Here is a 264,426-nt window from a genome sequence, read left to right as displayed (position 1 = left end):
ATTGAGTGAGAGAGAGAGAGAGAGTGAGTGAGGAAGAGAGTGAGTAAGGAAGGAAGTGAGGGAGTGAGAGAGGGAGTGAGAAAGAGAGTGAGTGAGGGAGGGATTGAGTGAGAGAGAGAGTGAGTAAGAGAGTGAGTGAGGGAGGGATTGAGTGAGTGAGAGAGTGAGTAAGAGAGTGAGTGAGTGAGTGAGTAAGGAAGGAAGTGAGGGAGTGAGAGAGGGAGTGAGAAAGAGTGAGTGAGGGATTGAGTGAGAGAGTGAGTAAGAGAGTGAGTGAGTGAGGGAGTGAGTGAGTAAGGAAGGAAGTGAGGGAGTGAGAGAGTGAGTGAGTAAGAGAGTGAGTGAGTGAGTGAGTGAGTGAGGGAGTAAGGAAGTGAGGGAGTGGTTGAGTGAGGGATTGAGGGAATGAGTAAGGGAGTGAGCGAGGGAGTGAGAGAGGGAGTAAGTGAGTAAGAGAGTGAGAGAGTGAGTGAGGGAGTAAGGAAGTGAGGGAGTGGTTGAGTGAGGGATTGAGGGAATGAGTAAGGGAGTGAGCGAGGGAGTGAGAGAGGGAGTAAGTGAGTAAGAGAGTGAGGGAGGGAGTGAGTAAGAGAGTGAGGGAGGGAGTGAGTGACCATCCGGACTGTTATCAGGTACAACAACAATGTAATTTTCCCAGGTGGTTCATGTTTATTTTAACAAGACAACTCCTCATACTATTTGCGCTACAACAGCGTGCCTTCATTGACACAAAATGTGTGTGCTTGACTGGCCTGCCTGTAGTCCAGATCTGTCTACTATTAAAATGCATTGTGATTCATAAAGTATAATCAGACAAGGTTGGCCACAATTCTTTGAGCAGCTAAAGAACTGTATCAAGCAAGAATGGGCAAAAATTCCATTTGAAAACTGCAACAATAAGTATAATCAGTTCTAAGCCTTTAAAAAGTGTCATGTGTAAATGTGATGGAAAACAGTAGTAAACGTGCCTCTGTCCCAACTCTGAGTGTGTCCCCCACTCAATTGAGTGTGTTGCAGGCATTAAATTGTAAATTAGTATACACAATATTGCCAAAAGTATTCACTTGTCTGCCTTCACACGCATATGAACTTGAGTGACATTCCATTCTTAATCCATAGGGTTTAATATGATGTCGACCCACCCCTTGCAGCTATAACAGCTTCAACTTTTCTGGGAAGGCTTTCCACAAGAACCATTCTTCCCGAAGCACATTTGTGAGGTCAGACACTGTAGGATGAGAAGACCTGGCTCGCAGTCTCCGCTCTAATTCATCACAAGGGTGTTCTATCGGGTTGAGGTCAGGACTCTTTGTAGGCCAGTCAAGTTCTTCCACACCAAACTTGCTCATCCATGTCTTTATGGACCTTGCTTTGTGCACCGGTGCGCAGTCATGTTGGAACAGGAAGGGGCCATCCCCAAACTGTTCCGACAAAGTTGAGTGCATGAAATTGTCCAAAATCTCTTGGTATGCTGAAGCACAACCCCACACCGTAATCCCCCCTCCTCCAAACTTTACACTTGGCACAATGCAGTCAGACAAGTACTGTTCTCCTGGCAACCGCCAAACCCAGACTCGTCCATCGGATTGCCAGACGGTGAAGCTTTACACCACTGCATCACCGACGCTTTGCATTGCGCTTGGTGATGTAAGGCTTGGATGCAGCTGCTCCGCCATGGAAATCCATTCCACGAAGCTCTCTACGCACTGTTCCTGAGCTAATCTGAAGGCCACATGAAGTTTTGGAGGAAGTGATTGGAACACCTGAATTCAATGATTTGGATGGGTGAAAATACTTTTGGCAGTAGTGTATATTTACGAAAAATACAATGTTGATCAGTAAAAACACTGAAAATCCTTTCTATGTACTTTTGCCAGTAAAATAGTCTCATGAGAAATAACAAATCACATTCTTGTTTTTACTGCATTTTACAAAAGGTCCAAAATCTCTGAAAATGGGTTTTGTACAATCACTTTAAAGTAAATAATGTTGTGAATTAAAATAACTAGTATTAATATGAAATTATAATAGGCATAAAGCCACCAATTTATAGCTGGTAATATTGATTTGTGAGAGGTATTAAATTGTCGATTTGGATAGTACTTGTACTTCATATTAGAAGGTTTTTTAAATAAACTAAAATGGGCTTTTCTTTACTCCAGTCATTTTTAAAAAGTAGTTGGAATTGACAGTTAGGTTACCTTGGATGGGCACTGGATTTAGACAATGCTTTTTTGTATTAATTCTTCTTTTTTTCTTTGGTCTTCCCCGGTTTCATAAGATCTGCACAGCATTACCAGATGAGACACAGTAAACATTACACAAACTGTCATTTTAATGTATTTACTTACTATTGCTTTTTCCCCACTGCAAGATCTACAGTTAGTCTGGGACTGTAATGTAATTCAAGCAGCAGACGTACAGCAGCGCTCCTTTCCTAATAATGTTTGCATCATTTAACCTGCCCACATTCGTTAGCTGCTTTTATTTCTTCATAAATGGCCTGCTCATTTCCTCCCAGTGTTAGTCATAGTTGCCATGCAATAAACACAGCGCACAGAACAACCCCACCGAAATCCACATGCCCTGAGAAGGTGTGGCACACTTACTCAAATATACTGTATGTGGCAATTGTTATTTGAAATGACTGTTCCACGTATCGACTCAAGTGCAACTATTTGTTATAATTGCAACTATTTCATATAATCACAGCTCTCAAATATTAATGCTATATAAATCAATATTGTATGACACAATATGTATGACACAATAGCAACAAATCAAATTACTTTGGTATTTTAATCATTATTTTCAGTCAAGGTCATTGAACCCTGAATTTTGTTGTGTAATACTGTAATATTTACTGGAGCTGTAACTTACCCACTATCATTAGAAGGTGTAGATGCCAAGATGTATAACCTGTTTTTGCCATAGTACAGTATATATTAGTTGTAGTCATAGAGCATACAGTAGTTTATTTTTCAGTAACCTCTCACTCACTCACTGTCTTAACCGTGGGGGGGGGTCTGGAGCCTATCTCAGCTGTTCAATGGGCGCAAGGCACACAGTAACACCCTGGACGGGGCGCCAGTCCATCGCAGGGCAGACACAGACACATATTCACCTACAGGGCAATTCAGTGTCTCCAATTAACTTGACTGCAAGTTTTTGGACTGTGGGAGGAAACAGGAGCTCCCGGGGGATCGCCCTTTTGTTATTTAATTACCATGTTTAATTTAATAGTTGTGTCATGTCTGCTATTTGCATATCTTCTAAAAGGCAAACAAAAAGACATTTTCAGAATAATAAATGCCTTTATGTGTCTCTTTAGAGTATAAAATGCTTCATTATGTTAATCAAGCTTATCTTGAGAACAGCATGACGTCAACAGCGATGACAGCAAATTTCCTGCTCTAAACAAACTGATTTAATCTAAATGCTTGATGATCAGCTTATGAGCTAAATCATGGAATTTGGAAACAGGAAAAATGTGAGATGACTCATGTTAGGAAACAATGGATTAGTGTTTTTATAAAGTTGCTTTCATTTGTTCTGGTTAATCTTCCAAAGACCACCTGAAAATCCAGTCATACAGTACATGATGTTGTGTCTGATGCATGTCTGTGTAAATGACGCATGATCAGTAATGCTTAAAGCTTTGCATGCCCAGCTCTCACTTATCAAGCAGGACCCACATTCCAAATAACAGGACATAGGAAAGAAATGAGTAATTATTTAAAAGGAAAGAAAGCAGAATGAAGTTTAGCAAGTTTAGCTTTTGTGTAGCAAGATTAAATGTTAGTAACCAACCATATAACATGCAAGCAGAATTTTGGCAGGTTTATTGAATCATTACAGTAGTGTAGTGGGAACTTAACAAGATGGACATGCTCACCCTTTTCGTTTATTGTGCTGCAATACGATAACAGGGACAAAAAAAACACAAACTGCAAACAACAACAAGATGTATTAGCACATCATTATAATGAGCTCATACTTAGTTTTTTTTTTTTCTTTAAGATGCCTTTATGTTTTGTTTCAAATATTTGAAAAAACATTTTATGATACATAAATGCAATACAATACACCTTAGCTTGACCAAAACGTGTCTTAAACTGCCCTGCCCCTTTTAAAATATCTTGTAGGTAATGAAATATACTTTCCTTTGTATTGAAAGTTTAAATCACAGTTTAAATCACTGTATTAAAATGGATTTTTAAATTTGTACATGTGGAAAATCTGTACAGCGCTTTTGACACTTTTGCACTGTAATGCTTGTGGCTTACTGTAATGGCTGTAATGTTTTGGTTTTTTTTATATGAACACAATCAGGTCATGCCACTACTGTTCTACTACAGTAGAACTCAGGGAGATGTTTAATAGTGAAAGTAAGAGCATTTCCACACGCACAATGTGAAGGGAACTCAAGGGATTGGGACTAAACAGCTGTGTAGCCTTAAGAAAACCACTTGTCAGTGAGGCTAACCGGCAAAAACTGCTTCAATTTGCTAGGGAGCATAAAGATTGGACTCTGGAGCAATGGAAGAAGGTCATGTGGTCTGATGAGTCCAGATTTACCCTGTTCCAGAGTGATGGGCGCATCAGGGTAAGAAGAGAGGCGGCTGAAGTGATGCACCCATCATGCCTAATGCCTACCGTACAAGCCTGTGGGGGCAGTGCTATGATCTGGGGTTGCTGCAGTTGGTCAGGTCTAGGTTCAGCAACGTTATGTGCACAAAGAATGAGGTCAGCTGACTACCTGAAAATACTGAACGACCAGGTTATTCCATCAATGGATTTTTTTTTCCCTGATGGCACGGGCATATTCCAAGATGACAATGCCAGGATTCATCGGGCTCAAATTGTGAAAGAGTGGTTCAGGGAGCATGAGACATCATTTTCACACATGGATTGGCCACCACAGAGTCCAGACCTGAATCCCATTGAGAATCTTTGGGATGTGCTGGAGAAGACTTTGCACAGTGGTCCAAATCTCCCATCATCAATACAAGATGTTGGGGAAAAATTAATGCAACTCTGGACAGAAATAAATGTTGTGACATTGCAGAAGCTTGTGGAAACGATGCCACAGCGAATGCGTGCCGTAATCAAAGCTAAAGGCGGTCCAACCAAATATTAGAGTGTGTGACCTTCTTTTTGGCCAGGCAGTGTATAAAACAACAGATATTGGTAAAACACTTTCACAGTTTATCAGACAAAATCTAATAGGGTACATTTTCCGGATGGTAAATGACTGAAACATGAATTAAACATGGATCAGTTAGAACACATCAAGTATTTATTGAGATTATGAAACTCCTTGTGTAATGTGCTAATCAATTCCTAAATAGGAAAGTTTATACAGGAACAGCGCATATTTTTTTTACTAGTCTGAAACATTTACAACATATTTAGTGGGTAAATCTTTGATACTTGAAGACACTTATGATATGTATGGGACACACTTGGACATTATTAAAAGAATAAAGTGAAACTCACCTATGATTAGAATCACAATCCCAATCACAATCCCAAACCCAATATTATCTGTAGAGTCTGAAAAAAAGTAATGATTATGGTAGGATTAAAGTAATGATTACAGTAGTCACTAAGCAGACTAAATAGCATTTTAGGTTATTATAAACAATTCTTAGAAACACTAAACTAAGCAGCAATATCATTTAATCAAATATGTTAATTATAGGATTAATACTACATCTGCCTGCATACCCACCAAATGGAATCTAATAAGTCTAATAATGGTCGGCTGTAACTTTAGAGAAACAGTGACTTACTATAAGAAGAACTGCACATTATTACTGAAGAAAGAAAATGACATCAGAAAATATAATATAAAATATCAGATTGCTGCATGCTGTTGCCATGGCAACTGAACTACATTACTGCATAATACCTAAAAAAAAAAAAAAAAAAAAAAAAGGATGTGGCATTTTCCTGTATATCATATGAAAGTGGGGGTCCACTGAGTCTGTACAATGCAGGACAGAGTGAAAACAACTGCATTATTTACCTTGAAAGTATTGTGTAGTAAAGTTGGTGCTACTGGTTACTGTATTCTCTGGCCCAATGGTTGTTGCACTGGTATCTGAAAGCAATACATTATCCATTATGGAAATGCATTAGAATTCCCTTGGAGTAGCCCTGAACTGAATGGCTGATGGTAATCTCTTTATGGATCAAATTGGCCATTAGATTTAGGATTTTATATTTAAAATGAAGCTGCTCCTTGGGTTGGACGTGGAAGGGGTGGGTGTTTCGTGATATTTGATCTTAAGATTTGACATGAGACTTCAAAGCTTCATGCCTGAACACTTTATTATTTATTATTCATTAGTGTTTACTAGCTGCCAGTCAGTTAGCTAGCTGGCCTGCTTATTTTTATTTTATTTTATTTTGTTTATGCATTTTCTCCCCTTTTAGAACATCCAATTGCTCGATTGCGTCATGCTTCCTCTCCACCAGTGCTGATCCCACTCTGATTGAGGAGAATGTCCCCTCCGACACGTGGGCAGCAGCCGTATGCATCTTGTCACCTACACTTTGACGAGTGCAATGCGGATCAGCTCTGTGTATGGAGAGACACACCCTGACAGCACTCTTTTCCCATCTCAGTGCAGGCACCATCAATCAGCCAGCAGAGGTCATAATTGCATTAGTTATGAGAGAGTCCCTATCTGGCTTTTTAATATCCCACCCCTATCTGAGCAACAGGCCAATCGTTGTTCATGTGGTTGCTCAGCCCAGTCGGCAGGCAGAGCTGAGACTCGTGTGTTTTTACCGCCATGCCACCTGAGCGGCCTTGGCCTATTTATTTAAATAGTGATAAAGAAACGACCTTATTCCTAACAGCACTATGAATTTCTATAGCAGGACAATAAACAACCTTACTGCACATAAGCTAAAAACAGAAGCCAATAATATCTGCTACAAATATATTATTTTTCAAAAAAAGTTTAATCCTAAATAAAATGCATTTCTTTCTGGATAAGAACAGGAAATGAATTCTTACCTATGCACTGTGGGAGTGGTGAACTAAAGTTGCCAGTTTCCTGACAAATAATGGTGTCATTGCCAACAAGAGTGTAACTGGGATCACAGATGTAGTTAATGATAGCTCCAAAAGTATGAATCATATTATGAGGCTTATCTGTCTTAGCGTGAGGAATCTCAGGAGGATGTCCACATGTGATCGCTACGAAGAAAAATAAAAAACAATAAAATCAGTACCACATTTAAAGGATACTCCAACTAATGTCATCAGGTACACACCCCTAATTAAATCCAATAGTTTATTCATTCTTTATGTAAAACACATCGTCCTTCACTGAGTACAAACCTAAATAGAACGTTTTTGCTCCTTTAAATTGCAAACTATATATTTGCTGATTAAACTATAATAAACATAAAATACTATCTGATCATGCCACATTTAATTTTTCCTTATATGTTAAACACAGACTGTGTACTTAAATTTAGTGTGGTGTAAGTGGTGTTTCTTCTCCATATAGGATGTGTTATTAAAAACAGCAAAACATTAAAATTGACCAGGGGTGTCCAAACTTTAGCACAAGACAATCATTTTGACAGAGTTTAGGTAACTTACCTACACAAAAAGACCTTCCACTCCAGCCATGCACCAGGCATTGTCTATAGCTAGAGCCGTGAAGAAAATATCTGCACAAATAGGACATTCATAGCTCTAAGATCCAGGCAATTACAATGTTTCATTAACAATCATGTGACCCAAAATATTATGTATAAATATAAGAAAACACTCACCCTGGTTTACAAAATGGTTTGATTGATGAACCAAACAATGTTCCATTAGGAATGTGATATTCCAGATTAGGTGAGGATTCAGGATAACCACAGTCTTTTTCTAGAAGAAATGTGTAAGATATAAAATAAGAGTAAAATCACACCATTCTTAAACCTACTACCAAAAACATTGGGAAAGTAAGTTAAATACTTATAATTAAATACTTATTTATAATTTAAATTACAACAGCACAAAGAAGAGATGGGGCAGTTTTAGCTTAGCGGTTAAGGTACTGGACTAGTAATCAAGAGGTCACTGGTTGAGTCCAACCACTGCCAGGTTGCCACTGTTGGGCCCTTGAGCAAGGCCCTTAAGCTTAGTTGCTTAGACAGTATTCTGTCACAGTACTGTAAGTGACTTTGAATAAAAGCATCTGCTAAGTGATTAAAATGTAAATGTAAAAAAAAACATTTTGTACATTTTTGTGAACAGGTGCTTATTGCTATATAGATGCCAGCAAATAGAATCCAAAAAGGTTGGGACAGAGTACAATCAGAATAGCAAACAACTGGCACAGTGGGATATTCCACTTGCACACCAGCACCAAATTTCTGAACTCCTCGGTTCAAAACTCGGTGTTGCCACCGGTCGGCTGGGCACCATCTAGCGGGCATAATTGGCAGTGTCTGCAGCAGATACTAATTGGCCACCGTATCTGCAGGGTGGGGGCCGGACTATGTGTGGGTGGGTGGGTCTTCATATGCTGTGTAAGGACCCTGATTGGCAAAAGGGACGGCTGAGAAGAGGAGGGCTGTGCACGTGTCGGAAGAGGCGTGTACAGCGACGTGCTCTTCTCGCAATCTGGTATCTCTCAGCAGTGGAAAACAAAATTAAGTGCGCTAAATCAGGAGGAAAATGGGGAGAAAATGCATTAGAAAAAGAAAAAAAAAAGATCAGCAAAGGATACTCCAACTAATGTCATCAGGTACACACCCCTAATTAAATCCAATAGTTTATTAATTCGTAATGTAAAACACATCATCCTTCACTGAGTACAAACCTAAATAGAACGTTTTTGCTCCTTTAAATTGCCAACTATATATTTGCTGATTAAACTATAATAAACATAAAATACTATCTGATCATGCCACGTTTTATTTTTCCTTATATGTTAAACACAGACTGTGTACTTAAATTTAGTGTGGTGTAAGTGGTGTTTCTTCTCCATATAGGATGTGTTATTAAAAACAGCAAAACATTAAAATTGACCAGGGGTGTCCAAACTTTAGCACAAGACAATCCTTTTGACAGAGTTTAGGTAACTTACCTACACAAAAAGACCTTCCACTCCAGCCATGCACCAGGCATTGTCTATAGCTAGAGCCCTGAAGAAAATATCTGCACAAATAGGAAATTCATAGCTCTAAGGTCCAGGCAATGACAATGTTTCATTAACAATCATGTGACCCAAAATATTATGTATAAATATAAGAAAACACTCACCCTGGTTTACAAAATGGTTTGATTGATGAACCAAACAATGTTCCATTAGGAATGTGATATTCCAGATTAGGTGAGGATTCAGGATAACCACAGTCTTTTTCTAGAAGAAATGTGTAAGATATAAAATAAGAGTAAAATCACACCATTCTTAAACCTACTACCAAAAACATTGGGAAAGTAAGTTAAATACTTATAATTAAATACTTATTTATAATTTAAATTACAACAGCACAAAGAAGAGATGGGGCAGTTTTAGCTTAGCGGTTAAGGTACTGGACTAGTAATCAAGAGGTCACTGGTTGAGTCCAACCACTGCCAGGTTGCCACTGTTGGGCCCTTGAGCAAGGCCCTTAAGCTTAGTTGCTTAGACAGTATTCTGTCACAGTACTGTAAGTGACTGAATAAAAGCATCTGCTAAGTGATTAAAATGTAAATGTAAAAAAAACATTTTGTACATTTTTGTGAACAGGTGCTTATTGCTATATAGATGCAAATAGAATCCAGCAAATAGAATCCAAAAAGGTTGGGACAGAGTACAATCAGAATAGCAAACAACTGGCACAGTGGGATATTCCACTTGCACACCAGCACCAAATTTCTGAACTCCTCGGTTCGAAACTCGGTGTTGCCACCGGTCGGCTGGGCACCATCTAGCGGGCATAATTGGCAGTGTCTGCAGCAGATACTAATTGGCCACCGTATCTGCAGGGTGGGGGCCGGACTATGTGTGGGTGGGTGGGTCTTCATATGCTGTGTAAGGACCCTGATTGGCGGAAGGGACGGCTGAGAAGAGGAGGGCTGTGCACGTGTCGGAAGAGGCGTGTACAGCGACGTGCTCTTCTCGCAATCTGGTATCTCTCAGCAGTGGAAGACAAAATTGAGTGCGCTAAATCAGGAGGAAAATGGGGAGAAAATGCATTAGAAAACGATTATCAAACCAGAATGGGTCAAGTTTTACTATTTTGCAAAAAAAAAAAAAAAAATTAAAGCAAGCCTTAAGAGTTACAGACTTCATTAACATAAGTGATTAAATATAGACTGATGTGTAAAATGTTAATTATATTGATACAAAAATCAAACCCACAGCACATTAAAGAGTTGAAAAAGCCAAGGGGTCTGGATAGTTTCTGAATCCCCTGTAAATAGTATGTCATATAAGTTTTAGTACTCCGACTACATATGTTTCTAAAGTCCAACAGCTAGCAATTCATATTTCAATAAAAAATGTAAGTGTAGCTTCACTAATTCCAGCCCCAGTAAGACCTAGTAAAAAAGCTGATGTAGTCCTAAACTTCTCTCTAAACTTCTGAGAAGAACAGACTCAAATTTTAACATACTGTGCAATAAATTAAACCTTTTGCATTTGAATTTGTTGGTATTTCTTACTGAAATTAATAGGATGCTAAGCCCAATGGCACAACGCAGATGTAGGGCACCGCCAATCATTTAGGATATTAGATATATAATGCGTCTGTGCCAGTGTAAGATATAGACTCCATCTCATCTGCTTTTGATAGTACTGTATTATGACAGCCTATAGACAGCCTGACACCAACAACGGATGACAAAAATGTATGTATTTTAGCCTTCACTAATAGTGGTATATGTACCTGGGCTACATTACTGTCACATCTGCAACTTCAGGCTTTTTCTCTTACTTAAAGCATTACGCTTTATTGACATGAACACAGTGGTGTGTTTGACACCTGCTAATAGTTAAATGGTAAATCTGGTCTGCATTCCAGACTTTGAACAGTTTTGCCGAATGCCCTTCCTGACGCATCCGCCCTATTTTTTTTCTTCGGAATTGTGACTAGTACTGAGAACGCACTGACAAGTTCATCTCCCAGCAGCTAGACAACTAAGCTGTTTCAGCCATCACCCCCTGGACATGGTCTGACCGACTGACAGCACTACTCAGATTCAAACCCTAGATCCCCGGTTCCCCCGATGCTTTGTTAGCCCCCTTTTATGCTGTTCTTTAATGGTCAGGACCACCACAGAGCAGGTATAATTTGGGTGGTGGGTAAGTCTCAGCACTGCAGTGACAATGACATGGTGGTGGTGTGTTAGTGTGTGTTCTGCTGGTATGAGTTGACAAGACACAGCAATGCCGATGGAGTTTTAAAACACCTCACTGTCACTGCTGGACTGAGAATAGTCCACCTACTAAAAACATCCAGCCAACAGCACCCTGTGGGCCACGTCCTATGACCACTGATGAAGGTCTAGCCAAAGTGGACCAACTGGGTAGGAGTCTCTAAGGAGTGGACAGTAAGTGGACACTGTATTTAAAAACTCCAGCAGCGCTGCTGTGTCTAATCCACTCATATCAGCACAACACACACTAACACACCACCACCATGTCAGTGTCACTGCAGTGCTAAGAATGATTCAACACCCAAATAATACCTCTGCAGTATTAAAAATGCTTTGTGGGGGTCCTGACCATTGAAGAACAGAGTGAAAGCAGGCTATAAAAGGTATGTAAAGAAACAGATGGACTACAGTGAGTAATTGTAGAACTTCAAAGAACCTGTAGCCATTATAACAGTTAGACACAGTAAAATAGAGAGTATTATTTACTTTTACAGATCAGGTCCGGTTTGCTCCATTGGCCGTCTTTACAGGTGATTATTTCAGAACTGGGAACTTGGTCAAAGCCATTTGCACACTCCAAAGAAATAGTAGATCCATCAGGAAATTCATTCTTCATAATAGCCTCATCAGTTAACAACATGTTGTCTTCCAGGATTGGTTTCTGACATTCGCCTATGCAAAAAAAAAATATACGTTAAAAGGACCAGCACACTATCAGTAAGTCAGGGACATTAATTCGTTCATTCATTCGTTCATTCATTCATTCATTGTCTGCTTTACCATTGCTTTATCCTATTCAGGTTCGCGGTGGGTCTGATTCACTAAGTGAAAGGCAGGAAACACCCTGGACAGATCGCCAGCTCACGCGCAGTTACACACACATTCACTCATATCTAAGGGAACTTTATTATATCTGAGTAACCCCACATGTCTTTGAACCACAATCAATAACCACTTCTTGTTTTTTAATATACAATTGTTTACTAACCTGACTGTGGTTACTAACAGACTCTGGACATCATGCCAGCACATTACAGGGCATCACACACTTACCAATGCACACACTTATTTACACTAAAGGTAATTTAAATGATCCGATTCAAGTTACATTCATGTTTTAAGAAGTTAGAGGGATTTAGAGTTCCCAGAGAAACCCCATACAAAGACATGAATGACATGTCAGACTTATTACAGAGACTAAATGAAAACCTGGAGCTGTACAGTAACTACGCTACCTGCTGTGCCACTCATATTAAAAGCATTTACCATGAAAATGATTGTTGTAAGTATTCAATTACTGTCTATAGCTCTTTTGTAACTACACACAATTGTGGGTGTATAGTCAGAGAGAGGTATCAATCTTTTATAATATTATACACCGATCAGCCATAACATTAAAAGCACCTCCTTGTTTCTACACACATTGTCCATTGTATCAGCTCCACTTACCATATAGGAGCACTTTGTAGTTTTACAATTACTGACTGTAATCCATCAAGTATTATTTGGGTGGTGGGTCATAAAACACCTCACTGTCACTGCTGGACTGAAAATAGTCCACCAACCAAAAATATCCAGCCAACAGCGCCCTCAGGGCAGCGTCCTGTGACCACTGATTAAGGTCTAGAAGATGACCAACTCAAACAGCAGCAATAGATGAGCGATCGTCTCTGACTTTACATCTACAAGGTGAACCAATTAGGTAGGAGTGTCTAATAGAGTGGACAGTGAGTGGACACAGTATTTAAAAACTCCAGCAGCGCTGCTGTGTCTGATCCGCTCATACCAGCACAACACACACTAACACACCACCACCATGTCAGTGTCACTTCAATGCTGAGAATGGTCCATCACCTAAATGATACCTGTTCTGTGGTGGCCCTGACCAATGAAGAACAGGATGAAACAGATGGACTTCCGTCAGTAATTGTAGAACTACAAAGTGCTTCTATATGTTAAGTGGAGCTGATAAAATGGACAGTGAGTGTAGAAACAAGGAGGTGATTTTAATGTTATGGCTGATCGGTGTATATTAATTGTCCACTGGCCGTTCATCAGTGGTCAGTTTAACCAACTGCATGGTGTTGACTTGATAGGTAGGTTTATTTAAATTTAGCAGGGGCACTGGTTTAACTTTCAGTTACTCAATTGATACGCCATGATAGAGCCAGTGCATTGCTAAGATTGGTTCATGACCCAAATATTTTCTGGCCCTTCTTCATTAATGGACAGTGCAGATGGTGCTGACAGTTTGTGTATAGCAACAGATGGACTGTTTAACTGTATAATGACAATGACCACCAATGTGGTAAAGAGAGTTTTGGCCTAGTGGTTAAGGTACTGGACTAGTAATCCAAAGATTGCTGGTTCAAGACCCACCACTGCCAGGTTGCCACTGTTGGGTCCTTGAGCAAGGCCCTTAAACCTCAATTGCTTAGACAATATACTGTAACAGTACTGTAAGTCGTGTCAGCTAAATGCTGAAAATGTAGATGGTAAGTGTTATGGCCAGTCAGTGTACTAGTTTGTTTGTTTATTAGAATTTTAACGTCATGTTTTACACTTTGGTTACATTACACAAGGTTCATCAGTTCACAAGGTTATATCAAACACTGTCATGGACAATTTTGTATCTCCAATTCACCTCACTTGCATGTCTTTAGACTGTGGGAGGAAACCGGAGCACCCAGAGGAAACCCACCTGAGAACATGCAAACTCCATACAGAAAGGACCCAGACCGCCCCACCTGGGGATCGAACCCAGGACCTTCTTGCTGTGAGGCGACAGTGCTACCCAGTGCCGCCCCAGTGTACTAGTAACAATTTGTATCATTTAGGGTTGCCATGTTTCAGTAATTTGCAGCAAAGGTGTTGGTATATAACAAAAGTCAATTATGTTTCATTTTTAACTAATTACTTGTGCTTTCGCAAAATCCACATTATATTTCTTTGGCTTTTCCTCTCAGTTAATATGAATTAGACAGAAAACTAAATAAAAATTCACGGTAAAGCTAACATATTTAAATCTAAATGTGTTTAAATCAATCATACCTGCTTCTGCTCCGGAGAAACAGGTCAACAGCAACAGCAGCGTCCAAATCATCTTCTGCCACTTCATTTTGAATTAAAAAACAAAAACCCTCTCAGACACACGACGTCTAAAATGTTAGGTTGGACTTTGGTACGGGTTTCTCCACAGGTAACGTTAATAAAGCAGCAGGTTACAAAAATAAATCATATTCCAGTTCATTCGACGCAGAGCCTCTGAACTTTCCGCGATATTTTAATTCCCGTTGAGCTTCTTGTTGGAACTCCAGTGCACTGTATTAAATTTTGCCGGTTTGTTGAGCTGTTTCTGTCACACACACACGTTCCGTCCCCACCCGCTTACACACACATACACATACATATACACATACACATACACACCCCTCTCTCTCACACACACATATTCTCCTTCTCATACTCCGTATCAGTCATCAGCAGGGTTTGGAGCCTGGACAAGAAGGTACAAGCTGAGTTCAAATAGGCACCTTCCTTATGTTTAGTGCACTACGTAGTGCCCAAAGTCTGTACTATATAGTGTTTGTAGTGCGTTAGGAAACACGGAGCGATTTGGAAGTCGGTTGCCGGTTGTAATCCTTGGGTAATGGTTAAACCTTGCACCTGCGCAGATGTCTGGAAGTCTGGTTTATGAGATACAGACGTCACACAACAAACTATATATATATACTGTATATATTGTAGAATATATATATATATATATATATATATATATATATATATATATATACTGATCAGCCATAACATTAAAACCACCTGTTTCTACACACATTTTCTATTGTAACTTAGTATATAAAAGCACTTTGTCATTCTACAATTACTGATTGTAGTTCATCAGGTCAGGACTCTCCCAGAGAGTAGATATTATTTGGGTGGTGGGTCATTCTCAGCACTGCAGTGACACTGACATGGTGGTGGTGTGTTAGTGTGTGTTGTGCTGGTATGAGTGGATAAGACACAGCAATGCTGATGGAGTTTTTAAACACCTCACTGTCACTGCTGGACTGAGAATAGTCCACCAACCAAAAATATCCAGCCAACAGCGCCCTGTAGGCAGCGTTCTGTGACCACTGATGAAGGTCTACATCTACAAGGTGGACCAACTAGGTAGGTGTGTCTAATAGAGTGGACAGTGAGTGGACAAGGTATTGAAAAACTCCAGCAGCGCTGCTGTGTCTGATCCACTCATACCAGCACAACACACACCCACAATGTCAGTGTCACTGCAGTGCTGAGACTGATCCACCACCTAAATAATACCTACTCTGTAATGGTCCTCTGGTGATCCTGACCATTGAAAACAGTGTGAAAGCAGGCTAAAAAATGCACAGTGAGTATAGATACAAGGAGATGGTTTTAATGTTATGGCTAACCATGGAAATCAATCCATAACAGAGCATCACACACTTTTCAGTTTACTTTCTCACGCCAAGGTGCAACTTAAAGTAGTCAATCCACATACTTTCATGTTTTAGGAAGCTTTGAGAGGACCAGAACTGAAAACAAACACAAAAAGTGATTAGAAGTGAGGCATGAACCAAGGTCCCTTGGACACTTTATTTGTGTTATTTTGTAAATAAAACATATACACATGTACTTACATATGTTCAACCTTTAAAGCATGAAATAAATTTAAGCATTACATTGATTGGGGATAAAGCTTTGTGTATTAGATACAAAAAGTAGCTTTTATTATGTCTATTGATTATTATTTCTTACTTTTAAATAAAGTATTGCTAACTAATTTCTGCTGCTTTGTTTGACAGTAAAAAAAAAGTTTGCTTTAATTTATTCCAACAGTCTGATACCAAAAAGCTGATTTATTTATATCACAGTATTAAATTATATGTAATGAGCCCTACAGCTCAGCAAACAAGAATATCAGGAACATTTAGGTAACTTAGGTAACAATAGGCCGGGGAAAATATTTTATTTAGATGTTACCATTGTTTACTTAACAGCTGTGCTGAGATTCCACATGTGTCATGGCGTAGAATCTTTCCAAAATATAGTTGCTATAGTCAGTGTTTAGTCAGACTAAACATACAAATAATTAAAGGGCGAGTGTGGTGTTCTCCAGATGGGTTTCATCACTGTGTATGTATGAATCAGGAATCCTGCTCAGGGTGTTTCCCCATATGTCAGTTCTCATTTACACAGATCATGTTTTTTAGATGCACTTTAAAATATTACAGATAATAAAGGTTGCCTATCTGTTTCTATAAACATTTTAGGCACTACAGTAAGATACTAGCAAGACTCCACCAGGCACTGACTGGAACTAAGCCTGTGCATGGGTGTGGATTTACAAAATGTAACAACAAGGTAGGAGTGTCTGATAAGGTGGCTAATAATAATAAGTGTTAATAAACTTACACTAGAGAAAAAGACAAATTGGAAAAAAAGGAACAACTGGTCTGACTGACAATCAGAATAAGTATGCTTGAATTAAGCTTAATAAATGTGCACTTCACCTCCACAATTGTCAATCCTGTTAATGATTTAATTCCCATAAATCTAAATGTAAATGTATGAGTTACTGTAAAAATGATTACTGCTTTTATTAATACCCTAGCCAGTTGTACAGTTTATTTGACAGAAGCTTTTAACATTCATGCCCCAATAATAAATCCTCTTTTAATGTCCTTTTTCTTCTTGCTGTTAGAAATTCAGCCGAATTCAGGAGCCAGGAGACCGCCAGTATTCAGGAGTAGAGTCGTTTATTAACACATACAGATAGATGTATGGGCACAGCTTGGAAGACCGACAAAAAATCTAACTACATATATCTTGGGAAGACTTTATATACACTAGAAATGAGGGGAGGATTAGAAAGAAAGAGGAGGAGGTCAGGGGGGCAAGAATGACCATGCAGAGGGGGACTGCAAAAGGTGACCAAAAGGTTGGGCTAGGGTAATAAAAGGGTGCTGGTTTTATTATGGGTAATACAGGAGATAACAAAAGGGCTTTAGGCTTAATAACACAATTAGGTGTGGGTAGACAGGATTGGGTGTGTGTAGGAGACAGGGAGTGGGGTGATACAGGATGGGGGATCAAACAGGAGGGTTCATTTCAATATACAAAATGTAAGAAAAGGGGGATAATTTCTCTTATTGCCCTCTTCATTCAAAAATTAGGGTCATGTGTAAATTGCTTACATTTATCACAGTATAGATATACTGTATTATGTTGTACATGTAGCTCTTATTGCTAATGTATTGGCCACATTAAATGTCTTCAGTTCCTTAAAGTAAATTTGTATAATAGCAGAAACATAAGAAAAAATTTTATATTGAATATTTAAATTATTAAAACATGGCAGCTTTGTATTACCCATGTGGACAAGTAATTGCCCCCAAACAGAATCAGCAGCAACAACTGCAACCAAAGGCTTTAGCCATTCATGTTATGACATGTATTGATGTATTGGTTTTGCTTTAATGTAGGTAAATATAAGTAAGACCAAGTAAGACCATGGTGGCTAAGTGGGTAGCACTGTCGCTTCACAGCAAGAAGGTCCGGGTCCTTTCTGTGTGGAGTTTTCATGTTCTCCCCGTGTCTGTGTGGGTTTACTCCCGGTGCTCCGGTTTCCTCCCACAGTCCAAAGACATGCAGATGAGGTAAATTGGAGTTACTAAATTGTCCATGACTGTGTTTGATATAACCTTGAACTGATGAATCTTGTGTAATGAGTAACTACCGTTCCGGTCATGAATGTAACCAAAGTGTGAAACATGACGTTAAAATCCTAATAAACAAACAATATAAGTAAGACTGATGACCAGACTCAGAGTTGCTCATGGTATTTCCTGGTAGAGCAAAATATATGGTTCCATCAGTTATGACGGGCGGCACGGTGGCTAAGTGGGTAGCACTGTTGCCTCACAGTAAGAAGGTCCTGGGTTCGATCCCCGGGTCCTTTCTGTGTGGAGTTCCGGTTTCCTCCCACAGTCCAAAGATATGCAAGTGTGGTAAATTGGAGACACTAAATTGTCCATGACTGTGTTTGATATAACCTTGTGAAGTGATGAGTCTTGTGTGATGGAATGTAACCAAAGTGTAAAACATGACGTTAGAAATCCTAATAAACAAACAAACAAACAAACATCAGTTATGGCTCGTTGTTTAGGCCCTGTAGTGGCAATGCATATACTGTACAATCACACTACCACCACCTAACACCATGATTCTAATTGTTGAATGCTATTAGCTGTACGGTAGTATTGGCACCCATGTCTTCCGAAAAGTATGACTTTTGACAGAACAATCCATAAAACACTCTCCCAAATATGTTTTATTTGGCCAATATGAGAAAACAAAAAGATGACAGATAAATTTTTACACATAACTGTACACATAAAAATGACTAGACAAGTTCATGTTGGGAAACAAAAATTGCCTATTTGAGAAGAGACATTTAATACCTAGTTCATGCTGGGCAAGTTTTGTGTTGTCAGTTTTCATACTAATGTTTTGGCAAACACCTCCAGGAGGAGGTTGGATAAGAATTTGGGTCCAAACAAATTATTCAAATAAAATGTGGATTTGAATATATTTCAACAAGTGTAGCCTCAATAAGTCTGAAACAAAGCCCAGGGAAAGGGTGGATCTGGTACTGAATCTTCTGCATACAGTGTATCACAAAAGTGAGTACACCCCTCACATTTCTGCAAATATTTCATTATATCTTTTCATGGGACAACACTATAGAAATAAAACTTGGATATGACTTAGAGTAGTCAGTGTACAGCTTGTATAACAGTGTAGATTTACTGTCTTCTGAAAATAACTCAACACACAGCCATTAATTTCTAAATGGCTGGCAACATAAGTGAGTACACCCCACAGTGAACATGTCCAAATTGTGCCCAAATGTGTCAATATTTTGTGTGACCACCATTATTATCCAGCACTGCCTTAACCCTCCTGGGCATGGAATTCACCAGAGCTGCACAGGTTGCTACTGGAATCCTCTTCCACTCCTCCATGATGACATCACAGAGCTGGTGGATGTTAGACACCTTGAACTCCTCCACCTTCCACTTGAGGATGCGCCACAGGTGCCCAATTGGGTTTAGTCCATCACCTTTACCTTCAGCTTCCTCAGCAAGGCAGTTGTCATCTTGGAGGTTGTGTTTGGGGTCGTTATCCTTTTGGAAAACTGCCATGAGGCCCAGTTTTCGAAGGGAGGGGATCATGCTCTGTTTCAGAATGTCACAGTACATGTTGGAATTCATGTTTCCCTCAATGAACTGCAGCTCCCCAGTGCCAGCAACACTCATGCAGCCCAAGACCATGATGCTACCACCACCATGCTTGACTGTAGGCAAGATACAGTTGTCTTGGTACTTCTCACCAGGGCGCCGCCACACATGCTGGACACTATCTGAGCCAAACAAGTTTATCTTGGTCTCGTCAGACCACAGGGCATTCCAGTAATCCATGTTCTTGGACTGCTTGTCTTCAGCAAACTGTTTGCGGGCTTTCTTGTGCGTCAGCTTCCTTCTGGGATGACGACCATGCAGACTGAGTTGATGCAGTGTGCGGTGTATGGTCTGAGCACTGACAGGCTGACCTCCCACGTCTTCAACCTCTGCAGCAATGCTGGCAGCACTCATGTGTCTATTTTTTAAAGCCAACCTCTGGATATGACGCCGAACACGTGGACTCAACTTCTTCGGTCGACCCTGGCGAAGCCTGTTCCGAGTGGAACCTGTCCTGGAAAACCGCTGTATGACCTTGGCCACCATGCTGTAGCTCAGTTTCAGGGTGTTAGCAATCTTCTTATAGCCCAGGCCATCTTTGTGGAGAGCAACAATTCTATTTCTCACATCCTCAGAGAGTTCTTTGCCATGAGGTGCCATGTTGAATATCCAGTGGCCAGTATGAGAGAATTGTACCCAAAACACCAAATTTAACAGCCCTGCTCCCCTTTTACACCTGGGACCTTGACACATGACACCAGGGAGGGACAACAACACATTTGGGCACAATTTGGACACAATTTGGACATGTTCACTGTGGGGTGTACTCACTTATGTTGCCAGCTATTTAGACATTAATGGCTGTGTGTTGAGTTATTTTCAGAAGACAGTAAATCTACACTGCTATACAAGCTGTACACTGACTACTCTAAGTTATATCCAAGTTTCATGTCTATAGTGTTGTCCCATGAAAAGATATAATTAAATATTTGCAGAAATGTGAGGGGTGTACTCACTTTTGTGATACACTGTAACTACAGTTTTGATGACACTTAAAAACAGGCAGGAAGCATATTAATGTAACAGCTCAACAGCTTCTTCTGATAATGATGTCTGCTTCCTCTGTTAATGAACTCTGATACTGACTACTCTTCATTGTCTCTGTCAGATGGAAAATGACTTTTTATTTAGTCTACATGAAATACTCACAAAATATACTGAAAATAGAGACGGGGCAACATTTTAAAACTCATCCAGTAGCCTGACCTGGTATGTTTGAAAACAATTCAAGGTTTAGTATCATGCCCTCATGAATGGAAATATGTTCTAGACATTCTTTTGTTTACTGTAGCTTTCAAGCAGAGATGGGGACTCGAGTCTGTGACTCGAGTTCGAGTCGCACATAAGTCGCACACACAGCGACTTCAGACTCGACTCTGACTCGTTTCAAATGACTTGGACCCGACTCGTGACTCACAAACAATGACTTTTGTACAACAAAAGTAAGCAACATTAGTTACGTGTGACAATTATAATTATATGTATGTATGTATGTATATATGATGCGACATTATTCTGATCGTATCATTTTCTGCTCTCTTATAACACTCCGGCCGTCTTAACCCGCAACACACGCAATGGGTCAATGTTACAGCCAGCTTCCGGCGTAGTGATTAAGCATCGCTTCCTACTTAAAATGGTGGAATACCCTACGTAGTGCACTTCACAGTAACAGATAATGTGAATGGAACGCTGCTACAGAATTGGCGCTAATGATTATAAGAACCGCTTTCTTTTTTTTATTACTATTTTTTTTTCTCCCCCTTTTCTCCCACTTTAGCGCATCCAATTTCTACCTGTCAATCATCCTCTCACTAATGCTGGTGCCTGCTTCAGATTGGGGAGGACGAGGCTGCTCCACAACCCCTCGGACAGCAATTGAACATCTTATCACCTATACTTGACGAGTTCAGTGCAGTACAGCACTGTGTACGGAGAGCCACACCGGTTTTTAATTATAAGCACATTTACAAAATAACAGATTATATTTTTAATGGAAAAACACACGGTTATAAATTTAATAGCATCTGGAAAAAGGTAAGGTAAGCAGTATTATGGATTTTACTTGTGACTTGTAAACATCTCTGCTTTTAAGCTTTTCAAGCATGTGTGTGGCCTTGACATTTTCTAAAAAAAATCTTCACAGTATAGTTTAAGCAATGAAAAACAAGATTGTGAAGCAGTGAACACCTTTCATCTATTTAATAATGTTGACTAGTTCAAATAAGCCCTGAAGGTTTTAATGTATTATCTGTAATATAAGAGTTGACTATTTAAAATGTGTACTTTCACATTAGGATAAATAAGCTCAAATGAAATAATCATGAAATTGCTTTGGGACTTACTGTTAGTACTTAATAATGATCTGACTCATTAAGTAGAGTTTATATCTGTAACTAATATAATAAAATCATGTGTATGTCAGTTCTTATTTAATAACATATTCACACAATTGAAGTGTGAAACTAAGTTTTAGTATAACCAGCAGTATAATTTAAAATCAATTCAACATTTAACTGATATTTTTTAATTTGCATATGAGCATAGTAGCAGGTGCTTTTTAAATCCATAAATATCAGTATCATTTTCATTGAGTATGAGTAATATGGCCCAAAAATATCCTGACCATAAATAGAAGCTCTTTAAAAGGGTGGTGGCTCTATACACATGTGGCTCTTTAATTTTAATGTGACTCATTGAGTGGTTCAATCATTTATTTGTTTTTCTAATTTGGTTGTTCCCGTATTTAGGGGTTGGCAGAGCAGCCCTGATTGGCACACCAGACAGTTTTGACACCGGATACCCTTCCTTACATAACCCTCTTATTTTCATCTAGGCTTGGTAGCTGCCCTGAAGCGCACTGGCACATGCACCTCCCAATGGCTAGGCTGTTTTGCCCATATCTTTTCAGACATTAACCAATAATGTCCGTGCAGATACCCAACTGGCAACCCAATTGCTACACCATCTGAGCATCCCAATCAATTGTATATACGTATAATATTATACGATGGTAGTTCGTGACACTAGACCTACAGCCAGCTAGCTGGAAATAACAAATTATTTAATATCTATTTAAGCTTTGTAATATTTTGATAAAACTCTTTTTGAATTAGTGTTGGTGATAAATAAAAATGCTACACTTAACCTGTTATGTATAATCTTTTAATAACAGAAACCCAACTCAGATTCAATCATCTTTTAGTAGCTCATACACCGATCAGCCATAACATTAAAACCACCTCCTTGTTACTACTCTCACTGTCCATTTTATCAGCTCCACTTACCATATAGAAGCACTTTGTAGTTCTACAATTACTGACTGTAGTCCATCTGTTTCTCTACATACTTTGTTAGCCCCCTTTCATGCTGTTCTTCAATGGTCAGGACTCTCCCATGACCACTACAGAGTAGGTATTATTTGGGTGGTGGATCATTCTCAGCGCTGCAGTTACACTGACATGGTGGTGGTGTGTTAGTGTGTGTTGTGCTGGTATGAGTGGATCAGACACAGCAGCACTGATGGAGTTTTTAAACACCTCACTGTCACTGCTGGACAGAGAATAGTCCACCAACCAAAAACATCCAGCCAAGCTCCCCGTGGGCAGCATCCTGTGACCACTGATAAAGGTCTAGAAGACCAACTCAAACAGCAGCAATAGATGAGCGATCGTCTCTGACTTTACATCTACAAGGTGGACCAACTAGGTAGGAGTGTCTAATAGAGTGGACAGTGAGTGGACACGGTATTTAAAAACTCCAGCAGTGCTGCTGTGTCTGATCCACTCATACCAGCACAACACACACTAACACACCACCACCATGTCAGTGTCACTGCAGTGCTGAGAACGATCCACCACATAAATAATACCTGCTCTGTGGTGGTCCTTTGGGGTCCTGACCATTGAAGAACATTGTGAAAGCAGGCTAAAAAGGTATGTAGAGAACAGATGGACTACATTAATTGTAGAATTACAAAGTGCTTGCATATGGTACAGTGGGGCCAAAAAGTATTTAGTTCTCCTACATAGAAAGATGAGAGAGGTCTATAATTTTCATAGGCACACTTCAACTATGAGAGACAAAATGAGAAAAAAAAAATACAGGAAATCACATTGTAGGATTTTTAAAGAATTTATTTGTAAATTATGGTGGAAAATAAGTATTTGGTCAATAACAAACAAGCAAGATTTCTGGCTCTCACAGACCTGTAACTTCTTCTTTAAGAAGCTCTTCTGTCCTCCACTCGTTACCTGTATTAATGGCACCTGTTTGACCTTGTTATCTGTATAAAAGACACCTGTCCACAGCCTCAAACAGTCAACCATGGCCAAGACCAAAGAGCTGTCGAAGGACACCAGGAAGAAAACTGTAGACCTGCACCAGGCTGGGAAGAGTGAATCTACAATAGGCAAGCAGGTTGGTGTGAATAAATCAACTGTGGGAGCAATTGTAAGAAAATGGAAGACATACAAGACCATTGATAATCTCCCTCGATCCCGTGGGGTCAAAATGGTTATGAGAACGGTGAGAAAAAATCCCAGAACTACACAGAGGGACCTGATGAATGACCTGCAGAGAGCTGGGACCAAAGTAACAAAGGCTACCATCAGTAACACACTACAGAGGGACTCAAATCCTGCAGTGCCAGGCGTGTCCCCCTGCTTAAGCCAGTACATGTCCAGGCCCGTCTGAAGTTTGCCAGAGAGCATATGGATGATCCAGAAGAGGATTGGGAGAATATCATGTGGTCAGATGAAACCAAAATGGAACTTTTTGGTAAAAACCTCAACTCGTCGTGTTTGGAGGAAGAAGAATGCTGAGTTGCACACCATACCTACTGTGAAGCATGGGGGTGGAAACATCATGCTTTGGGGCTGTTTTTCTGCAAAGGGGACAGGACGACTGATCCGTGTTAAGGGAAGAATGAACGGGGCCATGTATCGTGAGATTTTAAGCCAAAACCTCCTTCCATCAGTGAGAGCATTGACGATGGAACGTGGCTGGGTCTTCCAGCATGACAATGATCCCAAACACACTGCTGGGGCAATGAAGGAGTGGCTCCATAAAAAGCATTTCAAGGTCCTGGAGTGGCCTAGCCAGTCTCCAGACCTCAACCCAATAGAAAATTTGTGGAGTCCGTGTTTTGCCCAGCGACAGCCCCAAAACATCACTGCTCTAGAGGAGATCTGCATGGAGGAATGGGCCAAAATACCAGCTACAGTGTGTGCAAACCTGGTGAAGACTTACAGGAAACATTTGACCTCTGTCATTGCCAACAAAGGTTATGTTACAAAGTATTGAGTTGAACTTTTGTTATTGACCAAATACTTATTTTCCACCATAATTTACAAATAAATTCTTTAAAAATCCTACAATGTGATTTCCTGGATTTTTTTTTCTCATTTTGTCAGACCTCTCATCAAAGTACAGACCTCTCTCATCTTTCTAAGTAGGAGAACTTGCACAATCAGTGGCTGACTGAATACTTTTTGGCCCCACTGTAAGTGGGGCTGATAAAATGTACAGTGAGTGTAGAAACAAGTAGGTGGTTATAATGTTATGGCTGATCAGTGTATGTTTAAAGAGATGTTTATTCAAAGTGGCATACAGTATACAGTCTAAGCAACTGAGGGTTAAGGCCCTTGCTCAAGGGCCCACAGTGGCAACCAGGCAATGGTGGGGTTTGAACCAGCAACCTTATGCTTACTAGTCCAGTAGCTTAACCACTAGGTTACAACTGCCCTTTAAAATTGCCCTATTTATGTTATTTAAATGTGGTCAGCTTTAGACATCTTGACTTAAACAAGGTTTTGTATCTCTAAATACACATAGCACTGTGTATGGATCCATCCAACAGACATTATGTCATGGAAATGTGGTGGGGGTTAAGACAGAATTCCAATCATTCCAAGGGCCAAAGCGGTCAACACTGGTGGACCACCCAGAATTAAAACTGTTGAGCCTGAGAGGTGGGGGGTTTAACCTGCCAGGCCAAAAACTTTCAAGTGCATGGCAACCCCAGGAAATACAATCGCTACAACGTCTAGTCCAGTGGAAAATGGAAATAAATGGAAATATATTCCATATATTATGAGGTGGAATTTGAGACAGAACATTCCGCGTGTTATTTGAGCTGCTAATCCCTGGGAGTAACCTCATTTTGTATTATGTGGTTTTAGTCGCTATGGCAACTCGAGTGTATAAACGCACGCTGTGAAAAGGGAGTCCCCCAGAATTTGAATTCTTCCTAAAACAGAACTATTGCTATAACACACTGGTATGTAAACCTCCTAAAATCCCTCTTACATTTGACAGATTTCTTAATCCACCTTTACAATTTCTCTACCTTCAATCTTACAAAGCTTGGTTTTTGTCCATGGTCCAAGTACCTTCCAGTTAACTACACAAACTACACATCTGTGACAACTCAGTTCTTGGAAAAATAAGGAAAAACAGGGAATTCTAATCATAACCCAATGCATGAGCGCACTCCAACCCAACCAACTGACACTGCACGGGTGGGGCCTGCTTAGAAAACAGGGATGTCATGATGTCTCTGGGGCTAATCTCTCTTCCAGGGCGGACCTGTTATGAGGCTCTAAAAGACAGCAACCTTGGGTGGGTTCCCAGAAAAAGTGTTCTGGTATCACACACCAGCGGAAAACCTGACCAGACCAAGTCTGGCGTTACACATTTCCAGAGAAAAGCAGGATTACCAGACAGTGGAACTGGCAATTCTGTAAAGAAGAAATCATGATACAGTACAGTAGACCCTAGACCCTCCAAAGGGCTGTTCTTAAGTCAAAATATTTGTTAGTTAAATCTATTTTTCCCATAAGAAATAATGTAAATAGAATTAATCCATGTCAGACCTCCCAAACTCCCCCTTACCTAACCTTTCTAATGTCTTCAAAGGTCAAGGTCATATTTGTTGTAAATACAACTTTATTTACCCTTAAACCTTAAATTATAGAATAGACATTATTGTAATAAACAATAATAAACAGCAACACACAGTAATAGTACTGTACTGTACATAAAAAAACACGTTACATTTCAGTACAGTACGTGTGCTGTACCATACACCATAATACATTTCCTTCTTTTTATATAAAATGTATCTACCAGAAACAACAATAACTCTCATATTTCTCAATTATTTCCTTCTTTATTTCAATAGTGTTGTATTTTGTAGGTGTAATTGCAAGAAAGAAAGACAAGTTCCTTCTTCTCTCTCGCTTACTGTCCCCGCTGTCTGATACACAGTGACAGCTACTGGCAGGAGTAATTATACAACAACAAATAGTCATTTTCTCACCACTGCACTTCCTTTGCACATTCTTTGGGGACATTTTAATATAGAATTTTACAAAATATACAGAAAACACCGAAAAAACACTGTCAGCTGTCTGAATGTTGGCTCACTGTATATATATAGAGAGAGACGGTTGGAGTCAACTTGTTCGTGACGTCACGTGTTTCATGAATTTCGGTTCGTAATCCGAAATTTGTTCGTACGTTAAGTTGAAAAAGATCGTTCGTAACCCGAAATGTTCGTATGGTAAACCGTTCGTAACTCAAGGGTCTACTGTATATAAAAGGACGCAGATGACTCTCAGATAAAAAGAACCTTATTTATTGCAGATTGCAGAACTGACTGAATGAATTCATTATTAATGGTAAAAGTAATAACTCTAACCATGTGTTAACACTAGCAGCAATGTGACATGACCTGGAAGTGCCTGGAGGTCGTTCCTGTTTAATGAAAATTGGTGCTTTACAGCAACAGGAGGAAGAATGACCTATGAAGAAGTGAAAGTGCATGGGCTGGGTGAAATTATTAAGTAACTGAGAGTCCATGCAAATGTGAAGTGAAATGATGTGAGGACCATGAATGAGAGGTTGGATGTGTGTTTATTTTTCCAGTGTGAAGCCTTATTCCACAGAAGGGCATCTAAAAATCTAACTATCTAAAAAAACCACTGTATTTCAGGACATCCATCACAGGACATCACACATTCACTCACTAATTTATAGTAGCAAGTTTACCTATTGGTATGATTTGTAGGATGGAAAAATAGAGCTTGTAGAAAACCCCCACAAACATGGGAAGACATACCAAGCAACACACAATTAGAGGTAGGGGTCAAATATGGGTTGCTCGAGTGGTGTGGTACCAACCTTAACTTAAAAAAGTTTCTCCGCTCAGTGAGCGGTGCATCGGTAAAATACGCTAGCACAACAGAGCAGGGATTTCGAATACATTGTATCGAATCTCAGCTCTGCCATCCGAAAGACAAACAACACACAACACAGGGGTCAAATTGGGATTGCTCGAGTGGTGTGAATCTCAGCAGACGCCCAATTCGGCTGGCTTGTTGTTCATACAGGGTGTGTAAGCTGGTGCTGGGACTTCATAACTGATGCAATTACTATTTTTGCTGGCTGATGGATGGAGACTGCACAGAGTCGAGAAATACAGTGATCAGGGTGTGTCTCTCCGTACACAAAGCTGATCCGCATATGAACTCGCCTCAGGGTGGTGAAAAGATGCAGTCGGCTACTGCGCACGTGTCGGAGGGGACGTGTGTCAGTTCGCACTCCTCAATCTGGGCGGGGGTCAGCACCAGTAGAGAGGAAGCATGATGCAATTAGGTAAAAATTGGACACGCTTAAAATTTATTAATAGAATTAATTTCTAAAAATTTAGATTAAATTAATGAATATAATTATATTTTATTCCACAGTATGACATTAACCTGCTATACTGTAGTACCTATGAGCAACTGATTATCTTTTCAGTCAGTAAATAATGTCATATACAAAGAATGTCACGTGTTTGTAATTTTAGATCTTCCTGTTGTGATAATCTCTTCTTCGGACACTCTAAACTTAGTGTTGATGCTTTTCTGCGTTCCAAGAGCCTGAAGAAATAAAGGACTTTTTGTCTCCTTATTTTAAAACACTATTTTAACAGTAACATACAGTATTCTTTTCTTTTTTTTCCCAGAGAACAGCTAGTTTTAACAGACTGGGCATATCAAAGCATGTCTGCTAAATAAACATTGGCCTTATCTTGAAAAAGGAGTGCCTCACCCATGAGGTTTCATTCTGCAGAAAAAAAGATAGTGGGTCTTAGTTCACTACTATGTGGGCAGGCATGCAAGATTCCAGAAACGTGAATATTCAACCCAGATATCGATCAGTGTTTAGTCTTGAGCTAAATCCAGTGTTGATGTATTTAATTCTAAGTTAAACCGTTGCTAATCACACATTTGTATTACTTCTATGGAGTGGGACCTCATCTATTAGTCACATGGTAGTAAATACATTACATACAGTAATGTGAAAAATTAGGACACCCCATTAAATATCTAGTTCTTTAATAAGAAATGTGGACGGCTGTATTTTTTTTTAAACAGTATCTATACCTAAAGGACAGTGGGCAGTGATAGCTCAGCGGTTAAGTTACTAAACTAGTAATCATGAGGTTTCCGGTTCAAGTCCCACCATTGCCAAGTTGCCACTGTTGGGCCCCTGAGCAAGGCCTTTAACCCTCAATTGCTTGCATTGTAATCAGTAATAATTGTAAGTCGCTTTGGATAAAAGCGTCTGCTAAATGCTGCAAATGTAAAGGTGTCGTAATTGCATAACCTTTGTAAAAACACTTTATTTAACAGAATAATTTTTTTTTTAAATGCCAGTTCCTACTAAAGTAGGTAAAAAATAAAATATCAGAGGATACCCTTCCTAACACAACCCTCATATTTTTTATCTTCGGGGCTGCACTGAGACCCCTCCAAGTGAGCTGTCATAGCCATTTCCCCAAACATAGCCAATCATGTCCATGCAGACGCCCAGTCAGTCGATAGTATCACTGAGATTAGAACCCTGGGCCCTCAACTGGTTGTCAGTTGTGGTGGGCTTAAATAGTTTACCCTTGCATCACTTAGTGCCACACATTAAAAATCAAATGTGGCATGTGTAAATAGTATTACATTTACATTTCCGGCATTTAGCAGACGCCTTTATCCAAAGCAACTTACAGTCCAGTGACAGTAGGTGGGGCTTGAAACAGTGACCTTCTGATTACCTTCTGAGCTACTTCTGATTACTGAGCTACCTTCCGATTACTAGTCCAATACCTTAACCGCTAGGCTACAACATTAAAAGTTGTCTTTGTTATTACTAATGTATATTTTGTTGTATGTTTGTTGTAGTTAGGCTTATAGTAGTAGCTACATACATTCTTTTTATTTTAAACTTTAACTTAATTCCTAATACATTCTTACATTATTAAAGTAAAATTACATTTTGGTGACTTCTAGTGGTATATTTAATATAACTATCAATATAACATATACACCGATCAGCCATAACATTAAAACCACCTCCTTGTTTCTACACTCATTGTCCATTTCGTCAGCTCCACTTACCATATAGAAGCACTTTGTAGTCCTACAATTACTGACTGTAGTCCATCTGTTTTTCTGCATGCTTTGTTATCCCCCTTTCCTGCTGTTCTTCAACGGTCAGAACCCCCACAAGACCGCTACAGAGCAGGTATTATTTGGGTGGTGGGTCATTCTCAGCACTGCAGTGACACTGACATGGTGCTGGTATGAGTGGATCAGACACAGCAGCGCTGCTGGAGTTTTTTAAACACCTCACTGTCACTGCTGGACTGAGAATAGTCCACCAACCAAAAATATCCAGTCAACAGCGCCCCGTGGGCAGCATCCTGTGACCACTGATGAAGGTCTAGAAGATGACCAACTCAAACAGCAGCAATAGATGAGTGATCGTCTCTGATTTTACATCTACAAGGTGGATCAACCAGGTAGGAGTGTCTAATAGAGTGGACACGGTATTTAAAAACTCAAGGAGGTGGTTTTAATGTTATGGCTGATTGGTGTATAACTATAATATAAAGATCAATCCTCTCTCTGAAAAGTATTAAATTACATTCAGAAACCTGTATGTCTTGTTGCATGTGTTTATGTTTGAATGATTTTTCTACTGAAAAGCCCTATTGTCTATTTAACAAAAGCTTCTGTTTAATCAAGAGCTGTTATGTAATACTAAGTAAACACAATCCTAGTACTTACCATCAATCATAATCAGATTATTTGGTTGAGGATGTTAGGTGCAGTGAATTACTTATAATTGAAATTCTTATCAGCATAAAAACAAATCTCACATTCATTTTGTTTTTTTCCACAAAGCACTCTTCTCACTCTTAGGATTATTATGCAAGTCATAAATGCAATAAGGAATGAAAAAATAAATGAGTTTAAACAGAATTTACACCATCTTCATGTTTTTTTTTCCTTTGACAAAGCAATTAGCTAAAAAAGGAATTTCCATCTTGTCATGCACTTAAACTATATGACCAAAAGTATGTGGACAACCTGATTATGAGCAAATATGGCTGGTACCTCTTTAAGTTATTACAGTATAAAGGAAGTAGTAGCTTAGGGTGCTTGGGTTGCGCAGTCATTGCAATTGACTGGCCGGGTGTTTACACAGCAATGATTGGCTATTGTCTCTTGGGGTGGTGGCTGTGTGATGGCCTTGTGACCAGTGTTTCCTGGGGAACTGGACCTGCCATGACCCTATCCAGGATAAAATGTATTATTTATTAGGATTTTAACGTCATGTTTAACACAATTGAGGGTTAGGGGCCTTGCTCAAGGGCCCAACAGTGACAACCTAGCAGTGGTGGGGCTTGAACCAGTAACCTTTTGATTACTAGTCCAGTACCTTAACCACTAGGACACAATTGCCCCAGGACAGGTAATTTACATTAAACGATGTGCTACCCACTGACCCACTGTGCTGTTTGATAAAAAACAAAATGAAGACAAATGAAGTGGTAGGTCAGCAGGTAAGATATTAAACTAGTAATCTGCAGGTCGCAGGTTTAAGCCCCACCACTGCCTAATATCCTGTCACAACAATTTTCCATCTTGTCGTGCATTTATACTATATGGCCAAAAGTATGTGGACACCTGATCATGCAGCACATATGGCTGTTCCCTCTTTAAGTTATTATAATATAATATGCTTGGGTTGCGCAGTCATTGCAATTGACTGGCCAGGTGTTTACACAGCAATGATTGGCTATGTCTCTTTGGGTGGTGGTCGAAGCCTGATGATGGCCTCGTGTCCAGTGTTCCCAGGGGGAACCGGACCTGTCATGAACCTAACCAGGATAAAATGTATTATTTATTAGGATTAACATCATGTTTGACACACTTTGGTTACATTTCTGACATGACATTTACATTTTCGGCATTTAGCAGACGCTTTTATCCAAAGCGACTTACAAATGTGGCAGTATACACTCTAAGCAATTGAGGGTTAAGGGCCTTGCTCAAGGGCCCAACAGTGGCAACCTAGCAGTGGTGGGGCTTGAACCAGTAACCTTTTGATTACTAGTCCAGTACCTTAACCACTAGGACACAATTGCCCCAGGACAGGTAATTTACATTAAACAACTTGAACTGATGAATCTTGTGTAACCAGCAAACACAGTCATGGCCAAATCATATCTCCAATTAACCTGACTGCATGTCTTTGGACTGTGGGGGGAAACCGGAGCTCCCGGGGGAAACCCACGCAGACACAGGGAGAACATGCAAACTCCATCCATCCATCTGGGAATCGAAACAATGACCTACTTGCTGTGAGGTGACAGTGCTACCCACTGACTCACTGTGCTGTTTGATAAAAACCAAAATAAATACAAATGAAGTGGTAGCTCAGCAGGTAAGGTATTAAACTAGTAATCTGAAGGTTGCAGGTTTAAACCCCACCACTGCCTGGTATCCTGTCACAAAAATTGTAAGTCGCCTTGGATAACAGCACCTGCTGAATGCCATAAATGTAAAGTAGTATAACTAAAAAATAAAAATGATAAAAATGCACGTATGCATTATACAAAGAGCTAAACAGAGGGCGAGTGTTTGTGTTAAAACACCTCTCAGCAGTTGCACCGCTGACCTTGGAGAGAGCAATCTGGCATTAATCATTCTTAAAGTATTCAAAACATCTTACTAGTGATATCACCAACATTCAGCACAAGCTTTATTGAACTTGTGGGTAATGTGGAACAGTTTAATACTTGAATCTGTTTTGAGCACATCTCATGCTTTAGGATCAGCCCACCAAGTAATTTCATGTGACCCGCAAGAGCTTAAAAGACGTATGATTGTTGTGATGGTTTGAGTAGTTACAGAGACGTACATATAATTTAATGGGACACCTGCGCCTTTAAGCGGCAACTGGTGACCGTAGTCATGGCAACTAACTTTGACTTTGCTAAGAAGCCTGGTCACTTTTACGTTTAGCAGCAAAAGAACACGGGGTAACATCAGTAGCGTAAACAATAATAAATAGATGTTAATTCTCTTGCAATCCAATACAAAATCATTGTCTGTTAGTAGTAGACATTTATATTCTCAGTTGTTTGTAAATGTTTAGCGAGTATGTTACAGCGTTTCAGTTACGAATTTACCGTAATTCCATAATTAAATACAGTTATTACTGTTACTATAGCAATTAGTATTTTCACACAAAATGCTAACTCGTTAGCACTATTTTACGTTTGGTTGAATTTTAAATTGTACTAGATGTAACACTTAACTACAGTGATGTAGCATGTACTGTATTAATTTTTTTATTGTATTTTGTAGTCTTACTCCATTCTGATGCACACACTGTACAGTTGGGAAGCAAATAAAAGCAACATAACTGTATTTTGGAGGGAGCTGTCTGTCTGTCTGTCTAGCTGAGAAGGGGAAAAAACTTGGCTAGGGCAAAACAATTGTCTTAAAATACACTGTAAAATCATACATAAACTGCATCTCTCACAATGCATGCCGATTTTGTGACCTGCAAAGTGATTGCATCCCGCCACTAGATGTTGAGAAATATTTACAAATAATCCCAAAATGTACAAGAAGAGAAATTGAAGCAGAAGGAAATGTAGGTAATTTAATGAAAGATGGAAAAGTGAAAACAAGTTTGTGCTTCAAGAAGAAAAACCAGTACGTCTCTTGTGTTATGAGGCCGTGTCTGTGGTAAAGGAGTACAATATAAATGTAGATATAGGGTGTGTTCGAAAATCTAGGGAGCTGCCTTGCTGTCTTACTGCCTACATAGTCATGTTATAAGTCATTGACTTATAAGTCAGGTAATTCTAACGCGCTTGAAATTTTAAGATGCCTAACTAGACAGCTTATTACGGCATCTAGGATTTCGATCAGCCTCATTCTCGGGAGCGCACGAAGGATGACGTAAAACAGATTATAAATATAACCCATAGATTATAAATATACAGTATAAATTTGGCATTTTGACACCAAACACAGAATTTAGCCTCCAAGAAAAACAACAAATTGTCCAAGACTTAAAATGCAGACTGTAATCACAGCAGGATACGTTACAATCGGCCCTTTGAGGGCCACCATAATGCAGATGTGGCCCTCGGTGAAAATGAGTTTGACACCCCTGCTTTAAAGGATTCATCTTCACATAGACTGACATGTTTTACCAGCTTTATTCTGTAAGAAAACTACATCATTTTAAACTGAATGAACAATTCATATAGAATGAATGAAATATTTTACAGTGCATGACCCAAACAGGGTAATGGTAGCATATTATTAATCTTGAAATCATCTTTTTCTTAAATATATAAATACAAAAATAATGAAGTAAATTTACAGTTCTCTAGTCGTTCCTCTGAGTGCACACAACAACACGACAGTTTATAAAGGTGCTGTACAATATTTAAATCTTACATCTTGGAACACATATACAGAGCATTAGGATTTTACCATCTGTTGAATGATGGAGGACAGTTGTAATGAAAATATCTTTTTCTCTAGTGTCCAGTTTGTACATATCTCACACAGCTCACTGGACTCCAGTATGCTGTTCACATAAAGTGGTGCCAAACTATATCCTCTTTATTTTTAAATTATACAAGAAAAAAGCAGTGTGCTTTCTGGGTGAGCCATTATTTGTTCCAGATCCAAGCAAAAGAAATAATCGCAGCCTGAAAGCTTAATGACTACAATAGATCAAAGCTAACACGCAATTATGAGCTATTTTACAGCATTTCAGGCCCTGAGGTGAAATACAACAGAAATACAGCACAATACAATGAATGGCCACCAATCCTTTGGTATTGATGGAGTATATCACGTTACCTGATCCACCTGACATCACAAATCAGCCCTTATTAATGCTACACATATTTTCTCAGGAATTATGAAATAATAAAATTGTACATTGATTGACAGGTGCAATATTCCTATTATGACAAGAACATTTCCTCACCGTTGACGGGCATCTTGATATATCAAATACTTTAATATTTACACATCTCTACGACATTCGGAGCAGTTCAAACAACTATTATGATTTTTAATATTCTTTTATTAGTTTTAAACTGATTACGTTTCTGTTTTTCTTTCATTTAGACATCCAGGAAGCATGAAAGATAATAAAAGATTATTATAAAGATGATGAGACATTTACAGACACTGCATGTATCATTGGTTTTGTGAGACGTCACAGGATGCTCGCTAGATGCTGCCAAGTAAAGCTACCACAAAGCTATGTACTTTTACCATGGGCCTCATTTATAAAAACGTGGTTAAAAAATTCTACAAATTAGTAAGATGTTTATAAACCAAAAACACATTTCTAAACCAACCTATCTGTGACTTATTTATCCGCTAATAATGATGTCACAAGCATATAAAAGATAACAGTGACTTCATTTCAAGAAGGCCCTTAAAAACTCTATCTTTATATCATAAAGCACATGCAATATTCATGGCCACCTTAAATTATTAATCATTTTTAAGTAAAATGGTCTTGAAAGAGACCAATTACTATTATTTTACATTTATTATTTTAAGCAACCTTGTCCCACTGTCATGTAATATTTTATAGTACCTTTATAAGTGTTATGTGGAGTGAGCTTATGTGGTGAAATGGTAAGAGCTACACTGCTGTTAACAACAGTGTTCCGAGGATTCAAATCACAAATACAGAAGGTGCATGGCACTTCATGAACTTAGCCTACTCAGGAGACACGTATCAGTGAAACCGTAGTGCCCATCCTAAGCCTGGATCAATAGAAGGGTTGCATCAGTAAAGGTACCAGGTGTAAAAACTGTGCAAAAAGAAATATGAGGACGAATCATCCGCATTGACGACCCCTATTAAGAGCAGCCGACAGGAATCATTTTCATAGTATTTGCTATTTTGTTTATGCATTTCCCCTTTTCTCCCAATTTAGCGTAGTCAATTCGCCTTCCGCTGCTGGAGACTCCGGTCGTGTCTGAGGACGATATATTCGCCTGCCTCACACTCCCTCTGATGCGTGCGCAGTTCACCGACCCCTTCTTATTCGCCCACGTTTGGTAAATTCATGAGGCATGAGGCCAGTATTTGTGCGCAGAGAGCCAAGCACTGATCTCCGTGCTCCTCCACTTTCTGTACAGGCACCTCGGGATAGTATCCAATGTTCCTTACAGAGCGTCGAAGACCACACCCACATTAGTCCGGTCTTTTACCCACCCGGCAGATTTTCAATGGCATCGCCATTTATGCCCGCTAGAGGGTGCCCAGTCGACCGGTAGAAGAGCTGAGGTTCAAACTCGGAAGTTCGGAATCTCAGCGCTGGTGTGCTAGCGGATTATCCCGCTGCTCCACCTGGGCGCCTTTCATAGTATTTTTACATGGATTATGATATTTTAAATATTTAAAAAGATAGAAATAAATAGATACATTCATGACTTTGTTACCTGCTCACTCTCCCTTTTAGTTATGCTGTAATAATTAGAGTCTAAAAGTCCCTGTAAAACTGATATTTTACTCAACTCGCATTGTAAATTTTACACTACATTTTCGGTTGTTTTACCCCGAGGGCGTTCTGATGGAAACCTGTTTACCCGCCCGAGGTTAAGGAATGAAGTCGAGACTGCCATGCCAACAATGCTGCTCCTGTCAGATGTGACGGGATGTAAAGTTGCTTTGAGACAATGTCCATTGTAAAAAGCGCTATATAAATAAATTTGACTTGACTTGATATATAGCAATCTTTCTAGAGAATGTTGTATTCCCTTTGAATAACCTGTGGTATATTAAGTTTGAGTAGTTTTCATTTAAGGTTCTTTACTAGAGCCTACACAGCAAAAATACAGCCTAAAAAAAACACAGTCTGAACCACTACGTTAAATCATATGTTGAGTGCATAGTTATTTGTAGTGAAAAGAATTTAATTTTGGATTTAGCAGGTAAAATACATAAATAAATATTTCTATACACACTATACATGCATTATTGTCTGTAAGAAACGTTTGCTACGAAAATAAGCTTTTAAAAATGCTTATAGTGAAGTGTTTTGCTCATGGTTGCTCGGTCATTGACATCTTAGATTAAAGTCTGACATTATTTATGTAATAGATCTTATGACTCTGGACTTTTGACTTGTGAATGTGGCGAGACTTCAGGTTTCCATTTAATGTTGTGGTTATGCTACATTTAACCAAAGCTAGTGACTCAGGATTTTCTCTTTAGAGTTCCTTTCAGAGTAGAAAAAAAAACAAGTAAAAATACCCGTTTAAAAATATACTATTTAGCACAAACTCATTGTTTTACGCTCTCAGCTGAGCTTCCACAAGGCTTTTCTATTTCCATGTCAGTTTATATATCATTCAGTAACTGACTCGAGTAAAAATGAGTGCTCATAAATGTTTTATAAATGCCAATTTGTTCGTCAGGATGAAATCAGTGAACTTTAGGATCAAATCTGCCTGCGTGAGTGTTTTATAAATGAGGCCCAACGTTCAGTGATTTCGAATGGCTACTTGCATCTTACTCATATACTCGGACATTTAAGCAAGGCCCGCAGATTTTATAAAGATAAAGAAAAAAGCAAATAAAACATTAAAGCACAAGTTTCTGGTCTTTTGCAAAATTTCAATTTGAAGAACTAGGATTTGGGCATGTTTAAATTAAAGAACAGTCTTTAAAAGTCCTTGGTAAAGCTACTTGCTGCAGAGAAGTCAGCGTTCAGTCTCTACACACCGTTGAAAGACGTCTTTTACTGTTTTTTGCAAACTCATGCAAGAGAGCAGCTGGAGGGATGAAGGTCGGGTTTGCATGCAGAACCGGAGGCAGGAACAGTGTTCAGGAACAACATAATAAATAACCCATCAGAACTCAAAACTCATGTTCATTATTTTGGTGATTGGTAGGAAAGGATGTTCCCCCTCATTGCATGTAAACAAAATGCATCGTAATGGACAGTCCAGTTATTTATAACCACAGTATCAGAGCAGACATTTCAACAGGAATAAATAGTCTTTTCTGTCTCTTTCCACAAAAAAAAACAAATGTAGCTCTTAGTCTGAAGCAGCTTTGGCAGCCAGTGACTGCTTTTTCTCGTCTGATAAAAAGTGGAAGTAAAGAAAGGTGCATTACACACCTTACTGTGCCCTGTGCGAAAGCAGTCTTTGTGAGTCCACTTTGAATCACTCGAGAATCGAAACGTTTTATCCATTCACGTCTTTTCATTGAGGACCACCTACATAGGAATCCTGGAATGTCAGTTCCTGTTGCTGTGACGTCCTTATGAATCGTGAGCATATTAAACCCATTGTTCAGTATACTAGCGTGTGTGTGTGTGTGTGTTTGCCTCAAGAGAAAAAAATCAAGCATTGAAGGTTTGTAAACATGGCAACCACAGAGGGATAAGAAGAACTGCTTCAAGAAGTACTGGGTTATGCCATCTTCAATGATTTGGGCACCTTTCCAGCTCAAAATAATTTCAAGCCAATGACTTGGGCAGTAAGGCTCACCATGACTGATGTACAAGGGCTGATTAGATGATCTAGGCCCTCCAGACCACCCAAGGAGGATGGGGTGACCTCTCAAGGTTTCTTCCTGTATTTTTAAGTTTTTCCTTTCCACTGTCACCCTCGGCTTGCTCAACAGGGGTTTTTGGTCTGTTGGTCCTGAAGTCTGTAAAGTTGCTTTGAGACAATGTCTGTTGTAAAAAGCGCTACACAAATAAAATTGACTTGACTTGATCTTGAAAAATATCTGGGAGTGTTTATGCACCAAACATGAACAACCGGCGGCAAACCCATCGAAACACACAGTCCTTGGATTTTTTTTCCAGCAGAAAATGCATCTGATTCTAGGCTGTATTTAGAGTTGACTCTGATTTAATTCCAAAATTGTTCATATTAGCACTTCACTATTGAATCTTTAACCTATTTGGGCAGTTACGTGTGATTTGCGTTCACAAGTGTAGGGCCCAACAGCAGGGCCCAACAGCAGCAACCTGGCAGTGGTGGGGCTTGAACCAGCATCCTTCTGATTACCAGTCCAGTACCTTAACCACTAGGCTACGGCTTGCCCCCCAATTAGTGACAGCTGCAGGAACTGCCAATTATGCCCGCTAGATGGCGCCCAGCCGACCAGTGACAATGCCGAGTTTTGAACCACGGAGTTCAGAATCTCGGCGCTGGTGTGCTTGCGGAATATCCCGCTGCACCACATTGGGCACCTTAAAATTATTTTAATCATAAATAATAAATGTATTACGCATAGTATGGGGCTTTCTGTAAACCTCATGCATGTAGCATTAATCAACATAATTAGGTGTTTTGCAGCTCGTCATAGTATTTATTCTATGTGCCTATCACTATGCCTATTACTGCCACGTTCACTATAATAAACATTTTTGTGTAATAAATTCAGCCTAAATATATTTATATAAATGTCTTGACAAAATAAATAATATTTATAAATCATGCACGTTTCTGCTTTATGCTTTTTGGTTCTGTTAGCATACAGTATAATAGACTATATTGTAATTATCGAGATGCAACGTTGCCCTCAGTAAACAACTACATCAGATCCTAATTTAAAGGTCAAGTTCTGAAAGCAATATCTGGAGAGCACTACACAGAAAAATCTGGCAACCTCAGAGATAATCTCTTTTATGCCAAGTCATGTAGGAATTTCCAAGTTATCAGGTCGCTGTACAGTTCACACTACACATCTGGATCTCTTGTAATCAGGAGTCTTTCAAGTCGGTGTGGCTTTCACACTACACGACTGATCGGCGATAGAGGGTTTCACACTACACGATCTATCACCAACTGGAATCGCAGGCGAGCTTCTCTGGTCTCCCAAACTACGTCCTGCCATGAAAACAAACGCGAGAAGTGACGAAAGGTTTAATGATACCCCGTCCAAAAATGCACGTCAACAAGTAGCGAGCGATTAAAGTTTGTGCACTGATGTGCAGCGTAAAATCAAGGAGAAAAAATAAATGAATCTGAGTGGATTTGGCTACGTGAACAGCATGGATTGTTCTATAGTGAGTTGGAGGTTAATAAATATTTTTTGCAATGCAACGTTGGTGTTTTGTAGAAAACGATAAAATCAGAAATACTGTATAAAACTTGTGTGTGCCGATGTATTCTGATATTAACTATATTATGCCCGTCCCACCTTTTTACAACTCCTCCCCTGCGTTTCCCCTCACACCGGATATTGCGTTCTCATTGGCTGTTCGACATAGCACTCATTGCCTGTCAGGGAACTCGGATCCAGATATTTGACAAGCTTGTTGTTGAGTAGTTCACACATAGCGAGTTAGAGCCGAGTTTCGATCGTGAGTGAACACCGAGTTGCTCCCGTGCCGGCAAATCTAGCACAGACCAGTCGGTGAGCCAAAATCAGGGCAAAAATCGTGTAGTGTGAACCAGGCATTACTTGCCAACTCTGAATACAGCTCTTTGTGATCGTAATCGGAAGGACAGATCACTAAAGTATCCTAGTATTAGCAATTAAATCCACATTTAGGAATGGTTACTCTTGAAAATCCCGCATCACCTCTTCGTGAGTGAGAATGCGTCCGAAGCTTGGGATCCTCCAGGGTCCAGGGTTGATCTGAAGCATTTTGCTGGCCATAAACTTCCTATATGGATCATCAGTAAGGGTCAGGTCTTCCTGGCTTTTTTTCAGGTCTGTTATATCTGAATTTAGTTTTGACTCGCTCTGTAATTCTTTACTCCTCCTCTGATGAATTTGTGTTGCTTCTTGAGGTTCATGATATCCATTGATCTTGTCTCTGGATCTGCTGGTGTCTCTGTTTTGCTGCCGCCCTTGCGGCTTTTTCTTTCTTCTCGATTTGCTTGTTACCTCCACCTCCCCTTCACCATTTTTATTCTCCAGTTCTTTTGCTTGTTTTGTTGTCTTCCTGTCCCTTCCCTCTCTCTTGTTTTGTCGCATCCCACTTGAATGATCCCTTCCTGCCCATTCACTGCCATCCTTTTTTGAAATATTTACTTTTATTTGATTAGCTGGCACTTCCTGCCCCTCGTGATTCATTTTTCCCGGACTCTTTGTGCGGCTTCGTTGTTGTTTGCTAGATTTTCTGTGCCTGGCAGAACCTTGAGTACTTTGTTGTTGATTCTCTTTGGATCTCCGAGACTTGCTAGATTGATTTTGGGGTTTAGAGAAATCATTTAGTTTTCTTTCAGGGCTTCTAGAGTCAATGTTTTTCTCTCTTGACCGACTTCTCTCGATATTTCTGGCCTCCGGTGTTGACGGAGAGGTCGAGTGTAGATGTTTAGTCCTCCTTTCTTTGCTCCTGCCTTTGCGGCGAGGTGATAGACTCTCCCTGGTTTGTGGAAGGCTTGGAGAGAGGGCAGAGGGGTCTTTTCCATCTCTGTCTTCCTTTTTCTCCACTGAAGATACAGGGGGTAAACTAAATGAAAAGGCTGAGTCATCAAACAGTTGTGGGTCTGATAGTAATGTGTCACTGGGAGGGCTTTGAAGTGAAGAGACTTGAGGATCAACTGCTGCACAGCCTGAAGAGAAGAAACATCAAAAATCATCTTGAAACATTTGTGGTAAACATGTAAAAGATTAAAAACACATAATTATTTACTCCTTTCTAGGCAAAGACACCATATCTCAACAATCTGCCTCAGGCTGACGTAATTGGACAGTAGTAGCTCAGCAGTTAAAGTGCTGGACTAGTAATCATATGGCTGCCGGTTCAAAACCCACCAACGCCAAGTTGTCACTGTTGGGTCCCTGAGCAAAGCCCCTAACCCTCAATTGCTTAAATTGTATTCAGTGATAAGTGTAAGTTAATTTGGATAGTAGTGTCAAATAAATCGACAAGAACAAACCATGTCAGAACTGAACCAGTACACATCATATATACACCGATCAGCCATAACATTAAAACCACCTCCTTGTTTCTACACTCACTGTCCATTTTATCAGCTCCACTTACCATATAAAAGCACTTTGAAGTTCTACAATTACTGACTTTAGTCCATCTGTTTCTCTGCATGCTTTGTTAGCCCCCTTTCATGCTGTTCTTCAATGGCCAGGACCCCCACAGGACCACTACAGAGCAGGTATTATTAAGGTGGTGGATCATTCTCAGCACTGCAGTGACAATGACATGGTGGTTGTGTGTTAGTGTGTGTTGTGCTGGTATGAGTGGATAAGACACAGCAGCGCTGCTGTAGTTTTTAAACACCTCACTGTCCCTGCTGGACTGAGTATAGTCTCTGACTTTACATCTACAAGGTGGACCAACTAGGTAGGAGTGTCTAATAGAGTGAACTGTGAGTGGACACGGTATTTAAAAACTCCAGCAGCGCTGCTGTGTCTGATCCATTCATACCAGCACAAAACACACTAACACACCACCACCATGTCATTGTCACTGCAGTGCTGAGAATGATCCACCACCTAAATAATACCTGCTCTGTGGTGGTCCTGTGGGGGTCCTGACCATTGAAGAACAGGGTGAAAGCAGGCTAAAAAAGTATGTAGAGAAATAGATGGACTACAGGCAGTAATTGTAGAACTACAAAGTGCTTCTATATGGTAAGTGGAGCTGATAAACTGGACAGTGAGTGTAGAAACAAGAAAATGGTTTTAATGTTATGGCTGATCGGTGTATATACACATCACTGAACCAGTATACATTATATAAAACTAATGAAATGCAACAAATACATTGAGGGTGGCATAGTGGTGAAGCACATTGCTAGGACTATATAGAGCAAGCGTTTATGGCCCACCATTCATGGTGGAGCAGCTTGGACTTTTATGCACTGTGGAAATTGTTCCTACAGATTATTGCTTATTTCAGATCAGCAAAACTGACTTTCGGCCACTGTTGCAGATTTTGCAGCCCAGTTTGCACAGCATTTTTTCCCTCTTCCAGCTGCTCTTGTATTTAGGTCAGTCAGGTCCACATACCTGATCTGGCACAGTTTTTATATGACCGTATAATGCTAAAAAGGGTTATATGTTTTTCTTATTCAGAGAAAAATAAAAACACTTGGAGAAATGATTCAAGTAGAAAAAAATCTCATTTCATTCTGATACTGCAAAAACAGATAGGAAGCAAAGAAGAGGATAAGCACAGAATTACCAAAGTGAGAGAGGATGGCCCAGAGAAAAAGATACTGTTAGTGATGATGCTCCCCAGGATAATAGCACACAGCAGTGGAACTTAAAGTGCCTAAAGTCAGGAAGAAAATAGAAAGGAATATAAATGAATAAAAGTAGGACAAAAAGGAAGAAAATATGTATTAGTCTTATACTATTGTTGAGTTGCATCGAAATGTGTCTTTATTAAAATAATGATTCATTTTTCATTTTTATCAACCGCTTTATCCTGGTCGGGGTTGTGGCATTATGCAAAGTGCAATTAGTAGGCAGTACCAAGCACAATCTGCATAATGAAGTGCAGCTCTGGAAAATGTAACGCTACAATAAACATATCTCAATATTATATTATAATATCATATTATTATATGATCTAAATATATCGAGGGGGAGCAAAAGAGATCACTGCATTTTCTCCCTATTTTTCCTCCCGATTTAGCGCATCCAATTTGTCTTCCGCTGCTGACATCCAGATTTGCATCCAAGGAGAGCACGCCGCTGCACACACCTTCTTTACACGTGTACAGCCCTCCTCTTCTCGTCCGTGCTTCCTGTACGGGCGTCTCTTCTGCCAATCAGGGTCCTTACACAGTGTATGAAGACCCACCCACATATAGTCCGGTGCCCAATTTGTATCTGCTGCAGGCACTGCCAATTATGCCCGCCAGATGGCGCCCAGCCGACCGGTGGCAACACCGAGCCTCGAACCCGGGAGTTCAGAAACTCGGTGCTGAATATCTCACTGTGCCACCTGGGCGCCAAAGAGATCGCTTTTTATTATGATGTCAATAATGCATTAATCAAACAAACCCCGCCAAAAAAAAAAAAAAAACGACCCCCTGTAGGTGGTGTGTTTGGGTTGTTTGTGGTCCATTTCATGGGAGTCTGAGTTTTTTTTTTTCCCAGATCAACCACACAGCCGCATAAAATCATAACCGCTGCTTACCTGAGCTTCTCTTTTTCAAATTAAGACCAAATCTATATCTATGTGTTGTTCCATTAGGGATATAATCCACTTTTTGTGAATGTTTTCCTTCATGTTTCCAGAATATATAAATCCATATCCAACGGATAATTTATTCTCTCTGCTTTCACGGTTAAAACCTGAAACTGGTAATTCGTTAACTAAGCTGTCACTTATACCTCTACACTAATAAAGAGTTTTTCATTGCAAGCTCACCTAAATGAGGTGTTTCTGGTGTGGCCAGGCGTTAAGATAGAGAAACAGAAAAAAGGACTCACTGTTGTCGGCCACTGGGCTCTGCCCAGGTCTCAGCAGCAGCAGTACTTTGTTCCCTCCAGACTGAATGAGCTCAATAGCTCTGGTGTGACTGATTCCTTGTGTGGGCTCACCGTTGATCTCCACTATCTGATCTCCAACCTGCATGCAAAACATTACACAGCAGAAATCATTTTCAGAGCACTGCATGAAATGAACAAGCTGTGAGCTATGATGGATACAATAATGAAAATCTCTATATAAAAGGCATTAAAAGCACTGACAGTGTTTCTTTCAGCATTTCTTAGTCTCAGAAGGCGCTCAAGTGGCACAGCGGTCTATCACTCTATCCCACCACTGCTGAGATCCAGCATTGAAACTAAACACGTTCAGGAGCTCCACTGACCTGAATCCTGCCATCCTGAAGTGCAGGTCCATCCTCGGCCAATCGCAGAATGTACAGACCCATGTTATACTCCGTCCCTCCTCTGAGACTGAAGCCGAAACCACGAGGACCACGCTCCAGCTCCACAAGAATACAGCCCTATATAAGCCACACACATTATAGAATGCCTTTTATTTGTGATATATACATATACAGATGTACAGTACAATGAAATTCTTTATTCGTGTATCCCAGCTTGTTTGGAAACCGGGGTCAGAGCGCAGGGTCAGATTTTGTACGATGCCCCTCGAGCAGAGAGGGTTAAGGGCATTGCTCAAGGGTCCAACAGTGGCTGAATGGCAGAGCTAGTATTTGAACTCTTAACCCTGCAGTTGATATTTCAAAGCTCTACCCACAAATACATTCCCACACATATTTACAGGTCTCTCAGTTAAAAATGTGCAAACCACTGTATTGTAATTCTCACTCCTGCAGTGTGTAAATGGCATTCTGTGAGTGTGAAGTGTATTTTTGGAAGAAAGTAAAGAACAGTTGCCTTGCCTGTTTGGAACCCGTAACACACAGCATTCCTTTTTCACTCAAAGGGAGAGTTTTATAATCCGTCCAGGCCAGCTCGTCCCTGAGCTCCTCTCTGTCAAGATTATACCTGTGAGTCAAGAAGAGTCACTCTATCAAGCTGCCTTACAATACACTGAACAGGCAAAAAGGAATATAAAGGTATTGAATCAGCTCTGGCTTTACTTTTAACATTTCAAAGATGACGCTTCATAAGAACAAGGTCAAACAACAGACATTGGAGACAATAAAGCTACAGACAAAGGATGCAAAGGATGAAAAGGACTCTCTACTGATCCACAAAGGAATGTCAAATGGCAGCTGGGGTTGCATTCAAAGTTGAGCTAAAGTGCACAGTGAGTACAATTCGAAACAGGCTCATAGAGGAAGGACTAAAAAATGCCTGTCATCAAAGAGAAGCAAAGCCGGGGGTTTCCAAAAGACCATAAGGATTGGACCGTAGAGGACTGGAGTAAGGTCATCCTTTCTGATGAAAACTATTCTCTCTTCCCTATTTTTTATTTATGCATTTTCTCCCAATTTAGCGTAGTCAATTTGTTTTCCACTGCTGGGGATCCCTGATTTGCAGTCAAGGTGGTTATATTGCTGCTCAGGCCTTCTCTGACCCATGCGCAGCCCTTAGCGGAACCCTTTTTCACCTATGCACTCTGCACAGGCGCCTTTCTATCTGCCAATCAAAATCCTTACACAGCGTTTAAAGACCCCACCCACATAGTCTGGTCATCCCGCCCGAGCAGAACCGTGTCTGCTGCAGGCACTGCCAATTATGCCCGCTAGATGGCGCCCAGCCGACCAGTGGCAACGCAGAGAACGGCGCTGGTGTGCTAGCAGAATATCCCGCTATGCCACCTGGGCGCCGATGCGTACCATTTTCTGCTTGGTCAAACACCTGATCACCGAATGAATAAACAGAGACCTGAACAGGCCTTTAAGCCACTGTTAAATTTAGTAAATAATCAATGACGATCTGGAGGAGCTTTAGCAAGGCTGAACACTTGCTTCTGACAACATTCCCTAACTCTAAATATTGATTTTCTTCCTCCAGCAAGACAATGCTCTATGCCATACAGCCCGATCATTCAAGGTATAGATGAAAGATCATTAGATCAAGACACTGTCATGCACAGCCCAATCTCCAGACATGGAGAATCCATTGAAAAACTCTGGAATGTGTGGTTTGATGATCTGTGACCATCAAGAGGACAATGGATCAGGTCAGGTCAGGACAGGCCATCAAACTAAGCCAAATTCTGCTAGATAAAAAAAAAATAAAATAACAGAAACTAGTTTTCTTTGCATTATTCATGTTATTTTGACCAGCTGGAATAAAAAAAAAAAGAAACCAACAAAAAAAGAATTGTATTCTAAGAAAAGTATTCTATTTTATTTAACTTAAACATTTACAGCAGTGTATTGCATTTTTCCAGAGCTGTACATATACAGTATTTGATTAGTATGCCTATACACTACATTTACATCTACTGTACTTCCAAATTAGTTCTATAAAACAGAACTCTAAAATGCAAATTCTCCAAAATGCTGATTACAAGAATAATTTACTGAGGGATCTTGAGGGATCTTCACAAAGTTTCCTCACTTTTATATATTTTGGTTGGAAACGGTGAGGGTGGGAGGAGTAGTAATTGGTCGTCTGAGAGACAGAGAGAGAGCTTATAGTCCGGATTTAACGCCATCTGATTTCCACCTTTTTGGACCGCTCAAAGAAGTTTTTAAGGGGAAGAAGATTTTCATGTGATGATGATGTGAAAGTAGCGGTGCATCAGTGACTATGAGCTCAACCAAAAACATTTTTGCTGATGCCGTTAAAATAGTATGACGCTGGAAAAAATGCATCGCAAAGGAAGGTGACTGTAGAAAAGTGATGTCATTTGTTTTTAAAATTCTTAATAAACAGAGTTTAAAAGTGCGGAAACTTTTTGAAGAACATTTTGCTTTAAATGGGAATAGTGTGTAGTACCTTTCATCCTGTGTGCTGGATTTCAGAGTCCTGTGCTGAAGTGCTGGACTCTGTTTGGCTGAACTGGCTCCTGATGGTGGGCCTTTGTATTCTAAACAACCAATCAAAACAGATGCATATCAATAAAGCTGAGACATCAAGACTTTCTTTTGTTACACTGAAATCATTACATTGTACTTTATGTATTTATGTATGTATGTGTTTATTTTTTAAACAATTTTAAAATGCATCAATGTATAGTAAACTATTAACATGAGGGAAACATTTAATACATACTGTGATACGTACATTCAATAACTATTGAGGCACACAGTCTAGCTAATTACAGGTTTATGTTTTGTCACCACAGTACACAGAAAATTTTATATTCAGAAAGCTTGTTAAACGTCCTATACATTTTTAATCACCACACTGACTAGTATTGTGCCTTAATTTTTTATTACACCCAAACATGCTTTGTATTCATCCAGCGTTTCCATCAATGAACAAACCAATTTCACTTCTACTACTGTAGCATTCTACATTATTTAATGTTTTGCCAAGTGTGTGCGCGTGTGTGTGTGCATCTGTGCGCACATGGCATTGCAGTGAGGGCCAAAATGTGAAAGCTCTTCCAAAATGTGTCTGTCTTTATTTATTTATTTTTTTTATTAGGATTTTAATGTCATGTTTTACACACTTTGGTTACATTCATGACAGGACAGGTCATTACTCGTTATACAAGATTCATCAGTTCACAAGTTTATTGTCAAACACACTCATGGACAATTTTGCATCTCCAATTCACCTCACTTGCATGTCTTTGGACTGTGGGAGGAAACCGGAGTTCCTGGAGGAAACCCACACAGACACGGGGAGAACATGCTCCACACAGGAAGGACCCGGACCGCTCCACCTGGAAATCGAACCAAGGACCTTCTTGCTGTGAGGCGACATTGCTACCATGGGCTGGTCTTAAATGACATAATGATCATGGGCATAATGTTCTTTGTTTTTTGTGTTCTGTCTAAAATATTGCTACAGCAATTAAAAAAATATAATAACTGATGCTTTTGACATGTTTGATCAGCCTTAGAACATCCACTTGAAATAAAGCAATGCAACAGAAGAAAACCAAATCTAGCTGCCTAAATGCTGAGCTCTTACTTACCATCCTCAGGAACCACAGACAGCGTGACAGTACTGCCGGCATCTTTGATAAGCTGAACGATGTCGTTATGAGAGAGCTCGATTATGGACTGGCCATTAACAGCAGATATTCGGTCGCCCACATTCAACAGGCCACATCTATCTGTCGGACTGCCCTCGATGATACGACCAATCTTATGAGGGATTACTGAAAGCCATAACACACGTACACAGGGCATTAGTGAGCACTTTTTTGGGGATTGAGAAATTCATGTGAGCTGTAGGAGGTGAGATAGCTACCATAGCTCATAATGAAAGAATGCTTATCACTCAGTGCATGTACTGTAGTGTGGGTTGTATTAAGACATGTGAACGTAGTGATATCACATTGATATCTAGACTTGAGAAGACATTTCTGGCCTGCTGATGCAGTTAGTACATAGCAATAGTTCATTTGTTTGTATCTGGATTTAAAAATATAACAGACAAAAAGACTGAATTCACTAGGACAATTGCCTAAATTGAATAATATTTAAGTGGACTTTTTAGCGTATCTAATTACCCAATTACATTATGCTTCCTCTCTACTGATGCTGATCCCTGCACTGATAGAGGAGAGCCGAAACTGACCACATGCCCCTTCCGATACGTGTGCAGTAGCCGACTGCATCTTATCAACTGCATGAGGCAAGTTCATATGCGGATCAGCTTTGTGTATGGAGAGCCACACCTTCAACCCTATTAACCCTCGACTCTGTGCAGGCCCCATCAATCAGCCAAAAGAGGTCATAATTGCATCAGTTATGAGGAATTCCCATCCGGCTCCCACCCTGTATGAACAACAGCCAATCATTGTTCATATAGGTGCCCAGCCTGCCGAATAGCAGAGCTGACGAGTTCAAAATGTCAGCTCTGGTGTGCTAGCGTGTTTTACCACTGCGCCAATTATTCAATCTTCAAATAAAAACTAGTCTTAGACAACAGTATCAAAGTAAAAAAAAATCTGTAGATTCATAAACAACGAGCTAAGAATAACACTTGCACTTTGCCTCAAACACACAGGGACCCCTCACCCACATCTGCCTGCAGCTGATTAATACAGAATGCCTACACTCTCTGAATTCCTTTACTACTATTGCTGGTGCCTTAAACAGATACTCTCTGTAACAGCAATAAAAAGGTTATACCCCCATTCAACCCCCCTCCCTCAGACATGACCAACTGTGTGTTAATCTCCTGACCAGGAAGGTGAAACAGCTGGGGCTTACGTTTCATTAAAAACAGACATAAAAAATCTAAATCTATTTTAACATCTAAAACTAATTTTTGCTTATAATCAGCTATACATAAAGGATTATACATACTGGCCAAAAGTATGTGGACACCCCTTCTAATTATTAAGTTCAGACGTCATGCACACCCACTGCTAACAGGTGCATAGAATCAATTATTTGTTTAATATATAAAGTATTTGCTTATTTTTATCAACCGCATCATCCTGGTCAGGATTGTAGCAGATCTACTTTTAGCGGTAAATATCCCCCATCCCAATAACAAAGGCAAACATGTTTGTGTAGACACCCGGTTGGCCGACAGCATGAGAGTTGAGTCTGGAGCTCGGTGGTGCTGGCTAGTATAACAGACCGATACGCCATCAAAGAACTAAAATAGTTATATAAATTATATTCGTTCATCTTTATAGCAAAGGTTTAGGATTGACCTTTTTCTGTTTTAATAGAACATCTGCACACAAAGTAATGCCCATAAAGACATGGTTTGACAAGTTCAGTGTGGAGGAACTATAGCTGCCTGAAGAGCCCTGACCTCACCCCACAGAACACTTTGGAATAAAATGGAACATCAATTACAAGCCTGTGTCCTTATTCCTCTTTCTGACCTCTTTCTCAAGAGTCTCATGTGTGTTTGCTTGAATGGGCACATATTTGTACAAACACAATCTAGAAGAAATAGAGAGTGAACACTTACAGTATGTTAACAACACAGAGTTTCAGCTGTATATTAATGAACAAGGTTTTGGAATGTAATAATCAACAGGCTTATGATTAGGTGTCCATATACTTTTTGCCATATAGTGTAACTGATTGATCAGGTATATTGTAGTTCATTTACATTTACATATTTTTGGCATTTCGCAGATGCCTTTATCTAAAGCGACTTACAGTACAGTGACAGTATACAGTCTGAGCAATTGAGGCTTAAAGGCCTTGCTCAAGGGCCCAACAGCAGCAACCTGGCAGTGGTGGGGCTTGATCCAGCGACCTTCTGATTACTAGTCCAGTACCTTAACCACTAGGCTACAACGGGCTACGTTCTGCATTCTTACTAAAGATTCAGCATAGTTCCCCTATAAAATACAATATAGTTTATTGGTTTGGTACAAGCCGCAGTACCAAAAAAAAGTTGAGATGTGAAATTGCTGGTCAATTGAGCACTAAAATATTTTTAGTTATAGTTATAGTTAAATAATGGTTTATGACAAAGAACAAATCACAGATTATAAAATGTCCTAACTTTTCCAGAAATAGGGTGATTCTGTTGTGTATTTTTGAATTTACCGGCACATTCTTGTTTTAAAAGAGTCGACGGGCTATTAAAAAAGTAAGCCCAGAAAGTACTACACATAAACTTGACAACCTTAAAGATGTAAACTGTAATCTGAAAAGGCTGCTCATGAAAGAACATAAAGCTCTGTACAGCAAATCTGTATACAAATATCTTTTCCCATATTTCCCATAATTATGGTTTTAAAGACCGTATCAGATACAGTCGTGGGTTTTATATTGTTTACTTGCCTCCAGGTGGGGGTTTGCTTTTCGAAGTGAGGATGACAAAGCCGAAGCCTTCATTATCTCTTCGGTGAAGTGTAATATCAAACATTTCATGGTCCAGAGCACTTTTGACTTGAATGCGTGGGCTTCTGGGAGAACCATTCATAAGCTCCGGAGCCACGTTCTGTGCCCCATTATCATCAGCTGCATCTGTACAGGACAGACACTTAATGAGCATTTAGTCAAAAAATAAATATAACATACACATAAACTCAATCTCAAGCAAGTCTTGTTCACTGTGGTAATACTTGTTTGCAGTTGTTGGTGTTCAGGTTGAAATAATGATTTAAAATTGACACCAGGTGAAAACCTCAGTGTTGCCAACAAGCTAAATTCATTCTTGTCAGCCAGACCAAATGGATCCTGACAATATTTGGAATTCCCAGATTAGCCTATCCACTAAGTATTCAAAAACTTGGTGGTACCATAGCTGATGTCTTACTGATTCTACATTTTTAAATCACTGCAAGTACAAAAGCCTAGTGTAAAAGATAAGGAACTACAAAAAAACATATACATTCATACAATAATAGATGGTTCACTGGTTAAAACATGAATGAGAAAGTAAAAAGACTCAAACTCTCATAACAATTAATTCCTGAATGACAGTTGCAAATATTCAACCCCCCAAAGAATATAAATATTTATAAGATTTTGTTTTTAAATGAATTCTTTAGCAATCAGGGTCACAAAGAAAATGGGACACAGTTCTATAAAGTGTCTATATTGTTTGACCATATGGATCAGCAGTTTGTCTGCCACAAGAAAAGTAAGACTATGACTATCCCTGTGGTCAAAAATAACTTGACTGTGCGACTGGCATCATGGATTTACAGAAACACCAAGCCAATTGGAAGAGGAATGTTTCGCCTTCTGAGGTAAAACCTTGGTGACTTTCCAGTAAGGCAATAATCCAAAGCACCGGTCCAAGTCAATTAATGCTTGGTTAAGGAATCCATCCTGGAATATCCTGGAGTGGCCTTCTCAGTCTCCAGATTTAAATCTTATATAAAATCTTTGGTGGGATTTAAAAAAGAGATGTCAGACGTTCATAAGCAAGTTATTAGAGGTTATCATGACAAAAAGAAGTTCCACCAAGTACTGAGGGTGGGGGTTAAATAATTTGTCAAGAAAACTAGATGTTTTTTTCAGTTAAAGATAACTTGGTCAACTAATGTCACAATTACTTATATATGAATAAATATTGTTCCTCTAAGACTTTTTTTTATTGTATATCTTAATTAAATCTATACACATCACTATAATTTCAATTGCAATTCTACATAGTACACTGCCAAGGTTGTGGAAGACATTTTGCTGTATCTGATGCAGTGCACTTTTGTGGACAGTAATGAGCAATTTGGAATTTGGCCTTCTTTAAAAGTTGGTATTGTAACAATAGCAAAAATCAAATTTTTCCATACATAACACTACTGATACAGTTCATCAGCTCCTAAGTGATGCTCCTATGGTATTTCAATGTCAGTTTAAAATGTTATAGTAGAATGACAAGACATGAGAAAGAACAGTCCCTTAGTTAATCAAGCATTATAATTTATTATAGGGATCAAAGCACATGCTGGAATGTTCAAAACCAGGTAAATATGAGTTTCAGAGGACATGGAAACATAGAATGGAAACTTGAGAAAACCTTGTCTGGCCAATACAAACCTACAAGAAGAGTAACATTACACATTTGGGACAGCAAAAGCCCACTGGGAAAACAGAGGTTTAAAATACACAGACTAATGAGGTGTAACTAGGCACAGAACTGGGAAACGGTGAGAATACAGAGACTGTAATAAAAACAGAACCAAAACAGAAATGTGAACGAACAAGAAAATTCTTGGCTTAGTGTCTTTTGATTTAGTCTCGGTCAAGTTTTGATTGAGCATTTGTAACATTGTAACAGACAAAAATTTCCATATATTTTTTCCATATATTTTTTCATATATATTTTTCCATATATATTTTTTCCATATATTTTTCCATACACTGTATACTCCTTATAACATGCATTTTCTCATCTGATAATTGAAACCCTTGTTGATAGAATCCAACAGCTGCCCTTACACTTCTGTTATAACTGAGTATTGAGAATAGTATTGTCTTCTGCTCTTGTTTATTTAAAACAAATCAACACTCCTGGCCATGTTTGATACATAAAACTAATGTCAAAAATGTCCTTAAACTTGCAAAGCAATTTAAATAAACTTAGATCAGTAAAATTGTAAAGAATTCACCTGTTTTTATGACTGAATGATTTGGACTCAAATAATCATTTGCCACATAATGCCTAGTTCACACTACATGATTTTTGCCCTGATTTTCTCTCTCCGACTGGTCGCCGCTAGATGTGGCAGCTCGAAATCAACTCGGCGTTCGCTCGGGGATCGAAACTCAGCTTTCGACCGCTACGTGTGAACTGTTTAACAACTCGATCTGAGCGACTTGAGTGCTATGATGAACTACAGCCAATGAGAATGCAAGATACAGGGTGGGGGAAACCCGGGGGAGGAGTGTTAAAACGTGGGACAGGGGCATAATATAGTTTATATCAGAATACATCAGCACACACACAAGCTTTACAGTATTTGTAACCTATCGTCCATGCCAAACCATAATACCCACGCTGCATTGCAAAAAATATTTATTAATATATTTATTAATCCCTGCAGGTCGCGTAGCCAAATCCACTAGGATTCATTTATTTTTCCTACTTGCTTTTACGCTGCACATCAGCACACAAACAGCTTTGATCCCATCGCTTATTGTTGACCTGCAGTGAAGGGTTTCATTTAATACGTTTATTAAGAGTTTTTTATTTTGTAATTATCATCTGCAATGCCTTTTAACTTTGACTCTTTTATATGAGCACAAAAAGTCACCAGTTGTAGTCAATCATTATCACTAACAATAAATTACAACACAAGTTAACTGACAATGGAATTTTCACACCACCAAATATTTACCCAAGTTGCTAAATGTAACTTTTGGATGCTTGTTGTCAATAAACCTACAATTTATATATAAACAAGCTCAAATTCTTATTTTAGTAGTATTATTGTAGAATTTGTAGAATTCACTGAAACCCGAAAAATCTTGTGACATACAGTACATGTCCCTTACACGTGTGTATAAACTGTTGACTGTTTATTGGGCTAATTTTATTTTACAGTTGTTTACAGTGGTATAAACCAAAATACATATAAAGTAAAAAATCTCACCCCTGAAGATGACCTTTCGGCGTACAGACAGCAGCACCTGTCCATTGCGAGCGGCATTGGTCATCAGATCCAGCACTTGTTTGTGAGATTTTCCATTCACGATGATCCCGTCAATAGCCATCAGCTCATCGCCTGCCCACAAACGGCCATGTTTCTCTGCTGCTCCTTGTGGTATAATGGCTCCTATGTAAACCTGAAGGAAAACGGGGGCTAGTAAATATACGTAATTAAGAATATCAAGTAGAACAGATTAAATTATTAGAGAAAGGTAAAGAAGTCAATGAGTGGGACTCACTGGCTGTTCTGGTCCTTCTCCACCAAGTACACGAAAGCCAAACCCTGTGTCTTGATCCCTCTTTATAAAAACATCCAGATCTTTATACTGAGATACGGCTATAAGAGAAACAAATGAACAGATACAGATCTGGTGATTAATCGACAATGATGTGAAAAAAGTCAATTAGCACCATCACCAAGCTATGATTGATAAAAGCTTTGATCTGGACAGTGAAGCCTGAACATTAAAACCTCCTCCTTGTTTCCACACTTATTGTAGCTCTACAATTATTGACTGTAGTCCATCTATATCTCTACATACTTTATTAGCGTGTTTTCACACTGTTCTTCAATGGTCAGGTATTATTCAGATGGTGGATCATTCTCAGCACTGCAGTGACAATGACATGGTGGTGGTGTGTTAGTGTGTGTTGTGCTGGTATGAGTGGATCAGACACAGCAGCGCTGCTGGAGGTTTTAAATACCGTGTCCACTCACTGTCCACTCTATTAGACACTCCTACCTAGTTGGTCCACCTTGTAGATGTAAAGTCAGAGACGATCGTTCATCTATTGCTGCTGTTTGAGTTGGTCATCTTCTAGACCTTCATCAGTGGTCACAGGACGCTGCCCATGGGGCGCTGTTGGCTGGATATACTTTTTGTTGGTGGATTATTCTCAGTCCAGCAGTGACAGTGAGGTGTTTAAAAAAACTCCAGCAGCTCTGCTCATACCAGCAGAACACACACTAGCACACTAGCACACCACCACCATGTCAGTGTCACTGCAGGGCTGAGAATGATCCACCTACTCTGTAGTGGTCCTGGGAGAGTCCTGACCATTGAAGAACAGCATGAAAGGGGGCTAACAAAGCATGCAGAGAAACAGATGGACTACAGTCAGTAATAGTAAACCACAAAGTGCTTCTACATGGCAAGTGGAGCTGATAAAATGGACAGTGAGTGTAGAAACAAGGAGGTGGTTTTAATGTTTAATGTGAAAATAAATGTAAACTATTATATCCAGTATAAGAAAACTGTCTAGTAAACTGAGGTTGTGTGAAGATGTTTTTTTTTTTTTCTTAATCTATAACTCCTTCCCAAAAACTGTGTACCCGCTTCTCTACCCAGACTCACGAGTGTTGTCTAGAGCGGCTTTAGACTTGGCAGGGCGACGCATGGAGTCTTGTCTGGGAGAGCTACAGGGCAACGTGCTTGAGTAATAGGCGAGTGCCTGAGGAGCTCCAACATCATGGCAACGGTCCAAGGTCTCCAAGCTGGCACTTATTTCCTGTCTCTGTAGGAAACAACAAAGCAGAGAGCATACAATTAGGGCAGGTTATAAAAAGTGCTTTGTGATTTTAAAGCAGAGGCTCTTAAACATTTCTGCCTAAAGATTTAATTTAAGGGTTTAAAGGGTTTTTAGTCCTGAACTGAAGTGGATTAATGTAAAAAAAAACACTTATTCAAAAAATGTTAGCTAAGTATTTCTCTTATATAAGAAATTGTTAAAGTTAGCAAACTAGCTCATTAGTATTTGCATAATACATGTGATATACAGTAATAGTAATACATCCAAGGCAAACTATTACATTTACCAGTCATATTAAACATACCTATCACACATTTAACTATACTCATATAGAAATGACTGCAGATACTGCATTACATTTGGCCAATCAGGTGAGGTCTTCAGGTTTTTTTTTTGTCTTTTTTAACTTTAAAAGGTTAAAACATTTTAATATACTCACAGGTCTCAGACTCTTTATTGGAGACGTCTGACCTAAGGTTAAAAGACAAAACAAGACAGAAATAAGAAATACAAATGTAAAAACACAAAGATTATATACTTTGATTATGACAATTGAAATGTATTTAAATTCAATGTATTTAAAGTAAGAAAAAGGCAAACAAAACTTAAACAAACCCCTATAAAACACTGAACACAAATGGTGAGTGTGAGTAGGGGTTAATTTCTATTAGGGCTCAACCAACACATAATTGTCATACTGGGATCTAAAAAGAAAAAAAAAAGAAAAAAAAAAGAAAAGAAAACATAGTAATGTTTGAGGTGTGTGTGATGGCCCTGCAGACAAAATTTAGATGTGGTAAAACTCAGGTCAGGTCTACTTTTACATTGTCATAGAATAAACTTGCAAATTAAAAAAAGTCAGGTCTACTTCTACATTGTCATAGAATAAACTTGCAAATTGCAAAACTTGATATATTAACAGTAACATTAGGTCCCCATTCGAATTTTGCTATCATGCCTGTAACCGTTACTAAAAAAAGACATTAATACTATGTATTTTTGCCATTTTTAGCATACATAAAAAGCATCAGCTAGAATTTAGTAAACAGTAAAAGATGCAATCAGAATTTAACAGTAGTGGAAATAATACAATGGGGGGGGGCACCTAAACATTTAACAGACTAACACAAACACAAAAGAAAACAGAAAATGAACCTGGACTTGGCAACAACCTGCTACATCCTTATATATATATATATACAGTGTATCACAAAAGTGAGTACACCCCTCACATTTCTGCAGATATTTAAGTATATCTTTTCATGGGACAACACTGACAAAATGACACTTTGACACAATGAAAAGTAGTCTGTGTGCAGCTTATATAACAGTGTAAATTTATTCTTGCCTCAAAATAACTCAATATACAGCCATTAATGTCTAAACCACTGGCAACAAAAGTGAGTACACCCCTTAGTGAAAGTTCCTGAAGTGTCAATATTTTGTGTGGCCACCATTATTTCCCAGAACTGCCTTAACTCTCCTGGGCATGGAGTTTACCAGAGCTTCACAGGTTGCCACTGGAATGCTTTTCCACTCCTCCATGACGACATCACGGAGCTGGCGGATATTCGAGACTTTGCGCTCCTCCACCTTCCGCTTGAGGATGCCCCAAAGATGTTCTATTGGGTTTAGGTCTGGAGACATGCTTGGCCAGTCCATCACCTTTACCCTCAGCCTCTTCAATAAAGCAGTGGTCGTCTTAGAGGTGTGTTTGGGGTCATTATCATGCTGGAACACTGCCCTGCGACCCAGTTTCCGGAGGGAGGGGATCATGCTCTGCTTCAGTATTTCACAGTACATATTGGAGTTCATGTGTCCCTCAATGAAATGTAACTCCCCAACACCTGCTGCACTCATGCAGCCCCAGACCATGGCATTCCCACCACCATGCTTGACTGTAGGCATGACACACTTATCTTTGTACTCCTCACCTGATTGCCGCCACACATGCTTGAGACCATCTGAACCAAATAAATTAATCTTGGTCTCATCAGACCATAGGACATGGTTCCAGTAATCCATGTCCTTTGTTGACATGTCTTCAGCAAACTGTTTGCGGGCTTTTTTGTGTAGAGACTTCAGAAGAGGCTTCCTTCTGGGGTGACAGCCATGCAGACCAATTTGATGTAGTGTGCGGCGTATGGTCTGAGCACTGACAGGCTGACCCCCCACCTTTTCAATCTCTGCAGCAACGCTGACAGCACTCCTGCGCCTATCTTTCAAAGACAGCAGTTGGATGTGACGCTGAGCACGTGCACTCAGCTTCTTTGGACGACCAACGCGAGGTCTGTTCTGAGTGGACCCTGCTCTTTTAAAACGCTGGATGATCTTGGCCACTGTGCTGCAGCTCAGTTTCAGGGTGTTGGCAATCTTCTTGTAGCCTTGGCCATCTTCATGTAGTGCAACAATTCGTCTTTTAAGATCCTCAGAGAGTTCTTTGCCATGAGGTGCCATGTTGGAACTTTCAGTGACCAGTATGAGAGAGTGTGAGAGCTGTACTACTAAATTGAACACACCTGCTCCCTATGCACACCTGAGACCTAGTAACACTAACAAATCACATGACATTTTGGAGGGAAAATGACAAGCAGTGCTCAATTTGGACATTTAGGGGTGTAGTCTCTTAGGGGTGTACTCACTTTTGTTGCCGGTGGTTTAGACATTAATGGCTGTATATTGAGTTATTTTGAGGGAAGAATAAATTTACACTGTTATATAAGCTGCACACAGACTACTTTTCATTGTGTCAAAGTGTCATTTTGTCAGTGTTGTCCCATGAAAAGATATACTTAAATATCTGCAGAAATGTGAGGGGTGTACTCACTTTTGTGATACACTGTATATATATATATATATATATATATATATATATACAGTATATACACACACAATGCAAATAGTATCATGCAAATAGTAAAGCCACAGTGTACATAAACACTACAATGTAAAAGCTGATTAATAGTCCAACCCCTGTAAAAAAATTTTTTATTAAAACAGGGGTGTCTTAAATAACACAAGAGTTGTTTTAATGCTTTATCAAATTTAGATTGAACAGAAGTAAATTCAGTGTAGAGTAGTAGTAGATTTGCTATGACGATTGATGCAACATCAAATCCAATCAAACAACTACAATTAACGAATGGCTTACGAGGACAATTAACCATATTCCTAATGCTGTTTCAGAGAAAAATAAATAACATTTATACGTATAATAGACTGGATGACTTCACTTAGCTTGTAGTTACTAAAATATTTAGACTGGAAGACTGGAAGACTTAGCTTGAAGTTACCAAAACTAACATATTAATAAAAATAAAAAGTTAGAAAGTTAATGGAACAGACCAAAATGGTTGTGAAATGTAGATAAATGTAGTACAAATAGGTTAAAAGGCATGAAAACACTCCTGTTGTAAATAATAGACTCCAGGGTTGAAGAAGAAGATTTTTAAATAATCTAAGCAAAACAGCCATGCGAGAGCCACTATCAATATCGGATAAGAATGAGATGAAAGAGAAAGATCATAACAAGGACATTTTCCAAAAAAGACGGGCCAATAACTACAATGCAAATGAAAGACAAATGAAAGGCCAGCCTTAAAAGATCTAAGAACAGAGTTGAAACGCATTTATTCCAAGGCTTATTAAAGATAGATAGATGATACACTGATCAGCCATTACATTAAAACCACCTCCTTGTTTCTCCACTCACTATATAGTAGCACTTTGTATTTCTACAATTACTGACTGTAGTCCATCTGTTTCTCTACATACTGTTTTAGCCTGCTTTCACCCTGTTCTTTAATGGTCAGGACCCCCACAGGACCACCACAGAGCAGGTATTGTTCAGGTGGTGGATCATTCTCAGCACTGCAGTGACAATGACATGGTGGTGGTGTGTTTTTAAATACCGTGTCCACTCACTGTCCACTCTATTAGACACTCCTACCTACTTGGTCCACCTTGTAGATGTAAAGTCGGAGACGATCACTCATACATTGCTGCTGGTTGAGTTGGTCATCTTCTAGATTTTCATCAGTGGTAACAGGACGCTGCCAACAGGACGCTGTTGGCTGGATATTTTTGGTTGGTGTACTATTCTCAGTCCAGCAGTGACAGTGAGGTGTTTAAAAACTCCATCAGAACTGCTGTGTCTTATCCACTCATGCCAGCACAGCACAACACAAACTGACACACCACCACCATGTCAGTGTCACTGCAGTGCTGAGAATGATCCACCACCTAAATAATACCTACTCTGTAGTGGTCCTGGGAGAGTCCTGACCATTGAAGAACAGCATGAAAGGGGGCTAACAAAGCATGCAGAGAAACAGATGGACTACAGTCAGTGGAACTACAAAGTGCTTCTATAGCAAGTGTAGAAACAAGGAGGTGGTTTAAATGTTATGGCTGATCAGTGTATGTTTATGAAAAAGGAGAGAAAATAAGGATGGTAGTGATGAAGAATTTCACTAACATCTAGCAACCCTACACCTACAGGGTACCCAGGATGACCTCCTCTGACTGCCATTCGAGTAAAGATGGAGCACACATGAATGACCTAACTCGCTATTTTGCTCACTTGTTTTTTTATTTCTTTATTAATAAACACTGTAATTTGTTCACTCGGATAAATAAGTACTAGTTAAGGGGCTGGTTTGGCATCTATGGTGAGGTTTTCAGAACACTGGTTTCTTTGGTATGGTTAGAAACAAAACTGTGACCTTATGCTTAAGATCAAAATTGGCCTGGAAGGACAAGTGCAGAAATCACTGCAATTCTAGGAATTCATTCATTCATTTTCACAGCTTTATCCTACTCAGGGTCATGGTGAGACTGGCTTTCCCAGAAACACAGGGCGCAATTTAATAAAGCACTCCTGACAGCACGCCAATCCATCGTGGAGCCTTGACCACCTACCGCTGAGGATTAGAACCCAGGATCTCAGCAGGAGTGCCAGATTCCAAACAACAACGACAGAAACCCATGAACTGCAGCTGTAGTTCATGTATTTTTGCCCTTTCCATCCCCTCTTCTTACTTTTTCTATTTATTTCACTCATTGTTTTAACCGTTAGCAATCTTCAATTCTCTCTTGTTTTTAACCTTTAGCAATTTCATCTGTGCTGTTCAGCCCATGGTTAGTGGTGCAGTGCTGCATCCTGTAGTGTCTCATCTGGGCTGTGTGTCGTCCATGACGCTGTCCCTGTCTGATTTTAGCAAAGGTCAGCAGCATTCCCCTCTATCCTGTCACTATGCAAAGTAGCAACCACTCAGACATCTCCATGGTGATGTTACACATTACAGCACTTAGTACTTCATCCATGTGGAGTTTTAGGGAATGGAAACTGTGGAAAAAAGTCTAGTACAACTATCTGCCGTGTGACCTGGTTTAACCTGTACGGCTAAAAATCAACTCTGACATAACTTAGACAGTCATCCAAAATTGTACACACATCTGTCACATATTTAAATACTATAAGAATTGTAAGGGCTTGTTACTTACTGTTACTTTAGTTTGTAGCACTTGTTTTGGATTATTTTTACTATTTTGGTAGAGGTCAGACATTTATACACAATACAAGGGATTCTAGAAACTTTAATCAATCACAGTGCGTGTGTGTGTGTGTGTGTGTGTGTGTGTGCATCTTACATTGACTTTTATTTGATTGCAGACAGGATGAACCTGAGATATTTCATGTTTTATCTGCTCAACTTCATTTCATTTATTATTATCATTTATTTCATTGCATTTTAGGTCTGCAACCCATTCCAGTTGGGACGGTAAAGAATTTACCACTTTGTAATGTTGTTATTCCTTTTCACCACACTTAAAACACGTTTTGACACCGAGGATACCAAGTGATTTAGTGTTTCAGCTTTTATTTTGTCTAAAATTTGTCAAAATTCTCTATTGGGGACAGGTCAGGACTGCAAGCAGGCCAGTCCGGTACCCGTACCCTCTTGTTCCGCAGCCATGCCTTTGTAATGTGTGCAGCATGTGGTTTTGCATTGTCTTGTTAAAAAATGCATGGACGTCCCTGGAAAAGACGACGTCTTGAAGGCAGCACATGTTGCTCTAAGATCTCAATGTACTTTTCTGCATTAATGCTGCCATCACAGAAGTGTAAATGACCTTTACCAAGGGCAGTGACACAGCCCCATACCATGACAGACACTGGCTTTTGGACTTGTTGCTGATAACAGTCTGGATGGTCCTTTCCGTCTTTGGTCCAGAGCACACAGCTTCCATTTTTTTCCAAAAAAGACCTGAAATGCTAATTCAACTGACCACAATACATGTTTCCACTGTGTGATGGTCCATCCTAGATGTGTCTGTCCCCGAGAAGTCAACGCCACTTCTGGACATGGTTAACATAAGGCTTCGTTTTTGCACAGTAAAGTTTTAAGTGGCATTTGTGCATGTAACTCTGTATTGTAGTGCTTAACAAAGGTTTTGCCAAAGTAATCCCTCACCCATGTGGTTATATCAGCTATTGTTGAGTGGTGGTTCTTGATGCAGTGCCGACTGAGGGATTGAAGATTACAGGCATTCAGCTTAAGCTTGCACTGTTGGCCTTTACGCACTGAAATTCCTCCCGATTCCTTGAATCATTTAATGATATTATGCACTGTAGAGGGAGAAATATGCAAATCCCCCCAATCTTTCTTTGAGGTACATTGTTTTTAAACATTCCAATCAGTTTCTCACACATTTGTGGACAAACTGGAGATCCTCTGATCATCTTTGCTCATCAAAGACTCAGCCTTTCCTGGATGCTGCTTTTGTACCAAACCATGATTACAATCACCTGTTCACATCACCTGTTTGGAATCACATCATTATTTAGTTTCATTACTAGCCCTAAATTGCCCCTGTCCCAACTTTTTTTTGGAATGTGTTGCAGGCCTGAAATGCAGGAATGGAGGTATATTAATAAATGAAATGAAGTTGAGCAGATAAAACATGAAATATTTTGGGTTCAAACTGTCTGCAATCAAATAACAGTCAAAGTAAATGTAAGGAACACTGCATTTTTATTTTATTTGCATGTTCTATACTGTCCCAACTTTTTCTGATCTGTGGTTGTATAATATACATGTGAATGCACCCTCAAGTTTCAATTATGATTGGGTACCATATTTTCATATCCTGTACCCTTTCCTTACCTCCTCTAAGCACCAGCAGGTTGACCTCACTCCCCACAGGCAACTCCTTCAGTATGTCCACCACCTGTGCGTGGCTCAGCGTCTGCACGTTCTGCCTGTTGATCTCTTTGATGACATCACCCTTGTTTAAGCCACAGCACCACTGTGCATCCAGGATCATCTTCACCTTCTGGCCCAGGGGGCAGTCAGCGATGGCAAAACCGAACCCTCCGGGTCCTTTCACCAGGGGCACAGTGACTAGCTCTGGCTGTAGCATACCACCCTCAGGCTTCTCATTGGCACCAGTGGGTACACTGGGCAGGGCTGCCACCACTGGCCGTCCATTTGCATCGGTGGTTAGATAGTGAAGCTCCTGGGAGGAACCATGCAAAGCGTCACCCTTCACCAGCAGTGGCTGCCCATTGATCAGAGGTACAGCTGTAACCACCTCGCCTGCTGTGGGGGGCGGAGGAGGAGGAGGGGGAAGGTCCTCGGTGTCTTCCTGCACATCTGGAGGCAACGAGTATCCACGGCACAGCACCATGTCTACATACTGGTTAATGGGGATGCACTGGAACATCTGCACCACATCAGAGTGGGTTTTACCCAGCACCAGGGTGCCATTAATTTCCACAATGACGTCACCTGAGACCAAAAGGAAATGTGCTTACAAAGAGTGCCTCTTTTTATAAAACAATCTGCTGTAACACAAATCTCTTATATAGGCAAAAATACATCGATCAGGCATAACATTATGACCACCTTCCTAATATTGTGTTGGTCCCCCTTTTGCTGCCAAAACACCCCTGACCTGTCAAGGCATGGATTTCACTAGGCCCCTGAAGGTCTGCTGTAGTATCTGGCACCAAGATGTTAGCAGCAGATCCTTTAACTCCTGTAAGTTGTGAGCTGGGGCCTCCATGGATCAGACTTGTTTGTCCAGCACATCCTACAGATGCTCGATTGGATTGAGATCTGGGGAATTTGGAGGTCAAGTCAACACCTCAAACTCGTTGTTGTGCCCCTCAAACCATTCCTGAACCATTTTTGCTTTGTGGCAGGGCGCATTATCCCCATTATTATGAAAGAGGCCACAGCCATCAGGGAATACCATTTTCATGAAAAGGTGTACATGGTCTGCAACAATGCTTAGGTAGGTGGTACGTGTCAAAGTAAAATCCACATGGATGGCAAGACCCAAGGTTTCCCAGCTGGCTTGCCTTCTTCCCATAGTGCATCCTGGTGCCATGTGTTCCCCATGTCAGCAACGCACACGCACCCATCCATCCACATGAAGTAAAGGAAAGCGTGATTCATCAGACCAGGTCACCTTCTTCCATTGCTCTGTGGTGCAGTTCCGATGCTCACATGCCCATTGTTGTCGCTTTCGGCGGTGGACAGGGGTCAGCATGGGCACCCTGACTGGTCTGCAGCTATGTAGCCCCATATGCAACAAACTGCAATGCACTGTGTATTCTTCCACCTTTCTATCAGAACCAGAATTAACTTCTCCAGCAATTTGAGCTACAGTAGCTCGTATGTCGGATCGGACCACACAGGACAGCTTTCGCTCCCCACATCAATGAGCCTTGGCTACCCATGACCCTGTCGCCGGTTTACCACTGTTCCTTCCTTGGACCACTTTTGACAGATACTGACCACTCCACAAGAGCTGCAGTTTTGGAGATGCTCTAACCCAGTCGTCTAGCCATTACAATTTGTCAAACTTGCTCAAATCCTTATGCTTGCCCATTTTTCCTGATTTTAACACATCAACTTTGAGGATAAAATGTTCACTTGCTGCCTAATATATCCCACCCACTAACAGGTGTCGTGATGAAGAGATAATCATTGTTACTCACTTTACCTGTCAGTGGTCATAATTTTATGCCTAGTCGGTGTATGTGGACACCACTTGTAATTATTGAGTTTAGGTGTTTAAGCCACACTCTTTTCTAACAGGTGTATACAATCGATTATATATAAAATTAAAATATGCTTTAACATTATTTCTAGTATATAAGGACAGTTGTCAATTGTCAAGTTGTCATACTGATCCTCTAATAATGAAACTTAGATGAAACATCAGGGGACACAGACATCCTTATTAACCTTGCTTCCACTCACCAGAGGCCATCTTGTTGTCTTGCGCAGCTGGTCCGTCTGATAGGACGTTCTTCACCTGCAGGAACTCATCAGGCCGATCTCCACCAATAATAGTAAAGCCAAAGCCCTGAGAACTCTTTTTCAGAGCTGTGTGGTATAACTCGCCCTTCAGCTGAGTGGGGTCACTAGTGAAACCTGGTGTACCTCCTTCAGCACCTAGAAAGAGGCAAAGTAGAGAAGTCTAAACGTGCAGCTCTATAAAGACATGAAGAAAAGCCTCAACCCCACTGAACAGCGTTGGAATGAACTGGAACATCAATTGAGACTTTCTTGACCAACATCAGTGCCCAGACATACAAATACAAATACTCCTGACTGAATAGGCACCAATTCCCACAGCTTTAGATTAAAGGCTGTTATAGCTGTTTTAGCTGTAAAGGTCACACAGAGGTCACTCTATTTCAATACAGTATGTTTTTGAAATGGTCCAACAAGCTCATGGTCAGGTGTTCAAATAGTTTTGGCTATAATGTGAACATCTGGCTATGTCATGTGTACATTTGGCTACGTCCAGTGACCTGGACAGAGCCCTGACCTCAGCCTCACCGAACAGCTTTGGAATGAACTGGAACATCAATTGAGACTTTCTTGACCAACATCAGTGCCCAGACATACAAATACTCCTGACTGAATAGGCACAAATTCCCACAGCTATACTTTAAAGGTTGTTGTTATAGCTCAAAAGGTCACACAGAGGTCACTCTATTTCAATACAGTTTGTTTTTAAAATTTGATGTCCAACAACAGGGTCGGCGCTGGGGGGGGGCTGGGGTGGGCATTGTCCCCCCAGATTTTCTCACTGCCCCCTCAAGCGCAACGCAAGCAAAGGGGTTCATGTACCTTTGGTCATTCGTTTTTTCACATCAAATCCAAAAATTTTAAAAAGTTTCAGTTCACTTCCGTTTCACATAACAAACAAACAGAAATTAAAAAACGGGTCGTACTTTAATTTTCCAAAATCAACATTTTCTATCAGTTCAACCGGAAATAAACGCACAAGCGCCTGCTGACATGCGTCCACTGTTGTTGACTTTTGTGTTTGTATATTTGACGCGCATATATTTGCTCTGCAAAAAATACACAATATGGGGAAGCGATTTCCGTACTGGATGCTGTACACCACCGTGGTCATGTTAGTTTTATACTGGATGATCGTCTGACGTCCGAGACGTCATTTATTTATTTTTGTTGTATTACAGTATTTCTTTGTTCTCGGCCAATAAACATCCAAAAATGAATAAAACTAACTCTGCAGTAAACAAGGAGCAAACAACAATCAAGTATATTTCAAAGTTATTTGGTTAATTTTTTGTTAAAGCTGTTTCTTTTATTTTTATTTATGCATTTTCTCCTCATTGTCCAACCGATTTAGCGCACTCAATTTTGTCTTCTGCTGCTACCAGAGCTGCTGCTGTACGTCATTGTACACGCCTCTTTCGACACATGTACAGCCCTCTTCTTCTTGCCCCTGCATTCTGCACAGGCGTCTCTTCCGCCAATCAGGGTCCTTACACCCACCCACCTACACATAGTCCGGTCCCCACCCTGCAGATATGGTGGCCAATTAGTATCTGCTGCAGGCACTGCCAATTATGCCCGCTAGATGGCGCCCAGCTGACCAGAGGCAACACCGAGTTTCAAACCGAGGAGTTCAGAAACTCAGTGGTAGTGTGCAAGTGGAATATCCGGCTGCGCCACCCGGGTGCCCGTTAAAGCTGTTTCTTAATGTAAGGTTCGTTAGCCATAACAAACTAAGGGAGCATCTAAAAAGCACATGAAAAAGAACGCTAATTAAAATGCCTTAGATGTTGTAATAGTTACACAGTGACATGTACGATTAGTTATGCCTGTATTACAGAATTGAGTCCTACACAGTAAAAAAAAAAAAAAATGTAATGTAAATGTTAATATTGTGACGACGGTGAGACGTTAGAAAACAATATTCCTTTTTTTTTTTTTTTTTTTAAGATTCTTTTGCTTAGGAAAAATAGTTCTTGTGTGTGTGAAGGGCATGGAAAAAGTACGGCTGACACAAAAGTCAGAAGCAACAAAACGGGAAGCAATTATACTTGAATTTATACATACAATAAATTACGTATTAATTGTATGTATAATTAATACATTATACCCCCCCCCCCCCCCACCCCCCCTGCAAAGCAGTCTAGAACCGGGGCTGTCCAACAAGCTCCTGATCAGGTGTTCAAATAGTTTTGCCTATAATGTGAACATCTGGCTATGTCGTGTGTACAGCCAGGAAATGTGCACGCCAGTAAAATGAGTGTGGTTTTATTTTTTTGTTTGTTTTAGAGCCTGAAGTCACAGCATAAAGAGGCAGAGGATAAATGAGACTGAGTGAGATTTTTTAGAAATTCCTAAGAGCTTTTTATGCTTGACTGACCCATAATTAAACAAAACACAGCTCTTCATCCAGGCTGCAACTATAAACAGATCCATTCTAATGCTTTGCTTTATGACGCTGCAAATGAGCACATTCATCGGAGACCGCACTGTCTCAGACAGACGTCGTAAATCCCTAAATCGTCATGTCTGTTTGCATCTCCTGTGCTGACTGTTTAAATTACTTTTTATGAGTTGAACACTTCAGTGGTAAAGCTTTTAGCAAACATACCCGCAAAACCCACCCACAACCCACTTTTAATTGAACTGTTAGTGGGTGTATGGGTACAAAGCCTGACTAAATGTGGCCTGCTTGTTTGTTCCCTGTTACCGTCTACCGCAGCCCTAAGTGTTTTATCCGACCTCAGCGCATGAGCACCGCTTCAGCACCAATATATTGTGCTTTTCTAATTAAAAAACAAATAATTAAGTAAAAATTGTAAAGAAAAATGTATATAAATTTTTTGCATGCAACATGGCGATATTTATTTGTGCTGACTTGCTTTTCAGTAGTGCCAATTATTAAGAAATGCTCAAATGCATGTTCAAATTGTTGCTGCTAATAAAATAAATTTTAATAAAAGAATGCTGTATTTAACTAAAACAGAAGTATATTCGCTGCAGGCCTTACATTTTTGGACCCCAGTGTATATGAAATCAGTAATTGTGTTTACTTACATATTTGTGTGATGAATATGCAAAAATAAAAGAAACTAAGAAGGGTGCAAGTACTTTTCTTTACTAAAACTAAAAAAAAAAACTGTAAACATAAAGTCCGGAGCAGTGTAATAAACAGCTGATTTAATGTACCCAGATCAGTGTGCAGACATTAAGGAAGGTCAGACAGAGCTGTTCTCATCCTGTCCTGATAAATAAAACGTTTGTTTCCCACCCTAAGTTCGACCCTGACCTGCGACTTCCAGGATTTTCTGTTTCCACAGGATGGATGAAAAGTCATGAGTTTTACAGTCACCACAGTGGGAAAATATCAAATGATGATGGACTTCAGTCAAACGAGTGTGTTTTACTGGATGTTTTCCAATGAAAAATGTAAAAATAACAGGAAAGAGGATTACAGTGTGAGGAAACACACGTTATAGGGTGGGATTTAAAAATGACAACATTTGCTGAACTTTCATTTTCTTTTTACTTTATCTGTTCTTTAATCACTGATATGTACTGCATTTACATTTACTGCTCTACATTGTTTTTTTTCTTTTTTCCCGCCACCCATGACCCTGTCGCTGGTTTACCACTGTTCCTTCCTTGGACCACTTTTGATAGATACTGACCACTGCAGACTGGGAACACCCCACAAGAGCTGCAGTTTTGGAGATGCTCTGACCCAGTCATCTAGCCATCACAATTTGGTCCTTGAAAACTTGCTCAAATGCTTACACTTGCCCATTTTTCCTGCTTCTAACACATCAGCTTTGAGAAACAAACGTCACTTGCTGCCTAATATATCCCACCCACTAACAGGTGCCGTGATTAAGAGATAATCAGTGTTATTCACTTCACCTGTCAGTGGTCAGAATGTTATGCCTGGTCTGTGTATGTGACACTGTTAAAGAAAAACAGAATAAATGTATATAAATGTGTATATAATTCCTAAAAAAGTGTTCATTAGTATGAATTAATTTTAATTAATTCATTAATTCATTCGACAAAGCCACGACGGACATCAATATAACATCAGCCTTCACCCTTCTGAAAATGCTTTCCACAGTATTTTGGAATGTGTCTGTACGGATCGCATGTGAGAGGTCAGGCACTGCTATTGGACTAGAGGTCCTGGCTCACAATGAACATTCCAATGCATTTCAAATGTCCTGAGGAGAAGATTCTGTGCAGGCAACTGAAATTCCTTTTTACTCATCTAAATAAACCATGTAACTATTTCTTTAGGGACCAGACAAATACCTTTCACAAACTGTCTGCACAAAATTGCAACAAGGAATAAATGTTATTTCATTTGGGATTTGGGACAGTTGTGATTAACTCACTTATCTGCTGGCTAAGGTGTAGTATTTTTTTCATTTGTTAGCATTATGCAGATGTTTTTCACATTCACAACAACAGTTCATTCTTATTTCTGAAAGCTCACATATCATGGTTTTGCTCTTTTAAAACTGATATTTTACTCACATTTTTAACTACATTTTTAACTACAGTTTCTGTTGTTTTACCCCGAGGTCCTTCTGATGGAAACCTGTTTACCTGCCTGAGGTTAAGGAATGAAGTTGAGACTGCCGTGCCAACAATGCTGCTCCTGCCATATGTGACGGGAGCCTGACGTGTCTGCACCAAGAATGTCAAGAACTCACTACAGACTTTATTACAGACTGGACTGAATAATAACTCTATTATTTATTTATTTATTTATTGCTAGTTATAACTTTTAGTTCATTTTAATTCTGTGTTTGTAGGATTTGTTTAAATCTTATTCATTTAAATTATCCTCCAGACCACCCAAGAAGGATGGGCCCTGCTGAGTCTGGTTCCTCTCAAGGTTTCTTCCTGTAATTTTAAGGGAGTTTTTCCTTGCCACAGTCGCCCTCAGCTTGCTCAACAGGGGTTTTTGTATCTGTTGGTCCTGGATTTTGTAAAGTTCCTTTGAGACAATGTCTATTGTAAAAAGCGCTATATAAATACATTTGACTTGACTTTTAGGTTGCAACATGAACTGGTTGCTGGTCTATGATGTTTCTAATGCCAAGTGATTAACTCCCAGTTTATAATTTGCATTACTGTGTTTAGGCAGCAATGTTTATGCAGGTTAGCTATACAAGGGTAGTTATGCTAAAACAATTTATGCCAGGCGGCACAGTGGCTTAGTGGGTAGCACTGTCGCCTCACAGCAAGAAGGTCCTGGGTTTGATCCCCAGACGGGGCGGAAGTCCTTTCTGTGCGGAGTTTGTATGTTCTCCCCGTGTCTGCGTGGGTTTCTTCCGGGAGCTCCGGTTTCCTCCCACAGTCCAAAAACATACTGTCAGATTAATTGGAGATACTGAATTGCCCTATAGGTGAATGGGTGTGTGTATGTGTGTATGTGTGTCTGTGTGTCTGTGGACTGGCGCCCCGTCCAGGGTGTTACTGTGTGCCTTGCACCCATTAAAAAGCTGGGATAGGCTCCAGCACACCATCCCCCCCACGACCCTAATTGGATAAGGGGATAAGAAAATGAATGAATTTATGCTACGACTATAGCTGTGACTATAAAATTCAACAGCAGCTGTAAACCCTGCTGATAAAACAATAACACACCAAGTCACCAAGTTTTATATGTTGTTTTTAATAACTTTATGCGCTTTTTTCCAACACAATCACTACAATGTTTGTCTGAAACTACAAATAGAGCAGTATTTGGCAGTAGAAAGAAGATGATGGTTTATGTTTTATAATGATTATTTATCATTTTTTTAAACTAATGTGTTTGGGGTGAGAAAGGTTGGTTACCTGAAGCAGGTGCTGCCCCCTTTTGGCTCTGTGCAGCAGCTGCAGCCTCCTGTGCAAGTTTCCTTTTTGCTTCCAAAACTGGGTTCTCAAACTGGGTTCTTTGGTTTATGTGACTGCAGCACAAACAAACAAAAATAAGAAACAACAAGAGATCATTAGATTGTTGGTTAAGGAAATTATGTAACTTCGTTAGCTTTAATTAACAAAAAAAGTGCAATGAGTAGAAAAGCTAAATAAATAGTAAATTAAATAAATTAAATTAAATAGTAAATTCTCAGGTTTGCATGAAGAAGAAGAAGATATACTTTATTTGTCATATGTACATATACAGGTGTACAGTACAATGAAATTCTTTCTTCGCGTATCCCAGCTTGTTTGGAAGTTGGGGTCAGAGCGCAGGGTCAGCCATCGTACGGCGCCCCTGGAGCAGACTGGGTTAAGGGCCTTGCTCAAGGACCCAACAGTGGCTGCATAGCAGAGCCTGGATTTGAACCGCCAATCTTCTGGTTGATAGCCCAAAGTCTTACCCACTAGGCTACCACTGTCCCCCATGTAGTTGCCTTCTCTAATCAGAGGAATTTACTAATTTACTAGGATTTTAACGTCATGTTTTACACACTCTGGTTACATTCATGACAGATCATTAGTTTCATTAGTTCATTAGTTAATGTCAAACACAGTCATGGACAATTTAGTATCTCCAATTTACCTCACTTGCATGTTTTTGGATTGTGGTAGGAAACCAGAGCTCCCAGAAGAAACCCACGTAGACACGGGAAGAACTCCACACAGAAAAGAATCCGGACCACCCCACCTGGGGATCGAACTCAGGACCTTCTTGCTGTGAGGTGACAGTGCTACCCCCCGATACCAATAAGAGTATCTACAGACAGTGTTTAGTGTAAGAGTCTGGCATGGTTGCATTTGTGAGCAGTACAGACAGGGTGGAGTTATGGGCCTTAGGTATGTGTCTATACCATGAAAGGATAAAATCAGGCTAGTATGGACCTGTATTTTTATTTTGAATACCCTTGTTTTAATGGCAATAATTTCAACAATACCATGATGGTCTCAATGTATATCCATTGTATTAGTGATGGTAATGATTATTAAACATTATTATTAAACACATCTTGTACACAACCACAACAGTCATCTAGTCTAAGTTCTACAATTACTGACTGTAGTCCATCTGTTTCTCTGCGTGCTTTGTTAGCTCCCTTTCATGCTGTTCTTCAATGGTCAGGACTCTCCCAGGACCACTACAGAGCAGGTATTATTTGGGTGGTGGATCATTCTCAGCACTGCTTTGACACTGACCCTGGACAGAAAAGTCCACCAACCAACTCAAACAGCAGCAATAGATGAGCGATCGTCTCTGACTTTACATCTACAAGGTGGACCAACTACGTAGGAGTGTCTAATAGAGTGGACAGTGAGTGGACACGGTATTTAACAACTCCAGCAGACCTGCTTTGTCTGATCCAGACTTTACTTTAATATATTTTTAGTAACTCAATTAGTAGCCACAATTGTAAAACAATTAGCACCCAGGATGTCTAGTGAGCCTAATCTTGCTTTAATCACAGCTACTATGCACCTGAGAGTCTGGAGATTTTTCTCACTCATGTTGGGCATAATTGGATCAAAAATATAAAGCTATGAAGCAGTAATTGTAAATGTCCTTTTGTAAAGGCACTCAGCGGCAATTTGATGTCTTTGTTCTCGCTGGGTCTACATCTGTATTAAACTATCACAGTACTTTTTGCACTGATTTAGTGTTAGTACTTGTTTGTTTGTTTCTGCATTTAATGCCCTGTTCATGCCAGTATGGTAGCTCACAGTGGCGTAACTAGGAGCTCATGGGCCCCAGAGCAAAAAAGAATTTTGAGCCCCCTCAGCAAATTTAATATATACTGTATATATAATATATATATATATATATATATATATATATATATATATATATATACACTCCTGATCAAAATCTTAAGACCAGTTAAAAAATTGCAAGAATTTGCATTTTGCACTACTGGATCTTAAGAAGGTTCTAAGTAGAGCTTCACAATGCTAAAAGAAGAAATGGGCGCAAGAGACAAAAACTTTTGAGCAGGCAATTTATTGAAAACAACAATTTAACTGAAATAGGCTGTTCATCAGCTGATCAAAAGTTTAAGACCATAGCTCAAAAAAACCCGAAAACCCCCTCAAAACAGAAATCAAAGTGTCAAAAAAAGGACTCAGTAATGAGTAGCTCCACCATTCTTGTTGATCACTTCAAACAATCGTTTAGGCATGCTTGATGCAAGTGTTTTCAAGAGGCTAGTGGGAACGTTGCTCCAAGTGTTGAAGATGGCTTCACAAAGGGCATCCACTGTCTGGAACTGATGTCCATTTTTGTAAACTTCCCTTGCCATCCATCCCCAAATGTTCTCATTCAGATTTAGATCAGGGAAACACGCAGAATGGTCCAAAAGAGTGACGTTATTCTCTTGGAAGAAGTCCTTTGTCAGGCGGGCATTGTGAACTACAGCATCGTCCTGTTGAAAAACCCAGTCGTTACCACACAGACGAGGGCCCTCAGTCATGAGGGATGCCCGCTGCAACATCTCCACATAGCCAGCTGCTGTTTGATGCCCCTGCACAACCTGAAGCTCCATTGTTCCATTGAAGGAAAAAGCACCCCAAATCATGATGGCGCCCCCCCACTGTGCCGCGTAGAAAACATCTCAGGTGGGATCTCCTTGTCATGCCAGTAACGTTGGAAGCCATCAGGACCGTCAAGGTAAAAATTTTTCTCATCAGAGAATAAAACTTTCTTCCACCTTTCAATGTCCCATGTTTGGTGCTCCCTTGCAAAGTCCAAACGGGCAATTTTGTGGCGTTGAAGAAGACGTGGCCTTTGAAGACGTTTTTTGTTTCTGAAGCCCTTCCCTCGCAGATGCCGTCTGATGGTTATTGAGCTGCAGTCAGCACCAGTAATGGCCTTAATTTGGGTCGAGGATTGTCCCGTGTCTTGACGGACAGCCAATCGGATCCTGCAGCTCAGCGCTGGTGAAATGTTTTTGGGTCTACCACTTGACTTTTTTGTTCCATAACCCTCAGGGTCTTTTAATAAATGCAAAATGACTGTCTTACTGCATCCAATCTCAGCAGCGATGGCACGTTGTGAGAGGCCTTGCTTATGAAGCTCAACAATCCTACCACGTTCAAAGTCAGTGAGCTTTTTTTGCTTTTGCCATCAGGAGGTCTTGACAGTGTAAATACTTGACAGAAAATGACATGGAATCCAAATTTCTGCGCACATTTTGGCTTTTAAAGGCTGTGGTCTTAAACTTTTGATCAGCTGAAAAAAGCATGTTTGAGTGTAAATGCAGTTTTCAATAAATTGGCTGCTTAAAAGTTTGTCTCTTGCACCCATTTCTTCTTTTAGCATTGTGAAGCTCTACTTGGAACCTTCTTAAGATCCAATAGTGCAAAATGCAAATTCTTGCAATTTTTTAACTGGTCTTAAGATTATGATCAGGAGTGTATATATATATATATACAGTGTATCACAAAAGTGAGTACACCCCTCACATTTCTGCAAATATTTCATTATATCTTTTCATGGGACAACACTATAGACATGAAACTTGGATATAACTTAGAGTAGTCAGTGTACAGCTTGTATAGCAGTGTAGATTTACTGTCTTCTGAAAATAACTCAACACACAGCCATTAATGTCTAAATAGCTGGCAACATAAGTGAGTACACCCCACAGTGAACATGTCCAAATTGTGCCCAAATGTGTCGTTGTCCCTCCCTGGTGTCATGTGTCAAGGTCCCAGGTGTAAATGGGGAGCAGGGCTGTTAAATTTGGTGTTTTGGGTACAATTCTCTCATACTGGCCACTGGATATTCAACATGGCACCTCATGGCAAAGAACTCTCTGAGGATGTGAGAAATAGAATTGTTGCTCTCCACAAAGATGGCCTGGGCTATAAGAAGATTGCTAACACCCTGAAACTGAGCTACAGCATGGTGGCCAAGGTCATACAGCGGTTTTCCAGGACAGGTTCCACTCGGAACAGGCTTCGCCAGGGTCGACCAAAGAAGTTGAGTCCACGTGTTCGGCGTCATATCCAGAGGTTGGCTTTAAAAAATAGACACATGAGTGCTGCCAGCATTGCTGCAGAGGTTGAAGACAAGGGAGGTCAGCCTGTCAGTGCTCAGACCATACGCCGCACACTGCATCAACTCGGTCTGCATGGTCGTCATCCCAGAAGGAAGCTGACGCACAAGAAAGCCCGCAAACAGTTTGCTGAAGACAAGCAGTCCAAGAACATAGATTACTGGAATGCCCTGTGGTCTGACGAGACCAAGATAAACTTGTTTGGCTCAGATGGTGTCCAGCATGTGTGGCGGCGCCCTGGTGAGAAGTACCAAGACAACTGTATCTTGCCTACAGTCAAGCATGGTGGTGGTAGCATCATGGTCTTGGGCTGCATGAGTGTTGCTGGCACTGGGGAGCTGCAGTTCATTGAGGGAAACATGAATTCCAACATGTACTGTGACATTCTGAAACAGAGCATGATCCCCTCCCTTCGAAAACTGGGCCTCATGGCAGTTTTCCAACAGGATAACGACCCCAAACACAACCTCCAAGATGACAACTGCCTTGCTGAGGAAGCTGAAGGTAAAGGTGATGGACTAAACCCAATTGAGCACCTGTGGCGCATCCTCAAGTGGAAGGTGGAGGAGATCAAGGTGTCTAACATCCACCAGCTCCGTGATGTCATCATGGAGGAGTGGAAGTGGATTCTAGTAGCAACCTGTGCAGCTCTGGTGAATTCCATGCCCAGGAGGGTTAAGGCAGTGCTGGATAATAATGGTGGTCACACAAAATATTGACACTTTGGGCACAATTTGGACATGTTCACTGTGGGGTGTACTCACTTATGTTGCCAGCTATTTAGACATTAATGGCTGTGTGTTGAGTTATTTTCAGAAGACAGTAAATCTACACTGCTATACAAGTTGTACACTGACTACTCTAAGTTATATTCAAGTTTTATTTCTATAGTGTTGTCCCATGAAAAGATATAATAAAATATTTGCAGAAATGTGAGGGGTGTACTCACTTTTGTGATACACTGTATATATATATATACAGTGTATCACAAAAGTGAGTACACCCCTCACATTTCTGCAGATATTTAAGTATATCTTTTAATGGGACAACACTGACAAAATGACACTTTGACACAATGAAAAGTAGTCTGTGTGCAGCTTATATAACAGTGTAAATTTATTCTTCCCTCAAAATAACTCAATATACAGCCATTAATGTCTAAACCACCGGCAACAAAAGTGAGTACACCCCTTAGTGAAAGTTCCTGAAGTGTCAATATTTTGTGTGGCCACCATTATTTCCCAGAACTGCCTTAACTCTCCTGGGCATGGAGTTTACCAGCGCTTCACAGGTTGCCACTGGATTGCTTTTCCACTCCTCCATGACGACATCACGGAGCTGGCGGATATTCGAGACTTTGCACTCCTCCACCTTCCGCTTGAGGATGCCCCAAAGATGTTCTATTGGGTTTAGGTCTGGAGACATGCTTGGCCAGTCCATCACCTTTACCCTCAGCCTCTTCAATAAAGCAGTGGTCGTCTTAGAGGTGTGTTTGGGGTCATTATCATGCTGGAACACTGCCCTGCGACCCAGTTTCCGGAGGGAGGGGATCATGCTCTGCTTCAGTATTTCACAGTACATATTGGAGTTCATGTGTCCCTCAATGAAATGTAACTCCCCAACACCTGCTGCACTCATGCAGCCCCAGACCATGGCATTCCCACCACCATGCTTGACTGTAGGCATGACACACTTATCTTTGTACTCCTCACCTGATTGCCGCCACACATGCTTGAGACCATCTGAACCAAACAAATTAATCTTGGTCTCATCAGACCATAGGACATGGTTCCAGTAATCCATGTCCTTTGTTGACATGTCTTCAGCAAACTGTTTGCGGGCTTTCTTGTGTAGAGACTTCAGAAGAGGCTTCCTTCTGGGGTGACAGCCATGCAGACCAATTTGATGTAGTGTGCGGCGTATGGTCTGAGCACTGACAGGCTGACCCCCCACCTTTTCAATCTCTGCAGCAATGCTGACAGCACTCCTGCGCCTATCTTTCAAAGACAGCAGTTGGATGTGACGCTGAGCACGTGCACTCAGCTTCTTTGGACGACCAACGCGAGGTCTGTTCTGAGTGGACCCTGCTCTTTTAAAACGCTGGATGATCTTGGCCACTGTGCTGCAGCTCAGTTTCAGGGTGTTGGCAACTTCTTGTAGCCTTGGCCATCTTCATGTAGTGCAACAATTCGTCTTTTAAGATCCTCAGAGAGTTCTTTGCCATGAGGTGCCATGTTGGAACTTTCAGTGACCAGTATGAGAGCGTGTGAGAGCTGTACTACTAAATTGAACACACCTGCTCCCTATGCACACCTGAGACCTAGTAACACTAACGAGTCACATGACATTTTGGAGGGAAAATGACAAGCAGTGCTCAATTTGGACATTTAGGGGTGTAGTCTCTTAGGGGTGTACTCACTTTTGTTGCCGGTGGTTTAGACATTAATGGCTGTATATTGAGTTATTTTGAGGGAAGAATAAATTTACACTGTTATATAAGCTGCACACAGACTACTTTTCATTGTGTCAAAGTGTCATTTTGTCAGTGTTGTCCCATGAAAAGATATACTTAAATATCTGCAGAAATGTGAGGGGTGTACTCACTTTTGTGATACACTGTATATATATATATATATATATATATATGCGGTGGGGGGGGGTTTACTTCATGTCGTGGAGGGCCCCCACCCGCCATGGGCCCCAGTGCACCTGCCCCCCCTGCCCCCCGGTAGTTACGCCCCTGGTAGCTCATCAAATTACTGGTTTACTGGTCGATGCATGTGTGTAGATTGTTTTTATATATATACTGTATATACCTGTATATATTTTCTTTATGCATTTTCTCCCTGTTTTCTCCCCTTCGCATCCAATTGCCCCATTGCATCATGCTTCCTCTCCACCAATGCCGATCCCTGCTCTGATTGAGGAGAACGAAGCTAACCCACGCCCCCCTCCAACTCGAGGGCAGCATGCCGTATGCATCTTATCACCTACACTTTGACGAGTGCAGTGCAGCTTAGCTGCGTGTACGGAGGGACACACCCTAAGAGCACTCTTTTCTCATCTCTGTGCAGGCGCCATCAATCAGCCAGCAGAGGTCGTAATTGCATTAGTCATGAGCGAGAGATCCGGCTTAGTCCCACCCATATGAACAACAGGCCAATCATTGTTCATGTGGCCACTCAGCCGGTAAGGCAGAGCTGAGATTCAATACAATGTATTCGAGATCCCAGCTCTGGTTCTAGCGTGTATTTTTACCGCTGCTCCACCTGAGTGGCATGTGTGTAGATTGTTAAGAGTGTGTTTTCAATCTTGTTTGAAATCTGAGAACCTTCAAGGCATGTCGGTCACAGTCTTTGGCATTTTCAGCAGAGGTCGGGAATTCAATTAGTGTGTATTTAATGGTCAGAGTAGAGTGGCATGTCTTGAACGTGGGAGGGGGGCTCAGTAAATGTAAGTGGGTGATTTTGGTGTGCAACATCTGCATATGATGGTTTGATCTGGTCAGTTTGTGGTTTAATAAGGGTATGATAGGCTGCACAGTGTGTTAGTTAGTGAAATAAACAGAAGTAATTCTGTTCTGAATTAATAAACAGAAGTAAAGTGATTAAGAAATAAAAGACTTACTCTACGTAGTATGTGCCATACTGTGCATCCTCAATCTCCTCCCAGCCATATGGTAGCTCTGAAGTACAGATGAATAAACACTCTGATGAATGCACAAACTTTCACACAGACAAAGCTTTAAACACAGCCAAGCATCAATAAATATTCATCTCTGCACCCTTGTGCTGCAAGTCATTATGATTATGCAAGTTTAAATGAGTTCTGATCTTTAAAATTGGAAGTGTATGAGTTTGTGTGTGTGTTTGCTGTACGCTTGTTATGCCTTGATAAAAATCGGAAGTGTGTATGAGTCTGTGTTTGTCTATTTGTGTGTGTGTGTGTTTGCTGTAAACTTGTTATGCCTTGATGAACTAATGAGGGGAGAAAGGAGCTGCAAGAGGGAACATTAAAACTCTTTCACACATACCCACACCTATACACATTCACACATTCTCTCTCATACACACACTCCCTGTCTGTCATACTCTTACAAACTAATCTTTACAGATTAATAAAAACCCGTACACCTGAGTGTGTGTCTGTATGAGATATGGTACACAGTCACTCTCTGTCCCCCATTAGGTGCGTCCAATTTTTACCCAATTGCGTTACGCTTCCTCTCTACTATAGGACCCCCACCTCGATTGAGAAGAGCGAACTGACACATGCCCCCTCCGACGCATGCAGTAGCCGACTACACGAGTTGAGTTCATATGCGGATCAGCTTTGTGTACAGAGAGCCACACCCTGAAAGCATTATCCCTCGACTCCGTGCAGACGCCATCACTCAGCCAGCAGAGGTCGTAATTGCGTCAGTTATGAGGTCCCAATCCGGCTTTTCCCTCCCTGTATGAACAACAAGCCAATCGCTGTTCATATGGCCGAGATGAGTTTCGAACCAACGAGTTTGAAATGTCATCTCTGGTGTGCTAACGTGTTTTACCGCTGTGCCACCTGTTTTATTATGTAGATGAGTGTATATATTTTGTCATGCAATGTTTTTGTAAAGCACTTTGTGATTCTTATCTGTGAAAAGTGCTATATAAATAAATTTTACTTACTTACTTACCTGGGCGGCACCAGGTGTGTATAAATGAGAGTTCTGGTCTTTAAGATCGGTTAAAATCAGAAGCGTGTGTATGTTTTAGTCTGTGTATTAATGTGTGTGTGTTTGCTGTAAACTTGTTATGCTTTGATGAACTAACAAGGAGAAAATTTATTTATTAGGATTTCAACGTTATGTTTTACACACTTTGGTTACATTCATGACAGGTAATTACTGGTTACACAAGCTTTATCAGTTCAAGTTTAATATCAAACACAGTCATGGACAATTAAGTATCTCCAACGTACCTCACTTGCATGTCTGTGGGACTGTGGGAGGTAACCGGAACTCCCAAAGGAAATGCAGACACGGGGAGAACATGCAAACTCCACACAGAAAGGACCTGGACTGCTCCACCTGGGAATCAAACCCTGGACCTTCTTGCTGTGAGGCGACAGTGCTACCCACTGAGCCACCGTGCCGCCCACAAGGATAAAAAGGAGCTGCAAAGGGGAGCACTAAAACTCTTTCTCTCACACATGCACACACCTATACACATTCACACACTCCCTGTCTGTCATATTCTTTAACAGAACCCGTACCCCAGTGAGCATTTCAAACGGATTTGCCCATAAAATAAAAGCTCATAAACACACTTGTGGAACAAGCACACACCTGTTTACACATAGCGCTAACACTGAGCTTGCATCAGCATCAATACGATGCCCCACAGTCACATTTTCAGTAAGAACTGCTGATGTTCAGTGACAAGGATAAAGCAAACGCTGCCAACACAAAGTGGAAGGTGGTATAGAACTAAATAGAACATTTTTTAGTTTATTTTTTTTAAACATTTTTGAGAGATGCACGGTGGCTCTGTGGGTATCACTGTCACCTCACAGCAGGAAGGTCCTGGGTTTGATCCCAAGCTGTAGCAGTCTAGGTTCTTTCTGTGTGGAGTTGGCATGTTTGCCCTGTGTCTGTGTGGGTTTTCTACCACAGTCCAAGGACTTGCAAGTGAGGTGAATTGGGGATACAAAATTGTCCATGACTGTGTTTGATATTAACCTTGATGAATCTTGTGTAACCAATAACTACTTATCCTGTCATGAATGTAACCGTAGAACATTAAAATCCTCACTCACGCACTGTCTTAATCTCTTATCCAATTTTGGGGGGGTATCCCAGCTTTTAAATGGGCGCAAGGCACACAGTAGCACCCTGGATGTGGCACCAGTCCATCGCAGGGCAGACACACATACACACACACACACACATCCATTCTCCTATAGGGCAATTCAGTGTCTCCAATTAACCTGACTGTATGTTTATGGACTGAGGAAACCAGTGCTCCCAAAGAAAACCCACGCAGGCACGGGGAGAACATGCAAATTCCGCACAGAATGGACCCGGACAGCCCCGTCTGGGGATCGAACCCAGGACCTTCTTGCTGTGAGGCGACAGTGCTACCCACCGAGCCACAGTGCCACCACGTTAAAATTCTAATAAATAAATAAGTTACATTTTTTTTATTTAATCTGACTGTCCCACATCGTCCTGAAGATCTAGAACTTGCCTTAGGATTTAGCCTCCAGATATTAAAGCGTCAACCTTGAAGTCCCTTTTTCTCTGAATAAGGTGGCACTGTGTTCCAGTACACAGTGGGAGGGATTCTGAGACCGAGCCTTGAACCTCAACGATACAGTGGTGCAGCCAGTACTGATGGATTGGCTATGCTAAACTGCCCCTGGGTGTAAGTAATAGAATGGATGAGAATTTAATACCCTGTGATGAATTGGATTTTTGGTCAGGGTGTATTTCTGCCTTGTGCCTAGAGTTTTTGATTGGTGCAGTGGTGTGCATAAAAAAACAGAATCCTGATTTGTGATTCCTCCTTTTTGAATACATAATTTTTTGGATATGCTGAATCTGTCTGTGCACTCGGGTAACCCCTTGGTGGCCCCCTCAAAGGACCATGCTAATCGCTTTATGCCTGTCTGCCTGCTTGTCTGTCTGTCTGTTTATCTATCAATCAGTCCATCTGTCTGTGTGTCTGTCTGTCTGTCGATCAGTCCATCTGTCTGTATATGTCTGTGTATATATCTGTCTGTGTATCTGTCTGTCTATCTATCAGCCCATCAGTCTATATATGTGTCTGTCTGTCTGTCTATCTATCTATCTATCTATCTATCTATCTATCTATCTATCTATCTATCTATCTATCTATCTATCTCTCTGCCTGTCTGTCTGTCTGTCTGTCTGTCTGTATCTACTTGTCTGTCTGTCCGTCTGTCTGTCTATCTATCATCCCATGTGTCTATCTATCTATCTATCTATCTATCTATCTATCTATCTATCTATCTATCTATCTATCTATCTATCTATCTATCTATCTATCTGCTTGTCTTTCTGTCCGTCTATTTATCAGCCCATCTGTCTATATATGTGTCTGTCTATCTGTCTGTCAATCAGTCCATCTGTCTGTATATGTCTGTGTATATATCAGTCTGTGTATCTGTCTGTCTGTCTATCTATCAGCCCATTTGTGTCTGTCTGTCTCTTTGTCTGTCTGTCTGTCTCTCTCTGTCTGTCTATCAGCTCATTTGTCTGTCTGTCTATCTATCTGTCTGTCTGTCTATCTATCAGCCCATCAGTCTATATATGTGTCTGTCTGTCTGTCAATCTATCTATCCATCTATATATACTTGTCTATCTACAGTATCAGCCCATCTATCTATCTATCTATCTATCTATCTATCTATCTATCTATCTATCTATCTATCTATACTTGTCTGTCTGTCTGTCTGTCTGTCTGTCTGTCTGTCTATCTATCAGCCCATCAGTCTATATATGTATCTGTCTGTCTGTCTATCTGTCTGTATTTTCCCACCTAAGGGGAGTTGCTGTTTCAGCAGCAAAAAAGGAAATCCCTGGGATTCTTTCCTGGGACACGCTCAGATATGTCTGTTGAGCACACTGCCAGGCCGGTGGCAACCCTGAGACTGTTGTTGAGTTGTGGTGGACTAGTGAGTGACTGCTGTGTATACAATCTTTACTACTCAGTCTACTTCAAAGATGTATGAGGGATCTTCAAAAAGTTTCCACACTTTTATATTTGGGTTGGAGGAGTAGTAATTGGTCATGTCTGAGAGACTGAGAGAGAGCTTATAGTCCGGATTTAATGCCATATGATTTCCACCTTTTTGGACGCTCAAAGAAGCTTTAATGGGAAGAAGATTTTCATGTGATGATGTAAAAGCAGCGGTGCATCAGTGGCTACACGCTCAACGTTTTTGCTGATGGCATTAAAAACTTGGTACAACGCTGGAAAAATGCATCAGGAGGTGACTGTAGAAAACGGATGTGATTTTGTTATTTTAAAAAAGTGTGGAAACTTTTTGGAGAATCCTCGTATTTTTAATGAACAAGATGTTTTTAAAAAAAGAAAGAGAGAATTACCTCCATCCTCACACTGTTCTGGTGATTTGGCTTTCTTGACAAGGCGAGGGTCCAGCCATGTGGTAGACTTGGTGTTGTGGCTGTTAAACACAGAGGAAAAGTAAAAATCAGTCAGTGCTGGGAGGAGAATAATCCTGCAACCAAATAAATACAAAATAAACCTGGTCATGTGATCAGGAGGTATTCACTGAAAGGATAGACAAGGATAGAGTAGGATTAAAACAGACTGTGGAAAAGACATGCAAACAGCTCTGGTCTTTTACTATATGCCTACAATGAGTGGTAACAGGACATGTGTTCCTAATAAAGAGGCCAACAAGTGCTGCTGTACCCGGTACAGTAACTGTGAGTTAGTATAACTGCAGTGATGTTCCACCACCCAAAAACTTCAAGGTTCTGTAAATAGCCAAAGAATATACACGATCAAGCATAACATTGTGACCACCTCCTTGTTTCTACAGTACACTCACTGTCCATTTTATCAGCTCCACTTACCATATAGAAGCACTTTGTAGTTCTACAATTACTGACTGTAGTCCATCTGTTTCTCTACATACTTTTTAGCCTACTTTCACCCTGTTCTTCAATGGTCAGTACCACTACAGATCAGGTATTATTTAGGTGGTGGATGATTCTCAGCACTGCAGTGACACTGACATGGTGGTGGTGTGTTAGAGTGTGTTGTGCTGGTATGAGTGGATCAGACACAGCAGCGCTGATGGAGTTTTTAAATACCGTGTCCACTCACTGTCCACTCTATTAGACACTCCTACCTAGTTGGTTCACCTTGTAGATGTAAAGTCAGAGATGATCACTCATCTGTTGCTGCTGTTTGAGTTGGTCATCTTCTAGACCTTTATCAGTGGTCACAGGATGCTGCCCACAGGGCGCTGTTGGCTGGATATTTTTGGTTGATGGACTACTCTCAGTCCAGCAGTGACAGTGAGGTGTTTACAAACTCCATCAGCGCTGCTGTGTCTGATCCACTCATACCAGCACAACACACACTAACACACCACCACCATGTCAGTGTCACTGCAGTGCTGAGAATGATCCACCACCCAAATAATACCTGCTCTGTAGTGGCCCTGGGAGAGTCCTGACCATTGAAGAACAGCATGAAAGGGGGCTAACAAAGCATGCAGAGAAACAGATGGACTACAGTCAGTAATTGTAGAACTACAAAGTGCTTCTATATGGTAAGTGGAGCTGATAAAATGGACAGTGACTAATAAAGTGCACAGCACATTTACATTTCAATGCTTTCTATAACTGCTATGGCATTAATGAAAAATCCTGTTTCAATAGGTAACCATTAAATAGATTCTGTAACACACACACAGTTGTATTATATGAAGTGTGCTCTCTAAACCATCTCTTTCCCTTCTCTGCAGTCAAATCTGCTGTCCCGGAAATTCTATTATCGCCATCATTCTACAGTCACTCATGCAAAATACTGGTGTATAGTCATGCAAATTGCTACTTGTGCTTGTATTGTGATCAAACAATATAGTCAGAGAAGAAAATTGCATGTAATTCTATCACAATCATCAAAAACGGCAAAATCGGATCTAATGTTTTCATACACTCATAAAGCACGAGTACATTATGAGAGCTGCTGGCACACAGACGGTACTTTCTCAAGTCGAGCAAGTTTGACATTCGCTATTTATGCCTGTCTGTCTATCTGTCTGTCTGTTTATCTATCAATCAGTCCATCTGTCTGTATATCTGTCTGTGTATCTATCTGCCTGTCTGTCTGCTTGTCTGTCTATCAATTAGTCCATCTTTCTTTATATGTCTGTGTATATATTTGTCTTTCTGCCTGTCTATCAGTCCATCTGTCTATATACTGTATGTGTCTGTCTGTCTAGCTATAAGCCCATCAGTCTGTATGTGTCTGCCTATCTGTCTGCCTGTCTGTCTGCCTGTCTGTCTGCCCGTCTATCTATCTATCTATCTATCTATCTATCTATCTATCTATCTATCTATCTATCTATCTATCTATCTATCTATCTATCTATCTATCTATCTATCTGTCTATCTATCTGTCCATCTATCTATCAGCCCATTAGTCTGTCAGTCTGTCAGTCTGTCTTTATGTCTATCTATCTATCTATCTATCTATCTATCTATCTATCTATCTATCTATCTATCTATCTACAGTGCCTTGCAAAAGTATTCAGCCCCCTTGAACTTTTCAACCTTTTGCCACATTTCAGGCTTCAAACATAACGATATGAAATTGTAATTTTTTGTGAAGAATCAACAACAAGTGGGACACAATCGTGAAGTGGAACGACATTTATTGGATATTTTAAACTTTTTTTAGAAATAAAAAACTGAAAAGTGGGGCGTGCAATATTATTCAGCCCCCTTGCGTTAATACTTTGTAGCGCCACCTTGTCGCTTGGGGTATGTCTCTATTAGTTTTGCACATCGAGATACTGAAATTTTTGCCCATTCTTCCTTGCAAAACAGCTCGAGCTCAGTGAGGTTGGATGGAGAGCGTTTGTGAACAGCAGTTTTCAGCTCTTTCCACAGATTCTCGATGGGATTCAGGTCTGGACTTTGACTTGGCCATTTTAACACCTGGATAAGTTTATTTGTGAACCATTCCATTGTAGATTTTGCTTTATGTTTTGGATCATTGTCTTGTTGGAAGATAAATCACCGTCCCAGTCTCAGGTCTTTTGCAGACTGCAACAGGTTTTCTTCCAGAATGGTCCTGTATTTGGCTCCATCCATCTTCCCATCAATTTTAACCATCTTCCCTGTCCCTGCTGAAGAAAAGCAGGCCCAAACCATGATGCTGCCACCACCATGTTTGACAGTGGGGATGGTGTGTTCAGGGTGATGAGCTGTGTTGCTTTTATGCCAAACATAACGTTTTGCGTTGTGGCCAAAAAGTTCGATTTTGGTTTCATCTGACCAGAGCACCTTCTTCCACATGTTTGGTGTGTCTCCCAGGTGACTTTTTATAGATATCTTTGAGAAATGGCTTTCTTCTTGCCACTCTTCCATAAAGGCCAGATTTGTGCAGTGTATGACTGATTGTTGTCCTATGGACAGATTCTCCCAACTCAGCTGTAGATCTCTGCAGTTCATTCAGAGTGATCATGGGCCTCTTGGCTGCATCTCTGATCAGTCTTCTCCTTGTTTGAGCTGAAAGTTTAGAGGGACGGCCGGGTCTTGGTAGATTTGCAGTGGTCTGATACTTCATTTCAATATGATCGCTTGCACAGTGCTCCTTGAGATGTTTAAAGCTTGGGAAATCTTTTTGTATCCTAATTCGGCTTTAAACTTCTCCACAACAGTATCTCGGACCTGCCTGGTGTGTTCCTTGGTCTTCATGATGCTCTCTGCGCTTTAAACAGAACTCTGAGACTATCACAGAGCAGGTGCATTTATACGGAGACTTGATTACACACAGGTGGATTCTATTTATCACCATCAGTCATTTAGGTCAACATTGGATCATTCAGAGATCTTCACTGAACTTCTGGAGTGAGTTTGCTGCACTGAAAGTAAAGGGGCTGAATAATATTGCACGCCCCACTTTTCAGGTTTTTATTTCTAAAAAAAGTTTAAAATATCCAATAAATTTCGTTCCACTTCACAATTGTGTCGCACTTGTTGTTGATTCTTCACAAAAAATTACAATTTCATATCTTTATGTTTAAAGCCTGAAATGTGGCAAAAGGTTGAAAAGTTCAAGGGGGCTGAATACTTTTGCAAGGCACTGTATCTATCTATCTATCTATCTATCTGCCCATCAGTCTATATATGTCTATCTGTCTGTTTGTCTATCTAGATACCTGTCTGTGTGCTAGTCTGTGTGCCTATCTGTCTATCAGTCCACCTGTCTATATGTGTCTGTCTGTCTATCTATCTATCTACTTGTCTGTCTGTCTGTCTGTCAATTTATCTATCAGCCCATCAGTCTATATATGTCTATCTGTCTGTCTATCTGTCTGTCTGTCTGTCTGCCCATCAGTCTATTTTTGTGTCTGTCTGTTTGTCTATCTAGCTACCTGTCTGTGTACCTATCTGTCTATCAGTCCATCTGTCTATATATCTGTCTATATATGTGTCTATCTATCTATCTATCTATCTATCTATCTATCTAGTTAGTATCTATTTAGTCCATCTGTCCATATAAGTATCTGTCTGTCTGTCTATTTATTAGTCCATCTGTCTATATATGTGCCTGTTTGTCTGTCTGTTTATTTATAAGTCAATTAGTCTTCATGTGTCTGTCTGACTGTCTGTCTATGGATCTGTCTGTCTGTCTGTCTATGGATCTGTCTGTCTGTTTGTATGCCTGTTTATATGTCTGTCTATCTATTTATCTAACTTTCAAGAGTTCAAGAGAGTTCAGCTTAACAGAACTTGCATGTGCGTCAGTGTTAGTAATAGTGAATTTAAAGTGAATTCTTTATTTCTGTTATTTGGTACACCCTCTTTGTTGACAGACACACACAATCAAGGACACAGTCATGTTTTTTTTATAGACCTTCCAACAACTCAGTTTGTGAAATGTCTCTCCTGATTGAGCTGCTCAGCTCAGCTATAAAAACTGTTATTAATAAACAGCAGGCCACACAAGCTCACAAAAAGAAGCATTAAATGCTGAAGCCATTACAGCATAAACAGAATCTGTCCTTGAGTGAAACACCTGCTAACAATTTCTAATCTGACATCGGAACAAACATAAGCACAGGAAGTGTTCATCAGGAGCTTAATTGTATAGATTTTCATGGCTAAGCAGCAACATTTATATAATTTTTGATATGAATAAAATGCCTCTTTACAGCTTTAGGTCAGTTGCAGGGTTGCCAGGTACTGTAAAGTACTGTTTTAAAAAGAAGATTATAGTTTAAGTGAGAGGTTTTGAAGTATCTCAGTTTTTAGACAGAGTAGATGACACTTAACAGACAGACACGTTTTACATCACTATGGGCACAGAAAAAGCCAGAGAAGAATAAAACTCCGGTGTTGTCTTGGTCCATGGGATGAGCGATAAACTTTAGTTCAGCTTTTTTTGCTCCTAATTTTGCAAAACCTCTAAAGACAAGAAAATATAAAACCTTCTAGACTATGGGCACTGTCACCTCACAGCAAGAAGGTCCTGGGTTCAATTCCCAGGTGGAGCAGTTTGGGTTCTTTCTCATGTACGTCTCATGTGAATGAAAAATAAATAGCTTTAGTTTTAGAAGTAAAAAAACTCTCGTAATGCTGACAGGTACCCCCCCCCCCCCCCCGAGTACCTGTCAGCATTACGAGAGTTTTTTTACTTCTAAAACTAAAGCTATTTATTTTTCATTCACATGAGACGTATTTGATTAGTCTTGCTGACCACGCACAAATGCACGTTTAATGTTGTCCAGTTCAGTCTAAAAAAAAGCTTAAAAATAGAGCTAACAGTGAAGATAAGTGACACGTGTGTGTCTTTAAGAGTAGGAGATGCTCTGTTCACAGTGTTGCTATAAGTGAGTCAGGAGTCAATTCATTTAAAACGAATCGTAAATTTCTTTTCTCAGTTATCTCTCCGTTTATACTGTTATTAATGAATGGGGCGCAGATTCGCGGTCGGCACACAAAGGGGGGCGCATGTCCAAAAAGGTTGAAAACCACTGGCTTAGAAAGTGAGTGAGTGAGTGAGTGAGTGGGTCACCCAAGAGGTCACCCTTGTTCCTTTTATTTATTATTATTATTATTATTATTATTACAGGCACAAAGTTTGAATTGAGTTGGATATGGATGGCCTAACAGCCTAGCCATTGGGAAGTGCACTCTCACTGCCAGTCCCAGGCCTGGATAAAAAAGGGTTCTCTCAGGTGCCAAATCAGGTATGCTGACCAGAAGGGTGCGCTGTGGTGACCCCTAAGTGTACAAGAGCAGCCAAAAGTAAAAAATGTACAGAAAAAAACAGCTGTACAAATAAGACAAGAAATTCTGGAGCTCCATGCAAGATCTCACCTGGTGGGGTAAGAATGATTCTGAGAAAGGTGAGGTCAGTCCAGAATTACACGGGAGGAGCTTGTCAATGATCTCAAGGGAGCTGGGAGCACAGTCACCAAGAAAACCATTAGTAACACACTTCGCCGTAATGGATTGAGATCCTGCAGTGCCCGCAAAGTCCCTTTGCTCAAGAAGGCTCATGTACAGGCCCGTCTGAAGTTTGCCAATGAACACCTGAATGATTCAGAGAAAGCTTGGGAGAATGTGATATGGCCAGATGAGACCAAAATTGAGCTCTTTGGCATCAACTCCACTCGCCGTGTTTGGAGGCAAAGAAATGCCCGGTGGGGATGGTGTTCTTAGGGTCATATCCAGCATTTCTCTGCTCCCAGCTCCCTTGAGATAATTGACAAGCTCCTCCCATGTAATTCTGGACTGACTTCACCTTTCTCAGAATCATTCTTACCCCACCAGGTGAGATCTTGCATGGAGCTCCAGAGTGAGGGTGATTGACTGTGATCTTGTATTTCTTCCATTTTCGAATTATCGCACCAACAGTGGTCTCTTTCTCACCAAGCTTCTTGCTGATGGTCTTGTAGCCCATTCCAGCCTTGTGCAGGTCTACAATCTTGTCCCTGACGTCCTTTGATAGCTCTTTGGTCTTGCCCATGGTGGTCGAGAGATTTGAATGGAAGAAACTGATTCTGTGACAGGAGTCTTTTATACAGGGACAGGACTAATTTGTGTGCCTCATGGGCACATAACCGGTCTGTGGGGGTCAGAATTCTTGCTGGTTGGTAGGGGATCAAATACTTATTTCCCTTAATTAAATACAAATGAATTTATAACTTTTATTTAATGTTTTTTTTCTGGATTTTTTGTTGATATTCTGTCTCTCTCTGTTAAAATAAACCTTCCATAAAAATTATAGACTGTTAAAGTCTTTGTAAGGGGGTAAACTTACAAAATCAGCAGGGGATCAAATACTTATTTCCCCCACTGTATATACTATAATAATAGTAATAATAATAATAAGAAGAAGAAGAATTTTATAATAATATAAAAAAAATAATTATAATAATATAACAATAATATAATAATTATACTATAATAATAATAATAATAATTTAATAATAATATAAATAATAATAATAATAATAATTATATTAATATAATAATAATAATAATAATAATAATATAATAATAATTATACTATAATTATAATAATAATTTTTTTTTTGTTAAACATTGATTTATAAACAAATCAAATGTCTAACCGATTTGTCACCATAAAAAAATCTGTTTACTTTTCAACGGGCTGTTATTTAATCAATGAAATTGCATTGCTTGCTTATAAAATAATTGAATTGTGATGTCAATCATGCAAAGTGCTCAGAGACAAATTACTGTCTGTGCTTAGCTTGTGATCCAACAACCAAATGACAGCAGATTTATGTATCACGCCGTTTCACTGTTATTATTTACGAACAGCAAATACTCTGCTAATAATTTCAACTTCTAAAAATACTCTTAAATACTCATTTTCACTCTCAGATGTTATAAAACAATTCTCTGACACTGACGCGGCGCACATGCTGAGGTGAGATTCCACTGACTCGCTAATGCCGCCAACCCGTTTTAATGTGCCTGATAATTTGAGAATTTGTGGGAAATGCTGAAATATTTATGACCGTGTGCATATTTTCACAGCTTGACTCTCAATACTTTAAAGAACATCTAGGCCAGGGAGTGAACTATATTTACTCCTGCTCGCTACTGTTCTTATCAAACACGGGACTTGTGAAAATGCTCTAGCATAATTAACAAACACTCGTTACTGCACCTAAAAGTGTAAAAAGTGGCTCATGCTGACCTACAGTAAATTAATATGAAAGTTGGTTGGTTCATCTTTGCTGTTTCACAAGTACGTTTTCACTGGATTTTGGAACATGAATGCAAGTGTTTAGTTTTATGCCGTATTAAAAGTATAAATAACTTTGGCACTTAGGAATTGCAAACAGTCAGCATTCCAATTTATCTTCAAGATTCTGGATAGGGTTTAGATCAGGTGCAAGTATGCATTGAAAGATTCTTCTTATTATAAATTAATTTTTGGTTTTCTAAACCCATTTATAAAAGATTTTCTTAAAGATGTTTAAACAGGAAAGGACCTTTCCCTAAACCGGTGCTGCAAAGTTGGAAGCATATCAACTGCTATAATAGATTTATTGCACCTGTTAGCAATTGTTGTGGCTGAAATAAAAATTAGAAGGGGTGTCCTAATACTTCTGTCCATATAGTGTTTGTGGGGGGGTTCAGTAAAATGTCATTAAAATGACATTTAAATTAAAGTGTATATTTGATCAATTAGCTTTATTTTTTGTGAAATAATAAAAAACCTATAAATTAAATAATAAAAAAAAAACTATAATAAAAACATGTAAGTGAAATAATAAAAAACATATAAATTAAATAATAAAAAGCCTATATGTCAAATAATAAAAAAATATATAATCAAATTAGCAAAAGAACCTAAAAGTGAAATAATAAAAAACATATAAGTGAAATAATAAAAAAGAATAGAAGTGAAATAATAAAAAAGAATAAAAGTAAAATAATACAAAACCTATAAGTGAAATAATAAAAAAGAATTGAAGTGAAATAATAAAAAACATATAAGTGAAATAATAATAAAAAAAACATGAGTGAAATAATAATAAAAAAACTTAAAATTAAACTTAAAACTTAAAAATTAAAATGGATATTTTTTTTAATAAATAATAAATAAAAAAATTAATAATAAAAAAACAAGTGAAATAATTAGAAGAAAATATAAGTGAAATAATAAAAAAACATATAAGTGAAATCATAATAAAAAAAACCTATAAGTGAATAATTAAAAAAACATATAAGTGAAATAATAATAATAATAAAAACATAAGTGAAATAATAAAAAACCTATACATGAAATAATACAAAAAAACATAAGTGAAATAATAATAAAAATATATATAAGTGAAGTAATAAAAACCTGTAAGTTAAAAAATAAATCAAACATACAAGTGAAATAAAAAAATATATACAAGTGAAATAATAAAAAAACTATCAAAAGTGAAGTAATAACAAAAAAGTTTTTCCAGTTAAATTTTATGTTTTAAGTTGACTTAAAATTGTGATATGGATTAGATTATAACTGAAATAACTGTAAAACTTACTCAATGAAGTACACCATGCCTGTCTCTGTGTAGGCCATCTCCCAGTTGTAAGGTAGGGGTTCGAGGCTTTCGTCTCTGGGGAGAGAGTTCCAGGTTCGAACAAGTTCTCCACCACTGCCACCACCTCCACGAACACTGCTGCTGCTGTTCGACTGAGTGTAGCTGGGCACCGGCCTCCTCCACTCTTCACTTCCCTCTGAAACCCGGAGAGGCAGGTGACAGACAAAAAGATGTGAGCGATGATAACACACATCACTACAGATAAGAGGGAAGTGATTTGGTTACTGGGGTTAAAATATACAGACAGCATCTCTTCTGCTCATGTAAAAAAATGCAAAGATACTCAGTGGGGGAAAAGCAAGAAATGAACCAAATAAAATGTAGATTTTTTATTTATGCATTTTCTCCCTTTTTGGTCTTCCGATTTAGTGTAGTCAATTTGTCTTCCGCTGCTGGGGATCCCCGAATTGCATTCTCTAACCCGTGCGTAGCCCTAGCAGATTTTTGCCCATGCACTTTGCACAGGCGCCTCTATCCAGTAACCAGGGTCCTTACACAGCGTTTGAAGACCCCACCCACATAGTCCGGTCATCCCGCCCTAGCAGACATGGTGCCCAATTGGTGTCTGCTGCATTTACATTTTGTTAATGAAATGTTGGACCATCATTTACATTTTCAGCATTTAGCAGACGCTTTTATCCAAAGCGACTTACACAATGAGCAATTGAGGGTTAAGGGCCTTGCTCAGGGACCCAACAGTGGCAACTTTGTGGTGGCGGGGCTTGAACCGGCAACCTTCTGTTTACTAGTCCAGTACCATAACCACTGAGCTATCACTGGCCCTACAGTGCTGCAGGCACTGCCAATTGTGCCCGCTAGATGGCACCCAGCCAACCAGTGGCAATGCCGAGTTTCGAACCGAGGAGTTAATATTGTAATAGAATTAAATCTGAAGGTGGCACAGTGACACAGTGGGCAGCTCTGTCTCCTCACAGCCAGGTTTAATTTCCTAGCCAGATAATCTGGCTTGGGTAAAAAATCCGCACTCAGTCACTTTCCTAACCGCTTATCCAATTAGGGTCGCAGGGGGTGCTGGAGCCTATCCTAGCTTTTCAATCACAGGGCAGACACACACACACACACCCATTCACCTACAGGGCAATTCAGTGTCTCCAATTAACCTGACTGCATGTTTTTGGACTGTGGGAGGAAACCAGAGCTCCTGGAGGAAACCCACGCAGACATGGGGAGAACATGCAAACTCCAGGACCCGGACCGCCTCGCCTGGGGATCGAACCCAGAACCTTCTTGCTGTGAGGCAACAGTGCTACCCACCGAGCCATCGTGCTGCCCTAAAAATATCAGCAAGTATTTTTATTTGTAAAGAAAAAAACCCCCAAATATTTAAACATCTCTGTTTAATTTTAGTTAAGGAAAAAATGCGTTACCCAGCAACCAGTGCCTTATTTCATTATTTAGCAAAATTCCTTCCTCTCAACCAGAATGCACTATATATATGTAAAAAAAATTGATTTGAGCACCATATGTGTTGTGTAATTTCTTAAATGAGGCATTTCTAATTCTGCCACAGATAAAGAGAGAAATGCCTGCTTTACCTAACAGATGAGCTGTACTAAATCATTTTCTTTTTTTCTTTTTATTTTAAATGTAAACATGGCGGTAAACTTTTATGCTAAATAAAAATACTACATAAAATATACTACATAAACACCTACTTCTGCTTTTTCTTTGTTCAATCAAAGGTGTGTTTTGGAGTAGGGTTTTTTTTTCTTTTATGGAAATCTTTAAGCCCACCTTAAATGTTTTCCCTGAGTCTGTGTGGGTTTCCTCCGAGTGCTCCCACAGTCTAAAGACATGCAATCAGGTTAATTTAAGCTACCAAAATTGCACTAGGTGTGAATGTGTGTGATGGATTGGCAACCTGTCTGGGGTGTTTCCTACCTTTGACATGGTGAATTGTACTCACAGCAACCCTAAATACAGTGGTGTATAGTAACGAAGTAATAATACTTCCTTACAGTAATTAAGTAGTTTTTTGAAGTATTTGTACTTTACTGGAATATAAACATTTTCGGCAACTTTCACTCCACTACATTTTCTAAAGAAATTGTGTACTTTTACTCCGTTACATTCACTGTATGTAAATTCGTTACTCGTTACTACAAAATGAAAGTTAAATGATGTGAGATGTGTGACGGACTGCACGCTGGTTTGGTGAATCTGCACCTGTAAGTTAGACGGTGGAGCTCAGGTGGCGCAGCGGTAAAAAGAAACGCGCTGCAACCAGGGCTGGATTCTGAGAAGCGTGGTATCGAATCCAGCCTTGCTTTACCGGTTCGAAGCTGATGAGCTATATGCTATATGAGCAACGATTGGCCGGTTGCTCATGTGGGGGGTGGGACAAAGAACCGGATGTGGGTCTCTCTCTGTCAGAATGCGATTGCGTTCTCTGCCGGCTAATTGGAGGCGCTTACACAGAGATGGGAGAGGGTGCCCTTAGGGTGTGTCTCTCCGCATGCAACGCTAGGTGGCGCCAAACTCGTCAATGTGTGGGTGGCAAAGATGCATCTGGCTGCTGCTTGTGTTTCGGAGGGGATACGGGTTAGCTTCAATCACCTCCGTCAGGGCAGGGTTCGGCATAGACAGAGAGGAAGCACGATGCTAATTGAACAATTGGATGTGCTAAAAAAAAGGGGAGAAAAAGGGGTAAAAATTGTTAAAAAAAAAAGAAAAAAGAAAAAAAAGAAAAAAGTTAGACGGTGGTTAAACACATTAATGCGCATGTGCACACGTTCTCTTAACGCTATCGGAGTTTTCTAAAAGTGCGTCGTTCACCCAAAGACTCGCAAATATGGACATTTCAGAAGCTCCCCGTCCAACACACTGATGTAAGTTAACAATGATTAACAAAGTAAAGCTGCAGCATCAGTGTTTTTTTCATATTATTAGCATTAACATTGTTCAGATATCTACCTACCATTTTTACAGATTACATTCGAACCACAAATAAAACGTTTCACTAAATTTGTTTGGAATTCATTGACTGCAAAACTCATGAAGACACGTCCATTATTTTTAAAAACTCACCTGCGGACAAATATTTCCTCAGATAACTTCTGTATTAGACCGGCAGAGGAGAGATTCATGGTGCTGAGGAACATGCAGCACGTCTTTAACCCTTTAATGCTCTCAACAAGAACTCAACTTATCCAACTTATTATTAATGATTTTTCAGCTGTTGGCTTCAAGTTAGAAATGGTGTTTTCTTAAAGTAAGAACACCAATATTTTTTTAGTTTAACACCTGCCATTCAGTGAGTAGATACAGCCCAAAAAAGATTATTTAAATACAGCTTATTTTACTCAAATATTTTGATTTAAATTAATGGTTGAACAGATCATTAAAGGGATAAAAGTGCCACACGTTTTGTTAAACTCTGAGTTTTGCTTTAAATTAATTATGCCAAAATTATTTTTTTGTTATTGAAATATACTACCCAAATAAAAAAATGGGACGGTATACAAAATGCAAATAAAATAGATGCAGTGTTTCTTACATTTACATCGACTCACATTCTAAAAACGTTGGAACAGGAACATTTAGGGCTAGTAATAAGTTTAAAAAAAAAACTAAATAATGTCATGATTTCAAACAGGTGATGTCAACAGTTGATTATGATCATGAATTGGCACAAATCATGTTCAGATGAAAGGAAGAAAACAGGTTAATTGTTAAGGTGGTTTACAGGCTTAAAAGAACAATCTTTATATTTAAAATGACCGCTTCCATTTATACTAACAGCATTTACTTTTGATACTTAAGTACATTAAACATCAGATACTTTTAGACTTTTACTTAAGTAATATTCTAAAAGGTGACTTTTACTTCTATCAAAGTAAATTTCTGGTAAGATACTTGTACTTTTACTCAAGTATGGCCTTCCGGTACTTTATACATCACTGCCTAAATAGAAGTAAGCGGTGGTAAAACAGAAGATGGATAAATAAATGAATGGTAGAGAATAGGTTTAGATTACTGTGCCATGGAGCTGCATGGCTATGTGAACTAGTGTTCGTCTGTTTCCAGTCTAGATTAAATCTCACACTTGTCATTTTAGGCTCAAATGTGTATCTAAATGTATTTCCTTTGAAAAGAAAGAACACTACATTGTAGTATAGTTTATGCCAGTGGTTCTCAACCAGGGGAGTCCTGTTGCATTTAAAAGAGAAGAGTAAGAAAAAGTCACACTTGATGGGACAGGAACATCAATAGACTATTGGCATATTGGCAGATTTCTTGTGATGTCACGTAGATCTATTTTAAACTGCCTTTAGCATATGTTGGGTCTTGAGAATGGACACATATTTGATTTACGGACAGTGACTACAAAAGCTTTTAATTTAGTTGTTGAAGCAGATCGCGCTACAGTAGACCAGGGTGATAAAGCTTCCACCATCAGTTCACCAAAGGTAAACCCACTACATTAGGGGTGCCCAATATGTCGATCGCACAATGCACGCTGGTAGATCGCGCCTCATTCAAATAGGTCAACATGAGTGACATGAAATGTGGCCACTGTCTCTTTAATTTGTGGTTTGTTACCATATAGCACTGCGAATCTAGAGGGTTTTTATTCATCAGCAGCCAGTTTGCGCCATTTTTGTATTTTTCTGTTTGTAACCTACACTGTTTGTGAAGATGAGTGCGCTACCAAGCACAAAGAAACCAAAACTGGTTCTGTTCAGGCAAGACCACTGCAAAGATGCTGTTTCATTCATACGTTGAGGAAGCTGACAGAGAAATCTTAACCCTACAAACCCTACATATGAAGTCAAGGGCCTCTGCTGGACAATTTTGGAACTTGCTGGATGAGGTAAAATATCCAAACATAAGAAAATGTGCCACATATTTAACAGCATGTTTGGATCAACCTACTTGTGTGAATCAGCCTTTTCCCACATGAAGATAATGAAGTCTAAATATCGGTCCACACTTACTGATGAACACTTGGAAATTTGCTTGAGAATTGGCATCAGCAGCTATTGTCCAGACTACATAATCCTGGCTGACACCATTCAGAGCAAATTATCAAAATAAAGTTGGTGTGATTTTCAGTCACTTTCCCGGTAATGCTGAACCCACCCACCATCTGCAGCTATAACAGCTTCAACTCTTCTGGGAAAGCTTTCCAAAAGGTCTAGGAGTGTGTTTATGGGAATTTTTGACCATTCTTCCAGAGGCGCATTTGTGAGGTCAGACACTGATGTTGGACGAGAAGGCCTGGCTCACAGTCTTCGCTCTAATTCATCCCAAAGGTGTTCTATCAGGTTGAGGTCAGGACTCTGTGCAGGCCAGTCAAGTTCTTCCACACCAAACTCGCTCACCCATGTTTTTATGGACCTTGCTTTGTGCACTGGTGCGCAGTCATGTTGGAACAGGAAGGGGCCATCCCCAAACTGTTCCCACAAAGTTGGGAGCATGAAATTGTCCAAAATCTCTTGGTATGCTGAAGCATTAAGAGTTCCTTTCACTGGAACTAGGGGGCCGAGCCCAACTCCTGAAAAACAACCCCACACCATAATCCCCACTCCACCAAAATTTACACTTGGCACAAAGCAGTCAGACAAGTACCGTTCTCCTGGCAACCGCCAAACCCAGACTCGTCCATCGGATTGCCAGACGGAGAAGCGTGATTTGTCACTCCAGGGAACACGTCTCCACTGCTCTAGAGTCCAGTGGCAGCATGCTTTACACCACTGCATCCAACGTTTTGCATTGCGCTTGGTGATGTAAGGCTTGAATGCAGCTGCTCGGCCATGGAAACCCATTCCATGAAGCTCTCTATGCACTGTTCTTGAGCTAATCTGAAGGCCACATGAAGTTTGGAGGTCTGTAGCGATTGACTCTGCAGAAAGTTGGCGACCTCTGAGCACTATGCGCCTCAGCATCCGCTGACCCTGCTCTGTCATTTTATGTGGCCTCTACCACTTCGTGGCTGAGTTGCTGTTGTTCCCAATCGCTTCCACTTTGTTATAATACTGACAGTTGACTCTGGAATATTTAGTAGCAAGGAAATTTCACGGAACCATGCTGGAATTCACTGAGCTCCTGAGAGCGACCCATTCTTTCACAAATGTTTGTAGAAGCAGTCTGCATGCCTAGGTGCTTAGTTTTATACACCTGTGGCCATGGAAGTGATTGGAACACCTGAATTCAATGATTTGGATGGGTGAGTGAATACTTTTGGCAATATAGTGTATTTACCCTCATTATATATTTACAGAATTTCACATAAAGTACAAAAAACCTTTTTTCATCCTTGAAAGTGAAAGAATAATATCATAACAAGTGTTGAGGGGGTCCCAGAAATTTTTTTGAACAAAGGAGGGTCTAAAGGTTGAGAAGCACTGGTTTAGTCACCAAAAGAACGAACCAAAACAATCCAGAATTCTGTGTTTTCTACATCTTAGAAATGCTGAGCGTGATAAGTGACCCCATTCATTTTTTTTCTGAGCAAGTAATGCGATTTGATCCTGTGAATATTCACAAGCTATTTCCTCTCCAGCGGTTTCAGACACAGCTGTGACAGGAGCATTAACCAGTCCCAACAGTAATACATGACTATGCAAATGCACGGCCACTCAGCTTCAGATTTAGACATTAATCAACAGCAGCACTCAAGAAAAAGGCGGCACACCAGAGGCAAGTCACGATTACTGCTTGATACTATGGCAACAATGACCGCTTTCCAGAAATCCCAGTTTTTTTCTCTCCCTTACTTCAATAGATTTCCATTAAGATGACTTCCATTAAGGTATCCATTAAGACAAACTGCATGCAGTGGATCAAAGCAGATCAGGATGGATGTGGACACATTGCCCCTGGTTAGAGCTGGCCAGCTTTTTCAGCCAGCTCTCTTCAGCTTTCCTTATAGATTACTTTCTCTCTTAACATCGCTCTTGCTCTTTCCCGGCTTCTGTCTTAGATTTTTTATATACACCAATCAGCCATAACATTAAAACCACCTCCTTGTTCCTGGACTCACTGTCCATTTAATCAGCTCCACTTACCATATAGACGCACTTTGTAGTTCTACAATTACTGACTGAAGTCCATCTTTGTTTCTACATACTTTTTTAGCCTTCTTTCACTCTGTTCTTTAGTGGTCAGGACCACCACAGGACCACCACAGAGCAGGTATTATTTAGGTGGTGGATCATTCTCAGCACTGCAGTGACACTAACATGGTGGTGGTGTGTTAGTGTGTGTTGTGCTGGTATGAGTGGATCAGACACAGCAGCATTGCTGAAGTTTCTAAATACCGTGTCCACTCACTGTCCACTCTATTAGACACTCCTACCTAGTGGTCCACCTTGTAGATGTAAAGTCAGAGACGATCGCTCATCTATTGCTGCTGTTTGAGTTGGTCATCTTCTAGACCTTCATCAGTGGTCACAGGACGCTGCCCAAGGGGCGCTGTTGGCTGGATATTTTTGGTTGGTGGACTATTCTCAGTCCAGAAGTGACAGTGACGCAACACAGCACAACACACACTAACACACCACCACCATGTCAGTGTCACTGCAGTGCTGAGAATAATCCACCACCCAAATAATACCTACTCTCTAGTGGGGGTCCTGACTACAGTCAGTAATTGCAGAACTACAAAGTGCTTCTATATGGTAAGTGAAGCTGATAAAATGGACAGTGAGTGTAGAAACAAGGCAGTGGTTTTAATGTTATGGCTGATCGGTGTATATTTACAGTCCTATAATAACCTGGTTGGGATTATTCAGCACATGTACGACTGGAGCCTGTATGGAATAGTGCACTTGGTAAATTGACTGGCTGTCACTCAGGCTTCACTTTTTGATGGTATTTTCAGATTACCTGGAATACAGCATGAGAATTTTCTGTGACTAATCAGCACTGCTTACCGGATGACTGTTGGTTTGAGTGATGGGTACATTTTCCTTTTAAACAATCGATCAAGTAGAGTCTGTGAGCCTTATAATCTTTATTAATAGCAAATCATTTGTCAACATAGTTTATGCAAATTATTATTTGCATAGTTATGCTAATTATTATTATTGTTACTATTATTATTATTATTATTATTAATTATAAATTATAAAAGTATTATTATTATTATTATTACTATTATTATTATAATTAAAAGTATCATTAATATTATTAATAAAATTATTATTATTATTATGAATTATAAAAGTATTATTATTATTAAGAATAATAAAATTATTATTATTATTATTAATTATAAAAGTATTATTATTAATAATAAAAGTATTATTATTAAAATTATCATTATTATTAATAATATTAATAATAAAATTATTATTATTATTATTATTATTATTAATAATGAAATTATAATTTTATTATTATTATTATAATTATTATTATTATTAATTATAAAAGTATTATTATTATTATTAAAAGTATCATTATTATTATTAATATTAATAATAAAATTATTATTTTGTTATTATTATTATTATTAGCATTATTATTATTAGCATTATTATTATTATCATTATTATTATTATTATCATTAATATTATTATTATTATTATGGGGACTTTTGGCTTCCTCATATAATAAATGTCTTGGTGAACTGAAATATTGATGATTAGACATTTGCATAACTGACACCATTAATAAAAAAGAGCAAAATAAATCAACAAAATTATTTACGTGCAATAAATTATATATTTTTTATTTACACAGCAAACATAGGAATTTTATTGTAGAATTTTATTCCCCAATTTTTTTAAGGTAGCACAATTTCGTCTGCAAAACACTGGCACTTGAACAATTAATATTAGATGAGGCCTCTTCTAAGAGAATAAAAGCCAAGAGCCTCTTCCTGTAATGTCTAACAATACTGGAGAACACTTGTACAACGATTCCACATCACTCCTTTATGCAGAACATCTCAAGCTCATTTATTGTCTAAGGTTTGCACTTGTGTTTGCTTGTACACTTAGGTTTGCTGTCATATTTAATTCAAACCAGGTTTCAAATGGGCTTCGAATCCAGACTCAGAGATTTTGGCCAATGCAAATTCTGTAGCATCCTGTAACACATTCTTTGTTGATATACATCACTGGTTTCTTCATTAAGAACATCATATGAGTCCAACTCCTCACTGTGTAAGAACCTATTTGCTCCCAAAAAGTCCTTAATTCTTTCTGTCATGAATTTTACAAAATTCATTTGAGATGCTGATCATTCATTGAGGCTCCCACAATCAAGGTGCAATTCCTCGTGCAGAACTGCTTCTCACTGGATGTTTTTGTATTACGCACCTGTTGTGCATGAACATCCCAGAAGATCAGCAGTTTCTGATAAACTTTAACCTGTGATAAATCTTCGGACTATTTCTATATCCAGATGTTTAATGTGAACATGAACTCAAGTTCTGGACTCATGGCTGTATGATTTTATGTATTGCATTCAATTATGATGTAATCAGAACTACTAGCAGTAAATTACCACATTACAATACAGTGCTAGGTACCTCTTTTAGCAAACACGCCAGTAATATGCAGAATAATTGGCTTAATTGAGGGATTAGTAATTAATTAGTAATTAGTATTATCCCTCAATTGTGCTAAAGGGTATTTTCCTTTTTCCCCCAGATTTAGTGCAGCCAATCAGTTCTCCACTGCTGTGAACCCCAATTGCATTTGAGGGGGGTATATTTGCCTGCTCCATGCCCCTTCTGACACGTGCGCAGTCCTCAACCCCTTCTTTTTCGCCTGTGCTTTGATGGGTTTGCACACGATGCTCATCCACTTTTGCATAGGCGCCTCAGTCTGCCAACGTGGGTCCTTGCACATCGTTTCAAGACCCCACCCATTTAGTCCTGTCTTTTCCCACCCAGCAGACTTTTAAAGCATGTGTTTGGTGATGAATTACAATAAATCTTATACAAAATGTGTGCTCTCATATTTTTTAAGCTTAAAATAGTGACTGTTTTTAAGATTTTGTTCACACACACACACACCTGGAATGCCATTTGGCAACGCTGGCCGCTCCTCGTCATCCTCCTCCTCAGGCACAACGCTGTCCTTGCGGTCCATCTTGCTGACAGAGGCAGTGCGCTTCCGTTGAACTTCTGTGCCAAACTCTTCCTCAAACAAGACTTGGTCCACCAGGTCAGGCTGAACCAAGTTGGGCTCTGCAGGGGGTTTAGGGGTGCCATAGTAGTTGCCTTTAAAACAGTGAAAAGAAAAAAGTGAGATTACCCACAATTACACTCCAGTAGTACTATTTTTTTACCAAAACAGGGAATATTTATTGCACTCTAAAGCACATAGCACACTGCAGTGGTAGCTCAGCGTTTAAGTTACTGAACTAGTAATCAGAGGGCTGCCAGTTTAAGCCCCATTCTCACCAAGCTGCCATTGTTGGGCCCCTGAGCAAGGCTCTTAAACCTCAGTTGCTCAAAGTGCTCAATATTCTTATAATTTTTTCTTAGGCTTCACAATGTGAATCACTGGCACTTGGGTAATTAGAGAACCAACAATAGAAAATATCCTGGTCAGAGTCACAGTTGCTCCTGTTCCACCATGAAACACTGAGCGAGAGGCAGGAATATCCTGGACAAGGTGCCAATCCATTTTAAGGATTCGGCCAAACCCCCACCTCTCCCCACGGCACGTCATATCATGTCTGTGAAGACTTCCAGCTAGCAGCTCATGTGGCACAGTGGTAAAACACGCTAGCACGCCAGAGCTAACGTTTCGAACTCGTCGGTTCAAAACTCAGCTCTGCCATCCGGCTGGGCGGCTATATAAAAAACGATTGGCTTGTTGTTTATACAGAAAAGGGAAAAGCCGGATAAGGACCTCATAACTGATGCGATTACGACTTCTGCTGGCTGATTGATGGCGTCTGCACAGAGCTGAGAGATTGCGATCAGGGTGTGGCTCTTCATACACAAAACTGATCTGCATATGAACTTGCCTCGTGCGGGTCAAAAGATGCAGTCGGCTACTGCACACGTTGTCGGAGGAGACGTGTGTCAGTTCGCTCTCCTCGATCGGGGCGGGGATCAGCATCAGTAGAGAGGAAGCGTAATGCAATTGGGTACAAACTGGGAGGAAAAAAAAGACTTCCGATTGTAAGCTGCTAGTGTAATAGACCGTTGGAGCAACTGAGTGCCCTGAGAGATTATAGTGTATCAGAATTTTTGCTCTGTGTCCTGACAATTTTCAAAGCGTCAGTCAGCACAGAACTGTGACCTTGTTCATTGATCTTTTCTCCAAACTTTGTGTGTCTGAAAATATAGCTGGATTAGTTTGGAGACTAGATCCAAGTAACAGAGAGAGAATGGCACAGAGACCATATTACCAGTAGCTCGGTTTATCCCTCATGCTCAGATAGTAAATTATTTATTCAATTCATGATGGGACTCCTAATGTAAAGGCTAATATAAAGTAAAATGTGAAGAAACAAGGAGCTCAGGCGAATTTCATTCTTTTTTTCATCTCATTACTCCAGAGAGTACTTAGGGATGTGGCAATACAGTTTGCCAACCGACACATCAAACATTCTCTTTTTGGTGGCACTGCGATAGCAATTATACTCTCCACTGGATCCAGTAATGAGCCCCATCCTACATGTTTTATTCTAATGCAAAACCAGTTTATTAATATTCACCAGCCACAATGAAGCACCTAATTAGTGGATTATATAATGTGATTTAATCATTTTTATATAGTGTTGTGCATATTTGTATTAGTCTCTCTCGATGTGGCATTAAAATTACTCTCAGTATCAGTGAATCCAAATAATGTGTGGCCACAACTGCATAACCAGTTTCATAGGGTTTATTTATTTATTTATTTATTAGGACTTTAACATCATGTTTTACACATTTTGGTTACATTCATGACAGACACAGTAGTTACTCATTACACAACGTTCATCAGTTCACGTATTTAATGTCAAACACAGTCATGGACAATTTCATATCTCCAATTCACCTCACTTGCATGTCTTTGGACTGTGAGAGGAAACAGGAGCTCCCAGAGCAAACCCACACAGACACAGGGAGAACATGCAAACTCCACACAGAAAGGACCCGGACCAATCGAACCTGGGAATCGAACCCAGGACCTTCTTGCTGTGAGGTGACGGTGCCACCCACCGAGCTACCATGTTGGCAGTTACATGTCCAAAAAAGTTGGGACGTTTTTGTGACATGCGATAAAAGAAGAATCTGATTTGTTCATTCATTTGAATCTTTATTAAACTGATAAAAGAAGAAAGAAAATAAACATAAGAAAATGTTTTCACTGATCAGCTTCATAGTATTTTGTAAATATAAACACTTTATAATGATTTGATGCCTGCAACACGCTCCAAAAATTGAACAGGCAGGTATGAATGATTTATTTGATTAGTTTTGTATTTATTTAAATGTCGATTGTCAAATTATGAATAAATGAAATTAAATAAGAACTGAACATTTATTTTACTATACATGTATTATTTGTAGGATATCTCAGGCCCTCTGTGAGGGTCTAGAGGGCCCTGACGGTTCCCCCCGGATGTACAGTATAGTATATAGCAGCGGTCTCCAACCTTTTTTGCACCACGGACCGGTTTCATATAAGATATAATTTCATGGACCGACAGGAGTGGGGGGATTTAATATAGAATAACTGTACTACTCACAAATGAGCTTTTTTACTCTGCTCCCACCTAGTGGCGATGTGAGACAATAACACCCATAAAAAGTAGCGGTTTCATTGTAGTGATCTCAAATTATTTATTCTTTCTGTGCGGCCCAGCAATAAATATACCAGTGGTTGAGGACCACTGGTATATAGAATATGAGTAGGTATACTATGTGCATATAAAAAAATGCTAGCAGCTAGCTTCTGTTTGCATCAGTACAGCTAAACATATCAGCATAGCAGACCCATGTGTACATTCAGTATTAGATCCTAAATATACATTTAGTTATTCTTAGCCATTTATTTCATATAACACACATTTTAAAATACAGTGGAACCTCGATTTATTGGACCTCCATTTAAGAGATTTCGGATTTACCGGACAAAAACTGGAAAACCAAATGTCCGGTCCGATTGTTTAAAATTCCTGCAAGAAGCGTACCAAGACCGGCAGTTCATTAAATGTCCACTAGCTGGCGCACATCTCTCTGTTTACTTTCTGTAAAGTGATATGCTTTATTTTGTCTGAAGGCTCACTTTGTTCTCACCTTTTTCTATGTGCTTAATGCTTATTTTTTCAAGTTCTAGTGTTTAGTTATGAACCAGCACTGCTTCAGTGGCCACCAGCAGTGCTTCAGATTTAGCAGCAGATGCTTGTGAGTCCCCACTATACGATCACAGCAAAAAAAAAAAAAAAAAAAAAACATCTCCTTAACCACACAAGGTAAATGAAATTTCTCCCCAGTACTACAGTACAACAATTTTAATATTTACTATATTTACAGGTTTTACATTACAGATAGTAAAGCAGATAATTGATGTAAGTTCAGGGTCGCCACAACGGATTATTCATTTACAAAGCATGTTTGATTTGGCACAGTTTTTACGCCAGAAGCTCCTCCTCACACAACTCTTATATTTATCCGAGTTCGAAACAGGCGGTAATGTGGACCTGATGTGCACTGATGTGTCTCCTTAGGTGAGGTTCACGTACCGCCTGCGTTTTCTCTATTTGTGAGCCCAGCTCTAGTTTCTTTACCTCAGGAACTGTACCATTACACCAGACAAGCTCACAAATAGTAGGGCAGGTATTATCAGTATTAGCATTATTATCATCATAACATTAGCTGGATAGAAAGCTCTCTTTTAATTCATTCTTTGCCTTTAAAATGAAAAGTATTTAGTGATTCGGGGCACTTTAATTATCCTATTTTGAACCATATAATAAGCTTAATTACAGAATGAGGATAAAATACCCAGGAGAATATGCTTTTATAATTAACATCCACAATTCCCTTCAGACCATTCTGAGCCTTCAGTGGGATTACAAAAGCTCTGCCGGCATGAATACTCTACAGTCAGTAAAAAAAAAGGAGTCAAACACAGAACAGTCACTTCGAGGTGAAGGGTAAACACTGGGCATAGCTGTGTCACATTTACCCACCGACTGTGATTAATCACCAAACAAACAACCATTCAATTTATGACAGACAGAAAGGTGTGACCACAGCTCGGCGTCACAGTAGATTTGTGGTATAATTTGTCAGAGCTGATCTATAGGGAGCTAAATAATGTGACCGTGAAGAGAGCGGCATATTTTATTAACGTTATTGGAATTTTGACAGAGGTGAAGGTCATATCCATGTGTTAATGTGTAACAAGAAAAGGATCTGAAAAGGAATAGCATATTGTGTGTATAGCAGTGTGTGTGTGGGGGGGTGGTGTAATGGGGAGGTAGGTGGCAGGTGTAGTTTTAAGGATGAATACAATATGCAGGATGGTTAGCCAAAATTTACCAACAGTATGACTAAAGAACCACAAACAAAAATGAAACTACAAAAAAGGATGACCAAAATAATGGAAAGACTAACGAATAAAGAATAAATAGATGAGGGCATTAGCGGAGGAGGGGATATTACACCTCACTTCCTCACCCCAAAAAAGGGACATTCATCCCACAGAGATTTAAACCTATGCTGTCCCCAGCGTACGTTGGAAAATTAATTTGAAGTGACCTTGTGCTCACCCCACAGTGACGTTGGCAACACATCCCCAGCAAAATGCTATCCCACAGAGAATAGTAGGACAAAATTAAATAAATAGGGTAAAAAGTTTTTGGAAACATCGGCCGAGTTCCACAGAAAAGATCATAAAATGCCAGCATATGATCCAGCGCAAACAAAATATCCTAGCAAATTGTGTGAGGGTCACCAAGGCACAGAGAGTCATCCAAACGTCATCCAGATCCAAAGTCAATGAGTCAGCAAGTAAAAGTCCAAAGTAAACTGTATTTAAAGAGCTCCCCCAGGTGCAGCGTGTGACCTCTGACTGTCTGATAAATACCTATATATATATATATACTGTATATATATATATATATATATATATATATATATATACAGTCGAGTCACACATTATTATGACCACCAGCTAAAATCCAGAGTAACCACCGTGTGCAGCACGGACAGCAGCTAGACGGGGTTAGAGTGACTCAGAAAGATCCTGGTAGGTTGTCACAGATATCTGGAGCCATGCTGACTGCAGTGCATCCCACAGCTGCTGGAGAGGACATCAACGATCAAGGTGGTCCCACAGATGCTCAATTGAGTTAAAGTCTGGGGAATTAGGGGGGCAGGGTAGTACTTTGAGGTCTTGGTCATGCCAATCATTGCCAATGTCGGACATTTGTAGCCGTGTGACATATCGTATTGTCTTGCTGGAAGATCCCATCCACCCCAGGGAAGACAATTTTACCCATGGTACTTTTACACATGACAGCAACGAGGTATATGCAAACAGCCTATTGCACACCTTATATACCCACCAAGCCAGCTCATGAAACATGACTTCCTTCATAAGCCATGCACTGCCACTGTCGAAAGTAAGAAGTGGTCATATTAATGTGACTCGACTGTGCATATACACTGATCAGCCATAGCATTAAAACCACCTCCTTGTTTCTACACTTACTTTCCATGTTATCAGCTCCACCTACCATATAGAAGCACTTTGTAGTTCTACAATTACTGACTGTAGTCCATCTGTTTCTCTGCATGCTTTGTTAGCCCTTTTTCTTGTTGTTCTTCAATGGTCAGAACTCTCCCATGACCACTACAGAGCAGGTATTATTTGGGTGGTGGATCATTCTAAGCCCTGCAGTGACACTGACACGGTGGTGGTGTGTTAGTGTGTGTTGTGCTGGTATGAGTGGATCAGACACAGCAGCGCTGATGGAGTTTTTAAACACCTCACTGTCACTGCTGGACTGAGAATAGTCCACCAACCAAAAATGGCCAGCCAACAGCGCCTCGTAGGCAGCGTCCTGTGACCACTGATGAAGGTCTAGAAGATGACCAACTCAAACAGCAGCAATAGATGAGCGATCGTCTTTGACTTTACATCTACAAGGTGGACCAACTAGGTAGGAGTGTCTAATAGAGTGGACAGTGAGTGGACACTGTATTTAAAAACTCCAGCAGTGCTGCTGTGTCTGATCCACTCATACCAGCACAACACACACTAACACACCACCACCGTGTCAGTGTCACTGCAGTGCTGAGAATCATCCACCACCCAAATAATACCTACTCTGTAGTGGTCCTGTGGGGGTCCTGACCATTGAAGAACAGCATGAAAGGGGGCTAACAAAGCATGCAGAGAAACAGATGGACTACAGTCAGTAATTGTAACTTCAAAGTGCTTCTATATGGTAAGTGGAGCTGATAAAATGGGCAGTGGGTGTAGAAACAAGGTGGTTTTAATGTTATTACTGATCAGTGTATATATACACTTTGCTTTGAAAACAGCATACATTCTTGTAGGTACACTTTCAGACAATTTTTAAAGGAACACGGTAGAAAGGTTGTTTCAAACATAGAGGAGAACTAACCACAGATCTTCTGTGGATGTAGGCTTGCTCAAAGCCTTCCCTCTCTTCATGTAACCCTGTAACTCATTGGCGTTGAGATCAGGGCTCTGTGGAGGCCATATCATCACTACCAGGACTCCTTGTTTGTCTTTACGCTGGGATAGTTAGTTCTTGATGACATTGGCTGTATGTGTGGGGTTGCTGTCTTGCTGCAGAATACATCTGCAGCATAACTGTCCTGGGAGAGCAAATTATAAGTTTCCAGTGTTTGCTTAACTTCTATAAAATGGGACTGGTGGTTGCAGATCGATGTAAGAGATTGCTTGGAAATGACACCAAAAATAGCAAAGCTCGACTGTATAAAAATGAATAATGTGACATTTAGAGGATATTTCTTTAATGAGCTGGATGTATTTTCAGTGTAAGTAAGTGTGTTGGAGTGAGCGGGGAGTAGCGTCTGCCTCTCTAAGGACGGGCACATATGGGCATGTCTGTTTTATAAGCCAGACTTTCCCAGCAGGCTTTCCCTGGCACAACTATCATCATGAAGCAACATGGGGCCACATTAACTTCACAGGCCTAGCAGTCCGACTCTTTTTCCTTTCCTCTCTCATGTGGTCTAGATTCAGATGCATCTAAACCCAGCCCAGAGAAAACAGCTCAATTTGGCTTGTGTTCTCAATTTTTGTTTAAACAGATGGACTGTTAATAATAAAAAACAATTCCCCAACATCGACCCAGACAGGACAAAAAATTGGATAGACACTAGACGAGTGCCCAGTGAAGTAGAAGGGCTTATTTTAGCTTTATCGCTTTTTTATATTAGTCAGGACTGACATACTGTGTGGTTTTTTTTTTCTCAAACAGTGTCTATTTTCCTGTGACTAAGCCCCACCTCAGGCATATTTGAAGTTGTTCCAGTGAGACTTGATATTACATTGGTTGAAATCTCCATATCCCTGGTAAAATTGGTGCTGTGCAATTCGTCTACAGCCTTGCAAAGCACATTTACACCATGTAATCTCTCACATGCAGAGTCACCGTCTTCTGCTGGCCCACTACATCTAAATCTGTCCGTCAGCTTAGCTGGGATCGGATGCAACGTGTGTAAACTAGCATTTTGCTCAGAGGTGCTTTTTCAAAGAATGTTTCTGGATCTTTTTTTACTCACCACAAGGCTTAGGCCATCCTAATGGTGAGATTTTTCCTTACCTGCATACACTGATCAGCCATAACATTAAAACCACCTTCTTGTTTCTACACTCTGTCCATTTTATCAGCTCCACTTACCATATAGAAGCACTCTGTAGTTCTACAATTACAGACTGTAGTCCATCTATTTCTCTACATACTTTTTTTAACCTGCTTTCACCATGTTCTTCAATGGTCAGGACTCCCACAGAGCAGGTACTATTTAGGTGGTGGATCATTCTCAGCACTGCAGTGACAATGACATGGTGGTGGTGTGTTAGTGCGTGTTGTGCTGGTATGAGTGGATCAGGCACAGCAGCGCCCTTCAATTTGATTTTAGCAATTTACCAGCATTTTAAGTTTTTGGGCAACCCTTAAAATGTAGCGTGTCAGTGTTTTGTTTTTCTTGGCCATAAAGCCTGAAAGGAACATGCGCCTGTTATTGAAAAATTTGATTTTTATGCTTAATATTACTAAAGTGTTAGTAGTATACTGTTTTGTGCATTAAATCCTTAAATATTGTGCTTAATATGTGGCTGGGAGTCTAAAGCACAGAGATAAGCAACATGTCATAAAGCTGTTGTAAGCAGATAAGAAACAACAGTTAGCACAGAATGGAGTTTCCAAAGTCCAACACCAAATGTGATATGGCTTGAGAAGTATAAAGGGAGGGCCATAGTATCTATTCCTTGTTCTTCAGCTATTCCACTGCTGTAAGAACCCACGCTCACGATCGCTCCAATAAATTCTCCATTCCAGTCAACTGTAATCTTTGTTTTCATTTATCATCTCACTTTATTTTTCCACGACACCCTGTCCACAAAAAGTGTTTTAGGGTAGAATATATCAACCAACCGAAATGTACTGTCCAGTGATGCATGTACTTATACCCTGTAGCCCAGGTGCTTGTGCACAGGCTCATTTCCAGTCAATTCTGCTTCAAATGGTAATGGTATGCAACTGCCTTAACAGAACGAATTCCAAAATTTGTCACTGAGCATGAAATTTGGCAGCATGTTTACAACTGCTTTGAGCAACTGATTTCAGGTGCAGTTACTTCACTAAGTTCCTGTTAGTGTGGATGCTGAGCATTGTTTATGAGCTTTAGAAGCTGTTCTTTGATGGTTGTTCGTCCACTGTCCAGTATCTCGTGTTCTGGACAAACCTCAGAATCTAGCAATAACTGACCATCCAGATTTCTGTTACATACAATATAGGATGAAAAGTATGTAGACATTCCTTGTAATTCCTGAGTGCAAATGATACAGACACACTAACAAGACTGCTAACAAGATATGAAATTAATGATATGCTTTCAACATTAGTCCAATTTAGTGTAGCCAATTAGTCTGGGGACCCAGATTGCATCTGAGGAGGGTATATTTGCCTGACACACGCTTCCTCTGCCACACCCAAACATTGGTGGATTTGTGCGTGAGGCCAGTCTTGCATACGGAGAGTCACTCACTGATCTCCGCATTCCTTCACCTAAAGCTACTAACCAGGGTCCTTACACAGCGTCGAAGACCCAACATCCTTTTAAGTCCAGTAGCTGCCATACGTGCCTGCTAGGTGGCGCCCAGCTAAGATTCAAACTTAGTTAATCCAAGAACCACAAAAGATGGGTGACACTGTCCACAGTCAAGTGAGCTTTACATCACCATGAGTTAAACAAGAAGCCAGTGGTCTTGATATTCCTTTGCCTAATGTAGCAGCAAACTACAGCTTTAAGGTGCTAATTTTTAAGGTGAGGTTTTTTTCTTGACATGCCACGTCACTTAGGAGTGAACATACAATTTTGACGTCAACTTTGATTTTGATAATCACATTTTTAAATCATTTTTAAATAATCACTGATTTTGGCCAGGCCAGGAATATTGTTTGGGTAAATAAAACACATCACAATTTTTTTATTCTCAGAAGAAGTTTACATCCCATGCTTCTTACCATCGTAAGTTCCACTCTCAAGAAGTAGACCACTTTCCTCCAAGATCCTGAAATCACTAACACTGATAAAGTTATAGTCCACTCCTGGTACCTCACCATCTCTCGGCAGCCTGGTCGTACCTTAAAACACACATATATTTAAGTTAAAGAATGAAATCTCAAAAACATTGCATTTATATTCACTATATGGCCAAAAGCATTTGCACACCTAACCCTGAGTTTGCTGGACATCACATTTTTCCCCCATGGGCTTTTAACTTCTTGCATATGGATGAGAAAGTAAGAAGCACAATATCCATTTATTCATGTGCATGATGTGTAACCTTTAGCTTCATGCCCATGTGCCAGTTTTTTTTTCATACACTATATGGTCAAAAGTATTTGCAAACCTGACCATGAGCTTGCTGGACATCCCTTTTTTTAAAATAAACAGTATTAAAATAGAATGACCTATATGTGATCCTATAAGTATGGCCCTACTAAATGCAGTAGAAAATGTGCTTAAATTCAAGGTGAAATAGCGCCAGTGCCCTCGATTCATCGTTACATCCCTACTTGGATGTCTTGGACATTTTGTTTTACTGATTGCTAGTGTAATCAAGCGTCTTTAAAGTTTGCTGAGTTTATAAAGAAAGAAATAAACTGTGCACAGACAAACTATCGGAAGCGGAAGGATAAAACTTTACTGGCTTGTTCTTTTGAGGTGCAGCACAGACTACAAAGAGATGATCACGTGTGTAGAGAAGCACACTTTTTCTATTGATTATGGAATCCCCAAAGAGACAAAATGCACTCAATACGGAAACACGTACATTTACTATGATGGCGAAACTTCGCAGACGAAGATACAAAAAGGGTTACTATCCACAACAGCTACAGGCACTTTGGTGCCTGAAGGGCCACTGTGGGGTTGGCCTAGCCAGGGTCCGAGGTCTCACCCACACGGGCCTTCCTCCTCTGATGTTTTTCCTTCAGCACATCCCTGTGGGCACTCTCAAAGGCTGAGGTGGCTTTATTTATGGTGAGGCGCCAGGCATCCCGGTCCGGGGCGAGAGAGGTCCATAGGCGAAAGTCGATGTGGCAGAGGTTGAGGGCCTTCTTAAGAGAGTCTTTATGTCTCTTTTTTGGTGCCCCTCTGTCACGTTTGCCTGTGGACAGCTCACCAAACAATACAATTTTGGGCAGGCGATGGCTCTCCATCCGGGATATGTGGCCTGCCCAGAGCAGCTGTGACTTCAGAAGCATAAGTCTCGATGCTGGCAAACGTTTGTGATGAAGTCACTGCAGTGGATCTCCAAGACTGTATGGAGTCAGCCTTGGTGGAAGCGCTCTAGGAGCTTTAGGTGCTGACGGTACAGGACCCAGGACTCTGAGCCGTACAGGAGTGTTGTAAGGACAATGGCTCTATACATGCTGACCTTAGTATCCTTGTTGAGATGTTTAATGCTCCACACTCGCTTGTACAGGCCAGCCTGTTGTCCACCTCCTTGTCCTAGTCAGCACTCTACACCACAGAAAAGTCTGTTACACAAACTTAATTGCTGTATGATTGCTAGGACCTCATATTTCATCTGCTACGCGAATAAAAATGTTAAATCACTAAACACAAACCTTAAATTTTTAATTTCTTAGCATATTGCACATTACATGGCACACGGCTCATTTCACGGTCCGTGACACGATGGGCTTTCTTTACCTGTCAGGTGTAATAACAGTCACTCTTCTGAGAAGGCTTCTTTGAAGTCTCTTTGAAGACTCTGAAGTATCTTATTGGAAATGTATGCACATTCAGTGAGAATCGCATTTGTATGGCTGGGCACTGATGTTGGTCAAGAAAGTCTCGTTTGATGTTCCAGTTCAATCCAAAAACATTCAGTGGGGATGAAGAGCAGACCACTGGAGTTTCTTAAAACCAAACTTTTCTTCATGTCTTTATAGATCTTGTTTTGTGTACAGGAACACAGTCATGCAGGAACAGGAATCGTTCAGTTCATTTTGAACTAAAAGGGCATCAGCAGTGAACTGCATTTGTTTAGGGAATAAACAGTTCAATTTAATTATGACTCCAGTCTAGTAGTAAGAGAAAAAAATTTTAAACTTCAGATAAAAGAAGTGGTGTGCTTTATTTGCAGAAGGGCTTTGGGAGAAAGAGAAAATGAGCATGACATGAGGAAGGCTCTAAAGTGTGCTTAATTAGCTAACCTCAAGAACAGAGAGGTTATTACACCATTGTCAGGGAACATCTTGTGTGTTTTTTTAAGTGTTAGTCAGGCATGGTCATTACTCCCACCACTTTAGATGAAAAGGCTAAAAAGCATTTCAGTGAAGTGCTAATTTAAAATACTTTCCAAAGCTTTTACAGTTTGATTTCATATAGTCAGTATATATATATACTTTACAGAGCACACAAAATAAAAACAGAACATCATCTGTTGACATGCATTCATTCTGTTTTACCACTGCAGACACAGGGAGAACATGCAAACTCCACACAGAAAGGGCCCAGACCGCTCCGCCTGGGAATCAAACCCAGGACTTTCTTGCTGTGAGGCAACAGTGCTACCCACCGAGCCATAACATTAAAACCACCTCCTTGTTTCTACACTCACTGTCCATTTTATCAGCTCCACTTACCATGTAGAACACTTTGTAGTTCTACAATTACTGACTGTAGTCCATCTGTTTCTCTACATACTTTTTAAGCCTGCTTTCACCCTGTTCTTCAATGGTCAGTACTCTCCGAGGATTATTACAGAGCAGGTATTATTTGGGTGGTGGGTCATTCTCAGCACTGCAGTGACACTGACATGGTGGTGGTGTGTTAGTGTGTGTTGTGCTGGTATGAGTGGATAAGACACAGCAATGCCGATGAAGTTTTTAAACACCTCACTGTCACTGCTGGACTGAGAATAGTCCACCAACCAAAATATCCAGCCAACAGCGCCCTGTGGGCAGCGTCCTGTGACCACTGATGAAGGTCTAGAAGATGACCAACTCAAACAGCAGCAATAGATGAGCGATCGTCTCTGACTTTACATCTACAAGGTGGACCAACTAGGTAGGAGTGTCTAATAGAGTGGACTGTGAGTGGACACGGTATTTAAAAACTCCAGCAGCGCTGTTGTGTCTGATCCACTCATACCAGCACAACACACACTAACACATCGCCACCATGTCAGTGTCACTGCAGTTCTGAGAATGATCCACCACCCAAATAATACCTGCTCTGTGGTGGTCCTGTGGGGGTCCTGACCATTGAAGAACAGCATGAAAGGGGGCTAACAAAGCATGCAGAGAAACAGATGAACTACAGTCAGTAATTGTAGAACTATGAAGTGCTCCTATATGGTAAGTGTAGAAACAAGGAGGTGGTTTTAATGTTATGGCTGATCGGTGTATATAATAAGAGATGCAAATAGAAATGAAAGATTAGTCATCCAAGAGGAAGTAAGCAGGGCAACAATACAAAGCTTACAGAGGAAACTGTATTAGTAAAAGTGAACGTGTTGTAGAGAATGTAATTGTGTTGCACAAGTGTAAACACAGGAAGCCTCCGAAGATGGCATTTCTTTCAAATAAAAGGCGAAAAAATAAGAGCTGACATTTCTCAGCTCTGTTTGCGTGGGTGCTAGAACTGCCACTTTGCTCTCATTTAAGGTCCATTTACATGAATCCTCGATATTAAAATGCCAGTCCAAAGGCTACAGACGTCAGCGTAGAATAAGTGATATAAACCAGATCAATGACACCTTGAAACATCACTGTGACAGAAGCATTAGAGAGATGCGTGGTATGGACGCGCGTCTGTATTTATCTCATGAACAGATTTAGAACAAGATCAGAAGGTTGAAACGACGGGTGGGTTTATGTTGCACCGGGCGCTTTTTCTTAAGAGACGAGTGAGGAAGGGTGAAAGAAAAGAGCATCACCTAAGGCTGTTCCTTTCTCTTTCCATCGGAGACGCTTTTAAGGGCTTTTATCACACGTTCTCTGATGCTGCTCTGTGACTCCACCGGAGGCGCTCTATTCCTCCTTGTTTTTTTTTTTTGTTTTTTTTAGATTGTCCCTCTCTGTACATTTCTGCATTTGTCTCTGTCTGCTTTTTATCTCCTCAGCTAAATTTCCCTCAGGCCGAGCGGCTGGGTACCAAAACAGACACCCGTCAGATGATGATGGGCGGGGAGAAATAGAAAGAGAAAATGAGACGAGATCAGGAGAGACAAAGAGATCAGGCATTGTGTGAAGTGATTGTGGTTGAGTAGGTTCTGTTTAAAAGCCATTAGGTAGTGAAGTTTTAATTAGGAGGCTTATTTTATACTCAAGTCTTTTGAATAGCATCAATTCCACACGCTGACACGATGTGTGTTTTTTGAAAATCGAGCATAAAAATACAGATTATTTCTAATGTAAGCAATTTAGAAGAAGAAAATGGGTGAAGAACTAAATTGGGATACACAGCCATCAGGGATTGTCTGTTCTGCAGAGAGAGCTGGAGGTAAATAAATGCCTTCACTTGTCATATACACATACACTGATCAGCCATAACATTAAAACCATCTCCTTGTTTCTACACTCACTGTCCATTTTATCAGCTCCACTTACCATATAGAAGCACTTTGTAGTTCTACAATTCCTGAATGTAGTCCTTTACATACTTTTTTAGCCTGCTTCAATGGTCAGGACCCCCCACAGGACCATTACAGAGTAGGTATTATTTGGGTGGTGGATGATTCTCAGAATTGCAGTGACACTGATATGGTTGTGGTGTGTTAGTGTGTGTTGTGCTGGTATAAATAAATCAGACACAGCAGCGCTGAAGGAGTTTTTAAACACCTCACTGTCACTGCTGGACTGAGAAAAGTCCACCAACCAAAAATGTCCAGCCAACAGCGCCCTGTGTGAAGCATCCTGTGACCACTGATGAAGGTCTAGAAAATGACCAACTCAAACAGCAGCAAAAGATGAGCGATCGTCTCTGACTTTACATCTAATAGAGTGGACAGTGAGTGGACACGATATTTAAAAACTCCAGCAATGCTGTGTATGATCCACCACCTAAATAATACCTGCTCTGTAGTGGTCCTGGGAGAGTCCTGACCATTAAAGAACAGGATGAAAGCAGGCTAAAAAGGTATGTAGAGAAACTTATGGACTACAGTCAGTAATTGTAGAACTACAAAGTGCTTCTATATGGTAAGTGTCTGAAAGCGATCTGCTAGCCGCTCGGATCAAGTCTTTGAGCAATTTACACATAGCAAACGAGAGCTGGTGTATCTTTTGGCAACCACCGAAACCTAAAATCTAGTAATCTAAAAGTGAGGTGTAAACTAGGCATTAGTCTGGATCATTGGGTAATGATTACTAAATTTAGCAAAGAAAGTACTTCTTGAGAATGGCATAATGGCCCATGGGTCCTGGAGACCTGAGTGTGTACTCCTCATGTCCACAAGGGTTATCTTGGATTGCTCTGTAGGTCACATGATGGATTGGCGCCCTGCCCGGGGTGTGTTACTGCACTAAACCAAACTGAATAAATGAATGAACCAAAATGAATGAATGAATTTCACAACATTTCAATTAATTGTGTTTTCATTTTTTTGATAAATTGAAGTCACCCAAAGGAAGTCCTGCACAGAACAGGAAAAACAAAAACTGATTTCCCTAACAAATTGGCCACACAGTGTTTGAAACCCCGGCACCAGTGTAAGAACTTCTCAGAAAATCTCATCCCAGTCTTTTTAATCCCTGACAGTCTGCAGCCTTCTGCTTCAGATATTTAGAGATGAAGGATGAGCTAGCTGAATAATAGAGCGGCCCAGCAGAACAGCAGTGCCTTAGCCTGAGGAGAAATGCCAGCTTTCTCTCCACAGCCAAACACCCAGAGACGCCAAAGCCAGCCGAGATACCCGCGTCCACTTTGACAAGCAAATGAGACGCACGTTTGGAGATAATGAACAGACTAGCATGGGGATGGGGAAAGTGTGTGTGTGTGTGTGTGTGTGTGTCTTACATGGTATGGTGCGCAGGTAAAGGTTGTCTCGGATGATTTGCTGTAACTTGTGGTCCAGCGATCCTTTTTGGAACTGCAGGCTGAGGTAGTGCCTCAAATCAGTATTCAGCACTTTGCCTGAGGGGACAGAAGATCAGAAGAATAAATTAGGACTGGAGGTCTTTGCTAACATGAAGACATGCGTGCAGTCACACCTGCTTCGTGTTGTACTAGCTTAACAACGTGAGTCAGTTTTGCAAGTATTATCAGGTGCAGTGCTAATTATATGCTGGTTATAAATGCATTGTTACTCTTAATGGTTTAACACCCCAATAGACCCTTTAAGAGATGTTATCATTATTATAATCATGTCATAATCATGTTACAATACAGTCTTTCTGTTCATTAAGCACACATCATTAAAACTATAACAATTCTGCATCAGCACTAGTGTTAAGCATTCATTCATTGTCTATTTTACCACAAATTTGTCCTATTTTGGGTTGCTGTGGGTACGATTCACCAAGAGAAAGGTAGAAAACACCCCAAACTGGTTGCCAGTCAATCACAGGGTTTAGAAACACACCTGCACACACACCTAGAGCAATTTTAGTACCTCCAGTTAACCTGACTGCATAAGTGTGAAAGGAGATCAGAGCAAATACATAAGGACACATAAAGGACCTGGACCGCCCCACCTGGAAATCAAACCCAGAACCTTCTTGCTGTGAGGTAACCATGCCGCGCCTGTGTTGAGCATGCTTGTGCTTTATCGTGATCAGGGTCACGGTGTGGTTTCATTGAGCGCATAGAGGTAACACAATCCAGACAGAATGCCAGTCCTTTACTGGGCATCGTCATTAACTGCAGACAAAGCCAATCATGTCTGTATGTGGACACCTGACTGGGCCGATAGCACCACTGGGGATTCGAACTCTGGATCTCAGTGTAGTGAGCAGGTGTTATTTACCACTGCGCCAACCTGGATCCTCTAACTGATAGTACAATAAAAAGACACATATAAATGTTTATGCCAAACCCAAAACCCACAGCCAAATGAACAATATAATAATTTTCATGTTTTACTATGGGTGTCACGGTGGGTAGCACTGTCGCCTCACAGCACAAACGTCCTGGGTTCGATTCCCAGGTAAAGCAATCTGGATCCTTTCTGTGTGGAGTTAGCATGTTCTCCCTGTGTCTGTGTGGGTTTCCTACGGGTGCACTGGTTTCCTCCCACAGTCCAAAGACATGCAGTCAGGTTTATCAGAGCTATATTAAAATTACCCCAAGTACGAGTGTGTTTGCCCTGTGATGGACTGGCAACCTGTCTGGAGTGTTTCCTACCTTTCTCCCGGTGAATTGCACCCATTGAGACCCTGACCAGGATAAAGCAATGATAAAACAGACATTAAATGAATGAATAAATGTTTTACCACAGCTTTATCCTGGTTAGAGTCGCGGTGGGTCCGCTTTCACTAGAATCAGTGGACTAAATCCAGTGACACCCAAAACAGGACACATTTATTTATTTATTAGGATTTTAACATCATGTTTTACACACTTTGGTTACATTCATGACAAAAACAGTAATTACTCGTTACACAAGATCCAGTTCACAAGATCAATGTTAAACACAGTCATGGACAATTTCCAATTCACCCCACTTAAATGTATTTGAACTGTGGGAGGAAACTGGAGCTCCAGGAGGAAAACCCATGCAGACATGGGGAGAACATGCAAACTCAACACAGAAAGGACCCGGAACGCCTCACCTGGGGATCGAACCCAGCACCTTCTTGCTGTGAGGCAACAGTGCTACTCACCGAGCCACTCAAAAAAGGACACAGATCAATCTTGGGGCCTCTGCCACCCCCTCAGACATAGCCAATTAAGTCTGCCGATCGCTGGGGATTCGAATCCAAGACCCCTGAGGTATTAGGTTATTGCAACATACCAATGTGCCACTCAAGCACCCTGTGTGCAATAGCATGACCTACTATTTTTCTTATTAAAACTTTAAAAAGTAACTTTTAAAAATGTCATAAATCTTTTTTATGCACTATTTTTCATATGCCCAGTAATTTCTAAGTGCACTCCGGTGAAGTGAATCCCATACCCTTAATATCGCCACACTTTCCCCCATGGGCTTTTAACTTTTTGCATATGCATGAGAGAGTAAGAGGTACAATATCCATTTATTCATGTGCATTAGGTGTAACCTTTACCTTTATGCACACGTGCCAGTTTTCTCCATACACTATATGGCCAACAGTATTTGGACATCTGACCATGAGCTTGCTGAACACTCTATTTTCGAAACAAATGGTACCGAAATAGAGTGACCTGTATGTGGTCTTTTCGGCTATAACAATAGTCACTCTTCTGAAAACACTTCTTACAAGACTTTGAATTATTTCATGTATATATAGAGCCTGTTTTGTGCACAGGGGCACAATCATGCTGCAACAGAAAAGAGCCTTCCCCAAACTATTGCTGATTTTTCTTTGGCTATAACAGCAGCCACTCTTCTGAGAAAGCTATTCACACGATTTTGAAGCATGTCTGTGGGAATTTGTGCCCATTTAATCAAAATAGCATTTGTATGCCTAAGCACTGATGTTGGGCAAGAAAGTCTCAACTGATGTTCCAGTTGATTACAAAGCTGTTCGGTTGGGCCACTGGTGTTTCATGTACATATAGAGCTTGCTTTGTGCACAGGGGCACAATCATGCTGGAACAGGAAAGAGCCTTCCCTAAACTATTGCTGCACATCTGGACACATGTATGTGATCTTTCCGGCTATAACAGCAGCCACTCTTCTGAGAAAGCTTCTCACAAGACTTTGAAGTATGTCTGTAGGAATTTGTGCCCATTTAGTCAAAATAGCATTTGTATAGCTGGGTACTGATGTTGGTCAAGAAAGCCTAAATTGATTTTCCAGTTAATTCCAAAGCTGTTCGGTTGGGCCACTATTGTTTCATGTACATATCGAGCTTGCTTTGTGCAAAGGGGCACACAATCATGTGGAAACAGGAAAGAGCCTTCCCTAAACTATTGCTGCTCAGTTAGAAGCATATAATTTCCTTTATATAAATGATTTATTACACTTGTTAGCAACTAATGCCTAGTTCACACTACACGATTTTTGCCCTGATTTTCGCCCGGCGACTGGTCGGCGATAGATTTTCCGGGTCGGGAGCAACTCAGCGTTCACTCGGCGATCAAAACTCGGCTCTCAGTCGCTAAGTGTGAACTATCCAACAACTCGACCCGACCGCTCGGCGACTGGATCGAGTTTTCTAGCACGTCAGATATCTGATCTCAGATGGGCAACTGGGAATGAGTGACATGTCGAACAGCCAATGAGAACGCAGGATACAGCATGAAGGGAAATGCAGAAGAGGATATAGTTTATATCAGGATACACCGGCACGGCACACACATGTAGTATTTCTGATTTGATCGTCCTCTACAAAACATAACACCCACGCTGCATTACAAAATTATTAATTAACATCCACTTTACTACAGAACAAGCCATATACTGTTTGTGTTGCCAAATCCACTCAGATTCATTTATTTTTCCTCTTTGATTTTACGCTGCACATCAGACCACAAAAACTTTGATCACTTGCTACTTGTTGACGTGCATTTTTGGACGTGGTATCATTAAAACCCTCGTCACTTCTCACGTGTGTTTTTGTAAAGAAGCAAAAAAAGGAGACCAGAGAAGCTCGCCTGCGATTCCAGTTGGTGATGGATCGTGTAGTGTGAAACCCCCTATCGCCGATCAGTCGTGTAGTGTGAAATATACACCGACTGAAAGACTCCCGGGTGCAAGAGATTCAGTCGTGTAGTGTGAACTGTACAGCGACCTGACGACTTGGAAAGTCGTGTAGTGTGAACTTGGCATAAAGTGGCTGAAACACATAAATAAAAAAAATAGAAGGGATGTCCCAATACTTTTTTTCTTATAGTGTAACACAAGTTGTCAGTGCAGAATATTATCAATTCATATTAATATCTCATCTATATCCTGCAATCATGTTTAATATCACATTGTAAGTGCTGAATAAATGTGTAAGGACCACAATCTGTATTTTACAAGCAACCAAAGTTTTATTTAGCAAATTTTGTTTTGATCTTATGTACATCCTGCAAATGAGCTTATCTGACTAAATGAGTGCCTCAAAATTTAGTGATGCACCACTCTAATGCTTATAAGTGAAAATGTAATGTTAAAAACATTGATATGGGTGCTCAGGCACAGAGGTGAAACACACTAGCACACCAGAGCTAGGATTTCAAACACATCGTTTCACATCTCAGCTCTGCCATCCGCTGGGCTGGGCTGGGCGCTTACATGAATAACGATTGGCTGTTGTTCACAGGGTGGGAAGCCGGACCCCCATAACTGATGCAATTACGACCTCTGCTGGCTGGTTGATGGCGCCTGCACAGAGTCTGGGAGTAATGTGTTGATCAGGGTGTGGTTCTCCGTACACAAAGCTGATCTGCATATGAACTAGCCTCATGCAGGTGAAAAAGATGCAGTCGTCTACTGCACATGTGTCAGAGGGGGTGTGTGACAGTCTTGCTCTCCTCAATCAGCAGTGGGGATCAGCATCAGTAGAGAGGAAGCGTAATGCAATCGGGTAATTGGACACGACTAGATTGGGGAGAAAATTGCAAACATTGATACATTGAAGAAAACATTTCTTATTGAAAAACCAACACTCAGAAGTTCTAGCTAGCAAAATAGATTCATGGCATATTTGATGCATATTCAGTCCTTCTGACTCTCCTACTTAAAACGCTTTAGCTCTGAACAATATACAGCTACAAAAACAAATGCACTAAGCTCACAATAATGACATCTTGTGTCCCATTCGACATTGTTTGCTAATTCAATATCCACATCCTTCTCAAACAAGCTAACAAACTCAACAAAAAGCAAGTGTGAAGTCTTTGAGCACAAACTGACATGAAATAAAGACCTTGTGCACAGAACTCTCAAAAGCCCAAAGTTTTTCCTCTACTCAAACATTAAAGACACATCTCTGTCAGAGTGCTGAGAGTTCCAGAAAGTAGGAGAAAGAGTGGGAGGAAGGAGGCCACTGACTGATGTGTAGAAAGTAACGTAAATAAGAGACTAAGAAGAAGAGCGAGAAAGAAAAATAACAAGTAATAGAGATCAAGAGAGAGAGAGCAATTCCAATCAAGTCCTGAAATCTTATTAGCCCAGGTGTGACGCATGTGCGGGAATGTGGTACAAAAGGTCGCAGTATAATTTGGGTAAATAAAGCATAACTTTGTTGGGTGCTCAACAAATGTTGGCCATGTTAAAGGAAGGAAATGCCATATAAGGAATTCCATCTCTGGTGCTGCTATATAGAGCAATGCAAGATCAGTGGTCAGAGTACTGGACTAGGCAGCTCAGGTGGGGCAGCGGTAAAAACACACGCTAGCACACCAGAGCTGGGATTTCAAATACATTGTATCGAGTCTCAGCTCTGCCATCCGGCTGGGCTGAGCGGCCACATGAACAATGATTGGCCTGTTGTTCATATAGGGGTGGGGTATTAAGCCGGATAGGGACTCCTCGTAACTGATGCATTACGACCTCTGCTGGCTGATTGATGGAGCCTGCACAGAGGCGGGAAAAGAGTGCGAATTAGGGTGTGTCTCTCCATACACAAGGCTGATTCGCATACATACAGTATGTGCACTCGCCTAGTGTGGGCGACAAAATGGTTTAGCTTCGTTCTCCTCAAATCAGAGTGGGGGTCGGCATTAGTGGATAGGAGGTGTGGTGCAATCGGGCAATTGGACACGCTAAAAAGTCAGGAAAAAAAGGGGAGAAAATGCATAAACAAAATATTTTAAAAAAGTACTAGACTAGACAAGTAATCACAAGGTTGCTGATTGAAGCAAAGCAAAGAATTGAAAAAGCCTTGAAGTGTATCATATTGTAGCCCTGTGATAACTACAGCATGCTCATTATACACCAGATGTCATACAAGAAGAAGACCAGAAATCCAGTCACCATTCACTTTTAATCTAATGAACCGAACCAGAAACCAGGGATAGCATGGTAATGCTGCAGGTTGTGCTACACAGCTCTAGGCGCTCACCTTGCACCCGGTGTTTCTGCCAACCCACAATCCTCACTGGAAAGAAAGAGCTGCTAGAGATGGATGCACAAATAAATGGAAGACGAATAGCACTAAAGCTAAGATTACACCTGCATTCCTGCTGAAATTAAAGTCCTGTGTATGTGCAGCGTATATTGTGTTAACAGTGGATTTTCCTACTTTAATGTTCATGTGATTATTCAGACAAAGCAGAAAATAAAGAAAAAACTTTATTTCAGTTTCTGTTTGTTTGCACATAAATATACGTAGCAAACCTTCATCCTCAAATGTTTTTACACAAGCTGACAAAACATCTTCTGTCCTACAGGTTTGGAGGTTAAACGCTTTGTCATCAATTAAAATTGATATTTACAGGCCGCTCAGGTGGCACAGCGGTAAAATACACTACAACACCAGAGCTGGAATTTCGCATACATGCCATTTGGCTGGGCTGAGCGGCCACATAAACAACAATTGGCTGTTGTTCAGGGATGGGATGAGCCGGACCAGGGTTTGTCATATCATAACTGGTGCAATTATGACCTCTGCTGGCTGATTGATGGCGCCTGCGCAGAGTTGGGGAATAATGCTGATCAGGGTGTGGCTCTCCGTGCACAAGTCTGATCCGCATATGAACTCGTCTCTGTACTGATCACGTGTCGGAGGGGGTGTGGGTCAGTTGCGAAGCTCTTCAGTCAGCAGTGGAGGGTTGTATCGGTAGAGGTGAAGCGTAACACAATCAGGGTAATTGGATGCGACTAGTTTAGGAGAGAAATTTGGGAGAAAAATCTGAGAAAAAGAGAAAAAAATGTTTATGAAAATAAGTAAATAAATGTTGTTTCACCTCAAGTACTCACACTGGTTTGAACCCATTTACTCATTTACCACTGCACCACCCTACACAAATGCCAGCAAAGTTAAACTGTAATATTAATGTAAGGCAACATTGACAAGACAGTTGCATCAGCACTCAATCTATTTTTATTGTGCTATCTGTCTCAGACAGTAGATGCATGTGGTCAGACCGAAGCTTCTGTGCTAAACACATCAACCATTAATAAATCCTCTTTTCCTTTGTAGTCGCTTCTCTGACACAGAGGTCCAGAGCTTTTCTCTTCCTGCTGCTTTAGATTTCAGGCTCTTTAACACCCTACTACAATCAGTTGTTGTGTTTTTACTTTATTTGTCTCCCTATCTGAATTTTCTTTTTTTTTTTTTGCATTTATCCCAATTTTCCTCCCAATCTAGTCGTATCCAATTACCTAATTGCATTACGCTCCCTCTCTACTGATACTGATCTCCACTTCTGATTAAGGAGAGCGAGACTGGAACACGCCCCCTCCGACACGTGTGCAGTACCGACTGCATCTTTTCACCTGCACATGGCGAGTTCATATGCGGATCAGCTTTGTGTACGGAGAGCCACACCCTGATCAACGCAATATTCCTCGACTCTGTGCAGGTGCCATCAATCAGCCAGCAGAGGTCGTAATTGCATCAGTTATGGGGTCCCTATCCAGCTTCCTACCCTTGTATGAACAACAGCCAATCGTTGTTCATGTAGCCCCCAGCCTGCCGGATGGCAGAGATGAGTTTCAAACCGACGAGTTCAAAATGTCAGCTCTGGTGTGCTAGCGTGTTTTACCGCAGCGCCACCTGAGCGGCCTCCCTATCTGAAAATGTCTAATATTTTCGACTTTATAATAAATTATGATTTAAATATCCAACCTACCTTTTCTTACTAGTCTTTTGTTTGTTTTTGCACAAAGTAGGTACTTAGAAATTAAAGTGATGCACCTTACACAAGCTAACAGATTGCAAACAATAAATATTAGTATTATTGTACTGATGGAGTAAAGATGGAGGTGTTTCCAATTCTTTTGAAAGAATTTTAATTTTCTTGAAGGTAGTTAAAGTATAAGCAAGTTTCTGCTATCAAGTGTCATGATTCCTAACTGATTCTCTAAGAATCAGACATGATGAATTCGTTACTGCTTAATTTTAGAGGACTTTCTTGTAGTTGTATCCAATTACCCAATAGAAATTCCCTGCTGCTAACGTCCACTCCTAACCGAGTGGAGCCATGACTAACACACGCCCCCTCCTACATGTGTGCAGTAACCGACTGCTTCTTTTCACCTGCAAGAGACAGGTTCATGCAGCGCTCAGTATCATGTACAGAGAGTCATGCACTGATCCCTATTATCCCCCGTCTCTGTGCAGGCACCACTGATCAGCCAGCAGAGGTTGTAATTGCTTATGAGGAAGTTTTGAGTACTCTCATCCAGCAACCCACCCAGGGATGAGCCAATCACTGTCTGCCCACCCAGGGATGAGCCAATCACTGTCTGCCATTGGTAGAGCTGAGATTCAAAGCCGAGAGTTTAAGATGTCAGCTCTGGTGTGCTATTGTGTTTTACCACTGCACCACCCTAGCATCCAATTACAAAGGATTAACTTTGAATTTTACTGGGCACCCAGAAACGGCTATAACTAGGGCCCTACTACATTCATGGGAAACGGTGCAAGGCTTCACCGGGGGCAGAGCCAAGATTTGAAGCCGAGAGTTAAAGATGTCAGCTCTGGTGTGCTAGTGTGTTTTACCGCTGCACCACCCTAACAGCCAATTACGAAGGAGTAACCTTGAATTTTACTAGGCACACAACTACGACTATTACTAGGGCCCTACTAAATTTATGGGAAAACGGTGCAAGGCTTCACCGGTGGTAGGGCCGAGATTCAAAGTCAAGAGTTGCCAGCTCTGGTGTGCTACCGTGTTTTACCGCTGCGCCACCCTAACAGCCAATTACGAAGGAGTAACCTTGAATTTTACTAGGCACACAACTACGACTATTACTAGGGCCCTACTAAATTTATGGGAAAACGGTGCAAGGCTTCACCGGTGGTAGGGCCGAGATTCAAAGTCAAGAGTTGCCAGCTCTGGTGTGCTACCGTGTTTTACCGCTGCGCCACCCTAATGTCCAATTACGAAGGATTAACCTTGAATTTTACTGGGCACACAACTATGGCCATAACTAGGGCCCTACTAAATTCATGGGAAAACTGTGTGGGGCTGCATGATAGAAAATTCTTTCCCCCCCCCCCCCCCATCCCTCATCCATCCTGCTTTACACTTTGACATCTTGGACATTTTGACTAACCGATTGTCATAGAATTGTTAGGACTGCATCATATTGCAAATTAACCAGAAAACGTGAGGCACTTGAACGCTACACAAATGAAAAAAATGTTAAATTGCTAAACACAACACTTAAAGTTTAAATTTCACAGCAAATTGCAAATTACTCGGGAAACGGCTCATTTAGAAAGGGCCTTAGCTATAACAGTCATTTTTACTACTAATGTTTATTGGTCTGTTCAAGTGGACAGTACTTTTAATCGTTCATTTGGCTCCAGCTCTGAATTTACTAATTTATTTCCTCCATAATGGTAGTTGAGAAACATTAGTCTAATGGCATTCCTGAGAAACTGCCACATCAGGCAACCAAAAATCAATTTATAAAAATACTTTGTCCCCAAGATCAATTCTTCATTTAATCATTATCAGAAAAAAACAGAAGCGTGCAGGAACGAAGCCCTAAACCACAGTTATTAATCAATAGTCATGTGACTTTTACTGATTCCCTCATCCCTTAAGGATTTCCTGCATTTACAGCAGGGCTTGATAATGAAGCCTGGACATGGAATTTTATTTTTAGCACTTCATTAAAGGGACCTGTGTGGCGGTCAGTGTTGTTCTCTACAGGTGCTATAGGGGCATCATTTCCTCTGTAATCGATTCATTAGGTGTCCCATTAAGCTGCACTCAGCGAAAAGCTACTGTCAGGGCTTCCTGGTGAAATACCTTTTTTTAAACTGTAGAAAGGACAGGTAGATAATGAAAACCCAGAGATTTAAAGAAGACTGAAATGAGAATGATCTGATTACTTTGCAGTCATTCATCAATGCCACGGCTAGGGTTGCTTGCAGTGAAAATGATGCCAAAGTTAGCATGTAATGCGATTGGCAATATGATTTTGATGAGACAAACAGTGATTTTTATATTGTTTGTACAGTTCAGACAGACGCCTAAAGCAGAACCAATAAAAACACAAAGCTGTTATTCAGTGCCTGCTTTTCTTATACTGGGCGACTTTGAGAAGTATCATCAAACTATACACCGATCAGCCATAACATTAAAACCACCTCCTTTCTACACTCACTGTCCATTTTATTAGCTTCACTTACCATACAGAAGAACTTTGTAGTTCTACAATTACTGACTGTAGTCCATCTGTTTCTCTGCATGCTTTGTTAGCCCCCTTTCATGCTGTTCTTCAATGGTTATGACCCCCACAGGACCACCACAGAGCAGGTATTATTTAGGTGGTGGACCATTCTCAGCACTGCAGTGACACTGATATGGTTGTGGTGTGTTACTGTGTGTGTTGGAGTTTGTAAATACCGTGTCCACTCACTGTCCACTCTATTAGACACTCCTACCCACTTGGTCCACCTTTTAGATGTAAAGTCAGAGACGGTCGCTCATCTATTGCTGCTGTTTGAGTTGGTCATCTTCTAGACCTTCATCAGTGATCACAGCTGCTGGCCGGATATTTTTGGTTGGTGGACTATTCTCAGTCCAGCAGTGACAATGAGGTGTTTAAAAACTCCATTAGCATTGCTGTGTCTTATCCACTCATACCAGCACAACACACACTAACACACCACCACCATGTCAGTGTCACTGCTGTGCTGAGAATGACCCACCACCCAAATAATATCTACTCTGTAGTGGTCCTGTGAGAGTCCTGATCATTAAGGAACAGCATGAAAGGGGGCTCACAAAACATGCAGAGAAACAGATGGACTACAGTCAGTAATTGTAGAACTATAAAGTGCTTCTATATGGTAAGTGAAGCCGATACAATGGACAATGTGTGTAGAAACAAAGAGGTGGTTTTAATATTATGGCTGATCGGTGTATGACAAATAAAGGCGTTCTATTCTATCTTCTTATATTTTTGAAGTGGGATTTCCAACAAGCTCAAGGTCAGGTGTCCAAATACTTTTGACCATATAAAGTAAATTGAAGCCAATAACCTGAGGCACAGATATCATGTTGTAAGCACCTTTTCAAAACTGAAATTCCCAGTTGTTGACTGACTGCTGATATACAGAATTTTCTTGTACACACTATAAGCTACAGTTGATCCTCCAGAGTCTGCACAACATGCTTTATACTGAATAGCAAGTTTATTTCAGACCCCAATCCTGATGATCCTCTGCCCTCTGGATACATGCTTCCTCGTTTTTTCTTGATAAATCAGCAACCAGAAGGTTATTTGCTGTTGTAACCAGTGGTATATAAAGTCAGATAAAGGATTCATTCTAAAATTACATTCTACACAGTGGTGCTGAATTCGGATGCGAGTGACCTGCTTAAAGTCCCATCTGTCCGCTTGCACCTGTTGGAGTGTGAATGCTGATTCACAAGCTGCTTTTATTGCTGATTAACAAGCTGGTTTCACAGAACTGCTGATCTTTTTTATGTATTTCTTTAGCCAGTGTTTGATATGGTTGTGGTGTGTGAAGAGTTTAGGATCATAGCTGTTTGGGGCATACAAGGACCATGTCATGAATCCAGCCTCATTGTGCTCCCAGAGTTTGTTTATGTGCCACCCCCCTCTCTCCGGGAGCACATGGAGGTGGTTTGTTTTTTTGGGTAAAGCCAATGCCCCCTCTATCCTGATTCATAAACGAAGCTAATGATCCACAGCTGCTCCTTGTTTCAGAGGTAAAGCTCAGAGCATTTAAGGGCGCAGCTGTCGAGCCTTCAGTTGAAACCATTTTGCCTTTGTCATGTCGGTTTGCCTCTCAGCTCATGTTCTTTTGGTTTGGTTTGGAGTTCTCTTGTCAAGTTTATGCTCTTCTCTAGTTCATGCCCTTGTTAGTTTGCTCATGCTTCTTGTTTAAGTATGTTTATTTCATTTCTTGTCTTGGTCTAGTTCTTGTTTAGGTTTAGCATTCTTAGCGTAGGGTCTAGTGTAGTTGAGTCAGGTTGCATGTGTGTTTAGCGTTAGCATTTAGTTCTTGTTTAGTTTTGTTTATGTGTGTTTAGTGATTCTGTCTTGTCCCACGTTGTAGTCTAATTCAAGTTTACAATTAGCTTAGAGTTCATGTTTAGCATTAGGGTTAGCCTTTAGATTAGCTTTAGCATCCACCCCTCTTGTCACGTCTTAGCCCAATTCGTTACATAATAGTCTCCGCTATCGGATCCACAGCTGCTGCCCTCAACAAGGTGCAGCTGTGGATCATTATAAGGAGACCAATCATAATGAGGGGTGTTGGATTGGAAACAAACACTCCAACATGTGCTCCCGGAGAAAGGGGCATGGCACACAAACAATCTCCAGGAGCACAGAGGCCCGATTCATGACAGACCAGGACATCTAGTGCCATCCATAGTTCAAATTACAAGGAGGATTGAGGGGTGGGTTGAACCCTTAATACTGAATACTGAGGTCTAATCAATCCCCGCTCTGTACCACGCAACCTCCGAGCCACTAGTCTCGCTCGACTTGATCCTCCACCCAGGATTCGAGGAAGACCAGCATCAAGGCTCTTCTCTGTACTGGAACCCAAGTGGTGGAATGAGCTTTCCTGGTCTTTCCGAACATCCGAGTCTCTTGCCGTCTTTAAAAAAGATTAAAAACCTTCATTGCCTCTTTACTAAGCACTTAAGCTGACTCCTATTTATTTCTTGAAAAAAAAAAAAAACAACTACTAACTTTGGTTCTATCAGGGTTTCAGCAGATTTGTTTTCTTGAACTTTAGTCTACTTAAACTAGAGTAAGGTAATGTTTACTATGGAAGCACTTCTGTAAGTCGCTCTGGATAAGAGCATCTGCTAAATGCCGAAAATGTAAATGAAATAAAAGCATAAGCTACAGTAGTGACATATTAGATATATTAGACATTGAAATGTAGTACTTATGAAGGGGGGGTGTACTGGTGAAATAGCATACCTAAGCTGCAGTATTACTGTTCACTAGAGATTACCTAAAGATTGATTTTTATTAGATTTTTCTTGCATGACAGCCTGTTAAACCATGGTAATTTCCTATCCAGCCATGTTCCAGCAAGTTCTATTTCTTGGCAGAACCATTTTCGCATTTCTTTTTTTAATTACATTTAACAATCCAGACAGGTTTTCTTAATCTTCACTTGGCAACACAAAGACATTATTAACCACCTGTTTTCATTTACGTTGTGAGACTTTTCTTCTACATTGTAAGGTCTTGTTTTCAACATATACACTATATAGTTACATATGCTTCAGCACTTGGGAGATCCGATCTGAGAGTTTGTGTGGTCTGTAGCTTTATGATTGAGCTCCTGTTTCTCTTTGATTTGAATTAACTTCGCCAGTTCACTTGCCAATGTTTGTCCATGTTGATTATTTTATGGGCACGTCAAAAGTAAGTGTGGCTAAAATAGCCAGAAAGGGTCCTCTACAGCCAGTAAATGGCCAAAAGTGTTTGGGCACCTGACTATGAGTTTGTTATTCATCCCAAAAGAATAGGTATTCCTATTTGGTCTTGGTCTTTTTTTTTTTTTAGGTCAGGCACTGATGTTGGATGAGAAGGCCTGGCCTGTAACCGTTTTCATTTATTACTAATTGTGCTCATTGAAGTTAAAAGTAAGAGCTTTGTGCAGGTCACTGAAGTTCCTTCACACCAATCACATCAAACTATGTCTTTATTTGCCTGGCTGCACACTGGCACAGTCATTTTGGAATAGACAAGGGTATTTCCCTCAAATCCTTACGCTTGTGTTATCCTTACGCCAATATCCTTACGCTAATATGAACGAATATCAAAGAGATAATTGTTTTATTATTTGTTACTTCACCTTTCAGTGGTCATAATGTTATGCCTTGTCTGTGTATATTTATATACACTGATCAGCCATAACATTAAAACCACCTCCTTTTTTGTCACTCACTGTCCATTTTATCAGCTCCACCTACCATATAGAAGCACTTTGTAGTTCTACAATTACTGACTGTAGTCTATCTGTTTCTCTACATACTTAGCCTGCTTTTACCCTGTTCTTCAATGGTCAGGACCACCACAGAGCAGGTATTATTTGGGTGGTGGGTCATTCTTAGCACTGCAGTGACACTGACATGGTGGTTAGTGTGTGTTGTGCTGGTATGAGTGGATAAGACACAGCAATGCTGATGCAACACCTCACTGTCACTGCTGGACTGAGAATAGTCCACCAACCAAAAATATCCAGCCAACAGCGCCCCGTGGGCAGCGTCCTGTGACCACTGATGGTCTACAAGATGACCAACTCAAACAGCAGCAATAGATGAGCGATCGTCTCTGACTTCACATCTACAAGGTGGACCAACTAGGTAGGAGTGTCTAATAGAGTGGACAGTGAATGGACGCGGTATTTAAAAACTCCAGCAGCGCTGCTGTGTCTCATCCACTCATACCAGCACAACACACACTAACACACCACCACCATGTTAGTGTCACTGCAGTGCTGAGAATGATCCACCACCCAAATAATACCTGCTCTGTAGTGGTCCTGTGAGAGTTCTGACCATGAAGGGGGGCTACAGTCAGTAATCGTAAAACTACAAAGTGCTCTTATATGGTAAGTGAAGCCAATAAAATGGACAATGTGTGTAGAAATAAGGAGGTGGTTTTAATGTTATGGCTGATCATAATTTATAAATGATTTAATATATCTGTTAGAAATGTCTACGTGCTCGTCATTATAAAGGATAACTGTAGCTCAGCCAAGGTGATGAGTGACCACTGTTTCTGTCTATCCGCCCGTTTGCTGCATGATCACATGAAACTCAAGGTGAAAGTCTGTGATTGACTTTATATCACACTGATAAGAATGCTGATTAACTCTAAACCTACAGGTATAGAGCAGAATAATAATGCCCTCAATGTGGATAGAAGGAGAGAGAGGATGACTGTCAGAAATAGATTAAAAGAAAAACAGTAAAAATCTGCGACATTTCATCTTTTTATTTTTCCTAAACCACCACTCCCTGGTTCCATTTTTACATGCCCTTTTGTAAAACACAAACAGACGAATAACTTATTTTTATAATGCTTTACAAATGAGTTTGTAGACCTATTATAGTTACAACCAATCACAAGTGAATCATTTGTGCACAAATTCTAACAATGGCATCATTAGTGATAGAGCTTCAATCAATTCAAACAAGACAAACTCATCGGGCGTCTGTAGCTACTCAGATTTACTAACAATATAGGGAAGGATGCATTTGCTTGTTAGTGTTTTTTGATTTAAGTGTATATCTGAATGTCAATCTCAGCTCATTATTCTGTATTGTTGACATAAAAATTGTGTATCTAAACATGATTAATAAATTGTGAGAGAGAAAAAAACTCAAAACAACAAGTGACATCATGACTGAAGACTGAATGCAGTCTTATGCTGTAAAGCAGATTCATGAGCCTTCACGTTGCCCTCATAAAGCAAACCAACATGAACAGTATAAGGGTCAAAAATGACAGATATATGATATTAATATTTTTATTCTACATTGATTAAACAGGAGCACTAGGATGAGACTGTGGTTTATTATGCTTGCTCCCCAACCAGTGAGATCCTGGTTAGAATTCCAGTGGTGCTCTCGGCCGGCTTTGCATTTACACAGACATGATTAGCTGTCTCTGCGATAGATCCCTGTCCAAGGTATTCCTGCATTGTACCTATGTTTCCTGGTGGAATCTTACACCACCGGGACCTTAAAGGATAAGCGGCCGATGAAAATGACGTGAATTGATTATATATACACATTTCAATGCATTCATTTGTTTACTTCATATAGACTAACTCCTTTATTTTGGGTTTCCATGGGTTTAGCACCACCCTGAAACACTGGGCACAAGGAGAGAACACCATGGACTTGGCAGCAATTTAGTGCAGCCAATTCACCTTCTACATGTGTTTGAGAGGTGGGAGAAAACCATTGTACCAATGTGAACATTGGCAAAAGATGCAAGGATCAAAATCAGAACCTTAGGGAACATTGTTGTGCTGCACCTACTCTGCCAGCTGCGCCACTCTGCCACACTAATTTTAGTCCACCAAACTAAAATTCCTTCTACGCTTTTTTTCCAAATGTCAGGTTGAATTTAAGCATATAGGTAGATAAATAAGACAATATTTTTAATAGGATAATTTTATTTATTTATTTATTTATTTCTGAAATGTGTAGTGCAGCTTTTAAAGTAACAATAGATTCTGTCACACAGTCATGCAGCACAGCAACAAGGGAATTTTATTAAGTGTGAGAAGGGGATTTACTATAAATAAGACTTTGAGACCTTTTTGGTGTAGTGAAAAATTCAATTAGTGTTAAAAAATATAATTTCTGCATGTCTGCATAATCGTAAGGCTTGTACAGTTACATGGCCAAGTAATACTTGTTTTTCTAACCAAAATTATGATGTACATATGATCCGTGTGGGTATACAATTACTGAATGTAACCTATCTGCCGCTCTGCACACTTTGTACAGGAGCTCCCACTGGATCCCTACTGACTTAATAAAGTTATAAAGGTGGATCATTCTCAGCACTGCAATGACACTCACATGGTGTTGTTTGTTATTATTATATAATTCCTAATAGGGTTCCTTTTAATTGATAAATTGGGACCAAGGGGTGTGCAGAGCAACAAATGTACTACAGTTAATAATAATATACCCAGAATGTTTATCTGTAAAGTAGGTGTACATTATAAAATAATCAATCAATATACATAATATATAGGTGTACCTAATAAAGTGCATGGTGATCGATAGCTATATGCTTGATACATACTGGTCTAGGCACTGGCACGGTTGTCAGGGTAATCCACTACTGGCAGGTAATAAGAAGAGGCTCGGAAATACATGAGAGGAGAACAGGGCGCCAATGGTAGACCTGCCAATTCTGGTGTTCTCTGGCGAATGCCAATCGAGCTGCACGGTGCTGGGCTGTGAGTACAGGTCCCACTAGAGGAAATCGGGCTCTCATGCCACCCTAATGGAGTCTGTTTCTGACAAACATGCACACCAGTAGCCCGCTGGAGGTCACTTTGTAGGGCTCTGGCAGTGCTCCTCCTGTTCTTCCTCATACATTGGAGCCGATCCTGCTGCTGGGTTGATGCCCTTCTACGGCCCTGTCCTGCTCTCCTCGTGTAATGACCTGTGTCCTGGTATCTTCTCCATGCTCTTGAGACTGTGCTGGGAGACACAGCAAACCTTCTTGCAACAGAACATATGGATGTGCCATCCTGGAGGAGATTGACTACCTGTGCAACCAGAAAGGGCTGCAGGTACCGCCTCATGCGACCAGTAGTGACAAGGACACTAGCAAAATGCAAAACTAGAGAAGAATCAGTCAGGAAGGATAAGGAGATGGCATGTGTCCTGGTATCTCCTGCATGCTCTGGAGACTGGGTGGCTGTGCTGGGAGACACAGCAAACCTTTTTGCAACAGCACATATGGATGTGCCATCCTGGAGGAGCTGGACTACCTGTGCAACCAGAAAGGGCTGCAGGTACCGCCTCATGCTACCAGTATTGACAAGGACACTAGCAAAACGCAAAACTAGAGAAGAATCATTCAGGAAGGATAAGGAGATGGCATGTGTCCTGGTATCTCCTGCATGCTCTTGAGACTGGGAGGCTCTGCTGGAAGACACAGCAAACCTTCTTGTGACAGCACGTATGAATGTGCAATCCTGGAGGAGCTGGACTACCTGTGCAACCAGAAAGGGCTGCAGGTACCATCTCATGCTACCAGTAGTGACAAGGACACTAGTAAAACATAAAACTAGAGAATAATCAGTCAGGATAAGGAGACGGCCTGTGTCCTGGTATCTCCTGCATGCTCTTGAGACTGTGCTGGGGTACACAGCAAACCTTCTTGCAACAGCACATATGAATGTGCCATCCTGGAGGAAACTGGACTACCTGTGCAACCAGAAAGGGCTGCAGGTACCGCCTCGTGCTACCAGTAGTGACAAGGACACTAGCAAAAAGCAAAACTAGACAAGAATCAGTCAGGAAGGATAAGGAGAGAGTATTTGTCTGTGGCCACCACCTGCAACACCATTCCCTGTTTGGGGCTTGTCTTGCTGTTGCCTCTCCGGTGCACCTGTTGTCACTTTCATTGGCACCAAAGCAGGTGAACTTGAGTCACAATCACTTATGCTTCCCAACTGGGCAGATTGAAATCCCTGAAGTTTAACCATTATACTATTAAGTGTTCCCTTACTTTTTTTGAGCAGTGTAGATCACTGTGCTACCTGAGCGCTTTGTTATATTTAATAACTATTTTTCACCACTAATTACTACCTCACAAAATCAAATTTGAAACTTGACCCACACTTTGTAATTTTAATTGTACAGGGAAAATGGTAGCTAAGTGATAATCTTTGAAAGATTTCTTTTAAATAGAAGAGAAAGAAATCAAGGGAGAAAATAACAACTGACGAAAATGTCAAGTGTTTGATCACTGTGCTTAAGCTAAATGGGCTGTAATGAGCCAAGTCTACTCAGAGGAGAGAGAGAGAGAGAGAGAGAGAGAGGTTGTGAGTTTAAAATCCTTTATCATCATATTTTTTAGGTGTCACCACAGCAGATCCTTCTGATCTACATACCTGATTTGGAACAGTTTTACACAGGATGCCCTTACATCTTGGAATGGGCACCGATAGCTATACTGCCCCCTCCCCCCACATTATAATCAGAAACTAAACCTCAAGCTTATATGACAGATGTGCAAAAGTTTCAAAAGTCAACTTGTCAGCTGGTTGTCTAAATGATTAGTCAACAAGTCAGTCTAGAGGAAACTCTGTGTATTGATGTCTACTCAACAAGATCTGACATATTTCTTACTCGTGTGTGGATGCAACACACAGCCCTATAATAACTCTGTTATAATACAGTCATTCATCAACGGGAAAAAAACATCTAGATCATCTGAGTGCACCAGGATAATGGCTCATTTTTATCCATAATAATAGCATAATCATCAGGGGGTAATAAAAGGGGGTTTAAAAGCATTCAGCCAGCCTAATCTGAGAGCTGCTGCTATCTACTTATAACAACAACAACAATTAGAATAATAATAATGATAAAACCAGTTATTATTGATGTTATTGTATTTGTGTTATTGTTACTAGTATTGTTATTATTAGTAGTAGTAGTAGTAGTAATATTGTTACGGTTATTATGATTCTGACTATAATTGCTATTATTATTAACATTGGTGGTAGTAGTAGTAGTATTGTTATGGTTATTATGATTATGTTTAATATGACTATGATTATTATTATTGGTAGTAGTAGTATTGTTATGATTATTATTGCTATTATTATTATTATTATTATTATTATTGGTAGTAGTAGTATTATTGTAATGTTTAATATGACTGATTATTATTGGTAGTAGTAGTATTGTTATGATTATTATGATTATGATCATTATTATTGGTAGTAGTAGTAGCATTGTTATGGTATCTATGATTATGTTTAATATAACTATGATTATTATTGGTAGTAGTACAGTAGTAGCATTGTTATGGTAATTATGATTATGTTTAATATAACTATGATTATTATTAGTGGTAGTAGTAGTAGTAGTAGTATTGTTATGATTATTATGATTATGTTTAATATGACTATGATTATTATTATGACTATGATTATTATTATTGGTAGTAGTAGTAGTATTGTTATAGTTATTATTATTACTATTATTACTTTCATTATTGGTAGTAGAAGTAGTAGTAGTAGTATCTGTAGTAGTATTGTTATGGTTATTATTGTTATTGTTCTTATTGTTTGCATTATTATTGTAATATTATTAGTATAAATGGTTGTAGTATTAGTAATATTATTGTTTTTATTGTTATTGCTACTATTAATGGTATTGTTATTATTGTTATTAATGGTGTTTTTAATAGCAGTAATGTTGTTATTTTTAATGTTATGGTATTGTTGTTATAATAATAATTATTATTTTTATTATTTATAATTGTATTTTTATTTTTACTACTGTTTATTAATAATAACCCACCCTAAAATAGAGTTTCTATTAATTCTTTATCTAAATATAGTAATAGTACATTTTTATTTTTTTTTAAATATTTTTATTTATGCTGGTCATGCATCAGTCCATCATAAAGCAACAAACACTCATCTATTCATCCACTCTTACTCAGACCTGTTCTATCAGCAGTATGATTATGAAATGTTTTCAGAAATGGTTTAAATTACATGTTCACTAAATTGGGATTCTTGACTGTTAATGTTAGATGGGACGTATACTGCAGTCACCAACAAAGCATGAAAAAGATTTAATTGTTTATCTCCAAGTTTGCTGAATGTATGTCTATATTTAGAAAACTCAAACTGGTCAAGCCACTACAGACACATTCTCATCCAGCACTGATGTACTGTATCAACAGGGTTTGACAGATTAATGAAAAGGGCAATACAGTAATGCACAGACTGAAGACAGACTCATTCATCATCAGGAGCTAGTGATGTACTGTATCTGCAGTGTCACTGTAAGCTTATAACCTGACATACAAACCTTAACCTCAAATCCATTTCATTAAGAATAAGAAGAATACTACTAAGAAGTTACTAAGAATGTTACTGCTTTAAAAATTCTTCAAAAAATCATTTAGGACATTAGCATTGTAGTTTAGAATTCCAAGCAAATTTGTGCTATAGTATTAGACCCCCTGATTCTGCCTTATATGTTTTAGTGTTTGTGGGGTATTAAAGAAAGTACACTCATGAGTCAAAACATAAGAACCCCCTTCTCATAATATGCATATATTAAATGTTGGGCTAAAAAAAGTTATTTGTATTATATATGAATGTTGGAATGTTGCTTTGAATTGTAGTAATATGAGGGAGCTTAGGTGGCGTAGCAGCCCATTACCCACCAAGCTAGCCCACCACTGCCGAGATCCAGGTTCGAATCTCAGACGTGCTATCTGCGAGCCAGGCATTTACACAGACATAAATAGCTGTCATTTTTGGGTGGCCGAAGTCTTGTGAAGGATTGGCTCCCTGTCCAGGGTACTTCTGCTCTGCGTCTAGTTTTTCCCAGTGAACCCGGACCACAGCGACCCTGATGTGGATAAAGACGATTAATGATGATTGAAATGAAATGTATTTTAAATAAACAACATATAAGAATAAGCATATTAATGTATACTACTTTAGAACTGTTCACATCAGAGTTGTGCTGGTAAAGAAAAGTATAGATTTTAGCAGCATGATACAGTACAATGTTTTATAATCAATACTGCTATATTCCTGGGGACCAATCTGTTTCATTAGAAACAAATGCCTGACACACAGCATCTATTAAAGCTTTACTAATAGGAAAGAGGTGTCCTGTCTCCCTCACTTTATACCCTAAAAGAAGTCAGAGATGTCAGAAGATGTCAAGACTAATAAAGTCATGAGTTTAGCTTTTATAGCTGTAGTCATCACCTAACTACCATACTCTTCCTATTAAAAAAGATAAAAAGCAGCTTGAGAGTAAAATCAGCAGATTCTGTGGAGAACTGTTCATACATCATTTATTCAATAATTTTACAGTAAAATTTTGCATGGTAGAATAAGCATGAACTGGATACAGAAAAATACAAATATAGACAAACAAGATTCCTTACAGCAGCACAGATTCTCTCTCACACACACACACGCACACACACACACACGTCCACTTCAGACTTTCAGAGCAATGCAGACTTTCTTGATCCCTGATGATAAACCCTCGTTTAATGACCGTCCTCTGATGTCCCCTGCCATGTAATTAGAATTTCTGATTTGCATCTGTGTCCCAACTTATCTGCTACCAGCCAAATGCAACAGCAGCCTAGGCATTTCTGGATTTATAGTCAATATGATGTGAAAATCCTTAAATTCACAAAATTATTTTAAGACAGATGTGTTCCAACAGTTCAGTCACAGAAAAGCAGTTTCATAAAGTGAATTATATATATATTTTTCAAAAATATTTTGTTTATGGCTTTTTTCCTGTTTTTCTCCTGACTTTTTAGCATATTCAATCACCCAACTGCATTATGCTTCCTCTCTACTGATGCTGATCCCCGCCCTGATTAAGGAGAGCGAGACCCCATCCGACGTGTGCAGTAGCCGACTGCATCTTTTCACCTGCATGAGGCAAGTTCGTATGCGGATCAGCTTTGTGTATGAAGAGCCACACCCTGACTAATGCATCATTCTTCGACACTGTGCAGGCGCCATCAATCAGCCAGCAGAGGTCGGAATTGAATTAGTTATGAGGTCCCTATCCGGCTCCACCCTGTATAAACAACAGCCAATCGTTGTTCATGTAGGCGTCCAGCCCGGACAGATGGCAAAGCTGAAGTTCAAAACGACGAGTTTGAAATGTCAGCTCTGGTATGTAAGCATGTTTTACCGTTGCGCCACCTGAGCTCCAAAGTGAATTTTAAAGACTGTAATGACCTACACCTCACAAGTGTATGTTAATTTTATTTTGACTCAAAATAACTATCCATTTTTGTATTCATGCTGCAACAATATGATGTGAAAATCCTTAAATTCATGAAATCATTTTGAGACAGACGTGTTCCAATAGTTCAGTAACAGAAAAAAAAAACATATAGTACATAAAGTGAATTCTAAAGACTGTAATGACCTACACCTTTCAAGTGTATGTAATTTTTATTTTGACTTCAAGCTGTGTCACTGTATGTGAAAATGACCAAATACCCTCATGAACAAGAATGCTTGCCATGTGTTTTTATGTGATACACAGCAGTTAAGATACGATAAATCTGGAACGTAGATTCCTTTTGTCGCAATGACTTTGTTCAGACTTCTCATACCAGAGGTGAATTTAGGTAAGCAGAGTTGAAGGGAGGTTGCTGTGGAAACATTTAGATGCTTACACATCATAAAGGCGAGCTGTCAGCCAGTACGGCGTCTACATATACTGTATGTCTGGGAAAATGGGATGGCCAAGGCCTCACAATGTTTGTTTGTTTATTAGGATTTTAACATCATGTTTTACACTTTGGTTACATTCATGACAGAAACGGTAGTTACTCATTACACAAGGTTCATAAGTTCACAAGGTTATATCAATTTAGTGTCTCCATTCAACTCACTTCCATGTCTTTGGACCGTGGGAGGAAAACAGAGCACCCAGAGGAAACCCACGCAGACAACATGCAAACTCCACACAGAAAGGACCCGGACCGCCCCACCTGGGAATCGAACCCAGGACCTTCTTGCTGTGACAAGTGCTACCCACTTAGCCACCGTGCCGCCCACCTCACAATGGGTTGGCATTCTGTTTTTGTTGGATGCCTGGCTAGGTGGACAGCTGAGAATTGAATTTTAAAGCTTGAGATCTTAGCAATGCTTGGCTAGACCCAAGTGTCCACTGTTTTCTTATAATAACATTTGGCAATACATTTCATTTTCATTTATTGTGAACTAAGTAATAATTGGTAAATTGTTAAAGTACTGCTATAATATTGCTACTTTTTTTTAACTGCCTCCTGCACCTACCTAATAAAGGTTGTGGCAAGTCTGACGGCACCATTAATCACAGTCAATCATTACCTCATAATAGGACCCGATGTGTTCACTAAGCCAACTTGCTTTTTACTAGTTACTTTTTTATGTAGAAAAAGTATTTTTGCTGTTTTATTTATCCCAATTAACACAGCACAGGGGGCCTTTCCAGTTCTGTACAGGTGCCTCAGACAAAACCCTCTTTTTATTAGTCTGGTCTATTCCCACACAGCTATGAGGCACAAAATGAGGCACAAAAAAGTCTGTTTTTAATACACAGAAGAGGGCAGGTAGGGCTCTACTCCAAGACTGTTCAACTTAGGGCTGGGCGGTATATCGCAAATATCGATATATTCGATATTATCTGCTACACGATGTTAAAAATGACCATATCATTATATCGAGTATGTCTGGGATAAGCACTCTTCAGCATGCTTTCTTTCGCACATGAGCAGGTGGGCGCGTGCACGCACACACATGCAAACTGAGTCGCTGTCCGAAACGACTCTATGGTAAAGATTCACTCGTTTTGCTCACTTTGTTTCATTATGGTGTCGTGTGTAAATAACTTCATAAATCGGTTCATTTGTTAAAGAGATTCAGTCATGGTTCAGGCCTTGAAAAACAGCTGTATAAACCAATCAGAGCTTCCAAATTCAGATTTTGGGCAGAATTTCAGTTGTTCATCTAATCCAAAGCAATATATGCTTCATGCTATTTTTTTTCTCCACTGTATGTCATTTAGGTGACAATGTAATGTAGGCAATGAAAATCTCTATCTTTATTGATTATAGAGGTATAAGTGACAGCTTAGTTAACAAATGACCAGTTTCATCTTATTACCAAGAAAGCAGAGAGAATAAATGATCCGTCTAAGACAGATTTCGTTAGTTAGGTGGACAAACACAGTTAAATATGGATATTTATATACCGGAAATATTATGGAAACATCCAAGATGGCCACCAAGAAGAAAAACAAGTGGATTATATCCCTATTGGAACAACACACGGATATAGATTTGGTCTAAATTTGAAGAAAAGAAGCTCAGGTAAGCAGCGGTTATGATTTTATCCTGCTGTGTGGTTGATCTGGGTCGCGGTGCTGCTGTTTACCGTACGCTTTCATTTTGCAATGATAGCAAAGCGTTATTAAATATTGTGATTTATTTTGATGCTCATTTATTTGAAGTAAAACGGACATCATAAATGTGATTGTGAGATTCTGCTGGTTTGTTTGAAATAAATATTGTCAATATTAATACAAATACAGCCTGTAATAATACAACATATAAACACTGTAATTCTGTCAGAATGTATCAGAACTACAATGTTTTGTAGATAAGCTAAAATACGAGCAGTGGCCTGCCATTGTACTTTGTTAAGTTTACATTATATCGTATCGTGTCATATATCGCCACTTCTCAAAAGCATATCGAGATATGAGTTTTTTAGTTATATCGCCTAGCCCTAGTTCAGCTGCCCTGTTACATTAGAACTAGTTTAAAAGAAGTGTGCCATAAGTCACAGAGTACTATGCAGACCTTTATGTAAAAAAGCTAGTGATCAATGGCAATAAAAAGTGTCCCTTAATAAATTAAAATTCTGTAAATCTGTGGACAATTTAATGAACTTAGACTAAGTAATTAATTCACTCAAAAAAGTTGTAAGTAATAAAATGAATGCATTAATGAATTGCTAAACTTTACAAAACTTAAGACCACAAGCCTTGTGAGTTCAAGACTCGCTCTCCTCAGACAAAAGAACCAAACCTCCCTCCAGGGACGTGCATCAATTAAACCTCAATTACACCACCGGAATGTTCCATTCATTCTGTCCAACAGCCAAACATTTTTAACAGTACGATGCTTAATTAAATCAAGTCCAGGATACATTTAGACAGCATGACAACATAATCCTCCATCCTGAACTGAGTCGAATCAGAACACAAAGGCATGGAGAAAGAAAGTATGTTGCACTGCCAAGCTGCGCACATCTGTATTCAAATGCTGAGTGTAACTGATGTTCCATCAGCTGCATCTAAGCGGATTTCATCTCTTACTGTCTTCTGGTGTTTGCTGGTGTTGGACGTGGAACATGTACACTTGTTTGTGATGCGGTTTGGTGTAGGAACATGCACTAGAATGTTCTGTTAGCTTGAAGGTGTGTATGTAGGGGCAGTTGTATGCAGGGCTTAGTGGTTAAGGTACTGGACTACTAACTGGAAAGTCGCTGGTTCAAGCCCCATAACTGCCAGGTTGCCACTAATGGGCCTTTGAGCAAGGCCCTTAACCCTCAATTGCTTAGGCAATATACTGTCACAGTACTATAAGCCATTTTGAATAAAAGCGTCTGCTAAATGCTGAAAATGTAAATGTATGTGTTTTCATGTGAAAAATTTGACACCGTGCACAGTATGTGTCTCAAGCTCCTGAACCAAGTTACGACCAGGTACCACTTCCTGAGATAAATATGCCATTGTGGTGACTGATCACTCATTAATGTGATGTCCAGTATTGTAGTCTAGACTTTGCCATACACGTCCTGACATCTGGGGTTTCTCTACAATATGTAGCCAAAAGTATATGGACACCGTTTCTTAGTCTGATATTTTTTCTATTTTATTTATGCATTTTCTCCCCATTTCGCCCGATTAAGCGTCATTTTTTGTGGTGTTTAAATTATATGCTTCAACATTTAAGGCAACAGTTTAGGCAAAATTCTTTTCTATTCAAGCATGGCTGTGCCTCTGTGCATAAAGCGAGTAGAGATAAAACATGGTATGACAGGGTAATTGTAAAGAACCTTTATTTCTTATAGGTCACCCACGTCATGTCATGTCATGTCACATCACTTCAACCTGACCAGATATTATTTGGGTGGTGCCATGTACCTAAATCATCCTGACATGGTAGTGTATTGTACTGGTATGAGTATATCAGGTGCAGCAGTGTTGTAGCGATTTCTGAACACCTAAATGCTGGGGGGAGAAGAGCTCCTCAACTAAAAGTATAAAGCTGATAACGTCCTGTTATTAGACAGTCCAGTTATAAAACACAATTATAGAACAATAACATGTGGAGAGTGAGTGGTCGTATAGGCATCGTAGGGGGCATCATAATTGAGAAATGTAGAGAAAAGTGACAAATTATACAGAGTAACAGATGGGCTACCATCAGTAACAGGATACAAAAAGTGCATCTATAATGCAAGTGTAGGTCATAAAATGAACAGTAAATCTAATAAAGTGGCCTGTAAGTCTGATATAAGGGCTTCTGTAACTGATCTTCTATGCTTTGACATGAAAGTAAGCTTTGTATAAGCTTACATAGCCTACTGAGTTTTAAAACCACTGAAGTACTATTGGGGTGGTCTTTTATCTTTAATTCTGTATTGTTTTGGATTCCAGAGAGATGAGAGCTGTTCTGTAAATTGCACTACTCCCCATTTCATTTCTTGGCCCACATAAAAATGTACAAATAAAAAAAAACAGAAGCACTGTCTAACAAAAGGTAGGTGTGTGGATCTTGACCATCCATCCATCCATCCATCTCTATCCATCTCTATCCATCCATTCATCCATCTATCTATTCAACCATCCATCTATCTATTCAACCATCCATCTATCTATTCATCCATCCATCCATCTATCTATCTATTCAACCATCCATCCATCCATCTATTCATCTATCCATCAATCCATCCATCCATCTATCTATTTATCCATCCATCCATCTATTCATCCATCCATCTATCTATTCATCCATCCATCCATCTATCTATTCATCCATCCATCCATCCATCCATCCATCCATCCATCCATCTATTTATTCATCCATCCATCCATCTATCTATTCATCCATCCATCCATCTATCTAGCCATCCAGCCATCCATCTATCCATCCATCCATCCATCTATTCATCCATCCATCCATCTATCTATTCATCCATCCATCTATCCATCCATCCATCCATCTATTTATTCATCCATCCATCCATCTATCTATTCATCCATCCATCCATCCATCTATCCATCCATCCATCCATCCATCTATTTATTCATCCATCCATCCATCCATCCATCTATCTATTCATCCATCCATCCATCTATCTAGCCATCCATCCATCCATCTATCTAGGGCGGCACACTGGCTAAGAGGGTAGCACTGTTGCCTCACAGCAAGAAGGTCCTGGGTTCAGTTCCCAGGTGGGGTGGACCGGGTCCTTTCTGTGTGGAGTTGCATGTTCTCCCAGTGTCTGTGTGGGTTTCCTCCTGGGTGCTCTGTTTTCCTCCCACATTCCAAAGACATGCAAGTGAGGTGAATTGGAGACACTAAATTGTCCAAGACTACCGTTCCTGTCATGAATGTAACCAAAGTGTAAAACATATAACAGTACATATACTGAGCTGTTAGAAAGGATCTGGGGTCTTTATGACCCCAACAGAATTTAAGGGTACAGTCAGTGTCTCCCTTGTCGAACAGCCCATATCCCCTGTGCCTGTATTGAATTGATTAGAGGATTACAGACTTCTACAGGATGTGAAGGTAAAATGACATTTCAAACATTTTTAGACGGATCTAGCTGAAACTGATTGTCTGGGATCACTTTAAGTGAACAAGTATGGATTGCACTAGATCTCAAAGCTATCAGGCCTGTGGCTGGGCATCAAATTACATTACTGCTGAAATGTCATATTATTTCCGTTACCAGGTTTCACCATGCCACAATAAGGATGCTGCAGTCTGCCGAGGACGCCAACCTCATATACAAAGGAGAGGGTTTTGAATGCAAGTGCCAGCTTGTAAGATTACTGAATCGTGTCTGTGTATGAGTGAGCAGCTTTGACTGGATGGTTTTACACAAACTGCTGCTGACCAGTGTTGCAAAACTGAAGAAAAATGTATTTAATAAAAGTATGAGGCGCTCAGGTGGCGCAGCATCGGTTCGAAACTCAGCTCTGCCATCCAGCAGGCCGAGCGCCTACAAGAACGATTGGCTCTTCTTCAAGGGGGTGCCAAAAGGGACCTCATAACACATGCAATTACGACCTCTCCTGGCTGATTGACGGTGCCTGCACAAAGACGAGGGATAATGTGTGATCAGGGTGTGGCTCTCCGCACACAAAGCTGATCCGTATATGAACTCGTCTCGTGCAGGTGAAAAGATGCAGTCGGCTACTGCACATTTGTGAGAGGGGGCGTGTGTTAGTCACAGCTCTCCTCAGTCAGAGTGGAGGTCAACATCAGTAGAGAGGAAGCATAATGCAATGGGGTAATTGTATATGACTAGATTGGGAGAAAAATGTAAACCACCAGTTTACTGCCATATCTAGCATTACTGCTAGAGCCCCAGTGGACTAATGGATAAGGCACTGGCCTCCCAAGCCAGGGATTGTGGGTTTGAGTCCCATCTGAGGTGGTTAGATGGCAGATGCCTGCCCACTTCTGCTGTTTGTGATTAAAAAACTGTTATTTTAGGGCAGTTGTAGCCTAGGGGTTAAGCTACTGAACTAGTAAGCAGAAGGTTGCTAGTTCAAACCCCACCACTGCCAGGTTTCCACTGTTGGGCCCTCGAGCAAGGCCCTTAACCCTCAATTGCTTAGACTGTATAATGTAAGTCACTTGGGATAAAAGCGTCTGCTAAATGCTGAAAATATAAAATGTAAATATGCATCCAGGGCCGGGAGTCAGGAGGTCAAAACTGATGCTGCTTCGTGGGTGGGAGGAATGGCATTTCTGTCTACCTAAGAACTGAAAAGATTTTAGGGATTTTTTTGGGGATTATTTATTCATCAAGATTGCTTGCTAGCTTAGAACTCCCTATAGTATTACGACTTTTTAATATCTATAGTAAAAAATTATAAATTAATTTTGAGTAGACTTGTGGTGTGTTATTCCTGCCTGACGGAAATAATCCTCTCCAGGCGTCTTTAACCACTAGTGATCCTGGCTGACTTCCAAATGGCGGCTGCAGCCCCAAAACGTGGTGATCCCGCTCTATATGCAGATCCAGCGTGGAAAGGTATTTCCAGATTCTCTCTAAGTAGCTTTTCCATGAACGTTGCAGCCCAATCAATATCCCTCTCTGCTCACCTCAGAGACCCCATAAATCCCCACATTTTCTCGCCTCAAGTAACTTTCTCGGTCCATCAGTTTAGCTCGGAGTTGTATTTGTAGCTTAAGCTTCGGATGTGACCTCCTCCGAGTTCTGTAGCGGTTCCTCGCCGTGCGCGATTCTATTTTCCGTTTCACATAGTCTTCAATTAACTTTCGTCATTTCTTTAACAATAGCCTCGAGACGCTGCTTTAAGTCTTTTCAAAACTCTGTATGATGCATTGTTCTTTTTGCTTTAACTTAGCAATTTCTAGCACTTTTTGTCCCAGTTTTTGTCATTAGACCATTTCAGTGGTTAATTTCTGTAATTCAGTTTGTTCCTGGGCAGGTCTAAACTAATATCATTAAGTACCTCATTAAATTAATTCATTTATTGTCTGTTTTACCACCGCTTTATTCTGGTCAGGGCAATGGTGTGTCTGATTCACTAAGCGAAATGTAGAAATCACCCCAGACAGGTCACCAGCACATAACATAGCAGACACACATACATGTCAGCCATAACATTAAAACCACCTCATTGTTACTAAACTCACTGACATTATAACATGTCAGCCATAACATTAAAACCACCTCATTGTTACTAAACTCACTGTCCATTTTTTCAGCTCCATTTACCATATAGAAGCACTTTGTAGTTCTACAATTACTGACTGCAGTCCATATGTTTGTCTACATACTTTTTTAGCCTGCTTTCACCCTGTTCAATGGTCAGGACCCCCACAGGACCACCACAGAGAAGGTATTATTTAGGTGGTGGATCATTCTCAGCACTGTAGTGACACTGACATGGTGGTGGTGTGTCAGTGTGTGTTGTGCTGGTATGAGTGGATCAGACACAGCAGCACTGCTGGAGTTTTTAAATACAGTGTCCACTCACTGTCCACTCTATTAGACACTCCTACCTAGTTGGTCCACCTTGTAGATGTAAAGTCAGAGACGATCACTCATCTATTGCTGCTGTTTGAGTTGGTCAGCCAGGGAATCATACCCAGGCCCTCCTTGCTGTGAGGCCACCATGCCACCCATCTCATTAAATGTATTATATAATTTTTGTAATAAAGGTTACAATACATAACATGCACACGTACAACAATTCTAATGGAATTTCTCTGTTTGAAGTGTTCAAAAAGCTTTTCAACCTGACAGCAAAGCTGCTGACTGGGGACTTGACTGGAACACACAAAAGTGATCTGAATACAAAACTGAAATCCGGTTCAGTTATAAAACAGGAAAAAGCTCTAGATCTTCTCATCGTGTGGATCTTCATTGTGTCATTGTCTGTATTTTCTTTCTTGCCTCTTTCTGTTAGCACCGTTTGTCTGGATTCCATTTGAACCGAAATCTTCATCTCTTTTTGACATCAGTATTTCAGTCTATCCAGAGTTAATAAGAAATAAGTGCTTCTTGTTGTCTCTTAAGCCTTTCTCCTCTTTTATGAGTAAAAGTCCCTCTCTTCTTTAATACACAGCGTTCCCATGCTTTTTCATTCTCTCGCTCTATTTGTATTGTTCTCTCGGAGGAATCGCTGAAGATTGTGAAAATAATTAGAGAGGGTTTTTCAGTTTGGCTCAAGGCGAGCTTCAAATTCGAGGATGTAGAGAGGAGATACGCAGCTGCTTCCAATATGTCTTTTCTACCAGAAAAGTGCAGATGTCAACTATAGTGCGAACCAAAGCGCTAACCAGAGCGCTAATCTGTCTTTTTGGAAAAACTACCTTTGTTTTCACCAAACTATTACTTAATTAGATGCTAGAGTTTGCTACAGGCAGAAAAAAATAGGGTTTACTGTATATGTTTGATTTTGAGAAAGCTAGACAAATCCTTCATTATCTCTGTATAGAGATACACAAAGATAAGGTTCAGATACGAGAGGTTATTATGTGTGTAAGCACCAAAAACAAAGACCTTAACATTTACTCCATCACCTGTTCGTAGTAGTCTAGAATCTGCACTATCTGTATCTCATTGTGTCATTATCTAAAAAAATTGGCTGTGCTTTTTTGCACATTATATATTTATTCATTTATTAGCATTTTAACACCATGTTTTACACACAGGTGGCTCGGTGGGTAGCACTGTCACCTCTCAGCAAGAAGGTCCTGGGTTCAATCCCCAGGCGGGGCTGTCCAGGCCTTTTTTTTTTTTTTGATTGCATGTTCTCCCCATGTCTGCGTGGGTTTCGTCCAAGAGCTCCGGTTTCCTCCCACATTCCAAAAACATGTAGTCAGGCTAATTGGAGACACTGAATTTCCCTATAGGTTAATGGGTGTGTGTATGTGTGTGTGTGTATATGTATGTGTGTCTGCCCTGCGATGGACTGCGATGCACCCCATCCAGGGTGTTACTGTGTGCCTTGCGCCCATTGAAAAGCTGGGATAAGCTCCAGCACCCCCCCTGCGACCCTAATTGGATAAGGGGTTAAGAAAGTGTGTGAGTGAGTGTATTACACACTTTGGGTACATTTATGTAGTTACTCATCACACAAGATTTATCAGTTCACAAGTTTAATGTCAAACACAGTCCTGGACAATTTAGTATCTCCAGTTCACCTCACTTGCATGTCTTTGAACTGTGAGAGGAAACCAACAAAGACACAGGAAGAACATGCAAACTCCACAAAGAAAGGACCCAAACAGCTCCAACTGGGAATCGAACCCAGGACCTTCTTGCTGTGAGGCGACAGTGCTACCCACCGAGCCACCATGCCACACTTTTTGCACTTTAACCTTAGTATTTAATATTCTTTTATATATATACACCGATCAGCTGTAACATTAAAACCATCTCCTTGTTTCTACACTCACTGTCCATTTTATCAGCTTCACTTACCATATACACAATTACTGACTGTAGTCCATCTGTTTCTCTGCATGTTTTGTTCACCCCATTTCATTCTGCTCTTCAATGGTCAGGACCCCCACAGGACCACCACAGAGTAGGTATTATTTGGGTGGTGGCTCATTCTTAGCACTGCAGTGACACTGACATGGTGGTGGTGTGTTAGTGTGTGTTGTACTGGTATGACTGGATGAGACACAGTCAAGACCGTGTCCACTCACTGTCCACTCTATTAGACACTCCTACCTGGTTGGTCCACCTTGTAGATGTAAAGTCAGAGACGATCGCTCATCTATTGCTGCTGTTTGAGTTGGTCATCTTCTAGACCTTCATCAGTGGTCACAGGACGCTGCCCAAAGGGCGCTGTTGACTTGATATTCTTGGTTGGTGGACTATTCTCAGTCCAGCAGTGACAGTGAGGTGTTTAAAAACTCCATCTTCATTGCTGTGTCTTATTCACTCATACCAGCACAACACACACTAACACACCACCACCATGTCATTGTCACTGCAGTGCTGAGAATGATCCACCACCCAAATAATACCTACTCTGTGGTGGTCCTGTGGGGGTCCTGACCATTGAAGAACAGGGTGAAAGGGGGCTAACAAAGCATGCAGAGAAACAGATGGACTCCAGTCAGTAATTGTAGAACTACAAAGTGCTTCTATATGGTAAGTGGAGCTGATAAAATGGACAGTGAGTGTAGAAACAAGGATGGTTTTAATGTTATGCCTGATGGGTGTACTTTGCTTTGTGCACGGGGGCACAGTCACATTGGAACAAGAATGGATCTTCACTAAACTGTTGCTACAAAGGTGGAAGCAAATAATGTCCTTTATATAATTGATTTATTACTCGTTAGCTCAAACCTGTTGTAGCTGTAAAAATTACAAGGAATTTCCCAATAATTATGTCTACATAGCGTACGAGAAACAAACAAAACCAACAAGTGTATTGTTTACAAGCACTTTTCATCAAACCTCTTTCACCATGGCATAACCTTGATTAGTATTCACCTCCACGATCCCCCCTCACAGATCCCAATTCTCAAATAATCACAAGACTAATTGTAGATGGGGGGGAAAGGGAGAGTGAGGGCTAAACAGGCAAAGAGATTTGTGTTTACCATCTAAATGTTAATCACTGAGCATTAACAAAAGCACGAAGGGGTGAGTGGGTTTTGTCTCAAAGCAAAGAAATAAGCTGTTGGGATTGTGAGCTGAAGCAGGTACACAAGTCATATGCCGCTTTTTAATTATTAAAGTGGCATGTACTTTTGATCTGCTTGCTTTTGAGTGTGTGTGGGTGTGTTTCTGTTCTCTGTGATGCTCATTAACAACCATCAAACGTTCCTCAGGTCAACACAGCAATTAAAAGCAAAGATGTTACTGTGTATCCCCAACTGTGGTTACGTCCTACATATAACTTATTGACATATTCTCTTATAAGACGGATACACACAGATACACAACACACACTCATCCATATACAGTGTATCACAAAAGTGAGTACACCCCTCACATTTCTGCAAATATTTCATTATATCTTTTCATGGGACAACACTATAGACATGAAACTTGGATATAACTTAGAATAGTCAGTGTACAACTTGTATAGCAGTGTAGATTTACTGTCTTCTGAAAATAACTCAACACACAGCCATTAATGTCTAAATAGCTGGCAACATAAGTGAGTACAGCCCACAGTGAACATGTCCAAATTGTGCCCAAATGTGTCGTTGTCCCTCCCTGGTGTCATGTGTCAAGGTCCCAGGTGTAAATGGGGAGCAGGGCTGTTAAATTTGGTGTTTTGGGTACAATTCTCTCATACTGGCCACTGGATATTCAACATGGCACCTCATGGCAAAGAACTCTCTGAGGATGTGAGAAATAGAATTGTTGCTCTCCACAAAGATGGCCTGGGCTATAAGAAGATTGCTAACACCCTGAAACTGAGCTACAGCATGGTGGCCAAGGTCATACAGCGGTTTTCCAGGACAGGTTCCACTCGGAACAGGCTTCGCCAGGGTCGACCAAAGAAGTTGAGTCCACGTGTTCGGCGTCATATCCAGAGGTTGGCTTTAAAAAATAGACACATGAGTGCTGCCAGCATTGCTGCAGAGGTTGAAGACGTGGGAGGTCAGCCTGTCAGTGCTCAGACCATACGCCGCACACTGCATGGTCGTCATCCCAGAAGGAAGCTGACGCACAAGAAAGCCCACAAACAGTTTGCTGAAGACAAGCAGTCCAAGAACATGGATTACTGGAATGCCCTGTGGTCTGACGAGACCAAGATAAACTTGTTTGGCTCAGATGGTGTCCAGCATGTGTGGCGGCGCCCTGGTGAGAAGTACAAAGACAACTGTATCTTGCCTACAGTCAAGCATGGTGGTGGTAGCATCATGGTCTTGGGCTGCATGAGTGTTGCTGGCACTGGGGAGCTGCAGTTCATTGAGGGAAACATGAATTCCAACATGTACTGTGACATTCTGAAACAGAGCATGATCCCCTCCCTTCGAAAACTGGGCCTCATGGCAGTTTTCCAACAGGATAACGACCCCAAACACAACCTCCAAGATGACAACTGCCTTGCTGAGGACGCTGAAGGTAAAGGTGATGGACTAAACCCAATTGAGCACCTGTGGTGCATCCTCAAGTGAAAGGTGGAGGAGTTCAAGGTGTCTAACATCCACCAGCTCCGTGATGTCATCATGGAGGAGTGGAAGAGGATTCCAGTAGCAACCTGTGCAGCTCTTGTGAATTCCATGCCCAGGAGGGTTAAGGCAGTGCTGGATAATAATGGTGGTCACACAAAATATTGACACTTTGGGCACAATTTGGACATGTTCACTGTGGGGTGTACTCACTTATGTTGCCAGCTATTTAGACATTAATGGCTGTGTGTTGAGTTATTTTTAGAAGACAGTAAATCTACACTGCTATACAAGTTGTACACTGACTACTCTAAGTTATATCCAAGTTTTATTTCTATAGTGTTGTCCCATGAAAAGAAAAAAATATTTGCAGAAATGTGAGGGGTATACTCACTTTTGTGATACACTGTATATATATATACAGTGTATCACAAAAGTGAGTACACCCCTCACATTTCTGCAGATATTTAAGTATATCTTTTCATGGGACAACACTGACAAAATGACACTTTGACACAATGAAAAGTAGTCTGTGTGCAGCTTATATAACAGTGTAAATTTATTCTTCCCTCAAAATAACTCAATATACAGCCATTAATGTCTAAACCACCGGCAACAAAAGTGAGTACACCCCTTAGTGAAAGTTCCTGAAGTGTCAATATTTTGTGTGGCCACCATTATTTCCCAGAACTGCCTTAACTCTCCTGGGCATGGAGTTTACCAGAGCTTCACAGGTTGCCACTGGAATGCTTTTCCACTCTTCCATGACGACATCACGGAGCTGGCGGATATTCGAGACTTTGCGCTCCTCCACCTTCCGCTTGAGGATGCCCCAAAGATGTTCTATTGGGTTTAGGTCTGGAGACATGCTTGGCCAGTCCATCACCTTTACCCTCAGCCTCTTCAATAAAGCAGTGGTCGTCTTAGAGGTGTGTTTGGGGTCATTATCATGCTGGAACACTGCCCTGCGACCCAGTTTCCGGAGGGAGGGGATCATGCTCTGCTTCAGTATTTCACAGTACATATTGGAGTTCATGTGTCCCTCAATGAAATGTAACTCCCCAACACCTGCTGCACTCATGCAGCCCCAGACCATGGCATTCCCACCACCATGCTTGACTGTAGGCATGACACACTTATCTTTGTACTCCTCACCTGATTGCCGCCACACATGCTTGAGACCATCTGAACCAAACAAATTAATCTTGGTCTCATCAGACCATAGAACATGGTTCCAGTAATCCATGTCCTTTGTTGACATGTCTTCAGCAAACTGTTTGCGGGCTTTCTTGTGTAGAGACTTCAGAAGAGGCTTTCTTCTGGGGTGACAGCCATGCAGACCAATTTGATGTAGTGTGCGGCGTATGGTCTGAGCACTGACAGGCTGACCCCCCACCTTTTCAATCTCTGCAGCAATGCTGACAGCACTCCTTCGCCTATCTTTCAAAGACAGCAGTTGGATGTGACGCTGAGCACGTGCACTCAGCTTCTTTGGACGACCAACGCGAGGTCTTTTCTGAGTGGACCCTGCTCTTTAAAAACGCTGGATGATCTTGGCCACTGTGCTGCAGCTCAGTTTCAGGGTGTTGGCAATCTTCTTGTAGCCTTGGCCATCTTCATGTAGCGCAACAATTCGTCTTTTAAGATCCTCAGAAAGTTCTTTGCCATGAGGTGCCATGTTGGAACTTTCAGTGACCAGTATGAGAGAGTGTGAGAGCTGTACTACTAAATTGAACACACCTGCTCCCTATGCACACCTGAGACCTAGTAACACTAACAAATCACATGACATTTTGGAGGGAAAATGACAAGCAGTGCTCAATTTGGACATTTAGGGGTGTAGTCTCTTAGGGGTGTACTCACTTTTGTTGCCGGTGGTTTAGACATTAATGGCTGTATATTGAGTTATTTTGAGGGAAGAATAAATTTACACTGTTATATAAGCTGCACACAGACTACTTTTCATTGTGTCAAAGTGTCATTTTGTCAGTGTTGTCCCATGAAAAGATATACTTAAATATCTGCAGAAATGTGAGGGGTGTACTCACTTTTGTGATACACTGTATATATGTACCTGTATATACAGTGTATCACAAAAGTGAGTACACCCCTCACATTTCTGCAAATATTTCATTATATCTTTTCATGGGACAACACTATAGACATGAAACTTGGATATAACTTAGAGTAGTCAGTGTACAGCTTGTATAGCAGTGTAGATTTACTGTCTTCTGAAAATAACTCAACACACAGCCATTAATGTCTAAATAGCTGGCAACATAAGTGAGTACACCCCACAGTGAACATGTCCAAATTGTGCCTAAATGTGTCGTTGTCCCTCCCTGGTGTCATGTGTCAAGGTCCCAGGTGTAAATGGGGAGCAGGGCTGTTAAATTTGGTGTTTTGGGTACAATTCTCTCATACTGGCCATTGGATATTCAACATGGCACCTCATGGCAAAGAACTCTATGAGGATGTGAGAAATAGAATTGTTGCTCTCCACAAAGATGGCCTGGGCTATAAGAAGATTGCTAACACCCTGAAACTGAGCTACAGCATGGTGGCCAAGGTCATACAGCGGTTTTCCAGGACAGGTTCCACTCGGAACAGGCTTCGCCAGGGTCGACCAAAGAAGTTGAGTCCACGTGTTCGGCGTCATATCCAGTGGTTGGCTTTAAAAAATAGACACGAGTGCTGCCAGCATTGCTGCAGAGGTTGAAGACGTGGGAGGTCAGCCTGTCAGTGCTCAGACCATACACCGCACACTGCATCAACTCGGTCTGCATGGTCGTCATCCCAGAAGGAAGCTGACGCACAAGAAAGCCAGCAAACAGTTTGCTGAAAACAAGCAGTCCAAGAACATGGATTACTGGAATGCCCTGTGGTCTGACGAGACCAAGATAAACTTGTTTGGCTCAGATGGTGTCCAGCATGTGTGGCGGCGCCCTGGTGAGAAGTACCAAGACAACTGTATCTTGCCTACAGTCAAGCATGATGGTGGTAGCATCATGGTCTTGGGCTGCATGAGTGTTGCTGGCACTGGGGAGCTGCAGTTCATTGAGGGAAACATGAATTCCAACATGTACTGTGACATTCTGAAACAGAGCATGATCCCCTCCCTTCGAAAACTGGGCCTCATGGCAGTTTTCCAACAGGATAACGACTCCAAACACAACCTCCAAGATGACAACTGCCTTGCTGAGGAAGCTGAAGGTAAAGGTGATGGACTAAACCCAATTGAGCACCTGTGGCGCATCCTCAAGTGGAAGGTGGAGGAGTTCAAGGTGTCTAACATCCACCAGCTCCGTGATGTCATCATGGAGGAGTGGAAGAGGATTCCAGTAGCAACCTGTGCAGCTCTGGTGAATTCCATGCCCAGGAGGGTTAAGGCAGTGCTGGATAATAATGGTGGTCACACAAAATATTGACACTTTGGGCACAATTTGGACATGTTCACTGTGGGGTGTACTCACTTATGTTGCCAGCCATTTAGACATTAATGGCTGTGTGTTGAGTTATTTTCAGAAGACAGTAAATCTACACTGCTATACAAGCTGTACACTGACTACTCTAAGTTATATCCAAGTTTCATGTCTATAGTGTTGTCCCATGAAAAGATATAATAAAATATTTGCAGAAATGTGAGGGGTGTACTCACTTTTGTGATACACTGTATATATGGGTGATTATGTTTATGCACCCTAACTGATGCAGTGAGTAGCTTCTCATTTGTTAAACAACCATTTTGAAAGACACATCCTGTGGTTGTGGAAAAGATGGTAATCTGTTCAAGATTCAATATGGGAAACATCTTCAAGGAAGGAATGTAGTCGGAAAAAAATCTTGAATGATCGTGATCGGCGAAATCACATGGTAGAAAAACTACAGTAGAACTCAGGGAGATGTTTAATAGTAAAAGTAAGAGCATTTCCACACACACAATGCGAAGGGAACTCAAGGGATTGGGACTAAACAGCTGTGTAGCCTTAAGAAAACCACTTGTCAGTGAGGCAAACCGGCAAAAACTGCTTCAATTTGCTAGGGAGCATTAAGATTGGACTCTGGAGCAATGGAAGAAGGTAATGTGGTCTGATGAGTCCAGATTTACCCTGTTCCAGAGTGATGGGCGCATCAGGGTAAGAAGAGAGGTGGCTGACGTGATGCACCCATCAGTGCTATGATCTGGGGTTGCTGCAGTTGGTCAGGTCTAGGTTCAGCAACGTTATGTGCCCAAAGAATGAGGTCGGCTGACTACCTGAATATACTGAACGACCAGGTTATTCCATCAATGGATTTTTTCTTACGTGATGGCACAGGCATATTCCAAGATGACAATGCCAGGATTCATCGGGCTCAAATGAAAAAGTGCTTCAGGGAGCATGAGAAATCATTTTCACACATGGATTGGCCACCATATATATATATATACAGTGTATCACAAAAGTGAGTACACCCCTCACATTTCTGCAGATATTTAAGTATATCTTTTCATGGGACAACACTGACAAAATGACACTTTGACACAATGAAAAGTAGTCTGTGTGCAGCTTATATTACAGTGTAAATTTATTCTTCCCTCAAAATAACTCAATATACAGCCATTAATGTCTAAACCACCAGCAACAAAAGTGAGTACACCCCTTAGTGAAAGTTCCTGAAGTGTCAATATTTTGTGTGGCCACCATTATTTCCCAGAACTGCCTTAACTCTCCTGGGCATGGAGTTTACCAGAGCTTCACAGGTTGCCACTGGAATGCTTTTCCACTCCTCCATGACGACATCACGGAGCTGGCGGATATTCGAGACTTTGCGCTCCTCCACCTTCCGCTTGAGGATGCCCCAAAGATGTTCTATTGGGTTTAGGTCTGGAGACATGCTTGGCCAGTCCATCACCTTTACCCTCAGCCTCTTCAATAAAGCAGTGGTCGTCTTAGAGGTGTGTTTGGGGTCATTATCATGCTGAAACACTGCCCTGCGACCCAGTTTCCGGAGGGAGGGGATCATGCTCTGCTTCAGTATTTCACAGTACATATTGGAGTTCATGTGTCCCTCAATAAAATGTAACTCCCCAACACCTGCTGCACTCATGCAGCCCCAGACCATGGCATTCCCACCACCATGCTTGACTGTAGGCATGACACACTTATCTTTGTACTCCTCACCTGATTGCCGCCACACATGCTTGAGACCATCTGAACCAAACAAATTAATCTTGGTCTCATCAGACTATAGGACATGGTTCCAGTAATCCATGTCCTTTGATGACATGTCTTCAGCAAACTGTTTGCGGGCTTTCTTGTGTAGAGACTTCAGAAAAGGCTTCCTTCTGGGGTGACAGCCATGCAGACCAATTTGATGTAGTGTGCGGCGTATGGTCTGAGCACTGACAGGCTGACCCCCCACCTTTTCAATCTCTGCAGCAATGCTGACAGCACTCCTGCGCCTATCTTTCAAAGACAGCAGTTGGATGTGACGCTGAGCACGTGCACTCAGCTTCTTTGGACGACCAACGCGAGGTCTGTTCTGAGTGGACCCTGCTCTTTTAAAATGCTGGATGATCTTGGCCACTGTGCTGCAGCTCAGTTTCAGGGTGTTGGCAATCTTCTTGTAGCCTTGACCATCTTCATGTAGCGCAACAATTCGTCTTTTAAGATCCTCAGAGAGTTCTTTGCCATGAGGTTCCATGTTGGAACTTTCAGTGACCAGTATGAGAGAGTGTGAGAGCTGTACTACTAAATTGAACACACCTGCTCCCTATGCACACCTGAGACCTAGTAACACTAACAAATCACATGACATTTTGGAGGAAAAATGACAAGCAATGCTCAATTTGGACATTTAGGGGTGTAGTCTCTTAGGGGTGTACTCACTTTTGTTGCCGGTGGTTTAGACATTAATGGCTGTATATTGAGTTATTTTGAGGGAAGAATAAATTTACACTGTTATATAAGCTGCACACAGACTACTTTTCATTGTGTCAAAGTGTCATTTTGTCAGTGTTGTCCCATGAAAAGATATACTTAAATATCTGCAGAAATGTGAGGGGTGTACTCACTTTTGTGATACACTGTATATATATATATATATATATATAGTGAGAGAGTGTTAGCCTAGTGGATAAAGATCTGGTCTATAAATCGGAAGATTGTTCAAATTCAGGCTCTGGCAACTGTTGGGCCCTTGAGCAAGACCCTTAACCCTGTCTGCTTCAGAGGTGCTGTACAATGGCTGACCTTGCACTTTAACCGCTAGGCTACAACTGCCATATCCCAGGTTGTTTGGAAGATGGGGTTAAAATACTAGACTTGTAATCAAAACCCTCACCACTTGCCAGGATGTTACTTGCCAGGCTGTCACTGTTGGAGCGGGAACAAATTACAAACTGGGATTCTTATACATACGCTTACTAGCAAAACAAAGGAAAACAGAGGCGGCTTAATGGCACAATTTAAAGCAAAAGGGGTCTGGGTTTGATTCCACGGATGGGTGCTTTCTGTATGTAGTTTGCATGTTTTTCCGGTGTCTGTGTGGCCACCCAAGAAGGATGGGCCCTGCTGAGTCTGGTTCCTATCAAGGTTTCTTCCTGTAATTTTCAGGGAGTTTTTCCTTGCCACAGTCGCCCTCGGCTTGTTCAACAGGGGTTTTTGTATCTGTTGGTCCTGGATTTTGTAAAGTTGCTTTGAGACAATGTCTATTGTAAAAAGCGCTATATAAATAAAGTTGACTTGACTTGACCTGAGTGGGTTTTCTCCGGGAGATCCGACTTCCTTACACAAGTCCAAAGACAAGCAGTCAGGTCAATTGGAGCTACTACAAAGTGGCCTAGTTGTGTGTGTCTGCCCTGTGATGGGCTGGCGACCTCTCCGGGGTGGTTCCTACCTCTTGCCCAATGGATAAACCAGTGGTAAAACAGTGGTATGCATGAATTTCTCCCTTTTTCTCCCAAATTTTTTTTGTTTTTAGTGTGTCCAATATTTACCCAATTGCATTATGCTTCCTCTCTCAATTGCATTATGCTTCAACCCCTGATTGAGGAGAGCGAACTGACCCACGCCCCCTCCGACACGTGTGCAGTAGTCGACTGCATTTTTTCACCTGCACGAGGCGAGTTCACATGCGAATCAGACCTGTGCACGGAGAGACACACCCTGATCACATTATTCCTCGACTCTGTGCAGGCGCCATCAATTCGCCAGCAGAGGTTGTAATTGCATCAGTTATGAGGTCCCTATCCGGTATTTCCCTCCCTGGATAAACAACAGTCAAACGTTGTTCATATAGCCGCCCTGCCTTGCCGGATGGCAGAGCTGAGATTCGATACGATGTATTCGAAACCCCAGCTCTGGTGTGCTAGCGTATTTTAGCGCTGCGCCACCTGAGCGGCCAAAATGCATGAATAAATAGAAAACAGGTGAAGACAATTATAATATGACAAATCAAAAACTATGGGGTGTGGACAGGGTGGGGAACAGAACTGGAGACAAAACATGTCACACATGGGGCATGGCAACATTAGAGTGAAGACTGGAAAAGATGTTGCAGATGGTTTGTCATCTTATGTTGTTATATTCCTGGTTTTAATAATCCCCACTTTTGATTAACAATCCTCACTCTTGAAATGCCTCATGACTTACAAATACTTGCATCAGTGAACCTTTAAAATACCATTTTTAATGTCAAATAATAGGAAACAAACAAGTGACCTCTTGCTGAATTTCCCAAATGTAACCAATGGCCTTTATCGTTTATTAGCTGCAAATACATACAGTGTATCACAAAAGTGAGTACACCCCTCACATTTCTGCAGATATTTAAGTATATCTTTTCATGGGACAACACTGACAAAATGACACTTTGACACAATGAAAAGTAGTCTGTGTGCAGCTTATATAACAGTGTAAATTTATTCTTCCCTCAAAATAACTCAATATACAGCCATTAATGTCTAAACCACCGGCAACAAAAGTGAGTACACCCCTTAGTGAAAGTTCCTGAAGTGTCAATATTTTGTGTGGCCACCATTATTTCCCAGAACTGCCTTAACTCTCCTGGGCATGGAGTTTACCAGAGCTTCACAGGTTGCCACTGGAATGCTTTTCCACTCCTCCATGACGACATCACGGAGCTGGCGGATATTCGAGACTTTGCGCTCCTCCACCTTCCGCTTGAGGATGCCCCAAAGATGTTCTATTGGGTTTAGGTCTGGAAACATGCTTGGCCAGTCCATCACCTTTACCCTCAGCCTCTTCAATAAAGCAGTGGTCGTCTTAGAGGTGTGTTTGGGGTCATTATCATGCTGGAACACTGCCCTGCGACCCAGTTTCCGGAGGGAGGGGATCATGCTCTGCTTCAGTATTTCACAGTACATATTGGAGTTCATGTGTCCCTCAATGAAATGTAACTCCCCAACACCTGCTGCACTCATGCAGCCCCCACCACCATGCTTGACTGTAGGCATGACACACTTATCTTTGTACTCCTCACCTGATTGCCGCCACACATGCTTGAGACCATCTGAACCAAATCTTAATCTTGGTCTCATCAGACCATAGGACATGGTTCCAGTAATCCATGTCCTTTGTTGACATGTCTTCAGCAAACTGTTTGCGGGCTTTCTTGTGTAGAGACTTCAGAAGAGGCTTCCTTCTGGGGTGACAGCCATGCAGACCAATTTGATGTAGTGTGCGGCGTATGGTCTGAGCACTGACAGGCTGACCCCCCACCTTTTCAATCTCTGCAGCAATGCTGACAGCACTCCTGCGCCTATCTTTCAAAGACAGCAGTTGGATGTGACGCTGAGCACGTGCACTCAGCTTCTTTGGACGACCAACGCGAGGTCTGTTCTGAGTGGACCCTGCTCTTTTAAAACGCTGGATGATCTTGGCCACTGTGCTGCAGCTCAGTTTCAGGGTGTTGGCCATCTTCTTGTAGCCTTGGCCATCTTCATGTAGCGCAACAATTCGTCTTTTAAGATCCTCAGAGAGTTCTTTGCCATGAGGTGCCATGTTGGAACTTTCAGTGACCAGTATGAGAGAGTGTGAGAGCTGTACTACTAAATTGAACACACCTGCTCCCTATGCACACCTGAGACCTAGTAACACTAACAAATCACATGACATTTTGGAGGGAAAATGACAAGCAGTGCTCAATTTGGACATTTAGGGGTGTAGTCTCTTAGGGGTGTACTCACTTTTGTTGCCGGTGGTTTAGACATTAATGGCTGTATATTGAGTTATTTTGAGGGAAGAATAAATTTACACTGTTATATAAGCTGCACACAGACTACTTTTCATTGTGTCAAAGTGTCATTTTGTCAGTGTTGTCCCATGAAAAGATATACTTAAATATCTGCAGAAATGTGAGGGGTGTACTCACTTTTGTGATACACTGTATATTGGGTATCATAAGGCCAAAAATGAAAACAAAATCTATAAATAAAACAGACTGAGCTGGTAGAAACCAGAGAACTGACAGTCATGTTAAAATCTAGTCGTACGCTGCTCATCATATAAAATCTCAGCTTTGCCATCCGGCTGGGCTGAGCGGCCACATGAACAATGATTGGCCTGTTGTTCATAAAGGGGTGGGGTATTAATATAGAGGAACAGATAGGGACTCCTCGTAACTGATGCACTACGACCTCTGCTAGCTGATTAATGGTGCCTGCACAGAGGCGGGGAAAGAGTGCGGATCAGGGTGTGTCTCTCCGTACACAAGGCTGATTTGCATATAAGCACTCACGTAGTGTAGGTGACAAAATGCATACGGCTGCTGCCCACTTGTCGGAGGGGGTGCGAGTTAGCTTTGTTTTCTTCAAATCGGAGCAGGGGCGGGCATTAGAGGCAATCGGGCAATTGGACGCCGTACAAGCCAGACTCACAGAACTTCTTATACAGAACTTTTTCATCAATTCTTTCATCAATTTCATAACCGACACCGCAAGTAAGAGAAAAAGTGAAAACTGAGTTACCACTACACTGGCTACTCGGTCCACTGGCGTGTGACAACATGAGTTCTCGGAAAAAGAATAAATAGAGAGGAAGTCAGTAAAAATGAAAGCGGCTAGCAGAGGAGTGGAGCAGACTGCATATAGTGGAACCATCTGTCGGGTCCCGCTGCTGATCTTAACAGCATGTGGGCCTGTTAAAAGAAACTACTAGAATAATAAAATGTAGGGATCAGTTAATTAATATTTATTTTAATCGCTAAGCTAAATTATTTGGATGCATTTGTCAAAAAGGTTTCTATGAACGTGTACTACCTTTCTAATTTATTTATGCATTTTCTCCCATTTTCTACCAATTTAGTAGTCAATTTGTATTCCGCTGCTGGGGGATCCCTGATTGCAATTGAAGTGGGTATATTGCTGCTCACGCCTCCTCTGACCTGTGTGCAGCCCTTTGCAGAACCCTTTTTCACTTATGCACTCTGCACTGGCGCTTCTCTATCTGCCAATCCTTACACAGCGTTTAAAGACCCCACCCACATAGTCCGGTCATCCAGCCCTAGCAGAACCGTGTCTGCTGCAGGCACTGCCAATTATGCCCACTAGATGCAACCGGTGGCAATGCCAAGTTCCGAAACGAGGAGTTTAGAATCTCGGTGCTGGTGTGCTAGCGGAATATCCCGCTGCACCACCTGGGTGCTCTACTAAGGCTTCTGTGGGATTTTTTTTATTTCATTATAAAGGGGTACATGGTCAAACAGAACTGTTTTAATTTGGGCTCTAAGGTCTACATACATGGTGTTACCTTGTCACACCCTAATTTTTTATAAATGCCACTATTATCAAAACCACAAGCCGCTATGCATGTAGGGAAATATGCAATATGACACAAAATGCCCAGATAAAAAAAAAGGGCTCAAAAGAAACTTCATATTCAAATGATTTACTGTTCACACGTGCAGACAGAAGTTTGTGAGCAGTGGAGGTGTCTCACACAGAGCAGCAGGAGAGACACCTTGTCCTCCCATCTCTGCTGTTCAGCATCTCTGCCTAAGTCTGAACTGTTTGTCCTCGCTGCAGATCTATTTTTTCCTGCTGCTTCTCCCCGTGCCTGCAGTCAACAGCACACACACACACACACACTCTCACACACTAGTGCATTCTACAACATCTGGCATCTCTTGCATTTGCTGGTTTCTTCAAAGCTGACTTTGTTTGGGTTCTGAATTTGGGTGTGCCTTACTTTGCACAACTTCAGCCCTGGCCCTAAGAGCCTGTGTTGAACTGTCTTCACCATGCATTTTACCCTACAGAAGCTAGACGAGCTGGGAGTGACTAATTAAGGTCCTGGTTGGATATCACAGGTATCTGGAGCCATGCTGACTGCAGTGCATCCCACAGCTGCTGGAGGGTATGTGGGGGAGGATCCACAGAGTGAACACGACGATCGAGGTGGTCCCACAGATGCTCAATTGAGTTCAAGTCTGGGGAATAAGGGGGCTTGGTCATGCTCTTCCAACCAATGTCGAACATTTCTAGCCATGTGACATGTCGTATTGTCTTGCTGAAAGATCCCATCCGCCCCAGGGAAGACAGTTTTACCCATGGTACTTTTATTCATGACAGCAACGAGGGATATATGTGCAGACAACCTATTGCACACCTTATATACGCACCAAGCCAGATCCCGAAACATGACTTCCTTCATGAGCTACGTACTGCCGCCGTCAGGTCACTTACCACAGTCCTCATACAGATGTTGAGTGACATTTGAATAAGCTGGCGCTCATCCCAGTCAGTGGAAAATCTCATTTGCCCTTTGCCGGTCTGTAGCTTTGTCGTCCGCAATGTCTGCCACTTGATCTTGTTCTTATAAAGCTAAATAGATGTCTTTGAAATTTTAAGGATGGAAGCAACCAGACACTCAGTGAGTCTGTCTGAAAACCTAGTAAGCTGCCTTGCTGCCCAATGCCTACCTAGACAGCTGCCTAAGCAGAGAGGATTCTAACTGACATCGAACTTTAGAAGGCAGATTATTTAGTAGCACTACTTAGACAGCCGCCTTAGTGTTAGCTTTCCAAGCTAACAAAGTTAACCTCAGGCCATTCAAGCCAACAGGCTGAGGCGACACATCCCGCTAGCATGCCAGCTAACATCTCCCTCTGTGTACCGAAGGCAGTTAACATTGTCACTTTCAATCCCAAAACTCCACTTGCTGTTCCATTTCTGTCCTCCATATTAGAAATTTGTTGTTCGAAAAGTTGTGTCACACTGAATGCTGGGATTGCCTTTGCAAGTGAGGAAGCATGCTGAGCTCCCTCATTATTCAGTCAGAATATCATTCATAACAAGGCATCTCAGTAGACAACATTTTAAGTCAACGTAAGAAAGTGAATTAGTTGGCCGCACTACTTATACAGCGATTGCGTCATCGTCTGTCCCCGCCTACCTCCGTAGTGTTAGCTTACCAAGTTAACAAAGTTAGCCTCAGGCCATTTAAACCAATGGGCAGAGGCAACACAACCGGCTATCAGACTGCATAATAATAGCAGAATACACAGGCTGTCCTCACACTGACAAGCCCCCCCCCCCACCCGACAATAATTTAAAGATCTTTCTTACCCAACTTTTTCCTGCACTTGACTCTACATTACATACTACACACAAATGTATATATTTATCTATAGTATATACACTGATCAGCCATAACATTAAAACCAACTTCTTGTTTTTACACTCACTGTCCATTTCATCAGCTCCACTTACCATATAGAAGCACTTTGTAGTTCTACAATTACTGACTGTAGTCCATCTGTATTTCTGCATGCTTTTTTAGCCTGCTTTCATGCTGTTCTTCAATGGTCAGGACTCCTACAGGACCACCACAGAGTAGATATTATTTGGGTGGTGGATCATTCGCAGCATTGCAGTGACAATGACATGGTGGTGGTGGTGTGTTAATGTGTGTTGTGCTGTTATGAGTGGATCAGACAGAGCAGCGCTGCTGGAGTTTTTAAATATCGTGTCCACTCACTGTCCACTCTGTTAGACACTCCTACCTAGTTGGTCCACCTTGTAGATGTAAAGTCAGAGACGATCGCTCATCTATTGCTGCTGTTTGAATTAGTCATCTTCTAGACCTTTATCTGTTGGCTGGATATTTTTGGTTGGTGGACTATTCTTAGTCAGTCAGGGACAGTGAGGTGCTTCAAAACTCCATCTGCATTGCTGTGTCTTATCCACTCATACTAGCACAACACACACTAACACGCCATCACCATGTTATTGTCACTGTAGTGCTGAGAATGATCCACCACCTAAATAATACCTACTATGTGGTGGTCCTGTGGGGGTCCTGATCATTGAAGAACAGCATGAAAGGGGGATAACAAACCATGCAGAGAAACCGATGGACTGACTACAGTCAGTAATTGTAGAACTACAAAGTGCTTCTATATGGTAAGTGGGGCTGATAAAATGGAAGGTGAGTGTACAGTAGAAACAAGGTGGTTTTAATGTTATGGCTGATCAGTGTAAATAGTGTTTTCCTATATAGTTGTAATTTTCATACTCCTGTATAATAGTAATTGCAATACATAGTCAATATTTTACTCTTTTATTTACTGTACTTACACTGCACTTAAGCTGATGTAACACTTGAATTTCCCCAATGGGGATCAATAACAAAATCTTATCTTATTTTATCTTATCTTAGAATTCAAACCCCCTTCTTCTTGGGAGCTTGGGTAGGATGATGCAGTCTATGTACAGAGCTCACTAGGTTTTCAGACAGACCCATTGTATCCCTCTGCCAGTAAAGCCAGAACTGAACCCTTGTTTTCCTTACCATTTTTTGACAGGGTCAAAAGTTTTTTTAGTCCCCCATCTGCCTCCCATCTGGTCCGGTTGCAAGAGGGTAGTGATAGTCACAGCAGTGTTTTTTTTCCTAATTAAATAATGTTTGGTACAGGTGATTATTTAATCAGTACCCTAGGAAGCACAATGAAATGTGCCTGTGTTGCTGAGAGATGCTGATTTTAGAAAAAATTGATTTGGAGTGGTCCCTTCATTTTTTCCAGAGCAGTATGTGCATGATGGGGGATTATTTATTAGACTAGATCAAAGGGCTGGACCTGTTTTTACAAGGCCTTACAAGCTCCTGGAAAACTACTCTACTATAAAATACATTATACATGAGATCAGAGCAAAGACTAATACAGAGAGGGAGGTACGCCAAGCCACATTACTCCAATATTTAAACTGCAGAACCTGTATGAACAATTTCCCTCGTCTCTTTTTTCTGGGTAGAAATATGCAGTCATAGAAAATAATAGAATGCCTTTGTACATATACAGTACATGTGTACAGTACAACGAAATTCTTTCTTTGCGTATCCCAGCTTGTTTGGAAGCTGGGGTCAGAGCGCAGTGTCAGCCATCGTACGGCGCCCCTGGAGCAGGAAGGGTTAAGGGCCTTGCTCAAGGGCCCAACAGTGGCTGCATGGCAGAGCTGTGATTCGAACTCTCAACCTTTAAGTTGATAGCCCAAAGCCCTACCCACTAGGCTAGTAGCCTAGAGAGCATAGAGAGTAGCCTGCCTAATTAAATAGGTTATATGATAAACACAATCAACAGTCCCTTACAGTATGCACATACAGCCCTATAAACTGTACAGCACCCAAATATAAGGTCTAATTGTGCTAGTAAAGTGTGTTGGAGCTCTACCAAAAAAAAGAAAACCAGTCCCAAAAGTTATTAAGTGTTAAAAGAAGAGATGAATATGTATGAGTTCAAGCTATAATAGCTATAGATGTGGTCCTTCAAACAGACCACTGCACTTAAACGTTCTGTGTGTGTGTAGGAGAAATTCCTCTTTTTTAAGTGCCATCCCTCTAAACCATTTAAGATATATCTTGACACAACTATCCTCCGTAGCTGTTCAAGCAACTGAGGGTTAAGAACCCAACAGTGGATCCCTGACAATGGTAGGGCTTGAATCAGCAACCTCCCAATTACTAGTAAAGTACCTTAACCACTATGCTACAACTGCCCAACTCATTCAGGCTACAACTGATTCATCATGGTTATAAAGAGCAATACCTCCTTGTATACACTCATTAAGCAGTTTATTAGGTTCATAGACAGTATTTAGTACATACAGGTATTGTCAAGGGGTGGCACAGTCGCTAAGTGGGTAGCACAGTCCTTTCTGTGCGGAGTTTGCATGTTCTCCTCGTGTCTGTGTGGGTTTCCTCCGGGAACTCTGGTTTCCTCCCACAGTCCAAAAACATGCATCCAGGTTAATTGGAGACACTGAATTGCCCTATAGGTGAATGGATGTGTGTATATGTGTGTGTGTGTGTGAGTGTGTGTGTGTCTGCCCTGCAATGGAAGTGTGTTGGAGTTCTACCAAAAAAAAGAAAACCAGTCCCAAAAGTTAGGTGTTAAATGAAGAGATGAATATGTATGAGTTCAAGCTTTAATAGCTATAGATGTGGTCCTTCAAAAAGACCACTGCACTTAAACATTCTCTGTGTGTGTAGGAGAAATTCCTCTTTTTTAAGTGCCATCCCTCCAAACCATTTAAAATATATCTTGACACAACTATCCTCCGTAGCTGATAAGCAGTGAAAAGCGAGAGAATCTATCTCCGGCATGAATTGGAGTGAGTTTCTTGTGTAGAGGCCTGGTGCCCTTCTCTCAGCATACATTTCTTATAACATGAGACTCGCTGAACCCTCCACCCACACCTCTTAACATCTTTAGCCCTCACACACTCACACGCGCACACACACATACACACACACACACACTTTTACAAGTGTATACACCAGAAAACGCAAATGCATACCTGGTTTGTTAAAGGTGTGAGTTTCTGGGTAGAGATGTTTTTTTCAAATCCTTGGAAAGTCAGTGTACATTGACACAGTGTTAGTGTACTGATTTTAACAGATATTTAGTACATTAGTGTATGTTTAAAGAGAGATTGTGGGTCCACATCATTTGAGATACAGTATAAGCATATAGAGATCAGCTTATGGCCTTATAGAAATACACTAATAGACCTGTGTAGATAAACTAATGGAGCAATACAGAAACACCTATGTTATATTTAAATAAACTCAAGAGCTTATTAAAATACAGCTGAGAGCTAATAAAGATAAAATTTTTGTTTTGATAAACTAATGCAGATTAACAGTACACTTATGAAAATTGAATATTCCACAAATACCAACAAAACAACATTCAATTGGCTCTGGTCTCGACAAAGAACAGATTTGAACCCAGTCAAACATCTGAAAAACCTACAGAAAAACATAATGGACCTAGAGCAAAAGATACATTAGTGATTTACTTATAAAACACTAGTGATAAACTCATGAACAAATAGCAATAGAATCATAAAGCAAGTGATGCACTCATGAACCAATAGCAATAGACTCATGAACCAACAGTGATAGACTCATGAACCAGTAGTGATATGCTCATGAACCAGTAGTGATATGCTCATGAACTAACAGTGATAGACTAATGAACCAATATCAATAGACTCATGAATCAACAGTGATAATTTTATGAACCAGTAGTGATATGCTTATGAACCAACAGTGATAGACTAATGAACCAATATCAATAGGCTCATGAATCAACAGTGATGCAATCATGAACCAATAGCGATATGCTCATGAACCAATAGTAATAGACTCATGAATCAATTTTGATACGCTCATAAACCAACAGTGATAGACTCATGAACCAGTAGTGATATGTTCATGAACCAACAGAGATAGAGTCATAAATTAATAGTGATAGACTCATGAACCAATAGCGACAGACTCATGAACCATACGAGGCAGTTGTAGCCTAGCGGTTAAGGTATTGGACTAGTAAGCAGATGGTTGCAGATTCAAACCCCACCACTGCTAGGTTGCCACTGTTGGGCCCTTGAGCAAGGCCATTAACCCTGAATTGCTTAGACTGTATACTGTAAGCCACTTTGGATAAAAGCATCTGCTAAATGCCGAAAATGTAAATGTAAATGTAAACCAATAGCGATACACTCATGAGCCAATAGCAGTAGACTCGTGAACCAAAAGTAATACACTCATGAACCATTAGTGGTAGACTTCTGAACCAATCGTGATATGCTCATGAACCAACAGTGATAGACTCATGAACCAAAAGCAATAGACTCGTGAACCAATTGTGATATGCTCATGAACCATTAGTGGTAGACTTATGAACCATTCGTGATATGCTCATGAACCAACAGTGATAGACTCATTAACCAAAAGCAATAGACTCGTGAACCAAAACTAATACACTCATGAACCATTAGTGGTAGACTTATGAACCAATAGCGATAGACTCATGAACCAACAGCGATAGACTCATGAACCAATACTGATAAACTTACAAACCAATAGTGACAGACTTATGAACCAACAGCAATAGGCTCATGAACCGATAGTGATAGACTCATGAACCATTAGTGGTAGACATCTGAACCGATAGTGATAAAATCATGAACCATTAGCGATAGACTCATGAATCAAAAGCAATAGACTCGTGAATCAATAGCAATAGACTCATAAACAATAGGGACAGACTCGTGAACCAAAAGTGATACACTTATAAACCAATAGTGATAGACTGATGAACCAATAACAATAGACTATTGCAGCAGTAAAAAGCAGTAGAATCATAAAGCAATAGACTAATGAATCAATACCAATAGACTCGTAAATCAAAAGCGATAGACTCGTGAGCCGAAAGTGATAAACTCATAAACCAATAGTTGTAGAATCATGAATCAATAGTGACAGACTTATGAACCAATAGTGATATGCTTATGAACAAATATAGATGGACTAATGAACCAATAGCAATAAGACTCAAACGATTAGCGATAGATTCATGAACCAATAGCAATACGCTCATGAACCAATAGACTCATGAACCAGTAGTGACAGACTTCAAACCGAACCATTAGCAATAGACTCATGAACCAACAGCAATAGACTTTTTAACCAATTGCGACAGACGTATAAACCAAACCAGAGCGACAGACTCATTTACCAATAGCAATAGACTCATGAACCAATTGTGATACGCTCATAAACCAATAGCAACAGACTCATGAACCAATAGTGGTACAATCATATAGAAATAGCAACAGACTCATGAACCAATAGTAATACAATCATGAAGCAATAGCAATAGACTTATAATCCAATACTGATACACTCATGATCCATTAGTGGTAGACTAATGAACCAACAGTTATGGCTCATGAACCAATAGCAATTGGCTTATGAACCAATAGCGATACACTCATGGAACAAACATACACTACATGTTCCATTATTTAATGGTCAGTACATAGAAACGCACAAACTATATTGTTTATCCGATCCTGCAGCATCTTGCTGCCAGCTCTCCTGCTCAATAGTGGCTGATGTTAAATGAGTGGAGAGGCTATACAGTGGAAAATCTATACTGCAGTCCATTTAGACCATTGCCACATAAATCCACCGAGTCTCTTGGGAGCTTAGCGGGTGGAGTGCATGTGTGTGGAGGCTCTATACGTGTTCTAGTCTTCCATACAACACATCAATTCTCCCATGAAAAATGAAACCCATCAGGTTCTCTTTCATTTGGCTTCTACACTTTTAGCTTTTAACCAAAACCCTAGAAGGAGTAGACTGACCTCTTTCTGAACTCTTTTAATTGTAAATGCAGCCTTAGATTGGAAATCTTTAGTATGTGACCAGGACACAAAGACTTCGACACAACACATGAGGGGTGTACAATGATAAAACATTCAGTGAGTCATTGTTGTTCGTTAAAACAGATCAGAGAAAAAAATACTGAAACACCAATGGCAGAATTTTAATACAAAGAAGCTGAACTGCTTTTATCCAAAGCCCCTTACAGTACTGTGAAGGTATATAGTCTAAGGGCCGTGGCAGCGGTGGGGCTTGAACCACCACCTGATTACTAGTCCAGTACCTTAACTGCTAGGCTACAACTGACCTCCAATACAATGCTGTACCTCTTTTTAACCAAACATACACCGATCAGCCATAACATTAAAACCACCTCCTTGTTTCTACACTCACTGTCCATTTTATCGGCTCCACTTACCATATAGAAGCACTTTGTAGTTCTACAATTACTGACTGTAGTCCATCTGTTTCTCTGCATGGTTTGTTAGCCCCCTTTCCTGCTGTTTTTCAATGGTCAGGACTCTCCCAGGACCACTACAGAGTAGGTATTATTTGGGTGGTGATAAGCGGTTAAGAAAGTGAGTGAGTGAGCTATTGTCTAACTTTGTGGGTATACAATTACTGACTGTAGTCCATCTATTGCTCTGTATACTTTGTCTCTCCTCTGTATCCCATTTATAAATCGAAAGAGAGCCCTGAAGATTCTTCTCTGATAAGATGTAATCAACAAATGTACATATCAGATTGGTGCTTGGTAAAGCACATTCCTAAAACACACGCACACACACAAATATCATGAGATTCATTATACTGTATGTGCTACACTTTAAAAATGACTCAATCACTCCTAGACATACACACACCCACTTCAACAAAAAGAACTAAGTACACAGTCTCTATTTAGTGACCATTTCTGGATAAAGAGAAGTCATGTTTAAGGTCACACCCATACACAGTAATAGTACATACAGTGTTTCTGTAACCTTTGATGCATTGTGGCATTTGACAGAAAGGCACTGCTGATCTTTAGTGGTACGGATGCTCTATGCCTCAGAGATATACAGGTTCAGTGTGAATCCATTAAAGCTGAAGATACCTGACCTACTTCCAGAACAGATCTCTCTCTCTCTCTCTCTCTATACAGAATTTGTTAATAACATCTCTTCATAATGCCTTAACAGCAATCCATTACATAAAGATAAGTTATGTACGCCCCAGTACCTGTCTCACTGTCTTATTGTGTCTGCCCAGTAAAATGTCCCCACTGGACCAGTACAGGCTTATGACCTATATACACCCATGGCTTGATCCATCCAGACATCCAGGCATCCAAGCATTTTAGCTATGCCTAACTTGTATCATGGGTATTCATTTTGGTTTTGCATGCTTTATAACTAAGATACAATTGGACACCCAATGTGGATCCTACCTGGACACAAAGTGTGATTACCTGCCAGTCCAAGTGGCCATTAGCACACAAAGCTAACAAGGTGGAAATGCACACTGGTCGTTCACAAAGCAATACACTCTCATACAATCACTCACTCACACCAAGGGGCGATTTGGAAAAACCAATTCACTTCCGGCGCCTTTTTATCGACCCATATAGTTAACAAGCTCTGAAAACTAGGGTGAGTTAAATCCATGTAATAATTCTTGGCCAGTACACTGTATAGTCAGACTTTTCGCCATTTTGGATCAACTGTGTAAAGTCTTCCCAGAGCAGCCTTGCTATTGGTCGCACAACAAGCTACTGGTTTATCTTGAGGATTGAATTTACACTGGATGTTGGTGGCTAGCTCAGACTTCATTAAGAAGAAGACAAATACCTTTGTCATATATACAAAGTACAATGAATTCCTTCGTGTATACCAGCTTGGAACTTGGAAGTTGGGGTCAGAGCACAGGGTCAGCCATTGACATGACATGGTGGTGGTGTCCAGCACTGCTGGAGTTTTTAAATACCATGTCCACTCACTGTCCACTCTATTAGACACGCCTACCTAGTTGATCCACCTTGTAGATGTAAAGTCAGAGACGATAGCTCATCTATTACTGCCGTTTGAGTTGGTCATCTTCTAGACCTTCATCAGTGGTCACAGGATGCTGCCCACAGGGCGCTGTTGACTGGATGTTTTAGGTTGGTGGACTATTCTCAGTCCAGCAGTGACAGCTAGGTGTTTAAAAACTCCAGCAGCGCTGCTGTGTCTTATCCACTCATACCAGCACCACACACACTAACACACCACCACCATGTCAGTGTCACTGCAGTGCTGAGAATGATCCACCACCCAAATTATACCTGCTCTGTAGTGGTCATGGGAGAGTCCTGACCATTGAAGAACAGCATGAAAGCAGTACTACAGTCAGTAATTGTAGAACTACAAAGTGCTTCTATATGGTAAGTGGAGCTGATAAAATGGACAGTGAGTGTAGAAACTAGAAGGTGGTTTTAATATTATGCCTGATCGGTGTATATTTCATATATTATATACTTTTCCAAAATGACTAAACACATACAAGGTTTTCAGCACTTTCTACTTTTTATCTGCATACGTTCAACTTTGTTGTTTCTAGCATCATAATTAATAATCCGACTTCCGCTTGACACCAGCTCAAAACAGACCTCTATAAATACAGATGGGCTTCCTGCCTCTCCATCCTTTTTTCCCCCCCGAGATGCCATTAGCTGTACCAGACTTTGGATGAAAGTAGAAATGCTCCCATATTGGCATACAGGCATCTAACAACACCCTAAATAAAGAATTATATTCCAGACTGGCAGCTGTTTCAGATCCAGTATCCACTACTGGTAGAAGAAAGGCACAGATGAGAGACAAAAGCTGTAAGATGTAGTTTCAGACGGGCACCACTGGGAAGGTAGGTATTGTTTTACATGTGCAAGCTTGCCCGATGTTCTTCCAGTGGAGCTTTGTGAGGAGACTTGCTGTAGTGTTAAATTACCCATCACCCACTCTCGAACAGCCTTGCAAAGATGTGCTAATTTGCAAAAAGCAAAACTGTAGTGCTTTGCAGTGGAGGACTTCGTTTAAGGCTCTGATTTACAGCTGGAGAAGTGTCGAAGTCACCCTTCCGTTACTTAACCTCACCCCACCGGCTGGTACTCAGCTGTGATTGTGCACATGTACACGTACAAGTAGGGACCAAAAGGCTGGATATTCAAGAACTGTTCAAACAGCCTGTCAGGAAGCTTCCTGCTTCCTTCTTGAACCTCCTCCTTCTCTGATCAGCTGCCTAGAAACATTTCAATTAATCACCCCGCTGCTGTGCCCTTACCCCAGTTTTCTCTCACCCCCTATACTTATTCATTCACTTAACTGATTAAGCCCAGTGCCAGTCCACAATCCCATTCTATGTGCAGCACATCTAATTAAAGTCAAAATGCAGTTTAATTACAGCAGTGCTTAAATCACACACCCCATTAATCTGAATCTCATCCAGCTACACACACACACACACACACACACACACACACACACACACACACACACACACACACACACACACACACACACACACACACACACGGGACACATCAAAACTGGATTTCATGCATGACGCTAAATACCCGAAATTTATTTTATCAAAATAGACTACACACAGAATATTGGCACTGAAAACTGCAGGAGCTCAGATGGTGCAGCAGGCTATTCCCCAAGCCAACCAATGACGAGGCTGAACTCAGGTGCTCAGTGGAGACAGCTGGCCGTGTCTGATGGATGGGAAGTCGAAGGGGGATTCACCTTTTTGCCTCGGCAGCAACGACTCCTGCTGTATGCTCGAGCCGCCAATGTGGGTGGCGGAAGAAGAATGAGAAAGTAGCATGGTTGTCTGTTCGATTTACCCTTTACACAATGTATTTACGATTTAAACTTTTTACACTTACGCCAAAGTAAGAGATCCAGCCTCTGATTCAAGACTCCCCCACCCTCAGTGCGCATGAGCCAGTTTAAAATTTTTAAAGATCAAACTAATATAAATCATGAACGGCAGAACTATGAAGCATAAAAATCACAAACGTTGAAGCAGTGTAGTGTCTAACTGCATGTTGAACTCATAGGGTTATATGTATATATGTATATACTGTATATTATATATATATATATATACTGTATATATATATATATATATATATATATATATATATATATATATATATATATACAGTGTATCACAAAAGTGAGTACACCTCTCACATTTTTGCAAATATTAGATTATATCTTTTCATGGGACAACACTATAGACATGAAACTTGGATATAACTTAGAGTAGTCAGTGTACAACTTGTATAGCAGTGTAGATTTACTGTCTTCTGAAAATAACTCAACACACAGCCATTAATGTCTAAATAGCTGGCAACATAAGTGAGTACACCCCACAGTGAACATGTCCAAATTGTGCCCAAATGTGTCGTTGTCCCTCCCTGGTGTCATGTGTCAAGGTCCCAGGTGTAAATGGGGAGCAGGGCTGTTAAATTTGGTGTTTTGGGTACAATTCTCTCATACTGGCCACTGGATATTCAACATGGCACCTCATGGCAAAGAACTCTCTGAGGATGTGAGAAATAGAATTGTTGCTCTCCACAAAGATGGCCTGGGCTATAAGAAGATTGCTAACACCCTGAAACTGAGCTACAGCATGGTGGCCAAGGTCATACAGCGGTTTTCCAGGACAGGTTCCACTCGGAACAGGCTTCGCCAGGGTCGACCAAAGAAGTTGAGTCCACGTGTTCGGCGTCATATCCAGAGGTTGGCTTTAAAAAATAGACACATGAGTGCTGCCAGCATTGCTGCAGAGGTTGAAGACGTGGGAGGTCAGCCTGTCAGTGCTCAGACCATACGCCGCACACTGCATCAACTCGGTCTGCATGGTCGTCATCCCAGAAGGAAGCTGACGCACAAGAAAGCCCGCAAACAGTTTGCTGAAGACAAGCAGTCCAAGAACATGGATTACTGGAATGCCCTGTGGTCTGACGAGACCAAGATAAACTTGTTTGGCTCAGATGGTGTCCAGCATGTGTGGCGGCGCTCTGGTGAGAAGTACCAAGACAACTGTATCTTGCCTACAGTCAAGCATGGTGGTGGTAGCATCATGGTCTTGGGCTGCATGAGTGTTGCTGGCACTGGGGAGCTGCAGTTCATTGAGGGAAACATGAATTCCAACATGTACTGTGACATTCTGAAACAGAGCATGATCCCCTCCCTTCGAAAACTGGGCCTCATGGCAGTTTTCCAACAGGATAACGACCCCAAACACAACCTCCAAGATGACAACTGCCTTGCTGAGGAAGCTGAAGGTAAAGGTGATGGACTAAACCCAATTGAGCACCTGTGGCGCATCCTCAAGTGGAAGGTGGAGGAGTTCAAGGTGTCTAACATCCACCAGCTCCGTGATGTCATCATGGAGGAGTGGAAGAGGATTCCAGTAGCAACCTGTGCAGCTCTGGTGAATTCCATGCCCAGGAGGGTTAAGGCAGTGATGATAATGGTGTTCACACAAAATATTGACACTTTGGGCACAATTTGGACATGTTCACTGTGGGGTGTACTCACTTATGTTGCCAGCCATTTAGACATTAATGGCTGTGTGTTGAGTTATTTTCAGAAGACAGTAAATCTACACTGCTATACAAGTTGTACACTGACTACTCTAAGTTATATCCAAGTTTCATGTCTATAGTGTTGTCCCATGAAAAGATATAATAAAATATTTGCAGAAATGTGAGGGGTGTACTCACTTTTGTGAGTACATGTTGGAATTCATGGTTCCCTCAATGAACTGCAGCTCCCCAGTGCCAGCAACACTCATGCAGCCCAAGACCATGATGCTACCACCACCATGCTTGACTGTAGGCAAGATACAGTTGTCTTGGTACTTCTCACCAGAGCGCCGCCACACATGCTGGACACCATCTGAGCCAAACAAGTTTATCTTGGTCTCGTCAGACCACAGGGCATTCCAGTAATCCATGTTCTTGGACTGCTTGTCTTCAGCAAACTGTTTGCGGGCTTTCTTGTGCGTCAGCTTCCTTCTGGGATGACGACCATGCAGACCGAGTTGATGCAGTGTGCGGCGTATGGTCTGAGCACTGACAGGCTGACCTCCCACGTCTTCAACCTCTGCAGCAATGCTGGCAGCACTCATGTGTCTATTTTTTAAAGCCAACCTCTGGATATGACGCCGAACACGTGGACTCAACTTCTTTGGTCGACCCTGGCGAAGCCTGTTCCGAGTGGAACCTGTCCTGGAAAACCGCTGTATGACCTTGGCCACCATGCTGTAGCTCAGTTTCAGGGTGTTAGCAATCTTCTTATAGCCCAGGCCATCTTTGTGGAGAGCAACAATTCTATTTCTCACATCCTCAGAGAGTTCTTTGCCATGAGGTGCCATGTTGAATATCCAGTGGCCAGTATGAGAGAATTGTACCCAAAACACCAAATTTAACAGCCCTGCTCCCCATTTACACCTGGGACCTTGACACATGACACCAGGGAGGGACAACGACACATTTGGGCACAATTTGGACATGTTCACTGTGGGGTGTACTCACTTATGTTGCCAGCTATTTAGACATTAATGGCTGTGTGTTGAGTTATTTTCAGAAGACAGTAAATCTACACTGCTATACAAGCTGTACACTGACAACTCTAAGTTATATCCAAGTTTCATGTCTATAGTGTTGTCCCATGAAAAGATATAATGAAATATTTGCAGAAATGTGAGGGGTGTACTCACTTTTGTGATACACTGTATATATATATATATATATATATATATATATATATATATATATATATATATATATATATATACAGGGGTTGGACAAAATAACTGAAACACCTGGTTTTAGACCACAATAATTTATTAGTATGTTTAGGGCCTCCTTTTGCGGCCAATACAGCGTCAATTCGTCTTGGGAATGACATATACAAGTCCTGCACAGTGGTCAGAGGGATTTTAAGCCATTCTTCTTGCAGGATAGTGGCCAGGTCACTACGTGATGCTGGTGGAGGAAAACGTTTCCTGACTCGCTTCTCCAAAACACCCCAAAGTGGCTCAATAATATTTAGATCTGGTGACTGTGCAGGCCATGGGAGATGTTCAACTTCACTTTCATGTTCATCAAACCAATCTTTCACCAGTCTTGCTGTGTGTATTGGTGCATTGTCATCCTGATACACGGCACCGCCATTGGATGCACATGGTCCTCCAGAATGGTTCGGTAGTCCTTGGCAGTGACGCGCCCATCTAGCACAAGTATTGGGCCAAGGGAATGCCATGATATGGCAGCCCAAACCATCACTGATCCACCCCCATGCGTCACTCTGGGCATGCAACAGTCTGGGTGGTACGCTTCTTTGGGGCTTCTCCACACCGTAACTCTCCCGGATGTGGGGAAAACAGTAAAGGTGGACTCATCAGAGAACAATACATGTTTCACATTGTCCACAGCCCAAGATTTGCGCTCCTTGCACCATTGAAACCGATGTTTGGCATTGGCACGAGTGACCAAAGGTTTGGCTATAGCAGCCCGGCCGTGTATATTGACCCTGTGGAGCTCCCGACGGACAGTTCTGGTGGAAACAGGAGAGTTGAGGTGCACATTTAATTCTGCCGTGATTTGGGCAGCCGTGGTTTTATGTTTTTTGGATACAATCCGGGTTAGCACCCGAACATCCATTTCAGACAGCTTCCTCTTGCGTCCACAGTTAATCCTGTTGGATGTGGTTTGTCCTTCTTGGTGGTATGCTGACATTACCCTGGATACCGTGGCTCTTGATACATCACAAAGACTTGCTGTCTTGGTCACAGATGCGCCAGCAAGACGTGCACCAACAATTTGTCCTCTTTTGAACTCTGGTATGTCACCCATAATGTTGTGTGCATTGCAATATTTTGAGCAAAACTGTGCTCTTACCCTGCTAATTGAACCTTCACACTCTGCTCTTACTGGTGCAATGTGCAATTAATGAAGAATGGCCACCAGACTGGTCCAATTTAGCCATGAAACCTCCCACACTAAAATGACAGGTGTTTCAGTTATTTTGTCCAACCCCTGTATATATATATACTGTATATACACACACACGATTAGGCATAACATTATGACCACCTCCTTGTTTCTATGCTCACTGTCCATTTCATCAGCTCCACTTACCTTATAAAAGCACTTTGTAGTTCTACAATTACTGCACGGTGGCTTGGTGCGTAGCACTGTCGCCTCACAGCAAGAAGGTCCTGGGTTCAATCCCCATGTGGGGCGGTCCGGGTCCTTTCTGTGTAGAGTTTGCATGCTCTCCCCGCCCCTGCGTGGGTTTACTCCGGTTTCCTCCCACAGTCCAAAGACGTGCAAGTGAGGTAAATTGGATACATTAAATTGTCCACGACTGTGTTCGATATAACCTTGTGAACTAATGAATCTTGTGTAATGAGTAATTATCGTTCCTGTCATGAATGTAACCAGTGTAAAACATGACGTTACAATCCTAATAAACAACAAAAAAACAATCTACAATTACTGACTGTAGTCCATCTGTTTCTCTACATATCTTTTTAGCCTGCTTTCACACTGTTCTTCAATGGTCAGGACCCCTACAGGACGTGGTGGTGGTGTGTGTTGTGCTGGTATGAGTGGATCAGACACAGCAGTGCTGCTGGAGTTTTTAAATACCGTGTCCACTCCCTGTTCACTCCATTAGACACTCCTACCTAGTTGGTTCACCTTATAGATGTAAAGTCAGAGACGATCACTCATCTATTGCTGCTGTTTGAGTTGGTCATCTTGTAGACCTTCATCAGTGGTCACAGGACGCTGCCCACAGGGCGCTGTTGGCTGGATATTTTTGGTTGGTGGACTATTCAGTCCAGCAGTGACAGTGAGGTGTTGAAAAACTCCAGCAGCACTGCTGTGTCTGATCCACTCATACCAGCACAACACACACTAACACACCTCCACCACGTCAGTGTCACTGCAGTGCTGAGAATGATCCACCACCCAAATTATACCTGCACTGTTGTGGTCCTGTGGGAGTCCTGACCATTGAAGAACAGCATGAAAGGGGGCTAACAAAGCATGCAGAGAAACAAATGGACTACAGTCAGTAATTGTAGAACTACAAAGTGCTTCTATATGGTAAGTGGAGCTGATAAAATGGACAGTGAGTGTAGAAACAAGGAGGTGGTTTTAATGTTATGGCTGATCGGTGTATATATATATTATATATATATACTGTATATTTTTTAACAACATTATGTGGATATTTTGCATCATTTTCATGTATAAAGATAGAACTCTGCTTATCATCATATAACAACAAAATTAAAGTTGTCAGGAAGAGCTTTAACAAACCAACTACATATTTATTATTATAATTAGCACGTTTAGTTAGCGCTTGTTAAAAACCATTCGCTGGTTTTCATAAATAAAGCAAGTATGACTTGTTGATATGAAACTCAGTGATGTGTTTTATATTTTAATGGGACACTTTAAGCTTGTAGTTTAGCAGTTAGTTGCTGACTAATGATCAGAATGTTAATACATTTTATGCTTGTGTTGTCATATACGCTTTTATTCTTAGTAAATCACCCGCAACATGCCCTTTAACAACATGCACATCTATTAAACTGCTTAAGAACATTGATAACGTATCTAAGAAACTGCCCTGTCATTGCCACCCGAGCAGCCCCTTGCATGGTGGACCTGCATTAGTTATTTTCTAAATTCTGATGAGGGCAGTGATGGATCTAAAGTAACCCATAAATACTGGACGCAAGGCTGATGTACAACCCGTATTTGTTACAGAGCATTACACACTAATTCACAATATTTAAAAGCAATTTAAAGCAGCCTGTCTACACTTTGAAATAAGTGAAATACCCACAAAGACAGTGAGAACATGTTAAACTCCTTACACACAATAAAATAGGATTTTTTTTATATATGTATTTGTATTTTTGTTTATGCATTTTCTCCCCTTTTTCCAACTTTTAGCGTATCCAATTACCCAACTGCATTACGCTTCCTCTCTACTGATGCCGATCTCCACCCTGATTGATGAGAGTGAGACTAACACACGCCCCCTCCGACATGTGTGCAGTAGCCGACTGCATCTTTTCACCTGCACAAGGCGAGTTCATATGCGGATCAGCTTTGTGTACGGACAGCCACACCCTGACCAACGCATTATCCCTCAACTCTGTGCAGGCGCCATCAATCAGCCAGCAGAATTCGTAATAGCCTCAGTTATGAAGAGACCCTATCCAGCTCCCACCCTGTATGAACAACAGCCAATCATTGTTCATGTAGGCACCCAGCCCAGCCAGATGGCAGAGCTGAGTTTCGAACCGACGAGTTTAAAATGTCAGCTCTGGTGTGCTAGCATGTTTTACCGCTGTGATACTTGAGCGCCCAAGGCAGGATTTGTCAAACTTGTTTTCAAGCGACCCACATTTTTCGTCCATGATTTGTACCACGACCCAGGCAACACAAACAATGCATCAAAACCAGACATAAAAAATATTTTTAAAATATACATAATTAATAAGAAAACATTTGCAATCTGGTCCCACTGTGGTTTACAAGATGTACACCCCTTAGTGGAGGCTTTACATTTCAGGTACAAGTTATAATTTGTTATTTAATTCTTATTATTTTTCTCTGTGACCTATTTTTTTGGCTTGTGAGTCCCTAAAGGGTCCCTGCAGTAAGGGATGACTGGAGGTTTGACTCCAGGTCGACTGGTTGCTGTGTGGCACCCAGCTTCTAGCCAGTGTTGCCAACTCCTCAGTAAGGAAAGTAGCTATTGGCTGTCTTAAAAGTCGCTAGAAGTCGGTAAATGGCGTCATCGCCTAATTTGCATAAGTGGTAGCACATCTCGATAGGTCTATATCTTATTATAAGTAGTGGTAGCACATCTCGATAGGTATATATATTATTATAAACTATAGGTAGCGATAGATCCATTGATCTGTATCTCAGACAAATATTTCAAATGTATTTATTAGGATTTTAATTAAATTAAATTTAATTTTATATAAGCCAGTATATAAAACATGTTGTAGTAAATATTATGCTAACCCTCTATGAGGAATACATTTTAAGGTTTTGCCTGCGTGATTTATCATACCCTGTTGGATAAGATCCCAGTGAGAAAACTATAGATCACACAGATCTTATCTATAGCTATAAAAAACATGGAATAAGGAGCAAATAATTAGAACAGAACTAACAAGGGAAAAGCAACAAAATTGTTTTACGTAGACAAACAGCTAAGTACAAGATAACGTAATAAATGCTCAACATATTCACTCAGTAATTAACACACAACGTTGACTGTACCCGTTAAACTGCTAAGAAAGCACAAAATGGAAAAATAATCTAATACATTTTATGTTGTCGTAATGTTACGGTCACAGATGGTTATTTAAAAATGATTGGCTCTCCTAGATGTATGAAAAACGCTCTAAAATCACTAAACGCACGTATAAACGTGGTTAAATAAAACGTTAACACATAGCATTAGATAAACAACTGTTATTCAACTGTATGCAATCAAGTATAGCTCATTTAAGCACCTCGCATAGTTCTGAAATAGAATACAAAATAAGTCACATAATAACGGCATTACATACACTTAAACTTTAAACTTTTTAAGGAATTAAAACTAAAACCATACATTACTTACCGCTAGCAGAAATAAATTAGGCAAAGGTAGCACAGAATTATAGGCGTTCCACTCGACGACTCAAAAACAGATGTGCGCATGCTCCGTAGAACAAATCGATGGGTACTTTGGGTAGGATAAATCAACAGAGAACAACGGCAGCACCCGCTGCTCGTTAAGGACAGTAACTGCAGAACGATATGTGCTTTCACGTCCGAGTCTCCAAAAGTCTCCAATAACACTAGAATAAAGTCGCTAGATTTGTCGCTAGTCGCTTTTTTGAAAAAAAGTCGCTAGAGGGGTCTGAAAACTCGCTAAATATAAGTTGGCAACACTGCTTCTAGCTGCAGCTCTTTAAGAGGATAAATATTTTCTATATTCAAAAATAATAATAAAATACACAATGGTGTGAGGTGGCAGTGCAGCTGGAGGATTACATTCCGCTCAGTAACACGTCTGTTGGACACCTGAGTTTACAAAAATAAAAACCTTCACTCGTCCACACATTTTAGAAACGGTATTATTGTGCATGTAATGTGTGAAAGTGTAACACAAATACACTGCAGCATCGTTTTATTTAATGCCAGCTGTGCCAATCAGTGTCAGGCCTACTGTGCAACATTCGTATCCTGCCCTGATCAGTGTGACACACACACACACACACACACACACACTTACACACAAACTTGGTACAAAGGGACAGACTGATCGAGTGCTGTTTACCCACTGAGTGCGCCAATCAGCCACACCGGCAAACTGGCACGATTCCCAACATACAGAAACCCGTTCTGCCATTTTCATGCTCTTCTCTGTTCTTCTAGTGCCAGAGGAGTTATCCTGTGCCAGTTATCTTTCCTCCAATAGAGAGTTGCATGTCAATAAGTTGAAAGCTTTGAAAAAAAAAAAAAAAAACAGCAGGAAGAAGAAAGCCTGATTTCAAGTTCATCCCAAAAATAAAATCTGCACTTCACACCTCTGGGGACGTTAAGAGGAAAGAGACTGTGATGGAAAGCATCTATAAAGACGTGCTGTGTAAGTAACTGAATTGATTTGTTTGTTGTCAAAGATGAATCTCATTTGCAGAAGTGAGGCGTGTCAGTAGGGAGTGCAACAAGGACTAACACATGCAGGTAAAAGTTTCATCTTAATAATGGATGAGAATCAAACTGAGATTACACCATACACGCGCTACAGGCTAAACAATTGCTGCGCTAAAATATGCACGAATCCTTCAGAATCAACTGACACATAAATTAGCCATACACATCTAGATTTTTTTGTCATGCAACATGGTAAAACTTTGGCATGTGTTATTAATAGAAACCAGAGAGGAATACAGTAGACCCTTGACTTATGAATTTAATTGGTTCTGAAGGGCTGTTCTTAAGTCAAAATGTTCGTTAGTTAAACCTATTTCTCCCATAAGAAATAATGTAAATAAAATTAATCCATGCCAGACCTCCCAAACCCCCCCTTACCTAACCTTTCTTAAATGCTCTTTTTTGTTATAAATACAGGTATATTTTCCCTTAATCTTAAATTATAGAATAGATAATACTGTAATAAACAATAATAAACTACAATACACAGCATTATAGTACTGTACTGTACATAAAAAACACACATCACATTTCAGTACAGTACGTGTGCTGTACCATACACCATAATACATTTCCTTCTTTTTTTTTTTATAAAATGTATCTACCAGAAACAACAATAACTCTCATATTTCTTTATTATTTCCTTCTTTATTTCAATAGTGTTGTATTTTGCAGGTGTAATTGCACGAAAGAAAAACTACTTTACTGAGCTGAATTCCTTCTTCTCTCTCACTCACTGTCCCCCCTGTCTGATACACAGTGACAGCTACTGGCAGGAGTAATTATACAACACAACAAATAGTAATAGATTTGTTTATTTTCTCACCACTAAGCTTTCTCTGCACCTTCTTTGGGGCCATTTTAATATAGAATTTTACAAAATATAAAGAAAACACCGGAAAAACACAGTCCGCTGTCCGAATGTTTGCTCATGGTATATATATAGAGAGAGAGAGACGCTCGAAGTCAACTTGTTCGTGACGTCACATGTTTCGCGAATTTCGCTTCGTAATCTGAAATTTGTTCGTACGTTAAATTGAAAAAGATCGCTTGTAACCCAAAATGTTCGTATGGTAAACCGTTCCCAAGGGTCTACTGTTATAATGAACGATCTTCTTGATGCATGCTCAATAATCCAGGATTCCGTGGATTCCGTGGATTAAACTCACCTGCAAGCCAGCGGCCACTCATTTAACGATGAAGATGTGCAGATGTGAAGGATGAACGCTGGTTTGAAACCCTGGTTTGAACGGGGAGTCAAAGAGGGAACGACCATCCCTGAACCGAGGGGGAAGGGGGGGGGGGGGGGGGGGGGGGGGGCTGAGAGTACATCTCTCACCATCTTACAATGCCGTGATAAGTTGTTTACAATCATATTATTTCATATAATATAAAAGTAATTATTTCAAAGGGCAGTTATGGTTGGAGACTAATCAGTCAGTTTTCTTTAAAAAGGAGGTGTATCTGAGCAGAACTCAACAAAACATCGTTAAGATCCAGGCTACATGCTGGACTGAAGTGATTCGCAGCAAAATAAGTAAGAACCCAAGTTCAATTTACACCCCGAATCAATGGCTGTGAGTTCTGAATGTTCTCCCAGTGTCCACTTTTTGAATTCTCAATTTATCTCTCACCATCTTACAACGCCGTGACAGGAGCTATACCCCAATCATATGTGAAAGGCACACATGGTCATTGTAATTAATGGTCATTGTGATTTCCATATGGACCTGATCAAGGGTTCCATTGTTATGCAATGGGCGGTGATCGGTCGTTATGCAAATCGTCTGCATATAAGGTTGGGGTTATTCACCACCAGCTCAGACTGAAGAAGTCACTTGGATGAGTGACGAAACGTATCGCTACAACAAACATGTGTCCAGATGAACTGATTCAACTTTGTGGATAAATGGACGATTACTTTCGGTTGCCCCTGTTAAGGGTTGCCACAGATCGTCCATCTACATAGTTGATTCAGCACTGTTTTTACATCGGATGCCCTTCCTCATGGAACCCTCCTGTTTATCCAGGCTTGGAACTGGCACTAAGAAGGCACTGATGTGTGCCCCTAATAACTAGGTTTGAGTAACTCCATGCACCTTCTGTATTTGTTGGCCCATTCGGGACAATTTTCCTGCTCAGTAAATTCCATGCCTGAGTGTCTCATTTATTACACAAGGCGGTAAAACCAACAGAAAACAGGTTAAATATGTATAAAGCTAACTAAACAAAAAATCACACTTGAATGTAGGACATATCGTTGGCCTCTCTGTGTCGACTATGGCCCCTTGGTGGCCTCTGATTTAAAAGTACTGAGTATGAGGTTTCACATGCTACCGATTTTATGGCAAAAATATCAGAACCCTCCTTTATCCCTTCTGAGACCCAGTGATAGTAAAACTGCTCCTAAATGGTTGAGTATCACAGTTCTGTAATTATAGAGGAAATAAAAGCTCTCTGTGGCTTTTCAGTGGAAGAGTGAGACAGCTGTGGGCTGATATAAAGGTTCAATCTGTGCAGGAATTTCAGAGGCCTTTTATGATATACTGCATGTGTGTGTGTGTGTGTGTGTGTGTGTGTGTGTGTGTGTGTGTGTGTGTGTATAACTAGGCATATTACAATATGAAAGTAATTATTTCAAAGGGCAGTTATGGTTGGAGGCTAATCAGTCAGTTTTCTTTAAAAATGAGGTGTATCTGAGCAGAACTCAACAAAATCTCTTTAAGATCCAGGCTATATGCTGGACTAGCTGCAAACGGAGGTGATTCGCAGCAAAATTGGTAAGAACTCCGGTTCAATTCACACCTCAAATCAATGGCTGTGAGTTCTGCATGTTCTCCCAGTTTCCACTTTTTTAATTCTCAATTTTTCTTTCATCCTTTAAAAACTGAGTAGTAGGTGGATTGACTGCCCGTAGTTGCCACTAGGTGTGTGTAAATAAACAAATAGTGTTAACGGAGTGGTGTTGACCTACTGCAGCCCCAAGCAGGATGAAGTGACTAGTATTTAACACAAACAACTAGATGTATTATTAAACAGATTATTATTTAAGGGCCTCTTAAATGGCTTAAATGGCTCAGAGGGTAGCTCAGTGGCTCAGTGGGTAGCACAGCAAGAAGGTCCTGGGTTTGATCCCCAGGTGGGGCGGTCTGGGTCCGCTATGTGTGGAGTTTACATGTTCTCCCTGTGTCTGTGTGGGTTTTCTCCGGGAGCTCTGGTTTCCTCCCACAGTCCAAAAACATGCAGTCAGGTTAATTGGAGACACTGAATTGCCCTATAAGTGAATATGTGTGTCTGCCCTGCAATGGACTAGCGTCCCATCCAGGGTGTTACTGTGTGCCTTGCGCCCATTGAAAAACTGGGATAGGCTCCAGCACCCCCCCCCCCCCCCTGCCCGCGACCCTAATTGGATAAGTGGATAAGAAAATGAATGAATGAATTATTATTAAATGAATTTAGCATTAATTTTACCAAAGTTTGTTCTGTACTTTCTGTTCCATTTCAACGCACTTAACATCAGCTCAACCATTTATGACAGAATGATTATGCTTTTGGCTGTGAACTATTCCAATATAGTTATATCACCTACCAAAACCTCCATCTAATGCCAGTGTGTGTGTGTGTGTGTGTGTGTGTGTGTGTGTGTGCATATGATTGTCTCATCGCAGCAGTTTTGGGATCATAATGTTACAACGTGACGAGTGGAGCCTTAAGGTGCCTTTCTTACTTCATGATTCCTATGGAGACAGATTGCCCTTGAGAGAGCTTATAAATCAGACAACTGGTTGTAAAATCTGCTTGATACACAGTCTGGTGCCAGCTAAAGCATAAAAGTAATTAACTGGTACCTTAAATGGTGTGTGTGTGTCCTAAAACCCTAAATGACAAACCAGCTAAGATCCGCAGAGGTTGGCAACACAGCACAAAGTTATATTAGACAAAATTTATAGATACAGCCACAATAACAGTGTAAAAAGTTATAAGAACACCGGCCAGGGACTACCTAATCATGCGTAATATTGTTTTGTTTAATTTTTATTTACTTATTTTTAAACAAAATGATGTGGATATTTTGCATCATGTCCCAATATGAAGGTAAAACTCTGCTTATGATCCTATAATAAAGACACTAATGTTGTCCGGGAGAGCATTAATATACTGACTGCATGTCTATGCATTATTTAGCATGTCTAATTAGAGCTTGAAATGGACCTTTTGATACCAGCTACTTTTTAAAATCTACATTCTAAACTTGGTTCTGCTTACAGTGTTTTTGTTCATTTTACAGCTGTAAATTATTGCCATGTTTGTTATGTTACACTATTTATTCGATTATATGTAATGACATGGGGTTTGTGTCAGTGTCCCTGGCAGAGGTCATTTACACTTCTGTGATGAACATATGCTGCCCTCAAGACGACATCTTTTCCAGGGACGTCCATACATGGTGCACACATTATACAGACACGGCTGTTAAAAAAGAGGGTATGGGTACTGGACTGGCTTGCCTGCAGAATTTTGAGACAAAAATGTGACATTGACAACCCTGTACTGTTGCACACTTTAAGACAGGTTTGCAGAAAGAATGCATAGGACAAAAAAACACCTGGAATGCTTCATCACTTGGTATCATCTATGTTAATTTATATTGGTATAATTTTCAGTAAATAAATACTTAGAGGTTCATGTATTGTTAAAAACTTTACTGTCTCTATTAATTGCACTTACAGTTCTGTTCGCCAAAGCTTTACGGTGAAGCTGGATACACGCACACATGCTCCAACTTAAATTAAAGCATACGGGGCCGCTCAGGTGGCGCAGCGGTAAAAACACACGCTGTTCACCAGAGCTGAGATTTCAAATACATCGTATCGAATCTCGGCTCTGCCTGCCAGCTGAGGCTGATCGGCCACATGAACAACGATTGGCCTGTTGTTCAGATAGGGGCGGGATTAAGCCGGATGGGGACTCTCTCTCTCAGACTAGTGCGATTACGACCTCTGCTGGCTGGTTGGTGGCTGCACTCGTCAAGTGTAGGTGATAAGATGTTCGATTGCTGTGCACGTGTCGGAGGGGGCGTGGAGCAGCCTCGTCCTCCCCAATCAGGAGCAGGGACCAGCATTAGTGAGAGGATGATTGACGGTGGTGGTGGTGGTGCTGGAGCCTATCCCAGCTTTTCAATGGGCGCAAGGCACACAGTAACACCCTGGACGGGGCTCCAGTCCATCGCAGGGCAGACACACACACACACACACCCATTCACCTATAGGGCAATTCAGTGTCTCCAGTTAACCTGAATGCATGTTTTTTTTTGGACTGCGGGGGAAAACCGAGAGAACATGCAAACTCCGCACAGAAAGGACCCAAACCCAGGACCTTTTTGCTGTGAGGTGACAGTGCTACCCACTTGCATCCTTAAGACAAAACCTGTACATTATTCCTGGTTGGAAAGGCATGGTGGCAAAGCTGGATGAGTGGGTATTTGTGCTGTTCCACCTATCAGTTAGAAGTAGTTAGTAAACATGAATGAATAAGCGAAAAATGTTGCTGACAAAAAAGCTAATGTAGCATGGCTTAAGAGGTTAAGTAGCACATACTCACAATACATTACAGCATGATTGTGTTTCCTGAGTGTCTTCCTCCACCTAATTTACTTCCTTCATTATCCATAAAACATGCAACAGCCCATAAGACTGTGCAACACACACCCACACACACTCACACGCACACTCTCGTTACTCCAATTTAATGCCCTGATATTCAGAAGTGTTCTCAAACTGAATTTTATTACTACAAGCGGTGCGTTTTATCAAGTCAGCTCTGCGTTCTGCCTCCACATTATTCAAAAACCTTTTGAGCTGCGTAGATTTCATTCTCCATTAACAGACAATGAGCAGGTAACGGTGCTGAAACAATGAGCCGAGGCAACAGGAGGGAGCGAAAACAAAGACAAAGCAAAGACAAGGGAATCTGAGGGAGACGGATGAGAGCTCAGCAAACTGGTCAAGGTCACAGAATGCCAGAGCAACTCCCTTTAAAGCACGAGAGACTCCCACAGGACAGGAAGCAAAAGCAAGCATAAAGAAAGTCGACTCATGCTTGCTGGGGTGACATTTCCTGTGTCTTTGTTCTCTTTGATTCGATTTGGCATCTGTCAGAAAGAAGACATTCAACTTCACCCTCTGGAAAACATGTTCTGATAAAGAACCAGTCCAGGTCTAACCGTACTACTGTCCACACACTGCTAGCCAAGAGTAAAACACCTGAATCTGAACACTGTGGCCAGATGCCATACACCGATCAGCCACAACATTAAAACCACCTCCTTGTTTCTACAGACTGTCCATTTTATCAGTTCCACTTACCATTTAGAAGCACTTTGTAGTTCTACAATTACTGCCTGTAGTCCATCTGTTTCTCTACATACTTTTTTAGCCTGCTTTCACCCTGTTCTTCAATGGTCAGGACCCCCACAGAGCAGGTATTATTTAGGTGGCCGATCATTCTCAGCCCTGCAGTGACACTGACATGATGGTGGTGTGTTAGTGTGTGTTGTGCTGGTGTGAGTGGATCAGACACAGCAGCGCTGCTGAAGTTTTTAAATACCGTGTCCACTCACTGTCTATTCTATTAGACACTCTTACATAGTTGGTCCACCTTGTAGATGTAAAGTCAGAGACGATCGCTCATCTATTGCTGCTGTTTGAGTTGGTCATCTTGTAGACCTTCATCAGTGGTCACAGGACGCTGTAAGAGGAAACAGGATAACCCGGAGGAAACTCACACAGACACAGGGAGAACATGCAAACTCCACACAGAAAGGACCCAGACCGCTCCACCTGGGAATTGAACCCAGGACTCCCTTGCTAAGATGCGACAGTGCTACCTACCGAGCCAAAATTGTCCATGACTGTGTTTGACATTAAAGACTTAACCTGATGAATCAAGATGAAATATAGGGCCGCTCAGGTGGTGCAGACGGATATTCAGCTAGCGCACCAGAACTGGGATTCTTAACTCCCCAAGTTTGAATCGCAGCTCTGCTACAGGCTGGCTGAGCAGGCACATTTGGCAGTGCCTACAGTAGACAAAATTGGCCAATAGTCTGTTTGGTTGGAAAAGATTGAACTAATAAGAGGGTGGGGTCTCCGGTGCTGTATAAGGACCCTGGTTAGTAGCCCGAGGTGTCTGTACAGAACGGGCAGATTAGTGTGCAACTCTCCATGCGTGATACTGGCCTCACACTCAAATCCATCAAAGTGTGGGTGAATAAAAGGGGGTCTATTGCTTGCTTATGCATCCAAGGGAGAGTATGTCAGGCAAATATACCCTCCTCACATGCAATCAGGGTCCCCAGCAGCGGAAGACTAATTAGCTACTCTAAATTGGGAGAAATAAGGAGAAAATACATAAATAAAATAGAAAAAGATAGGGAAATGTCAATATTTGCATTTATGACTGCAAAGGTTACCCCTATTGCAGTACAACCCCAACATAACCCCTGGGTAACCAGTTACCATCAGAAGTCACATAATGAGTTGTATAAGGTCCATCTATATGCAATAAGTGTCAGGTGATTCTAATATTAATGAAGCTGAGTTTGGAAGGGTTTGAAAGGCCCCAGAGTTTGTTAAACTAGCAAAATTGCTACCTTTCTGTACAGATAAACAACAAAGCCATCATTTCTGTTTTGTACCAGAGGGATAAATGAGCATTTTATTCTGTTCTATGACACACTTTGGTTACATTCATGACAGAGCAGGTAGTTAGTTACTCATTACACAAGATTCATCAGTTCACAATTTCAATGTCAAACACAGTCATGGACAATTTTGTATCTCCAGTTTACTCCACTTGCATGTCTTTGGACTGTGGGAGTGGCTAAGTGGGTAGCTCTGTCGCCTCACAGCAAGAAAGTCCTGGGTTCGATCCCCAGGTGGGGTGGTCCGGATCCTTTCTGTGTGGAGTTTGCATGTTCTCCCCATGTCTGCGTGGGTTTACTCCGGGTGCTCCAGTTTCCTCCCACAGTCCAAAGACATGCAAGTGAGGTCAATTGGAGACACTAAATTGTCCATGACTGCGTTCGATATAACCTTGTATGAACTGATAAATCTTGTGTAATGAGTAACTACCGTTCCTGTCATAAATTTAACCAACGTGTAAAACATGGTGTTAAAATCCTAATAAACAAACAAACTTTGGACTGTGGGAGGAAACCGGAGCTCCCGGAGGAAACCCACACAGACACGGGGAGAACATGCACTCCACATAGAAAGGACCCGGACCATCATTTCCCATTTAACGCCAACATCTCTAATCTAACCAACTAAACAAACTGATCACAAAAGTTACACAATGAGCAGTGTGGTGATTTATCTTACAGTTTAATACAGTATGCTAATCGTGTTGCAGTATTTATTGTATCTATACTAGTTTGTGTGGCAACACGCTGTAAGCACTGGACTGAAATACTCTCTCAAAAGCATAACATTTACACTGAGAAGAAATGATTTAGGGTTTTGTTTGTTCTCGCAATCATAAAAAATAAAAGCATTCAGTCTCAGTTGCACATCTTAAGTGGTGCTTCTAAGAACCTGCATGGACAAATAGGATTATCTCATAAAACCTTGATATTTTCTTTAATGACCTCTTTTATTTGATTTGGCTCCCTGAAGATCCTAGTTGTTTCTGCAAGCACAAACAACCTTTGTAAGACTGTGTTAAAATCGATTGTTGGTGTATAAAATTCCCTTATACAGGTCTGTTGTAACTGTTGAATATTGACATAGGGCTTACACCATATCCTAAATCATCGCTCCTTATATGTACTGTATAATGCAGTCCTGGTGTAGAGAGCTATAATAATCACGATGTCCAGAACACAAGTTTGATACAAAAATTATTTTATATTTGCATGAACACACAAGCTGTGTGAACAGATTCATGGAAGGTTATAATATCGCTTTAAAATGTGAATGTACAGTATACACTGATCAGCCATAACATTAAAACCACCTCCTTGTTTCTACACTCACTGCCCATTTTATCAGCTCCACTTACCATATAGAAGCACTTTGCATCTGTTTCTCTGCATGCTTTGTTAGACCCCTTTCATGCTGTTCTTCAATGGTCAGGACTCTCCAAGGACCACCACAGAGCAGGTACTATTTGGGTGGTGGATCATTCTCAGCATTGCAATGACACTGACATGGTGGTGGTGTGTTAGTGTGTGTTGTGCTGGATGGAGTTTTTAAACACCTCACTGTCTGCTGAAATGAGAATAGTCAACCAACCAAAAATATCCAGCCAACAGTGCCCCATGGGCAGCGTCCTGTGACCACTGATGAAGGTCTAGAAGATGACCAACTCAAACAGCAGCAATATATGAGCAATTGTTTCTGACTTTACATCTACAATGTGGATCAACTAGGTAAGAGTGTCTAATAGAGTGGACAGTGAGTGGACACGATATTTAAAAATTCCAGCTACACACTAACACACCACCACCATGTCAGTGTCACTGCAGTGCTGAGAATGATCCACCACCTAAATAATACCTGCTCTGTGGTGGTCCTGTGGGGGTCCTGACCATTAAAGAACAGGGTGAAAGCAGGCTAAAAAGGTATGCAGAGAAACAGATGGACTACAGGCAGTAATTGTAGAACTACAAAGTGCTTCTATATGGTAAGTGGAGCTGGTAAAATAGTCAGTGTGTATAGAAGCAAGGAGGTGGTTTTGGTTTTGTTACGGCTGATCAGTGTAGTTTGATGTAATTAGTATAAGGTGCTTGGGTAGTGTACACTAGCCCACTATCGCTGAGATTCAGGGTTTGAATCCCTGGTGGTGCTATTGGCTGCTCAGGCATCTACATACAGACATTATTGGCTGTATTTGTGCGGGAAACACTGAGGCCCTACAATAAACTGTCGTCCTGTCTGGGGAGGTGTTACTGTACTGTGGCCAGGAATTCCAGGAGCCGGACCCACCACGACCCTAATCAGGATAAAGGGTTGAAAAACATGAAAATAATCTAAACTGAAAAAAAAAAACAGTATATGGCATGGCGCTTAAGTAGCACAGGCATAAATTACACTAGTCCACTACCGCTGAGATTCAGGATTTTAATCCCCAGTCTACATACAGACATGATCGGCTATGTCTGAGGAAGAAAGACCCAGACCCCACAATAAATTGCCATCCTGTCTGGGGGTGTCACTGTGTCACGGCCAGGGATTCCAGGAGCCGGAACCACCACAACCCTGATCAGTTTACAGCATTGGTAAACATAAAAATGAAATGAACTAAAAAAGTATGAGACCTGGCACACAGTGGTCTGTCCGAAAACCTAGTGAGCTCTCTACATAGACGCATTTTGTGCCGTCCTATGCGCTCTCTTGAGAAGAAGGCTGTCCGAATTTTTAGATGCCTTAAAATGCTGCCTACTAAGGTGCCTTATTTCAAAGTGATAATCTGACTAAATAATGAGGGAGCATCCGATGCTTCCTTAGCAGTGGAGGCAATCCCAGCATTCAGTGTGGCCAGGGGCGTAGCACCAAATTCTAGGCCCTATGCACAAGCAGTGCCCATGGGCCCCCCTCACCCCAGTCTCACACCCTCACAACCCCCCCCCCCCCCCCCCCTTTTAAGCAAGAGGTTCACAAAGCTGAGCAGTTAACAATGCTATCCAACAACAAGGGCTTACTACCAGTCTAGTAATCTAACCACACATTAATCTAAAAAAGCCTAATCACACAAGACTTCACATTCTGTTTTATTTGCAGAATGATTACAAGCTATAACTGAAGAACAGCTTTTTATCAAGTAGCCTATTTATTACATAAAATAAAAATGCCATTTCAGATTTGCACATTAATGAAAAAGTCTTTATTTATAAAAAAGATAAACAAAACTTGACTCACTAGTCATTTTTCATTACAAAAAGGGCAAAAAGAAAACGGACTTCAACAACGTGCTAAACACTGAAATTAATATCCCATTTAGTGCCCACTGACGGGTCTTCTTGGTGGCAAAATCATTGATGAGGTCCTTAAAGTCCAGTTTTCTTGCCAATTGACTTTCAATGGCTATTAGCCTTATGTAATGGCCCAATAATAAATATTAAATTAATTTTCAAATTAGTATTGTGGCGCCGGCGAGTAGGAAGGATAGCGTCAGAGCCGCAAGTGAGCTGCCTTTGGCAGTTCATTCAATGGTTTAGGGACAGACACCCATTCATACACACATACATCCATACAACAGACAAACATATAAGCTACTTACCCAACCCTCACCGCAGCCACCCCACTCCCAACAACGGAATACACGGCTACGGTGAGCTTAGACACCACTGCCGCAAGGCCTTCTGGGCAAAGCCTGTGCCGGGCCCCTAGAGCGACGCTACAGTATACTATTGCAATGGTGTGGTAGGCTATGCAAACAAACATTTATTTAGAGTTTACCTCATATTACAGATAAAGCATCATGTTATTTCTAATTTTGTGTTATGCAGTTTTTAGCACTGACAATCGCGGTGGTATTGAAGCATGTAATGTAGGCTATTTGCTTTCACATTTGGGCTCACATTTCTTGGGAAAGAAGTTTGTTAGCAGTTGCTTTCCCACATTTTTCTTTCTCTTTCCTGCCTTTCTTTTCTTTTCTGAAAACCGGATTTAGATTTATTGGGCATCATCTTCCATAGCACGGATACAACGCGCACTGCCGCTTCAGCAGAATGAACGCTAAATGCGCCGAGCCCGGTGAAGGCGGACTAAACCATTTCGTGCAGGGGGTGAGAGAACCTGTCCTCAGACACTATATGTAGGCTAGGACACACAATTCAATCCATCAATCAACCGATTTATTTACCCAAAACATTAAATTTACATTAGTTAGCAACATTTATTGTGATCTTTAAAGGATATTAATATTTAAAAGAAAAAAAATTCCAGACTCCTCAAGGGCCCTCCCCGACTTGGGGCCCTGGTAACTCAGTCCCACTTTTCACCCCACTACGACGCCCCTGAGTGCGGCACAACGTTTCTCATAGAAAATGACAAATATGGTGTATAAATGCGTAGCAATGAATTGAGTCCTCAAATGTAAATAAATAGTCATTGATTTTTAATTTTTATAAATGTGAACAAGTGTCATATATTTGCAAATTTGGGCTTGTCAGTGACAGTTTAACCATTGTCGGTACACAAAGGGCGATGTTAGCTCGCATGCTAGCGGGTTGTATCGCCTCAGCCCATTGGTTTAAATGGCCTGAGGGTAACTGTGTTAGCTTAGTAAGAAGAAGCTGCGGTGACATAATCCGCATGGGCAGTTGTAGACTAGTGGGTAAGGTACTGGACTAGTAATCAAAAGGTCACTGGTCCAAGCCCCAACACTGCCAAGTTGCCACTCTTGAGCCTCTGAGCAAGACCCTTAACCATTAATTGCTAAGACAGTATACCGTCACAGTACTGTAAGTCGCTTTGGATAAAAGCGTCTGCTAAATGCTGAAAATGTACATGTAATTGCCAAAATCACTGTCTAAGTAGTGTGTCTAAATAATCTGCCTTATAAGTTTGATGTGTTATTAGAATCCTCTCTACTTGGGCAGCTGCCTAGATAGGCAGTAGGAAGCAAGGCAGGTCACTAGTTTCCCAGTATCTGTGTACACACGTCTTCACATAATGGTATGTGGTACCTGCATTAGAGTCACATGAGTAAACTAGAGGCATGAAACTATGGAAATAATCAATAGCATTCAGCACCAGGTACTTAACTTGCTCAGATACTATTAGAATCGTTTTTGCTATACATAAAAGCAGTCATGTTTTATTCAAAGCAAGTACAGTAATGTCTGTGACTGCCCAACAAACATTAGCCTTCCTGGATTCAATTGAAGATGCAATAAATATATTACTGATCATTCTTTTATGTTTTCGTGTGTGTGTGTGTGTGTATGTGTGTCTGCCCTGCGATGGACTGGCGCCCCGTCCAGGGTGTTACTGTTACCTAATTGGATAAGGGGTTAAGAAAGTGAGTGAATAAAATGGGGAGAAATTGCATTAAAAAAATAAAAAACAAAGAATAAAGGAATATAAGACAGACAAGATTTAAGAGAGCTTCCCAAAAGCATTGCAGCAATCATGCTTCACCTTATTATAAGCTTTACGACACGACACTCAGGTCTTTCATATCAGTTAGACAATTAAATTGCGCCATTGTAAAACCTCTGAGAGCCCCGAGAAACCAATACAGCACAGCCAGTTACAACCAGAACAGCAGAGGTTAGAGTAGCCAATTTCTTCTGCTGCAAAATATGAGGACAGTGTCTGTTATCTTTCACTCAAAACCATCGTTTTGATATCATGACAGGTGACATTCTGTTGTTCCATTTTTCTAATGATCAGCTGTTTTTGTGATGAGGTACAGCATGAAAAAAACATGATGCCTTCAGCCAAACAGCCTAACAGGCGTTTCAGTGTGGTGAGTCACACACTATATTTGCAACTGAGGTAATTGACTTAAATGATGGTTTACAGAAGTTGCCTGTTATTCATTTTTGAATTAACATAATTAAGCATAAGCACACACAAACTCAACTGCAATGTCATAATCACTAGAAGGTATGTGATTTTACTGTGAGCTCTTATTTTAGTAAGGGTGTGAATAGTCAACGAGGCCAACTTGGTTGTGTCCACAGCAAATGGTCTTTTTTTTTCAAAGCTTAAATTTAATTATTTATTATATGCTAACTGTACTTCCTCACACAAAAATACAATTTCTTAACCCTTGTGTTGTCTAAAGGGTCAATAATGACCCCTCAATATGATTCTTACCCGATATCAGTCTCTCTCACTTTCTTAACCACTTATTCGTGTAGGGTTGCAGAGGGGTGTTGGAGTTTATCCCAGCTTTTCAGTGGGCGCAAGGCACAGAGTAACACCCTGGATGGGGCGCCAGTCCATCGCAGGGCAGACACACATACACACACATACACACACACACACACACACACCCATTCACCTATAGGGCAATTCAATGTCTCCAGTTAACCTGACTGCATGTTTTTGGACAGTGGGAGGAAACCAGAGCTCCTGTAGGAAACCCACGCAGACACAGGAAGAACATGCAAACTCCGCACAGAAAGGACCTGGACCGCCCTGCCTGAGGATCGAACCCAGGACCTTCTTGAGATATCAGTCTGTCAGTCTTAATTAAATCTGAGGTCTGAGTTGACCTAGAGTGACCCCAGATATTCACAAAGGCATTTTAAGTTTAATGAAGCTTAGCCCCGCCCATATGAACAACAGGCCAATCGTTGTTCATGTGGCCGCTCATCCACAGCCGGCAAGGCAGAGCTGAGATTCGATATGATGTATCGATATGATATGATAGATCCCAGCTCTGGTTCCAGCATATGTTTTTACCACTGCGCCACCTGAATGGCCCTACAGGTGTTGATTTTTAATGCAAATCTATTCGTAAAATATGTACTTTGGTGCCACACTGAATTTTGGTTACTAGAAAAAGTCAGCTACACCTGACCAGCTGAAGACTGCTGACCTTGCTTGCGCCTAACCTCTTTCTCTATTTCTTATTATGCGTCCTTGGTAACAACCAGACATTCTGCCCGGGATAGAAATCCAGTATTGTCTTCAGTTATGTAGTGATTCTTTTCTAGGTTTTATTTCTATTTGATTCTGTTAATCTACTTCTTCCTCTGCACCCCATATGTGGTAAACAACAAACACAAAGCAGCAAAACCCCAGCAGATGGACCCAAGGTTAGTGCAGTGGAGCAGGAGAAGAATGCTCTGCATGCTAAAGCCCAGTGATTACTGTATGATTACATGCACTCAACCATGCTAATATTGACACTGACAGGGGCTGATTGGAGGGTAGAAGCGCCAAGGGATGCAGGACTGATCAAATAGATTTGGAAGGAGGTGAGAGAAGCTGTTTAAAAGCTGTTCATCGGTGAGTGATAGCACAGAGTAAGTGTGTGATAACACACTCAGAGTACTCACCAAATGTAATCATAGTGATCTGATTATGATCCCATGAGAGTGATGTGTACACTTTAAAATGATTCACACATGCCCTATAACCCCAGTGTTAAATCTTACTGTATAATGCCAGGTTAAAGCCACAGTATATTTTTCTAAAAGCAAAGGACACAAGAAAATGGTTGAAATCTTTAAAAAATCAAACAAATTAAAATACTGTATAATATGCAAATCACTACAACAATTGAATGGTTATAACATCAAAAATGTAGAAACTACCTGCAAACAAACACAGCATCCAATTCCTTATCTGTATTCAGACAGATGGATGGACGAACGGACTAATGGATGGATTCATAATTGAAAGGATGGACGAATGGATAATGGATGTATTAATTAAAGAATTAATGGATGAATACATAAATGGAAAATGGATAAGGATAAATATATTGATGAAATAGTATGTTTTACAACAAAGAAATGTACACTGATAAACAATAACATTAAAACCACCTCCTTGTTTCTACACTCACTGTCCATTTAATCAGCTCCACTTACCATATAGAAGTACTTTGTAGTTCTACAAATACTGACTGTAGTCCATCGGTTTCTCTGCATGCTTTGTTAGCCCCCTTTCATGCTGTTCTTCAATGGTCAGGACTCTCCCAGGACCACTACAGAGCAGGTATTATTTGGGTGGTGGGTCATTCTCAGAACTGCAGTGACACTGACATGGTGGTGGTGTGTTAGTGTGTGTTGTGCTGGTATGAGTGGATAAGCACTATCACTGCTGGACTGAGAATAGTCCACCAACCAAAAATATCCCCCGTGGGCAGCGTCCTGTGACCACTGATGAAGGTCTAGAAGATGACCAGCAGCAGCAATAGATGAGCGATCGTCTCTGACTTTACATCTACAAGGTGGACCAACTAGGTAGGAGTGTCTAATAGAGTGGACAGTGAGTGGACGCGGTATTTATAAACTCCAGCAGCGCTGACCATTGAAGAACAGGGTGAAAGCAGGCTAAAAAAAGTATGTAGAGAAACAGATGGACTACAGTCAATAATTGTAGAATTACAAAGTGCTTCTATATGGTAAGTGGAGCTGATAAAATGGACAGTGAGTGTAGAAACAAGGAGGTGGTTTTAATGTTATGGCTGATCAGTGTATGTAAACATGGGTCTGGCTGAATGGGTGAGTGCATTGATAGATTTATGGGTGAATACATTTATGATTTATGGATGAATGAATGTAGTCTGGATGAAAAGTTCCATGGACAAATGGAAAAATAAAAATGGTTGGGTTTAATTGGATGGATGGATGGATGGATGGATGAATAGATGAATGGATGGATGGAAAGAAGGTATTACACATTTTTTAAATTGCTAACACAAACGTAAAAACTACCCATGGCCCACCACAGCATGCAATTCCATATTAACGTTTAGAAGGAAGGACATAAGAAAGAAAGGAAAAGGATAGAGAAAGGGGGAGTGGAAAGAAAAAGCGAGAAAAAGAGACAGTAAAATGTAATATATCATCGCTCCTTCACTCTTAGGAAGAAAATTGATTGCAAGCACCACAGCAAAAAACAAAGGACAACAAAACCGCCGACAGCAGCACATTGTGAGATACTTGTGACCTACAAAAGCAAACCAACTTCTCTAATAAGTTAAGCGATATTTTTGCTTGGGCTTGGAAGATGACCAACTCAAAAACAGCAATAGATGAGCGATCGTCTCTGACTTTACATCTACAAGGTGGTCCAACTAGGTAGGTCTCTAATAGAGTGGACAGTGAGTGGACGCGGTATTTAAAAACCTTCAGCAGCACTGCTGTGTCTTATCCACTCATACCAGCACAACACACACTAGCACACCACCACTATGTCAGTTGCACTTCAGTGCTGCACTGCACTACCACCCAAATAATACCTGCTCTGTGGTGGTCCTGGGAGAGTCCTGACCAAAGCATGCAGAGAAACAGATGGACTACAGTCAGTAATTGTAGAACCACAAAGTGCTTCTATATGGTAAGTGGAGCTGATAAAATTGACAGTGTGTTGAAACAAGGAGGTGGTTTTAATGTTATGGCTGATCGGTGTATGTTCAGTTATTATTCATTATTTTCTCATGGGGGGGTTAAATATCTTTGATTGCAACTCTATGTGCTCTAATACTAGCCAAAACAACCAGAAAAAAAATGCAGATGGTCCTTTTAAGATGCTACCGTGTGATCTGCATACAGAAACACTATTATTATGTACAACATAACCAAGCATTTCATAGAAGCAATCACTGCCTCAAAATGACCCCTATTGTCTTCCGAAGCACAGGATTTTAGAACAGAGGCCGGCCTCCTTATTGAGACTCCATGAGTGTAATGCGATTATGAATGAGCTCGGGGAAAATCTACCCCCTAGGAGATGAGACCAATTACAAATGTTGTTGGCTTGCTAAAGTAAGATCACTTCTGGGTTCCTAAGTGATTAAAAGAAAGAAAGTCACACTGGAGACAATATCGGACATTACTGCCATGAGCAGCCTTTGTTGTTTGCTTATATAGCGGTACTTAGTAAAGCCTCTTAGCTCCAGCAAGGTCATTGAAAAGCCCAATCCTATTTGTTTTTGTAGGTGAGACTAGGGGCGAAAATAGATAAATAAAAAAGATAATTTAGCCTGACAGCTCACTTTAAAAATGGGAAAAGACATTAAGCCAAACAACAGAAGAATCTCATTACAATAAATGTATCCAACTTGCTTTGAAAGAAAATGATTAGAATTTCTATATCATAAGGATCAAAAAAATCAAACTAAGCCCGTCATGGTTATTTAAGCAGATCATGATCTTCCATGGTTGTAAGGATTAGATCATATTTTATGTTCCAACAAGGGAAATTTGAATTTTTAGGATTAGGAGGTGGGGTATTTAATTTACATTCAGTACTTGTCAAATAAATAAACATCCATAGCATAATGTAGCGCCCCAATCCCCCTAAGGTGAAAGCTTAGACCTATGTCAAGGAAATAAGGATGGGGCCCTGGGTCCTGTGAACAATGTAAAGTTCTTACTTAATCTAAATGTTTTCTAGATGATTTTCCTAGACAACCAACAGTACACAATAAGTGAAATAAACCAACAAATACACTTAAATAACACACTATTTACACACTTTATTGTATACTTTTTAACTTAAATCAAAGTATTTATAAATTATAATTATTTATCCTCTCAGGAATAGTTTTAGCTACAAAATTGAAGTTCTAAATCATTTCAATAACCTTTTTAGGGTTTATTCAATAACACAAATGCAATCTTATAAAATAGTTATAAAACAAAGCACATATGAAACAAACTTATGTAACCCTGTTACTTTAAATAACAAATAAATTAAATATATATTTCCTTAGAAATACACTGAAACCCTCAACAGTTATTACTTCAATAAGTCAAATAAAATATAGTTCCCCTTTAGGTACTATATAACAAGCATGCATGCATCATACTAATGCCGGCAATACCCAATAAAGTTTTAATCCGTTGCAGGCCTGTTCCGTCGCTCGAGTGCGTTGGGGCCTTAAAACAGAAAAACACTGGCCGCTTCACTCCTTGGAGCAAACAAAAAAGAAATAAAAGAATGCCACAATTCCTTACCCCGTCTCAGGTGAATGAAAGGGTTTCTTTACTCACACCGGATTGGCCAACCTGTAGAACGATGCTCGGAGGAACGAACTTCCAAGGACGAAAGTCCCACTATCAGGCGTTGGTGAAAACAGGTGTGTAACGGTCCTCACGCAGCCGTGACATCAGTCCCTCGGTCTCAGGTACAAAGAACCGGATACTGACGAAAGTCTAACTGTTATAGCCGTCTTCAATCGGCTGTACTGATACACACTAGCTCACGAATTGAAAAGCTAGGATACTTTAAGACATTTATACAGTAGAAACACGCTGCACTGCTTAAAAGTTATCGGACTGACAACATACGGCAGATACAACCCAGCACTGTCATTAGGTAATCTAGCTGACAACCTAGGACTGGTGTTTCACTTTTAATTTATTCAGAAAATCTCGGAATAATCATAACTTTACCGTCTCATTCCCGTTCTCTCTTCACACACACCTCCACACACACACACACACCCTCTTCCCCCCAACAACCCGCCTCCTCACTCTCATCCAATCACAAAAAGGCTCTATCCGGCTGAACACTAACCCGTCCAATCAAGTGAGAGAGTAAAGGTGATTGACATAAAAAGGTAATATAGGTTGTAATGAACACATGGAAAGTTATGCTCTTCAATCTAACTTTACACAATAATTCAAAGATTTAAAACTTTATCAAAACCAAATTGACCAAAACTGTTAAATGATTATCTATTTAGTTAACGCTTAGTTATTAACTTATTAAAACTTAGCACTTACAATTATCTATTCAAGGGGCTACAATAATAAAAAAAAATCCTCATCTACTTTAATCCATATTAAAATGTTAAATTTTAGATTTTCAATTGTCTATTTTAATTACATCAATTAAATTGGAAAAAAACCCCTGTACTTCAGGTTTTATTTATACAAAATAACCTTTTAAAAACTAACTACCCAATCAGTGAATAACACTGATTATCTCTTCATCACGCCACCTGTTCGTGGGTGGGATATATTAGGCAGCAAGTGAACATTTTATCCTCAAAGTTGGTGTTAAAAGCAGAAAAAATGGGCGAGCGTAAGGATTTGAGCGAGTTTGACAAGGGCCGAATTGTGATGGCTAGACGACTGGGTCAGAGCATCTCCAAAACTGCAGCTCTTGTGGGGTGTTCCTGGTCTGCAGTGGTCAGTATCTATCAAAAGTGGTCCAAGGAAGGAACAGTGGTAAACCGGCGACAGGGTCATGGGCGGCCAAGGCTCACCCTATCGTGTGGTTCGATCTAACAGATGTGCTACTGTAGCTCAAATTGCTGAAGAAGTGAACGCTGGTTCTGATAGAAAGGTGTCAGAATACACAGTGCATCACAGTTGCAGGGCTGTTTTGGCAGCAAAAGGGGGACCAACACAAAAGTAGGAAGGTGGTCATAATGTTATGCCTGATCGGTGTATTAGTAATATTATATCCACCCAAAATCATTTTTGAGCTGTAAGGTTGAAGGATCTTGTGGATATAAGCAATTCATTTAACAAACAAGGTGATATTTAAATACTACAGAGGAGCCAAGTCTCAGACCAGTAGTGAACATGATTATATTATAGATATTTTCTTAAATTTATTACAGTGTTTTGTTCTCAAACCTCAAAGCTTTGCAAGAACCTCTTGAAGACCAAATATCAGGGAATGCTGATTGTCATGGACTTTCCTCTATAGTTACTTGACCTAAACACCATAGAGCACGTGTCAAACTCAAGGCCCGTGGGCCAAATCCGGCACGCCACGTCATTTTATGTGGCCTGCAAGAGCTTAAAAGACGTATGATTGTTGTGATTGTTTAAGTACTTACAGAGACACACTTATAGAGTGTGTTCGAAAACCTAGTGATCTCTCTACATAGACAGCATTTTACGTCATCCTACGTGCGCTCCCGAGAAGGAGGCTGTTCGAAATCCTAGATGCCTTAATAAGCTGTCTAGTAAGGTATCTTAGAATTTCAATGTTATTTTGACTCAAGAACAAGTGAGCATTGGAAGTGTCCTTAGCGGCCAAGGCAATCCCAGCATTCAGTGCGGCATTACTTTTCTCACAGAAAAAAAAACATGGCGGACGGTGCAGAGAAATGAACGAGTGAATTAGTTATTTTCAAACTTAAATAAATTATTATTGATTTTTAATTTATAGAAGCGTGTACAACTGTATTTATTTGCAAGTTGGGGCTTGTCAGGGACAGTTTAACTGTTTTCGGTACATGGAGGGAGATGTTATTTGACATGCTAGCGCGTTGCGCCACCTTATCCCATTGGTTTGAATGGCATGATGCTTACTGTGTTAGCTTAGTAAGTGAAACCCGATGTTATCGCTGTCTATGTAGTGCGTTCGAATAAGCTGCCCTATGAGTCGATGACTTATTAGAATCCTCTCTACTTAGGCAGCTGCCTATGTAGACAGTAAGACAGCAAGGCAGCTCACTATGTTTTCGAACACACCCATAATTTAATGGGACACCTGCGCCTTTAAGCGGCAACCGTTGACATCGTAATTATGGCAACTAACTTGGACTTCGCTAAAAAGCCTGGTCACTTAAGTTTTTGCCGCAAAAAAAGCGGGGTAAAGTCAGTAGAATAAACAATAATAAATAGAAGTTAATTCTCTTGCAATCCAATACAGAATCGTCTGTTAGTAGTAGACATTTATATTCTCAGTTGTTTGTAAATGTTTAGCGAGTATGTTACAGCATTTCAGTTACAAATTTACAGTAATTCCTTTATTAAATATGGTTGTTGCCGTTACTATAGCAATTAGTATTTTTACACAAAATGCTAACTCGTTAGCATTATTTTACATTTGGTTAAATTTCATATTGTACTAGATGTAACACTTAACTACAGCTGTGTGCATGTACTGTATTAAGATTTTTTTTATTGTTTCTATTGTTTGTATTCTGACTCCATTCTGATACACACAGTGTACAGTTGGGAAGCAAATAAAACCGACCTAACTGTTTTTTGGAAGGAGTTGTCTGTCTGTCTAGCTGAGAAAGGGGGAAAACTCTTGGAAAGGGCAGAACGATTGTCTTAAAATATACTATAAAATCGTACATAAACTGCATCTTCCACAATGCATGCCGATTTTATGACCTGCAAAGTGGTTGCATCCCACAACTAGATGATGTTGAGAAATATTTATAAATAATTCCAAAATGTACAAGAGACAATTGAAGCAGAAGGAAATGTAGGTAATTTAATGAAAGATGGAAAAGTAATACAAGTTTGTGCTTTAAGAAGTGAAACCAGTACGTCTCTTGTGTTATGAGGCCGTGTCTGTGGTAAAAAAGTACTATATAAATGTAGATATACATTATAAATATACAGTATAAATTTGGCATTTTGACACCGAACACAGAATTTAGCCTCCAAGAAAAACAACAAATTGTCCAAGACAGACTGCAATTACAGCAGGATACGTGACAATCGGCCCTTTGAGGGCCACCATAATGCGGATGTGGCCCTCGAAGAAAATGAGTTTGACACCCCTGCCATAAAGCATTTGTGGTGGCACCTGAACACAGGGACAGTCTCGCATTCAGTAACATCACAAGATAGATATTGGATCACATATCATAAAACAAAATGAACCCTTTGTGTCCCTTGACCCGATGCAGTTTATCTGCAAGCGGACTATAACTAGCCACTCCTTTGAGATTTTACTAATTTCCTCAATCATACTAAGAACACAGTCACGCACTTCTAAGTAGCAGCAGACGCCAAGAACAAGACAAAGCTTTGATTGTTGCCCCTCCTTTATTGATTGTCTCCTTATAACCTTTTTTGGGAAGGCAATTCAGGTAAACTCACCACACTCCTCCATTATCTCAGCAGCAAATCCCTCAACCACCAAGAAGAAATCCACGGTGCTGCAGCCGGGGAGAAATCATTAGGTTTTCAGTGCTGATTACTGTGTTTCAGCTGTGCTGTAAAACGATTAATTTCTTGACAGAGTGGAATAGAGGTGGAGGAAAAAAAGAGAGAGAGAGACAGGAGGTCTAGCCATAGGGTGATAAAGGTTCGGCATGACTAAAGAGGTAATCACGACCATATAACTCCCACTGTGTAACCTCATCATGGTGAGACTAAAGGGAGTTTCCATGATCATTTATATGAGGCTGGGGTCTCGCTGCTAAATTACGGATTTCATCACCGAGCCTACCTGATTACACTTTACCAGTACTGCAGGGAGACGGCAGCTCACAACACAAGATACAAACGGCTCTCCAGCTACAAAACCAGGCTGATTTTGTATGATTATGTAACTTTCTCTTTAAGCACAATAATCCATCTAAAGAAGTTTCCAGTATTGTGTTTTATCATGTTTAAGTCAGAGGTAGGTAATACCAGGCAAAATGTGCTCCATTATACATATATGGCCCCAGACCAAGAGTTGATGAACCAGAGATGTTCACAAGTCACAAAATACGAGTCCGAGTCGAGTCACGAGTCTTTAGGCTAGAGTCCGAGTCAAGTCACGAGTCTTTAGGCTAGAGTCCGAGTCAAGTCACGAGTCTTTAGGCTAGAGTCCGAGTCAAGTCACAAGTCTTTAGACTAGAGTCCATGTCGAGTCACAAGTCTTTAGGCTAGAGTCCGAGTCAAGTCACGAGTCAATATAATATACACAAAACATAAACTGGAAATGTAGCGTAGAAATAAACAAATAATATGTAAGTTCAAATAAAACAACAACAGATTAGTGACTGTATTTTGCAGTTTTACTTCGTGCCTTTACTTTCCTAGGTACCAGTTAAAAGCTTAAACTGACGTTTTGTTTTAATTGCAAATTACTGCACAGCGGCCAAAATCCCAAACACAGCAAAAAATCCATAATACTGCGTACCTTATGTTCTTCCAGATGTTATTAAATTTATAAGCGTGTCCCCCATTAGGAATATAATCTGTTATTTTGTAAATGTGCTTATAATTAAAAACCTCCAAACTTTTCCTGGTTGTGAATTAAAACACGAACTCGTTAGAAAGCCAATCAAGCGTTTCATTGACAATCATCTGTGTGAAGCTGCAAACTAAATTCATGCAAATAACATTTCTTACAAAAAATTTAAATCAGAAGGTCTGAAAGCGGTTCTTCAATCATTAGCGCCAATTCTGTAGGAGCGTTCCATTTACATTATCTGTTACTGTGAAGTGCACTACGTAGGGTATTCCACCATTTTAAGTAGGGAGCGACGCTTCATCACTAATCACTATACCAGAAGCTGGCTGTAACATTTACCCATTGTGTGCGTTGCGGTTTAAAATGGCCGGAGCGTTATTAGAGAGCAGAAAATGACACTATATATATATAAACAATTGTCACATGTAACTAATGTTGCTGACTTTTGTTGGACACAAGTCATTTTATGCGAGTCACGAGTCGAGTCCGAGTCAATTGAAACGAGTCTGAAGTCGCTGTGTGTGCGACTTATGTGCTGTGATGAACATCCCTAAACCACAGACATTAATATAGAGCTACCAATACTTGGCCCTAATAGCCTTCACTCAGATTGGAATGTGTCCTTTTTACAACCCTAAGTCAGAAAAAGTTGGGACAGTATGGAAGATGCGAATAAAAAAATGCAGTGTTCCTTACATTTACTTTGACTTTTATTTGATTGCAGACAGTCTGAACCTGAGATATTTCATGTTTTATCTGCTCAACTTCATTTCATTTGTTAATATACCTCCTGCATTCCTGCATTTCAGGCCTGCAACACATTCCAAAGAAAGTTGGAATGGGGGCAATTTAGGGCTAGTAATGAGGTGAAAAAACTAAATAATGATGTGATTCCAAACAGGTGATGTCAACAGGCCATTGTTATCATGGTTTGGTACAAAAGCAGCATCCAGGCAAGGCTGAGTCTTTGATAAGCAAAGATGATCAGAGGATCCCCAGTTTGTCAACAAATGTGTGAGAAAATTATTGAAATGTTTAAAAACAATGTACAGTGGGGTCAAAAAGTATTTAGTCAGCCACTAATTGTGCAGGTTCTCCTACTTAGAAAGATGAGAGAGGTCTGTAATTTTCATCATAGGTACACTTACACTATGAGAGACAAAATGAGAAAAAAAAATCCAGGAAATCACATTGTAGGATTTTTAAAGAATTTATTTGTAAATTATGGTGGAAAATAAGTATTTGGTCAATAACAAACAAGCAAGATTTCTGTCTCTCACAGACCTGTAACTTCTTCTTTAAGAAGCTCTTCTGTCCTCCACTCGTTACCTGTATTAATGGCACCTGTTTGACCTCGTTATCTGTATAAAAGACACCTGTCCACAGCCTCAAACAGTCAAACTCCAAACTCAGCCATGGCCAAGACCAAAAAGCTGTCGAAGGACACCAGAAAGAAAATTGTAGACCTGCACCAGGCTGGGAAGAGTGAATCTACAATAGGCAAGCAGGTTGGTGTGAATAAATCAACTGTGGGAGCAATTGTAAGAAAATGGAAGACATACAAGACCATTGATAATCTCCCTTGGGGTCAAAATGATCATGAAAACGGTGAGCAAAAATCCCAGAACTATACGCAGGGACCTGATGAATGACCTGCAGAGAGCTGGGACCAAAGTAACAAAAGCTACCATCAGTAACACACTACGCCGAGAGGGACTCAAATCCTGCAGTGCCAGGCGTGTCCCCCTGCTTAAGCCAGTACATGTCCAGGCCCGTCTGAAGTTTGTCAGAGAGCATATGGATGATCCAGAAGAGGATTGGGAGAATATCATGTGGTCAGATGAAACCAAAATGGAACTTTTTGGTAAAAACTCAACTCGTCGTGTTTGGAGGAAGAAGAAGAACCCAAGAACACCATACCTACTGTGAAGCATGGGGGTGGAAACATCATGCTTTGGGGCTGTTTTTCTGCAAAGGGGACAGGACGACTGATCCGTGTTAAGGGAAGAATGAACGGGGCCATGTATCGTGAGATTTTAAGCCAAAACCTCCTTCCATCAGTGAGAGCATTGAAGATCGAACGTGGCTGGGTCTTCCAGCATGACAATGATCCCAAACACACCGCTCGGGCAACGAAGGAGTGGCTCCGTAAAAAGCATTTCAAGGTCCTGGAGTGGCCTAGCCAGTCTCCAGACCTCAACCCAATAGAAACCCCAGCGACAGCCCCAAAACATCACTGCTCTAGAGGAGATCTGCATGGAGAAATGGGCCAAAATACCAGCTACAGTGTGTGCAAACCTGGTGAAGACTTACAGGAAACGTTTCACCTCTGTCATTGCCAACAAAGGTCATGTTACAAAGTGTTGAGTTGAACTTTTGTTATTGACCAAATACTTATTTTCCACCATAATTTACAAATAAATTCTTTAAAAATCCTAATGTGATTTCATGGATTTTATTTTCTCATTTTGTCTCTCATAGTTGAAGTGTACCTATGATGAAAATTACAGATCTCTCTCATCTTTCTAAGTAGGATAACTTGCACAATCAGTGGCTGACTAAATACTTTTTGGCCCCACTGTACCTCAAAGAAAAACTGAAAGGGATTTGCATATTTCTCCCTCTACAGTGCATAATATCATTAAACAATCAAGGAATCTGGAGGAATTTCAGTGCGTAAAGACCAAGGGCGCAGGCTTAAGCTGAACACCCATGATCTTTGACCCTCAGACGGCACTCAACAATAGCTGATATAACCACATGGGTGAGGGATTACTTTGGCAAACCTTTGTCAAGCACTACAATACAGAGTTACATGCACAAATGCCACTTAAAACTTAGAAGCCTTATGTTAACCATGTCCACAAGCAGCGTTGACTTCTCTGGGCTTGGAGGCATCTAGGATGGACCATCACACAGTGGAAACATGTGGTCAGATGAATCAGCATTCCAGGTCTTTTTTTTGGTGCTCCGGACCAAAGACGAAAAGGACCATCCAGACTGTTATCAGCAACAAGTCCAAAAGCCAGGGTCTGTCATGGTAAGGGGCTGTGTCAGTGCCCTTGGCAAAGGTCATTTACACTTCTGTAATGGCAGCATTAATGACGAAAAGTACATTGAGATCTTAAAGCTACGTACATATGCTGCCTTCAAGATGTCATCTTTTCCAGGGACGTCCATGCATTTTTCAACATGACAATGCAAAACCACATGCTGCACACAATACAAAGGCATGACTGCGGAAGAAGAGGGTACGGGTACCGGACTGGCCTTCCTGCAGTCCTGAGTTTTTGAAACTAAAAATGTGACAACGACGACCCCGTACTGTTGCACATCTTAAGACGGGTTTGCAGGAAGAACGGGACAAAATAAAAGCTGAAACACTAAATCACTTGGTCTCCTCGGTGCCAAAACGTCTTTTAAGTGTGGTGAAAAGGAACGGCAACATTACAAAGTGGTAAAAGTGTTGCAGGCCTGAAATGCAGGAATGGATGTTTATTAATAAATGAAATGAAGTTGACCAGACAAAACACGAAATATCTCAGGTTCATCCTGTCTGCAATCAAATAAAAGTAAATGTAAGAAAATCTTATTTGCATTTTCCATGCTGTCCCAACTTTTTCTGGTTTGGGGTTGTAGTTACTAGAGTATTTGTAAGGCTGGACACAAATGTTGGACAAGCAATGCAAGCAAGCAATCGATTTTCCAGTTCATCCCTAGGATGATCACTGAGTTAAAGTCAAAGCTCACAGACATTTATAGATCTTTACTGATTTTCACAGGGCAGTTGTAGCCTAGTGGTTAAGGTACTGGACTAGTAAGCAGAAGGTTGCTGGTTCAAATCCCACCACTGCCAGGTTGCCACTGTTGGGCCATTGAGCAAGACCCTTAACCCTCAACTGCTTAGAGTGTATACTGTAAGTCGCTTTAGATAAAAGCGTCTGCTAAATGCTGAAAATGTAAATGTATTTGTGCACAGACACACATAAAAACAAAAGTATTGAGATACCTTCTTCTACTTACTGCATTCATGTGGTTCAACCACAACAATTAACAGGTGTAATAAATAAACTATATGAAGGAAATTATATACTTCCAATCTTATTCCTGTTCCACAAAGCAAGCTCTATAAAGACATGAGGAAACACTTGGCTCAAAGAACCTCCAGTGGCCTGCACAGAGTCCTGACCTCACCCCCACTGCACAGATTTGGAATTAACTGGAACTTCAATTTCTTTCCTGACTAACATCAGTGCCCAGCCATACAAATGCTCTTTTGATTGAATGTGCACAACTTCTCACAGACATTCTTCAAAGTCTTGTGAGAAGCGTATGGAATGTCCACAAGCCATGAGCCTGATCACGCTGATGCAGTCACTAGTTGTAAATAATTCCCCCCATTTTTCCTCCCAATCTATTTGCTGTCAGCTCTCCCGTTGCAATTCTCTTGTCGCTTCTACAACCCGTGCACTGGCCAGGAAAGCTATCTATCACATGCCACGTGTACCATCACTGGCTGCATCTTTTCACCTGTCAGTGGCATGGGTTTAAAGAGAACTCGACTAGACAGCAGATATCAGCACTGAAACTCATTTAACCTCTCCTCCCCTAATGCACAGCAAACAGCAATTGTGCCTGTCTGGGTGCCTGGCCAGATCAATAACACTACCAAGGTTTCGACTTAGATAGCCTGGGATCTCAGCTGCTCAATTGAACACATTTCTCTCTCCCTCCTTGTAACGATTGGACTAGACGAGACAAGAATATCATGACCATAAGCAAGAATATCATGACCATAAGCAAGAATATCATGACCATGAGCAAGAATATCATGACCATGAGCAAGAATATCAAGACCACGAGCAACAATATCAAGACCACGAGCACTACCAAACGGACATGAGCAAGACTACCAAAACCATGGGCAGGAATATCATGGACATGAGCAAGAACACCACCAATAGCCTCCATAGAATGATCCGCAGCTCCTTCCGTAAATGCTCAGAGCATTCCACCTAAAACTATGTGCAGCTGTGGATCTTTTGCAGTGCACCAATCAAAATGAAGTGTGCTCCCGGAGAGAGGGGCGTGGCATATAAACAATCAACCTGCTCTGGGAGCACAGAGGGGCTTGACAGTTCGTGACACTCCTGATTACTTTTGTTTAAAAAGCAACATTATTAAAAGACCTGGTGTAGTTGTCATTTCTGGTAGTTTGTATTATTATGAAATTTAGATTTAATTTATTTGGATTATTAGTGAAGGTTACAAGAAGCATTTTTTAGATTTGCTGAAATCACACAAGCTTTTAACTTTTAAAAAGATGTGGTTATTAATAATAATAATATAAATAATAATAATGTAAACTTACATAGCGTCTTTTACAAACCAAGTTGTAATAACATGTGAAATCACTGTGGTTTCACTAAACCTACATTGACTAAACCACTGTGCATTTAACCTTATTAAATAAAAGATAGTTTTGACTATTTGTGTTTTTTATTTTTGTTATAATTATTGCACTGACAGTCTGTTTCTGCATGGGACTTCAGTGTGCCTTCTGATGTTATATGCCACTTTCAGATTCAAAGCAAACACACGTTGCCATAGCAACTACCTGGTGAGAACTGGTGGTGTGGGCACTTTACTTGGTTATTAATACAGGATCAGTAGACCTGTTCAAGCATGGTAAATCTGACCTTGAAATAACATTAACATGAATCCAGTACATTTTTACACCGTGCTAGGCTGAGAGGCATTATATCCAAAATCCTTTATCACAGTATAGGTCAGTTTAGATCTAACTGATGGTACATCCTGTTGTTTGTATAGAAAGGTTGTTGATAAGATGGGTCATGATGTTTTTCTGTCATGTCACGTTTTTTAAAATGCCAAATCATATTTACATGTCAGATAAGATGCACCGTTTATTTACAAACTACATCGATCATAACATTATGACCACCTCCTTGTTTCTACACTCACTGTCCATTTTATCAGCTCCACATACCATATAAAAGCACTTTTTTAGTTCTGCAATTACTGACTGTAGTTTATGTGTTTCTCTACATACTTTTTTATCCTGCTTTCACCCTGTTCTTCAATGGTCAGGACCCCCTCAGGACCACTACAGAGCAGGTATTATTTGGGTGGTGGATCATTCTCAGCACTGCAGTGACACTGACATGGTGGTGGTGTGTAAGTGTGTGTTGTGCTGGTATGAGTGGATCAGACACAGCACTGTCACTGCTGGACTGAGAATAGTCCACCAACCAAAACTATCCCGCCAACAGCGCCCCATGGGCAGCGTCCTATGACCACTGATGAAGGTCTAGAAGACGACCAACTCAAACAGCAGCAATAGATGAGCGATCGTCTCTGACTTTACATCTACAAGGTGGACCAACTAGGTAGGAGTGTCTAATAGAGTGGACAGTGAGTGGACACAATATTTAAAAAACTCAAGCAATGCTGCTGTCTGATCCACTCATACCAGCACAAAACACACTAACACACCACCACCATGTCAGTGTCACAGCAGTGCTGAGAATGATCCACCACCTAAATAATACCTGCTCTGTGGTGGTCCTGTGGGGGTCCTGACCATTTAAGAACAGCATGAAAGGGGGCTAACAAAGCATGCAGAGAAACAGATGGACTACAGTCAGTAATTGTAGAACTACAAAGTGCTTCTCTATGGTAAGTGGAGCTGATAAGATGGACAGTGAGTGTAGAAACCAGGAGGTGGTTTTAATGTTATGGCTGTATGGTGTATTATCAGGTTCATCTGTATAATTACATCAGTGAAACCTTAACCAAAAGGAATAATGCATTGTTGGCCATGAAGAGCTGATTACATAAGCAATAAAACCACTTGAACCACTTCACCAATACAACCTAAATAAATAGCAAGTGAGTGGATGTAAAGCATCGGGTAGGATATTTACCTGACCTTGGTACTCAACACACTTAAACAGATTTTAAGTCTTTTACATCTAGTACAAACCCATTTTACAAAGAATGTTTTACCCTATTAATTTACAGGTTTTTGAGGAACATATTCCTAATTCATAGTTTAATGCCTGCAACACATTCCAAAAAAATTGGGACGGGGCAAATTAAGAACAGAAAAGCTGTAAGGGAAAAAAACATCTAAAACAGATGATGCTGTCATGATTGGGTATAACAGGCACATTAACAAAAGGCTCAGCTGCTTCAGTGCAACTGCACAAGCAAATAGTCAAACCATTTAAGAGCAGCTTCTCCATGCCCAAATGTAGAAAGGTAGAATTTAGGATTTTTACTCCTTAATGTCCATAGCATTCTCTTGATGCATGCTTAATAATCCAGGTACACAAATCCACAATGTTGAATCAGTTCATCTGGTCTGGAGATACGTTTCATCACTCATCCAAGTGTGTCCAGATGAACTGATTCAACTTTGGGTTTATAGCATCATCAACAGTTCAGAAAATCCTGAGAAATATCTGGACATAAAAGGCAAGGTCAAAAACCAATGCTGAATGTCTGTGACCTTCAATCCTTCAGACGGCGCTGCAATAAAAATCGACTTTCTTCTGTAATAAAATCCCCACACAGCACAGTTCGGTGCTGTATGTACAAATGCAAGTTAAGCCCACACAAAAATGCCGAATTTGCAGGGCTCATCTGAGATGGACTGAGGCAAAGTGGATATGTGGGCTGTGGTCTGAACTGAGTTCACCTTTGAAATGGGTTTTGGAAATAATAGCTTTGTGTACTTGAAGACAAATAGGAAAAGGTCCAGAATGGTCCAAAGCCAGCATTTTGCATAGTGTTGGGTAATTTGAACATCATTAAGGCATCATTTATGCTCAGGAGTAGATAATAATTTTGGAACAAAAAAGTATTTTTCAGGGAAGTCCTTGGTGGTTAAACCGAGACAATGCCAAGCCACATTCTGCATGTATTACAACAGTGAAGGGGGCGGCACGGTGGCTCAGTGGGTAGCACTGTCGCCTCACAGCAACAAGGTCCTGGGTTTAATTCCCAGGTTTAGCAGTCCAGGTCCTTTTTGTGAGGAGTTTGCATGTTCTTCCTGTGTCTGTGTGGGTTTCCTCTAGGAGCTCCGGTTTCCTCCCAGTTTGGTGAACTGGAGATGCAAACTTGTCCATGACTGTGTTTGACATTAAAGACTTAAACTGATGAATCTTGTGTAACCAGTAACAACCTGTCCTGTCATGAATGTAACCAAAGTGTGTAAAACATGATGTTACAATCATAATAAATAAATAAATAAATAAACAGCAGTGCAGGGGCTAAGCTAGCCAGTCCTCTCTTCCATTGGAAATGTCTGGTGCATAATGAAGTGTAATATACAATAACAGAGACCAGAGACAAACAGCTGAAATATTTTATCAAAAAGCCATGGTAGACCTTACCATTGTCAGTAAATTTGCTGGTCCATAAAAATGTCCCAATGTGGAAAATGGCTAACAAGCGCAATAAATGAATTTAAGGACAGTTTGGGAAAGGTCCTCTCCTTTTCCAGAATGACTGTGACACAAAGAAAAGCTTGGTTTAAACAAACTCCAGTGGCCTGCACAGAGCCCTGACCTCAACACGACTCAACAGCTTTGAAATGAACTGGAACATCAATTAAGACTTTCTTGACCAACATCAGTGCCCAGCCATACATATGCTTTTTGACTGAATGGGCACACATTCCCACAGACATGCTTTAAAGTCTTCTAAAAAGCCTGATCAGAAGAGTGGCTGCTGTTATAGCTGATAAGATCACACATTTAATACTATTTGTTTTTGAAATAAGATGTCCAACAAGCTCATGGTCAGGTGTTCAAATACTGATGGTCATATACAACCCCAAATTAGAAAAAGTTGGGACACTAAAAAATGCAAGTAATAAAAAACACAAAGTTTCTTACATTTACTTTGAGTTTTATTTGATTGCAGATAGGATGAACCTGAGATATTTCATGTTTTATCTGCTCAACTTCATTTCATTTGTTAATAAACATTCATTCCTGCATTTCAGGTCTGCAACACATTCCAAAAAAAGTTGGGACAGTAAAGCATTTACCACTTCGTAATGTTGCCGTTCCTTTTCACCACACTTAAAACTCATTTTGGCACCGAGGAGACCAAGTGATTTAGTGATTCAGCTTTTATTTTGTCCCGTTCTTCCTGCAAACACGTCTTAAATGTACAACAGTACGGGGTCGTCATGGTCACATTTTTCGTTTCAAAATTTACCACACATTCTCTATTGGGGACAGGTCAGGATATTACAGATACTACAGTGATATTATGCACTGTAGAGGGAGAAATATGCAAATCCCTTCCAACCTTTCTTTGAGGTACATTGGTTTTAAACATTTTAATCATTTTCTCACACATTTGTTGACAAACTGGAGATCCTCTGACCATCTTTACTCATCAAAGACTCAGCCTTTCCTGGATGCTGCTTTTGTTTATTAAATCACCTGTTGACATCACTTGTTTGGAATCACATCATTATTTAGTTTTTTCACCTCATTACTAGCCCTAAAGTTGCCCCCGTCCCAACTTTTTTTGAAATGTGTTGCAGGCCTGAAATGCAGGAATGGAAGTACTGTATATTAACAAATGAAATGAAGTTGAGCAGATAAAACATGAAATATTTTGGGTTCAAACTGTCTGCAATCAAATACAAGTCAAAGTAAATGTAAGAAGCACTGCATTTTTATTTTATTTACATTTTCCATACGGTCCCAACTTTTTCTGATTTGGGGTTGTAGTATATGTATGTATACGAGCTGGACTCTTTGCCTTCTCTTGTCTCATACTGTTCTCACTCTCAGCAAGTAAATTTCTCAAGTGCTTGCTGACCGTCTGTGAGAAAAGATTGCGTTGCGTTGCTAAGATAGTAACCGCTCATCGCGTTTAAGTGAGGCGAGAAAGAAACAGGAAAAGACAGACACACAGAAAAAGAAAGAAATGTGAAGAACAGTTTAGAGGAAAGACAGACACGAGCAGCGTGGGAGAGCAGCGAGAGAGAATCAGAGGCTTTGCCATATTTGATAGGAGGCAAGAGGAAGGAGCGACTGTGCTTTGAAATCCGGAGCTTAGAAACTGATTTATTCCGGCTTTCAGACATTCACAGGGACAAGAGGGTTAGAACCCCGCATTCACCACCACACGTTCATAAACATCCCAGAATGAATCTGTGCCACGAGAGGAAACTAGCGGGAAAGGGGAAAAGACAGAATGGGTTTTGGGGGTTATTTCTGCACACGGCGGTGAAGGTCAGAACGTCTACCTCGACCAAACAAACAACAGGTTCGTCCAATTTATACCCGAGCACACACTCACAGAACCGCGGGGCTTTAAGGTCTGTTAGTGTGAGGCTGAGCCTCTGATTAAAGTGGGCATTTGTTTTCCATGTGAGTGGATGTGAGGTGTGAGATAACAATCAAGGGGGATGGGCGGATGGAATAGGGCGAGTGCAGGGTTATAAAGATAGATGATAGGATATGCAGTTTGGAAATAAACAGCAAAATGGATTTTAGATTCTCCATAACTCGGCCTCGAAATCCGATTTGTTTACTCCTTTACCCTTCTCTATCCCCTCGTGTTCCTCACACACATGCTCCGCTTTCAAATGTTTCAGCAATTTCAGTTCAATTCAGTTTTATTTCTAGAATGCTTTTAACAATAGACAGTTGCAAAACAGATTTAAGAAGAGTCTAGACGCGGTCTGGCAGTTGGGCCCTTGAGCAAGGTTCTTAAACCTCAATTGTTTGTATTGTATTAAGTCACAAATGTATTTCGCTCTGTCAAATTGCTGAATGTTGCCAATTTAAATGCAGATGTTAACAAGTTCATGTTTTTAGAACTGACTAGTTGGCCTTTAGGAAGCGTTGTTTAATTTTACACCAACTAGGCATAAAATTATGACCACTGACAGGTAAAGTAAATAACACAGATTATCTCTTCATCACGGCACCTGTTAGTGGGTGGGATATATTAGGCACCAAGTGAACATTTTATCCTCAAAGTTGATGTGTTAGAAGCAGGAAAAATTGCAGCTCTTGTGGGTTGTTTCCAATCTGCAGTGGTCAGTATCTATCAAAAGTGGTCCAAGGAAGAAACAGTGGTAAACCGGCGGCAGGATCATGGGCGGCCAATGCTCATTGATGCACGTGGGGAGCGAAGGCTGGCCCGCCTGGTTCGATCCAACAGACGAGCTACTGTAGCTCAAATTGATTTGAGCAAGGCCCTTAACACTCAATTGCTTAGACAGTATACTGTCCCACTACTGTAAGTCGCTTTGGATAAAAGTGTCTGCTAAATGCCAAAAATGTAAATTTAAATGTAGACCAAGCCAGACACAACAGAGACAATTCTGCATAATAATACCTAGAACTATTTAGCTGTCTATAAAACGCTCAACAAGAGCATAAAACAGCATATGCTGTTGGTTAATAATAAGTTGTTGAGAACTTTTTTGAGAAGTGTAAGTCTCTGGTAATAAAAGTTATTTATTGCAGTGGATAATGCAGACGGCTCCAAGATGCAAAAAAAACACAGTAAGGGTGTTGCATCACTCCACCACTTCTTAATTTTCTTAAGTTTGCATAGACTGTCTGGCTACTTCATTTCACGCCACAGTTTTTTTGACACTAGCTTTTTTATTTATTTATTTATTAGGATTTTCTAACATCATGTTTTACACACTTTGGTTACATTCATAACAGGACAGGTAGGTATTCGTTACACAAGGTTCATCAGTTCAAGTTTAATGTCAAACACAGTCATGGACAATTTTGTATCTCCAATTCACCTCACTTGAATGTCTGGACTGTGGGAGAAAACCGGAGCTCCCAGAGGAAACCCACGCAGACAAGGGGAGAACATGCAAACTCCACTGGCATTTTTACACTATATGGCCAAACGTATTGGGACACTGCTTCCAATTATGGAATTAATGTGTTTCAGCCACAGCAATTGCTAACAGGTGTAATAAATCTATTCTAAAAAAAATAACATGCTTCTGACTTTGCAGCAACAGTTTAGAATCCCAGCATGCCTGTGCCCCTGAGCACAAACAAGGTCTATAAAGACATGAAGCTTCCAGAAAAACCTCCAGTGGCCTGCACAGAGCCCTTCACTGAACAGCTTTGGAATGAACTGGAGGCTTTCTTTTTATATATATATATAATTTTATTTTATTATTTTTTTTTATTATTAATGCATTTTCTCCCCTTTTTCTCCCCTTTAGTGCGTCCAATTGCCTGATTGCGTCATACTTCCTCTCCACCATTGCCGATCCCTGCTCTGATTGAGGAGAATGAAGCTAACCCACGCCCCCTCCGGCACGTGGGCAGCATGCCGTATGCATCTTATCACCTACACTTTGACGAGTGCAGTGCAGCTCAGCGTTGTGTACGGAGAGACACACCCTGAGAGCACTCTTTTCTCATCTCTGTGCAGGTGCCATCAATCAGCCAGCAGGGGTCGCAATTGCACCATTCGGCTTAGTCCCGCCCATATCTGAACAACAGGCCAATCGTTGTTCATGTGACCGCTCAGCCTTTGTCGGCAGGCAGAGCTGAGATTCGGTACGATGTATTCGAGATCCCAGCTCTGGTTCCAGCGTGTGTTTTTACCGCTGCGCCACCTGAGCGGCAGTTGAGGCTTTCTTGACCAACGTCAGTGCCTAGCCGTACAAATGCTCTGTTGGCTGAATGGGCACAAATTTCCACAGACATGCTTTTAAGTCTTGTGAGAAGACTGATCAGAAAAGTGGCTGTTGTTATAGCTGAAAAGATCACATAGAGGTCACTCTGTGTATGTCCAACCAGCTAATGGTCAGGTGATCAAATACTTTGGTTATGTAGTGTATTTAAGTGTTTAATAATTTTGCTCCTGAGAACTTTAGTATGCTCCTTTGCTTTTACCACGATTGCTAACTGTGTTACAAAAAAAAATTAGAATCTTCCACAGACACATTTTCTGTGTGTCTCATTTTCAGTTCTATTTCCAACTGCGAGTTTTAGCTTCAAGCTAATCCAAGTGCATTACGGTTTATTAAACATTATTCATATTTTAGAGGTGACAGTACACAGTAATATGCTGCTGATGTAAACAGTGGACTGTTCAAAGTCACAGCTTAACAGCGCGCAGAATCTGTTCTGTTCCTTGTAGCATGTGCATTAGTGACTGACTAGTGAATGAAACAAGTTTTACAGCGAAATCCCTCGGCCAGACCGGCCTGACACAGACTGTGTGACATCCATGGCGAAGGAGAATTTGGCAGCATGATTACTTTGCCCCGAGCTTGACATTACTTCCTGGTAATCCATCAGACACCCTTTGCATGCTCATCAGACTCGCTAATAAGAACAGCTATTCCAGTTCAAACAGCAGCCAGCTTCGATTAGCATTGATGCTAGCTGCTGTTCTACCTGTGGTGAAACAAACAGCCTCTCAAACTCGCTCAATTACATGCCTGTCGTCTAAATGCGCGGGGCTAATGCGAACTGCTACGCTAATGCAAAGTGCATGCACTAATCGTACTGCTAATATTAGCGTACATGCTAAAAACAGGAATAGTGCTTTTAATGTCAAGCACTTTTCCAGCTTGTTTGGGTTAAAATGCACTTTACTTACTGTAGCAGGTGAATGATTCAGGAAAATTGGTTAGCTTCCTTAGTCAAGCTGTGAAACATTTGGTCACCAAAAAAAAAAGCTGGGAATCAGAACCGTGTCATATAGAAGCTGCAGATTTGTTGTCAATACAACTGTAAACAGATCAATTTAATTCTGATTTAGGGGGGTTAAGAGGAAAAGATACTCATCACTAAAAATATCATCTTCAGAGTACATATTGCTATAGGCTAGCATGGTCACTTCCATAACCCCAAAAATGAGGACATCAGACCCCAATAAAAGAGGGCATGACACTGGGTAGTCAGAATAGTGTCTACAGCACACAACATTACAACTTTAATTGATATAATTGTCCTGCAACCAAATGAACTAGAAAATTGCCACACTAATAAATGTTTTACTCACCACATTGAGAAACTTTGGTACAAAAAGCATGAAATTCATATTTTCTACTCTTTGAAAACAAAGGGTGGTGAGCCGACCACTCAGAGCTGTATGTTGTTTTTCTTTTATGCATGTTGACAGTTATTAAAACGCAGTAATGAACTAGCATTTCAGGGCTAGACATTCCACAATAAAGCCATAGATGTCCTCAAGGAAAGTGGTGGCTTTGAACCAAATGAAATACAAGTCATTTATTTTCACATGTTCACAAACCGATAACAGACAAATTAATTATGATTATAAGCATCCGGTTAGCTTCCAAAGGAGGCCAAATGCATGTCCATCCAGGCAGATAAAAAGCCAGTCCATTAGCCCTAAAACTGTATGTATGGACACCCTAACTGGACTGCTAAAATCGGCATACAAGCTAAAAACAGAAACAGTGCTCCACAGTAAAGTGATTTTCCAGCTTGTTTGTGTTTAAATTTACTTTACTTACTGTAGCAGGTGAATGATTCAGGAAAATTGGCTAGCTTCCTTAGTCAAGCTGTGAAACATTTGGCCACTGAAAAATACTGGGAACCAGAACCGTGTCATATGAAGCTGCAGCTTTGTTGTCAATACAACTGTAAACAGATCAATATTATGCTATGCTGGGGGTTAAAACTATCATTTATTTAGACATCTTTCTCATTTACCATATATCTTCAGCGTAGGTACAGCTGTAAACTTGGGTGGCCACTTCCATAACCCTAAAAATGAGGACATCAGACCCCAATATAAGACGGCATGACAGTGGGTGGTCAGGATAGTGTCTACAGCACACAACATTACAACCTTAATTGATATAATTTTGCCTCAACCAAATAAACTACAAAATTGCCACATTAATAAATGTTTTATTCACCACACTAAGATACTTTAGTACAAAAAGCATTAAATTCATCTTTTTTACTCTTCAAAATGAAAGGGTGATGAGCCGACCACTCAGAGCTGTATGTTGTTTTTCTTTTAGGCATGTTGACAGTTATTTAAATGCAGTAATTAACTAGCATTTCAGGGCTGGACGTTCCACAATAAAGCCGTAGATGTCCTCAAGGAAAGTGGTGGCTTTGAACCAATGGAATACAAGTCATTTCTTTTCACATGTTCGTAAACCGATAACAGACAAATTAATTATGATCATTATAAGCATCCGGTTAGCGTCTAAAAAAGGACAAATATGTGTCTGTATGTATGGACATCTTAACTGGACTGCTAAAATTGGCATACAAGCTAAAAACAGAAACAGTGCTCCACAGTAAAGTGATTTTCCAGCTTGTTTGGGTTTAAATGCACTTTACTTACTGTAGCAGGTGGATGATTCAGGAAAATTGGCTAGCTTCCTTAGTCAAGCTGTGAAACATTTGGTCACTAAAAAAACTGGGAACCAGAACCGTGTCATATGAAGCTGCAGATTTGTTGTCAATACAACTGTAAACAGATCAATATTATGCTATGCTGGGCTTTAAGAGGAAAATATGTTAATCGCTAAAACTATCATTTAGCATGCAAGCTAAGGTGGGCACGTCCATAACCCCAACAATAAAGGCATGGGTAGACAAAATAGTGTGTACATCACAAAAAATTACAATTTTATTGACTTATTTGTGCTGCAACCTAATGAACTAGAAAATTGGCATATTAATAAATGTTCTCTCACCACGTTTAGTCTGCTACCAGCTGTATGTTGTTGTTTTTTAGGCATGTTGACAGTGTGAACATTTATTAAAACTTAGTAATTAGATAGCATTTCAGGGCTGCACATTATGGTGGATGACCTCATGAAAAGTGGTGGCTTTAAAACAATGAAATACAAGTCATTTATTTTGCTTTCAATGGAGGACAGATACGTGTCTGTCCAGGCATTGCGCTGAACAGGCAGATGTCACCCCTAAAACCGGTAAAATGGACACCCTATTCCAAGCTCCAGTATGTACCATGTAGCAGAGGAATAGACGACTTGTTTTATGTTAACACTCTAGGTCTTGATACTCAAAGTCCAGCAAAGTTCCACCTAATTCAACTCACTTGTCAATATCCATGTTTAATAGCTGTGTTATATCATTGTGCTAGTCACTGCAGGACTTGAATTGTGCACTCCTGCTGTGAAGAGTCCTCAGGTACTCAGTTATTTTCCTTGTGAGGTACTCAAGCTGTCAAAATAACCAATTGCAAATCCCGACTCACCAAATGAGAAGAAAAACATGGCTGCATCTTTGTACTGACTGTTTTAGCATTAACTTAAAGTATGTGTGTACGTGTGTGAATTCACTAAAGCCTCCATTGAGTATCGAAAAGAACAGGAGCAGAAATAAGTGTGGAGAACTTCTAAACCTGCAAAGCAGAGCTGGAATCCTCTAAGACATGATATGTAGACTTTAGACAAGTGCTTTGTTGAAAAAAACATCTGCATTAAGCAATTCAGAGAATAATAAAACCTATTTTTTTAAGTTGTGAGAGGTAGAGACCGTTATAAGTTTATATAGCTCTGGCTACACGTTGCAAGATATAGTACTGATGGTATATTGATTCATTTGTTTCATTTTCATGTTGTACCAGCCCTGCTCAGGGTTGCGGTGGGTCCAATTTTCCCAGAATCACTGGACCATAGCAGTAACACACCCCAGAAATGATGCCCCCCCTTCCCTGACATCATGTCTGTATGTAGACGCCCAACCGACTGATAGCACTGCTATGGATTTGAAGAATAGTGGGCTAGCACTGTTAACCACAGCACCACCTGGGCACCCTTTGACGACGTATTTGATGCTAATATTAAAGTCTACATTCTTTTGAAGCTAAGTGTTCAAAGCCTTTTGCTGACTTAGTTCCACACAGCTCTTTTTCAGATTAAGAATTTGTGGAGCATGCAGTAAAATGATCTTTAAAAGCACAAAGTAATCCTGGCTTAATAATCCTTAAAGCACCTATGCTCAAATACATCCTTTTTAATCAATTAACCCCTCTAGAGTGGTTGATATTGATTCTATAGATATTATAGGTATTTGGGTAAAATTTTAGCTGAAAAGTCAATTCCATATTAAAATCCAACTTGTGCACTACACCTGACCAATGCAAGCAAGTTTATTAGTAGTTAGCTAATCAAACTAATCAAACTATTCATGTGACATTACAATTAATTAGTTTATTCCATGTATGATTTTATTAATAAAGGTATTTTTAACCCATGCAAATAATAAAGTAATTTGTGACTTTAGTACTTTGCTTCTACCTTATAATTAATGTTAGCCAGCATAAAAGCCTTTAGCTAAGTGGGTAGCACTGTCGCCTCACAGTCCGGGTCCTTTCTGTGTGGAGTTTGCATGTTCTCCTCATGTCCGTGTGGGTTTTTTCCGGGAGCTCCGGTTTCCTCCCACAGTCCAAAGACATGCAAGTGAGGTGAATTGGAGACACTAAATTGACACTAAACCTTGTGAACTGATGAACCTTGTGTAATGAGTAACTACCGTTTCTGTCATGAATGTAATTAAAGTGTAAAACATGATGTTAAAATCCTAATGAACAAACAAACAAACCTGGTTGAATTAAAACAAGCCTGCATTTTAAATCACAAACTAAATTCTTTAATAATTAAATAATTTGTCAAACTCCCTTTCACTATAGTCAGTAGTGAACTAATTTACAAAAATATAAACTATTTAGTACAGCATGGCATAGTCTTACGCCACATCTCTCAGCAAAGTAAGATTGACTATGACAGCTTAACGTAGCCACTTTGGCCGGTTAGCTTTCAGACAACAAGTGGCAGGCATAGCTCTGATTAAACGCCTCTCTTCGGGTAATCCAATAATGGTTTAGGGCAGGTGCTTCAGCCATTTAGGTTTCTGCTTCAGTTTATCAGCAAAGCAATTATTTAAATACAATTAACTATTTCTTTCTGATTACTTCTGGAGTACAGACTGCGAAGTAGATCACCTTCTTATTAAGGCATGCTACAACATGTCTCCACAAACCATTCAGGATTTGTAGAGCAGCATTCTAAGATGAATGAAGCTTCTTAATTTTAGTATATACTAATAACACTTAATGTAAATAAGGCCATTGTTTGTGTGTAAAGCAAATAACACACGAATATACGTTCCAAGAGTGCCGTTTATTGCCAGCTCACTCGGCAACTGCCGTAACAAGGTGCATCTTGATGACATCATTAACATGTGCCACTGATCTACAACTCATCTGCAACAGCCATTCATAAATTAAAACACACTGATCTAGTTAAACTTAATCGTTCACCTGAGATAAAGAACCTATCTTGTCCTGGCTTGGAGATATCTCACATCCTCAACGATTAATCCATTAGTGTTATGAAATAAAACAAACTACACTGTTTCCTGTTTAGCCACAGATGTCCTCTTCAAAATCCAGCAGGGTTTAATCATCTAAAAATGTGACAGAACTTTAACAGAAAATCTCAACTGTGTCAATTCTTATTGGTCCATCACGTTTGATTGACATCCACATCTTCCAATTGTAGACACTTTGGACGACACGCTGTAAAGTGAGATTTGTCACGTGAACAACAGCTCGAACGTAGGTGAAACCACAAATGCTGCTAAATGTTCTGTGTGTTAAAATAAAACAGCAGTTTTGCATAAGTGTGATGTAGGTCCTGTATTTATTCCTTTAGAATATTTGTTTCACAGTCTGAGCATTGTTATTTAGATTGCTAGTTTAACCATGGTGCATTGAGACATGTATTATTACTGCTTAGTTGTTTGAGAGGAGAAATGACGGTATTAGATACATAAAAAAGTGGTATCGAGCCAGCCCTAGTATATACTGTAGATGATTGTTTTGTTATGCATCTATGCAACTATACACACTGTGTATGGATGGCAGTTGTAGCTCAGCAGTTAAGATACTGGACTAATAATGCCACTGTTAGGCCCCTGAGTAAGGCCCTTAATCCTCAATTCCTCAAATTGTATTCGGTCACAGCTGTAAGTCGATAAAAGCCCCTGGTAAATAACCTAAATGTAAATGTTTCTCACACAAGACACAGTAAAAACTATCATCATTAGTACAAACATCATTATAGATTCACGGGTACACACAAAGACAAAATGTACTGAAGCTCCCATCATTTCAGCACCACTGACCTCTCCTTTACCCATGGGCCTGTAACCTATAGCAACACACACACGCACACACATGCACACACATGCACACACATGCACACACACACACACACACACACACACACACACACACAACAAACAGACCTTCTGTGGAATCTGTTGGAGCTGAATACATAATGAAACTGAAACACACACACGCACACACACACACACACACACAAACTGCACACAAACTGCACAACCAATAGACCTTCTGACTGATGAAATTTGAAGAAGCTGAATACATTATGTTATGAAACTGATACACACAGGCATCACACATAGACACACAATTATAAGCACACGATAATAAGACCTTTTGACTCTGAGGGGAATTTAATGTAGCCAAATATCACACACACACACACACACACACACACACACACACACAATTAAGATAAAAGATGAGAGAAGAAAATTCTAGTGCAAGGATTTATACAGAAAAAATGCATTTAAAAACACAATACAGTAACAATAGTGCCTAATATATTTAAAAAAAGATAAATTTAGTGACAATAAAATAATAATAAAAAAGCATTATTACACATGATATTAATGTTAATCTCAGTGCCCAGTGTTTCAGCTCTCCTTCCTACAAAGAGGGACAAGCTTTACAGATTGACAGCAGCTGGTAGAAAAGAACTCCATTGACATTCTGTAGTGCACCTTGATGGCTTCAGTCTGTGGGTCACGGTGATCTGATATGACCCAGTGTGGCATGCAGGAGATGAGAGAAACTGTCCATAATACTGAGTAGAACACATTTTCTTGATGAGCTTATTGAGTCTATTATCACTGACTGCCTTCACCCTGCTGCCCCAGCACACTACAGTATAGATGACACTAGCCACCACATAGGCATCTGTAATATAGTTCTATAGATGTTCAAGGAAAATACAAGAAGCTGTGACCGACAGTTTTTAGTCCAGTTCGGCTTGTCTATATACACCGATCAGCCATAACATTAAAACCACCTCCTTGTTTCTACACACATTGTCCATTCTATCAGCTCCACTTACCATATAGAAGCACTTTGTAGTTCTACAATTACTGACTGTAGTTCATCTGTTTCTCTGCATGCTTTGTTAGCCCCCTTTCATGCTGTTCTTCAATGGTCAGGACTCTCCCAGGACCACTACAGAGCAGGTATTATTTGGATGGTGGATCATTCTCAGCACTGCAGTGACACTGAAATGGTGGTGGTGTGTTAGTGTGTGTTGTGCTGGTATGAGTGGATAAGACACAGCAATGCTGATGCAGCAACACCTCACTGTCACTGCTGGACTGAGAATAGTCCACCAACCAAAACTATCTAGCCAACAGTGCCCCATGGGCAGCGTCCTGTGACCACTGATGAAGGTCTAGGAAATGACCAACTCAAACAGCAGCAATAGATGAGCGATCATCTCTGACTTTACGTCTACAAGGTGGACCAACTAGGTAGGAGTGTCTAATAGAGTGGACAGTGAGTGGACACTGTATTTAAAAACTCCAGCAGTGCTGCTGTGTCTGATCCACTCATACCAGCATAACACACACTAACAGACCAGCACCATGTCATTGTCACTGCAGTGCTGAGAATGATCCACCACCTAAATAATACCTTCTCTGTGGGGGTCCTGACCATTGAAGAACAGCATGAAAGGATGCTATAAAGATATGTAGACAAATAGATGAACTACAGTCAATAATTGTAGAACTACAAAGTGCTTCTATATGGTAAGTGGAGCTGATAAAATAGACAGTGAGTGTAGAAACAACGAGGTGGTTTTAATGTTATGGCTGATCTGTGTAAATGACCAAGCATATATTACTGGATTCAGACTGGCTGGATTCAGACCGGTCCTCACACTCTTGTACTCAGCTTCATGTCCCCTGCTGATAAAAGCCACAATAGCAGAGTCGTGTAAAAAAATTCTGAAGATAGCAGGACTGTGAGCAGAATCTAAAATCTGATGAGAGCATGAACAGAAAGGGAGACAGAACTGATCCTTGAGGTGCAACCTGTGCCGCTCGTGATTATATCCGACATACTTCTTTGCAGCCTCACATACTGTAGCTGACCTGTGAGGTAGCTGGTAATCCAGGCAACAAGTGGAGCAACAAGGGCCAGTGATAGCTCAGTGGTTAAGGTACTGGACTAGTAAACAAAAGGTTGCCGGTTCAAGCCCCGCCACCACCAAGTTGCCACTGTTGGGTCCCTGAGCAAGGCCCTTAACCCTCAATTGCTCATTGTGATAAGCTCATTGTGTAAGTCGCTTTGGATAAAAGTGTCTGCTAAATGCTGAAAATGTAAATGTAAATGTAAAATGCATCCACCTGCATGTCCAGTTACTTAGTCCCGATCAGGGCAGGTTAAATGGTGTCGAACACACTTAAAAATTCAAAATACATAATTCCCACACTGCTGATAATCGAACTGCACAGGGTCAGGTGATGACTCAACAAATGACCAGAGGTTCTTCAGGACTGACCTTTCCAGTAAACAATGGTGAGAAGAAGCCAAGGGGGTTAGTCACAGTAGAGCCTGGGGGGAAGGGTGGACAGAGGCCAAATCATCATATCTGTTTAAGTACGGATTAACTCGTTGGCCTCATCCAGATCATCCGGGTTCACCTGCTACAAGATTCATGTTAAACACAGTCATGGACAACTTTGTATCTCCAATTCACCTCACTTGCACGTCTTTGGACTGTGGGAGGAAACCGAAGCTCCCAGAGGGAACCCAAACAGACACGGGGAGAACACAGAAAGGACCCAGCCCGCTCCACCTGGGGAATCTGGGGATCTGATCAAATTGAATGTAATATAGCACACAAACACATACAAATAGACACACACACACCACAGCAAGGAGAACTTTCGATTTTAGGTGGAATCTGATCAAACAGAATGTAATATAGCATGTATAAACACACACACACACACACACACACACACACACACACACAGAAATAGGGAGCTAAGGAATCCTGTGTGAATAAAGCATGCATAACACATAAACACACACACATACACACACACACACACACACACACACCACAGCAAGGAGATCTTTCAATTTTAGGTGGAATCGGATCAAACAGAATGTAATATAGCATGTATAAACACATACAAATACACACACACACATTGAAACAGGGAGCTAAGGAATCCTGTGTGAATAAAGCATGCATAAACACATACAAACACACACACACACACACACACACACCAAGGAGATCTTCCGATTTTAGGTTGAATCTGATCAAACTGAATATAATATAGCAAACACACACACACACACACACACACACACACACACAGAAACGGAGCTAAAGAATCCTGTGTGAATAAAGCATGCATAAACACATACAAACACACACACACACACACCAAGGAGATCTTCTGATTTTAGGTTGAATCTGATCAAACTGAATATAATATAGCACACAAACACATACAAATACACACACACACACACGAACACACACACACACACACATTGAAACAGGGAGCTAAGGAATCCTGTGTGAATAAAGCATGCATAAACACATACAAACAAACACACACACACACATGCAAACACACCAAGGAGATCTTATTTTAGGTTGAATCTGATCAAACTGAATATAATATAGCAAACACACACACACACACACACACACACACACACAGAAACGGAGCTAAGGAATCCTGTGTGAATAAAGCATGCATAAACACATACAAACACACACACACACACACACACACACACACACACACACACACACACCAAGGAGATCTTCTGATTTTAGGTTGAATCTGATCAAACTGAATATAATATAGCACACAAACACATACAAATACACACACACACACGAACACACACACACACATTGAAACAGGGAGCTAAGGAATCCTGTGTGAATAAAGCATGCATAAACACATACAAACAAACACACACACATGCAAACACACCAAGGAGATCTTATTTTAGGTTGAATCTGATCAAACTGAATATAATATAGCACACAAACACATACAAACACACACACACAAACACACACACACCACAGCAAGGAGATCGATCAATTTTAGGTGGAATCGGATCAAACTGAATGTAATATAGCATGTATAAACACATACAAATACACACACACACACACACACACACACACACACACACAGAAATAGGGAGCTGAGGAATCCTGTGTGTCCTTGGACATAAAAGATAGCTCAGTGAAGCCAAATGAATGTGATTCAGTCCAGAGAGGAAGAGGTCATCTTGGGGGATGAAACATCGAAAGCCAGTGCACAGAAGGACAGAAAGAAAAGGAGTAGAGTGAGGGCGTGAACGTGACAGAGAGAGAGAGAGCGGTTGAAGTGGAAACCTGGGTTGCCTCTGTGCTCTGTCACATTAAATCAAGCAGCAGCAGCTGACGGCTCAATGCAAAAGCTGCCTTATAATTGAAGCAGTTCATTCAGATATAAAGCGAAGAGAAACAGAGGAGCTCGAGTGCCTGTGGCTCTTTCACCGTCTGCCCGTTTGCTCTCTGAAAACATATGTGTCCAGGGTTAAAAGTTGTTGGCTTTAGCATTGATTGAGACTATAGCTTCTCACCTGAACTATGAGACGTGTCGCCCATGGCACGAGCTTTTTATCTTCCACATTGTTCTCCTTAATAGTTCCTATACAGCTCTGCACTAACCAAGCAGAGCTCGGCACCACATCATTTGAGCAGCTTACACTGTCAGCTATTAGTGTTTACATCTGAGCCTCAAGCACCCAGCATGACCCTTCGCTAAAATGCAATTCACACCGGTCACTCATCACCCCACACGGCCACTCAACAGATCGTTTCAGCCGAAATGAGATCTTATGGGGTCAGCACGACCAGCAGCTGAGAGGTCATGAGCAGGCTTTTTTACACTTCACAGGTACAAACGTATACAAGGGCTTTGTGTATCATGTAAGGCAGATTGTAATAATGAATAAGCACTGACGTCTGACTACAATAAATTTTTCACTTTGTCTTTAACTGGTTACAGTGTGTTTACTTTTACACTGCATTAATAAATACAGTTTTCCAAAACAGTACAAAAAAACCCCATAAAGCAACACAGTTTAAGTGTTTTTTTCTACTGGTTGGAACTATAAGGGCAGCTCAGCAAATAGTAAAGGACTATGGAGCTTCAACTTCTTGAAGAATGCAAAACAAAAGGCAAGCAGTCTTCCTGAGGGACCTTAACGCCAGCTTGAACCACTGTAAATATCCCCAAGAATGCCACACTGTCCTCAATTGACACTATATACATGTAAAGTCCAGCACAGTCCAAGCTCAGAGAATTCACTGCTCAAGCTTGGTGCTTTTTCATGACCAGACAGCAACTCAACAAAAAGCCACATCATTACCCCCTCTCACTACTTATTCTCACTAATCCCATATGAAGTTCAACTCTTCTAGTAGGATTTTCCTGACATTTATTTAACTGCATCTTACAGCAAAATCAATAGTGAAGAAAGATTTTCAAAGTATCAAAAGGATCCCATTACTCAAAGGTTGGTACAGATATTTCAACGGCATTACATATATACTGATTAGCCATAACAATAAAACCACCTCCTTGTTTCTATACTCACTGTCCATTTTATCAGCTCCACTTACCATATAGAAGCACTTTGAAGTTCTACAATTGTTGACTGTAGTCCAGCTGTTTCTCTACATACTTTTTTGCCTACTTTCACCCTGTTCTTCAATGGTCAGTACCACCACATGGCAGGTATTTTTTAGGTGGTGGATCATTCCCAGCACTGCAGTGACAATGACATGGTGGTGGTGTTAGTGTGTGTTGTGCTGTGATCTTCTTGACCATCAGTGGTCACAGGACGCTGCCCACGAGGTGCTGTTGGCTGGATAGTTTTGGTTGGTGGACTATTCTCAGTCCAGCAGTGACAGTGAGGTGTTTAAAAACTCCAGCAGCACTGCTGTGTCTGATCCACTCATACCAGCACAACACACACTAACACACCATCACCATGTCAGTGTCACTGCAGTGCTGAGAATAATCCACCACCTAAATTATACCTGCTCTGTGGACCATTAAAGAACAGCATGAAAGGGGGCTAACAAAGCATGCAGAGAAACAGGTGGACTACAGTCAGTAATTGTAGAGCTACAAAGTACTTTTATATGGTAAGTGAAGCCAATAAAATGGACAATGTGTGTAGAAACAAGGGGGTGGTTTTAATGTTATGGCTGATCAGTGTATACCCATTAAACAACATGGACATTAAAAATGGATAAACATTAATACCAAGAACTGGAATTGATGAAAAGACAGAAAGAAAACTGGTTTGGGAGGCTGCCAAGAGGCCTACAGCAACATTAAAAGAGTTCGAAATTTCTGCCAAGTATTGATTTAGTACTGGTTGTGTACTACAGTGCATGTGTGTAGTATACTAAGAGAACAGAGTGTGCCTGAATACTTGACTTGAGTGGCTATCTTAAGCTGCAGGGACAATTTGCTCACTTGTCCCCTTAAATGGAAAATCATAATGAAAAATGGTGTTCTGACTGATCATCTGATCAGTATAATAAACCATTTCTATCCTGATGGGACTGGTCTCTTTCTGGATAGAAGTGCCCCCATTTACAGAATAAAAATTGACACAGATTTATGGATAGTTCAATGAAGTCACCAGATATCCACCCAGGTAAATACCCATGTAACAGTGCTTTTTATTTCCATGATCAAAACGCTTATAGATATATGTTTTTTGTCCCTCTAGTACAATTCTGGAAACTTATAGAATCCACATCAAGCCACATCTGTTTTGGTGGCTTGCGATGACACCACCATCCTAAGGATTTAATACCTTATAATCACGTTATTTGGTTTGATCATTTATTTCAGCACTTTCTATGCAGAACCGCAGCTTGCTCCATATATTGACTGAAGTGATTTGTGTGTTTTGATTCACATGAAAATGAGAGGTGGGAAAAACTGCATGAGATGCAGAAATTTTAGAGATCGAATAGGCTTGGAAAGTAATGTTGGCTGGAGAGATATACAGCAAGAGAGAAAGATAAAGAGAGCTCAAAATATCAATGGCTCCAGCTGAGATCTCATTCACAAATAAATCTCATCTCAAGATGAGCATCGCTATGGGGAGTCAAAGACAAAGGGCAATTTTCCTGTGCCATTCTCTCACACAGGGAGTCCAAAACAGTCACATTCCAATTGTACCTTAGATACACCATCCTCCCGTTTATGATTTTCCTGCATTGGAGCTGCGGGTGATAAATGAATTTTACTGACCATTTTACGATTAAATGGACAGCATAAACAGGCCAGATTTATGCTTATGAATTGAATTATTGCCAGTCTTTGGTTCTGGACTGCAACTAATGATCATTAAAAGCTGTTGATTAGCAACAAGGTCTCTAAACTTCAGCAGGATAATCAATGCATGTGGGATTAATGCGTGTAGGGCAGTTGTAGCCTACAGGTAAGGTACTGGACTAGTAATCAAAAAGTCACTGGTTCAAGCCCCACCACTGCCAGGTTGCCACTGTTGGGCCCTTGAGCAAGGTCGTTAACCCTCAATTGCTTAGACAATCTACTCATGTCAATACTGTAAGTTGCTTTGTATAAAAGCGCTCGCTAAATGCTGAAAATGTAAATGTAATGACATTGCACAGCTGGATCTTTCTTTTATGTCTGTGTGGGTTTCCTTACATCTCCCAAAACATGCAGAAGGTGACCTGGCTATTCAAACTGTCCCCTTTGTTGTTGGTGGGTAAGTGAACTGGTGGTGAACTGGTGATATACTGGCACTTTGCTCAGGGTGTGTACTTGCCTTGCACCCAGTACCACCACAACCACAACCCTGTTCATTATAAAGTGCTTCCAGACAGACCAAAGGGTGTGACAGTGCTCAAATGAGTAGTAGTGAATGAATGATTAATGCAACCCATAATTAGGAAATGAGCAATACTTTGCTAAAAAAATGTGGCTAAACCTCTAGGACTAATGTTGTTGGAATCTAGAAGGAAATAACTGGTTTGAATTCAGGTCAAACTGGTTTTGCTGGGCTCACTCAGAAACGGACACATACACACCCACATTGATACTTGCACAGAGATTCCACACATACTCAGAACCTGTGTGAAACTGGCAGATAGGAACCATCCTATCCTTTGGTACAAGGTTGTAAAAGTTCCTCCTAATCATTCTCTCTTCACCACACTCGCTTCTTCTTTAATCCTTAGCCGTGATATTCGAGCTGTCAGACTGCATGCTCCTGTCACAGTGGATACCTCCTCTTTCTGAACGTCTATGCATTTGAAAGCAGCACGAACATCTGCCAGAATTGTTGGCCACAGCATCAGGATGTCAGCATGTATTGCTTTGAATGGAGTGCCCATAAGCTTAATTTAATCATTTCACTATTAAGCTGAGGAAGCACAGAAGCTGAGGGATGATATCCTGTGCAAATAAACACAAAGTATGACTTTTATCTGTTTACATGGTAGCAGGAAAACATATTCAAATAGAAAATAACAACAATAATTTGATTTATGCTTTGATTTATCCCACTACTGCTGAGATCCAGGGTTTCAATTCCTAGTGGTGCTATCAGTCGGTCAGACGTATACATACACACATGATTAACAGAGTCTGGTATGGATGGCCTAGGCCATACGATGGGTTCCAGGGAAATCTGACCCACTACGACCCAGACCAGGATGAAGTTGAGTTTTTAAAACATAAAAATGAACATATTAATTAATGCAGTCTAAAAGTGTGCAGTTATTATTTTGGACAGCCCGGTCGTTGAGTTTGTTTCTTTGTTTACTAGGATTTTAACGTCATGTTTTACACTTTGGTTACATTCATGACAGAAACGGTAGTTACTCGTTACACAAGATTCATCAGTTCACAAGGTTATATTAAACACAGTCATGGACAATTTTGTATCTCCAATTCACCTGACTTGCATGTCTTTGGACTGTGGGAGGAAACCGGAGCACCCGGAGGAAACCCACGCAAACACGAGGAGAACATGCAAACTCCAGACAGAAAGGACCCGGACTGTCCCACATAGGTATCGAACCCAGGACCTCCTTGCTGTGAGGCGACAGTGCTACCTACTTAGCCACCATGGTCCGGTCTTTGAGAACATTGTATGGCAAACAAGCAGCCCAATGGACCAGACCAGATCAAATCCATCCCATTACTAAAACTTGAATTATATGACCCTCTACAACAATGAACATCAAGTCATACATTACGACTTTTATAGTGTTTCTGTTGTCTTGTAATATTTATAAAAAAATTTTTTTGATTGGTGCATTTAGATGCAAAGACGTTTCAGATATTTAGCAAAAATCAGTCTACATTATTCACTTAATACTCAAATTTCTCTTAGCAATGCATTATTTTGTAAAGGCTGGTACTTGCCAGCAGTGGTCAACTAGCAGCAGAGTGGATAAATAATGGATTGTATAATAATACAATTATTTGATGTACATGGTTATTACAGTTGGTACGTTTGACTTTAATTATAACAAAGATGGAAAATTGATGTTTAGAAAATCTGTGGGGTTTCTCTGACTTAAAGGTAGGTGAAAACGAAGACCCATTAAAGAGGAAAAAAATAAACTTTGAACTGTATAAATCAATCTACCCTCCTAAAGATCGAGCTGTCAATTCCAATTTTAGTTTCAGTGCAATTGTGTGCCAAATTGTACACTTTTGTACTAAATAGTCCATGTATTTAGTGCTAATTGAATTGTTTAGTTCCACACTACGTTGCTTACAGGATGCAGTTTGGAACACAACCACAAATATGCTTCAAAAAATCACTAGATGAGTCATTTTTTTCAAGTGAGAACAAAGCACTAAAACAATGTTTTGTAGGATATAAACCCTCCGTTGCAGATGTGAAAGTGAACAATGGTGCATTGAAACTAAAATGAGTGGTTACCCTTGAGAAAGAATCTTAAAAAGTACACTAATAAACTAAAAAAACACAAGAAAACTGAATGAAAGGGTAAGTCTATTTCCTTAAAAAAACTTTTGGCCACTCAGGTGGCGCAGCGCTAAAACACGCTAGGACACCAGAGCTGAGATTTCGAATACATTGTATCGAATCTCATCTCTGCCATCTGGCTGGGCTGGGCTGGGCGGCCACAACGGTTGTTGTTCAGGGATGGTAAAGCCGGACCAGGGTTCCTCATAACTGGTGCAATTACGACCTCTGCTGGCTGACTGATGGAGCCTGCACAGAGTTGGGGAATAATGCTAATCAGGGTGTGGCTCTCCGTGCACAAGGCTGATCCGCATATGAACTTGCCTCGTGCAGGTAAAAAGAGGCAGTCGGTACTGACCACGTGTCGGAGGGGGCGCGTGTCAGTTGCAAAGTTCCTCAGTCAGCAATGGAGGGTTGTATCGGTAGAGGTGAAGCGTAACATAACCAGGCTAAAAGTTGCTTTGTGCACCTCGGTTTGGGACAATGTTTGTTTGTGGATTTAAGAGCTTGTGACCATGCTTGATTTTAGCACATTTCAAAGCCAAATCATGTGACTGACTCCAGATGCTAAATCTTATTTAAAGCAAAGTGACTGGTCGAGCAAGATTATCAAAATAACATGCAAGCTAATCTAAAATCTGCTTTTTTACACAGTATTGTTTAGAGGCTGTAATAAGTTGATATTGTAAATTATAAGAGAATATTCCAGTGCTGCTTTGCTTCTTTAAAAAAAAAAAAAAAAGAACCCTAGTCAACCTTGAAAGGTTGCCACAGCAACCATATTCAACAATGCTCAATAAAGATACATACTGTGTGATATAAATGTTTAATCTGCACATTTTTTATTTCATTTTCATGTTTAATCAATGCTTTATCCTTGTCAGGGTCACGGTGGGTTTGGTTTCCTAGGAATCACTGTGCAGAGTGCAGTAAAACACCTGACAGGATGCCAATGCCATCGCCCCAGGACATAGCCAATCGTGTTTGTATGTAGACACCTGAACAGCTGATAGGACCATGGGGGTTCGAACCCTGGATCCTAAAGGTAGTGGGTTAGCACAGTTTACCACTGCAACACTATTGCACCTTTTAATCTACTGTACTACTGTATATGTTTCAAACATAAGTAGTGCTCAAATACATTTCCACAGTTATTATCAGCTAAATCGCTTAAGACATTAAAAACGCTTTTGAGTCATTCTACAAAAAAGGTAGAAACTGGGTGACACAAATCTGCTAAAATGTTAATCTTCCAACATACCCTAAACTTCTTTAATAAATTTTTTTAACCCCTAAACTTGATGAATCCACAAAAAGTCCACCTTAATCTATTTTAATTATTTTTATGTATTTTTTTCCCCTTTTTCTCTGACTTCAGCGCATCCAATTTCTGCCCGTCAATCATCCTCTCACTAATGCTGGTCCCTGCTCCTGATTGGGGAGGACGAGGCTGCTCCACGCCTCCACCGACACGTGCACAGCAATCGAACATCTTATCACCTACACTTGACGAGTGCAGTGCAGTACAGCGCTGTGTACGGAGAGCTACACCCTCTACCGCACTCCTTTCCCATCTCCGTGAAGGTACCACCAACCAGTCAGCAGAGGTCGTAATCGCACCAGTCTGAGAGAGAATCCCCATCCGGCTTTTAATCCCGCCCCTATCTGAACATATACGATGTATTCGAGATCTCAGCTCTGGTGAACAGCGTGTGTTTTAACCACTATGCCACCTGAGCGGAATTTTTATGTATTTTTATAAAAAATCTATGAGCTGTTTATTTGTCATTGGTGTTACCAAAGATTCAAATAACATTGATGTAAATGTTTTAAGACATTCTCATTACCTCAGGATTCAGTTAAAGGTAGAGTGGTGGAATGATGACACCAAGAAAAATTCTTTGATTGTTTATATTTGTAATGTAATTGTACATGTTTGCACATCATTGCATGAAATTATTTGATTCGAAATTGTACTTTTTTCTTTAAAAACCACAAAAACAGGAGTAGCCAAACAAAGAGGCTTTGATACAAACTCTGAAATATGGACTAATTATTCAACACATATCAACAAACAAACTATTGCTAGAAAGTTTTTAAAAATACATTCATAATGCCAAAATCCTGAAAAAACTTGGCATAACACCAAGGACACAATAGAACACCAATGACGCAACGGCAGCAACAGTTTGATTCAAACATTTTTAGAATACAGTTCAACCTATTATTATTAGTAGTAGTAGTAATTAATGTAATTAATTCATAATTCTGTTTTGTTTTTTAAGCTTTTATGTGGCTCATTTGCTGGAACACCAGGAACAGTAACACCAATGACAATTTTGAAAAAAATGCATTTTTATATGAAAATACCCCTCAGCTATAAAATGAGTAACTCCAATGACATCCTTTAAATCTTTGCTAAAAATTCTACAACATATATATATATATATATATATATATATATATATATATATATATTATAATAATTTTTTTAACCAATTCAATATTCTATGTATTTTATGTAATGTTAAAGGTAAATATAAATTAGATTTTATTTAATAAAAAATATATTTAAATGAAAAGTACAAAGCTCATCACCCATGTATGATGTAAGGGACAAGGTACTTTCTTGATCTAGGCATTTTAAATAAAAGGTTACAATTAAAACTTTATTACTACAGGGACAGTCCATATTTATTGAATATTTACAATTAATGTGATTACTCTGTCTAATCATATGTTTTAGCAGGCTGAAAAAGTAAGGGACATGCATTTCCACCATTTCTGTAGAATTTAGAACTATGATTTTAGAATCAGAACAATTCTCAGGTAGTTCTTACAGTAATATAGGTGTAAGTGTTTCCAGACCCTCTGGTCCTCGGTATAAAAACGTTGTTTCTGATGCAATTTGGAGCAACACAGGATGCTATTCTCATGAAATGATGCCCTGAGGGTATGATTAAGCAGATATTTTCTGGGTAATAACAGATAAAACCCCGAATAAAAGCACACTGCCTTCCACTGGCATATCCAGAAAGCATTGTGATTATATGGTAGTGTCTGAGGAGGTTGTTCGTCTCATCAAGTAAGAACATGCAGTGACTCCGATGTGTCTGCTTCTTAGTGCATATAGCATGTATCGCTTTACCACGTCAGCTCTGCCATCAGTCTTTGTGTCTGCTTAAAGCAAAAGGCGTCCGGATTAGGCACGAGTCTAAAAAAACAATGACCAAAGGAATGTCTGCAATGAGGGGTTACATAATACACTATAATCCCCAGGCTGACAGAGGAATATGTAGAGGATGTGTGTACCCGAGTCCAGAAATCACAGCTCGTTTTAGTATTTTTTTCTAAAACAGTATTTTTAGCTTGCAAATGAAATTGAACTTTTTTCTTTTGTTCTCACATAATTGTTACAGCAATTTTATCAAAAATTAAAGCAGAACAGTTTTTTCCCCTTTTTTTCAAAACCATTAATGAAAGACAAACACTATATGGCCAAAAATGTGGAAACCTTCCCATGATCTTCCGACATCCAATTCCAAAACATGGGCATTAGTAATACTCCAACTTTGCAAAGATCGAAGCCTGTCTTATATTGCAAAGAGTTTTAACAAGATTTGGATTGTGTCTATGTAAATTTGTTCCCTTTCAGGCAAAACAGCATTTGTGAGGTCAGGCACTAATGTTAAACAGGAAGACCTGCCTGATTTTATTGATTAGATCTTCATGCATTGGCTTGGAGTAACGTGTAACACTAAGTGAACACTGGAGTTCAGATGTTTCAGCCACACATCTTGCTAATCGGTGTATAAAAATTAAAATTGCTGACAGAAAATGTGTTTTATGCTTTCAACTTTGTGCACAGGGGCACAGTCAAACTGGAGCGGCAGGCACCCAGGTGGCGCAGCGGGATATTCCGCTAGCACACCAGCGCCAAGATTGTGAACTCCTCGGTTCTAAACTCGGCGTTGCCACTGGTCGGCTGGGCGCCATCTTGCTAGGGTGGGATGCCCGGACTATGTGGGTGGGGTCTTCAAACGCTGTGTAAGAACCCTGATTAGCAGATAGAGAAGCACCTTTGCAGAGTGCATAGGTGAAAAAGGGTTCCACTAAGGGCTGCGCACGGGTCAGAGGAGGCATGTGCAGCAATATATCCGCCTCAACTACAATCAGGGATCCCCCAGCAGCAGAAGACAAATTGACTACACTAAATTGGGGAGAAAATGCAAAAAAAAATTAGAAAAAAAAAATTAAACAAGAAGTAAAGGGCCTTCCTCAAACTGTTGCCACAAAGTAAGGTGGTTCGTGTAAAGCCCCAACCTCAATGCTAATAAACATGAAATCAGAGCATCAATTGTCAGAGCGTCAAACCTTTTTGTCCAGCACCAATGCATGTCCTTATAGATACTCTTACCTCATGGGTCCAAATTCCTACAGATACACTTCAGAATGTTGTGGTGTTGTGGAAAGCCTTTCCAGAACTGAGTAGGCTGTGACATCCACAAAGTGGTGGGTAACACTATACATATGCCCATGGTTTTGAAATGGAATATCTTACTAGCTCACAGTTGTGTCCAAATACTTTTGGCCACATAGTGTATTTATAGTGGTAATGTATTCACACATTCAAAACTACACACCTGTAACTACATGCAAAGAGCCGCTTCATCCTCAACTCTAATGCTTCCCCAGCACATCCCTAGCATGGCATTTGCCAGTGATGACAGCTGTTTAGATAGCCCAACTGTTGTCCAGCCATGGCGATGCATAAATAAGCAGGATATTGGTTCCTGGAATCGTTCCTGTTGCTGTGCCAACCACGACAATAAGAATTACCATTTCACACACACAGGAGCTTTTGCACTGGGTTACAGCATGTATCAGATTCTAATTCTGAGATTGTTTTTTTCTTTTTTTAGGTGTACATTCCATTTTTGAACCATTGTTTTATAATCCACCTGCTGTCATAGCAGAAAACCTCAGAACAACTGCATGTCCAGTTTTATGTGCCAGGATTCTCGGAGAGAGGAGAGAAGGCTTCCAAAAATGAAATTTCATAAATGAATGTACGAGAGAATATTCATCCATCCGGTCACCAAGCTTTCAGGAATCCATAAAATTATCCGTCCTATCTTCCCATCTTCACTTCATCCGCAGCTGTGGTACTTCATCTGTCTTCTCAAGAGCTTTTCCTCCATCTAAATGCTGATCTGACTCTAGTTTATCCTCTCTGACCTTACCCAGTAAATATAATCCTTCGCTCTATGTGCTTTATCATTCCATAAACTTGTCTGTAACTCTACCAATAAACACATGCCTGTCAACAACTTTCACCAGTGATCTGTTTCTTACTAACAATACACACCATGTGATGGCTCAGCAAGTACACTATATTGCCAAAAGTATTCACTCACCCACGCAAATCATTGAATTCAGGTGTTCCAATCACTTCCATGGCCACAGGTGTATAAAACCAGGTGTATACAGACCTCCAAACTTCATGTGGCCTTCAGATTAGCTCAGAAACAGAGCGTAGAGAGCTTCATGGAATGGGTTTCCATGGCCGAGCAGCTGCATCCAAGCCTTACGTCACCAATCGTAATGCAAAGCGTCGAATGCAGTGGTGTAAAGCACGCCACCACTGGACTCTAGAGCAGTGGAGACGTGTTCTCTGGCGTGACAAATCACGCTTCTCCGTCTGGCAATCCGATGGACGAGTCTGGGTTTGGCGGTTGCCAGGAGAACGGTACTTGTCTGACTGCATTGTGCCAAGAATAAAGTGGAGGGGGGATTATGGTGTGGGGTTGTTTTTCAGGAGTTGGGCTCGGCCCCTTAGTTCCGGTGAAAGGAACTCTTAATGCTTCAGTATACCAAGAGATTTTGGACAATTTTGGGGGTATCCCCTTCCTGTTCCAACATGACTGCGCACCAGTGCACAAAGCAAGGTCCATAAAGACATGGATGAGCGAGTGTGGTGTGGAAGAACTTGACTGGCCTGCACAGAGTCCTGACCTCAACCCGATAGAACACCTTTGGGATGAATTAGAGCGGAGACTGCGAGCCAGGCCTTCTCGTTCAACATCAGTGTCTGACCTCACAAACGCGCTTCTGGAAGAATTCCCCATAAACACACTCCTAAACCTTGTGGAAAGCCTTCCCAGAAAAGTTGAAGCTGTTATAGCTGCAAAGGGTGGGCCGACATCATATTAAACCCTATAGATTAAGAATTAAGAAAGTTCATATGAGTGTGAAGGCAGACAAGCGAATATTTTTGGCAATATAGTGTGTATATCTACCTGCTGTTTCTCACTTCAGCCTGATTCCTGTTTCACATTGGGTGTACAAGCTAATCAGATTTGCATAACATATTCAAACTAGCTTTTCACCAAGGCCAAAGAGTGAAGCCCTAACAGAAACTATAGCATACAGCTGTACCATTAGAAAGCAAACCAAAAACATGCTGTAATAAAACTTGTTACAGTAGCACAGTTACAGTAAATTATGCTAGCTCATTACCGATTGGATTCAGGGCTCAAATCTCCAGCAATGCTATTGACCAGTTGGACGTCTACATACTGACATGACTGTCTACGTCAGAGGAAAGGACGGCCAAGGCCTGGAGTTTATGCATTGTGACCAGTAATTCCAGGGAAGCCGCACCCACCACAAACTGTGTGTGTGGTGTATGTAAAAGCATTGGGCATTTTATGAGCTACACCTACCATATAGATGCACTTTGGTGTTACCTAAGCAAAGGGAGGCTGCACAAAGTCCTAAATTAAAAGGTTTCCAAAAATAAAGGCGCACACACAGGTTTAAGATCAAATATCTTTTGTATGATAGGATTCTTATTCTGTTTATGATTCCTATTCTGTTCATGTTTTCCATGGATGCCAATATTTGTTAATGTTGACTGTATCTGTACATGTTGACTGTAATTAGTAAAGAGATGACATTAATAATACTTGCTGTAGTTTAAGGGTTAGCTTTTTAAAAGGACAGCTTCATTTTCACAGGGTTATTTTTTTTATAGAATAACTTTTTTAAGCTATTGGCCAGTTGGACGTCTACATAATGACATGACTGTCAACATTAGAGGGATTGTTTATTTGTTTATTAGGATTTTAACGTCATGTTTTACACTTTGGTTACATTCACGACAGGAACGGTAGTTATTCATTACACAAGTTTCATCAGTTCACAAGGTTATATCGAACACAGTCCTGGACAATTTAGTATCTTCAATTCACCTCACGTGCATGTCTTTGGACTGTGGGAGGAAACCGGAGCACCCGGAGGAAACCCAAGCAGACACGGGGAGAACATGCAAACTCCACACAGAAAGGACCCGGACCGCCCCACCTGGGGATCGAACCCAGGACCTTCTTGCTGTGAGGCGACAGTGCTACCCACTTAGCCACCGTGCCGCCCACATTAGAGGGAAGTATGGCTGAAACCCAGTATGAACTGGTGTCCTGCCAGGGGGGTTTTATGAGCTACACCTACCATATAGACGCACTTTGGGGTAACCTAAGCAAAGGTAGGCTGCACAAAGTACTAAATAAAATGGTTCCAAAGATTGTGGTACACACATGTTTGAGATAAAATAGCATTTGTATGATAGGACTTCTAATAAAGGTGGATGTTTGTCATTCCATTTTGTTCATGTTTTCCATTTGTGAAGGGGACTATACACATTGACTGTAATTAGTAATAGATTATATCAATAATACTTGCAGTAGTTTAAGGGTTAGCTTATTTAAAAGGACAGCTTCATTTTCACCGGGTTATTTATTTATGGAATAACTTGGCTTTTAGCGAAATGCATTTTAAGGAGCTTGTATCCAGTGTCTGCTAAAGCTACTGATCTGAAGTATACAGATGTGATGTGAAAATGATGGGTTTTGTGTGATAGCTTTGAATAGGGGTAACAATGTCAATAAAAAATGAGTAACTTTATTAGTCTCATTTACTGATCCACTGCATTTAGCAACTTTCTCTAAAAAGTCTTCCAATGTATTTTCTTCCAAAAAGCACAGCCACCAGGCAGGTGCACAAATTAGATAATCAGAGATCATAAGCTTATTTTTCCAGAAATGCAATATTGCTACCATTACAATACAATATACATAAGAGAGGTCTAAATTGTAAGATGATCGAGATAATGAAGAAACCAGGGAGCTGCATTTGGCTGGTTGGGTGCCTAGCGGTCCAAATATAATATGTTGCCGAAAAATATTTTCCACAGACTTACAATTAGAATCAGTGCTCTAATAGGCATTTGTTTCTCAGACAACATTCTTATTGACTTAATTCAAAGTAATTCGTCTTGCAGTGATCATTTATTTTGGGTGACATGTAAAGCAACAAAACAGCAGTTCATATTTATGTCACATGGGGCCTTCAGCGAGTCAGGCTTTCTACAATCTTAAGTTACATTTCAAACCTGTCAAGGAGTTTGAATACATCTACAGTTGGATTATTTGTATTCTCAGTAATACTGTCAGTAAATAAATTTTATATTTTACATTCTGAACATGCAGAACCAGAGGCTTTCAGTACACAGCACTGTGTTTTACCAGTCCAATCAAAACTGGTTAAAGGACTGGTTATTACAAATACTGTTACAGAGTAAGCAGTATAAAATAGGTTAATAACCAGTATATATTGAGGCAGTACCCAGTATTTACTGAGGCAGTAGGCAGCATACATTAAGGCTAAATGCAGTATACATTGGGAGATGCACAGTATATAATGCGCAATTTGCAAAATGACTGGTTAATGGGTTTGTTTATGTATAAATTTACAACATACAATCAGGTCCTAGGAAACCAGGCTAATTCTCGCTTCTTGTCACTGTTAAGGCATTTCTGAGTTTTCTTTGGCTGTTTGTGTGGGTGTACTTCAGCTACTCCAGTTTATTTCCACCTTTTAAATAATTCAGAAGGTAACCTGGTTGGTAAACTTGCCCCTAGGTGTAAGTAAGTACATTTGTAAGAGTGTGTTGCCCTGTGATGAATGTGTGTTTGTCAGAGCCACTGTTTCCCTGATCAGGATGAAGTATAGGGTGAAAAAAAAAACCTTAAGTAGTGCAAACAAAACTGTTGGGCAATGTGTTTTTTGAGTAAACCTTACTAAAATGAATAAAGGCTAATGCTAAGCACACTCTATGGTTCTTTTCAGTTCCTATTACTTGTGACTGTAGATCAGTGGCGGCTGCTGGTCTTTCAGAGGGGAAGCTCATTGTTGGCTTACATCATAAAATTTGTCAATTTATTTATATATAAATGTATAAATTCTCCCCTTTGTTAGTTTTCAAGAAAATGGCATGAAATGGGTTGCAGTTTGTCTTCCGACTTCACTCGCAAAATCCGCGATGATACTGAAGCTCCCAGCGACAGCTGTCAATCAAAACGGGATTCAGCCTTTCGACTGATCCTCCAATCATCTTGCAGAAGCTCAGCGTCCAGACCCGCCACAAAATCGTGGCATTTATCCAATGACCGTCGAGTTTCATGCCCATGCAGCCCCATAGAAGCAAAGAGACGCTCAGCATCTGCGGGTAAATGCATTGACGCTCCGGAATGTATGAGTTAAGTTAACTAAATCGAGTCGATTTGTGATAAGTAGCTGATTCTGAACGAACTCGTCTTCAAGATGAACGTGTTCTAACGCATTTGTAGTCAATGAAATGTTAACACAACTGTACATATTTGACCATTTAATTTTTGACATTTTAGGGGAAGCTGAGCTTCCCTTGCAGTCTTAGAGAAATCGCCACTGCTGTAGATGATTGTACAGTAAAAACGGGTTTAAATCTCCTAAACGTCCATATACAGATATCGTCTACAACACAGGGCCAGTGACAATTTTCTAGGCTATGATTGAGACTATAATTAGTTTTATTATAAAGAAAGATTGTTTAATGCTAAATGACTATATGATTCACATTTAGACTAAACCTGTAAGAGAAGCATCTTCCAGCAAAGCTAAAACAAAGCGACATCAGTTCCCGAAACAATCTTTCAGACTCTTTCTGCCGAAGCTCTCACAGGAGATCTAAAAAATCTTTCATCTTTCCAGTCTGAATCATCTGGATCACTTTCGGTTACACCCAACACAATAGTAAGAATTCAGTCCACCGCCCAATCCTAATAAAGCAGATGATCACACCCTCATGACATCAATTTAAATATAATGCATTTGTCTTAATGCTTTAGTATTGAACCCTTCGTTGCTGCACTGCTTTAAACAAGGCCAGTACTGTACTCTCAGGTTAACCTGTTGGTGTTCCACTGACTCACAAAGATGGAATGTTTGAACATGATGACGACAGGGCGGGAAGGTGGAAGAGCAAGAAACAAATAAGGGAAAACATGGAAAGAAGAAAACACTAATAAAGGCAGGTGCGGGCAGAAAGGCTAATGGCTTAAGGCACAGAAGACAACTACATTCAAATTGTAAGGCCCTGCTATTGTTGAAGCATACACACTATTCTTCAAGCTTTTATGGCTTCCTGTTACAGACATGAATGCATATTAACAAGTGTATTTTAAGTGTCATGACCTTTATCTGGTCACGTTTTTAGTTCATGCAAGTTAGACGTAACAATGTTTCAGTTTATGAACACTGCCCACAGGTTTGTTTGTGTAGTTAAGTGATTAAAGGAATGTTTGATATATTCCTCCTCACAGTAGGGAGGCAGCTAGTAAATTAGGCAGGATTTAAAGAGAAATGGCCCTCTAAAAAGATTCAGGGCTACATGTACTAGGCATTTTTACTTAGTTTTAGGTGCAATTTAGCCATAATGCTGTGCATGTCAGAATTATAAAAAAAACATTATAAATTATTATAAAAAACATTATACATAAATTAGGTTTAATCCTGCAGTGTGGCTGGTATCCTCAAGGGTGGATGTTTTGTACGTTTACATGAAAAAGTACATTAATAAACTTTAAGCTTGTTTAAGGTATGTAATATGAGAATTAACTTATGTCCATAGTAGTGTAACTGGTTATGTAGTCATGTAACTAGGTTTGTGGTAGTGTAACTAGGTATGTAGTAATGTAACTAGGTATGTAGTAGTGAAACTAGGTATGTAGTAATGTAACTAGGTATGTAGTAGTGTAACTAGGTATGTAGTAATGTAACTAGGTATAGGTATGTAGTAGTGAAACTAGGTATGTAGTAATGTAACTAGGTATGCAGCAGTGTAACTAGGTAGGTAGTAGTGTAACTAGGTATGTAGTAAAGTAACTAGGTATGTAGTAGTGCAACTAGGTTTGTAGTAGTGTAACTAGGTATGTAGAAGTGTAATTAGGTATGTAGAAGTGTAACTAGTTATGAAGTAATGTAACTAGGTATGTAGTAGTGCAACTAGGTATGTAGTAATGTAACTAGGTATGTAGTAATGTAACTAGGTATGCAGCAGTGTAACTAGGTAGGTAGTAGTGTAACTAGGTATGTAGTAATGTAACTAGGTATGTAGTAATGTAACTAGGTATGTAGTAGTGTAACTAAATATAAGTACTGATTAATATTTTTAAAAAATGGTTCTTTATGCAGCAAAATGAATATCATTGTTTAAAGTAAAAAGGACATCAGCTACTAGCTAGAGGAAACTTCATACTTCTGTGATAGGATGGATTTTGCCAGGGGGGGAAAAGTCTAAATTAGGGGAAGAAGTTATTTTACTTCTTTAGTCTGCTGTTGTGGCCATAGATATTTGCTGTATAAGGAACCATTTTATTTAAAAAGAAATATAAAAATACTAGCCTGCAGATGTGATGTTGGGAGCTGTTGCCTAGTCCCGGTTTGTGCTATAGAATTGGATTGCTTTTTAACTTGACTTGGATTTTAAGGCCTTACCCACATCATCAGTATGAGATAAGAATTGGCATTTTTATGTGTTTTGTGAAATTAAATTAGGCACATGTAATGTCTGTCAACACAGAACACAGATTATCCATGTAAATAAATGAGTCTAACTAGTTTTCAGCATGCTGTCATAATATCTCTAAAATATATCTAGCAGATAATGTACTTTCTGTTGCAACTGAGGAAGCATGGCCTGCTACAAGAGCTGTTGAAGCAATTCTACATTGCAGTCACTGCAGTCTTGTGCACATCCATCACGGTATGGTTTGGATCAGCCACAAAACAGGACAGCTGCAGACTGCAAGGAGTTGTGGGAGCAACAGAGAATATCATTGGTGCTCCCCTGCCCACCATCTAGGACTTGTACACAGCAAGAACCAGGAACTGGGCAGAGTAAATAATCACAGACTCATTACACACTAGACAGAAACGTTTTAACTTCCTCCTCTCTGGTAGGTCCTACAGAGCCCAGCACACAAAATCAGATACACACAAGAATAGTTTTCCCCAACTGCTATTAAATTCAATTCATGTTGTTTACATGCCATGCTGCACTTTACATTATTTTTAATGTTTAGCAAATTAAAAATCTGTACATTGTACACTGTTCTGTCTGTATTTTTTAGAGAGCTACCAACATTCAGAAACAAATTCCTTTTGTGCAAACATACCTAGTGAATAAAGCTCTAATTCTGATATACGCTGACCAGTCATAACATTAAAACACTCACTGTCCATTTTATCAGCTCCTCTTACCATATAGAAGCATTTAGTAGTTCTACAATTACTGACTGTAGTCCATCTGTTTCTCTGCATGCTTTGTTAGCCCCCTTTCCTGCTGTTCTTCAATGGTCAGGACCCCCACAGGACCACTACAGAGTAGGTATTGTTTGGGTGGTAGATGATTCTCAGCACTACAACGACACTGACATGGTGGTGGTGTGTTAGTGTGTGTTGTGCTGGTATGAGTGGATCAGACACAGCAGCACTGATGGAGTTTTTAAACATCTCACTGTCCCTGCTGGACTGAGAATAGTCCACCAACCAAAAATGTCCAGCCAACAGCGACCTGTGGGCATCGTCCTGTGACTACTGATGAAGGTCTAGAAGATGACCAACTCAAACTGTGCAGCAACAAATGAGCGACAGTCTCAGACTTTACATCTACAAGGTGGACCAACTAGGTAGGAGTGTCTAATAGAGTGGACAGTGAGTGGACATGGTATTTAAAAACTCCAGCAGTGCTGCAGTGTCACTGCAGTGCTGAGAATGATCCACTATCTTAATAATACCTGCTCTGTGGTGGTCCTGTGGGGGTCCTGACCATTGAAGAACAGGGTGAAAGCAGGCTAAAAAAGTGTGTTGAGAAACAGAAGGACTACAGTCAGTAATTGTAGAACTACAATATACATATAGTGCTTCTATGTGGCAAGTGGAGCTGATAAAATGGACAGTGTGTGTAGAAACCAGAAGGTGGTTTTAATGTTATGGCTGATCAGTGTAAGCTGCCATTATAAGTTTTCTAAACCCCCTACCAGTGTGTAAACCCTGAGGCTAGGATTCTCTTCATACACTGCAGCTTAATTTACCTTAAATGAAAGACTTTGATAAGCTTTAATGCAAGGTAATACGTTCGCACTACAGACAGCCTTTGGCAATCTTTCCATATCAAAGAACTCAATTTATGCTGAGCTTGCAACCCCTGTTTATTTTCTTATTAGGAAACAATAACAATGAAAGAGAAATGCATTACACCACATACATTTGTTTGAGCTTCATAAAATGCATTTGCCTTCTGGCAATGAATTCCAACAAGCTTCAAGCCACAGGTACAGCTTCAAGCCACACAGTTACAGCATTTAGCAGACACTTTCATCCAAAAGGACAATGATCCTGACCTAGCGTCTGCTCACTGTCTGTGTGGAGTTTAGCATGCTCTAGCCGTGTCCATGTGGTTTCACCCTGGGTACTTCACTTTCCTCTTACCTTCCAAACACACAGCATTGGTGAGATTACCTACTGCACTGTCAGATATGAGTGAATGTAAGTTTGTGATGCCAGTGATTAACTGGCGCTCTGTCCAAAATGTGGTCCCACCTTGTAACTAGTTTTTGGGTGGGCTTTGACCCCCCTGCATCCCTGGTCAGAATAAAGTTGTTTCTGAAGACAAATTATTGGATGAAATCACTGACCACATTCTTTCAGCTTTCATCCAGTACAATGACTTCAGATAAGAGATAAGAGAAGCAAGTTAACAATAAGGGGCAGCACGGTGGCTCGGTGGGTAGCACCGTCGCCTCACAGCAAGAAGGTCCTGGGTTTGATCCACAGACAGAGTGGTCCGGGTCATTTCTGTGTGGAGTTTGCATGTTCTCCCAGTGTCCGCGTGGGTTTCCTCAGGGACCTCCGGTTTCCTCCCACAGTCCAAAAACATGCAGTCAGGTTAATTGGAGACACTGAATTGCCCTATAGGTGAATGGGTGTGTATCTGTGTGTGTCTGCCCTGTGATGGACTGGCTGTTCTCTTTGCATAGACTGCTACATGATAGCATTTCATATTAAAAAGCTGATCCTCCTGTCTATTTCTCTTTTTATGTGTGTAGGCATCCAACTCAACACATCTATTATTTACACTCACTAAATTACACATGAGGTCAGGGCACAGACAGCGAGCACAGGACACGACCAGTTCCCCCTGCCTGAACCAACACATCCATCAAGCTCCAGCATGCCACAGCAGGTTGTTTTTACATGATAGGTAATTTGGCATTCAAAGCAACTATTATTTGATAGAATCCAGGCTGCTGAGTGCTAAGGGTCGTGATCAAGGGCCAAACAGTGGCAGCTTGGCAGTGGTGGGGCTTGAACCCTCAACCTTCAAATCAGTAGTCCAGTACCTTAACCACCGAGTACCAAACCACAAAAATACCAAAAGCACATTTCATTTGGTACAGCCAATAGTTGGTGCGAGACGGACAGGGTTGTTAAATATAAACCAAGCTGTCAGGACCATCTGAACCACACACACACACACACACACACACACACACACACACACACACACACACACACACACACACACACACTTTCACAAACACAGACATACTGCCATAAGGCCTGGGTCTCGTCTGGCACTGCTGTATGGCACAGGTTTATCACACAGAGTAGATCTGGTATTCAACACTATACTTCAAAGCCTCCAGACAACTCTTCCTTCCATCTTCACATTAAAATATTTGCAGATCATATGTCCATAACTCTCTGTGATCCTATTAAATATTTATAGCTTACCTTCCTCTGTACCAGTACAAATACATCATCGAAAAACCTCCAGGCGAAACAGAAGCATTAAAGTGCTGGCTAACAGGAACACACTTATCACAATGGAAAATAACCGGCATCCAGAACATCACATACGAATTTGCCCCTAAAATAAAAGCACCCTTTGTAACATTGGATTAGAGTCATTATCATTGAGCTCTGAATCAACCTAATCTCAGACTGAACGTAAGAGATTACAGTAATTTGCTCATTTATCTACAATAACCACCTGGTCAGGGTTGCTACAGTGTCAGTGCCACTGAGAAACTCTGGGTGTGAACCAGGAATACATCACAAACAAGGTGCAAATTCATACCCCCAAGTCTTGCGCATGTACTATGAGACTTGGACATTGTGGTCTGACCTCTCAATCTTAGGCTACACCTCTTATCCTGTACACATTGGTGGCAGTGGGTTGTTGGTGTCACTCAGTGGTGCCATGTCACCATAATTTATCAAATGAATGTGATTCCAGCATTTCTGTTCCTGTACCTGATAAATGGGTAGATGTATTTCTACCCACAAAATGATACCAGGTAGTGTTGACCACACCACAGTGTCTCAGTACATTTTCTTTACAAATAAAAAAGACTTAAGATCCAGTTAAACCATAAGCAAAACATCTAGCTTACTAAGATAAACAAGACCATGATTTATTTTTTTGTAAGTGCTTTAATAAAAGGTTAAGTGGAAATATAGTAAAATATAATAAAAATGTATATAGTTAAATTGTTTAGAACAAATAAGACTTGTAGAATTAATTGTAGAATGTCAAATGTAAACAGGGCAATAAATTTGACCACCTAAAAAGGTCAGGTGGTTAATCTAACAAAAAATGTCCTACTTTTTAAATAGCATTATACACTCACCTTGCATTTTAATAAGTACCCATATCTGGTGTACAATCATTGGTTATTTTATTACCAAATAGATGAACTTTGTGGGTATACAATTACTGACTATAGACCATCTACTGTTCTGCACACTTTACATTTAGCGGACACTTTTATCCAAAGTGACATAAAGGAGACTTTTGGGACATTTTTCATAAGGCATGGGTCTTGATGATCTACAGCAGCATTTCCTTTAATCAAGCAGTTTCTGTATCTAATTAGCATTAATTCACTGCAGCTGGGAGAACCTGTTAAATACTGGCTTTGTTGGTCTCCTCACCGTAGGCTTTTTTGTGTGTTGTACTTATTTTTTTTTGCTTTTCTGACACCTATGCTCTTCGAGGCCGGTTCTTTTATTTTGCTGGTTCATATGCTGATATTCTTTGATCCTCTGTTTAAGAAACTAGTAGCCAGTGCTACAGTGCCCCTCAGTCATTACAATGTAACCACCCTGGATGGGTGAGCTGCCTCCAGGGGTCATGTAATAATTTTCAGTGGACCCCAAGTTTTCTGATGTCCTTTTTTACCTGGTTGGGTGCGTGAAGTTGACAACCCCACTCTGACTAACACATTTACCCATCTGATCCATCTCAACTACACTTCGGGCTGGAGATTTTAATTTGGTTTCCTATTGTTTTGTTTCTGTTATTTTGGCCACTTGTATTTTGTTAGTAGTTTTCTCATTCTTGTTTGTGGATCTTTAGCCACAGTACTGCTCTGCCATGTTTTTGCAAAAATTCCAAAATTTTATTTTGGTTTTATGCATTTACTTTGTTTACATACAGAAGGTATTTTAGAATATTGTGACATGGATATTCAACTTTTTTGAAGCAATATTACATAAAATGACAGTGAATATGCGGGTAACCCATTAATCTTTGTATCCAACCTTAACCAAGTGCATCTTAAATGTGCTATACAAATATACACACCACACTTATATTGACCATGATTATGTTTAAGACCAACAATTGCAATCACAATGAAAATATCATTAAATATGCAGCCATATATTTGTTTGCACACTTATTGCAGTATACTGTTTCATCTTGAAAGTCTTACAGTAAACTGTAGTAATGTCATTTCCATCAATTAAGTTTACAAAGGCTGAGATATTGCTGGAAAATTGGTGACCTTTCCACTAACACCTGTCTTGAGTTCCTGTAATACATTCTGCTTTCTGCAGTGACAAACTATCATCTACATCATCCATCACTTCCATAGTAATAACACCCACTTTCTACTTTTTTATAGCAACAGCTATATTGCATTTCCATTACTTACACTCCAATGTCTCCATAGAAACAAATTTCCAATCCAATATCAAAAACTAAAGAAATGTACATTTCTGTCTATAAGAAACAAACCTACATCAGGCACCAACTCGCAGGCACAAACAGACCCCAATTATAAAGCTTCAACAGTTACATAAGGATACGCAACACAAAATGTATGTTACCCCGGGTACAAGCAACAGAACATCTGTTAGAGAGAATTACTGAGTGCCAAAATGATTTCATTATTATATCACTAGCACAAGCACCCAGAACATGTAGAGCAAGTAATTCCATAGACCTTTACCTTACTTGCTTTTTCTGCCATTTTTTATTTTATGTGTACTTTAAAGGGCCAAAATAATGGGTCCAGGGGACCTGATTTTGATTCTTGTCTCTTGTTTCTTAATTTTTTTCCAAAACATGCAGAAGGGGGACTGGCTACTCTCAAGTGAAAGTGAAAGTGAGATGGTAAATGTGTATGTCGCCCAGCAAGACTGGCACTCTGTTTAGGGTGCAGAATGTTTTCTGATTTGACCATACTGTATCTTGGCCATTAATATGTGTTATGTTAGCATGCTCATAATGACAACACGGATCTGGCACTTTACCCCAAAACACAAACTGTCCTCAAAATCTGTTGCTTTTAGGTCTAGAGAGTTTATTAGTCAATGGCAGATTCTCTACCATGGGACTTGCTTTAAAAATGAAAATATCAATATGATCAATGTAGATCACATGGCTTTAGCACAGCAACTCCAGAGTCCTGGAAAGCAATGACACCTTGAGCCCATATGTATGTCAGTTGAGAGGCGTCCTCAGTCAGCGGTGAAGGGTCGACTCAGTATAGAGGGTAATTAGGGTAATTGGACACGACTAGATTAGGGGAGAAAAACTGGAGGAAAAAAGTGGAGAAAAAAAAAAAAAAAAAAAAGGGTTAATTGAATATTCTGATCTACTGATATAACGTACACACCACTGTAAACAAAGGAGGCGGCACGGTGGCTCGGTGGGTAGCACTGTCGCCTCACAGCAAGGTCCTGGGTTCAATCCCCAGGCGGGGCTGGGGTCTGGGTCCTTTCTGTGCGGAGTTTGCATGTTCTTCCCGTGTCTGCGTGGGTTTCCTCCGGGACCTCCGGTTTCCTCCCACAGTCCAAAAACATGCAGTCAGGTTAACTGGAGACACTGAATTGCCCTATAGGTGAATGGGTGTGTGCATGTGTGTGTGTGTGTGTGTGTATGTGTGTGTGTGTCTGCCCTGTGATGGACTGGCGCCCCATCCAGGGTGTTACTGTGTGCCTTGTGCCCATTGAAAATATGGGATAGGCTTTGGTGTTGAGGGAACCAGGTCATAAAGAGCCTTTTTAAAAAGGTGCTGGGAACAAACATTAGGAGTTGTTTGAAAAGCTTTTACAAGAGTACTTTGCAAAATTGTTTCTCTAATACACTTTAAACCACTTTTTGTTTTCACAACTTGAAACATTTTGTATGATTTGACCCTTATTTAAAATTTTATGACACATTATTTGCCATGAACGTCAAGCCATGAACTGTCCTTAAAGCTTGTTGCTATCAGGCCTAGAGAGTTTTGCATAACTGGGCACCAGAAGTGCGCTCTCTGCTTAGTCATCTGGTAGACATGAGAAGAGAGAAGAGAGGAAAGCCCTTGTCAGATATACATATACACATGTACAAAATACAATTCAAAGCTCAAAGCTCTACCCACTAGGCTACCACTGTACCACTGTGGATCAGTATTGGTCAATGGCAGCTGCTCAGAACTCTTTCATGGTCGTTTTAAAAATTAATGTCACATGTCAGGCGCAGAGCCAAGCCAGAGTTTTGTATCAGTGTGCTTGTAAATATGAAGCTGTAAGATCTGGATCAGTTAGCCTCTACTGGAGTTCTGACAGACTTGATGAACAACCTCTCATGAACTGAGTGAACCATGTAAGAGCCAGAAAATCACAGAGATGTTTGATACATGGCATAGTCAGCAGTGACTGAGAACCAGAGGAGCAGTGGTTTCAGCGATGCTTCACTGGGTTCTCATTTCACTGCAAGAAGACGAGCTAAGGCCTTATTTTTGCATTACATTTTACCGTACCTTTTCATGAATTTGCATTAATATAGTGTGTATGATTTGTGTAAATCCTATCTATTTAAAGTACCCATGAGGCCACCCAAAGTGGATGGGTCCTTGCTGAGTCTGGTTCCTCTCAAGGTTTCTTCCTGTCATTTTAAGGGAGTTTTTCCTTGCCACTGTCGTCCTTGGCTTGCTCAACAGGGGTTTTTGGTCTGTTGGTCCTGGATTCTGTAAAGTTGCTTTGAGACAATGTCCATTGTTAAAAGCTCTATATAAATAAATTTGACTTGACTTGACATAGTATGAGAAACCAGCATCTCTTGTATCAAAACAACCAAGGTTCAGTTACTCTTCGCTAATACAATAGTCATTGTTATAGAATAGAATTTTATTTTAAACATTGGAAAAAACAACCGTAAGCATGGGGTTTCACATAAAATTTATAACAGGTCAATTTACAGATAAATGTTATGGTGAATTAGCTGTGCTTTTTCTTGGCTTGTTTACAGTAGTATAAAGGTGCCTGAGTTTTGTGTGGCATAAATGTATTGTATCAGAAATGCCGCAGGCCGGATGAATTCTGTCTGTGGGTCATATTTTAGCCCCCAGGCCAGACTTTAAACATGCTCTATATGAAGGCATTTTGAGATTCAAGTCTCTTGCCAATATGCTTACAGTCCAAAATCGGCATTTTTCTATGTGCCAATTTAACACTTAAAACAAGTAAAGTGTTTTAAATAAAATAGAAATAGAAAGCAGTGCACTGACTTTTTTTAGCTTATTATGTTTATTTAAGTCATTGTGTCAATGGCTGTTCTGCATCGTGTTTATGCAGAAGTACTGTATATTTAAGGGTTATATTTATATAACAGTCATAAAGAGTGTCGGATAGAGTTTTATAGCACTAGATCATCATGGGACAGTTACATCATTAATTATGAATAATGCCACAGCTATGACAGGCATGAAACAAATAGTTGCAAACTGAGGCTTCTTGGGTGGGGTGGGGTGGGGGTTGTTCTAAAGCACACAAACCACACCTTTCTGCTTCATGTACTTTGAATAGAGAGAAGATTAATGCACAAGAATACAGTTGATTTCTTTAGGCATTGATTAGATGTGTGAATTATTTTGATGGAATTCTCTGCTGTATTTCTTGTGTTTTCTGTCAGCCAGAGAATCCATGGATTTTATGTTGAATTTAACTGGTCATCAAACTGACATGTGGTTGCAAAAAAGTCTACAGAACACCTTCAGCTCACAACATTCTAAGTAGTTCTAGAAACTGGTGTAATCTGTAATATCACTGTAAAGAATCCAGATAATAAATTAATAAATAAATCAACAAATGAAACATTACCAACCATTACCAACGCTGGGCAAATCCAAAAAGGTTTTTACTACATACACAATCATGCTATACAGAAAACGCAATTGGCTTTGGATCTGCCAACAGGTCTGTGCAGTTTAGGGGGCACACAATAGCTGTGTTTGTTATTATTATATGTTAGACAAAAGTGGCACTATTATTTTATCAGAACAACTGGCACACTATTCCAGACAAAGTACATAATGTGTGCTCTGCATCCTTTAGGCTTTAATACCCTTGTACATTATGAGGTTGCACTGATTGTCCTGGACTCTACATTAATAATGCAGTATAAAGTAAACAGGGTGTGGTTTAGGCATACACTGGTCCTGTGCCTGAAATGCTGCCCTTTTATATTTCTTTACTAGCAATAAAGTAAAGTTTTCTTTAAAGCTAACAAGGCAACAGAGAAGGTACAGCGGCAGAGAATGCAGTGTTGGCGCTGCAGTGTGAAGGGTGACAGCTTTAATCCTCATACCTAGTTCCTGTCTATGTGAGGTTTGTTATGTTCACTCTGTGCCCAGATGTTCTGTTTCATCCAGGTATACTGCCAACGCCCAAAAACATCCCAATAGGTGAAATGACTATATATGAATTCTTTTAATTTATTTAAATTATAAATATTTTATTACTTTCGTATCATGGTTTAAAATTAAATTAAAAATTAAATATAATTAAGATTAATAAAATGAATATCAGAATATCTATGCGTAAGATATATACATAAATATTTTACTCAGAAAGCCATAATTTGCTTTGTGTGGACATATAAGATATCAAAAAATCTGACTTTCAGGATTATGATTATAAATGACAATAAATATATTTACACTGCTGTAAAGATATTTATTATTTTGTTAAAGATACTGGTGATATCCTGTATAAATCAAAATAATGCGTGACCACACAGCATTAACACATTGGGGCAAGATCCTAATGCGTGGCCATGACTTATTGACATGTGGGAACAAGAAATGCAAAGATGATATAGTCTGGTTGGGGTTAGAACTTGAAAAATAAGCTTATATAAGGACAGGCTTACCTTTCTTAGACAGTCATGAGTCCCCTGAGAGCAACTATCCTATTCTGTATGCTTTATGTTGGCTGTGGCAAAAATAAAAATATCTTTTTGCCTTGCCTTACCTTACTAAGTCAACTTTTTCAATTAAAGTTTTGCATCAATTCTCTGCACCAGTCAGATGCATTCATTCATTTACTTACTTATTTTCACTAACATCATCATTCTGGTCAGAGTCACACTGAGTATGTGCCATGTTAAAATACTGTGTAATGCATGAATACGCCTTTCACATGGCACCAGTACACTGCATGGCACCGCACACTTACAAAAGCACTTAAAGCATTTACTCACTAGAAGCATTTAAAAGTAGCCAATCTCAATATCGATTATCAAAATAATCTCAAAAATATGTTTTTTAAAGGTGGGAGGAAACCAAAGTACCTGGAGAGAAACCTGTGAGGACACAGGTAGAGCATGTAAAACTCCTGATCAGGCAAGGAGGATAGAAGTCATGTTGCTGTACAGCACTGTACAACACAAAAGAGAATGTAAACCAACAAGCTGCTCTATGGTTAAATGCAGTAAGATCTAAAAAAGGCTCTCAATAAGGATAAAGAATTATGTAAATTAAATATAACAATTGCCATTTATATACAGTGTAGATCAAGCATCTATACATGTCTGGGGGTTATTTTTATTTGGTTGGGGCTGGTAGGGGGAATGTGTCATTAACATGAAATATGCAATTAATGTGAGCAATCAAATGTAAATTCTCCAGGGTAAAAATAAAGCTATGCTAATAATAATTTCAATGCAATTGCAAGCAAATTGCAGATCACATGTATTTCAGGCCTTCATATAAAATTATATAAGCAGCTTATTTTAGTAGTTTTTGATCATTTCTAAATTATTATTCTTGCAGTTAAAAAAATACCACTGTGCTCATATGTGTAGTTTCTCATTTAAAATCTTTAAGCTGTCTTTATGCAAAGTCAGAAGTGTAAGGAGTAAAGAATACAGTATAACAATGTCAGAAGTGTGGGTGCATTATGAAAATACAGTGGGCAGAATTCAGCAGATACAAGGTAAAACACAAATACATCAAAACGATCCAGCATTGATGACAGCATGTTTGCGTTTGGAATGCAGGGAACAGAACAAATACAGCTCAGATTTATTTTCTCACACAATAAACTGATTTATTAACCAAACAAAGTTTCTTTTAATTTTACCTTTAAATAAGAAAACTAGGACTTTAGAATTTGAATGTAACATTTTCTGTAAATGGAGAGGCTCAAGACTCAATTAATTTCCACTTATATTATCTGACAAATTATACAAACACTTCATTTTACCATTAATAAATAAACCCCAAATAATATTTCATCTGATTAATGGGTTTTTTTCAGTTTTTGTTAAAAATCTGGGTTAACTAGAAAAATCAGTAGTGTTATCCTTAATCCACAAATACACAAATCTTAATTTTGAGGTAAAAATAATATGGTGTTGGTTCATACTAGTAGTGAGCAGCAGTATCCCTCCTTCATCACAGTAGATGCAATTTTGCATCCTAGTAAAAGTAAATATAAAGTATTTTATTCAAAAGTGGTAGTGGTAGAAAATAGTGCTTGTTGAGACCCCAGTTATTTATTTATAAGTTTTAAATTTCTTGAGTCCAAAAGGGAAATTATGTTCTGTACAGTTTGTATATTTTGTTGTGTAAAACAATTAATTAACACATTAAATCCTGATGTATCAGATATGATACAAAACAAAACTCATATATGCAAACTCTCATTTCATTTTTTTTTTTTTGTACTTTACAGAAGGTCAAATAAGCATTCCAGTTTCAGAAATGTAGAATTTTGGGGCAATGTTTTGGTGGTTTAGGCTTTAAAGGGTTAACCATTCACATGCCAAATCTGAACCTTTTAACTACAGACTTATGGTGTTTAGGAAGATTTAAAACTCTAAATAAACTTTTTCACCTGTCATGCATCATTTACTTAAGTCTGTATGAAAAAATATATAAAACAGTGATGAACAATCAGTTTAAGATGATCAGCACTGTTGGGGTCGTTTGCAAAGCTCTGATGATCTAACTGTACCACTATATGAACAGCAAAAATCTTCAAACGCTTCAACCGGTATACATATTTTATATCGTCCGATGTTAAGGTATATCATCACACCGCCCAGCCCTGGTTCATATTAATAAGAAGGAAGTCCTACCGGGTTTGACGGTCTTGATGCGGATGGGCTCTCTGAAGTGGCGGATCACAGCGTGCGTGTCTCGGTTGGTGAGGCCGCTGACGGGTGTACCATTCACCTCCAGCAGCACGTCTCCATAATAGGGCAGCGAGCCGACATGACACACCAGTGCGTCCAGGTCCATGTGGCCGAGGAAAGGAAAGAGGCCATGTTCGGCTCCCCCGAGCAGTTCTACCACCGAGCCGAACTCGCCCGTTCCTCCCCACGACACCGCGCACTCCTTTACTTTAGCCGACCAGTGCTTCTTTCTCTTCAGCGCCTTGGACATGCTCGATCTGTCCGAGCTCTCCTTCTTTCAGCAGCAATCCAGATGTGTAGGCTTTATTTCAACATCAGCCCCAGATGTTCCTCTGTGCTGTCCCCTGGTCTCATGTCTTAACACAGAGACCTGCTACATGATACACTTATTCTAATTCCAATCAAACTGAAAGCGGAAAATACCACTAGTTAAATAAATAAGCTTTCTGCCTTTGAATGGAACTAGATTAAATAAAGCGAATCAGCAGCGATTTATCTAATTATTTTTACTATTATATCATTCTCACAACTTCACTTACAACAGTAAACACAGACAGGTTTCATCAAGAAGTCCATCAGCAAGACATATCATCAAGTAGCACTCAGAACCAGACTGGAACACCACCAACCCAAACGCGACTATTCAATCGTTTGAGAAGGTCGAAATTCAACAGGGATTCGAGTAAATAAAAAGTAAACATCGCGTCCGATCATGATTTATTCCAGCGTTCAGGAGCCGCCTGTGTTCTCTTCCTCCGGCGCTCTCTGTGCACCTGCCATCATCGCTGCGCAGCCGCTAAATACCCAACACGGACTCGAACCGGATTGTAGCAACACTAACAACACTCCTCAGGTTTCTTCACTCTTCAAAGCTCCGAGTTACAGTTTGTCTACAGCAAAAATAGCTTTTAAACAGCGCCGCTTACGAAACGCGCACAAACAACACACGCGCAGACGCTGTTCAAACGAATCCTGCCAGCGTCCATGCGCGCCGCTCAGCAAACGCATATAAAGCCGCGGCGCCGCCTTCTGATTGGCTGATCAGTTGACGTTCTGTAAAATAGAGTAATCCTTCAAAACAGAGTAGATTTACTGATCACTTCATTAGGAACACTTCTCTTGAAGGTGTATTTAATAGCCTTTTATGACCAACATTTATGGGTGATTCTTCAATTGGTGGAACTTTTACGTCCCTAAGTTATAAATTTAAAAATACTTTATTACAAAACAAATATTTTAGGTATTAAAAAGATCATTCATTGCATCACTAAAAAAAATTACATACCAAAATAATTATGATTTCCATTTTTTATGATGATTTAAACATCAATATTTTGCTACTTTGGCCTTGTCCCCAACCCAGACTTTAAAACTTCTCTGCTCTAATAAAATGCTAAAAAGTGATCAATTAATTATAAAAATCACAATATGAGTTTTATAATAACTTAAAAAGAAACAAAATGTAATTTTTTTTTCATATTTGTACAACCTATGCATATTTTTGAGCAATATATGACTGTCCCCAGCATTATCGTCATTACCGCAACAGTGTATGGTTTCTGTAGGGAATCATTTGAAGGTAACACTTGTTTATGTTGTAACCATGGAAACAAAGACTTGCAAGGAAGCACATGCCAGCCATGAGAGAAGATTGACATTTTAATGTCTGGAAATGTGAGTAATTTAATCATGTATTCCTCCTGATCATAGAGTATATTTATTCAGCGTCATTACCATTTACATCAATATGGCAGTACTTTACCAAAAAAAGAGAAATTTACACATTATTTATATGTATTTAAAGTGCATCTTGTACTAGCTGTTGACTAGCTTTAGCAAATCCATGGCCTAGCTAGTTTTTTTCTTAAAAAAAGTAAAAATTGTCATTACCGCAACACGTCATTACCAACACATAATGACATTTGTGACAATGAAATATTAAAATTCTATATAAGCTCAATTGTAGCCATCATTAAGTCTTTGCTCTAGCATTATCTTGACATAATTAAAACTAAATTATTCCTAATTTTATTTTTCAAAAGTTAAGATGGTCAAAAGAGCCCGCAATTGAAGAACCAC

General features: G+C 40.4%; 2 protein-coding genes across 3 annotated transcripts in view; both read right to left on the bottom strand.

Annotated features, from left to right (window-relative positions):
* Nucleotides 1–14,809, bottom strand: part of im:7151449 (complement decay-accelerating factor, GPI-anchored) — an 18,346-nt gene extending 3,537 nt beyond the window's left edge. Inside the window, exons 1-12 of one of the 2 annotated variants that reach the window (XM_062996615.1) lie at nucleotides 14,435–14,809; nucleotides 11,870–12,055; nucleotides 9,284–9,383; nucleotides 9,108–9,178; nucleotides 7,801–7,900; nucleotides 7,625–7,695; nucleotides 7,031–7,213; nucleotides 6,032–6,106; nucleotides 5,500–5,556; nucleotides 3,896–3,947; nucleotides 2,881–2,919; nucleotides 2,202–2,283 (exon numbers count right to left, since the gene is read on the bottom strand). In XM_062996615.1, the coding sequence (XP_062852685.1) occupies nucleotides 2,220–2,283; nucleotides 2,881–2,919; nucleotides 3,896–3,947; nucleotides 5,500–5,556; nucleotides 6,032–6,106; nucleotides 7,031–7,213; nucleotides 7,625–7,695; nucleotides 7,801–7,900; nucleotides 9,108–9,178; nucleotides 9,284–9,383; nucleotides 11,870–12,055; nucleotides 14,435–14,501 (1,065 nt within the window). In that variant the 5' untranslated portion in view covers nucleotides 14,502–14,809 and the 3' untranslated portion in view covers nucleotides 2,202–2,219. The remainder of the gene's footprint in view (nucleotides 1–2,201; nucleotides 2,284–2,880; nucleotides 2,920–3,895; nucleotides 3,948–5,499; nucleotides 5,557–6,031; nucleotides 6,107–7,030; nucleotides 7,214–7,624; nucleotides 7,696–7,800; nucleotides 7,901–9,107; nucleotides 9,179–9,283; nucleotides 9,384–11,869; nucleotides 12,056–14,434) is intronic. The other variant, XM_062996616.1, reaches the window with a different exon arrangement.
* Nucleotides 14,810–40,208: 25,399 nt separating this feature from the next.
* LOC134316895 (membrane-associated guanylate kinase, WW and PDZ domain-containing protein 3) lies at nucleotides 40,209–262,665 on the bottom strand. The gene is made up of 21 exons (XM_062997426.1): nucleotides 262,291–262,665; nucleotides 118,587–118,703; nucleotides 112,577–112,696; nucleotides 102,891–103,097; nucleotides 92,840–93,035; nucleotides 83,661–83,740; nucleotides 79,178–79,235; nucleotides 71,376–71,488; nucleotides 65,481–65,675; nucleotides 63,375–63,998; nucleotides 56,645–56,676; nucleotides 56,031–56,190; nucleotides 54,915–55,012; nucleotides 54,620–54,812; nucleotides 51,357–51,542; nucleotides 48,566–48,751; nucleotides 47,416–47,506; nucleotides 45,402–45,507; nucleotides 44,862–44,999; nucleotides 44,479–44,617; nucleotides 40,209–41,627 (listed from the first exon to the last, which is right to left on the bottom strand). The coding sequence occupies exons 1-21, from the start codon at nucleotides 262,595–262,597 to the stop codon at nucleotides 40,624–40,626; spliced, it is 4,350 nt and encodes a 1,449-aa protein (XP_062853496.1). The 5' UTR covers nucleotides 262,598–262,665; the 3' UTR covers nucleotides 40,209–40,623.
* Between the last annotated feature and the right edge of the window lie 1,761 nt (nucleotides 262,666–264,426).

Source organism: Trichomycterus rosablanca, chromosome 6, assembly GCF_030014385.1.
Source record: "Trichomycterus rosablanca isolate fTriRos1 chromosome 6, fTriRos1.hap1, whole genome shotgun sequence".
Taxonomy (NCBI): domain Eukaryota; kingdom Metazoa; phylum Chordata; class Actinopteri; order Siluriformes; family Trichomycteridae; genus Trichomycterus; species Trichomycterus rosablanca.
This window is presented reverse-complemented; position numbering and strand designations above follow the sequence as displayed.

Bases quoted from the DNA above. Each gene is read 5' to 3' on its own strand.
- LOC134316895 (XM_062997426.1), bottom strand. From the start codon at position 262,597: ATGTCCAAGGCGCTGAAGAGAAAGAAGCACTGGTCGGCTAAAGTAAAG. The intron at 93,036-102,890 runs GTGTGTGTGTGT...TCCGGGTTTCAG, and splicing joins GTTGCCAAATGGCATTCCAG to AGGGAAGTGAAGAGTGGAGG. The intron at 83,741-92,839 runs GTAAGTTTTACA...TGTGTTTAACAG, and splicing joins GGCATGGTGTACTTCATTGA to CCACAACACCAAGTCTACCA.